We start from the raw sequence: 288,358 nt of genomic DNA, 5'->3' as shown, positions 1-288,358 counted from the left end.
ATCCCGGGTCTCCAGGATCGCGCCCTAGGCCAAAGGCAGGTGCCAAACCGCTGCGCCACCCAGGGATCCCCTAAGCTGAAAATTCTTGTTAAGAATTGAGCACTGTATGTTGATTCATGTGCCTTGAAGGATTTCTCATTCTGGTAATCTGTCACCTGTAGGGAAGCCTGCCTCTGCTGCTGTACAGGCATTCTGTACTCCTGGGATTCCTTTGCCAGAGCAGGAGTGAGGCTTGTAGAGCTCCAGGCTCCCTGAAACTCCCCTTGTTTGCTCTAGCTATACTTTTTTTTTTATTTGGGGCAATTAAAAAATTGTAAACGTTTCTAGATTTTTAAACAATCAATTTCTTCTTAGTCGTCATAATAAAAGAGAATCTTCCTGAAGTTGTCTTTGCTTTGATGGATACCAGTCAGTTTAACACAAGAGTTGGAAAATCAACTGTCTACTGGGGCCAGGCAGATGTGACACAAATGTCTGAGTGAGGTTAGGTATAAGATTATTGGGACTGACTATCCACTAGTAAACTGGATAAAGGGAGCCCCACCAAATGGTGTGCAAATTAAAATGCTTTTAAAATACTCTTTACTGTAAACAACATGAAAATATATGGGTTTGGACAGCATGTTTTGACAATGCTTGTGTTGGGTTGAAGTGTAGAGGGAAGGACTTCCCACTGAATTTCTGCTACTGTGACATTATGGGCTTTTCATACAACTTGTCCTATAGCAAATGGACATACAGGTTGGACCTCAGCTTTTTTTTTTTTTTAAGAAAAGATTTATTTATTTGAAAGAGAGAAAGACAGAGGGCATGGGGGGAAGGGCAGAGGGATAGGGAGACAAATCCTTTTTTTAAAAAAAAAATAAATTAATTTTTATTGGTGTTCAATTTACCAACATACAGAATAACACCCAGTGCTCATCCCGTCAAGTGTCCCCCTCAGTGCCCGTCACCCATTCCCCCCCACCTCCTCCCCTTCCACCACCCCTAGTTCGTTTCCCAGAGTTAGGAGTCTTTATGTTCGGGAGACAAATCCTTAAGTAGACTCCCCGCTAAGCATGGAGTCCAACTCAGGGGCAGCGGGGTATGTCTGTGTGTGTGGCAGTCCCAGGATTCCAAGATCCTGACCTGAGCCAAAATCAGGAGTCAGACTTAACCAACTGAGCCACCCAGGCACTCTGGAACTTCAGTTTTTATAACACATTTTGCTTGTAATTGAGTTAAAAGTTTAGGAAATGAAAAGGCAATAAGAATAGTTCATTGAATTGTCACTATGACTAGCCACAGTGTTATGCAAGGGCTTGGAATAGGTTAATTTTTACATTGTTAGTACTTGAATTAATTTTAACCTCCAACTTCTTCTAGTCTAGTCTGAAGCAGTAGTAAAACCTACACAAAAAGCAAAAACAAATATATTTAAAACTTCATTGAAAGAAAAAAAATGAATACTGTTAAAGTTTAATGTGGCTGTTTATTTTCTCTTTAGTATTTTTATTCCAAGGTGTTATAATTATAGGCCAATAATATTATTAGTATTCTGAACATTATTGTCAATGTTTATGGGAAATTAATTTCTTTTATTTAAAGAATTCAAATTTTATTTGCTATAGAATAAAATGTGGCTTTCGTTTATCAGAGGGGTTATATTTTTTCCCCATAAAAATTTGCCTATGATTTTTCATGAAATCCAATAGAAATATAGAATTACACTACCAGAAATTTGCTTAGAAACACCTCTGTATTTGATCAAAAGATATTGCAAAGCAAAAATAATGAAGTTTTATAATATTTATGATATCGTAGTAAGATATTTTAACATCAATTTTAAATAGGTATAACTGCAGATCATACAAGATCATTCTCTTGAAGAATAACAGAAAGGTAGAGATATCTTTTCATATAAAGTGTAGGTGAGAGAAAAGACAGGAAATGTGAGAACATTTTTCAGTTTGGGACTATTAGATTTGGTTTGTACTATTTCATTCAATTACTCTACTAGTGAAATTTTCCATTTGTAGGGGACAAGCTCATTAAACAGCATGCGTGTATGTCCAAGGGTTTGTTTAACTTAAAGAGATACAGTATCTGCAAGTTTTCCAAACAAAAATGGCCAGTTCAAAGTTCTATGACCAGTGGCGTGTAAACTGAAGCAATCAGTGCAAGACTGGTGATGTTCTGTTAAAATTTCAAAGGTTACCATGCGTGGGCTTTAGAATTTGTTCAGAGAAGCAGTGATAACCTTGACTCTCTTTCAGTGAAAGTACAAATTTATTAATCTGAGACCCATCATTCACAATTTAATCATTAATGTTTACCTCAAGATTCAGGTAATCATAACCCACTATGGATTAGTTGATTCTTGCAGTTGGGTGACTATATTATGTGTTTGCTTTGTCCCATGTAGGGCTTTCTGGTGATTAGTTTCTTAGTTGCTGAAAGAGAAATAGAACTTGATTTTATTCTATAAACCAGATATCTCACTTTTTAAAAATTATTATTTTTTTATTGGAGTTCAATTTGCCAACATATAGCATATCACCCAGTGCTCATCCCGTCAAGTGCCCCCCTCAGTGCCTTCACCCAATCACCCCAACCTCCCGCCCACCTCCCTTTCCACTACCCCTTGTTCGTTTCCCAGAGTTAGGAGTCTCTCATGTTTGTCTCCCTCTCCGATATTTCCCACTCATTTTCTTTCTGGATATCTCACTTTCAAATGAAGAGATCTTTTGCATAGTGGCTAACAGAGACTGATCTTTCAATAAAAACATACCAACAATAATTGGTTGGGATTTGAATTCACCATCAAAACTCATTTAATAGATGCTTACACATTTAGTTACTCAGTGAGCACCTCCTAAACTCATTCAGGTTTTTCCCTTTTCCAGTTTTCATGTGATGGGTTCTGAGTTGCCTTTAAAGTTTCCAAAACGACAAACGTGACTTTCTACTCTACAATACATAACCAAATCAGAATTATCTTCTGATTTCATTCTTTCCCATGACATGCAGATGTAGCTTTTAAATTAATTGACATGTATATATAAAGTATGTATTTCTTGGATGTTTGGGTAGTAGTTGGTATATCTTCCTATTGAAGGGATTCAGAACAAGAATCCCCAAAATGTATGACTGGCACGTGAACTATTTTGAACTGAAGGTAACTGAGAGACCTTGTGGGCTCAAGAGAAACTTTTGCCTATCTGTTAACTACCTAGAAGAATCTAAATTGGGGATATTTCCAAGAATAAGAATTATTACCAGAGATAATATTTTATCTGAGAGATCCATCTCAGGGTTTGGGAGGGCAAACATCTAACTACCAAACATCTCTACTTATTACCTGGTGAATTCACAGGGTAATTCCCTCTTCCCCTTTGAAGTTCCAGCCCCCTATTCCACTCCTTAGCTCAGGATGCGTACATAACTCATTTTACCTCTCTGTCTTTGAACCTCTCATGTATGTGGGGTTCCATACATAAGAAATCAAATTTTATTTTATTTAAATTTTGTTTTCTCTTTCTAGTTAGTCTGTTTCATGTCAGGTTAATTCTGAGATGAGCCAGAAGAATCTTTAAAAAGTAGAGGAAAACTTTTCCTCCTCAACACTATTCTTTCATAGATTATCTATATTAGGTATTTTAAATGACAACAAGGATAATGGAAAACTATGAGACCCCAACTAGAAGAATTTTTTGTCTTTGCTCTACCATCTATTTTAATTTTAATTTTAAGCAAATTTATTCTTCTTTCTGGACTATTCTCATTGTGTCCCAGTGTTGTTGGTAGAATTATATTTAAATTATACAAGAAATTATGTTACATTGATATATAACACTATTACAATCATTATAAAGTGGCTATTTAATTAAATTATGCAGATCATATTTTGAACTAAAAGTAAGTATTCATGGTCTAACAATTTCATTTTTTTAAAAAGATTTTATTTATTTATTCATGACAGACCCAGAGAGAGAGAGAGGCAGACACAGGCAGAGGGAGAAGCAGGCTCCATGCAGGGACCCCGATGTGGGACTCCATCGTGGGTCTCCAGGATCACACCCGGGGCAGAAGGCGGCACTAAACCGGGGGGCCACCGGGGCTGCCCAACAATTTCATTTTTATTTGTGAGTATAAATAACAAGCTTTAAAACGTGTTACATTTAATCATATTCATTGTTCTTTTAAGTGAAGACAGTACTGAACAGAATAAAATTATAAAAATTAGTTTGTCTCAGAAAGTTCATGTAGTGATTTGCCATACATAGGGATCAATTCATTTGGTTCCAAATGCAGTAAATTGATCAATAAAATTCTAGAGGTAATACTAATCTCCATAAATATATTTACTTTGTCATAAGAAGAGGGAGCAGAAGAAATCGGTTACTTGTCTAAAAATCATTTTACATGTTTTATATTATTAATTCAACAAACATTTGTTAGGTATCTACTCAGTCATTTAATGAATATTTATTAAATGTCCAGTATCATACACATTAGGGACAGAGTCAGGATCAAGAAAGATAAGTTTCAATTCTCAAGGAGCCTACAGTCAAGAGTGAGAATTGTTTTATAATTAAGAGTGAGGATAGAGGCTTTAAAAGGCAGGGTGGAAATTCAGATGTAACATTTACAGTTTTAACTATTTTGAAGCTACTCTACAGATCCTTTGTATGTACACAAGTTTATAATTGCCTTGAGATATACATTTTAATTGAGGATGTTGGTATGTGGAGTGAATCACTCACTTACTTTCTTTGCTGTGCATTTACTATATGCTGATCAAGCACCTAAAAGGTCTAGCCAGCCGTACATATATTCCAATATTGCTTTGTGTGTTTCTATTTTTCATGACTTTATCCAATTACTCCTTAGTGTGATATTAGCAGTTTCAGAGATGGGGAGGTAATTTTGAGATCTAGTCTACATTCTGTCATATATTTCAATCCTTAAAAGGATATTTAACATGAAAAGATGATTAGGTCTGATACAATATTTCTATTGCTTGATTCTTGAATTATTTGAATGGTTTCACATATTCTCCTGGTTTATTTTCTCCCAGCACCTGGAATACCATCTTTTGTGTTAATTTGAATCAAACTGAATTAAATTCTAGTAAAAGGTCCTGAATTCATTAGCTCCCTAATTTCTCTGTTGGTGTAGAAAGCTTACTATATGAGGTGTGTGCTTATAAACATAAAGCTTGCTACAACTCTAAAATTTTTTATAATTGTGGGGTTCCTGGATGGCCCAATTGGTTAAGCCTCTAGCTCTTGGTTTCGGTTCAGCTCATGATCTCAGGAGTCCTGGGATCAAAGCCCATCCTGGGCTCCATACTTAGCAGAGTTGGCTTCAGATTCTTTCTTCCTCTCCTCCCCGCTCTGCTCCTCCTCTTCTGCTCTTCCCTGCTCATTCATGCTCTCTGTTAAATAAATAAATAAATAAATAAATAAATAAATAAATAAACAAATAAATTCTTTAAAATCTTTTAAAATTGAGAGCAGAATACCAGATACTATGATGATCTATGGATTTGATGTATATTTAAACTTGATAGAGTATACAAGATGGTATGTGTGATCTCTTATGTATTAAAATCAGCTGAGTAATTTTGATGGCAATGGATAGGTTCAAATAGATTTGTTTTTTTTTTTTTTAAATGTATCCTCTTTCCTTAGGATTTTACAGTCTAAATCTTTTTTTTTTAATTTTTTTTATTTTTTTTATTTATGATAGTCACACACAGAGAGAGAGGGAGAGAGGCAGAGACACAGGCAGAGGGAGAAGCAGGCTCCATGCACCGGGAGCCCGACGTGGGATTCGATCCCGGGTCTCCAGGATCGCGCCCTGGGCCAAAGGCAAGCGCCAAACCGCTGCGCCACCCAGGGATCCCTCAAATAGATTTGTTATTTGAAACACTGAACCTTCCTGTTTTGCTAGATTTTTCCCTGAGGAAAGCTAAGTCTATTGATTTTCAAGGAACAGGGTCATTTAGATTTATATTCTCTGCACTCAACTGAATAGTACAAATAATCTTGTTAGATAGAAATAAAATACTAACTTCAAAAGATGGCCTTTAAAACACCATAGTTCTCTAATCTAGGACATGCATTTATTTTATTGTTATAACATTTCTAAAATTAGGAAGTATCTTGAAATTGATTTATGTTTTTGGTTTTATTTTTTTGACTTGTGTTTCTTAGTGCTTTCTTTTTCTCTTCTTTCCTTCCCTCCCAAAAGTTACTATTAAATTAAATTGCTATTAAATTATATCTATAACTGATGGTATATTAAAGTGGAATAATAATGTAAATCAAATGGAATATGAGATGATCAATTTTCATTTCATTTTAATTCCATGAATGATATGTAATTCAAAAGACAAATTGAGCAGCTATTCCTATGGATTAATGGCATTTCATTAACATTTCCAATTTCTCACAATTTTAGCAAATTACAGAATTTTGGTAGTTAATCACAGGTCTCTATAATCTTTATGTACACACTGGATTTTATGAAAACGTGTTAAAAATATCACATTGAAAATATTTACTCTTAACTTCATTCAACAATTGTGTGTTGGTAATAAAAAATTTTGCTTACACCCTTAGCATAATTCTTGGTGCTGTGCAGGCACTCAATGAATATTTGGGAAATAATTGGCTAAAACAGTGAATGCTTAATATATTTCAAAATGAGCTAAAAATCTTAACTGGAGCATATGATTAAATTATATAAACATACTTAGTAAAATAAAAGCAGAAAGATGTAGCAAATTCAGGTTGTCAATTTGAATCAGAAATCTGACTCTTGGGATGCCTGGGTGACTCAGGGGTTGAGCATCTGCTCAGGTCATGAACCTGGGATCTGGGATCAAGTGCCGCATCAGGCTCCTTGCATGGAGCCTGTTTCTCCCTCTGTCGATGTCTCTGCCTCTCTCTCTGTGGGTGTCTCTCATGAATAACTAAATAAAATAATAATAATAGTAAATCTGACTCTCATTGTTTAATGATAATAACTATAGTAATAACTAATAGAAACTTGAAAAATTTTAGGTGTAGTCATTGAATATGTGCAAATTTATGCAATTTTGTGACTATACATTCAAAATGTTGCTTTCAAGACACTGACAATGTAATAAAAATGAAGGGCTTTTGAAAATGGAACTTACATCTGGTCTCTTCTGAAAATGTTTGAATATTATTTATTTCACAAAATTATATGACTTATAAATAATTTAAAAATGAACCCAAATGATTATTTTTCATTATATGTGATATCTTGGTTCTACCTGTATCAAGCATTTGTGAAAACCTTGGAGTTTGCTAAAAATCAGGGGAGATATAGATCAGTCTTCAAAGCAAATTAGTTTTAATTTACTTAAATACATGTAGGTATACATATATATGTGTGCATGTTTACATCTATGTGTATATTTTGTAAATCAAGTAGCTATGTAAAAATGTAGCTTTCCTTAATTTTTTTTTTGTAAGTCAAATGCATTCCAACTTTCAACCTGCTAAAGTGGAGAAAGTTTCATCTTCATCAATTTAGAATTGCTTAAGACACACCACACAGTCATTTCTTCTGGGGTCTTGAGCCCTCCTCCCAAAGCCCTTCCTGGGATAGAACATGAGGCCCTCCTCTCTCTCAAGATAATAATTTTTTCTTTACCTTCCCTCTGCTCTTCAAGAAAAAGAGAGTTTCTCAGACAAGCCTTTCTTTCCAACTTCCAGGGACCATATTCTTGCACTTCTCTCCTTGTCTCCTCTCCCCAGCTCCATAGGTTATTTCTAGTGTTTTCCCAGGTCTGTTGCTCCACCAAGTATTTCTCCCAAACATTTTGTCTACTTCAGGAATACTTTCAGCTCCTTAGATCTAAGAGCTTAAGCTTTAGAAGCCAGCATCAAAAGGAAGTCTATAACCATGCTTTTCATCCTTCACATCCCTCTTCCAAAGCATTCAGAACAGAGTAGCCTAATTACATATGACCAAAAAGATCAACATTTTCTTAAAGAACGGAATAAAATTTACCAGGTCAAATGTTATTCTACTGCATAGGTACTGATATTTTGTAGGGATGGGTCATTTTCAGTTTCAATTTTTATTTCTATTAGGTAAATATCCAGTGATTGATTGTAGTGTCCACCCCAAAGATTTTGGGAGTTCCCATATAAAATAAGAAGATCTTGAGTCATTCTTTATTGTCATATTGGGATAGAAGGTAAGAATCTTTAGAGAAATGATCTCTCCTATGATAATTGGCAGAATAATAAAGTAGGACTGTCTAACGGTGAGTCGTAATTTATTTTTAAAAATTTAAAGAATGCTGAAAACTAGAGGAAACTTATGAATGATACACAATAACTATTATCTCTTGCATTTATTGCTGTAATATTGAGAGAGAGAAGTAATTCACTCCAAGGGCACAGCCTGTTAGAGGCAGTCAGAACTGTTTAACACTCATATCAGGATTCTGTTAGATGTCTGAGACTGTTCTAGGCACTTAGCATGTATATACAAAACGAAATAAAATAAAATAAAATAAAATAAAATAAAATAAAATAAAATAAAATGAAATAAAATATTTTCTAGTGTTTTTTTTAAAAATTACTCCCCCTTTAAGGATTCCAGATTAATTTTGGCTGCTTCTTTTAAATTGAAATATAGCTGATATACAATATTATGTGAGTTTCAGGTGTACAGCATACTAAGTGAACAATTCTCTACCTTACTCAGTGCTTGCCATAAGTAAATGCTCACTATGCAATGTTACGACAATATTGTTGACTATATTCCTTATGCTGTGACTTTTGTCTCTGTGACTTATTTATTTATAACTGGAAGTTTGTATCTCTTAATCCCCTTTATCTATTTTACTAATCCCCCCCCCCCACCTCCCCTTTGAGAATATAGAATTGGCAACCACCAATTCTCTATATTTAAGAGTCTGGCTTTTTGTTTATCTGGTTGTTTTTAACTATCATTTTAAGACTTTGAAACAGAAATTATAAAGGCTCTTTACAAAGAGTGTGTAGACTAGCCTTGAAAATATTTCCTAGAGTCACTCGGCACATATCAGTAATGAAGAATAGGATATACGTGAGTGGGCCTGTGGATTTTTTTCCTCTTTCTCCTCTTGCCACCTACAAGAGTTCTGCTTACTATCTGGGACTCTTCATTCATATTTGTTTGCTTGGTGTTTTTAGACACCACAATATCCACATACACATGTTCTTGTGTGCTTACAATGTATAACAATAATAATAGTTGTAATAATAATAGAGTTTATTAGGCTACTTGCTATGTGCCTGGTACTTTCTAGGCACTTTACATGTATTAAATCACCGAATCCTGTCAAACAAATTCATATCCCCCAACTTATAGCTGAGGAAACTGAGGCATACGGAAGTTAAGTACCTTGTCCAATGTCAAAAGCCACTGAGTGGCCGAGGCAGGATTACACCCAGCCCCTCCATATGCTTAGTGACTTCCCTATCTGAATATACAAAGTGGCAAAATAAGATCTAACTGTTCTCTTTGTACATCATGGGTTTTTGACAGAAGATTAGAGGGAGAAAGTAGAGTTTAATGTCTCTAGAACTATTTCACTAATTTGGGTGTACTATGGCCACCCACTGCAATATTAAAAAAAAATTCGCATTGGAAGAGGTAAAGTGATCTTCACAGGTACAGTGATCTTCACAGGTACAGAAAACTAATCCCTAGTTTTACTTCACCACATTGTCCCTTGCAAGTGTCTTTCCACTGATGTGTTAAAATGGGCATAGCAGAATGTGTAACACATAATGAATATTTCTTAGTGTTTCTCCAAATTAGATCACTGTCATATTCAAATTAGTGATTGTTTTATTGTATTTACTATTGATGTGTTTCAAGCTGTTAGCTATCCCCCCCCTTATAGAATGTTGGGATTCGTTTGTTGAAACTCTGCCCATTAGATCTCCCCGACTGATAATACAAATACTGGGCTCAGCATTTCTCCTTCTCCCAAAAGCAAGGCTACTCCCCGAGGGTCATTATTTTGTGTGGACTTTCTGTAATTCATTTGCCCAGAGTATACTTTTCAATGAACATAGTTCACTCTTTGTTGATTAGAGTTGTAAAGTATTTGCTGTTCACCTGAGTTTTGCAAATTATCAGTGGTAAAGTATTAAAGTGTAAATATCAGGTCATTGACCCTCAATGCAATGGGTGGTCTGATATTATAGTTTTAAAATCTTTAAATGAATTCATTCTTTGATACATTGAGGGATCTCTGCAGGATATTTTGTTGTGTGCAAAAGGAATTAGGAGAAAGTTCAGATGTGATTCTAAAGCTTAAGGGGTTGGATATTTCTATATATTAAAATTTTAAGTCACCACGAATGAAAGAAAGGTCCAGAAAGATTTTGAATTAACTGTTTGTCCGAATCAAACATACATACAAGTCCATCTCATTTTTTGCATCAGAATATTTAAATCTAAGGGTCAAGATACACAGGTATGGTCACCAATTGCATCACTAAATCAGAGTGCGATGTGACTAGTCAATAATTAATAATTGCTCATGAAGATAACCAAATGAGTTTACACAGAGATATCCATTTGCAATTCAGTGGAACTACAGAATAGTTAAAATAGGGATTTATTATTTTTCCTATCAAGGTAAACTCAGTTTTGATCATGTCACATATATGTATAATCAATCAACAATTACTTAGTGAGTTCTCACTGTGTGTTTCACCATATATTTAGCTCTGCCAAGTGCTTTCAGTGATGTAGAAACAAGAGAAATAGAGTTTTAAGGCCTCTGAGGTCTTCAAGGTACTCATAAAGTAACAACAGCCATCCTAATTGCCAGTACTTTGCATAAGTGTCTGGGTCTTTTTTTTTTTCTAGACTGCTACAGCACAGACTCTCTTGAGTTTTCCTGTTACTCCAACCCTAGGAGATATAGGAGCTAATATCTCCTTAGCTCTCTCTAACAAGAGTTCCTCCTCCCCCCAATACCCCTACATCCTATAGCACTGAAGGTTCTGTCCTCAGCAGCCATCTCTTCTCTGACGACACTCTCCTTCTGGGTGATAAGATAATCTCACTTAATCTCATGCCTTTGGACAAATCTCTGTATTATTTTTTTCAAATTTTTATCTAGAGCCAAGACTTCTGCCTTGAGTTCCAGAATCACATATTGAACAAGATGATATTTCTATCAGGATGTCTAACAGATATTTCAAACTTAACAGGGCCAAATGGCACTATCAATCACCTCCCTTAAACCGGGTTTATCTTCTCTCACTTCCTCTCATCCCCCCTCTAAACCTTCTCCATCTCCATGAATGGCTCCAGGATTCTTTTATTTGTTTAGCTCAAAATCTAAGATTCTTTACTGAGTCTTTCTTTTTCCTGACACCTCATCTCCAATTTGTCAGTAGGAGCTGACAGCTCTACTCCTAAAAGTATATTCAAAATCTCCCCACTGATCATCATTTCCTCTGCTAGAATCCTTGTCGAAACCATCAAATAGTACCTGTGGCCTGCTGGTTTTCTCACCTCTGTTCTTGCCCACTGTGTCCTAGACTATCCAGACAGAGGTCTCTCTAAAGCTCTAAGTTAGATCTCATCATGCTGTTGCTTAGGAATTGACCTATGACTTTACTGAGGTCCACAGAGCCCAGTTTCTGCCTCCCTCTGGACCTCATTTCTTTATACTCTCCTGTTGTCCACTGCAGTACAGCCATGCTGGTCTCCTTTCCAGCCCTTCTGAGAGCCTTCTCACTTACTGATTCTTTTCCTTTGAACATCCCTTGCCTCCTGCCCCAATCTCACCATGCCTGTCCCTTTTTCATTATTTAGAACTCAAGTGAAATGTCACCTCCCCAGGCAGGCCTTGTCTGAGTCCTTTTTTTAAAGCTGTAGCCCTTCACCAGTCAGATTCTCTCTCTGTACCTAATTTTATGAACTTCAATTTATCAGTGGGTGAAAGTAGCTATTTGTTCATTTGTTTACTTGTTGATTTGTATCTTTCCTGCTGGAATATGATCTCTTTGAGGTCAAGGAATGTGTATGTTTTACTCAATGCTCTATCTCTAGCCCCTAGAATAGAAGGTGCTCGTGGTAGGTCATCAAAAAATATTTGTTGATGGGCTGGCTAACTGGTCTTTATATTCTTACCTTTATTTATTTACTTTTTTCAGTGCTAGATTCTTACCTTTCAAACAGAAGGACCGGAACCAGTTATCTCTAAGGACTTTTGCAGCCTCAAGACTTGCTCTAGCCTCTTAAAATTGTATTGTTCTGAATAAGGAGGAGGGCAAAATGCCCATATTGAACAGATATTCTTGGACCTAGATCAAGTCACATTTCTGAGTATGCTGTCCCTGGACCTCTCTGCAGCCATTGCTGTGTGGATAACTGTAGAGTCTCTAAAGTCCAGTCTGTGGTTAGCTGCATGCTGTTCTGTCTTCTTAGTTAAAATACTCTTGCATGTATGTCTATAGGTGCAATTTCATTTGAACACTTTTTAGGTAAGAGACTTTGCTGGTCCCAGCTTGTTTTTTCTCATGGTAATAATGAGAATGCTAGTTAAAATTCGTTGAGTGCCAATATGTGTCAGGCACCGTGTATACTTGACATGCATTAAGTAATTTAATCTTCATAGTAAACCCATGAATTAACATTATCTCCAATATGGAGGTGAGAAAAATCAAGGCACAGAGAGTTGAAGTAACTCTTGTTACTGTGCTCTTAACCGACACAGGATAATGCCTCGTACAGCATCTAGCATAGACCCTAGAAATATATGGGAAATCTAATGGACACTAGATATTCATTCAAATGACCTGAATAAAAATGAGAGTGAGAGAAAAATGTGCAATAGCAGTTCTATGAAGTACCTGTATATGTCACCCAGAACACTCCTCGGTAATTATTATGAAAAGGATGCTCATTACCATGAGTACCTTGTTGTGTTGTTTTCTGGTTGCAGCCTTCACGTGGCTTAGATTTGTATTTATCACTCCAGTCCATTCTGTCTCTGCTTAATCCAGCAGTTTTGTATCTGAGCACCCATCTGTCTTCAAATTCCACAAATGTTTCATCTAACCTACTCAACTTGAAAGGCAATCATTAGTACAGCTAACCTGAAAACAAACTCAAACCTAATCTTCCTAAAGGAGCAGGTCTTTATGTGGGTTAGAGGAAGGACTTTGCTTCTAGAGTTATGAAAGAGTGTTCTTTCTCCATGTCTTTTAGAAGTGGCAAAGCAATAACTGAAAAGAATATTGGTTAAGATATTTTAAATTTTTAAAAAAAATTTTTTTTTATTTATGTATTATAGTCACAGAGAGAGAGAGAGGCAGAGACACAGGCAGAGGGAGAAGCAGGCTCCATGCACCGGGAACCCGACGTGGGATTCGATCCCGAGTCTCCAGGATCGCGCCCTGGGCCAAAGGCAGGCGCCAAACCGCTGCGCCACCCAGGGATCCCGGTTAAGATATTTTAAAACAAAGCTTTGTATTATGACTATTTTAAAAAGAGTAGAATAAAATAATATGAAACAGCTGTAACATATTCTCAGATTACCTGAAACTCAAAATACTCATGGATATTTTATTTTTTTAATTTTTAAAAAATATTTTATTTATCTATTTGAGATAGAGTGAGTGACAGAGAGAGAAGAAGCAGCAGGAAGGGAGAGGGAGGGACACCTGGGTGGCTCAGTGGTTGAGCATCTGCCTTCGGCTCAGGGCGTGATCCTGGAGTCCCAGGATCAAGTTCCATGTTGGGCTCTCCCTGCATGGAGCCTGCTTCTCCCTCTGCCTGTGTCTCTGCCTCTCTCTCTCTCTCTCTCTCTCTCTCTGTCGCTCATGAATAAATAAAATCTTAAAAAAAAAAAAAAAGGAAGGGAGAGGAAGAAGCAGAGCTCCTGCTGAGCAGGGAGCCTGCCTTGGGGCTAGATCCCAGGGCTCCAGGATCACAACCTGAGCCAAAGGCTAAGGTTGCTCAGTCAATCAAGCAAAGATTCCTAGGACGCTCAGTAGATATTTTAGTGCTGAATTCCCAACAGTGTGGCCAGTGCCTGTCTTCTCCAGCTTGCACTGCTACCTCTACCATCTATCTGCTGCTATAGCCACTGGGATCATAAAAAGCAAGGCCTGTGTGACACTTGGAGACCTTATTTTAAGGAAACAAAAAATAAAGCATAAAACAAAAGGGATATATCCTGATGCCAGCCTCTATTGCTCAGACCCAAGGGACAATATTTTGACTGCCAATGCCAAGGGATATAGCTTTGTGAAAAGATGGAAAGTTTTTAAGGACCATCAGAAGAGAATAACTGCCCTTATGTTTTGAAAGACATCATAGATTAGATCTATACCGAGATTAAATTTGTACATAGATCAGATCTATATCTTCCTGTCCCAAGACAGCATGAGCTCATAATCCTTGCTTTGTTGTTCACTAACTTTTGACCTTAGCCAAGTTACTTAATCTCAGTTAGTTTACTTTAAACTCAGTTTCCTCATCTGCAAAATAGAGATAATAATGTCCTGCCCTCATAAGATTGTTTTGAAGAGTAAATGAGCTAATGCTGAGCACTGCTGAGAATAGGGACAATAGGGCAATCATAGGCACTTTATCATGTTTAAAAAAATGGCTGTCATTTTCCTTCTGATATATTCAGCAGTGCTTTAGCAGAGTTGATGTAGTTGGTTTTTTTTCTTCTCTTCTGTCCTCTCCTCTCCTCTCCTCTCCTCTCCTCTCCTCTCCTCTCCTCTCCTCTCCCCTCCTCTCCCCTCCCCTTCCCTTCCCTTCCTCTTCTTGTTTTTAAGTAGGCTCCACATCCAGTGTGGAACCCAGTGCAGGGCTTGAACTTACAATGCTGAGATCAAGACCTGAGCTGAGATCAAGAGTCAGGTGTTTATAACCAACTGAGCCACCCAGGTACCCCAGATTTGATAGTTTTAACTTAGTGTAAAGCAACTTGAGATTTTTGCATTTGCATCCTTAGCATGAATAAACACAAAATTTCTATTAGTATTATTTGTAACATTGACAATAAGTCCATAAACTTTTATTATGCTGTCATGGATATCAAGGAGTTGATGGACACTAGACTAGTAACTGTTCATTCATTCATGCAATGAATATTTTTGTAGCATCTACTCCATGCCAGGAGTGTATGTGATCACTTACATGATCTTAAGTTTACCAAAGATGGATATTCAATAAACTTCCTTGGTGTTTTCCACAATATAATAAATTGGCAAACTTTTACTCATTTGATTTAATTCGTGGGTTTAACAACTATCTACTGGGATGCCTGGGTGGCTCAGCAGTTGAGCGTCTGCCTTTGGCCCAGGGCGTGATCCTGGAGTTCTGAGATCGAGTCCCACATCAGGTTCCCTGCATGGAGCCTGCTTCTCCCTCTGTCTGTGTCTCTGCGTCTCTCTCTGTGTCTCTCATGAATAAAAAATAAAATCTTTCCAAAAAAAAAGTGATAACTATCTACTAAGTATTTCATAATAAACTGAGATTTTGTGGGGAATACAATGGACTGGAAAAATTCTTATTTTATAAAATAATTTACATTTAATAAAACCATAAAAATTCAAAAGATATGACTAAGAACTGAGGAAGTAATAAAGATTACCAGAAGAGAGTGAAAAGAATGTGAGACTAAGGAGAGAAGGTTCTAAGGTATGTTCTGAAGAGGAGGAGGATTTCTATAAATAGAAAGCAGGAGCAGCCATCATGATATGATGGGAAGCAGCTTAACAGGCAGACACCTTTCAGTCTGGAAATGATCTTGGAATTCTAGGAAACCATGAGGGTGACCGCTCAGCTCCTTACACAGTCTTTGCATCTATACAATATTGTCAACTTTGATACTTTGTAGGCCTACAAAAATTTTACATTGAGTATCACTGACTTTAATGGGGGAACTGACATGTGAAAGAGGAAGGTAAGATATACTACAGAGACTGTTTCTTCATTTCTTTGTTCATTCATTTACTCATCCATTCAACAAATATTATTGAACACATATTATGTGCCAGTCATGTGCTATTCAGTGGGAGTATTGCAGCGATAAGGAAAAATAAAGCCTCTGCTTTTATGGATGTTATAAACCAGTGGAACCAGATTCCTGAATATTTTGAATACTAGGGGAAAAGGAGCCTGGAGTTTATTTAAAATAAATATTACAAGATTTTAAGAAGAGGAAAATTTTAGGATTAATCAGAGTCTATAGGGACTCAAGGTATGAACATTGGTCATGAGTTTATTATCATAACTAAGGCATAATTTTGTGAAAGCCTGAAACAAAGTTGTGTCAGTATCCTTCTCCTGGGATAAGGATAAATGTGAGATTTTGAAGGATGGATCAGAAATATTCAAGTATAGATCGGATACTTGAGGTTATGGAGAAAGAGATATTAAATTACTATAAGGTTATAAAATGAATGACATGGAGAATTATGGTATAATGAGGCTCATGGATAAATTTGGAAAATAATTAGATTGAGGGTCATGGTTTGACACCTTGTTTGAAAAACTGTTCTAAAGATAGTTGAAAATTAGTAGCTTTTTGTAGTTGGTGGATTACAGAGATTTTTGGCAATAAGGAGCAAGCTAATATAGATTTGGGATTGTGCTATAGGGCATCAGGAAATAAGTTAAAGTTCACAGGGTATAGAAATTCTTCCTAGATGGTCATGGCTACAAAAAATACTCCAACATATGGATGTTAGTTAGATATACTACAGAGTATGGATAATAAGTAATATTATGCGATATGATAATTTTTCCCTATAAAAACATGCTTGAGTTTAAAAAGCATGTCTGTGTTAATGGCTGATTGCATTAAGTAATCTGCAAGATTTTTCCTACAGAGTAAAGGAGTGTTCCTCATATCCTCCCCTCCCCATCCTGGTAGACATATTTCATATTTGATATTTCCCAGGAGTGTATTTACAACTTTAAGGTATAGTTAGAATGAACCAAAAGATAACTTGCAAATGGACTGATTTAGGTTAATGTTTTATTTCGCTGATGAAGAAGCAGTAGCACCCATGTGATCAGTGGCCCTGACAAAGCTTCTCTACAGACTTTGCTTCTCAGGGTGGTTGAGTCATTGGGAAGATTTTCATATTTGGACTCCATATTTGAACTTTCCTTACTTACCTAAACTGAACACAGAAGAATATAAATGTGAATTAGTATTGGCTTTGGACTTGGCTGGATATGGAGGGAGAGGGCAAAGAAATATCAGCTGTATGGTACATGCTGAGAACTGAGCAACATTCTGGGCAATGAATGTGGCTCCTGGGCTAATAGGATATACCATCGGGTTATTTAAATAGAACTGGTATGCCTACTGGACAGAATGTTTTTCATTTCTTAAGTTGGTCAAGATCAACCTCTGGTAACCTGTTTACCTTGATTTCCTCTCTCAAACTAAATGAATTCACAGGTGGAAGTTCAATGAGAATTAAAAATGTGGGAGGGCATACAGTAGGAATATCAGTTTACTTAAGGCCTCTCACCATATGGGTGCAGTTGCCTCTTGATTAGTCAAATTCAACTGACATTGAATTAAAGTTTTGAATGGCTCCTCTAACCAAGGATTGTTTGGATCTGATGTTAGATATGGTGAACATAAGACATACTTTATGCCTTCCAGAACCTTATGATATTGGGGATGTAGGACACAAATTGCAGCATTTTATCTGTAAGGAAACATTGGCATTGAGGTCAATGGTTAATAAGGAAGAGAGAGAGAGAGAGAGAGAGAGAGAGAGAGAGAGAGGTTTCTAAACAACCAAAGAGAGATTCCACAGTACAGGAACCAAGTTCAGACCCCAGTGGTTATTTATAAGGGTCGGTGAGCCTTCTGTCCTGGTGGGTTAGGATCAACCTGGTGAGATTCGAAGAACCATGGGACCACGGCCTCAGGTTCTGTCCTTTACTTTTTACTTTGTTAGCTCTCTAAGATTCCATCCACTAGGACTTCACCAACAGAACAGCAGTCCCTTCTAAAATGGCTCTATTTCTGGGAAAGTTAGATATGGTTTTGTAGAGGCAACACAGATTGAGAGCCTGGGCCTAAGATAAGGAGGGGCTCTTAGATTTTGTGGATTTAGTTTCATGTGATTGTGGATCTTTAACACCTACCTGTATTTGCCCATTAGTTCAGAAATGAAGTTTTGGCATGAGGGTGTCTGTTAGAGAGGGGGCAAGTGGAACCTAGAGGCAGGGTACCAGTGGGGTTTGGGGTACCTAGAATAAGAGTAGTGCTGGGTTTAGTCTAATCCATGTGTTTGAGGTTTGCAGAGGGCAGTGGAATGGGAGAGAGGGATTATCAGGAGCCCTAGCAAGGGGTCAGAGAGGGAGATGAGTGGCGTGGATGAAATATTCTTACTTTTCAATTTAGCCCAAGGCAATAAGTCTCTGCTCAGTGCATGCCCTCATTTCTTATGACTACAGATTTCTCCATTTCCCCCAAATATTCAGCTCCACCTACCTTCTCCTCCTGCCCCCCTCCTTCTTTTGTTTTTTTTTTTTTGAGTATGGTTGACACCCAAACCCTTCATTAACAATTGCTCTTTTACAGAGAAAATAAAGCCACAATCAGTGGAATCCTTCTCACTGGCCTCTAAATGATCACAAGTAATCATTGTCATTGACTCTCAGCCCTCTTCCCTTGGCCCCCTTCACATCCAAATTTCTTGGTAGAGTTGTCTATACTGCAGATTATATTCCTCACCTCCTGTTTTTCTTTAGCCACTCCAATCTGGTTTTCGGTCTCATCATTCTAACAGACACAGCTTCATTTAGGATATTGGTAACCTCCACCCCACAGTTTTTTTTTTTTTTCAATTGTTGTCTACTGTCCCTGTCAGTAATATTTGTAACTCTTTATCTATTCCACTTTAAACATCCTTTTCCCTTATGTTCCCCGGTATAACATTGCTTTGATTTTCTTTACTCCCTCTTCTTTGACTACCTGTTCTTTGATCTTTGATCTTTCTCAAGACTCCATAATTGGCCTCTCTTTGTCTCCTGTTACTCTCTCCCCAGGTTATCTCAATCCTGCACTGTTTGACGACTCACAAATAATATTCCAACCTTAGGCCTTACCACTGACCTCTAGACTCTAACCATTTACTTGACATCTCTTCTTAGGTGTCTGAAAGATGTCTGAAATCAAACACATCTAGATCATACTAATGATCTTTCTACATAACTCTGGTCTTTGTCCAATGCACTACAATCATTGAATTATACAAGGCAGAAAGCCAGAAATCATTATGACACCTCAGTTTTTCTCACGGCTCATTTTCAATCCATCAAGTCCTTGGTTATTTTATCTCCTTGGAATTTTGTGCTGGGAAGAACCAGCTCCAACCTCTGGCCCATCTCTCCTTTCTGCCTATCTCTGGTTTCATTCTGTATTATGTATCAGGTAGTGCATGTGGAAATGCCTCCTCATATGTCCCAGTTTTATCCACATCTCCTCCAAACAGTTGTCTCTTGGCCCCTTCTCAGGCCTAGGAGTGAATACATCAATGACATGGCTTGCTCTTGGGAATCTACACTCATATTAGAGACCCTCTCAGGCTCTCAAAGAATTTCAGAGTTGTTTAGACAGGGATTTCTCGGGCCTGAGTATCACAGTTCCAAAAGGAGGAAGACAGATTTTGGTGGGCACATACCCCTTGTTTTATATAGACTCTCTGCCCTCTGACTCACAGGATAGCCAGAGGAGAACTTCTAAATTTATCATGGATTCTGGAGAAGAGGATTTCTTGCATGGGTCCAAGGCCAGTACTATCCCTAAACATCTTTTCAACCTATCTACCTGTCTTTGTTTCTACATCATTGATGTAACTCAAGATCTCACCATCTGTTGGTAGAACTATTGCATTAGTCCCCTGACTAGTCTTCCTAAATACATGCTTTGCCCTCTCTTCCCTATGCTGTAGTCGAGGTAATCTTTCTGAAACAGAAATAAGATTATATCATTGAGCTAATAAAATCATTCAGCTTCTTTTCATTGCTTTCAGAATAATACAAAAAGACTGTGGCTAGGATGACAACAAAGGCATGTAGTCTCCTATCTCATCTCACACAGTGCTCCCCTCCAAGTCTGTGTAGTTCCTTAGTTTCTGTCATGTTCTCTCTTGCCTCAAGCATTTACACGTGATGTGTGCCTTCAAGGCTATTTTCTTCCCTCATTCTTCAAGTCCACTTAAAAAATTCTCAGTTTAAAGGCGAGATCCCTAGAAAAGCCCTCTCAGAGTTCTAGGGACATAGTATTGTTAAATAAATAGGTCTTGAATCAGGAACAACTTTTCATCACTAAATATTTGAATGTTATGCAATTTTGTCAATCATCTTAGATAAACTATTTTCTCATGGATGTTTTGTAACTTTCCATAAGAATAATTTTTGTGTGTGCTTATAATATTAAAATGTTCAATCTCATCTTTAGCTTTACCTGGAAATCTAAATAATTGCAAATTCTGCTCTTCTTTTCTGTAGCTAGCCTGCTTTTCTTTTCTTTCTTACTCCTGCAGGAATTCCTATCACTTTCTAAATTGGGGCCTAACTCTTTGCTTTCTGCATTTTGGTCTTTTTTCAAACATTTAGAAATTACATATGTTCATACCCTTCTTACTTTCCTCAGTCCGCTATACCTATTCATCCTATTTCCTCAGGAAGAGTTAACTTCACAAGCAAAAATGAACCCAGAGAACGCAAATTTGAAGCTTTACAGTCTGTTGAGTTATAGTTAGTTAAGAGGTTAAGAACCCACACATCTTATTTATGCATAAGACTGACTTTGTGTTTGGGGCTTCTCTGCTACTACTTTATCAGTCCAGGATAAAGTATCTTGTATCCTACAATGTACAGTAATTTACAATGTTGCATTATAATTATCTTTCTATTTGTCTGTCTGCTTTATTAGACCCTGAGCTCCTTGAAGTCAGCAACTGTGTCTTATTAATCTTTTGTATCTGGGCAGCCCCGGTGACTCAGGGATTTAGCGCGGCCTTCAGCCCAGGGCCTGATCCTGGAGACCCAGGATCGAGTCCCGTGTCGGGATCCCTGTATGGAGCCTGCTTCTCCCTCTGCCTGTGTCTCTGCCTCTCTCTCTCTCATGAATAAATAAATAAAATCTCTAAAAAAAAGTTTTAAAAAATTTAAAAAAATTTTTGCATCCTCATAACCTAGCAAATACTTTGCCTTCAGTGGTCAATACATTTTTAGCATGAACGAAAGACTAGATTGTGCTACTTAAAATAAGTATAAAACATTAATTTCTGGGTCGTGCCCTGTCAGCAAGAACTCGTGTTCTTAAATAAATAGTGGGTTTGTTGATGTCAGGACAATGTTTGCTTTAGATACCATCTTTCTTGATGTGCATTTTTTTGCCAATTTTCCATGTAACCACAAAGAGAAATTTGGACTCATCAATAACAGTCATTTGCCTTCAAGACATTAAATGCCACAAAATTAATTCATATAATTTTAATGAAGAATATTTAGTGTGAATATAAAATTAAATTTAATTGAAATAGTAATTGTATGTATTTTGTCTAATAATTTAAGCTATTGATGTTAAATATACTGGATGTCTCATAACTAAATCAGAAGTGTTTTAAAGGGCATCTGGGTGGCTCAGTTGGTTAAGCATCTGCCTTTGGCTCAGGTCCTGATCCCAGAGATTGAGCCCCACAGGGTCTCTGCTCAGTGGGGAGCCTGCTCCTTTTTCTCCCTTTCCTGCTCCCCTTGCTTGTACTCTCTCTGCCAAATAAATAAATAAAATAATAAAAGAAGTGTTTTGGAAAGAGAGTGTCATTATTGACATCATATATTACTGAAATTATTCTTTATGCTACTTGAATATGTATTTTTTGTTGTGATAAATTATTAAATGAACTTTATTTACATATAAAAACTTCAGTCCTGTAAATACTATTCTAATAAAAGAGTTTTGTTATTTTCAGTGTCTATATAATGAAAAGCTAATTTTGAAAAATTCAAAATGTGCAATAATTATATTTAAAAATAATTTTGAAAACATTTACATTATATAGCTTATTATAATTATGCTACAGGTGAATTCCTTTTAAAAAAGAGAACTAGTCCAATTATTTATTTAATATATTTCTTAAGAGTTACAAGTTTTTTTTAATTAAATAATTCACTTATTAATGTTAGTCCATACACAGATGCTTGAAAAGTTGATGAGAATTTTCAGACTTAACATCCAAGGCTCAGGTGGGTGGCAGGCCAGAGAAGTTTTAGTTAGAGTCTGGCAATGGGAGATTACAAAACATCTAATAAATTCTAAGCTTTAGAGGACACCAAGAAAAAAAATCATACTTTAATGAAAACTTTCTAGACCTCACCCACTGAAGTTTTTTTTGTTGTTAGTTTTTGTTAGTTTTTAAAATTAAGTTTCTTATTTTAACTCCAGTATAGTTAACACACAATGTTATATAGTTTCCAGTGTACAATACAATACAGTGATTCAATAATGCTATACATTATGTAGTACTTATCAAGGTAAGTGTACATTTAATCCCCATCACCTATTTCACTCATTCCCCCATCTGCCTCTCTTCTGGTACCATCAGTTTGGCCTCTAGAGTCTGTTTCTTGGTTTCTCTCTTTTGCTATTTTTTCCTTTTGCTTTGTTTCTTAAATTTCACAAATGAGTGAAAACACATGGTATTTGTGTTTCTCTGACAGTTTATTTTGCTAGCATTATGCTCTCTAGCTCCATCATGTCATTGCAAATGGCAAGATTTCATTATTTTTTATGACTAAATAATATTACATTATATATATATATATATATATATATATATATATATATATATATATATATATATAACACATATGGCTCACATATTCTTTATCCATTCATCTATTGTGTTAGTTTTTAAATTTGGGTATAGTTCACATGCAATATTACATTAGTTTCAGGTGTACGATCCACTGAGGTTTTAGCTTAGGAATATTTTAGTGACCCAACTTTTGTTATTTCACAAGAAATTTTTAAAAGTCCAGTTTTGTAACTTTAACCTCTTTTTTTTAGGTAGTAAGTCTCTTGAATTATGTTTGGAAAAAAATATGGAATATGAATAGTCAAAGCACTTTCAAATTCTCAGTAGCATATTCATTTATTTGATTTCCATCCATAGCTATTATTATGACAAAGGAATTACTAGCATCAACTTCAATTTACATGTTTATAGATTATTTTCATTGTTAACTTATATGAAGAATGAGTAATAAGCATGGCTTTCAAACATTAGCTATATTTTTCTTGGAATAGAAAAATGATAAAAAATGGGAAAGTTTCATTTTACTTGTATAGTTTAGGCAAGTTTAAAGGATCTTTTTATTTCTTACAAATGTCAAGGTGAACTAGATACAGAGTAATACCTGAAGAGCCATTGCGTAAGTCAGCAATGAATAAATTATCAAATTTGGTTCCCAATTCCCTAACTTGATATATTAATTCTACCTTCTATCAGTCAGGCCCTTTTGCCATTCTATAAGATTTTTACATTGGAAATATGGAAGCAGAGAATGTTCAAAGTGAAGAGTTCCCAAAGATAATTTCATCCAACTTGACCCATATGACATGGAGATCTATATGGATCTGTGTGTTTGAGTTTGGAGCTAGAAATTGACATTGAGCTGAATTAAACTGCATAGTAAAATGTAAAATTTGAAGTAAATTCCACAGGTCCATTGTACCCTAAGAAAAGGCAGAAAAAGGGATCCTTTGTCATGGGGGCTTTAGAGGGAGGGACTTAAGAGATGGAACAAGCCAAAGACGGTTATCTAGTGTGGGTTTTATAACGTAAGTGGTGTTCTCATTGTTTTCTGTGATATCTCCAGCAAATTCTATATATCTCTCATTAATGCAAGTGGGTATTTTGGAGAAAAATTGGCTTTTGGAGGAGATAAGGGGACAACTGATATTTGGATTATATTACAACTTTTTAATTTGCATTTGAAACATCTGTGAAAGTCTATACATTTTGGACAATTTATTTCTTATTTTTTAATGGGAAAAGTTCCTTAACAAATGAACAAGAAATTAAACTACTTAAGTGTTTCAACTGATTAGTTTGATGCTTCACGATCTTTCACTTGTCTACTCTTCTGTATTCCTTATAGCAGTCCAGGTCCTTCATGATAGGGAGGATCTGCATATGTCCATAAGATAGAGGAAGAAGGCTAAGAAAATATTTTTCTGTCTCCAAATTTTCTTCTGAGTGGATCCAAATTTCTTGTATTTTGGAGTGCCTTAGGGTTAAGTGGTTGCTTCTAGAAAGTATCTGTTAAAATACTGAGGCTGTTACTAGACATTTCCCCCACATTTTTATGCATGCTCCACTTTATTTCCAGAGAAGGTAATTCAGAAGTAGTAATCTATTACAGAGGGAGACAGCATTAAGGACTAAACTAAGAAGATGGCCAAATAGAGGGAAACTTGGTTTGAATAACTTGGTGAGAAGCTTCCAGATTTCAGAGGATAATCGAAAGGCATAGATTTAAGGTAATGATTAAGGTGACATGGAAGTGAGGGACTAGGCCAAAGAGATGTTTCACATGCTTCATGTGCCTTTTCTATCCTGTCAAAAAAAAAAAAAAAAAAAAGCTCAAAATATTAGAAAAAAGGGATAAAGAATCAGATTTAATTTCCAGTTATATTTATATTTCAATTGAGCTATTTTTTCTCTTCTAAATGATCAGTATATTAGCATATTCTTTCCAGATGAAGTAATTTTCTTAACCACTCTCTCTTTTTAAACTTCTCCCACAAAAATGGGAAAACATTTAAAAGTCATTGGAGCTAGTTTCCTATTTACTTAGAAACTCAATTCTGTACGCCATATTTATAACTCCTGGTTTAAACATTTACATTTACTCTCATGCCAGAGTCCTTTGATGACTGACTAAACCTGAGAGTTTAAAAGCTTGAAGAACAGAATATTTAGAAATAATATAGAAATATTTAGAAATAATAACAATTATGTAGTTTTATTTCTTTCAGTATAGAATGTACATGCAGAACTAATAGAAGATAAATATAGGAACTCTTACTTTGGGAATCCACAAAATGTAAATGCTCAAGGGTTTCTTATTAATTAAGATGGACTTTGAGCGTGTATATAGTGTTAAAAATTAAATATTTTAATTTACCAACCATCTACTAATCTCTAATAAGGATGCATTCATGGAAATATCTATTGGTACTGTAAGGAAAAATTTTTTCAGGTGTTTTCAATTTATATTTGAAATTATGGGGTTGAAAACTATGGGATCTTCATAAAATACAGGAAAATCAATTCTAAGTTTCTAGAACAGTGATAAATTTGATCTTTTGGGTGTTCTATATTTACCATTGTATTACAATATAGCATTGCTGTGCAAAGTAGATGGAGAGACTAATATTATTTTCATTTGTTAAATGAAAAAAAACATGGACAAAATATATGTGTGGATGACAAAGGCCTGATTTCGTGAATTAGCACTACAGTTACATCCAATGATAAGGATAGCATGTTTGAGCAAGCTTTCCCCAAGGATTTATATAAAGAAAAAGCTAGAGTTACACACTGACTTCAAATCAAAGATGCCTACTTTTTCCCAGAGGCCAAAAGAAATGATATATAATTTACCAAAAAAGGAATTATTTTTTCTATTTATGAAGTTAGAAAGTTAGAATAGTATCCTTTTTTTCTTTTCTAATATAGGGTTTCAGATTTAAACAAAATAGTTTTCTCCAATGGGAATAATTTCACAGGCAGACATTCTTTTATTTCTGTCCATCTGTGGCATGAAAGATAACTCAGGCTCCATTATTCAGGACTCCTTTGTGCTACGTAAGAAATTCCATCTCTATCTATCTATAAACTATCACCTATTATCTCCTATCTTCTATGTATCTATGGTTTCTTCTGTTTGATTATTTAATTAGCACTTATACCTGAAAATGACATAAAATAAAATACGTTCAAAGAAAGTATACTTCTTTCATCATGACTGAATAAAAAAGTAATGCTTCTCTTCAGTATTTGTTGCTCTCTGTCCCTGTACGTGTCATAGGGCACCTGACAGTTTTGACTCAGTTATTTAATTAAATGAAATGACTACTTAAAACTAATTGTTGTTTTATAGTATCAGAGAAATTCCATTTCCTACTGGTTGAAATGTGTAGTTCTTTATCTTTAAAGCAAAAGGACACAGATGGAGTAGCCTTTCAGGGATTGAGATCAGAAACTTGGGTGGGGCAGAGTAAAGGAAGCAGTTTGAGAAAAACATCTTTGAAAATCATCTTCGCTTTTCTTTGTTTTAAGAAATAATGTGAAATTTATTTTGAAATAAATAGTAACATTAAAGAAGAACATGTGACTTTTTTATTAAAAGGGAGAAAAGAAAAAAGTGTGAAGCAGGGATGGAAAAAATAGGATACCTGGTGAAGGTTTAGGATTCTTCTAACCTCTAGAGGTATAATCAAGGCTCAACCTGTCATATGCATACATATTATATATATATATATATATAATGTATATATATATATATATAATGTATATATATATGCAATTTTATATATATCTATAAACATTTTTTTTTAGTAGGCTTCATGCAATGTAGAGTCCAATGCAGAGCTGAAATAAAAATCTGAGCTAAGATCAAGAGTCGGATGCCATCCAGGTATTCCTATCCTATCTATAGTTTTATGACAAAGATTGTCATTACTGTCATTGTGTCCATTTTCTTCCCCATATCTCATTAACTGAAAATTCCATGAGTTATGCCACATTGTACCTAAGCGTCCTACTGCAAGACCTGAATTGCACATGTGGGCCAGAGCTGGGGTGGGAGTGTAGAACTTTTGAACATCCATTTTCATTGTTACTGTTCCTGTGGCTTTTTCTCAGTTTTAATCTGAGGCAACATAAACTTGTTTTAGACAGAACAGTTTTAGGAGAATGAAAAAGACATGGAAGCCTTGTGTATGTGTGTGTGTGTGTGTGTGTGTGTGTGAATTTTTCATTATTTATTGTCAAAAGCATATTTGGAGTTAATAATAGATACAGTTCAAAGTTTAGCTCTTTTAGTGAGTCTTATTTCCAAGCTTTGTCATTGCTTTGGTTAGAATTTTGCAAATATTAAAAACTAAAAAGTTCAAATAGTAAATCATGGATAAAGAACATGGTAATGAATAATAGGGACAAATCGTTTAAACTCTTATGTAAAATTTGATAAGCTGTTTTACATAACTAATGAATTGACAAGGTCTTGTGGTAAAAACAGTTCCAGATGGCAAACATACGCAACGGATTTAGTCAAACAATTTTTTTTGGCAAGAACGATATGAATTTTGTAATCAGTTGGGAGCCAATGAAATACAAAGATGAGTCTGGTTAATAATCTACAATTATTGGTTAAAGAAGTATATTAGTGTGAATTTCCCTCTGTTCGTCCTACCTTTTCTCTTCTATCAACCCCACAAGCCTTTGGCACAATGAAGTGGGTAACTTTTATTTCCCTCTTCTTTCTCTTTAGCTCTGCTTATTCCAGGGGCTTGATTCGTCGAGAAGCACGTAAGAATTCTATTTTCCTATTGTTCAATTTTATTTTAGTTTCCTAGTAAAATAAATTTTTTTTTGTAAAAGAAATTTTTAGAAAACCCTGCATCTTTCCAGAATTGCTCTCCTTTAGCATTTATTTCTAGACAGTGATGATATTTTATATTTGTGACCCCTTTGAAAGTTATTATTTTTTAAGATCTGAGAGAGAGCATGAAGTGGTGGGGGCAGAGAGAGGGAGAAGCAGGGAGCCTGAGGAAGTTATCTTATTAATATATTTCCAACATCCTATGTGAAAAAAAAATAGAATTATTTAGTAGCTGTAACTACCTTCTGTACATGAAGGAGCTTAGAGTGCCTTAAACTTCACAGAATATAGTTGATGTTAGAATTGATAGCTCCATATTCCCAAAGGCTATTGCACTGTGATTTATGAAAAAAAAAACCCCACAAACCTGTGTTGCTAATCTTGTAAATAGAACTTGTATTTATATTTTTCATTTCAGTCTGTCCTCTCAGCAGCTGTTAATAGACATTACAACAGCATTAGATCTTATCCAAGTTTGAATATAAGGCTACAAATATTTAACGATTTTAATGATTTTTGAAATCATATCATTCATGATTGAATAACTTATCTGTTTTAATGCAGAATGAATACTTCATCATTCTAAGATTTTTCTGTTGGGATAAGAGGCCAATATTTTGGAGCAAACGAATACTTAAGTCACGTGGAGAGAAACACAAAAAGTAACATCATAACTAGGTCGTTTTCTTCAGAATGTAACAAATCTGTTTTTTTTTTCTTTTTTCCTCTCCAGATAAGAGTGAGATTGCTCATCGGTACAATGATTTGGGAGAGGAACATTTCAGAGGCCTGTAAGTTAAGACAGTGAAAAGTCAAATTTGTTTTTTCTAATAGTGTTGGTTATCATTCTGAAGTTCTTATATTCCTCAGTCATCAGAGACCAGGTTCTAGAACCACACTATCCAATCAAAGTGTCTGCATTGATGGAAGTGCCCTATACCAATACTGTTTGATATGGTAGCCACTGGCCACACCACCTGCGACTATTGAATGCTTTAAATGTGTCAAGTGCAACTGAGGGTCAGAAATTAAAGTTGCATTTGATTTTGGGTTATTTGAATCTCTGTAGCCCCATGTGCCTACTGTAGCCCTGGAACTCCTATCCAACCTGCATGGTGGGAAGGACTTTAATACCTGATTCCTGTGGCAGCTCACTTAGTAAGTTCTTTTACCTAGCAAACAGATCTATGGCTTCTTGAGAGTATTTTAATATTTTTTAATCCAGTATAAAATGAGAAGTTTCTTTTTTAGAGGTCAATCTCATGCCACAGCCTGATGAAAAGAGAGGGATGTCTGTGTGTGTGTGTTTTGGGGGGGGGGGGGTTTGCTGTAAATAGTCAAAGGGCCTATGTAATGTCCCTGGTCATAATAATTAGATTTATTTAGAATACATTTCACTTGCCTGCTCTATGTTTGTGCATCTACTGACATGTGCACACATGTATTTATACATGGTGTAGATACTGTCCTCTGTTCAGAAAGCCAAATATGCCTGCTTAGCTTCTGATAACAGCTGATGTGAATAGACTTTCTGGCTAATAGTGAGGTCTATAAAATACAGAACATATACAGACACACAGTTTGCTATCCAGCATAGCAAGCTCCTTTATTTTTTCTTGATTTTATTTATTCATGAGAGACACACAGAGAGAAGCAGAGACACAGGCAGAAGGAGAAAAAGGGTCCCTGTGGGGAGCCCGATGTGAAACTGGATCCCAGGACCCTGGGATCACGACCTGAGCCAAATGCAGATGGTCAACCACCGAGCCATCCAGGTACCCAGCAAGCTACTTTATATTAAAATTTCATCATGTTACATTTTTCTGTGTCCTTTGTTTCAGGGTGCTGGTTGCCTTTTCTCAGTATCTCCAGCAGTGCCCATTTGAGGATCATGTGAAACTAGCCAAGGAAGTGACTGAGTTTGCAAAAGCCTGTGCTGCTGACGAGTCAGGGGCCAACTGTGACAAGTCCCTTGTGAGTACATTCAATTTGGGGGATTATTTCTTCTTCTCATAAGTGATCCTGATTATTTCAAAGGGAAAAAAAAATCCCACTTAATATCCTCAATCACTGATTCATAAACAAGTCTCAAAAGTGAGCATTGCCATTGTTTCTTCTATGATAGAGATGCTCTAGCTATATCCACAGTTTTCAAAGCCTTTTTTTTTTTTTTATGAAGACCACACACAATGGTTGTAATGTATTTAAGTGGAAATTTTTTTTTTTATTTTTATGATAGTCAGAGAGAGAGAGGCAGAGACATAGGCAGAGGGAGAAGCAGGCTCCATGCATCGGGAGCCCGACGTGGGATTCGATCCCGGGTCTCCAGGATCGCGCCCTGGGCCAAAGGCAGGCGCCAAACCGCTGCGCCACCCAGGGATCCCTAAGTGGAAATTTTAATTTGTGAAAGTTTCTTTTTAAAATCTGAGGTTTGACTTCTTCTCCTGGAGGCTAACAGTGAAAGCATGGTTTTTTATCTTCCAGAGGCACTCATAGGATTTCTGTGGTAATTTTGTTTCTTAGTTAAAATAATAGTACAGTTGTATAGTCTTCATTTTAGGGATAGTTGCATTTTCACATAGAATAAAAAATAAGGGCATTGACTCATTTTGAAGGACTTTGACGTTTTGGTATTTCCAGGGAGGTGTTCAATTCAAGGAGAGGTTTATGTTTCTCTCACCGCTCAACCTTTCTGGGGCAAGGCCAGTTTTTATTTATCACTGAATTCTTTTCTCCTTTTATTTCTTTCTCTCTATGTATGTCTCCCTCAAGGTAGAATCAGTACTTTAACTCGATGTCTTTAACACAGAGCTATGGCTGTAAATATGAATTCTTAAAAATGTATTTATGGAAAATTAATAAATCCTGTCTTCAGCCGTATATTTTCCCCTGAAGTTCCAGTTACTTTCACGATTTCAACGTTGATGGGGACAGAATGAATACATCTAATGGAACATGTTTTGAGGCAAAATGTTTCTAGAATAAAAGATCTATATTTTAACATAACAATAAACAGTAAATTGTGTTACTCCTCAGTGTTTAAGTTTTATCTACTTAAGAACTGGACCTTTCGGAGAGGAGCAGATAAAGTGAGAAACTATCTGCAGCCTTTCTTCCTTGATGTGAATTCGCCTGCTACATAGAGGACTATCTTCCTCTTATTTTTTTAATTTATTTATTTTTTATTTTTTACTACTTTTCCCGGCCCGTGTGCAGTGCTAGGTAGAAGCAGAGGCGATGTTCATTCCTCCTGGTTGCCCCGGGTGTACCCGCTCTTCTAGGGGTGTGGTGGGCAGTTCCTAGGAAGACCCCACAGATGGTCAAATCAAAAGAAACTCTCCAAAGCTAAGGAAGAGAGGGGGATGTTCACATGATTTCCCAACCGGGGTTTACCGATGCTTTGACTTTTTGTACTGTTCTTTGGGCACAAGGAGCATCCAGTGCCTGCGGGTGACCTGGCCTGCTCTCTCCCGCCCAGCACACCCTGTTCGGGGACAAGCTGTGCACGGTGGCCTCCCTCCGGGACAAGTACGGGGACATGGCTGACTGCTGCGAGAAACAGGAGCCCGACAGGAACGAGTGCTTCCTGGCCCACAAGGACGACAACCCCGGCTTCCCCCCGCTGGTGACCCCCGAGCCCGAGGCGCTGTGCACCGCCTTCCAGGACAACGAGCAGCTGTTCCTGGGGAAGTAAGTCTGCGGGCCCTGGTCCCCCCCAGGCCTGGGAGCCTCTGCTGCAGGGACCAGTGTCAGAGCCGAGATGTGGTGGAGCAAAATGCCTGCCTGCTTTTCTTTTTGAAAATGTAGATACCTGTATGAGATTGCCAGAAGACATCCGTACTTCTATGCCCCAGAACTCCTTTACTATGCTCAACAGTACAAAGGAGTTTTCACAGAGTGCTGCCAAGCCGCCGACAAGGCTGCCTGCCTGAGCCCCAAGGTAGGCCGCAGGGGAAGAGGAGGACCCACGCTGAGCATCTAGGGCCCGATTCAGGGAATTGGCATCTCCCTTACAGACTTCTTTACACGGTTAAAAGAGCCGTCCTCCCTCTCTACTCACCCCAAGGTCTTTCACCATCTGAGGCCCCTGACCTCCTCCTGCCTCCTTCTCACATTTGCCAAAGTGAATCTGCTAGAGGAATGCGTGTGTCTAAATATCTCACTTCTTTCATGGTGTCGGTCACTCTAATGAAATACGGAAACTGTTGATCTTTTCATGAGCCTATTTTACTGGGGAGGGAATTCAGAGTGGAGACTCCAGCTGTACCCAGAAGGCTGGGTTTCTCCATTCATTCCATAAATATTCCTTACATTCTGCCTCCTCATTTCTAGGGAGTTTATGAGGTGAGGGTTGGTGGAGGATGGGCTGAGATGAATTACATGAAAAACTAAGAAGTCACATCTGAAGTTTTGAAAGAGCATTTTTTGTAGAATTTTCCTTTTCTAATTTTTCCAAAATATTATTATTATTATTTATTTTATTCTATTATTTGTTTGTTTTTTTTGCAGATTGATGCTTTGAGGGAAAAAGTACTGATTTCATCTGCCAAGGAGAGATTCAAGTGTGCCAGCCTCCACAAATTCGGCGATAGAGCCTTTAAAGCCTGGTATTTCAAACTTAGTTTAAATCTTTATAAGGATGTAAATGGTTATGATCCAGTAGACAAAAATGTACATTTACATGGCATTTTATGTGGTGCTTTCCCATACATCTTTCTAGTCATTTAAAAGGTAGAAATTTAACGGTGGCGAAAATCAGAGCATCAGTGAGAATTCCTCATTATTTTTTTATTGTATTTTTTCTAAGTAGTCAAAGAATTTAGAGGGTGTCTTTCTTTTTGTCCTTATAGGACAGGTATTTAAACTTCTATTTATTTAGAAAGACTAGCGACCTTATTCTAATGATCCATTCATTTTATAAAGCAGTAGTCAGGGTCCTCTACCTAAATTAATCCCCCAAACAACACAATTATCTGAATATGTTTGTCCTTTAATGTTCTGATAATTAAATTTAGCCATCAAGGTTAGTTCTCAGTTTCTCACAGCTCTAGCTCTGTTGTTAATCTCTTCTATTTGTCTGGGCCTCTGTTTTTATATTACTTAGCCGGTTTTTAGGAACACCCTCCAATTCCTAAACCAAGAAAAATCCCCTCCCCCATGCCTCACTTGCTAGTCAACAATGAATTGACAGCAACAGGGTATAAAATGAAAATAATAGACATCTTGCAAGCACTCTAGAAACCATCATTTGAGCTACCTTTGCCTGCTATCCCTACACCTACACCAACAAGATCAACTAATGAAATCAGTAAACAAAACCCCCTCAACATGAAATGATATGCAGTTAAACAGGCTGTGATCGGTTTTGGGGGAGGAGGAAGCTTTTATCAGATTTAGGAGACCCTGACGTGATTTGGGAAAGCATATGGGTATCAACATGTTGTCAGAAAGCTTGGGTACTGTGCTGGATGCACGGCTTAGTGAAAGTATGCTGCACCAAAACTCCCTCATTTTGTAGAAGTTACAAAATTTCTTTTCTCAGAGACTCTTAGATGTCAGAAAGATTGAGTTTAAAAAGATAACGGGAGTTTGCATGGCATATTCTAGTTTATGAAATGCTTTCCCATGGATTAGTTTAATTCTCACATCCATCCTTCAGGGTAGCGTGCTGTTGCGATGGTGCAGAGGCTGAGGTTCACGGAGGCTGGGGAACTTGCCTAGTGTCCCAGCCAGATCTAGAAGAGGGGTCTGGACTCCAAACCTGATGCCTCTCCCCATGTTGCCTCTTCTAGAATCCCGTTTGATTTCTGCTTTTATGAATCGCTTGACTTCTATCCACCACATACACACTCACGATGGCTAATTCTGCCCTAAGGAAACGCTTTGCCCTCAGATAACCATGTGGTACAGAATTAGCATTAACATAAGAACAAATAAATTTTACAAAGTTTATTGATATGCTATTTTGCCCTGAATTTTCTTGTTCTAGATAGGACTTTCCTAATGCTTTCACATAAAATATTGCATGTCAATAATGTTTTCACGGGCAAATTTTCTTTTTAGGTCAGTAGCTCTCCTGAGCCAGCGATTTCCCAAAGCTGACTTTGCAGAGATTTCCAAGGTGGTGACAGATCTTACCAAAGTCCACAAGGAATGCTGCCATGGTGACCTGCTGGAGTGTGCAGATGACAGGGTAAAAAATCCGCAGTATGCTCTTTGGTGACTTACATGCGTCAGTTGGGAGGGTGAATTTGCTTGGGATGATCTATCGGTGAAGCCCACAGTGGGTTGAGATTATTTCCTGTGCCTAATCTGCTCAATTCTTTCCCTGCCTTATGGACTTTCTTTTCTTTTCTTTTCTTTTCTTTTCTTTTCTTTTCTTTTCTTTTCTTTTCTTACCTGGCTATCTCACTCACTAAATGATCTGATAAACACATTCACTAATTTGTAACCCTTTCAGTCCTATTCTGAGGCAAAGTCTTACACTGAAGTAGGACAGCTGATATAAAGGTAGATTTCTAAGAAGACTTCTTTTTTGGGAGGTGGGTGGAGTTCGAGAAGTTCTGCTATCTGAGGAGATCTTTGGAAATTATGTAGTTTTTCCCACTTTATATTCTCTCTTACTTAACCATCTGTGCCACCTATACAAATATGTTTAGCATGATATCACTTTTCTCCAAACTTAAAAATTTGACCAAATACCAGAATCTTAATCTCTCAGAATTCTTTCTGGAATACTAAGGCAAAGATTTTACATGTATGAGTAGGGCCTGTGACTATGGTCCTGACTAATTTTTCAAACATCTCTCACATTTTATTTCATTATTTGGTTTCAAAATGCCTGTACTTAACTTGAGGGGAATATTTGAAAAACACTACTGAGTTTTAATTTAGAAACTTAAATGCCAAAAAAAATTTTTTAAATACCTTAACAGTTGAAATATAAAATTATTAATAACCCAGATGGGCCCCTGTTACCGACCAGTCTCTTGTAAATGAGGGGAAATATTATATAGTAGTTCTATGTGAGTCTCTAGTCTTAGGAACATGGACTAAATGTGTTCATAGAAGTCATGGTGGTGTGTGTATGGTCTTTGAATACAATAAACATGTTTTGCCAACATAATAAAGAGAAAGTGCAGAAATGTCGATTTACATTGAAAAATTTTTATCAACTTGCTTATAGGCGGATCTTGCCAAGTATATGTGTGAAAATCAAGATTCAATCTCCAGTAAACTGAAGGAATGCTGTGATAAGCCTGTGTTGGAAAAATCCCAGTGTCTTGCTGAGGTGGAAAGAGATGAGTTACCTGGTGACCTGCCCTCATTAGCTGCTGATTTTGTTGAAGATAAGGAGGTTTGCAAAAATTATCAGGAGGCAAAGGATGTGTTCCTGGGCACGTAAGTGGATAAGGAATAATCCTTCCATAGCTTTTATGTGGTCTCAGGATTCAGGAAGATAAATAAACTGGGCTTTCTATAGGCATTGCTACAATTTCCATGTTGTCTACAGTATTTCTTTATCCTTCCCTCTCCTAGCTTTTAATTTTTTGGGGGAAAAATTAATTAGCTTAAAAAATTATTATAAACTGTGTATTATAATACATGCTTATGGCAAAAACTCAATCAGTAGAAAAGAGAATAGGGAAGAGAAGTAATAAAAATTTCTATCTTTATCCTCACCCCATTCATTTTCTTCTTAGGGATATTTCTGGAAATATGTCTAGGAACATTCTATGTATACATAAATTATATACATATTATTCATTTGTTCACTCAAAGAGTATTTCTTGAACTTACTACAATAGATATGTGTGAATATATGTCATGCATCCTTATATCTCTGTGTTTATGTATCTATCTGTCTCTCCATCTGCCATTTATTCACCTATATAAGGAAGCATAAAAAGAAATATGGAGTCTGCTACTAACTAGGTGCTTTATATTTGGTTGAACAGACTAGGAATACAGTAGCATGGCAGGATAGCATGAAATTAAGTGACAAAATAAATGAGTATATATAGTCAATAAGTTTGATGATAAACTTTGCATTTTTATTGTTGGATTGTTTTTTTTTAAAGATTTTATTTATTTATTCATGAGAGACAGAGAGATAAAGGCAGAGACACAGGTAGATACGGGAGAAGCAGGCTCCATGCAAGGAGCCTGATGTGGGACTTGAACCTGGGAATCCAGGATCATGCCCTTATTGTTGGATTATAAGAGTGTAATGTGCACTACATATTTTACATAATCATGTACCCTTCAAGATTTCACTCATTCAGAGAGGAAAAAGAAAAATTTAAGAATATATCTCTGTCAAAACCCTTTTGTGGTATAGTCCAAATTCTTAAAAATACACATAATAATAACAGGTGTCACTCATCAAAAATTTACTATGTGCCAGACAATGTGTATTTGCATTGATTACATCATGTATTTCCCACAACCCATCTTATGAGATAGGTACTGTTATTATCCACATTCTACAAAGAAGGCAACTAAGGCCATGATGGTTTTAATAAATTGCTTAAGGTGATATAGTAAAATAAGTAGCAGAGCCAGAGCCAGGATTGGAATGCAGGTAGCTTTAATTCTGAACTGCAGCCCCTTAGCCACTAAACTTCCCTGCATGGGGTCTGGTCAAATTCAGACCTTTGTGATATGAGTTACTCTTGAGTTAGTTATGTGACCTTTCTTGTTAGTATCTAACTAAATCCAAGTAAAACTATTTTATTTTCATCTGAATCAGGTTTTTGTATGAATACTCAAGAAGGCATCCAGAGTACTCTGTCTCATTGCTTTTGAGACTCGCCAAGGAATATGAAGCCACACTAGAGAAATGCTGTGCCACCGATGATCCTCCTACATGCTATGCCAAAGTGGTAGGTTTCTCAAAGGGAAAAAGTGCCATCCTCTGGCTGATGATCCTTAATAATGAGAAAGAAAAATAATCCAAGAATGTGAGTTGGTAAATAGTGCGATTTAGATCTTTTCTTGGTGTGGTTTCAGTTTTGTGCTCTTAAATATTACAGGAAAAATAGCTTTAAATGGAATGGTTAATAAAACCTAGAATAGTCTAGAAAGGAAAGATCTAAAGGGAGCAGTCTCTAATTTCACATAATTTTGACCATGCTTTTCTTCATTTTTACACTCCTGAGAACAAAATAAGATAAATTTAAGTGTTAAGAGGCTTAACTTAGATATAAAGTTAACCGGATTCTAAGACTTACCAAATATCAAGAATTAGCATCTTAAGGAAGATTGTGAAATCTATTCATTTAGAATATTTTCAGATTTTTTGGAAAAAGTTTAGAGATAGTTTTACAAGACTTTAAGTAAGGGGAGGAAATCTTGAGGATTTTTGCCATATTCAGCTATAGTTTAAGAGAATTTTAACATGTTTAAGATATTTAGCACTCCTGGCATATATAGTAAGTAGTTTCCAGACTTCAAAATCAAAGGAAAGTCATTCTTTCCTCTATCAAGAACCTACTGTATGCCAAACACCATACTGGAGCCAATGACTAAGGTAAATTCTCTTATCTCAGGGAGCTCAGAATCCAACTAGATAGATGGCTTAATAATGATGATATAGTCAGAGGCATCATTTGTTAAGCTTTTATTATCTGCCAGGCACTGTTTTATTTATTTTATTTTATTTTATTTTTTTAAGGCACTGTTTTAAATTCATTAGCTCAGGTGGTTTGTAGAACGATTCTTGAGGTGAATATCATCTTTATCCCAATTTAATTTTTTTTTCTTTTTCTCTTCTTTTGTCTTTTTATTTCTTTTTCTCTTCTTCTTCTTCTTTTTAATCCCCATTTTAGCAGCAAGGGTTTTAAAGTTTGGAGATGAGGGGTGTAATTACACAATTAGAAAATGAGTTGGATGGTCTGGTTCTAACACCAGCAGTAACACTCCAGAGCCTGAGTATTCTTAATCTCTTATACTGTACGCCCTCCCTGAATAAAATAACAGTTTGAACATGTTTGATAGATTTGGCATCAAAGATCTAATTACATGACTTTGAGCAGAAAGGAGGAAGGATCTCATTCTGCCTTGAGGGGTGTAAAAAAACCCTGTGTTTGGTCCTCAGGCGGAATTCTATCAACACCATTCTTTTACCTTTCAGCTTGATGAATTTAAACCTCTTGTGGATGAGCCTCAGAATTTAGTCAAAACAAACTGTGAACTTTTTGAAAAACTTGGAGAGTATGGCTTCCAAAATGCGTAAGTATTTTTGTTTATCGGCTGATTTTTTTTCTTGATCAATTTGTTATTATTTAAGACTCAATATATATACCACTTATCATAGACATTTTATTCATGAAAATATAGTATATATTCTTAATCTCTCTCTATCAAGAAAGACTGGAGAGGGAGAGAGAAAATGGTTAATGGAATGGAGAGGCCTATATTTGAGTGCAGTTTAAAAAATTGGCCTCTTGAGATTAGAAAGGGAAATAGCAAATCATGGAATATAGGAACCAAGGATGCCCCTTGAAGGTTAAGGAACAGCTTATGGGCAAACAAAACATAACAATGCTTTACAAGGGAGGCAGTGGTAGACTTTGAATAATAGTAGCTCAGAAGTAATATATAAGCTGATAGACTAATGTCCTGATCCACATAGAGCCTTATCTATGGAGGTAAAGATAAAAGACACATCATTCAGTAGATATTTACTGTTCAGTTTACATATGTTAGCATTCTTCTAACTATGGGTGCTGGGGATAAGAATAGAAAACCAGATATAGTATCTTCTCTTGAGTAGATTGTAGTCACACATGACTTTTGGTGGTGATTTGAACTCTTAATAAGTGATTATTATGTGCTAGATACTATGCCAGGTTGATTGCATACTTTATTTTAATTTGATGCTTGCACCATCCCTATTGAGTCAGATATAATTTTTTTCCATTTTATAGATGAGAAAACTTATACATATCTTTCAAATTTAGCATGATATTGACATATATTAAGATGTCAGTAGGTTTTATTGAAAGAAAGAAACAATAAATAAATATACTAGTGTCATTGAGTTATGATAAAGTAAGTCACTTTCCTAAGATTGAATAGCACAGGTGGAAACAAAGATAAGCTTAACTAGTTACTCAGGACCAGGTCCTCCCACATACTACTCAACTAACCTGGAGACAGAGATAATTTTATGGATGGAAAGTCATTTTAGTTAATTTTACCTAAGCGTTCTCTGCTTGACTTACTATGTTAGAGAAAGACAGTTTCTTGCCTGGCTGAAAACACATGGGCTATTTTGTTACAGGCTCTTAGTTCGTTACACCAAGAAAGCACCCCAAGTGTCAACTCCAACTCTCGTGGAGGTCTCAAGAAAACTAGGAAAAGTGGGCACCAAATGTTGTAAGAAACCTGAATCAGAGAGAATGTCCTGTGCTGAAGACTATGTGAGTCTTTTATGTATAATAAATTAATAATTAATTTTTGCCTTTAGAAATGGACAAAGCTAACTTTCAGAAACAGGGCTGAACTAACATGTATGTGCATGCATGTGTGTGTATTTGGTAGTGGCAGCCAGGACTTGGTCATCTATAGTATCCTGAACGAGGATTTGTATAAGATCCCCAAAATGATAAATTGACAAAAATTCCATGAATTTTCTATGTTTAATCCTAGCAGTTAAAACACTTTCATATTCTTCAGGGTATTTTTAAAATATGTATCAGTGTAAGACTATTTCCTTCCTACTCTAATACATATCTTAAGACTCATGTCAAATTATTTTAATCAATTATTTTCTCAAGTGAATTATTCTTAAAATGTAGACATATTTAAGAGAAAATACTTTTAAAAGTCCCTCATTATTTGTAGTTCCAAAGTTAAGCAAATCACTTCCTCAAATCAACCTTAGATTAAACATTGCTAGTTAAAATATAACATACCTTTTAGTCCATTGGAAAGTAGGAGTTCATGGAAAACTTTTTTTTTTTTTTTCATGGAAAACTTTTTAATGCTTCTTTTGAATTTCTACCCTCCTACCTGTTCTTTAGCTGTCCGTGGTCCTGAACCGGTTGTGTGTGTTGCACGAGAAGACCCCAGTGAGCGACAGAGTTAGCAAATGCTGCTCGGAGTCCTTGGTGAACAGACGACCATGCTTTTCTGGTCTGGAAGTCGATGAGACCTATGTTCCCAAAGAGTTTAATGCTGAAACATTCACCTTCCATGCAGATTTATGCACACTTCCTGAGGCTGAGAAACAAGTCAAGAAACAAACGTGAGTAATATTTCATTACTGTAAGCATATAGAGTCTTGTGAGAGTTGTAAATTGAAATGTGTAACTTTTTCTGAGGTAGAGATTATGTTCTTTAGAAAATAGTATTTATGTATTGGTCTTAGTAAGCTGATAAAAATGTCAAGAATAAAGTGGATAGCGTTTTGTTTTCTTAGCAAAAAACCCTCTGTGGTATAATCTTGTCTACAAATCATTCAGAATAATCTTATGGATAAAAGCTACAGTGGAATAGTGTCTTAAGACAAGTTCATCAGAAAAAGATGAACAATTAACTGATGCATTTGTGCAAATAACAAATTAGTTATTAGAAATCATGGAATTTATTTCTAGGCATGAATTAACCATTCATTTTAAGTTTGTTCAATGGCAACCCACAGGCAAGGCAATCCTCAACATAACTTTTGAGAATTGGACTTGAGTGAAAAATATCTAGGAAAATGAGTTCTGAGGCTTGAAACCCTATTGCTGTCACAGGAGTTGGAAATGCATGAAATTTAGCACCATAAAGTTGTTATCTTGGAGCACATTAGTAAATGTTTATAGTGTTATCTTGGGGGTTCTAATCATGGCCATAGACTTATGGGTAATATTGCAAAACCCCCAACCTCTCTCTAGCACTATTATCCTTGTGGATGTCAATGAAAGAGAACCACTACCAGCTTCCGTCAGTTTGGATAGTTTTATTATCTATGGCCTCTCCCATCTTAACTGAATGGGGTAAATTATGCAGACCAAATATAAAGACTCTCAGGTTATAAACTTTTAAGATGGAGTCCAACAGGATAATTAAGCTTTTAAGGATAAGTTTTAGCTCCTAAATCACGAGAAAATTTCATTCAATATGGTATAACTGCTTTTGTTCTATTTAATATTGTATAACTACTAAAATCTGAATAATGTATAAGTGCAATGACATCCTTTCCAGAGACTTACTGAAAAGAGATCTATTGATTTATTGATACTACAGATGTTGAGCAATTTACATTGATTATCTCTTTTGATCCTTCCACCAACTCTGGGAGGGTGGACTTTATTCTCATTATGCAAGCGAGACTATTAAAGCTTAAAGTGGTAAGCCTGGGCCTCAAGCTCAGAGTTGCCAGGCTCCACGACTTATAATCTTAAACAATAATGCAACTGTCTTTACCATCTCTATTTTTCTTTTTCCCTTTTTAGAAAATTGAAGTGTAATTGACACACAAGGTTACATTAGCTTCAGGTGTACAACATAGTGATTTGACAAGTCTGTACATTATACTGTGCTCACCACAAGTATAGCGACCGTCCTTCACCATACAACACTATTACAGTATCATTGACGATATTCCCTCTGCTGTGCCTTTTAATCCTACTATTTACTCATTCCATTACTTTCTATACGTAGGCAAACTTTTTTTCCCTGATTTTTGCTGTTGTTTTGTTTTCTTTTCATTCCAATGCAGTGCACTTGTTGAACTGCTGAAACACAAGCCCAAGGCAACAGATGAACAACTGAAAACTGTTATGGGAGATTTTGGAGCCTTTGTAGAGAAGTGCTGCGCAGCTGAAAATAAAGAGGGCTGCTTTTCTGAAGAGGTACTGGAGTTCTTCATTGCGACATGACTAATTTCCTTTCTTGTTGCATTTGATCTGGCCAGGACTTAGGGTTTTATATGTCTGAAGGACACTGTATATTCAAGACCAGAATCTTATTCCACATACAATTATCTGACAAAATTACTTCAATAGTTCTCATTTTTTATCTCCTGCTGCACTTGGAGCATATTAGTAAACATTTATAGTGTTTGTTCTGTTCCCAAAGTTGTGATGTTTATAAATACAGATAGAAATATTTGTAAGGCTCAAGTTTTTGAGCTGATACATTAATTTATTTAAACATATTTTTGAAAAAATGCTGGTTTGTGATTTGGTTGAATTTGAGTTTGATTTTCTAGGTTAATGGGGGAACTTTATATTTAAATGTCTGAATCATTTACTATTCCCCCTATGACTTGAGGGTAATGTTTTTATTCCTTTGGGAACAATGGATGCCAGTAACCTTCCTTGTAGAGATTCTACTACCAAAGTGGAATTAAAGAATGTGATTCGTGTAAAATTAGTTTGTAATTACAGATGGCTGTATAATTTTTTATCCTAATAGTGATGCTAATATTTTTCCCTAATCTGTCATCTCTCTGTATTCAGGGTCCAAAACTCGTTGCTGCTGCTCAAACTGCCTTAGTCTGAAAGAACACAATAACAAACATCTCAGGTAACTATACTTTGGATTTTGGTTTTTAAAAAGTAATTATAATAGTTACTATTAAAATAGCAAAGATTGACCAATCATTTACCAAGAGCCATATAGACCAGTGCCAGTCACCGTTCTAAGACCTTTATATGTATTAACTTATTTAATTCTCAAAATAGTAGCCTGAATTGAGTGCCATTAGTTTTCCCATTTTTCAGATGAGAAAATGAAGGCACAGATAGACATAGTTTCCATAATTTACCCAAGGACCATCCAGCTCATGAGGGGTGGAGCCCCAATTCAAAATTCAGACCAATGCTTGAGAGTTAACCAGTTTCCTATTCTGACCTAATGTGACACAGTAGATAGAATCATTCAACTAAGCAATGGTTTAACAGTGGGGTGTTTGGATAGTAGGCTGGACCATATGAAAGTTTTAAGGTAAAAAAACAGTTTAATAGCAATAATTTCACACGGTTCAATCTAACAGCCCGGTAACAAAGTAATTTTATTGGAGAATGTGATAGATCTACCTTATGTAAATTTGTACTTTATAGTGAGTAACTTGCTACTAAGCCCACTTTAAAATTTAAATGCTTGAACATAAACATATTCATCCATTTTGGTAGTAATATTCTGGGGGAAATTAAAAAAATAGTATCAACTTTCTTTTTAAAAACAAATTGTCCAACTATTTTCTAGCATGAATTATTTTCTGTCCCCACTACTAGGTTTTCACTTACTCTTTGCCCACCTGATAATACCTACATATTGTGCATTCAAGGGAGGAAGCAACTTTGTATCTTTGTAAATTCAATCTTCTTAAAATGTGATTTGTTTTCATCCTAAATGGCAAGATTTTCTTCGGAAAGTTCTAACTTTGAGAAGACACTTGTTTTGTTGGTAATTAATTTAGATAAGAAGTAGGTATTAAGTAAGTGATGATGGCAAGCTTGGGATTTTGAAGCCTGAGGAACTGATGACATCAGAGACAAAGAGAGGACTTTACAATACTTATTGGTGTGTCCTCTGCCCCAGCCCAATAGAAGAATTCAGAGTCTAGGACAGGCTGAATGATTTTCTTTTGTGGAAATTGCAGGAAGACAATCTAAGCAATTCAACATTGATTTGAATAGATTTCAAAGCTCAGACCATTTTACAAACAATACTTATATTTGTCTTTTTGTCTTTTAGCCTTCCCTGAGAATAAGAGAAAAAAAGAGAAATGAAGACCTAGAGCTTATTCATCTGTTTTTCTTTTCTGTTGGTGTAAAACCAACCCTCTGTCTTAAGAACACAAATTCTTTTAAACATTTTGCCTCTTTTCTCTGTGCTGCAATTAATAAAAAATGAAAAGAATCTAACATTATTGTCCAGGAGTGTTATTTTTCACAGATGTATTGCCATCCTGATAATTGTGTAGGATCTGTGAATATCCCACTGTTCTCTCTCTTCCCACTTCAGTCTAGTTCTTTAGGGGCTAACTGATGAAAAGAAACATTAATAATCTTCTGAGTTATGGATCATAAACATTCAAATAAATATTTTAACATTATGATAACTCTGAATAAAAGAATGAAAACTGGTATAGGCTTTTCCTTACTACCAGGACTAAGGTATGTGACGGACAAAGAGGATAGAGATGATTGTAAGAGTGGTTAATTGAACTGGAAAAAAAAAACTGAGCCTCAAAAAAAAAGGTAAGGCAGTGTAGGATGACAATACATGAACAGGTGTAAGAAGTTTAAGTTCACCACCTGTTTGGAGGAGCATTGTTGGAGGGGGGATCAAAAGATCTGAACACAGGTGCAATAGAAGAGTGAGAAAGACATATAGGACTGAGAGAGTGCAAGAGTTGAAAGGTGAAATGTAAGAATTGAGATGTTACACTCAAAATTGAGCCTCTTGTCCCTGTTCCCAGAGGTAACCACTGATATAAGACAGGTATCTATGAATTTACATGCATAAAGTTATTTATAACCTTAATAGGTTGTGTACTTTAGAATTTTTTTATAGAATAGGTCTCATATGTACCTGCCATCCACAATTTATCTTTTCCCTAATGATGTTTTATAGTTTCATTTTAAGTATGATGCTTGCAAAAAGATTTTTGTACCAAGTTTAGAAAGTCTCCTTTCATTTCTGGAATGTTGCATCCCACAGCCTCCCCACCTCCATCCCTCTATCTCCACCCATTTCCACACACCACCTACTTTGGCCTCACCACTGACTATATCAAATACTTTTCCACATTGGATGCAATCATCACAAAGTTGAGAGAGATCCCAGAAGGGGAAAAGTGGAGATGGTAGGCACTGGCTCATCAAAGACCCTGGAGACAGATCTAGAAAATTTTGAATAAGATGTTTTCACAGAACTGGGCCCACACAGGATCAGGTCTGGGTGCCCTACCTGGATGGCAGTGTCACTTGGTCAGTGAAGGAGGACTTAAAACTTTTGGAGGAAGAAGCTCCAAAACAGAACTCCCAGAGTTCAGCTTCCCTGCTTCCTAAGGGGTAAGATTCCCCTGGGGAGCTCAGACATTTGAGGCTGAGTGGTTCAGGAGCCCAAGGCCTGCTCTACTTCTGACAGGGCAGCCTAGTAAGCGCATTATTCTGGCTGGATGGCTGTTGCAGTGTGCCTTTTGCTGCACAGTGCAGAAATTTGGGCCACCAGAAGGGTGCAGACACACTGGTGTGTGTGTGTGTGTGTGTGTGTGTGTGTGTGTGTGTTTAGGATTTTTCTGTAAGGAAGATATGTCACTTCACTCCATTTATTTACTTGTTCACTTTATGCTAGTATGAATTCATGTATATTTACTTTGTACTTTGGGTTATAATTCAATGCTACATATTTTTTTTTTTGTTGCTCAAATTATTTCAGCTTTGGCCTTTGTGAGTTCTTTCAGTTTGGCTTCTGAGTCCCTCTTACTTGCCCCCATACTTGACTTTTTGAGCATTTCTTTACTCTCTGGCACTCAGAGATACTCCAGGCTCATCTTGTTACTTTCCTTTCCTCAGACCTGGAAACAGTAATTTCTTCAAGGATCTCTGGTTCTGTTGAATACATAGTGGTGTTTAAACAATAATCTGAGCATGGGTTGTGTTTGTTAATGAGGTCTCACTGCTTCTAGACTCTTTCAGGGAAGAGAGCTAAGAAATGTGGGTTTGTATATTAGCTCACTTACAAACACATACCTGTAATTATTTCTGTATTATCTATCATCTATCTATCATTTACCTATCGATCTATCTTCATCTACCTGTCTATCTACAGAGATAGATAGGGTTCATACTGATGTCTCTGACTTTTCCCAGAACCACAAAGTTCATTCAAACCTTCCTTTCTTGCATATTTATTACTTAGCTCTTTCATAGAAGCTTGGCTCCCATTACTTACCATGAATTTACTTATTTGTTCAACCCCAGGATACATATGAAAAGTTTCAAAATTATTGACCCATATCTCCATAGGAAACAAATTTACTGACTAGAGTACAGTGTCTATATACCTTATAACCCTATTTTTCAGTTACTGAGCTCCATTTTTCTTCTACCCTCTTTAGTGAGGTTGTGACTGGTGAGTTTTGGGTGACTCACTCACATTGGACACAAGATGAACTTAGGGTTTGGGAGGTTGACTGACTTTTGGCTTGAACTGCATCCGTGGGTCCATCCAGCAGTTTTTTTCCTGTCTGTGTTCCAATAAGACAGCCTCTGTCTTCCGTATGCAAAGGTGGGAAGTGGTGACAGGTGTCCTTTGTGTACTTCCTTCCATTGGCACCCAGGATGGTCGTTCTAATCCTTCCACAAACTCCACATCAAGTGTCATGTAGTCTTCAGGGGTTTACATGTCTATCTATTCCAAGGGCTTTGTAGACAATTGCTTTGCAATGCCACTGGGCCTTTCCAGTTGAGGTCCTCTCTTGCTTCTGTCAGTTCGGTTATGTCACGCCCCTCTGCCAAGTATCTTAAGCCCTGCCAAATACCCCTTGTTGGAATGGAATCACTCTTGCGTCATCACAGGGCCCTCACCTATCATCCCTGTTGGTGGCTGTGTGTGGAAACCAGGAGTGGAGTTAACATTGAAAGAGTTTGCATTCTAGAAATGCAGTGATTATGATCTAAAAGTTCAGTAGAAATATGGGTGGAAGATGTGCTGATCTATGTTTACGCTAAGAAAGTCATAATGATAAATTTAAAAAGACCAGAGACATTTGTGGTTATCATCAATGAGGCACAATGATAACATTCAAGAGAATCATCGGAAGCCAGAATTTATGGTGACATGATGAATGATGTGTCATTGTGAATAATGATGTAACCATTACTACTTTAAATAGGTGATAATTGAGAACCATAGAGGCAAGAAGGGAGATTCTTTTGTTTCAATACAAATAAGCTCCAAGGAGCGATCACGCCATGAATAATAACAGCACTGCTACCTTTTCCTTGAGATTATAGATAGAAAATTAGCCAGAAATGAGATGCATTTGACAATAAAGAGGACAGTACCAACAAAGAGAGTATCGGGACCTGAATAGGAGGATATGCTGTCTGGACATTAGGATGCATCTTCATGTGCACTTACTGGACAATAAAGCATGTAAGTATCACTTCCCTCTCTATCCATTATTTTAAATCTTAAGTAATAAATTAATGAATCTCACATGGGCCCATGCTGGTGTTGCATAAATCCAGAGGACATTATTAATATGGAATAAAATGTGAAGAGTGCCGCCTGGAGTTGAACAACAGGGGCCCAGTTATTTTATTACCATTGTTAACATTTTAGGGATTTGGTTTCCAAAGGTTGTGGTTGACGGTGTGATGAACACGGTTTAATGCCGGATGTGTGGGCTATGTGGACATCACGCATGGAATCACACAGTTTCCACCCTTGCTTCTCACCTGACAATTCTCTTTGCTCCTCTTCAGTCACTTTATAAAGTGATTACCTTTCTCATCTCTTTTTTCACCTCCCCTTCAAGATTCTAAGCAGTTTGAACTTCATACTATTCCTTAATACACCGTGCTTTTTTGTGCTTTCTTTTTTTTAAGATTTTATTTTTTATTCACAAGGGACACACAGAGAGAGACAGAGACACAGGCAGAGGAAGATGCAGGCTTCCTGCGGGGAGCCTGATGGGGCACTCGATCCCAGGACCCTGGGATCACGGCCTGAGCCAAAGGTGGGTGCTCGACCATTGAGCCACCCAGGCGTCTCTCTTTTGTGCATACGTTCTTCTTCTACTTGGAATGTCTGTCTGTCTGTCTCTTTACCTACTTAATTCAACTGAAAGGTCACCTTCTTTGAGGAAATTTCCATGCATTGTTAGTCACTTCCTTCCCTGATGCCCCTTCACTTTTGAACTTGAATTATTGTGGCATTCACCCTTTATTGTAATTATGGGAGATTTTATATCCACTTTAAACATGTAAAATCCAGTTCTAGACCTGAAATTTAAACACACATGGTGCTGACTCTTGAGAGCAAGCTCATTTAATGGTATCAGTTCATTTATATATCTCTCTTCTACTAACCAGTATTTCTCATCAGAAGGGACATGGATTGGAAGCCCATGTGTCTGCACTTATCATAACCTGGTACCTAGTGCATATTCAATAAAAAATTAGAGGAATAAATTTATTTATACTAAGGGCTATAAATATTCTGAACTAAAAATCACAGAATCCTGGCTTATAATAATTTCTAGAACTTCCAAAACAGTAAATATAGTAAAGGGAATTTTATGCAGATTTGTATCATGCAAGTTTATGCTTTAAGGTAATAATAATGATACATTTTATTTAAAAATGTGAAATAATGAAGATGACTCAAATTACAATATCTCAAGAACTGAATGTTTAAAGCTGATTGACCAAGTAATGTTCCATTGGTGGTGTCGCTTTTGCACCAGCTCAATTGATCTAAAATTATCCAAATTATCTCTCATGTGAGTAACTGACAAGTATATGAATACTTTTTTAAAAAAAGTATATGAATACTTATATGACACCAAAGAAAGTGCTTTAGTATTTTGAGATATATCTTTTGGGAAAAGTAGAATCTTTTTCTAATAATTTTTTTTTGTTTATAAAATATTACATATGATGGTTGACATATAGATAAACAGCATTTTGTCCACTTAATTCATGTGAACCTCGTGTAATTTCTTTAGCACTGGGGGATCCCTGGGTGGCGCAGCGGTTTGGCGCCTGCCTTTGGCCCAGGGCGCGATCCTGGAGACCCGGAATCGAATCCCACGTCGGGCTCCCGGTGCATGGAGCCTGCTTCTCCCTCTGCCTGTGTCTCCGCCTCTCTCTCTCTCTCTCTCTCTCTCTTTCTCTCTCTGTGACTATCATAAATTAAAAAAAAAAAAAAGAAACTGGGACATAGAAGTCTATTAAAAAAAATTTCTTTAGCACTGAACTATTAGCAGTTGCCAGGACATCTGAGAAATACTGCATGCAAACGAACAGATCATTTTTCCATATTTACTTTTTGTCTCCACTTAGGTCTTACTCAGTTCTGTCTGTTGCATATTTCTTCCTTTATTCACTTAGTGAATTGATATATGCACCCAAAGAGCTGGTTCCTTAAAAAGCTGATCTTAAGAATCTGGAGGGAGGGGGCACCTGGGTGGCTCAGTTAGTTAAACATCTGCCTTCAGCTCAGGTCATGATCCTGCGGTTCTGGGATAGAGCCCTAAGTTGGGGTCTTTGCTTGGTGGGGAACCTGCTTCTCCCTCTCCCTCTGCCTGCCACTCCACCTGCTTGTGCTCTCTCTCAGTCATATAAATAAAATGAAATCTTGAAAAAAAAATCTCAAGGGAGGAATTGAATTAAAGATAGTGTCACTGGAAACTAAGGAGCAGCATCACTGGGGGTACAGTAAATGGCAGAGAGAGGAAGTCTGTCCTGTTTGGGTGAGTGGAGGCTGTTATCCACCCCTGGTAAAGTAATTGGTTTGGTGATGTGAGGAGACACACATCTGAGTATCAAGATCCTCAAGGATTTCCAGTGATGGACGGAGACATCAACAAGGTGGAAGAACACTCTAAAGTTTCAGATATGGCTAGCCCGTACCTTTGGGTTTGATACTTGGGCATAAGAGCAGAGGCCACGAGGGAGCAGAGCATAGAGTTGGCTCCAGTGGCTATCAAACAGACTACGTGCCCAAATTAAGAAGACTCTGCATTCCCGGAAAGATGATCCCTTGGTTTCTATTTTTTTAAACTGCAATAAGAAAAAAATGTAGACCACCACCAAAAATATCCAGATATTTGATTCACTGCTTTTTTTTTCAGTGCTGAAAGATTGTATCTTCTATATTCCAAAAGGTCTCAGATGAGAGAGCTAGCTAGCCTCTCCAACTTTGTGATTGGGGTGGCCCACAGATTCATTGCTTGAGACAAAAAGGATTCAATGCAAGGATAATTGTGAGGTATTGAGGATGGAAATGGAGGGATACTTATTATTTTTTTCATGACAGAAATTTCAGGACCACAGTACAATCCACTCACAAACTTCTTGTCTCCTACACAATACTGGAAACACAGATGTTCCTATTATGTTTTAGGAACATCAAAAGCAAGCAGCATTGCCCTAAATAAGAGGTCTTATTTAGAAATACAAAGTCTATGTTCTGAGAAGCAGCACAATTTGCTAAAGAACAATAGATAATAATTCTAGGTTTTGTATTCCATATATTTTCTACGAGAAGACTATATATTTACAGGGATGTGTGTGTGTGTGAGTGTGTGTGAATCTGCTTGGGCTGCCACACAAAATGCCATAACTTGGGTGGCTTAAACAGGAATTTATTTTGCTGTAGTTTTATAAAGTCCAAGATTCAGTTTCAGGTGAGTGCTTGCTTCCTGGCTTGCAGATGGCTGCCTTCTTGCAATGTCCTCACACGGCAGGAGAGAGAGAGAGAGAGAGAGAGAGAGAGCTCTCTTGTGTCTTTTCTTATAAATATAATCAAGCCATAGCAAATGTCCTACTCTCGTGACCTTATCTAAATCTAATTACCCCCCAAAGGCCCCATCTCCAAATACCATACATTGGGGTATAGGACTTCAACATATGAATTTCGAGAGGGCACAAACATTTAGTCTATAACAGTTATATGAGATCTCTGGACCATGTAGGGGATTGTTCTAAATTTCCTATGACAATGAGCCATTTCTCAACCTTGGCAAGGAAAGGGAGTATCCAGCCATTGAGCCAATGATGGCATAAAGCCAAAGACTCCCTTTACTATTTTTCATAACATGCCATTGCTACAGTAGCTAGGAAGAGAGGGGTCATAAGTATTTCCTCATCAGAGAAAGTGTATGCCATGCAAAAAAATATGTAGAAAGTGCTTTTTATGTACAAGTTATCATTCTAAGACTTTTTGGAGGGATCCCTGGGTGGCGCAGCGGTTTGGCGCCTGCCTTTGGCCCAGCGCGCGATCCTGGAGACCCGGGATCGAATCCCACATCAGGCTCCCGGTGCATGGAGCCTGCTTCTCCCTCCACCTGTGTCTCTGCCTCTCTCTCTCTCTCTCTGTGACTATCATAAATAAATAAAAAATTAAAAAAAATTAAAAAAAAAATAAGACTTTTTGGAGATGGTCTCAAAGTATGATTGTTTCCCTCAAGTAGTTTATCATCTGTCTGAATATGTGGGCCAGTTCAGCTGTTTCAAGGACTCATAACTAGCCTAGCAGGAGCAGCAGACCCATATAAGGAGAAATGCTCTTAATGGAACGTAGGTTTTTGTGAAATGTATTTCCAATTTACCCTTAACGGACTTTGCTCTATCTCTGCTTGACTCACACTGATGTCTTACTTCACCTTGCTGACCTTGTGACACTGTGATCCTTTCAAGTTTGGCAGGCAGATTGCCAGCCTTTTCTGACTCTGATCCCTCTCACTTTGTTCTCCATCTAGAAGGGAAGAAAAACATGTTTTTCCCCCTTGAAAACCAGAGGCAAAATTCCTTTGATGAAGGAATGAAGGAAAATACTTTGATAGCTTCTTGGAGTGGGGTGGGGGTGGGGAGTAGGGGGTGGGAGGAAGCAAATGTGAAAGGTGGCCTCCTCCTTCCAAAGCATGATTTAGACAGGCTCAAATGAAACAAAGGGAGAGATGCTATGTTCTGCCTGAAAACAGTAATAAGAAGGGGAGTAGGAGACACAACTAGATGAGAAAAGATAAGAAAGGAGGCGGGGAGAGAGCACAAGAAAGGAGAAGGTTGGTCAGAGCTCCGTGAGGAGTCAGGTGGTATTGATACAGCTGAAAAGTCAATTTCGTGTTTGATTTCAAATTCTTTAATACAAACTTGTGTTGGGGGCTTTTTGAAAAAGCAATTGGGGGATATGCAGCATGAGGTTTAGGACAGGGAAGAGAGAGCATGTATAAGAGAGAAGATAAAGCACATGGAAAGAGAATTTAGCAGCACTAGAGACTAAGAACCAGAGGAGTCAAGGATAAATGCATGCAATCCTCCCCTACTCTTGGATTCTTAGAAACCTGGGGAGGGTAATGGTGGTAATTCTGGTTGCTCTCTATACGTGGGATCAGCATGGGCCTAAATGCAATTAAATGTGAAGGGACAAGAGGACCTAACTGGGTGGAAGCACTTTGAAGACATTCATCCTACTGGAATGTTGGTTATGTCTGGTGTGTGGAGTTTGATTTAAGCTACAGGACTTGCAAACAGACTCATCAGCTTTCTCCCAAGACCTCAGGTATTGTCCTCTTCTCAGATCTGTCCCAGGGCCTCTAGACTCCAAATATCAGAGAAAATATAAATGTCACCATGAATAGGGTATTTGAGTCAAACGAATGAGTGAGGGCAACTAGTGCATAAACCCCGACCATAACAGTCTAATTCAGTGCTATGCATTTCCTACTTAGAAAGGTTCCACTGTGTGCCAGCCAGTGTACTGGGCACTGTACGAGTGCTGAGAGGAGTCTTTGAATCCAAGAAGTCAGCTATCTAGGAAGAATCGCATAAGCTCACAAACATGATATAAGGTTGAAGAAGTCTCGTGTGAAAACAGTCTAAAGGGGGTTATAAGTTGTCAAAAGGGAGAGGGTTCTTTCCTAGTTAGGGAGTAACTAGACGTAATTCATGGAAAATTATTTTATACAGACTTTAAAGGACAGATAAAGTATTTACAAGCATTGATGAGGAAGAGGAAGTGACATAAAAGATAAAAATCAAACTTTCAAACAACTAGCCACTCAAAGCAACAAAGATCAAAATAGATCTCAGAAGAATAAATCATCTGGTATTGTCTGCGGTGAAGGCATTTTTCTAGAAGTCACATGGATGGCCAAACGGATTGGAATTAGAGTACATCTCACTGATAGCTATGATACTCGTGATCATAATTATTGTCATTGAAAAAAAAATGTCTTTTAGGTGTCAGATACTTTAAGTATAGTATTTCATCTATATATAAAAAACCCAGGGGAAATATTATCATTTCGTTATATAGGTAAGAAAATTAAGAACCAGAGAAATTAAGTTCTTTGCCTACTCTTATACAGCTAATTATTGGCACAGCCAAGATTAGAATCTGTCCGATACCCAAATCCAGTTTACCATGCTCTGTTGCTTTGGAGCAGTTTCATAGATTTATGAAAAAGCAAACAGAATCAGCAATGGAAAAGCATTTGATGTGAACTGTGTACTTAGGGCTACACTTTGAGCAATGACATATGGATCAAGGGTTGTTTGTAGTTAGTAGGCAAACTGTGGTTCAAAGCTCTTCTTTCTGTTGTCTTGTAAAATCTCATGTCCCTCAGGGTACCTCTCCTCACTGTGGTCTCTCTTTCTCCTCCAATCACGTGGCTACAATGACCCTCGACAAGTTGATGATTCCTGAATCTCCATCTCCAGCCTTGATCTTGTCCCAAAGGACAAGGAGCACTATTCTACTTCTCCACTTGGAGATCTTAAAGATACTTCAACATGCAAAACTGGGGTGTTCTGCTTAATAATTACACTAAGTCAACAGGCTAAAACCCTAACTGTTTGAACACACTGGCCACTCTGTCTTAAGCTCAATATATCCCACACTGAACATGTGGTCAGTAAGTCCCTGTGGTTTTGTGTCCCTCTTATCGCTTGACTCTACATACAACTCTCATTTTCCATTAGCACTACTCTCATTCAGGCCACTTCCTGGACCACTTTATTGCAAAAAACTTCCTAAGTGGTCTTCTTCACAATCTTGTTCCCTTTTATAACAAGAGAGATGGTTTCTAAACACAAATGTGATTTTTATCAGTTCCCTCTTTGGTCTGCCATTCTCTTAGGATGAGGTGTAAACTTGATTGAAAAGGTCTCTGAGATGTAACCCTGCTAACTATGCCAGAAATTCCCTTTACAGAGTAAGTTTTCTCATTTTTAAACTTTGTATTTCATTGAAATTACATTCCTTTTAGTTCTGTAAATATGCCATGCTCCCACCTCTGGGCCTTTGCACTGCTCTCTACATTTGTCTGGGATATTTTCCCTCTCTTTATTTGGCCCACCTCCATATTTTCTACCAGTCTCCACTGAGAGGTTATTTATTCCAAGAAGGCTTTCCTAACTTCCTTGAAAAATGGTTTTCACTCTACTTATCACTGCATCCATCATGCCTATTGTGATTGCCGACATAATTGTCTGTCTCTCCTATTAGATGCAGCTCAGTGAAAGCAGGGATGGTGCCTGTTACTTGTCAAGTAAACCTCCAATTTATTTGATGGTTTCTGTTCATTTTCTGCTACGTGTGGCCACCTTAGATTTCTTCTCCTAAGGACCATACTAACAGAAACAGTCTTTGCTTTTTCTTCCCCAGGGAGAGGTTTTGCTGATGATTCCCATCAAAGGACACTTCGACTTTTGAATGAATAAATAAAACTTCCATTTATTAAGTGCTACTCTGTGCAGGACCCTATGCTGAGCCATTTACATTCATTAATTTATTTAATCCTCATTCAGCCATAAAGAAGGTATTATCACTGCTCTCATTTTATGGATGATTAAAATAAAGCTCAGAAGAATTAAACAACTCACTCAAAGTCATGTTGGGCTAAGTAGCAGGGCAAAAATTCAAACCCTAGCTTGCATCATGTCTAACAGTGACATTCTACTGCCTTTCTGATCACTGGGCAGGGAATGGCAGTGACCTGCTCTGTAAGGGAGAATATGGAAGGAGACCAAAGGATGGCACAAAACCAGCTCATTATCAGAGGAGAGATTCAAATAGGATCTGGACTGATGGGAAGGTTGTTACGCCTGGTTTAGTCTTGTCAGCTTCCTGATGAGTTGGTGGCTGACAGATTACACCTCAGCTTGACGTGCACATATTATTTGTAGTTATCTATTTAGATGTCTATCTATTATATTGAAATAGTCACACTGTAGTAAATGCCTACTACTTGCCAGACATTTTGCATATGACCCCTCTAATCTTCTTTTTTTCCCCCTCTAATCTTTTGATGAAATAAGAAGATTGGATTGCCCAGCCTTGCCGATTATATATATATATGATATACATATATATGACATATATATATTAGCATATATATATTAGCATAAAACTTGAAAGAAGGGTTGTAAAGTCACAAAGATACCAGAGCGTATAGAATCTGAGATTTGCCAAATGCACCTTCCTCCTCTACCCTAAATTCCTATCTTTAAACCAATATACTCAGCATTCATTCAGTAAATGTCACAAAGGGTGAACTGTGGACCAGGCACTGTGAAAGCCTTTGGGATCTTTTGCCCCTGCTTAGCAACACTGTTTATAGTTTGTTCTGTAAAATGGGTTTAGTTCTTCCTGATTAATGCTGTTTTTTCCCCACAAACTTGAGTAAAGAGCCCTCTTCTGGATGGCAGGAGAGTGGTGACCCACTTATACTCAAATGGGAGGACGAGGTCAGCAATGCCTCTCAGTAGGGAGGAAGAACAAGGTTTGTCCCCATTAGCATGTTCTTTAGGAGCCAAAACCTGGGGTGCCCCCATGTAGCAGAAAATTAACAGAAATTATCAGACAAATGGGAATTTTACTTGACCCGGAATGAAGAACTTGTCCATGCTATACTAAATCTTTGTATCTCCCGGAAGTGCTAGAAGTTTAAGTAAAAAGATCTTGATAAAACTTCACCTAAGTGTTTGCCCTCGTGAGTTGCAGTAAAATGTATTTATTTTTAATAAATTTTTAATTTAAATTACAGGAAGTTAACAAACAGTGTAATATTAGTTTCAGGTGTAAAAGAGAGTGATTCAACACGTCCATACAACACTAGGTGCTCATTACAGCAAGGGCCCTCCTTCATCCCCATCACCTATTTCACCCACGCCCCCACCCACCTCCCTCTGGTAACCATGGATTTATTCCATTTGTTGTGTACAGTTAACAGTTCTTGGTGTGCCTCTCTCTTCTTTTCCTTTTGCTTGTTTATATTCCGCATACGAGTGAAATCATATGGTATTTGTTTTTCCTGACTGACTCATGTGTATAATTTATGTTTTAAAGATACAAACAATTTTTTAATCTTTATTTTTAAATTATATAATTGACCTTTCATTGACCAAGTTTTGAAAGAGAAAGAGTGAGGAAGAGGAATTCACTGGTAATTTTTACTATCTAGAGAAAGTGTTAAAACCTTGTGATCTACTATTCCTGTCTTCTATATATATATATATATATTTTTTTTTTTTTGAGCAGGGGGAAGGACCAGAGAATTACAAAAAATGGGGTTATTTGATAACTTTTCTCCTGTTTTTTACTTAGGGACATACTATGAGCATATTTTCATATTATCAAATATTCTTCCACAAAATTATTTTGATGGCTGTATATTACCTCACTCAATGAATGCACCATGTTATTTACTTTTGCCTGTGGTTCATTTTTTTTTTAATCTTAACTTTGGAAGAGTGAATAATCTGTAAAGGTTTAGAAAATACTGACACATGGATCTCGCCTCCAAAGCTTCTGATTTAACAGATGTGGGGTACAGTCTAGGCAATGGGGATTTCAAAAGTTCCTCTAGCGGTTTAAATGTGCGGCTGAAATTGAGAGCCCTTACCCGAAAGTTATGAGGTGAACTGCTCCTAGAATCAGTCAGTGTTTGTAAGTGCTCCTTAGTATTAACATAATCATTTGAGTTGCTGAATGAACAGTGCAGCTGATCCATTTCAGTCTGACATACATGTAAAATTATTTTGTAACAAATAAAATTATTATAGGGCTTGGGTCATCAAAGTTTGTACTCAAAGTTTTCTGTTAAGCCATACGCAGTATACTAAATACTTAAAAATGGGTTTTATTGACATAAAATCAGATGAAGAGGATTTTTAACCTAAACAACATAACAATCAAGCAATGAATTCTTCAGTGAAGTCTGAGTTGGTCAAATACTATGTCCAGTGCCTGGCATATGATAAACATTCAATTAGTATTTTTTAAATGACCTCATGCATTTAGTTGAATTTCATAGAAAGTCTGAAGTCTTCATCTTTATGGAGCCTTTAACTTTTTAATTTGAAAGGAGTTAATTATTGTGCAATTTAGGGAAAAATATTTCTTTGACAATACTGTAGATTGAGAAGAGTATTTGTTATATTTGCAAAATGAGATAAATTTGAAGTTTTCTCCCTCTTCCTCCAAAAGAAGTCTGTGTCCTTGAACATAAAATGCAAATAATCCCTGTGCTGTTAATTATTGACAAGTTGTCCCATTTACAACCTAAGGAAATCAAGTAACAGATAGCCCCATACACTAACAAAAGATTACTAATTAACAAGCATTGCTTGAGAAGGATATAAAAGAATTACAGCATGATTTTCAATATTCTCCCCCCCATCATTGCCAACAACAAAATAACTAGCAACCATGAAGTGGGTGGTATCATTTTTTTCCATTTTCCTACTAAATTTTTCTGAATCCAGGACAATGCATAGAAATGCATATGGAATAGGTAAGATATTTTGTATTTTCTTTTTTGTCTTTTCTGTATATGAGAGTTCTTAAATTTGGATTTATTCATTTGTCCTGATTTATTTATACTTCCTGTTCCACATAGAGGAAAAACACTTAACGGTGAATATCTTTAAATGAATGATAAACTTGTGACTTTACAAGAGGTTTACAAAATCATGGCGGTGCTTAACATTACCTATGAATGGCTTATATATTCCACATTGAATCAATGTTTTGTACTTTATTTATTTAGTTGATATACATATTAACTTCGAAATATCTAAATCTTTGATATATCTCTATCTATCTCTATATATGAGGCTATAATTCTTCCTTAACATATAAAATCCTCTCAGACTGGTAAAATAAGTAATATCTTTATTCTTTACTTCAGAAAAATGAGTCATTATTTAACTAAAGAAGAAATGGTGTGACTGGGATAGAAATAGGCAAGTGAACTGTGGTATAATCATGTTCAAAAGGAGGACTGAAATGTATTTTTAATCCTTTGATTTCCAAGCCAATTAGAACATCACAGTACAAGGGGGGATCCAAACAACTGGATTTTAGTGCTAGCTCTACCATAAATTATTCTTGTTAAATTAGCTATTCTTTAGTTTCCTAGGTTTCTCAAGTACAAAATTAAGATGTTTTGATAGATGTTCCCTAACATCTTCTCAGTTGTATGGTTCTAAAATTGTATAGTTATACCTTAAATACAAAGTTGTACAGTTCTAAATTGTTCTAAAGTTAAAAAGTTCTAACATTAACACAAACATTTATGTATAACAATGATGATAACAGTTGAAAACAGTTATCAGTTGAAAACATCATTTCTCATGGAGTTTATTTTGCTTTCCAGCTTCCATCTTGGATTCTTCCCAATGTTCTGCAGAAATGAATTTAGTTGACCTGTAAGTTTTGTTCATATAAATGCACTTCAAATATGAAGTAGTGATAATTTTAGTTAGGTAATTAAATAGACCTGAATAGCTCTTTGAGTTCTGAAAAGTACAAAAGCAAATTGAAGAAGTTACTCATATTGATATTGAAGAGGTTGAGCTGTTGGCCATGCCTTAGATATTAACCTCTTAATTCCTTGAAATTCCATGGGAAAAACTACATCAGATTTTAGAAACTCAAGATTAATATTGGATCAACGGTAACCACCATACATAAATACAGGAATTTTCCACATCATTACCAATAGGATGATATTACAATATTCTCTTTTCCGAATACTATGTAAATCCTAGTAGCAGATAATAGGAGGTAAAATATTCTACCTTCTATTATTTTTAGAGAGTGCATTTTTCTTTTGATTCTATTCCACATGCCTGAAGTTTCTAATAAGGAAGTTAAGGGAAGCCTAGGTGGCTCAGCGGTTGAGCATCTGCCTTTGGCTCAGGGCGTAATCCCAGGATCCAGAATCGAGTCCCACAACGGACTCCTTGCCAAGAGCCTGCTTCTCCCTCTGCCTGCCTCTCCCTGTCTCTCTCTTTCTGTGTCTCTCATGAATAAATAAATAAAATCTTAAAAAAAAAAAGACTATCTGTGTCAAAAAAAAAAGGAAGGAAGGAAGTTAAAGTAGTGGGCTACTGCTACTACTTGCACCCAAAAACCTGTTAAAACAATTATTTGGGTCCTTCCATGAACGCCATCTTGGATTACATTTTTTTTTTTTGGATTAAATCTTGATCAGGCTGAGAATAGCTACAGGCAGAGGTCTAATGACTAATTCTTTGCTTAAATTTATAAGGAACCATAGAATATAGCTATAGATACACTGTAGTGGGTAAGTGACCACAAAAGCAGGAACCACTCTTATGGGAAATCTAATCTGAGTTTTTAATAGATATATGTATATTTGGAGTGGGGAGTGGCAAGGTGACTGACATTTCTTTCTGGATGGCTAGAATCTATTTTTACATAAATTTTTAGCAAAAGTCACCCCTTAAACAGGTCACATAACAGAAAACCGAAACAAACAAAGGGTACACTTTAGAAAATGCAGCTTGACATGTCTGATCCTGAGCATTGGTATGTATTTTTGTTTCAGAGCTACCATATTTTTTGCTCAGTTTGTCCAAGAAGCCACTTACAAAGAAGTAAGCAAAATGGTGAAAGATATATTGACTGTAATTGAGAAATCTACTGGCAGCGAGCAGCCAGGAGGATGTTTAGAAAACCAGGTGAGTGAATAATAATAATAATGCAATCCTACTGGGATATTTAACCAAGTTTCGCAGGCAGAAGAGCAGATACAGGCACAGCATGAGAGATACATTTAAATATTTGAAGAGCAGTTGCATGAAAGGGGAATTAGATTAATTCTGAATTGCTGAAGAAGGCGGAAAAGAGTGGGTGCCGGTTATAAAGAAACAATATATACGTGCGTGACGACTAAGAGCTAAGTTTCTGAAGTTAGAGTATCTGGGTGACCACGAATATGTTATTTAACTTCTCTGAAATTTAGTTTCCGTATCTGTAAAATAAGGAATAATAATAGCTTCCATTTCCATTTCAGGGTTGTTGTTCATAAAGACAGATATAATAACAGTAATAGAAGTTACTTTTTACTAATCACACAGTGTGACAGGCATTATTCTTGGGAGTGTTCTATACCCATTGATAATAAAAATATTTTATGGCACAGAACATAGCCCTGATGAATCAGATGGATGTCCAGGGAGCCAAGAGACCCTCTCTGGGGCAGAATATCCTCTTTGCCTACAATATAAATTTATTAGATCTTTACAATAATCTTAGCAGATAAATGCTATTCTTCCTGTTGAGGAAGCTGAGGCACAGAGAGGTTAAATAACTTTTTAAAGGGAGCCCAGAATTCAAACGAGGCCATCAGGCTCCAGGGCTAACACCCTGAGTGGCTTCATTACACTTGTACTCTACACTACGGTGACCCTGAGGGGTGTAGCACATGCTGAGGCTGCCAGAATTAGCAAATGAGCAATAACAAAATATGAAATTCACTTAAATTTGAATTTCAGTTAAACGACAAATAGGTTTTCTTTTAGTACAAGCATATCTTAATGTAGAAGATCAATAAATAAGAGTTATTGTTGTTTATTTTATCTCAATAGGAAAAAACTAGGAACTTTATAATGATTAGAGCTACCCAGTTATAGAACGAAAGATCCAAAAAATCTTCTGTCATGGTAGGATTGATGAGTGGCCAAAAGTCAATGTATCTGGAATATTGTAGAGAAGATGCCTTTTTAAAGATATAAAATACTTTCCAACTCTGAAATTGGTGATTTAATAAAACTCCATGTTTTGCATCTCTATTTTTGGCTTGTCTTGCTAATTTAAAAACATGTATAAATTAAGCAAAATACATTCCATGTTGCAACTTTACATCCAATGAGAGGTTCACAGTAGTGTTTACAGGTTGGTGATTTATCATTGTAAACTTAAAGGCATGATTTTCATGTGGATTGGGAATTGAAAGTCTTACTTAAAATTTCTAGGGTTCTCTAAATTTTAGCAGTAATAAAAACTAAATAAAAATTTCCAGAGAAGAATGAAACATGTGTATTTCTTGGAGGCATTCTTTAAACTATTGGTGTCATCATCTGATTTTGGTAAAATTAGGGCAATATAAATAGTGGTTTATGTATTTTTCAAAAAGCTTATAGACATCATGGAGCCAAACTGCTGACAATATAAAAGGGAAAAATAAAATATTTCAAACATTTTGGTGGAGAAATACAATATTGCATGGCTCTCTTCCTTTTAAGATAAAGTAATCTTGTCTAACAGTCATGTGTATGTCTCAAGGTGGGAAACTAAAATTCCATTGCCCAAAAGTCAGGAAAGAAAGCTCTCATCAGGCTGAAATTAAAGATATTGGGATTTGTATAGGGGATTATTTTTTAATCTGTACTTCTAATTTGGAATAATAGAAAACCCTCTTCATGTGTTTTACAGAATCTCAAAGTAAACTTAATTGTCTTTCATTAAAAACAAATTTTTCTTATAGCTACCTGCCTTTCTGGAAGAAATTTGCCATGAGAAGGAAATTTCCGAAAAGTATGGACTTGCAGATTGCTGCAGCCAAAGAGAAGAGGAAAGACATAACTGTTTCCTAGCACACAAAAAGGCTGCTCCACCATCCATCCCACCTTTCCAAGTTGCAGAACCCGTCACCAGTTGTAAGGCATATGAAGAAAACAGGGATATGTTCATGAACAGGTAAAGATGCAATTTAAAGGTAGATTGAAACCCCCAAAGAAGAGCAGTATCAAGCAGAATGTAGTATTGCTGAGACTTACAGATGTACTCTAAAACATGGAGAAGTGGCAATAATGTTGCACCTGCTGAGGTCCTACCTTGGAAAGTTGGGTGAGCCATGTTAAGTGCAACTTTGTGCCTGGTAGATGCAGTACAGGCCAGATGTCAGACCCATCGGTTCTTCCTTTAGTCTCTTGAGATATACTTTTGTTTTTCCCCCTTTTAATCTCTCCATTTTAGCTTGCCCAAGAATATTCCAGTACCACACAAAGTGATTCCTTCCAGAGCCAAACAGTTGGTGTGTCATGTTCACCAAATTGCCTGGAAATGAAAAAATTTTTAGAAAACCAAGAAAGCTTGAGGTACATAAGCATGGCTACCAGTTACTGAGCATTCAGGATGCTGTAGGACCGTGTGTGCTTGGCACTTCTGATCAGATTAACGCTCATTACCTGCCTTTAAAGTCTCCTGTCCTCTTTCACTTCATTCTTCTTCCCGTTTTGCAGATGACGAAACTGAAGTTTAGAAGGTTAAGGTAATTCAAACTGAGGGCTGAGGGCACAGTGCTAGCACATTCCCAAGCAGGGACTTGGACTCAGGCTCTCTGTTGGGGACTCCTGTATCTGACTCTCAATCACGTTGGTCTGGCACGCTGCTGTCTTGCACGCCTGAGCCAGAGAAATAGGGGGCCTGTCTTTACACCATCTCTGCTACGGAGACTGGCAAGGTGGATGACTCCATTCTGTACTGATGAGGCAAAAAGACTCCACCTTTCTGTTCTACTTAGTGGAGGTCCGGATTTACTGACCCTCCAAACACGTCTGAGTGTGCTTATTGGAAAGGACACCTTGATAAGAACCATAGTCTGCATTTCTGCCTATTTGGCTCTCATGATAACACGTGGTATTGGTGGTCAGATTGTTTCTCCCCCTGTAGATCTGTAGTAAGTACAATTTTGGTCAGCACGTGGAAAAAATATGACTGTTTTCTGACTCTTTAAGCAGACTCGAGTCCAGTTCTAGTGGTAGTCCTATTTTTATATGTTTGCAACTCTTACAGCTCCTTTTCGTTTCATAGGTACATCTATGAGATAGCAAGAAGGCACCCCTTTCTGTATGCACCCACGATTCTTTCTTTGGCTGCCCACTATGGCAAAATAATTCCACCTTGCTGCAAAGCTGAAAATGCGGTCGAATGCTTCCAAACAAAGGTATTCTATTTGCACAGATATCTGAACCAATACTTTAATCTGGCTATGACTCATTAAGACCAAATGAAGTTAAAAATGGAAATATGCTTTGCATGCAGAATACCATGTTCAGAATTGAGCATATTTCAGTCGTCTGATATTCTTTGGGCTAAAATAGCTAGACTTGCTGTTTTGTGTTCACTCCTTTGGCCAGAACATTTTTATAAGACTAAGGATGTGAGTTTGGGAGGAGAGGGGATAAAAGAAGACAGGGGTATGCGTGATAACATAAAGGAAAGAGAGAGGAATAGAAGGTGAAAGAAGATGGGGTAGAAGGAGCAGGAGGAGAAAAGGAGGCATAAGGAAGAAAGAAAAAAAGAGAAAGAAACTACGACTATGCTTTTGATCCTTAGAACAAATGTGAGGTGTAAACATTATCTAACAAAAGGAAACTTGGGTTCAGAGAAATGAGTAGCTTTCTTCGGTTCGGAGAGCTAGAATAACATCCAGAATTAATCACTTGCCGCTGGAAGTCCTTCAAGAAAGTTTCCTAGAAACTGTGACTATTCCCACAATGTCGGACTGTGGCATTCTGCTTTTGTGACCGAGCAGACATTTAAGAAATTATCAGGTTTCAATTAATTATTTTTAAGATTTTATTTATTTATTCATGAGAAACACACAGAGAGGCAGAAACACAGGCAGAAGGAGAAGCAGTTGTTTACTTGTTATCTCTAGAAGAAAGTTATAATGTTCTTGGTTGAAGGTATTTTAAATAAATCTGTCTGGCATAGATATATGTATAAACCAGCCTAAAAGAGAGAACGAATGAACAAAGTTTTGTAAAAATATAACCCACTTATAATTTTAGTAAAATTTTTTATGGTTTCATGTTATACCTGTATCTGTTTTTTTTTTTTCATGTTTTACCTGTATCTGTTTTTTTATTGCATCCTTTCCTAATACCTTGTTTCTTCTGGATCTAGACATCATTGATTACAAAAGAATTAAGAGAAAGCAGTTTGTTAAATCAACATATATGTGCGGTAATGAGAAATTTTGGACCTCGCACCTTCCGAGCCATGTAAGTTTAAACTGTGTCTAGGGAAGAAGGTGAGATGTGTAAAACTCCCATTTTGCAGCTTGAGCTCATTCTCATTGTCACTGTCATAGAGAATGAAGGTTCCTTTGCTGAGAGCTAACGCAATTTAGATCACGAAATCTCAGGCCTGGAAGGAGGCTAGCCGATAGTCTGCTGCTAAAACACTTTTTAAAGCCTACCTAATTTACCTCTGTCTTACATTCTATCTTTGTTGTTAGGATACAGAATAACAATAATAATTAAAAACCCAGTTAATCATCTAGTTCAACCTCTTCATTTTTGACATGTGAATAACCTGAGACCCAGAGAAATTAAAAACCATTTACTCAGTATGCCTGGGTGGCTCAGCAGTTAAGCGTCTGCCTTGGCCCAGAGTGTGATCCTGGAGTCCCAGGATCGAGTCCCGCATCAGGCTCCCTGCATGGATCCTGCTTCTCCCTCTGCCTAATGTCTCTGCCTCTCTGTGTGTCTCTCATGAATAAATGAATAAGATCTTAAAACAAAACCAAAAACAACGATTTACTCAAGACCACAGTGCCAGTTATCAGAGCCCAGTGTTCTAGGTTCTGATCATAATTTATTTTCCTTATACCCAGGTGCTAGGTCAGTGGTCTTGAATTGTCTGTATCCTGACAGTTGAGACTTTGGCTTTGGATGTAAAGAATCAGAATCACCAATGGATTCAGGCCGTGCTACACGGCGTGGCTACCACTAGCCACATGCTGCTCCTGAGCATTTGAAATCAGGCTGATGTGAATGTGGAATTGTGCTCCAAGTGTAAAATATACACCAGATTTTACAGACTTTGTATGAAAAAGAGACCATACCATATCTTCTTAATAGGCTTTTATGTTAATTGCACATTGAAATAATTTTTTAAAAGAATTTCTTAATTTGTGTATGGTTGACACACAATGTTGTTAGTTTCAGGTGCACAACATAGTGATTCAACCTCTTTATACCGTACGCTGTGCTCATCCCAAATGTAGCTACCGCCTGTCAGCACAGATGCTGTTACAATATCGTTGACTATACTCCCTATGCTGGCCTTTGATCCCCATGGTTTATTCATTCCAGAACCAGATGCTTATATCGTCCACTCCCCTACACCCATTTTGCTCATGCTCCAACCCCCCTTTTTCTCTAGCAACCACCAGTTTGTTCTCTGTATTAATAGGTCTGATTCTGTTTTCTGTTTGTCTATTCATTCGTTTTATTTTTTTAGATTCCACATATGAATGAAGTCATATGTTGAAATGGTATTATTTTTGATATGTGGGGGGCAAAAAATACTATTAAGGTGAATTTAACTTTTTCCTTTTTACCTTGTAATGTGGCTACTAGAAAATGTTAAACTATGTAACTGGTTTAAAATGCTTTTCAACTTTTATGATGAGACATTTCTAGTGTAGGAAAATATCGGAAATGCTAATTGAAGAGTGTTAAGTACATGCACCCAAGGTTCATTTATTTATTTGTTTGTTAAGTTACACATTTAAAAATATTTTACACAGTGGAGATCTAGGTTAAGGTTTTTAATCATTAATTTAGTTTCAAGACTGAATTTTGTTTCTTGGAATAGGTCAGATTTTGCTTTAACTACCTTACAACTCTATTAGAAACTTAGATTGAAGGCAGCCTGGGTGGCTCAGTGGTTTAGCGCTGCCTTTAGCCCAGGGCATGATCCTGGAGACCCAGGATCGAGTCCTACATCGGGCTCCTTGCATGGAGCCTGCTTCTCCCTCTGCCTGTGTCTCTGCCTCTCTCTCTCTCTCTCTCATGAATAAATAAATAAAATCTTTTTTTAAAAAAAAAGAAACTTAGATTGATTCATGAACTGCTTTGAGTTTATCTTGCTAATAAAATATAAATTAAAATATTATAATAATGACCTTATTTATCACTTACTACACATAAGTGATTAAACTTAAATGTTAGAAATTCATAAAGAAAATCTACCCTTATCAGGAATAGTAACAACACCAGTTGCTCTAGGGAGTAGTGATCTCATCTAGACATCTCTTAAAATTTAAGGAAACAGGTAGAAGATACAAGAATTTTTACTTCTCATTTCCATTTTGGGCCACACTACATGGCTTGGCATGCTGACCAAGATGTTTAGTCTGCTCTACTCTCTTGCCTCACCTCATTTGATTTGCACATACACACCCCTCCCTATATTCCCAGAAGTATTTTTTTTCTCCCAAGTAAGAAATGATTATTATTCTCATGAAATTTTCTATTTCTTAATTGCTTTTAATTTTTTCCCACCCACTCACTACTGTGTTTCCAAACACCCAGCATCACGGTGAACAGCAAAAAAGATAGATTTTATCCCAATTCACAGGAAAGGTTCTGAAGACAAATCAATTATGTCCAACCTATTTGTGGGGACAGGTCAATTTGGAGAGCTGTTGCCTTCAAAGATTGGGCTGGAATTCACAAGACTTATAGCTTTCTCTTTTTAGACAGTAAGAGCACTTCAGTTCTTTCTCTTGGGAGCAGCAACTATACTAATACCTCTAAATATTATTTAATGTTGGTAGATAACCAGGACTGACTTCTATTTCCTTCCCCCCCTTTAGAACGGTTACTAAACTGAGTCAAAAGTTCTCCAAAGCCAATTTTACTGAAATTCAGAAACTGGTCCTGGATGTGGCCCACATCCATGAGGAATGTTGCAGAGGAAATGTGCTGGAGTGTCTGCAGGATGGGGTAAAGAGTCTTGCTTCCTAAAAAAGAGATAATCCCACTTTGTTTTCTCTCTTTTATACTCATTCTAAATGGGAGAAGGCTGTCTGGGTTGTTCACAGGGGAGGCACGTAGCTGGCTGAGTAAAGTCACAGACTTCTTGATAGACTGAAGCCACCTTTTGTGGAGCCTACCTTTCACTTAAAAGGTGCTTCCCTTTCGTGAGACCAGTGCTCACTCATTCTCTTTTCTGAAGGAGATTGAAAACTCCACATAGGATCTAGGGATGGGGGGGGGGGGGGGGACAGACTCTTTTACTTTTAACAAATTTGTTTTTCTACCCATTTATTATTTAATTTAACAAATATATATTGACTACTCTCTGTGTGCTAGACACTGTGAAGGACACTTGTTATGAAGGCACCAGTTAAGCTCAAGGAATTTACAGTCTGATGGAGATGAGACACGTAGGGACTATGTCCTGTTTACTGTTATCTCCAAGGGCTGACAGCATGATGCCTGAAACACGGAAGGGGCTCTACTGTATGTATCATATAGAGATATCTATTATATGGATACGACAAAATAGCACAAGAAACAACAAAGATAATACAAGAAGCCGTTCTACAAGGTACAAAGCCAACCATGCCAAAGAGAGCTGCGAATAAAGAGCTCTCGGAGAATTAACAACCAAAACCGAAACACCCTCCAGTACAGAATCCTCAAACATGTCATAGTCACCGTTTAAGCATTGTGGCCTTCATCTATTTTGGGTCAACCTTAGACTTCCTAGATACCCTTCAAGAGGCTTATCTATCCCCAGTTGCTCCCTCTCCAGTTCCTGGTGATATACTTTCTTCACCAAGAAGGCTTAAAATCATCGCTCTTAGATATTCAAATGGCTAGAAAATCTGGGCTTGAATGTGGTTTCCAAACACATTCCTTTTGGAAATGTGCTTATTTGAGCCAGTCCCTTGGCAGTTTGGCTGAAAGAGTCCTGGAAAATGCTTATTTGAGCCAGTCCCTTGGCAGTTTGGCTGAAAGAGTCCTGGAAGTCAGCCAGAAGCTGAGGCTGTAAGACAGGCCTGAGGGTGACAGCCTCTGAGCACAGGCCGAGAGCCTGATGTGAGGAGCCAAGGAAGATTCCCAAAGACAGGTTTCCTATGTCACTTCTTTTTCCTCCAAGAAGTTTCTGCTTGCATAGTAGGGACCATAATTAGAACATTTTGTTTTTCTTTGAAGCTAGTTTTCCTGGTTTTAGTTGACAATTTTACTAATTTCTATAGGCATTTAAAAATTATTTTTCAATTTTTGGAGCTCATAAATACCCTTTTCCTTTAAAGTGGAAAAATTAACTTCTGTATGGTATGTAAATTGATTTTAATGGCTGAATAATGCTTGCTATTTGTCCCTAGTCAGAATGCATAGAAGTTTTAGTCCCTTGACGGGGATGTATAAGCTCTGCTTCATTCTATCCGCTTAGAGGAGCCTCCATTTCATTATCTAGAGCCTGCCCTCTGGAGGTCATAGCGAGTCACTGCAGATTGTCCTGAAAAAGGAGAGGAAAGTTTGCTCTCTATATTAGGACATCAACACCAAATGTTGTCCAGTAGCAATTTCAACAGTAATAGAAAGATATATACCAATGTGCAGGCCATTTGGTTTGAAGAGTATATCTCTCTTTTGTTTTTAAAATCTTTCTAATCCAATGAAATAGGTTTTAGCTGACAACTATGAAAAGAAGAAATGAACAAATGGGGGTAGGTGAAAAGGAGTGAGGAAAGGCAAAGTAGGGAGGAAGCACTAAGATGGGAGACAAGGTAAAATGTCTTTTCTCCATTCCTTCCTTATCTCCCCCTTATCTCCCTCCCACCCTTGTATCCTCCCTCCGTCCGTCCCTCCTTCCCTCCTTCCTGTCCTCCCTAGAACTGGCCCTGAGGTCCCGCATTAAAAAATAAACCTTTACAGTTATTCTTAATTTTTCCTATTAACAGGAAAAAATTATGTCCTACATATGTTCTCAACAAGATATTTTGTCAAGCAAAATAGCTGAATGCTGTAAGCTGCCCATACTTGAACTTGGTCAATGCATAATTCATGCAGAAAATGATGGCAAACCTGAAGGCTTATCTCCAAATCTAAATAGGTTTTTAGGAGAGAGAGATTTCAACCAATTTTCTTCAAGGGAAAAAGATCTTTTCATGGCAAGGTAACACACTCTGTAAATGTATGTTCACCTAAGTAAAGATTAGGATGCAGCTGACAGCTTTGTGTGGCTGAAATGGGAAATGATGGCTATGGTTTTTGAGCTCAGTATGTGAGGGTGATGCTAGAATGTTCTGAGCCCAAATTATTTAAGCAGGTAAGTAGAGACTAAGGAAATGGGATCTATCTTATACTGCCAAGGCTTTCACTATTGCTGTTATTAACTGAAGTTATATTTTATTTTGTATTGATTTCTCTGAGATCAGAAGCATTATCATCTTTGTATGGATTGCTCATAAGAAGACCACCACTGAGCTTCCAAAAGGATATGAATATTTTGTGATAAGAAGGGTTCATGGTTAAGGATGTGCTTTTTCATTATGCATGTTTTAAGAACTTCCCCCAAAGCGTTACTCAATAGATAGTGGTAGATAGAAAGGCTTTTTTTAGAACAGTTTGTTGGCTATTTATTTAACGTATGTTTTATTTTTGCAGAAAATCAATACATATGTAAGAGATACTTGCAGTATAGTAGTTAATTGTATCAGTATAATTGACAGGACATGTTTTCATTCTATTTGCCTTTCAGGAAAGCAAGCAGTCCAGTTAATATGTTTTCCTTTATAGTGCAGTGTATAACTACGGACACCATCAGAGGGGGGATTTTTGCAACTCTTAGGATATTACGCTTAATGATCTGCAAGGGTCTTTATAAATGTAAGAGTCTGCTTCTAATGTAAGAATGAAAATAATGGCCTAGTTTTCTTTTTAATATTCCTTAAGGATATCATTCTACCATTGCTTCCAGGTTGGACATTCATACACTGCTTGCTCTGCTAAATAAAATTATGCACACAAGAACAAAGTCCAGATTGAAGAAACCTGCACTGAAAATTTATCGGTGGCAGAACTAAATATGACTTACATCTTGGAAATACAATTAGAAAATCCAAGAATTATCTTTAAATTTACCCATCCACGCATCCAACACGAATTGTTTATTTAATAGAAGCAGTTCTTTACTTAGAAAACTTCTTTGCAGTAGAAATTTTCTCAGCTGGGAATGATTCTCCCTTGGATCCTTGTGTAACTTCCTTCACCCAGGTTCTTTTCCAAAAGAGCTGCCCAAAGAGACATTTCTTAACCAATGCTGTCAATCAGGAGTCACTTTTCCCCCCTGTATTCTTTTTTTCCCCCCTCTATTCTATCTTCCTTTATTTCTCATTGATTTATCACTACCTGAATTTGATGACCTATTTCTTGTTAATGTATGCTTTTGAGAGGTCAGGCATTTTATCTTATACATATTGAATCCTTACTGCTTAAAGAAATGCTTGCATAGAGTAGGGCACTGGAAAAACATTTGTTGAATGAATGACTGGCAAGCTCATAATTGAAAAACCCAGGTGAAGAGTGCAAAAGAAAACAAAATATTGTTTTAGAACGATTGGAGGGATTGTGATTTGTGTTAATGGTTTTACCATGCATATAGTTTAAGTCATAATTTGATTTCCAGGTTTATGGATTTGAATGTTAACTTTTGCATGGCATGTAACACAGGAATGAATTGTCTCTTATTTCATTAACATGCTTTTTATTACATATTTCAGATTTACTTATGAATATTCGAGAAGACATACAAAACTTGCTGTCCCAGTCGTTCTAAGAGTCGCTAAAGGATACCAGGAGTTATTGGAGAAGTGCTCTCAGTCTGAAAACCCTCTTGAATGCCAGGATAAAGGGGTAAACTGAAAAAGGGAGAGTCTGAAAAACTGCATGGATATTATCCATTAAAAATGCTGTTTGTTTGAAGGCATCTAGCTATTAACTAGTAGCTAGCTAGTTATATCTAATAAGTAGTCATCTACATAGTAATTTGTTATTAACTAGTAGTCGACAACTAGTGGCCTACTTAGAAGTGCAAATGTTAACTAAACGTTCCTTGACACATAGAAGAAAAGTAATATTCATTTTTAATAGCTCCAGAGAAGCCAGAATTCATACAGAAAGAACTGTAATCCTTTATACAAAGATTGAATTCTGTCATCAAATAACTTTGTGATTCACAAAATCCCCAAAGTCCATTTGCTTTAATTCTCACCATTCACACTTTACTACCTTTCATATAAAAAACCTCTAAAAATTGTTTTTTTTCCCTAAGATTAGTATAATAGGATAATACATTATCGATTAATTTCTACACACAAGGTTTTGTGTCCAGGAAGAGAAAAAAGTACATGATAATGCTTGTATTTTCAGGAAGAAGAATTAGAGAAATACATCCAAGAAAGTCAAGCACTGGCAAAGCGAAGCTGTGGCCTCTTCCAGAAACTAGGAGAATATTACTTACAAAATGCGTATGTTTTTTAAAACAGCATTTTTAGTGATTTAAAATTATGAACTGGTGAGGGAATTATCAACCTAAATTAGTCACCCCACGCTGCTCTAATTTCAGCCCCTATTTCAGATTGAAAATCAGTGTAATCTGATCACCCAATTTTCCTTGGGTGAAAGTAGGCATCCCCATCTCCCCCTTTTAGGAAGGGAGAAGAATGGCTTGTGAGAGTCTGATCTTTGGTACTGGCTGGGGTTCCCCAGATCATGTAGATTGTTGCAGGAAAGACATTTATTCTGTTACAGTGTGTCAGAGTGGAAATACCGAATTGATCAAAATTCAAATCAGTGAAGCTTCGAGTTTAGGAATTGAAGTCAGCCTGCCCTCCAGGGTTTGTTTTCATTGTGTTATGTTGATATAATAGAAGCACGGGAGGTGGCTGTCAGAGAAAACACATCTTGGAAGGTGGTCCAAGTACCATGTGGATAAAACAAATGAGCTGACTTCATGGCTTCCAGTACCAAAAAGGGGTCTTTGAGAAGGAGTGAGGGGTCCAGAAGCTCCTAAATGACTCAGTAAGATTGGGTGAAAAATGCTTCTTTCAGGTTTCTTGTTGCTTACACAAAGAAAGCCCCTCAGCTGACCCCACCTGAGCTGATGGCCTTCACCAGGAAAATGGCGACCGCAGCAGCCACTTGTTGCCAACTCAGTGAGGACAGACAACTGGCCTGTGGTGAGGGAGCGGTGAGTATTTTATATAGTCCCCTTCTGTTTCTGCCCTGTTTTACTTGAAATAGTCCCTTAATTCCCGTTTGGGGGAAATGGTAAAAACCACTATGGAGATGGCTTTCCTAGAGTTGCTCAATTTGCTACAGTTGGAGAGGGCATGAACTTGGCTCTGGACTGTTGGCACATGGCCAGTCTTTCCTCCTTCTAGAATGGCTGGTGGGAGCACAGCCAACGTATCTAACACAGTCTGAGCAAGCTCTGTGTATGGGAAGGATAGAATAACCAGCACATCATTCATTTCACGATTTCTTCTTTTTGTTCACTAAATAATGTTAAAAAAAAAAAAAAAAGAAAGAAAGAAAAGAAAAACCAAGGAGTGAGCCTGTTGTACTTCAAACTCACCCACACCTTGATGCTCTGCATCTTACCAGACGCCTTTCCTGAACCAACGTGGAGACCATCACTTCTCCCTAATAACAACATAGCAATTGTTCAAGATTGTGCTAAAGACCCAAACTGCACTTTAAAAAAAAAAGTATTATCATTTAGCTATTATAATACTCTCTCTTGAAATGCCCCATTACCATCTTCATTTTATAGGTAGAGAAAATGAGGCTCCAAGAAGTTATGTTAGGACCGATGTGTTCCAGGTAGTAAATGGTAGGGCTGATATCTGAATGCATATGCTTCCCGGAGCCCAGGCTCCAGCACCCAGTGCCATATCTGCTTCAGAATTTCCTTGCTGGTCACACATGCCTCCACTGCCGCTGTGCTATTAGCCCACTGACTCTAGTATACACACGTGTCTCAGTTACTCCGCTGTGGACCCAGGAGCACTGAGTTTGATCTAATGGACACAGTGAAAGAAAATGTTAATTGAATTTTAAAAAATAGAAAGCTTCACTTTTGAGAGATGAAAATTAGTCATTTTATTTTCAGCCATACTGATATTTTTTGCCTTTTATAGTATAATCTTATTATATTAGGGACGTTTTCCCCCCTTTAACAAGGTAAAGAATGTAGAACAGGCTAAGTCCTTCTGAATAATAAAATGACTTCCTAGTTATTTCAACCATCTTCACTTTCTCATGTCACTAGTCTCATACATAAGATTACAGGCTGAATTTTTTTCATTCTTTTTTCCCTTAAAGTCACAACAGTGAACAAAATTGTACATTTATTGTTGCCCTTTCCCTCTCTTTGATGCTGAGGGCTTATTTGCTAGCTAGTCTTATGTCTTGGAATTTTCCACCAAGAGTTAGGAGTGAAAGAATGCCTGTGATTCAGCATCATCATTATCATTTTATATTCCACACGTTGCGAGGCAGCAGGGACACAGGATGTTGTAACAGATCAGGAATGTAGGTTCTGGAGGCCTCCTGCCTACATCCCCATCCCACTTTCACCCCTTGTTAGCGGTGTCACTCTGGAAAGCTAGTTATATCTCTAGGCTTGAGCTTTTTCATCTGACATTTGGGAATAAGAATTGTACCGCCCACATAGGATGACTGTCTTAAATGAAGTAATCCTTGTAATCCTTGTAACTCATTCAGCACCAGCCTGATACATAGTATGCGCACAAAACATGTTGGTCCTTATTACAACTCATTGGTATGTATTTAAGAAATATTTCTGAGTGTGGATGGTAGGAGGATTCTACATCAGGAAAGCCTTCAAAGACACACACATGCACACACACCCGCACACACACATACTTTAGCCTTACTTCTTTTCTTTTTTTCTTTTTAAGAATTATTTATTTATTTTCGAAGGAGAGAGAGAGAGTAGGGAGAAGGTGAGAGGGAGAGGGAGAGAGAATCTCTAGCAGATTCCCCATTGAGCACAGAGCATGAGACCGGGCCAATCCCACGACTGTGAGATCATGACCTGAGCCTAAATCAAGAGTTGGACACTTCACTGACTGGCCACCCAGACTCCTCGGCCTTATTTCTTTTCAATTAGGATTATATATTAGCTGTGTGCATGCACGTGTGCATGTGTGTATATATACGAACATGCTAGGCTTATGCTGTTCCAACCTTCAGAAAGTCATTCTCTGGATCCCCAAAATAAAGTGGAAAGCCCAACTAGAAATACGTGAAAATTTTAAACCATGTATTGATTTCCTAGGTCAGGGCAGATAATTTCTTCTCCTTTGAAAGTATGTATGTAAGTGGAAGTGTTTTCAAATAGCTGACACAACTAGCTGCAAGGACTATCAACACTACCTATGGAGTATCTGCCACTAAATGGTGAGGTCTATTCCAAACAAGTGGATAAAAAAAGAATCCACAATGTAGCAACACATGACCCTACAGAGATAGCAAATTCTTCTGTAATAGTAATTATAAATTACTGGACATTAAAAGTCACAACAACTTTCTGGAAACCTGAGTCAACGTAGTGGCTAATGCTGAATCTCCTTGCTTCCTTCTTTCTCATTCTCCTAACCAGGCTGATCTTATTATTGGACAACTATGCATCAGGCATGAGGAGACTCCTATAAATCCTGGTGTCGGCCAGTGCTGCAGTTCTTCATATGCCAACAGGAGGCCGTGTTTCAGCAGCTTAGTGGTGGATGAAACATATATCCCTTCACCCTTCTCTGCTGACAAGTTCATCTTCCATAAGGATTTGTGCCAGGCTCAGGGTGTAGCACTACAAACAATGAAGCAACAGTAAGAAATTGTTATTTTCTGGCATGGAGAACACCAGCAACACTAAATAGTAGCTGAGGTTTCTACCTTACACCCAACAGCCTTGGGCTCGTTAGTAGAATACTATTGCCCCAAAGCACTTCAAGTGGCTTTTAACATAGTTTTGTCTCAGTGTCTTCACAGCCTCATGGAACCCAGGTTTGGAAAGATACACTAGGGCAGTCAATTTTTTGTTTGTAAAGATAGTTCCATTGTAACTATTGTTGTGTTACGTGTTGGGACCGAGGGAAAGTGGACAATCTATTTTGGAGAATTAGGATATGTCTTTGTAGTAAGTTTAAGTACTTTCATTCCAAAACACTGGGAAAACAGCATTGAATCTTTTTTCACACTATTTACTTTTTGAAGAGAATAACCATAATTGATTCAGCCAAGAAGTGTGCGTGATATGAGGTGGAATGCACAATTCATTGTGGGAGACATTCTGTAATGGTGATGGTAATCCAAGTTAATGGAACCTATATTCTCCAAATTCCCATACATTTTAATACTCACTTGCTTTTGAAATGGTCTTCCTTCATTTCAAAAAACCTATTCCTCCCTTTCCCTCTGTCACAACCTGTGTCGTGTTCCAAGGTACAATAAGAATACTGCCTCCTCTGGCAAGTCTTCCCTATTCCCCCATCAACATGAATTCCAACATGAAAGTGTTGCTAAATGAGTAGTGCAGGTGATTGATGGGGCCAACGCGCAGGTAAGAGTGCGATCATTACGGATGGCAGGAGTTTGGAAATCTGGGCATTTGAGTATGGAGAGGACACACTTTAGAGTGGAGAACTGGAGACAATATTCTAGGCGAGTAAGACCAAGATTGTGTCTTCCAACATGTAAGTATGGTAGAACTATAAAATCTATTATCTGCACTAATCCAGACCCGTGGAACATCTGTCTATTTCTACCTTTAGTATTTCATCAGAAATGGTCTGGGAGAAGCAGGGAGCCCGATGAAAGGGGGATCGTGACCCAGCTGAAGGCAGATGCTTAACCAACTGAGCCACGGAGGCACCCAACATTCTCTAGATTTTATTGAAATTATTTAATGAGTTAGAATCTAAGCCTTAAAGGAAAAGTTGGGGTTCCCCCCTTAACAATACCAGATGAAGGATTTCTGCCTGACTTAATATGTGTTAGATGTGGTTCTTTATAAGGTTTTTCATAATGTACCAGACTGGTTTTGTTCAAGGATGCCACTTGAATATATCTGAAAATTTAACCAGAGAACATTCCAAAATAAAATCTTAATTAGAAAATTTTAAAAAAATTAAAAAAAAAAAGGCATTCTACAGAGTATATGTTGTAAGTCTGGTGATGGGTTGATGCAGTGAGGGCTTGGGGGGAGGAGTGCGAGGGCTTTAAAAATTCTCCACTAGGGAGGCTTTAGAAAAATACCTTTGTATAACAGACTTCTCTTTTGTTTTATAGATTTCTCATTAACCTTGTGAAGCAAAAGCCACAAATAACAGAAGAACAACTTGAAGCAGTCATTGCAGATTTCTCTGGTCTACTGGAAAAGTGCTGCCAAGGCCAAGAGCAGGAAGCCTGCTTTGAGGAAGAGGTACATGCAGCTCATTTTCACACTGAAAATCTTTTTTTTTTTTTTTTTTTTTCACACTGAAAATCTTTGGGAGGAAATTTTCTGTAATGAAAAATGAATAGAATATTCCACACATCTATAACTTTAAAATAATGCCAGAGAGATTTCAATGTATTTAGAAATAGATTGAAGGATTTTATGACATTTAAGAAATAATCCCAATTTTTCTCACTAAATATTAGGAAGAAGAATTATTTTTAATATGTTAAGAGAATTAGTAAATTTAATTTATTTCCTGGTAGAGGAAACTATAAAGTGAATATATAATTAATTGATGATAATTTAGACAGTTTCTGGCCTAAAACTGATCAATTTAGCTAAATGGATTAAAAGGATTTAATAACAAATTAATTGTGCAAACAAGATATGGGAAGATATTTATAAAAACTATTCTTGAACTCCTTTAGGGGCATGCCTTAGTATTCCAACAGAGTAGTAATTAGGAATTATCTTAATCTTGTTATTTAGTAGTTTTGTAGTATTTAGTAGTTTTGTATTTAGTAGATTTGTTACTTGCTACATTTTGTAAGTCTTTATGTAACTAGATGTATTTCAATATAACGTCATTATAATTTTAAAAGATATCCTATGATTCAGCCTTTTCGCCAAGTACACAATTAATTGGTATGTGTCTGTCTTTAGTGGAAGAGTGTGGAACACAGATGAGCAAATCAGATAAAACAAAACTGATAAAATAGGTTTGATGTAAATCATTTCTGATAAATATGATACAAAAAAGATAAATGTCCCTTGATGTGAGAAGACATTCATTTAGATGTACAGACCATTAGGGACGTCTGGTGGCTCAGCGGTTGAGCGTCTTTCTTTGGCTCAGGGCATGATTCCAGGGTTCTGGGATCAAGTCCTACATTAGGCTCCCTGCAGGGAGCCTGCTTCTCCCTTGGTCTGTGTCTCTGCCTCTTTCTCTGTGTCTCTCATGAATAAATACATTTTTTTAAAAAAAAATATAGAGACCATTAACACACAATGGCTGTACTTTCTTGCAAACCTTCCAATTTCTATGGTTGACTTGTGGAGGAAGATGAGGAATGGGGTGAAGATTGGTAACAGCTTGGAGATTGATATAAGAACAAACTATCTCTACTGTAGGTTTGAGTGGATTTTTTTTTTCTCTGACTTCCATTGCCCAGCATGTTGGCATCAGAGATGTACCAGAATTCACCCCCACACAGTGGAGGGTTAACTGTATAACTGACACAGTAGTCCATCTCTTCATCTAATGATTCTTACTTGTTTTTAATTTTCAGGGTCCAAAATTGATTTCAAAAACTCGTGCTGCTTTGGGAGTTTAAATTACTTCAGGTAACAAAAAATTCAGACAAGGGTAAATATAATGATCATTCTCCCAAAATAGCGATCCATCGTGAAACATGTCCTAAGACCTACCATTAAATGCTTCTCTTGGGCAGCCCCGGTGGCGCAGCGGTTTGGCACCGCCTGCAGCCTGGGGTGTGATCTTGGAGACCCTGGATCGAGTCCCACCTCAGGCTCTCTGCGTGGAGCCTGCTTCTCCCTCTCCCTCTGCCTGTGTCTCTGCCTCTCTGTGTGTGTGTCTATGAATAAATAAAATCTTTTAAAAAAATGCTTCTCTTAAAAACAAACTACAATTCAACAAAAAGTTTATTTTAAAAACACTAGAGCCTGCTTCTCCCTCTGCCTATGTCTCTGCCTCTCTCTCTCTCTCTCTCTCTCTCTCTCTCTCTCTGTGTGACTATCATAAATAAATAAATAAATAAATAAAAATTTAAAAAAAATAAAAAAAAAAATAAAAACACTAGAACAAAACTGTGTCCACAATGGTAAATCAGTGAATCAGCAACCTCAAAATTCTCTTAGGTTATTTCTAAAGTTTCAGAGAGCACCATCAGAAGTCCTTCCCATCTATTTAGTTTTTCTCTGATGTAAAATAATAGAACCAGTCACCTTCTGCACCCATTCATTGAATTACTACATAATATATTTTTGTTTGTGTTACAGGGGGAAGAAAAGAAGCCAGAACAAGTCTTTATGGTTTGGTGTGAATCTTTTCCTTTAATTCTGAGATAGTGCTTTTTGTGAATTAATGAAATGATGAAGACTTTAATGTGAGATTTCTCTATCATATAAATAAAGTATCTCCAAATGTTTCCTTTTTCTTAGCCTGCTTATTTATGAAAGTTTATAGATAACCTTTAAAAAGAGTTATGTGTACCATTGTCTGAAGCAGATTCTGATATAAAAACACTGGGTGTTGGTTGTTGTAGGAGATTAAAGCCACTCAAGGACGGAGTCTACCCTAAAGGCTAGATTTCAGGACACCTGGGTGGCTCAGTGGTTGAGTGTCTGCCTTCGGCCCAGGGGGTGATCCTGGAGTCACGGAATTGAGTCCCACATTGGGCTCCCTGCATAGAGCCTGCTTCTCTCTCTCTGCCTGTGTCTCTGCCTCTCTCTCTCTCTCTGTGTTTCTCATGAATAAATAAATAAAATCTTTAAAAAAATTAAGGTTAGATTTCTTGGTGCACTAATAAAAGTGTTCAAGTTAAGTACTGCGATGCCAGAGTATTGTTCACTAAATGCCCACTTATGTATTCTAACAGATACACTAGAGATGAAAAAAAGAAATTATGCTTTTATGGGGTCCATCAAGAATGATGCTACTCAAAATTTAACATCTACCTTTTTTCTCAATCTTGTTCAGTTCCCTATTGGTCATAGATATTTTTAATGTAAGTGTTTATTGTAGTTGTTTTGATTAAATATAATTTACATTTTTAGCAGTTGATTTTTCTTATTTCACAAGTATTTCTTGAACACTCACTGGGTACCAGGTCCCGTTCTGGGTGCAGTCACTGTCCTCTAGGTAGAAGGAAGAGAAGGAAGCAATTAATAGCAACTCAACAAGATTATAATCACTATAGAAGTGGCAACAAATTGTGGTGCGAATCAATGAGTAGAAGAGGGCAATTCTGCCTGGAGAAATGCTCACACTGAAGAGACAGACTTTTAAGAAGAGCCTCGAAGATGAATGGGCATTCATTAGTTCACATAAAGGAGAAGTCCAATTCATTAAAGAGGAAAACAGCTTTTGACCAAATATGATGAATGGTTTTAGGGCAGTACTGGGTGGGTAGGAAGGGTATAGATACAGGAGATGAAGCAAGACATGGAAACTGTAGGACTGAGAAGACTCTCATGAGTTTTATTCCAAAGGGTTTGGGCAATATTATATAAGTACCAGGGGACCAAAATGACATCTAAGCAGAGAAGAGTCACCATGGTTAGCTTTTAGGAAGGTAACTCATGAGATATGGGGTATGGGGAGTACATGCAAGGGAAAGCAGAGGGGCAAGGTCAGCAAGTGGTGCAAAAAGATTAGCCCATCAGCAGGGAGGCTGTTTATCATATTAGCTTTGAATAGAAATATAAAAATCACATTCATGGTTTGGCCTCTGCTCCAGGAGAAAACAATTGCTCCAGAGCAATAAAATGAGCTTTCCATTCTAACTCAATTGCTTTGTACTCTACATTTTTCTTGCAATTCTGTTGTAACATCTGTGGACCTTGTCTGGTTTTGGTGTTACAATACCTTTAGATCAGAAATCACAATAAGATGAAGCAGAATTCAATTTAAAAGCATTAAACAGGAAAAAATATATTTGTTTACTATTAAGAGGAAAATTTAATGAAGATAAAACTATTAGGGAAATTTATGAGCCAAATTACATTTCACGGACATATATAAAGAAAAGAAATGATTGGAAACACAAGGACAAAGTATCACAAATACAATAGCAAATTGGAAATTTTAGAGCATTTCTACTTCTTTGAAAAAACAAGTTAGACAAATAGTAAAGTAGAAAGTTGCATAGCCAAGGTTATAATGACTTCCATGATGCAAAATGCCGTGGTCAATTCTCAGTCCTCAGTTTACCCAGCTTCGCTTAGCTTAATATGACACACTTGATCACTTCTTTCTCCTTGAAACATTTACTTACTTGGATCTACATTTTATTCTGATCTTATTGGCTGCATCTCCTTAGTCCTCATTGCATTTCCTGCAACTCTTTGACCTCTGAATGTTGGAGTGTCCCAAAGCAACTCTCCTGAATCTAAATTCCCTCCCTAGGTGATCTCACCTAGACTTTGTGCATTAATACCATCTAGATGTTGACGTATTTATATCTCCACCCTAGATTTCTTCCTTTCCTTCCAGGCTCATGTGTTACTTTCTCCTTGACATCTTCATGTTGATATTGCAGAAACAACTCAAACATAACACATTCCAAACTGAACTCTGTCCTGTCTCAAACTTGTGTCTCCTTCTGTCTTGCCATCCTTCTTGTAGCTTAAGCCAGTAGCCCTAGAGATATCTATGGTTTCTTTTTCCATATCACTCCTACATTCAACCTATGAGCAATGCCTATTGGTTCTACCTTCAGAGTAATCCAGAATTTTACTCTTTCTCCATACCCTTAGTGCAAGCCAAAATAATAATACGTGGATTTTGCAATATCTTCCTAAATGGTTTCCTTTTAAGTACCCTTCACCCACCCCCAGCTCTAGTCTCAATATTAGTAACTGAAATGATCCTTTACACATAAATAAGTACATTGCAGCACTTTTCCACTTAAAACTTCAAACGGCTTCCCATATCTCTCAGAGTAAAATACAAAGTCTGTGCACTGACCCTACATTATGATATCTTCCTATCCCCCTTTCTTTCCCCTTTCCATTGGGTCTTTTTGTTCAGGCTATTCTTCAAGTTACCAATTCATTTCCTGCTCAGAGTTTTGACCTGTGATTCTTCTTGCTTGGAAAACTACCCTTAGATATGTGGGGCTTTCTCCATCACTTCCTCTGGCTTCTATTCATTATCACCTGCTGGCTTCCTTGACTGACTTATTTTAAGTTGCATCCCTTTACCTATCTTCCCCACCAATTATTACCATCTGACATACACCAGATTTTCCTTGTTTGTTTATTTTCTGTCTATCCCCACTAGTATAAGCCCCTGAGAGAGGGATTTTTGTCTGATTCACTTGTTATCCTCAACATACAGAACAGTGTCTGGAACATAATAAGCATTCTATAAATATTTGTTGAATATGTGAATCCCACATGCCATGGGGTGTATTTTTTGTTTTAAATAACACGGTGAACTAGAGTGGTTGCTAGCTCCATCTTCTAAAGGTCACACTGGGAAGAAAGAGAAACATAGATCTGATAAATTAATATAAAAATATGAGAAACCTCTGAGGAAGTTGAAGATTCTTAAGATCTGGTGAGTGTAGCAGTTTAGGGCAGCTGGCTTTAAGAGGGTGGATAGGGTGGCACCTGGGTGGCTAAGTTAGCTAAGAGTCCCGGGATCAAGCCCTGCATGGGGCTCCCTGCTCCATGGAGAGTCTACTTCCCTCTCTCCCTCTGTAGCTCTCCCTACTCATGCTCTCTTTCTTTCTCTGTCAAATAAATAAATAAATAAATAAATAAATAAATAAATAAATAAAATCTTTAAAAATAAAAAAAGAGGGTGGGTAGGTGATGGCGGGGGGATGGAGGAGAGATTTTATTTATTTTCTCTACATTTTTATTGAAATTCCAGTTAGTTAACATACAGTGTAATATTAGTTCCAGGTATAGAAATTAGTGATTCAACACTTCCATACATGCCCCAGTGCTCACCACAAGTGCCTTCCCAAATCCCGACCATCATATTGTTCATTCCACCACCCCCACTTACCCTCTGGTGACCATCAGTTTGTTCTTGATAGTTAAGTCTGCTTATCTCTTTTTTTCTCTTCATGTTCATTTGTTTTGTTTCTTAAATTCCACATATCTGTGAAACCGTGATATTTGTCTTTCTCTGATTGACTTATTTCACTTAGCATTATACTCTTTAGCTCTACCCACGTCGTTCCAAATGGAAAGATTTCATTCTTTTTTATGGTGGAGTAATATTTCTCTCTATATATATTCTATATATTCATACATATGTATTATAGCTTTTTTTACCCATTTGCCAGTCAATGAACATTTGGGCTCTTTCCATAATTGGCTATTGTTGATAATGCTGCTATAAACGTTGGGGTACATGTAACCCTTTGGATCAGTATTTATGTATTCTTTGGATAAATACCCAGTAGTATAATCGCTGGATCATAGGGTGGTTCTATTTTTCACTTTTTTAAAAAAAAGATTTTATTTATTTATTCATGAGACACACACACACACACACACAGAGAGAGAGAGAGAGAGAGAGGCAGAGACACAAGCAGTCTTCATGCAGGGAACCTGATGTGGGACTCCATGGGACTCGATGCCGGGTCTCCAGGATCACACCCACTGCCCACCGCTGAGGCATCTGGGCTGCCCTATTTTTCACTTTTTGAGGAACCTCCACCCTGTTTTCCAGAGTGGCTGCACCAGTTTGGTTCCCATCAGCAATGTAAGAGGGTTTGGGGAGGGGATAGATTTTAACTTGTGATCTTGTCTGTACACTAAATTGCAAAGATCATCACTTGCCCCATTACCATAAATCAGAAGCAGGTGCCCTGATTGCTTGGCATTCACAACATTATATCAGGATAGGACTAAACTGTTGGGATGACAAAATATTGAAAACAGGTGGATATAGACCAGCCTGAACAAGCTCTTCCAGCTTCTTCCCTGCCACTCTTCAGTAGCACCAGCGCTGGTGTATTTCTTTTTCTTTTTTTTTTTAAGATTTTATTTATTTATTCATGAGAGACAGAGAGAGGGGGGAGCAAAGACCCAGGAAGAGGGAGCAGCAGGTTCCATGCAGGGAGCCCAATGTGGGACTCGATCCCGGGACTCCAGGATCATGCCCTGGGCCGAATGCAGGCCGCTGAACTGCTGGGCCACCCAGGGATCCCCTGATGGATTCCATATAATGAATTTGTCTTCTCCCTGTGATGCCACTTCAAAGAGTTAAGGGAGATTCAAGAGAATTGCTTGATAATATGGAATTAAATTGGTAATGAGTAATAGTAAGATCTCTGGAAATCCAAAAAAGCTCATGAACTAAATAATACACTTCTAAAGAGTTCATATATGAAAGGGGAAACAATGGGAATTTAAAAATATTTGGGGGTACCTGGTTAAACGTCTGCCTTCTGCTCAGGTCATGATCCCAGGGTTCTGGGATTGAGCCCTACATTGAGCTCTTTGCACAACAAGGGAGCCTGTTTCTCCTTCTCCCCTGCCTGCTGCTACCCTTGCTCTCTCTGTCAAATAAATAAATAAAAATTTTTAAAAATTTTTTGAACTGAATGAAAATAAGCAACATATCAGAATTTGTGGGATATGAGTAAAACAGTGCTTACAGGAAATTTATAGCACATATATTAGAAAAAAAGGAAGATCTCAAATAGTAAACCCAGCTTCCACCTTCAGAAACAACAACAACAACAACAACAAAAAAGGAGCAAATTAAAACAAAATAAATTGGAGAAAGGACATAATAAAGGTCAAAACAGAAATCAACCAAAGAGAAAACACAAAAACACAAATGAAACCTCATGCTGGTTCTTTGAGAAGGTGAATAATATTGATAAACTTCTCACCAGATTTTTTGAAGGTAAAAAAAGAACAGACAAATTACCTATCTCAGGAATGGGAGAGGAGATATTTCCTTAAAAATTAAAATGATAAGGGGCTATTTTGACAAATATTTTGCCAATAAATTCGACAACTTAGAGGAAGTGGGCAAATGCCATTAACCACCAAATTAATAAAGCTCAGTCAAGAAAAATAAGATAATCTGATTAGTGATAGATCTAGTAAAGCAAAGGAAATGTAGTTAAAGTCATTCCACAGAGAAAACTTTAGGCTTCACTGGTGAATTCTACTAGACATATCAAGAAGAAATAATACTAATTCTACAGAACATTTCCAGAAAATGAAGAGAAGGGGGTATTTTCCAACCCAGTCCATGAGGCCAGCATTACCCTGACACCCTCTTTCTGCAGGACGAGGATTCCATGAGAAGTCAGCAGTCTGCAAGAGGCTTTCCCTAAAACCCCACCACACTGGTGCCCTGTTGCAGACCCCAGCTTCCAGAAGTGTGAGAAATAAAATTCTGTTGTTTATGGCATTTTGTATAGCAATTTATGGCATTTTTGTTATAATAGAACTAACATTCCTTCTATCCTAGTCTCCATTTTCCCCTTTCTCATGTAGATAGCAGCTTTCCTTAATTCTCTTAATCATTCTGTTCTTTATTTTTAATATCTAAGCAAACATGCATAAATATATTCCTATTATTCTATTCCATCTTTATTATATGAGAGGTTACATATTTCTTATATTGTTCTATACCTTGCCTTTTTCACTTAAGAACATAATCTTGGTGATAACTCCATATGATGCATAAATTCTCTCTTCAATGATTTTAAACAATTTCATAGAATTTCTTTGTGTGGATATGCTATAGCTTATTAACTGACCTATTCTGGGCATTTGAATTCTTTCCAACCTTTTGCTATTACAAATAGTGCCATTACGAATAACCTAGTGCTTCGGTCATTTAGGAATATTGGCAGTGTATTCTTAGGATAGGTGCCTTCTAGAAAGTCTATTGCACCAGAGGACAAATGCACATATTTTTAGATACTGCCAAATTCTCCTCCATAGGCCTTATGGCACCATTTTGCATTCCCACCAGTGATGGATGACAAGAACTATTTCCCCACTGTTCTACCTGCACAGAATATTGCCAAACTTGTAGATTTTTGCCAATCATATAGGTGAGAAATGCTGCTGTGGTGTTGTTTAGATGTGCATTTCTCTTATTAGGAAAATCTTTTTTTATGTTTAGAACCCATGAGTTTTTTTTCCTCTTATGTACTATTTACTTAGATCATTTTACTATTTTTCTATCAGATTGTTGGTTTCTTTTTGCGTCCTCGAAGTTCCAGAGTTCTTTGTATGATATAGATGACAGTTACCTTATTGGTTTTTCCTCTGTGTTTTCAACTTTGCCTGCAGGGGTTTTCCATGTAGTCTTTAAATTTCTTTCTTTCTTTTTTCTTTTTTTTAAGATTTATTTATTTATTCATGAGAGACAGAGAGAAAGAGAGAGAGAGAGAGAGAGAGAGGCAGAGACACAGGCAGAGGGAGAAGCAGGCTCCATGCATGGATGCCTGATGTGGGACTCTATCCTGGGTCTCCAGATTACACCCTGGACTGAAGGCAGCGCTAACCGCTGAGCCACCTGGGCTGCCCTAAATTTCTTTTTATGTAGTTGAACTTACGACTGTTCCTGGATTTTACATCATAGTTAGAAAAAAAAAAATGTTCCCACTTCACTTGTGTTTCTTCTAGTACTCTTATGTTTGCTTGTTTTTCCTTTTTACATTAGGATGTCTGATCTATTTGGAATTATCCCAGCATATGGATAGCTATTGGAAACTGTGGTATCTTCCTCTCTCTTCATTGCTCATTACAAGCTCCTCCTTCTCTCTCTCTCCCTTTCTTTTGGTTTAATAGGTCTGTTTACATTACCACTTTCTACACATAACGTAAACAATTTTAGATTCTACTCTTTCTCCAAATATTATGTAGTAAATATTTCCCCGGTCATTATATATTCTTTAGATTCAGTAGTTATAGATACCAATAGTAACCCACATAGAGACTATATCACTGTTTAGTGTATACTATGGTGTTTCAAATAGTGATGCTTTGTTTCGAACTACATTTTTAGTTGGCATTCTTCTGTAGAGAAGAACTTTCCTTTCCTTACTTTTGCTTTAATTTTGGATTGGTATAGATCCAAAAACTCTCTCTCAAAAACACAATGGGTTATAATGCATTCCTACTATTCATAATGTCAAATTGTCCTATTGGCTTTAACCATTTGGCATATGACCCTGTCAATTTTTGAGCACTTTCTTAGTTTCTGGCGACATGTTCTCAGCTCATCTTCTACCTTTCATGTCCCAACTCTGGAATTATTCATTTCTCTAAGAAGTTCAGGATCCGGGATCCCTGGGTGGCGCAGCGGTTTAGCGCCTGCCTTTGGCCCAGGGTGTGGTCCTGGAGACCCAGGATCGGGTCCCACGTCGGGCTCCCTGCATGGAGCCTGCTTCTCCCTCTGCCTGTGTCTCTGCCTCTCTCTCTCTCTCTGTGTGTGTGACTATCATAAACAAATAAAAATTAAAAAAAAAAGTTTAGGATCCTTGCACTAGAGAAGACTGTTTAGAACCCAAAATGTGGGCACAAAATGTGCTCCTTACTACTGGGCTGCTATTGTTTTCAGGCCCTTTTAGTGGGCATAACTAAAAAATGGACTTCCTGTTTACCATGTATTTACAAATATTTCCATATTTAGGATCATTTCTTAGTGTAGATTCTCAGAATTTGAGTGATTGGCTCAAACAATATGAATATTTTCAAGATTATTGATCTTTATTATAAACTTTTTTATTTTATTTATTTATTATATTTATTTTATATATATTATTATTATTTAGATATAAATATATATTTATTATATTTATTTATTTATTTTATTATAAACTTTTTTCCAAAAGCTTTGATAATGTGAGACTTGTTTTATTATATGCTTTCCAAAATTAGACATCTTAATTATTTTCTTTTTTCTAATTCTGTCAGGTATATAAAAATTATACTTTTAAAAATTTAATTTCCTTTGATTTCTAATGAAAGTTAGCATCTTTCTAGTTGTACTCCCTCTTTGATGAATTATTTTAGACCCTATTCCTTCAGCATTTGCAATGGTTTAAGATTTTTTTTAGTTGTCTATTTGATTAGGTATTGTGCATACTTAACCTGTGGACTTTTTTTTTTCTAACTCAATAGATTTTTCCAGTAAAACACAGAGATAATTTTTTCCTAGTTAATAATTAGCAAAAAAATCTGCAGTGTGATCAAATAAAAATCAAACGTGAGGTATATGAGAAATAGGTTAGACAGGTTACTTTTTTACTAATAGTGTCAAAGAATAATATAAAAACTTGATCTTCTTCAGTTACATTACTTTCTTTTGTGAATGTGATTTCTTAAAAAAAAAAAAATGAAACAGTTGAAACTTACAGGTTTTGTTATTTTCCTGTTCTTTGTGCCTGAATCTCTAACACTGCCCACACAGCCTCAAGACTTAGGTAAGAAATTTACTTGTATAATAGGTAAGGAATGACTATGTTGGGATAATTTCTAATTTTTTAATCTTGTTTTAATTCCATTTAATTTTTCACTCCCCCCCCCCGGCCCCCCGCCATGAGTTTAAATATACTGGTCACATATGCTGAACTAACCTTCCCAGATTTTGTTTTGTGGTCATGTTACCCAATCTATAGACAGAGATAGTAGTTATAACACCCAGCAAATGATCACCAGCTTAATGGCAATTTAGAAAGTGTTGTTGCAATATATAATTTGGATTTGAAAATATTAGCATTTCTTGCAAATGTATGTGGTGTATGGTAACAGGGGAATATTAAATGTGAGATGGGATTTTTCTATTATCTTTGGTTGTCTAATGTATCTCCCAACTAGGTGACAAACATCTTTAGTGTACGCAGGTCCCGGCTTCTTCCAACCGGACGGTTTATAAATAAATGTCCTCAAGTTTGTACACACTTGTGAATCTGGCCAAGGCAGTGTCATCCTGGGGGAAAGGGTGACATACATTTTTAATTTCCAAAGGGGGAACATTTTGAATTTCGTCTGTTTAGAAGAGATGTCTTTTTGTAATTGTTCTGGCATGGATGAAGGACTTTTTTGTAACTTGTGCAAAAGTGCCATGAGCACTGCAGCGGCCCTGAAGATGTGGATTGTGTCTGACTTAATTTCATACTCCCCACAGTGCCTGCTAGTGAGACCAGGCACCGGGCTTAAAAAATGGTCACTTCTGAGTTCTTCTCCTTTGCCCTTTGTAGTGACTTCTTCAAAAATCCTGTTGATTTTTGTCTCTTCAATATATTTTGCATCTGTGCTTTGCATTTCCAGTATTTCTAAAAAAATTCATGCCTTGCTGATTTCTTAATAGAACAACTGCAAAAGTCTCCTAATGGCCTTCTTGCTTTTCTTCTATTCATCCATTCATTCTCCCACCTATCTATTTGACAAATAGTTGTTGTCACTTTCTCTTTGTCAGGCTCTGTGTCTATTTCTAATTCCCTGCATATTAGATATACCACTACCGGGCTGGTATTTTGTAGCATATAAAATGATCATATTATGTGATACCTCATTGTGGTTTTGATTTGTGTTTCCCTGATGATTAGTGATGTTGAGCATCTTTTCATATATCTGTTTACCATATGTATGTCTTCTTTGGAAAAAATATCTATTCAGATCCTCTGTCCATTTTTTACTTGGATTGCTTGGGGTTTTTTGTTTTTTGTTTGTGTGTGTGGTTTTTTGTTTGTTTGTTTTGTTTTTGTATTGAGTTGTTTAAGCTCTTTATTTATTTTGGATATTAACTCCTTACTAAATATATAATTTGCAAATATCTTCTCCCATTCAGTAGGTTGCCTTTTAATCTTGTTGATGGTTTACTTCTCTGTGTAAAAGCTTTTTATTTTGACATAGTCTCGATAATTTATTTTTGCTTTTGCTTCCCTTGCCTCAGGAGACACATCTAGAAAAATGTTGCTAAGCCTGATGTCAAAAAGATTATTGCCTGTGTTTTCTCCTAGGGATTTATAGTTTCAGGTCTCACCTTTAGGTCTTTAATACATTTGAGTTTATTTTTGTGTATGGTGTTAGAAAATGGTCCAGTTTCATTTTCTTGCATGTAGCTGTCCAGTTTTTCCAGCGCCATTTATTGAAGAGATTATCTTTTCCCTATTGTATATTCTTACCTTCTTTGCCACATATTATATGTGACCATAGAAATGTGAGTTTATTTTGGGGTTTTCTATTCTGTTCCATTGATCTGTAGGTCTATTTTTGTGCCAGTATCATACTATCTTGATTTATAACTTTGTAATATATCTTGAATTCTGGATTGTGATACTTCCAGTTTTCTTCTTTCTCAAGATTGCTTTGGTGATTCAGAGTCAGTTGTGGTTCATATAAGTTAGATAAGAAATGACAAGCATTGGTGAGGATGTGGAGAAAAATGAACACCTGTACACTACTGATGGGAATGTAAATTGGTGCAGCCTTGTGAAAATCAGTATGGAGATTCCTTGAAAAATTAAAAATACCATATGATCCAGTAATGCTGCTACTGAGGATTTACCCAAAGAAAATGAAAACGCTAATTTGAAGATATATATATATATATATATATATATATATATACCCCTATGTTTATTGCAGCATTATTTGCAATAGCCAAGAAATAGAAGCAACCCAAATATCCCTCAAAAGATAAATGGAAAAAGAAGATATGGTGTATATGTATAATGGAATATTACTCAGCCATAAAAAAGAATGAGATTTTGCCATTTGTAACAACATGGGAGGAACTTTAGGGTATTATCCTATGTGAAATTAGACTGAGAAAGACAAATACCATGTCATTTCACTTATATGTGGAATCTAAAATACAAAACAAACAAAAAACCCAGACTCAAATACAGAGAACAAACTGGTGGTTGCCAAAAGGAAGGTGGGTAAAGGAATGGGTGAAATAAATGGTATTAAGAGATATAAACTTCCAGTTATGAAATAAGAAGTCATGGAGATGAAAATCACAGCATAGGGAATATAGTCAATAATATTGTAATGTTATATGAATGGCAGATAGTGACTATATTTATTGTGGTGAGCATTAAATAATATATAGAATTATCAAAGCAATATGCTGTACATCTGAAACTAATATAACACTGTATGTTAATTATACTTCCATTTAAAAAATAATCATATTTCTATTCTATATAAACATTTCCAATGGGTCTTTATGGCTTCTAATTGAAGCCCAAACTCTTAGGCTTTATATGCAAGACCTCTATAATATGAATCCAAGTGTCCATTCTTTACGACCCACGCTCTCATGAAAGGAGATTAATTGACTTTCTTCAAATACATCCCAAGATTTCTTACCTTTGTGATTTCACTTACATTATTCTTGCCACATAGAGAGATGAGCCTCCTGATTTCTCTGCTAGCTGATATCTTGTACATTTTTTTTTCAGACTCAATTCATATGCCACTCTTGCTATAATCCTTTTCTGATTTTCTCACCCAGGGATCATGAAGCATTCCTGTCATATACTTACTTACATTACTTTATGATGTCACGATACATTCTAAATTGGATTATAGTCATATTTATAAGTTACTTGCACTATGAGAGTACCTAGAAACCTGAGGTCCAGGGGAGATGTCTTCATTATCACTGATTGCCTTTTATTCTCCAGCACAATACCTTGCAAAAGTAAGGACTCCATAAAAGTAGTCTATACAGACAAATATAAGTGTGCTGTGATTAAGATATACTATTTGGGAGGGAATCAGTGATTTTAGACTAGTCCAAAGTCCATCTAAATATCTGTGTTTGGCTAGCATTATAAATGATACCAGCTACTAGCACACTATGGCATATCTTGTTGGGCCCTGTAGTAGCATTACATCATATATCAGTTAACTTTCATATTATTTTTCTAGTAATACCTGATAAATACTTAGCATGGAAATGGTGCTTGATTTGGCATTTGTGACTAAGAATCCATCAGTGGCAAATCTAAAGTCTGGTCAATTTGGAATTAATTTAAGTCAATTCAACTTAATGAATATCTCTTGAGTACATGGTAAGCTATGATTAAGATCTCAAATTTGGTTCATATGACTTTTCTCCTTCTTGTTAAGTATGCCAAATTATTTTCTATAATTAGTTTTCTATTTTACACTTGTAAATGTAGATGTCACATATAGTTATTTTGTGGGAAAATGTTAAAATACTGAGATACATACTAACTTAAACATCATTGCTTTTCAGATGATGTCAGTTTCACCCAGAAATTTATAGAAGAGAATGTTGGATATATGTGAGTTTCTCTAAACTATTTTTGATGATAATGGTGTTTACATGAGCTTATTTGATATATTCCAGAAATGTTAATGCTTCTCAAAAGTAATTCAATTAAATGGAAGCTATATTTAAAAAGTAAATACAGCATTACTCATAAAATTCAGATGAGACAGCTGAATTGCCAAGAAATTGCAAAATTTATAGCCCTCACACTTTGATAATTTCCTGAGACTAGTCAGCAAGTGAATGTTTCTATGAGTTTTTGTTGGACAGAAGTGGAAATTCCACAGGTGATCATGGTGTACTCTGTGTGGACTGTTGCAGCACTATCATCGTATTTGCTCAATATGTTCAGGAGGCCTCCTTTGAAGAAGTAGAAATGTTGGTAAAAGCCATGACAGAATATAGAGATAAATGCTTGGTTGACATGACACTCCCAGTGTGTTCAAAATTAGCTGTAAGTAAATTGTTTGCGTTTCTTAAACAAATAAGCATATTTGTTAAACAGAGAATTTTTGGCTTGAAATATAAAAAAAGGAGATGTTTTATGCTCCCTCGTTTTTAATTTTGCCTGAATTTGGAATTTAGGATAAGGTCCTTTCCTTGGATACATGCAATTCTGTATTATGTTGCCCCAGAGGAATTGGCTATGAGATTATGGTCCATGCCATATGCATACAGGCAGGGACGTAGCAGATAGTCTGACAACGTGCACAGAAGGACAGAGGTACCATCCTTAGCTGCTTTCTCAATATATACTCCATTTTCACACTGCTTTTTCTTAGCCTCTGCCAAATAGTGTCACCATCTGCATTTCTTGAAGGCTACTACTAAACATTACTGCTATACTTTATCAACACATTCACACTCTGACCCTATCACCTTGAGAGAAAAGGATAAAAGCTGTTATATTAGGGAAATGTAAGTAGCAAAGGACTAAGAGGTTAAAGGGCCCCAGGATAGAGTAGAAAACATTTTCCAAAGTGTGGGATGGTTGTCACAGGTGTGGGTACCAATGCTTTGTTGACAATACTGGGAAAATTAGAATCTCTTTCCCAAAGGGAGACACTCATCACTCATTGTGTTCATTGTGTCATCTCAGAAGGTTATAAAACTTTACAATGAATAAAAGATGTCTTTTACTTTTCTATTGTCCAGAATGATGTTCTACTGGAAAATATATGTGCTCTGGAGGGACTGCCACAAAAGCATAATTTTTCACACTGCTGCAGTAAGGTTGACTTGGAAAGAAAACTTTGCTTCTTCCATAATAAGAAAGCTGATGCAGGATTTCTGCCTCCTCTTCCTACCCTGGATCCTGAAGAGAAATGCCAGACTTATAAAAGTAACAGAGAATCCTTTCTAAACAAGTAAGTTTTCTTTTAGTGGAAGAATTATCTAATTGAAGAATTATTCTTAGACTGAGTCCAAAATCTAATCCAAAGGAACATAGCTAGTTTCATTGATGGATTAATTCATGTAATGTGTATTGTGAGTCACATTCTGTGCTCAGCATTGAGGATACATATTTATTTTCTAACGTAGAAGGCCCTAACGGTGCCAAATGGTTACTGGAGGAAATAATCTAGTTTTCCCAAAGGGAAGGTGCAGCTTTTTCTTTTTTTAAAGATTTTATTTATTTATTTGAGTGAGAGAGGGAGGAGCAGACTCTGTGCTGAACAGGGAGCCTGATGATGTGGGGCTCAATCCCAGAACCCTGAGATCATGACCTGTGCCAAGAGCAGATGCTTAACCGACTGAACCACCCAGGTGCCCTAGGAAGGTGCAGCTTTTACTGAGGGTAAACATTAAATCAATGGATGTTTACCAAAAATCTGTTTTCAGTAATTGCAGAAGCACAGACTTTTTCTGGAAAGCTGGTGTGCTCATTGAAACTTAAATTACAAGTGTATTTGAATGAAAGCAAATAAAATCCTGGAATCTCAGTTGGAGTGTGCATTGGTAGCTCTTCCTTGCATGTGGAAGGGATAGCTGCTGACCACCTGGAGCAGCCATAGTTCAGTGTTCAGGATGAAAACTGTCATCTTCACTCTGATTTGGGAGTTGGCAAGTTAATTGATAAAACTCTATTAGAAAGTAGATAATGTTGCCTTATTTTGAAGGCTTCCATAATGGAAAGTCTTTCCTCTGAGTTTTACAACTTGATCTTCTTGTCTTTTCCTATCTTTCCTTTCCCTGTCTTCTCACCCTTTGTCTACCATTTTCTTCCTTTCTTTCCTGTTTTTACCCTTTTCCCCTCTTCTCTCTTTTCTCTTTTATAGTTATATCTATGAAGTTTCCAGAAGGAACCCCTTTGTTTTTGCCCCTACACTTCTGACTGTTGCTGCTCGTTTTGAGGAGATGACTAAAACATGTTGTGAAGAACAAGACAAAGCTAACTGCTTTCGAACAAAGGTGAGTATTGCATTTATTTCATTAAAATGATAAGGAATCACCACAAACTGCAGATCCTTACTTAAAGTTAAATTATAGCAAATGGTTGTTTACCATTTAGTAGTCCTTTTCTTGCCACTTTCACTGGTTTTTACAATCCTTTGTCCACCTGCTGCTGATCTAAATTTCTTACTACCTGAGACCCTTGAAAGACAATTGCCTATTTCCAGGGTCTTTCTTCTAGCATTGTCTTCCTTGGAAATTGGAAGAAAGCCCCAGGGAGTGAATATCTAGCGTAAAGATGGCATTTTACCTTTTATTCTGGGGAAGCCCTCTTTTGGCTACCCATAAAATTTAATTCTCATCTTCCCACCAAGCATAATTCAGTCATCAGGAAGACTGGTCTAACTTCTATAATGTGCCACAAATGCATATTTCTTTTTTTAAAAAGATTTTATTTATTTATTCATAACACACACAGAGAGAGAGAGAGAGAGAGAGAAGCAGAGACACAGGCAGAAGGAGAAGCAGGCCCCACGCAGGGAGCCTGAGGCAGGACTCTATCCAGGGACTCCAGATTCATGCCCTGAGCCCAAGGCAGAGGCTCAACCACTGAGCCACCCAGGTGTCCCGCATATTTCTTTTGATATATAAACTTATTAGGATAAAAAAACGAAAAGACCTTCTGTTTCTGAGCAAATTTTGGAAAACTTGGTTGATACATAGTTATGAAATAAGAGAATAGTGAGATTTTGCTCTTGCTTCAATAGAATTTTCTTTTTCTCCTTCAGGCAGAACTTGTCATACAGTATTTAAAAGCATCATCTTCTTTTCAAAAAAATGTCTGTGGGGCACTTATGAAATTTGGACTGCAAGTCTTAGAATCCATGTGAGTTTCAAATACATGTCTTGTCTTTGCTTATATTTTCTCTTCTGTGTCCTGTTTTTGTTAACTTGTTGATGACTTTTTATTTTTATTTTTCTTCAGAGGTGTTGAGATGATTCTCAGTCCACTCGGGTAGCTCAGAACCGGGACATTTGGTCAGATAAGAGAAGAGCTGGGAGAGGGAGAGACCCTAGAGAGAAAGAGGGTTACTTCTGAGATACTCTTTGGTTAGTTGGGAATCTGAATTGGTCTGAGAGTTCTCATCTAGGCTTTATTATTTTTATTTTTTTCAGCTAGGCTTAAGATGGGATGTATCCATCCATCTTTGAATTTAGTGACTAGGAAACAACTTTACAAGGATAAATTTCATCTCCAGTGCTCATCCTGACCAATTAGTAATGGTGCTATTGCAATGTCTTGAGAAAAATTCCAAAATCTCAAACAGATCAGCAGGAAAGAGTTCTGGGATGGATTATCTATGCATCTCAAAACAGGAAGCTGTGGTCCTGACAAAACGTGTTTTGCTATAAAAATTATGGAAGGGAGCATATATCTCAGCCCTTCTTATCCTGTTCCTGGTCTAGGACTCAAAATATCAGCCTAAGAGTTTCTGAGTGACCCTGCAGGCTGTGCCACGTATAAACAGCTGTTTGGTAAAGATATCTGTGAATAAAACAAGGGTACCAATTCTTATTGCAGCTATTTAAACTGTATCAGCAAAGAATTCCCTCTTGTCTTACTTGCTCTCCAAATTGTTTTAGTGCTTTATCAATTCTTTTTCCAGAAATGTTGCTATACTTAGTCAAAAATTTCCCAAGATTGAATTTAAGGAACTTACCTCCCTCCTAGAAGATGTTTCTTCCAAGTACAATGGATGCTGTGAAGGGGATGCTGTGCAGTGCATCCGTGACAGGGTAAATATTCTCTAAAACAAGTGAAAATAGTGATTTGGGGCAGCCATTTTTTTAATTCTGAAGTTGCCCTTATTCTGAAGTTGTGACTACTTTACCACATGAAATAAGAATGTTAATAAGGGGGGCTGGGTGGTTCAGTCAGCTAAGCTGCCTCCTTGGTTTTAGTTCAGATTATGATCTCAGGGTTGAGGGATCCAGGCCTGAGTTGGGTTTTGTGCTCAGCAGGGAGTCAGCTTGAGGATTCTCTCTCTCTCTCCCTCTTTCTGCCCCTCTCTCTGCTCTCTCTCTAAAATAAATAAATAAATATTTTAAAATGGTAATAAAATGTCAAATAATGACATAAAATAAATAAAAAAATATTAACAAATAAGCTCAAGTAAAACTTTGGGGTTTTTTACACATGAGATTGTTGTTAGATTACCTAACAGATTCTATTTCATATGCTAAATGTCCTTGACCTAAAATTTTAAGGATTTAGAATTTATGAACATTCATTTAAAGCAGATTGAAGTTTTCTTTAATATTGCACATCTTCTTTTAGAGATATTAAAAATTAAATAGTCAAGCTCAGAGAATGATTTTTACCACTGTAAAGTAGTTCTTGTCAAATAAGTGATGTTAAAGTAACTCCTATGTTATTCTTTAAAGTGATTTTCTAAGGGTATATGCTGCTAAATATATTGTTGATGGTTTAAGTTGTTAATGCATACAAAAGTAACACAATTTCATTAAAAATATCTCACCTTCCGAGGTGCCTGGGTGGCTCAGTCCGTTAACTGTTCAACTTTTTCTGTTGTTGTTGTTGTTGTTTGAAAACTTATTTTTATTTATTTATGGTAGACATAGAGAGAGAGAGTCAGCTCAGATCATGATCTCCGAGTCCTGGAATCAAGCCCCGCCTCAGGCTTCCCACTTAGTAGGGAGTGTCCTTGTCTCTCTCTCCCTTGGCCCCTCCCCCTGCTCTCTTTCTCTCTTAAAAAAAAAAAGAAAAGAAAAAATACCCTACTTTCTTAGTTGAAATGAGGGTTTTTCTTAGTGACCTTTAATTAGTTTTACTATTTTAAGTTCACAGTGAAACTGTATGTTAATTAATTAACTTGAATCTTACAATATGAAGATACATATATTTTATTTCAAGCAGTAGACAACAGATGTTCCCAAGAATTATTTTGTGCTTAATCAGACTCCAATTAAAAGCAATCTCACACACTATTTTTTATTGTTTGATTATGGAAATGTGGGTTTATAATATTAACTATTATATACTGAAATAGAATATAACTGAAGATTTTTTGGTGAAGTTTGTAGCTGAAGCTAAGAGATCATATTATGTTCTTAATATGTCTTCTTTTAATGCCTTCATGGAGAAATAAGAGAAGTTAGACTGCAGTTTGTTCAAAACAGAAGTGAATCCCAGACGTTAAAGAGATGTGCTGCCAGAACAGTGATGGCTTTCAGTAAAGTGTGTATGTATTTGCAAGGACTGGCTTCCTGGTTCTATATGGTTTGTTGGAAACATGGTTTCCAACAACAACCCCAACCCCGTTTTTGTTTTTTTTTTGTTTTTTTTTACTTCAACCCAGAGCTTTATCCCATTCTCTGCCTTCAGTGTTCACCAGAGGAGGAGGAAGAACAGCTTGGGCAAAGTCAGAGAGGCCTGGAATAGCTTGATATTTTCTGGAACTCCGCAGAGTACACGGGAAAGTGGAACAGAAAGGAGGGAGAATGTGCAGACTCATATCGGAAAGTCTGGAGGAGAGATTAGGGGCCAGATCAACTTATTAAAAAGTATCCAACTAATGTGTAAATAAGGAAACTTCACCTTCTCCCTTATTCCCACAATTTTTTTTTTTTAATTTCCACAATTTCATGTGGGGGTGAGAATTGAGATGAAGTGTAGAGAGCAGGTATAGTAAGGGTTTTTGTTTTGTATATTATTCGACAATTTGAACAGCTTCAAATGAACAGTAACCATAGGAAACTCCTAACAATGAGTAGGATAGCTTTTTTTTGTTTGAGAAGTCTTCATCTGGAAGTTGCCATAGTAGTTCATTTGTTTATCATTTTTTCATTCACTTATCAAATACTTATTGAGTTTCTGCTGTGTGCTTGGCAATATAGTTTCAGGACATGAGAGAAGACGTCTAGGATTCTAGATAGTCTAGTCACATGTCTTTGGTGGCCTTCATTGAAGGAGCATGAAACAACATTTAGAATTTAAAATTACAATATATCAGAGAAGTATTTTAAAAATTAATATTTTACAATAAAATGTGAATTTATAAGTATCTATTTTCGTAATTATATAATTTTAAATCCCCAGAAATAAAACCTGCATTCATGTGAAAAATTCATGTATATTACATTAATACAAAATTTAAATAAATACTATGATCAAATCATCTGATGAAGCAATTCTAGATGTGAAGAGCATGGTGGGCTTTGCATGCAACCATTTATCATGTAGGAAAATCCAGCCCTGAAGAAATGAGGAAACTAAAGTAATTTTTCATTCTTCTGTCATACAGAGCAAGGTTATGAACCATATTTGTTCCAAACAAGATTCCATCTCCAGCAAAATCAAAGAGTGCTGTGAAAAGAAAATGCCAGAGCGTGGCGAGTGCATCATTTCCTCAAATAAAGATGATAGACCAAAGAACTTAGGTCTAAGAGAAGCAAAATTTACTGAAAGCGAAAATGTGTGTGAAGAACGAGATGCTAATCAAACGATCTTCATGGCTGAGTAACATAAGTCTATACTGAAATTTATAAGGCAAACAGAAACTTATGATTTGATCTATTTTGGCTAATTTGGGTGAAAGGAATGGGAACCATTTAAATCATTGGGTATCACATAATTTTAAAATAATCACAGCAACAGATAATGGCATTTTCACGTGATTTTAAGAAGATGCAACTGTGTTATTATAGGGACGGCTAACATTTATTGAGTACTTGATATGTGCCAGACAATGGGCTCAATACTTAATGTGAATGATCTGTTTTAATTCTCACAACAGTCATGTGAAACCAGTATGATTTCCCCCATTTTTTCAGATGAGTAAACAAAGGTACAGAGCAGCTAAATAACTTGTTGAAGGTTCACAGCTAAAAGCTGGCAGAGTAAGGATTTGACCAGAGGAAGTCTGGCCTAGGAAGTTGCAAGCTGAATTGCCATGCTATGCCACTCCGCAGTCGTTCAAGGAAAACTAGTGGACTTGGAGCTAAAGAGACCAGATTTGAGTCTTGGTTGCATCACTTGAACAAGTTAACCTCTCTCTGTTTTACATCATCATACATAAAATTCATATGAGAATATTCATTCATTCCCACTTTATTGGTAATGAAATATAATCCAGACATTATACATTGACATGGCTTTTATCCTCAGTAAGCTTTCATCAGCAAGGGAATGTGATGTTGGAAGAGACAGACTTGAAAAATAAATGAGTGCAAGACGTGTTCTTTGATTTCTGATGGCACCATGTAATCTATAATGTAAAGACAGAGGAGGAAGTGATCAAGTATATACCTGGGAAACCGGAAAGGCTTGATAGGGAAGAGGTGCTTAAAGACATTTTGGTTATCCAGACAGAAGAGATAGATCATGGATAGAAGTATAAAACCACTTGATGTACTTGTGGCTTCGTATAGGGTATTTGCAGTGACAGAGGAAGGTAGTGAGAAGTATATGTGGTCAGATCACACAGGCAGGCTAAGTACTGAGAAGCCACTGAAGGGCTTCCCTGAAGAATAAGGAAGGACAAAATCACTTTTGTTTTTTAGAAACTTCATCTGGAATGAATCCCAGTTTGGGGCTTAGGTGGTTGGGTAAGTAGTTTTCAGATTCAATGAGATGGGAAGTATGGGTCGAAGGTTTTGTGGGAAAGAGGATATGTTTGAATCTGACCACGCTGATTTTGAGATACTCATGAACTAACTAATTGGGAAGTCACAAGACAATTCTTTTTACTTGAGTATAGTTGACACATAATGTTACCTTAGTTTCAGGTGCACAGCATAAGGGTTTGACAAGTTTATGCATTATAATAGGTTCACCACCGAGTGTAGCTACCACCTGATCCCATGATCACTATCACAATACCATTCACTAGATTCCCTATTGTGTGCCTTTTATTCTTGTGACTTATTCATTCCATAACTGGAAGCCTGTATCTCCCACTCCCTTCACTTGCTTTGCCTATCCTCCCTCCCCCCACTCTGGCAGCCATCAGTCGGTTCTGTGTATTTATAGGCTAATTCTGCTCTTTGTTTATTCATCTGTTTGTAGTTTTTTGTTTTGGGTTTTTTTTTTTTAAGATTCTACTTATAGTGGAATCATATGGTATTTGTCTTTCTCAGACTGACTTATTTCATTTGGCATGATGCCCTCCAGGTCCAACAACGTGGTCTCAAATATCACGAGACAGTTTTATATGTGAACCTGGAGCTCTGGAAGACACAGGTTATTGAAAACTTACCAAATTTTAAGTGCTTCTCATCCACTAACCAGCTTTAACTTTCAAAACAACTCTCTCAGGTTAGAATACTTTTAATATCCTCATTTTACAGGTGAGGAGACTGAAGCACAGAGGTTAAGTGATTTGTTCCCAAGTCACACAGATAATATGTGGTGGAGCCAGGAATCAAACGTGAGCAGTCTGGCTGCAGACTATTGCTCTTGTAACCGTTGTGCTCTATTGTTTCTCATGAGTTGTGGGCATTAACTCAGATTAAGCTTAACAAAGTGTTAGAGGTAGTGTGTTTCCCTTGTACCTAGCACATGTGCTCACCAAATGGAAGCAATTTATCATCGTCATCATCATCATCATCACCATCTTATTACAACATAGTGTTTGAGGAGAAATCACAGAGCAACAGTGAGCATGCTAAGCCAGAAAGGGATTTTTAAGATTCAGTCTTTCTGGGTGTAAACATTTGACATAAGACCTCAATGGATCTTCCAGGCTAGGGGAGGCTTCTAGGAATTTTTTTGTTTACAGCCTTTTGATGGTGGTTTTTTTTTTTTTTTTTTTTTTGGTGTGATTTTATGACTGTAGAAAGGTCCATGGCTTTCATTAGATTAAGAAGAGTCCTTGATTCTCTGAAGGGTAAACACTGCTGCTTTAGGGTCTAAGGATATATCCCAACAATAATATTGAGAAAGCAGGTGGAGAAGCAGAAGAGATGATGTCAGAAAAAATAAGACTAATCAGGAGAATCGAAGGCTGCAAAACAAAAAGGGATGTAGAGTTCCCTGAAATTGAGAAAATTTTGTGAGGTATTGCTCTCACCAAACATAGAAGGCCATCTTAACTTATTTTGAATGGAATAGATAAGATTCTTTTTTACAAAGAAGATTGTAAAGAGCACAGCTGAGGTGCTTAGAGGAGACACCCCTCTCCTGCAATGAGAGTCAACTTGGCTTAGAAAACAATGAAGTAGGCAGCCTAGGAGACTCAGGTTCACATGTTACGTTTCCATTAACAGCAAGGTGCTTACCTGGTCTGGGACTTCCTTTTCTCAGCTGTAAAATAGTACTGATCTTGAGGACTAAGTGAAGTTAAATAAGAAAAGTGTTTCCAGAGGCTAGGAAGTATTTCTGTATCTCTTATGCCCGGAGCTTGATCCAGTGCTAGCACCTACTAAGGGCTTAATAAGTGTTAGCCTCTTTCCTTTCGCTTTGCCATTTCTCCCCCACATCACACTGCCTGGACCCTTGGAGCCTCTCACTGAGGCCATGGAAACCCCTGTCAATGACTTCGAACTCCAGGGTTACTCCGTATTTGACAAGTGATGGGATGAAGTCCTGGGCACAGCTGCCTCCCAATCTCTCACCACGGTGGCCCTGGAGTGGGGAGGAAGCCATACTTCCACCATCTCAAGCTGGAGGTCTGAATGCAGTTTCCAACAGAATTAGACTCAATATGTATTTTCTAAATGATTGATGGCATGATGCACTATTTCTGATGTTTTACGCATCAAATCCCCTAATAATGAAGTCGGAATAACCCTAATCATTCTGTCCTCTCAAGTAAAAGCACTGTTAGTTTAAAAAATACTGTGGAAGAGAACCTTTGCAAAATGATGTCCTGTGGTCCCAGTACCCTCTGAAATCACTCCCTGAGCAAACCGGAGGAAGGAGTTAGCATTTGAAAGCAGAGTCAGTATTACAACCCCTGATTACTGTAAAAGATTGCAGGATTTAATATTTTGTTCTTTCTCTAAGGTCTAATGTATGAAACATTTTACACATCACAGGTTTCTTTATGAACACTCAAGGAGACATCCAGAACTGTCTACGCCAGAGCTTTTAAGAATTGCCGGAGTGTATGAGGAGCTTCTGCAAGAGTGTTGCCATACAGAGAACCCCCCCGACTGTTACCGCCACGCGGTAGGTTCCACCGTTCTGGGCTCACAGAACTAAACAAAACAAAGCCACACAACAGACACTTCAAAACTGATATCAAAGTTTTACTGCAGTTTAGGGGGTAGAAAATGTGATTGACCCATCTGGGTCTGCTTTAAATGCAGTGGGGCTGATTCTTGGGCAGATTGAAATGGTGTTAGGTTTCTGCACACTGTTCTGCACTACTAATTCTGTGTGTTGATGCAAAAAACCCTCTTCCCATTCAATATTTTACATTTAGAGCTATATTTGTGTACTCTGCATTTTATTGAGCCATATTGGATTTCCTATGATTATAAAGTAATAAATGATTATCAAAGCTGATTAGGAAAGTGCCAAAAAAGTTACAAAGATAAAAATAAAAGCTCTGATACAGTCACTGAGAAATAGCTATAATTAAGATTGTCTTTCATCTTTTCTATGCATATATCCACATGTGTGTGTGCCTAACAATAAGATTAGAATAACAATCTCTTAAGAAATTTTGGGATCTAGTTTTTAAAATGATTTATTTATTTATTTATTTATTTATTTATTTATTTATTTACAGCAGGGGGAGGGGCAGAGGGAGAAGGAGGGAGACAATCCCCAAGCAGACACTTCGCTGAGCTGGGAGTCTGATGCCGGGCTCAATCCCAGGCCTCTGAGATCATGACCTGAACTGAAATCCAGAGTTGACTGCCTAAGTGATTGAACCACATAGGTGCCTCTGGGTCTATTTTTTTAGTTATTATCATAGAGAACTTTTTATGTCATTAAACAGACTTCAAAATGTACTTTATTTTATTTTACTCTTTTAAGATTTTATTTATTTGTTTATGAGAGGCACAGAGAGAGAGAGAGAGGCAGAGACACAGGCAGAGGGAGAAAGAGGCTCCATGCTGAGAGCCTGATGTGGGACTCAATCCCAGGACCCCAGGATCACGCCCTGGACTGAAGGTGGCACTAAACCGCTGAGCCTTAAAAAGTACAGGCTGCCCTTGTACTTTATTTTAAATGATCAAATCTCATCATCATGATTTATTTAAATGTTCTACTGTGTGTTGGACATTGTGAACATTTAATTAGGTTTTTAATTTTATAAGTGACCCTAAGTGAATATCTCATTCCATTCATCTCTATTAATATTTATGATTATTTTCCTAAGATTGACTTTAATAATTTCCCAGGGATATTATTAGGTCAAAGCATATAGACTTAAAAAAAAAAAAAAACAGCACTTGATACAAATGCCCAAGTTACTTTTTAGAAAGTTTTATTTGCATACAGTCCAACAACAGTGCTTGAAAATACATCAGGGGCACATGGGTGGCTCAGTTTTTTAAGCGTCTGCCTTCAGCTCAGGCCATGATCTCAGGGTCCTCAGATCCGGCCCCACATTGGGCTTCCTGCTCAGCAGCAAGTCTGCTTCTCCCTCTCCCCCGCCCCCCATTTGTGTGCTCGTACATGCTCTCATTCTCTCATAAATAAAACCTTAAAAAAAAAAAAAGAAAAAGAAAATACTTCACCTCTGCCTTCACCACCCTAGGAAATTAACTGCTAGATTTATATCTAAAAAATAGTGACTATGTTTTAAGCATTTATTTGATTTTTAAATAAAGTTAGGTTTTGCCCATATGATTTTAGCTAGTGTACTTATAAATTTCTTGTGAACAAGTTGCTCATGCCTGTTATCCATTTTCCTATTGAAATTAGTGTTTTAGTATCGATTCATGTGTATTCCTTAAGTATTAGAGAAATTCATTATTTGACGTTTCTGATTTGTTTCTCATTCATTTGATATGTGCTGCTTTTGCTTTATTTAAAAAATTGTATCCACTTGCCATAAAAGCCAGTTTACATTCATCCATATTTGAACAGTGAAGAGGACCTGACTTCCAGTCTAGCTCCGCCACTGTCCCTAAAAGGAATCTGTTCCTAACCTTTAAATGAATCACTAAAGTGTTAGAAAATTCATTTTTCATGTGGAGGCACAGTTTGCCTCACAGCATCCATCCACTGGTGTGTACGTTTTCTCTCTGGTGGCCACGCAGTAGATCTCCAATTTCATGCTAAAGGAGACAGTTTGTCAAATATTTCAATACAATTATTTGAGTTTTTAAGTTCCAATTCTAACTGATGAAAAAGAAGATATAAAATAAAGATGAATTACTAAATTTATTCTGTAATTAAAAGTGTTCTATAGCAATACTTACTAGCTGGGTCATTCTAGGCAAGTCATCTGACTTCATAAGCCTGATTTCCTTTATGTAAAAATGAAAGACTGTCCTGGCACTTGAAAGTGATTATCAAGTATGATCATTGTCAACATAACATTTGACTTGTACTTCATAAGCTGGAAAGGTCTAAAAAATGTACAAGATGATGATGAAAAATTTGGATCTTCAAATTTTAGTAAGAGCCACATCTATGTTTAGAGCTGAAAAGATTTAAATTTTTACACACTCATAAAAAAACTACTCTCAATTTAGTAAGCAATATATGTAATGATAGTTTGAAAATACTGTGCAAATAAAAGCTATTTGACAAGTTGACATGAAGCTTATGATTAAATTTTAGATAAGATGTTCATAAATATGATTGCTCTTATTTTTAGGAATACAAATTCAATGAAACAACTGAGAAAAGCCTCAAGATCGTACAGCGAGAATGTGAACATTTCCAGAATTTGGGGAAAGATGACCTGAAATACTAGTAAGTTGTTTGCACAAGTTGCTTAACACTTGTGACCAGGATAAAATAAAGAGTGCCACAAAGTGTCAAAAATTCAGCTCTGTCCTTCAGTTATGGTAAATCTATAGACTGGGAAAGAATAAAAATACAAAAGTCAAGAATGCACATTAGGCTTGAATGCATATTCAGCCTTTAACAGGAATGAGGCTAGAAATGAAAGAAATACAAGATTCTAGGAAATTGATTCTCTAATGCCTTGGTTTTTACTTGCTTTTCTCAATCCCAAGCCAGAATCTCTGGATTCTGCCCCATTTGGAAAGGCTTGGTAGAGAGCAAAATTCAGGTCATTATAATTTCTCAAGGTAAAGATGGTTTGTCCAGAATTTGAACTCACCTTACCAAGTTCATAGAAATATTCTGGATTTGTTTAACACTTTGATATTTATTTTTTTTAGTGCTTTTGTGAGCATTAATGAATAATACAGTTTATTCTGGATTTTCTTAATTAATGACCAGGCTAATATAGTGTGTATTTAAACCAAACATCTTTAAATCAAAATGCAGTTTGAAAAATATGATTTCACTCTTTCTGCAATCTGGCTGGTAAAACTAAGTCTGTTAAAGATATTAGTTTTCTTTATCTCAGATTATCCTTTTCCAACATGTATCTATTAATTAAGTTCTCCTTTTAAAATATTTACTAACTATGCAAGCAATTTCAAGCAGGATTTTACATACCAACTAAGGTATTGCTGCCAGGGAGCTCCTGTACCTGCAGGTAAGACAGGATGAGCAAATCTGAGAATTTCTGAGATTACCATGAAATTAGGAGGAAGCCAAAAATGCAGAATCTAGGAGGCCGGGTATGGGGAAGTAGGGAGTGAGGAAGAGTTCTCTGCCATTTCATGAGGAAGCTGAGGTTCATGTCCTTACTTTGGCTGTTCCTAGCCTTGAAGAGTTAGGGTTTAAAGTAGCTAGACAAGGGAAAGTAGGTATCTGTTTCTGTTTAGAACCAAAGAGACAAATGTTCTTTCAGCTACATTGTCAAGCTCACAAAGATAGCCCCCCAGCTCTCCACTGAGGAACTGACTTTTCTTGGCAAAGAAATGGTGACGGCTTTGACCACCTGCTGCACACTGAGTGAAGAGTTTGCCTGCGTTGATAATTTGGTGAGTATGGCCCATGAGCCTAACTATTCCTTAAAAAAAAAAAGACATCTGCCACGCTCATTGATCCATAGCAGTTATGCAGTTAAGTTATATGCCTTTCTTCATTGTTTTCCACACTGTTAAGCAAGGAATGTCAAAATTTTGGGTGGCGGGGCTCACCACATCACAATCCTAAGAAGCAAAAGAGATTGTCTTATTTTCTTGGGGTTCTCCAAATCATCTTACTTCTATTTTTTAAATATTTTATTTTATTTTATTTTATTTATTTTGTTTTATTTTATTGAGAGAGAGTGAGAGAAAACAAGAGAGAGCAAGCTGGCGGAGAAGCAGAGGGAGAGGGACAAGGAGACTCCGTCTTGAGTGCAGAGCCTGATGCAAGGCTCCATCCCAGTACCTTGAGATCATGATCTGAGCCAAAGTCAAGAGTCCGTCACTCAATGAACTGAGCCACCTAGGCACCCCTCTTACATCTTCTTATTACTTATTTGTTATTTGTAAATTGTTAGGGCAAATGACAGAAATAGCATATTGTTTCAGAATGATTGCACTAACAAGAAATTAATATATAGGGATTTGAATTGCAATGGCTTGAAATTTTATTATAACGCAAGTTTCTACTTTGCTTTGGATGTAGTATCACATTTACAAAAGCATGGGTTGTTCTGAGTACAGTTAACAGTTATCATAGAACAATATGTTTCTCTAGCCATATTTCAAAACCCTATTCAAGTTTTAAAGTCATATCTGAATTCCAACTTTCATTGGCACAGGTGGATTTAGTCCTTGGAGAGTTATGTGGAATAAATGAAAATCGGAACATCAATCCTGATGTGGACCACTGTTGTAAAACCAACTTTGCCTTCAGAAGGCCCTGCTTTGAGGGACTGGAAGCTGATAAAACATATGTGCCTCCATCTACGTCTCAAGATTTATTTACCTTTCACACAGACTTATGTCAGGCTCATAATGAGGAGCTCCAAAGAAAGAAAGACAGGTATAAACATCCTTTTTCATCCACCTCTCTTTCATCCTGAAGGCATGTAATGTATTAATGAGAAGATGTACTGTAATGCATATGTGATTTTGGTGTTATAATCCTGTTCCTTCCCTCAAATTGCCCAATCTCTCCAATCCAGAAAAACACTGGAGGCTATTCATTGCTGTTGTTTATAAGTAGATAGTCTCTTCTTTTGCTAGATGTGGAGTGTCTAGTACACTGTGATTTGGAAAGGTGAGTTAGGGCAACCAGCAAAAAGGCTCATAAGTAGGTTCATAATGAACTGGACTTTCTTGAGAGAATGTCATAGATATTTGCTTAATGTTTGAAAACATGAGAGACCTAAAAGGGACAAGAATTTTATTTTCATCTTCTCAATCAGGCAATGTTATAAATGCTAAAGAATAAGCCTTTTTTTTTTTTTTTTGATTCAGGTAGTGTCTATATCGAGTAGAGTGGAAACAGCATTCAGCTACTGAGAAAAAAGGAATAGAGGTTGTTTTGAAAATAAATCTTCTAGAAAGATCAAAACTAATCACATAATCTACAATACTGTACATAAGGAACACCTAATATATATTAATATTTTTACGTCATTTTGCTTACAATTATATAACCCTCCAGAGAATGTTATCATGAAATCCAGCCCACAAGTCCAATAGGAAAGCTTTAGGAGACCCCTTCAAAGTGGAGTATTTTAACTTTTTATACTCACCCAAATCAAGACCCTCAAGACATGTGATATTGTGACCAGCACTTTGGAGAAGAGGGACTTAAGAAAGAAGTCTTTAATTAATTCTATTTGGTACCTCTGAGTCACAGGTTTCTTGTCAATCTGGTGAAGCGAAAGCCTGAACTTACAGATGAGGTGCTGCGGTCATTGCTTACAGATTTCACTAACGTGGTGGTGAGGTGCTGCAAAGCCGAGGGGCCTGAAGCCTGCTTTAACAAAGAGGTAGTTCTATTTCTTTTCCACTGAAGTTCAGCTGGTATTCCTGGTTACATAAAATACAACTCCCAGTAGGATCCTGCTTCCTCCCTGCAAGGTCTCTGAGGCCCCTGAGAGCAGAGCTCCTATGAGGCTAACATGCAGATGCTTCTGTGGAAGGCCCTTGGCACTGTCTACCTGGTGACAACATGGTGTGAGAGATGTCAGGAGAACCCAGTTCTAATTCCAGTACTTTTGGTCATATACCTTAAACTGACCTGTACTTCACCATCTGTAAATGAGGATGGTGATAATTATCCTTGAATATTACCATTGGTCCTTACTCTCCATTTTGAATCACTCATTAGCTTAATAAAATGAACAGCCAAACTGATTTGCAAAGGAAATCATTATCAGCTCTAAAGGGAGGGGAGCAGGAAGGGTATCACGTATCGGTATGTGAAGTCTCTTGGTGGGTGGCTGTCTTACCTTCCAAGGCCTTGTCCCAGCATCCCTCAGGTGAGCAGTCAGGTGTGGGAAGTGAGGAGTTTGGGGGTGGGGGGGCGCTGATGAGTGCCCCAGGGGGCAAGAGAGGAGCCACACTCCCTGCTTGTTTTCGCTCCAGTGACTGGAGTCTCTCACCAACTTGTGGTGGTCTGGGATTCTCAGGTACCCATGAGTGCCGGCCCCAACGGCTTGCTGCTTGGAAGTGCCTCCTCACGGATTCCCAACTTCCTTTCTCACTATTTCTTTCCTAGCGACTCTCACTCCATCTCAGACTCACAATTTGCACACATGCAAATTCATGCCACTCATATCCTTCCTGCGTGGCCACAGACACGTATCCTCACACACAGCTTTCGTTCTGGTCGAGAGCTCTCTACTTTTTCCAAATGAGTGCTTAATCTGTGAGGAGTTGTGTGTGTGTGTGTGTGTGTGTGTGTGTGTGTGTTTCAAATTATTAGCTTTTAAAACATATGTTTAATGTAATTAGAGGTTATTAATCAAGATCTAGCATTTACCTGAGTGAGTGTGTACGTTGAGGCCATGGAAAGGAGGGATGAATTCATTGGAAGTTCATAAAAGGGACGTGAAGAGAGGGTGTTCATTGTCTTCCTGTGCAATATAGGGCTGCCTTATTTTTTCTTTCCAAAATTCAAGGCAACATACTTCTCCAAATTCGAATAATAATGTCTTATTTTTTTCTATGTGTTTTTGTTTCTTTTTTCCCCTCCCAGGGCCCCAAGGTGGTAGCCAAAAGCCAGGCTGCTTGAGAAGTACAAAGTAAAACCCACCAAAGGTAATACCTGCTATCTAAGTCAAATGCCAAGTGAAAAACCTGTGTGGTCACCTGGGCTTTTCGTTCTGGTGCTTCCATGTGTAATTCTGGTTCATCCCATGTGCCTGGTGCCTCGTAGGCCCATCTTGGTCTTCTAACATCTTTCTGGGTGTCTACCGCTCTTTCTGGTGTGTTTGTGGTAGCACTTCTCTCACTATTCAAGCAGCTTTGCTGATTAGCCAAAAGGTACCCAGTCCTCTGTCTTTCTGCTACTGAGCTCAGCTGTCTGGACCTGCATGGAGAGGCAACTGTATCTGCAAATACCGACCGTAAACCTGTCCTCAGAGTCTTGCCGCAGCAGTACTTACATAAATGAAGATCAATACATTTGTGGTTTCACAGTTATATAAAGGATGCACTCTTCTCTTCAGCTTATGTAAGACTCATATACAAACTTTAGGAACAAAATGACGTTCCGTGTCTAGGAAGAGAGGCCACAGAGAGTAGGTTTGAGTCTATGAGAAGCCAGCATCCTTATCACTCACAGTTTTCTATATACAAGACTTCTCATCACCCAAATTACACTATTTCACATTCTTGTGCCGCATAAGACACTATGTTTTTTTCCCAGGTTTTAGGGAAAAGAGAGGAACCCTGACTTACCTGCTTCCTGCCTGTCCTGTGGTGGATTTTATTTTCTGAGAAGAACACAGTGAGAAGATTCTTCTGTAACCTCTATCTGAAATCATGTTATTGTAGTGAGCAATAAACAATGAAATCATAAAGTTATTTCTCAAAGACTGATGTAATGTGTCAACTCGATAACAAAATTAATCAATCAAGGCACATCCATTCCATCAGCATCCTCAGCCCACTGGCAAATGTACATGGCTCGAAGGAAGGCAGGGAACAGCAATGGTATGGGCAGGATCCTCACAGATGCTGTTCTTGCTGCTACTGGATGGAAAGGACACGTGGAGCTGAGGGCAGGCGGCCTCCTGCTGCTGCTGCTTCTAGCATTACCAGTTGGCACTGAATGCTTTCCGTGTATGAAACGTTGGCCTAAGTACTTTCCATGCATGATCTCATGGAATCCTAACAACTCTATGGAATAGATATCATTTTTTAAGAAGATTTATTTGTTTATTTTAGAGAGAGAAGGAGAGAGCACAAGTGGGAGGGGCAGAGGGAGAGGGAGAAAGAGAATCCTCAAGCAGACTCCCCACTGAGCACATAGCCCAACCCGAGGCTTGATCTCACAGACCTGCGGTCACCACCTAAGCCAAAACCAAGAGTCAGATGCTTAAATAAGACGCTCAGGCATCCTTAAAGTAGTTATCATTTTAATTTCCACTTTACAAACAGAGAACTTGAGTCTTGGGGAGTTAAACTAATCTGTTCAATGTCATACAACTGGTAATTGGCAGAACCAAGGTTTGAATTTGAGTCCTCTAATCCCTGAACAATATTCTGGACCTCTGTACGCCCTACCTCCTAGGTGTGGCCGTGTTGAATGACTTATAAAATCTGTCATTCATAGAAAAGGAGGAGCACCCAAGGCATCAGTGACAATGGCTCTTTTCTCTTACTATTCCAAGCTGTAATTGCTGCTAATGTTGGAGATGTAAGTGCTTGTCAGTGATGTCTAAGGAGAGGGAGTGTGGGGAACTGGGCAGCCAGGAAATGAAGGTTGGTCATGGGCTCGTGGCCTGATTATCCCAACTGTTCTTTGAACTTTTAAAGTTTTTAGTGTTTCAATGTCTGAAATTGAAGACGATGACCTTTAAGAAATAATACATGAGAATAGTCACAGAGTTCTTTTGGCATAGCAATTACAGTGTAGTCTTTGGGATTTTTATTTATTTCATCAACAAGTGTTTATTAGACTCCTACTGTTTGTCAGACATTGTGCATACAAACGTGAGCTGATTAGAGATGGTTCCCCGTGGCAGGGGAGAAGGATAGTAAACAAGCGATCACATATGATGTCATACGGATAGAAAAAGTCCCTGCTGTGGGACTGCATTGATCGGCACTCAATCTAAGCTGAAGGTGTAGGGGGAGAAGAAGGGGGGGGCACCCCATTCCTACTGCCACTAACTTGCTGTACATCCTCAGACAATTTCCCTACAATCCAAGACCTCCATATTTTTGTGTAACATGGAAGAATAATATCCATATCACATCACAAAGGCTTTAGAGAACTGTATCAAATTACTATATAAAGTACCCAATACAAGGGCCAGCAGACAATAGATGTTTATTTCACGAAGTTATTTTTCCTTTTGCCATTTTCCAAACTTCCATTTACTAATGAGGAGAACAGGAAGAAAGTTTTACTTAGATAATGGATAATAAGTACAGCAAACAGAAGTGAATCAGAGCACAGTTTGCTAATTCAATTTTCTACCTACTAGTGGATTCTGCTCTGTGTCCCATACCGTGCTACACACAGCAGATGTGAAACCAGAGTCCCAGAAGCTTGTCATCACAAGACTCTATACTCACAGAGGAAATTGCCATACAATTCTCTGCTGTTGTGCCAGAGAACATACTAATAAAAAGCTGGTAACTGGTGTGATGTGGGGAAAGGAGGGAGAGGAATGGTTTGTTCAAAAGATGTATTTTGTCTAGAGAAGAGAGGATTTGGAATGAGGGCAAATCACATGTTCTCTGCTCAGACAGAACCCAAACCGATGAGTAGAACACACCAGTACTCAGTGCATGAAGAATTTTCTAGTACTAGAGGTGATTCCAAGTGGGATAAGCCTCATGGTACAACAATGAGTACCCAGACTGCAAGCGATCCTCACCCAGGTTTTCTGTGGGATCTGGAGATCCAGTCCTGGTCTTTCTAATGTTCCTTCAAACTCTTGTTTCTATGACTCATATAAGAATTAGGTTTACTGTGAAATAATATTTATTAAAAATTGTCACTGTCTCTTGTATGCTTTCCATTTTTAATCTTAAAAGTCAGTGTGACTGGGTGACAGGCACTAAGGGGTGGGGGTGCCTGGGTGACGGGCACTGAGGTGGGCACTTGACAGAATGAGCACTGGGTGTTATGCTGTATGTTGGCAAATTGAACTCCAATAAAAAAATATACAAAAAAATGTCAGTGTAAACATCTCACTCTCTTATGGAACAAATTCTGTGCTATCTTTCAAGTCTTATCACAAAACTCATCCCCTTGCTTTTGTTTAGATAATCCTCACTGCTTGTTTTTCCTCTGGCCTGAAATTCCATTAGTCACTGATAAAGGACCTAACACGACCTTTTGTTTTCAGAATCTCTTACTCTGAGATGAGAATTCAAATAAGATGTAAATTTTGTCCAATTTTTTCTTTATAAAAAAGAAGAATTAGTTTAACACACATGCAACAGTTTTTCTGTTTTTTGTTTGTTTTTTTAAGTGTCAGCCCCAATCAATTAATAGTGGTTCTCTTGTGGCACTGCACAGTGAATGCTAAAGCTGAGCCAAGGTTCAGAGAGAAAGAGGGCAGTGATCAGTTAGTCATGTCTGCAGTAGGTGACATTCTGGGGCACTCACCCAAAGGATTAGCCATTCCTAGTGTAATAATAGGTCCAGTTCTGATGGTTCCATAAGGCTCGGAGGAAGATCTCAGGGGCACAGCAGAAGAGATGCTGAGTATTAGCGCTCTTTAGAAGACCCTGAGAAGGATGATGAAACCTGCCAAAGAGGATTTTTCCTTTGCTGACTCTAGTTTTCCACACACATCATCCATATTCTTTATCATTAGCCGATGTGTCCCAAACCTAAATAAGAACAGATTTGTGGTTATTATTATTATTATTATTATTATTCTCTAGGAAACCAGAAATAAGAACACATGGGTAGTATAATCAAGTGATGGACTGCCAGGCTTAGATATTATTTGGTCCAAATCCTCCAGATATAAACAAGGAAACTCAGGACAGGAATTGTTAAAGTAGTAACTGGTGATCTTCCATTTCCAAAACTTTTGGACTTCACATTTTTCTTAGACTTTCTATTTGACCAGTAAGTACCTGTTTCCTCCCCTAAACCCCCAATCTGGATGTTAGGCAAAGGTGACAATAGTTCAGGAATGTCGACAGCTTAGTTTTCAATACTAGCTCTTGGATGGTGTGGGCTCCAAAGTCAGACAGACCTGAATTTCTACCTGTGAGTCTATGAGCAAATTACATGCTCCTGAGTCTATTGTTGCTATTGATCATTTTTTTTTAAATTAAGCTTTTTGTTTTAATTCCAGTATTGCTAACATGCAGTGTTATATTAGTCTCAGGTATACAATATAGTGATTCAGCAATTCTATACATTACTCTATGCTTATTGTACACAGTTAAGAGTACAGTAGTGTGCTCTTAATCCCCTTCACCTATTTCATGCATCCACCTCCCCTCTGTTAACCATCTGTTTGTCCTCTAGACTCTGTTTCTTGCTATGTCTCTTCCTCTTTTTTTTTCTTTGCTGTTGTTTTGTTCATTTAATTCCACATGAAGTGAAATCATATGTTATTTGTATTACTCTGACTTATTTTGCTCAGCATTATACTCCTTAACTCCATCCATGTGGTAAGATTTCATTCTTTTTGTGGCTGAATATTCCATTGCATATGTATACCATTTCTTCTTTATCCATTCATCAGTCCATGGAACTTGGGCTGCTTCCATAATTTGGCTATTGTAAATAATGCTCCAGTAAACAGAGGGATGCATTTATCCCTTTGAATTAGTGTTTTTGTACTTTTTGAGTGCATACTCAATTGTGTGATTACTGGAGCACAGTGTATTTCTATGTTTAATTTTTTGAGGAACCTCCATACCATTGTCCACAGTGGTTGCACCAGTTTGCATTCCCGCCAGCAGTATATGAGTTTGTCTTTCTCTACATCCTCACCAATATCTGTTGTTTCTTGTGTTTTTTATTTTAGCTATTCTGACAGATATAAGGTGAGATCTCATTGTGGTTTTGATTTTTATTTCCCTGATGATGAGTGATATTGAGCATCTTTTCATGTGTCTATTGGCCATCAGGATATCTTCTTTAAAGAAATGTCTGTTTATGTCTTCTGCTCATTTTTAAATTGGATTGTTCGTTTTATTGGGTGTTGAGTTGCATCAGTTCTTTACATATTTTGGACACTAACCCTTTATCAGATATGTCATTTGCAAATATCTTCTCCCAGTCAGTAGGTTTCCTTTTAGTTCTATTGATTGCTTCCTTCACTGTGCCAAAGCTTTTTATTGTGATGTAGTCCCAATAGTTTACTTTTGCTTTTATTTCCCTTGCCTCAGGAGACATACCTAGTAAAATATTGCTATGGCCAATGTCAAAGAAATTACTGCCTGTGCTCTCTTCTAGGATTTTTATGGTTTTGGATCTCACATTTAGGTCTATAATCCATTTTGAGTTTATTTTTGTGTATAATGTAAGAGAGTTGTCTAGTTTCATTCTTTTGCATGTATCTGTCCAGTTTTCCCAACATCATTTGTTGAAGAGACTCTTTTTTTTCCTATTGCATAATCTTTCCTCCTTTGTAGAAGATTAATTGACCACACAATTATGGGTTTATTTCTGGGTTTTCTATTATGTTCCATTGAACATTGTGTCTATTTTTTGCCAGTACCATACTGTTTTTATCACTACAGTTTTGTAAAACAGAGAAAGAGAGCAAGAGAGAGAGACAGAGAGTATGAGCCAAGGGGAGAAGGAGAGGCAGAGGGAGAAGCAGACTCCCCATGAACAGAATGCTCAATGCTGGGGTCAGTCCCAGAACTCTGGGATCATGATCTGAGCTAAAGGCAGATGTTTAACTGACTGAGCCACCCAGGCACCCTCATTCATCATATAGTTTTTTTGGTGGAGTCTTCGGGGTTTTCTATATATAGTAGCATGTCACCTGCAAACAGTGAAAATGTACCTTCTTCCTTACCAATTTGGATGCTTTTATTTCTTTCTGTTGTCTGATTGCTGAGGCTAGGACTTCCAACACTGTGTTGGATGAAAGTGGTGGGAGTGGACATCCTTGTCTTGTTCCTGATCTTAGGGGAAAATCTCAGTTTTTCCCCCATTGAATATGGTGTTCACTGTGGGTTTTTCATATCAGGCCTTTATTATAATGAGGTTTGTTCCCTGTAAACCTACTTGGTTGAGGGATTTTATCATGAATGGAGGTACTTTATAAAATGCTTTTTCTGCATCTACTGAAATTGTCACATGGTTTTCATTTTATCTCTTGTTAATGTGATGCATCATGTTGACTTACTTGCAAATATTGAACCACTCTTGCATCCTGGGAATAATTCCTACTTGATTGTGGTGTATGATTTTTCAAATGTATTGTTGGATTCAGTTTGCTAGTATTTGGCTGAGATTTTTGCATTTATGTTCATCAAAGATATTGGCCTGTGGTTCTCTTTTTTGTGGTGTCTTTATCTGGTTTTAGTATCAGGGTAATCTGGCCTCTTAGAATGAATATGAAGTTTTCCTTCTACTTTTTTGGAATAGTTTGAGGAGAACATGCATAAGGGACAGGCAGCACTAGGTAGGGAGAGAAAGGTAGGGGGCTATACCATCAGGCTCACCAAAAAATCCCAGAAATGCCAAGGTGCAAAGAAACCAGAGATATGGGAACAAACCAGACCACCTTGCCTCAGGCAGAGGGCCCTTTTATGGCAGTCACATTGTGATCAACAAAGAATAACCAGATCACAAAATAGAAGGATTTCTTTTTTAAAATTCCCCTGGCTATTCGGGGTCTTTTCTGATTCCACACAAATCTTAAAATAATTTGTTCTAACTCTCTGAAGAAAGTCCATGGTATTTTGATAGGGATTGCATTAAACGTGTAAATTACACGTTTAATGGGTAACATTGACATTTTCACAATATTAATTCTGCCAATCCATGAGCATGGAATATTTTTCCATCTCTTTGTGTCTTCCTCCATTTCTTTCAGAAGTGTTCTATAGTTTTTAGGGTATAGATCCTTTACCCCTTTGGTTAGGTTTATTCCTAGGTATCTTATGCTTTTGGGTGCAATTGTAAATGGGATTGACTCCTTAATTTCTCTTTCTTCAGTCTCATTGTTAGTGTATAGAAATGCCACTGATTTCTGGGCATTGATTTTGTATCCTGCCATGCTACCAAATTGCTGTATGAGTTCTAGCAATCATGGGGTGGAGGCTTTTGGGTTTTCTATGTAGAGTATCATGTCATCGGCGAAGAGGGAGAGTTTGACTTCTTCTTTGCCAATTTGAACGCCTTTAATGTCTTTTTGTTGTCTGATTGCTGAGGCGAGGACTTCCAGAACTATGTTGAACAGCAGTGGTGAGAGTGGACATCCTTGTCTTGTTCCTGATCTTAGGGGAAAGGCTCCCAGTGCTTCCCCATTGAGAATGATATTTGCTGTGGGCTTTTCGTAGATGGCTTTAAAGATGTTGAGAAATGTGCCCTCTATCCCTACACTCTGAAGAGTTTTGATCAGGAATGGATGCTGTATTTTGTCAAATGCTTTCTCTGCATCTAATGAGAGGATCATATGGTTCTTGGTTTTTCTCTTGCTTATATGATGAATCACATTGATTGTTTTACAAGTGTTGAACCAGCCTTGTGTCCCGGGGATAAATCCTACTTGGTCATGGTGAATAATCTTCTTAATGTACTGTTGGATCTGATTGGCTAGTATCTTGTTGAGAATTTTTGAAAACCATATCTGGGGGCATCACAATGCCAGATTTCAGGTTGTACTACAAAGCTGTGGTCATCAAGACAGTGTGGTACTGGCACAAAAACAGACACATAGATCAATGGAACAGAATAGAGAACCCAGAAGTAGACCCTGAACATTAGGGTCAACTAATATTCGATAAAGGAGGAAAGACTACCCATTGGAAGAAAGACAGTCTCTTCAAAAATGGTGCTGGGAAAATTGGACATCCACATGCAGAAGAATGAAACTAGACCACTCTCTTGCGCCAGACACAAAGATAAACTCAAAATGGATGAGAGATCTAAATGTGAGACAAGATACTTCTTGCAAGATACATCCACGAAGGCAAAAGAAACAAAAGCAAAAATGAACTATTGGGACTTCATCAAGATAAGAAGCTTTTGCACAGCAAAGGATACAGTCAACAAAACTAAAAGACAACCTACAGAATGGGAGAAGAGATTTGCAAATGGCCTATCAGATAAAGGGCTAGTTTCCGAGATATATAAAGAACTTATGAAACTCAACACCAAAGAAACAAACAATCCAATCATGAAATGGGCAAAAGACATGAAGAGAAATCTCACAGAGGAAGACATAGACATGGCCAACACGCACATGAGAAAATGCTCTGCATCACTTGCCATCAGGGAAATACAAATCAAAACCACAATGAGATACCACCTCACACCAGTGAGAATGGGGAAAATTAACAAGGCAGGAAACCACAAATGTTAGAGAGGATGCGGAGAAAGGGGAGCCCTCTTACACTGTTGGTGGGAATGTGAACTGGTGCAGCCACTCTGGAAAACTGTGTGGAGGTTCCTCAAAGAGTTAAAAATAGACCTGCCCTACGACCCAGCAATTGCACTGCTGGGGATTTACCCCAAAGATACAGATGCAATGAAACACCAGGACACCTGCACCCCGATGTTTCTAGCACCCCGATGTCCACAATAGCCAAACTGTGGAAGGAGCCTCGGTGTCCATTGAAAGACGAATGGATAAAGAAGATGTGGTTTATGTATACAATGGAATATTCCTCAGCCATTAGAAATGACAAATACCCACCATTTGCTTCAACGTGGATGGAACTGGAGGGTATCATGCTGACTGAAGTAAGTCAATTGGAGAAGGACAAACATTCTATGTTCTCATTCATTTGAGGAATATAAATAATAGTGAAAGGGAATATAAGGGAAGGGAGAAGAAATGTGTGGGAAATATCAGAAAGGGAGACAGAACATAAAGACTCCTAACTCTGGGAAACGAACTAGGGGTGGTGGAAGGGGAGGAGGGAGGGGGGTGGGGGTGAATGGGTGACGGGCACTGAGGGGGGCACTTGACAGGATGAGCACTGGGTGTTATTCTGTATGTTGGTAAATTGAACACCAATAAAAAATAAATTTATTTAAAAAAATAGAAGGAAGCCATTAAAGATGTTATAATCAGTCCTTACTCAAGCCAAGATGTCACAAGAATGTTAAGGTCACAAACTCCCTGGTCAGTTCTAAATAAAAGACTGTCAGTGGAGATCCATGTTGGTAACCCTGTCAGGACCCCTCCCACTCCTGAGAGCTTTTCTGTATCCTTGCTTAATAAAATTCTATTGCTTTGCTCACTCTCCTTTGTCCATGAGATTCACTCTTTGACTCTGTGAGACAAGAACTTAGCTCTCCTGCTTTAAATAGAATAGATTAACTCTTCTTTAAATGTTTGGTAGAATTTGCCTGTGAAGCCATCTGGCCCTGGACTTTTGTTTGTTGGGATTTTTTGATTACTGATTCAATTTCATTGTTGGTAATTGGTCTGTTCAAATTTTCTGTTTCTTCCTGTTTCCAACATGGCAGGGCAATCCAAATCCTCCAGGTCTGCCTATTTTCTGAAGTCCCAGGCCTCTGTAACAAGTAAGACTCCCAAGTGTCTCTTGTTGAGGATACTATAGTCAGCATACTTGAATCAGCCCTTGCAAGGATTCCAGATTTGTCTGCTCTGCCAGTAATCACGGCTCCTGGGTGTCTCTTAGTGAAGGATATTCCTGCAGCCCAACAAAGTGTTGTACTTGCAAAGTAGTCCAGACTCCTTTACTTGTCCCCTACAGACAGGCTGCATGATGTGTTCTCAAGCTTCCCCAGAGCTTGAGGCTTCCAGGTGCTTCTTTGGCTGGCTTTTCAGTCCAATGGGCAGGCCCTGACTTGGCAGGGAAAATGCAAGTTCTCTGGGTCTCCTCAGATATAAGCCTCAAGAGCTGCATGCACTCGGAAGTGATTTCTGGTTGCCTGTCCTGGGACACTGAATAAGTTCACTCCTTGAACTGATAGAAGAAAAGGCCCAATCTCATTGCTCACTCCCATTTCTCATAGAGCACCTTCAGCACCAGGATGTGCTTCATCTGCACTGTCACATCTTGACATCTTCACTAGTCCAGTAGCTCCACGTGGTACTTGTGCCTGCCCTTGGGTGTCATGATGTTCTCAATCTCATACAGCTACTGGGCTAAGAGCCTGCCCAAGCAGTTGTCTTGGTTCACCCTTGCCAGAGCTGTTAACAACTTCATGGCCTTTAGACAGACTGCATGATGTGTTCTTGGCCATTTCCAGAACTTGAGTCTTCCAGGTGCTGCTTTTAGGTGGTTACCTAGTATGGCAGGCAGGCCTAGATAATCTTGAGTCCCACTTTCTTTTTCAAGGAATAAGAATTCTGTTATCTGCATAAAGTCATAAAAATCACCAGATTCACAATGAACACTCAATAAGTTAGGTCCCATTTCCTTGGGTTTGCTCCCAAGGCCTATGCTCCCCACTATCTCCAGGGACTTGAAAATGTGCCCAGCACTGGAACCAGGGCTTTAACCATTTATTTGAATCTGTGGTAGTACATGTTTACCTTCCCTCCTGCCACTTCAGAACTTTGTACATGTCAACAGGCATTCCCAGGAAATGAAATATTTACCAAAAGTGCTTATTGATTACTACAAGGCCTACATGGTATAATCTTGAAAAAACAAGTAGATTGACATGACTCATTTTAAAATCCAGTATTCATTAATGAATGCCATCCATTAGCAATATTTCTTCATTGCCATGAATTTCTTCAATTTTATCAGGGTCGTATTGGTCTAGAAAAAATATTCACCAGGAAAAGGTTAATTATTAATAGTAATTACTTGAAAAGGGTATAAAGGGATTCCTCAGTTCTTTCAGATGATAGAGCACCTTCTTTAAAGGTTCATCTGGAACAATGAAGATTTTTAGACCTATATGTTTTCTTGTTTTCTTCAGCTACGTTCAATGTCAAACTCTTCAGAGAAGTTTGCTAGCTGCAGGTAGGGATCCTATTTACAATCTATACGTGCCATGTGCCAGGAGATAAGGCATGATGACTCCTAAAATATATACTTAAATGTAAGGAAAGGCTTATATTCTTCAGTGCTCATCACTGTCAACAGAGTCATTGGAGATTGCTAGAAATTAATTTGTGGAAGGGATGTGAAAGAGAGCGAATATATTGAGGCAACACACACAGAAAGATCTCGTTTTAGCTTGGCTTGTACTCTGGGTGAGGGATCTATACATTTCAAATTTGTGTTTGAAATTGGGTAAACAATTTTGGATAAAGCAACTGTGTTTATAGTAGCAGGAAAAATATTATGAGCCACATTTTTCAGTACCTATTCTGTGCAAGGTGCTGGGCTTGGAGCTTCACATTTATGTTTCCATTGAATCCTACTAACTATCCAATGTGGTAGAGTTTATTTCTGTTTTCTAGGTAGAGAAATAGAAATTTTGAGAGCTTACACAATTTTCCCAAGGCCACACTCAATATAAGAGCTAGAAGTTGAACTCAGAGTAATGGACTCCAAAGCTTTTGTATTAATAGAGATAATAATGTTTCTTTATTTAACAGAAAGCTGTTCAGCTCTTAAGAAACCATTAGTATAAGAAGATATTGTTTTGTTGGTTTTTTAAAAAAATTTTATTTATTTATTCACAAGAGTCACATAGAGAGAGGCAGAGACACAGGCAAAGGGAGAAGCAGGCTCCATGCAGGGAGCTGGATGCAAGACTCGATCCCAGGATCCTGGGATCACGACCTGAGCCAAAGGCAGACACTCAACCGCTGAGCCACCCAGGTGTCCTGAGAAGATATTGTTTTTAATAGAGAATTTGTAAGTGGAGGTGATAAGAAAGATAAAGTTGATAGTAAATCCAAGATGCTTGAGATGCTGTCTTTGCCAAATGAAGCCTGGCAAAGTGCTAATATTTATACGTTTGCTCCCAATGTTTAATTTTCTTAATATTCCTTGAATACGCTAGTAGCTTCTAATACAAAGAGTTAAATAGCCAAATAGCCAAATCATGTTAATTAATTCAGGTGTGTCAACACAAGTACATGCAACTCATTTGTAAGCAAATGACAGATTTCAAGTACACAATATATTTGAATAGAAATAAGTTATTTACAGAATGCAATTGAAACACAGGTGAAGGTATATTCTAGCAATTCATTTTAATTTTGATGGCAAATAAAATAGGTCTGGAAGTTTATAAGTGAATAAATATGGATTTCAGAATTATAAAGGGAGATTTCAATTTTGAAAATATCCTCTTAATGCAAAAAAAAAAAAAAAATCTCGTTTTTTTTTTTTTTTTTTCTCAGCCTTGCGCCACATTAATAGCCAGAATTATCTGCAGGAGAACTTAAGAGACATGTGAGTCTTATCAATATTCTCTTATCTGAAATTTGAAATCACGATTATTTCGGAAGGGGGAGAGGGGCATTGTTATTTGATCTAACAATAACGGAGGAAGAGTTTGATTTTATCTTTAACACTCTTACAAGTGTTATGTTTCAGCACCAGCATTATGGTTGCTCAGTTTCTTCAGAAGTTAACTTATGAAGAAGTACAAACCATAGTTGAAGAGTTGGTAGATCTAACAGACAAGTGCAAGATTCTCAAGCTACATGAATCATGGTCAGAATGCGCTCACCAATTGGTAGGTAAATAAGGTTTTGCCTTTCTCTCCTTTTTTTTAAACTAAAATTCCAACCAAAAGGTGTTATCATGAAGTGGAATGTTGAATAATTAGGTATGAAATTTTAAGGAAACAATATGTATATCAATCACACTGAAAATATAATCTTTGTAGGTTTATAAATCTACAGTTTTTCATTTCATCTCTGAGGGATCAGACTCAGAGAACCCAAACACTCAAGAGAATGAATTATAACCTAGAATGCCAATTTGTTCGGTTAAGTTGGTTGCTTTGCCTCTCCCACTGGAATACTGTTGTCTGACATCCTCATATAAAGGTCTCTGGGAAATCAAAGTACTAATTTTAAAAAGTTTTTAAAAGTACATGAAAAATAAGAAAGAAGTGAATATTATTATAGGCTTTTTTTTTTAGCCAGCAAAAAATCTTGGGGATTACTACTGTCTCATAAAGTATATCTATCTTGTGATGAGCAAATTTTGATGAACACTAACATATTTGTACAATCCACATATTTTTTGGATCACTTATATCATGCCAAACATTTTAAATTACAAATTAATAGTTTTCTTTTCTGTCGGTAAGATTTTTTTTTTTTAATCCATCTTCTTGAGGCTAAAACCTATCTACCTACTTACTAGACTCTTAGTAGACATAGAAAACCATCAGTCTTAGGACACCTGGGTGGCTCAGCGGTTGAGCATCTGCCTTTGGCCCAGGGTGTGATCCTGGAGTCCTGGGATTGAGTCCCACATCAGGCTTCCTGCATGGAGCCTGCTTCTCCCCCTGCCTTTGTCTCTGCCTCTCTCTCTATCTGTGTCACTCATGAATACATAAATAAAATCTTTAAAAAAATCATCAGTCTTATTAGAAACCCATTTTATTTTATTTTTAAAGATCTGTTTATTTATTTTAGAGAGAGAGAGTGGAGAAAGGGGCAGAGGTAGGGGGAGACTGAGAATCCTCTAGCTGACTCCCTGCTGAATACAGTCTGTCCCTACCAGGGGCTGGATCTCATGACCCTGACACCATGACCTTAGCTGAAATCCAGAGTTAGCTGCTTAACTGACTGCACACCCAGGTGCCCCTAGAAATACATTTGAAATGAAGTTCTCCTAGTGACTAGTCTCACTTATTTTAATAGTGATTCCTTTTTAATTCTACTTCAAAAGATGGCCTTTTTTTTTTCTTACCTTTATCCCCTAAATCTGGGCATGTATTGTTTGAAGTTTGTAGCATCCCACACATTTACTGCCACTCAAAGGTTTTTGAAAAGTAACTGAATTATTACATTTTCATTTGAACATTTGACACTGAATACATACTGTCTCAGAGTTCAATTCTTAAAATAACTTCCCATGGAAACCAAACTAAAAACAATTAGGAAGCAAGGAAAGAAAACTACCATCTTTTTCTTTCTTGGTGGATAGTTACAAAAAATACTTTGATTTTGCTGGGCTCTGAAATTTTGGCTTCTGTTTAATGCCTTTTAATGATTATATGAAAACATATTCAAAATCACAATTATTTTGGAAATTAAAGAATGATAAATTCTATTTAGCCCATGTCTAACATGTGGGAATTTAGACTTAAAAACATAAAAAACTGGGATCCCTGGGTGGCGCAGTGGTTTGGCGCTTGCCTTTGGCCCAGGGCGCGATCCTGGAGACCCGGGATCGAATCCCACGTCGGGCTCCCGGTGCATGGAGCCTGCCTCTCCCTCTGCCTGTGTCTCTGCCTCTCTCTCTCTGTCTCTCTGTGACTATCATAAATAAATAAAAATAAAAAAAAATAAAAAAAATAAAAAATAAAAAGGACACATTTAAAAAATCTTAAAAAAAAAAAAAAAAACATAAAAAACTTCTGCTCTAGAGAGCTATGTCCAGAGATTACTAAATACAGAGTGTATGATCATATGCTCAGGGGACTTTTCTTTATAATAATCCTTTAACTTTCCTAAGAGTGTAGATCACACCTGCTTCCCCTTTACATTATTATTTCCTCCTGCAGATGACTACTTTTCTGGAACACATTTGTAATAACCAAGGAAAGGCTGAGAGACAGGAGTTTTCTGACTGTTGCAATATAAATAACAAAGCAAGACTCAAGTGCTTCCTATTATACAAAAAAGATGATGCAGATGACAGTGATGCATTCCAAATTCCAAATCCTGAGCAGATCTGTGAGATGGACAAAGAGAATCAAGTGTCAGTGAAGGAGAGGTAAGCCATTTCTCTCTGAAGAAGAGTGTTTTCAAATTTTGAAGACAGATCTTTTTTTATATATATGGGCCTCTGAGAACACAATGCTTTATTACTTGGAATTAGAGTAAAATTTTGAGCTACAATATATATATTTTCTCCCTCAGAATGACAGTTACAACCTTAGTGAAACCAGACAGGGCATAGAAACATCTGTATGTAGAACATTACAAATGACTAGGACAAAAACATTTTTAAAGATAATTTTAAAAATGACTAGGACAATTAGTCAGACCCGTAGCAAATGATGTTGAAAGGTACAGCAAGTAAGCAGAGCATAATACACAGAGAGTACTAGGGACAGAGAGTGGGTGATAGCTCTGGCAAGGGGCTGGCATTTGGAAGATCCATCAAGGCATAGCAGAGAGGGTATCTGATAGGCTTGGTGAGAACTAGGAGTAAGTGGCAATTGCAGATTAGACAGAGATGAGTTTTCTGCTCATAAACTCTGATTCTATAATTCCCACCTAGAGTGGATAGCATTATAGCAGATGGGTAGGGAAGGTCTTATTTTGTTTTCCTAATGAGCAAAGAGGTCTATCTGTTAAGAGTGGGGTATGAGCAAGTGCCTGGGTTTAGAGGTAGGTGACCAATGCCTAGAGAGGTAGAAATGACAAGAGAAACACAAGACTTCAGTTCTCAAGGAATGCAATTCTAGCTATCTTATCAAGACAGGCTCAGATAATGGGAATAAGGCAAAGATCTGATGCTTGTTCTAGAGGGCAAGGAGCTTGGTAATGATTTGATTTCAGATTTTAGACATGAAACTTTTGATCAGAGATAAATGAGCAGAGTGACTTGATGTCGAATTACATAAACTACTTTAATTCACTTATATGGGTACAGAATTACTGAGTCTTGAAGAAGAAATTAATTGGACCTGGATCCTTAGGTAGAAAGGACTAGGTCCCTAGGTGTCTCAGTCGATTAAGCATTCAACTTTTTATTTCAGCTAGGATCATGTTCTCAGGATCTCGAGAATAAGCCCTGCATACAGCTCTGCAGTCAGGATGGGGTGTGCTTAAGACTCTGCCCTTCCCCCCTGCTTGAGAGAGAAAGAGAGAGAGAGAGCTCATTCTCTCCCTCCCTCCCCCTCTCTGTCTCTCTCTTTCTCTCTCAAATAAATAAATCTTACCAAAAAAGAAAAAAGAAAAAGAAAGGACTAAGAGACTGGGGGTTGGGCAGGTTACGACCTGTCTGGCATAGGGGCAACTGAATGGGAACCAAAATAGGACCCAGCTACCTATTTACTATGATGCTTCCATTCTAAGAATTATAAAATCAGGTTTGGGTTGAACATTCAGAGATTACAAAATCTAACTTATACTCAGACAGTGAATCTAATCTCTTCTTGAATATTTACAATGAAGTCAATATAAGGAGTTATTTTAAATGCTAATCTTAATATGCAGACAACTATAAATATTCAGAGGAAAAATAATTTTCTAATTACTTGTCTCATAATTATAAGGCAACAACTTCATTTAATTCTCAACCAAGGAAACAGTAACCATATATCAGAGCTGGGAGGAAAAGTCAGCTATTTCAGATTTAAAAGATGGCATAGTATACAGATACACAAAACCATCGTTACTGTATCTTTGGATTATCTAAGGAATTTTCAATAAGAGTTTTAATTTATTATAAGCTTCTATTGAATATCTGACTGTAGAAACCCACTTCTAATTAAGTGTGACCCTATGATATCTTACCATAGGGACATTCCATTTTTTTTAATGTCTCTAATTAGTAGAAAGCTTTTCCTTATATTGAGTTAAACTTTGGAGATTTAAAATTAGAATTGGCTCATATTGAATATCTTCCAAGGGAACTAAGTTACCGTAGTACAAAAATGAACTCTTAATTCAGCATAGACAATAAAGAGCAGAGGTATTGAATGGCTTTGGTGAAATTTGGTATTGACAAGAGAAACACAAGGCTTCAGTTCTCAAGGAATACGATTCCTTATGTTAGGAGGCAGCTGTATGTTGATAATACCAGTTCTGTCGTCCTGTTTCTATAAGTTGGGCTTGAGAGACTCTGCTGATAGAAGCCCATTGACTAAACTTCCAGGGCTTTGGGGCCTCTTAGTGAGACTGAAGAGGATTTTTTTGGGGGGTGGGGGGAGGGGGGATCACAGACCTATTTTTTTCTAAGTTTTGTTAATGAATGATGTTTGGTTCTATTATTTGGCCTATTTTTCTACCTCCATAGTTTGTGGATGACTTTTTTCTTTATAGGTTTTTAAAAAGCAAAGTAATAATACTTTTACAGGGTAAGCTAACTTTAGTGTGGTAGCAAATAATCTCTAATTTTCAGCAGCTCAGTATAACAAAAAAAAAGAATTTTTTTTCCCTCATGCTATCTGTCCAATGAAAATTGGTAGGCAGTCTGCCTATCATAGTCTCTTAGGGACTTAGGTTGACAAAGATACCATCTCAACACTTACTTCTTTGATTACTATGGCAAAGGAAGGGGATAATAGTAAATCATGTATTGCTTCTTAAGCTTGTTTAGAAATAGCACTCATCATTTTTACTCACACATCATTAACCAGCAAGTCACATTGTCATACCTCATCTCACAGGAGGCAGAAATGTGCAATCCTACCATTTGCCTGAAAGGAGGGGAGCTGGAAATATTTGGTAAACAACTCTACTGGCAACCGCCTCGGTCATCCACCCACACACAAAAAATGATTTTCTACCTTTAACCGAAAGGAAATGTTACCACAGAATTGCTACACACCAGTTGTTAGATAAGGTGTCTGTTGACGTTTGGTTAGTGCTTCAGGTCTCTTGCAAATCTTGTCTTTTTTAGGGCCCCAGGATTCATATCTGGGCAGAGAGCAGTAACAAATACTCTTCTGATGAAGTCACATATGGATATAGTCCCTGACCCCAGAAACTCTAGCCACCTCCTTCGGTTATTGTTTTCTAGACCCTGCAGCACTAAGGGATTTCTATAAAATATGTTAAGCATTTCCTTGGATATTTGCCATGAGATATCATTGCTTTTTCAATCATTTCAGGGAGGGCAATGGTAGCAATTTTTCATTTGACTTCATTGGCTTCTGCAGCTGTATTCTTCCCTAGGTTCCCAAAAGGACTTGGAGTTAGATCCCAAAGGAGCAGGAATATAGATTTATGTATTATCCAAGGAACTGGTGGTGGATGGAAGTTAAAACAAGAACCAAGTTCCTATTCTATCACTTCCTCCATTATCCTTTCAATGTTGAAAACCTGATTTTCTGGTGTCACCATTTTTCTGGTGATATAGGCCAACTCTACAGACACTACATCTTAAAAAACTTGCATTAGGAATAGTATTATAATAATCAGTATGAGTCTTGAGTGTTACTTTCATTTTGTTTTATTTATTTATTTATTTTTAAATATTTTTTATTTATTTATGATAGTCACAGAGAGATAGAGAGAGAGGCAGAGACACAGGCAGAGGGAGAGGCAGGCTCCATGCACCGGGAGCCCGACGTGGGATTTGATCTCGGGTCTCCAGGATCGCGCCCTGGGCCAAAGGCAGGCGCCAAACCGCTGCGCCACCCAGGGATCCCTCATTTTGTTTTAATTGGCTATCCTGACACTTGACATCTCATCTCTCTCTATCTTGGCTCAGCTGCTGACAGTTCTCCTCCCACGGGTAACCCAGGAATTCAAGTGTTTCCAGCTCTATATTATCTGGAGCATGTGTTTCCAAGGTCATCGAAATAGAAAAAAAGAGAGCAAGGAAAAAAAGAGAGAGAGAGAGAGCAGGGAACTGTGCTGAGACATTACCAGCCACACCTCAAAGCATTGTGGAGCACGTTCATTCACATTTCATCCTCCAGAATTCAGTTACATGTTCTTGACCTAACTGCAAGGGAGTCTGGAAAAGGAGTCTCCCTGTGCACATGGAAAAAGAAAATGGATTTGTGTGAGCATTAAGCCAGTTTTTGCCTGTAATGTCATCTGGGTTTTTGTTTTTGTTTTTTAATTAGAGAGACAGTATGAGCGTTTAGAGGGAGGGACAGAAGGAAAGGGAGAGTGAGAGAGAGAAGGCCAGGCAGACTCTGTGCTGAACAGGGAGCATGATATAGGGGCTAGACCCCAGGACCATAATATCAGGACCCGAGTGAAAGACAGATGCCTAATTGACTGAGCCACCCAGGCACCCTGCATGCCTATAATGTCCTCTTGTTCAGTATTTTTGCATTTGTGTCTGTGGGGTCTTTAAGCAGACTTTGCAAAAATAGGAGGAGACATGTATTATAAGTGAAAGGCAGACCTGATGCCCAGGCTCTGTGTGTGAGGAATAAATGAACTAGAGAGGGAAATAAAGATGGGGGCTTAGTAACAAACCAAAATACTGAGGGACACATCTTGGAGGACTGGCATTTCCTAGTCTAGAAAGAACTTCTGGATGATCTTGAGAGACTCCCCTCACCCCACTAATAGCTTCTAAATTTAATCCTCCGGCACCAGATGTACAATCCTGCATTTACAATTCATCTTGGACTACTGAACTTTCTATCTTCCACTTCTTCCATTTATATAAAAATGACAAATTTTAATTACTTTTTCTTTCCCCACCAGCCTGGAAGTCACAGTTGGTCACTTTCCGGGCATTCTGTGAATGTCTAATTTCATAGTGATCTGTCCAGAGTGACGTGGACATGTGATGATGTCTTTACATAGTATAGTGCTATCTTATCTCTTTCATCATGAAATTCTAGAAGTTTCAGGTCAACAAAACTAAATGAAGAAACTGTGTTGGCACATGTTCTTGGATTCTAAATTACACAACTTTGTATTTGCCAAATTACAGGTACATTTATGAAATGTCTAGAAAGTATCCATTCTTGTATGGACCCACTATTCTGACAATGTCTGCTTGCTATGAAACAGCTATTCAGTCATGTTGCCAAGAAGAAAATAAAACTGAATGCTTCCAGATGAAGGTAAAATATTCATATGTCAACTGTTATTTAGAGCCTTGTTCTGCAATGTGTGGACTGTGTACCAGCAATGTACGCATTACCTGGCATCTCATTGGAAATGCAGAATCTGAAGCTCTTCTCCAGACATACGAAATAAGACTCCATTGTAAAGAGATACTGAAGCAATTCATATTGTTATTAAAATTTGAAAAGTGTGAATTAGCATAGACACTACTTTGTCATAAATATTTAATATTCAAGTTACTATTGTTGCATATCAAAATACCCCCAAATTTATTGACTCAAAAACAAGGATCATTTTATTATCTCTCATGATTTCTGTGGGTCAGGAGTCCAGGAAGGGTTCATCTGAGCAGTTCGGGCTCATGATCTTTCTTGGGGTTGCAGACAGACAATGGCTGAATTTAGGACTCGGGGGGCCTGAATCACCTAGGGGCTGGTTCAAGATCTCTTTCTTCTCATAGAATCTCAGGGCCTCTCCACGTGGTCTTGGTTAGTTTGGGATTCCTCACAGCATGGTAGCTTCAGGGCCGATGGATTGCTTATATGGCCAAAGACTTCAAGAATGCATATAATAGTGGCTAAAGCAGAAGTCGAATGGCCTTTAATGAACTAGTCTCAGAAGTTACTTCTGTCATACACTATTAGTTGAAACACCATAAAACCTTACCAGTTTGAAGGGGACAGTATATATACTGTACCTTTTGATTGGGAAGACTGTCAAAGTCTCATTGTAAGAAGAGCAAGGAATAGAAGATATCCCTACAGCAATCTTTGGAAAATACAATCTACCACACTTAATTTTAACCATGTAGCCTTTCTCTTTCATTGAATGGATATAAATCAGTGATTAGTTCTATGATAAAAGTACTTTTCATGCATGCTCGTTTCAGGATTTAAATATTAACATAAAATGACCATCTTTACTAGAGAGGGCACCAGATGGATTTTCCAAAGGTTGTACTGAAATGAGTAGTAGTTTGATAATCATTTTGATGAATTCTCAAGATTAAATACAGGACCACTTTGTTCTTACTGTTTTTTTTTTATCTTCTCAGTGTAAATTTATTTCATATTCTTCAAAACCCCTATTTCTCTATTTCTCTAAACCTATTTTTCATATTGAGCTCCTCTTTGTCTGCTTTCTGTAAGAAATTAAATAATATATCTAAAGAGTTTCTGTCATATGCTAAGTACTCAATAATTATAGCTATTATCATTAAAGATAATATTAATGATATCATTATAATATACAGCTTTAATTTATATTATATTATATATTTTATATATAAATATTATATAAATTTATTATCTTCCTCTCTGTTTGTTCCCTAGTGACTGCTTCAGAAGTCAATTTTGAATTCCTAAGCAGGACAGTTTTTTTGCTTTTTGGTTTACATTAATTAAAAACAGAAAAACAAATGATCATGCAGACTTATGTCTTATTACTTCACATTTTTAAGAAAGAACGTTTTTGTGGAGGTTGAGTTTTTTTTTTTTTTTAAGTAACTTGTGCTTACTCTTTTAAGTTACAAAGTTTTCTTAATTTTAATCCTTCTCAGTGGAGAAGTTTCCTTCATGTATAACATGCACCTATGAAGTTACCTTAGAGTTCTTCCCTCCTCTATCCTACTTTATGATCTTTACAGTATTGCTGATACCAGAATGTCTATTCCTAATGGTTCTGGCTTCTCAGAGAAAATGACATAACCAAGTGTGTAAAAATTAAGTCTATGATCAGAGAATATGGTTTATGAATTAAGTCTTCACAGACTCTTGGAGAAGTAGACAATCTTATTTGTACTAGATTTTAAATGGGTAGAATACAACAAAATCAGGATTAAAGTAATAATTATATTTATAATTGATTTAAAATATAATTAGTTATATTTAATAATAATTATTAAATTATGATTATTGTGCCAGTTTTATGGTTTGAAAATTACTTTTGTATATATTTTTTTAATTTGTTCTTAAAAATAGTACTCTAAGGTACAGTTAGCCAACTGGTCATTATAATGTTTAAGTGAAAATATAGAGCTGTTCTGGAAATTTAAAAATATTGCTAACATTTCCAACACATAGAGATACCAATTTTAGATTTTTCCTTTTGTTCATTTCTCTATCCACAGATTTTGTTTTGTACGTTGTGATCATACTGAAGACTTAAACAAACTTTCTTTTTAGTAGAAGTGTAAATTTTGTCAAAATTAATGTGCCATTATTTACTTTACCATCACTATGTTGAGACACATTTTATTTGTTTCCCAAATTTTACCATCATAACAAAATATGCATGCTCTTCTTTTTGCATAATTATGTTTTTATTTATGTAGAAGAATTTATTTGCAATAGTTTCAAAAGTAAAAATCCTGGGTTAAAAACTATGAACATATTTGTGGGGGAGGGGGACTTCATTAATGTATATTGTGAAACTGGAGCATATATTTTAGATAAGCAGTAGGAGACATGTCTAAGATGACAGAGCTAGGAACTTGAATAAAAACAAGATACAAGTATAAGACCTAATTGAAATGTATTCCTTTGGCTCTCTGGACTTTTGTTTGCTTAATTTCATGTCTTCTTTTCATTCCAAATGTTTGAGGTTCTAGAACAAGTGATTTCTGGGAAGTAAGATACTATTTTATAAAACCAACCAACCAACCACATTTGATCTCTTTTAAATAAGGCAATAAGGACTTTCTAATTTTGAGGAGATAAACAACTTGTACTTTTTTTTTTTGTTTTTGTACTTTCCTTTCTTGTTTACTGATTACACAAGTGGCTTTTTCTATTACTACCACATTTCTGTGATGAGTTGTTTTTCTAATTACAGCTAGAACCCATCAGAAAATACATTAGAGAAATATCTTGGAGGCATCACCATTTATGTGAAATTGGAACTAAATTCAACCATAAAGTAGCAAAAGCAGTGTAAGTTACTGATTGAGATACATGAATTTTATTGCTTTTGGATTACCCCATTTGATCAAACTCATGTGAAAAATTATTTTTCTTTTATTTAATAATGTCTCTCAATGCAAACTTATTTCCTTTCTCTACACATATGCTATTTGCCCATTTGATAGGACACAGAGAGCTGGGCTTGAGACCGCCCAATCCTTCTCTCTACCCACTATCTCCTGCCTCAGTTTCTTCCATCTGGTCAGATCCCTTAGCCTATGCCTTTAGTGCACAAAAGATTCTGTACATGAAGATGCAGGCACTTAATTGTTCCACATGATAAAGGCTGGAAGACGAAATATTTTCTTTCCTCTGAGAAGATAGGAAAGATTTTTGGCTCCAGTGGAATGCAGAACAGAAACATTTAGTGGTGTTTTGTAGGTGTTTTGATGGAAGAGTGTGGGGTGAGGAGACTTTGTTTTATTCAGTGTGCCTATTTCCTGGTCCAGATTGTATTTCTGTCCAAGTTTACCTGTGAAGAGATGTATTCCCTTATATCACCTCCTTACCCAATCTGGGACAGCATTGGGCTGCACAGGAGCTTAGTTCTCCTTACAAGGCAGTCTCATTTTTCCTTTTGCCAGAGACATTTTGGGGATGTTGCTCAGTTGTCAATAGGGAGAGGCAAGGGAGACCCAAGACTCTTGTAATCATTGTCTTTATGATGAAGAATTTTACTTGGAGATTCAGGTCAGATAAATTTCCAAGTTATCCATCTAAGCAACTCAGCTTCTTTAAGTGATAACTTCAATGATGAAAATGACTATATTTTGCATGATTATGAATTGAATGGTGTTTGTTTTATGATTTAGATCTTTGTGTGGCTCTGAGTGCTATCATTGAAGAAATAGAGGGCATTTAAAAGTATATATTTAAAATATACTCTCTTCATCCTACATTTGCAAATGTGTTTCTATTATTTTGGTTACTCAATGAACTAGAACTAATTTTAGAAAGGATTGAACTCAAAATATGGTTTAAAATGTACTTATTTTTCTTTTCAGGGAATTGGTTCTGCTGACTAAAAAACAACCGAAAACTAACTTTTCTGAAATTGCCAGACTGGCTGTGTATATTAAAAATCTGCATCAGACATGTTGTGAAGGAGATGTAGTCGCATGTGTACTTGGCAGGGTGAGAGCCTCTCCTTTCTTAAAATTCACTTCAGGCTTTAAAAAACTTACAATTCTAAAAACTCTAAAATTCTAAACAATAACAACAAACCTTACAACTCTTAAAAAAAAGGTGACCATGATATGTAATGAATCTAAAATGAAGTAATGAGCACTTCTCAATATTACCAGTAGAATTGACAGTAGTGTCTCCCCTCTTCTCTCATCCCAAGTCAGGCAATGATTTTTTTTCTTCCTTCCTTCCCTACTTTTCTCCTTCTACTCCTCCATCTCTTCCTCCCCCACTTCCTTCCTCCTTACTTATCCTGTCCTTCTTCACTTTATTCTGTTACTCTTTAATTTTTAGAGCTGAACTTTAATTTCCTTTGAAATAGGGTTTGTATTTCATTCATCTTTGAATCCCAAGAATTGCAACTGAGAGCCCAGGCCATATCAGCCTGGAGGATAAAAGAAGCATGAAGACAAAGAGGTCGGTCTGGGGTTTGAGGGCACAGACACCCTAGAATTCGCCCGCCCCTCATCCAAGTGTAAAGCCAGAGAAGGAAAAATTGTAACTGTCAAAAATTCAATGAGGCTTTAGTAATCACAGATTACAAGTCCTGTTCTTATTCTTTCTGCAAATTAGAACATTGATTAATTTTCATCATGATAAATAAAACCCAGGAACAAAGAGAAACTAGAATCCTAATTTCATGGGGATATCTATGACTCTTATGGACAGGAGCCCCCACCTTTTACTATTTTAGTCCCATTCCATGAAAGATTAAAGGATGTGAGTAACAGTGGAAATTAAAATAGAAAGCCATTGCATAGACACTCAGTAGAATCCCTTGGATTCTACAGCCTCAACTATTTACTTTGTAAATGGAATGGAATGGAGCCAGGGTCAGACCACAGGTATTCTTTGGTATCATTGTGGTTGTCAAATCAGTGCCACATTCAGCCCTACTGCTGGGAAAGGTGACAGGAGCCACTGCTACTTTCATCTTGGAGATAGACAATATAATGTTGTTCTTGAGTTACTTTCTGTATGGCAGTAATCCCAACTAGTGCTGGAAGAAACACTACCTTGCCTACTTAGAAGGAGTCCTGGATTTTCAGGACAGGCAATTAGAATGTTATTTGCATGAAGGTTGGGTGAACTTGGGAGTAGAGTTAAAAGAAAGTGGAGGCCTGACAGACGCAATCATAGTTAAAGCAAAATAAAACAAAATCTCTAATATCCTTTAAAACATAAATAATACCTATGCCCAACCAGTAACTCCATTTATTTATGTATTTATTTTTTTAAAAGATTTATTTATTTATTTATGATAGACATAGTGAGAGAGAGAGAAAGAGGCAGAGACACAGGAGGAGGGAGAAACAGGCTCCATGCCGGGAGCCCGACGCGGGACTCGATCCCTGGACTCCAGGATCGCCCCTTGGGCCAAAAAGGCAGGCGCTAAACCGCTGAGCCACCCAGGGAAAATAAACAGTATTTTTTTTTTTTAAAAGAAGTAACTCCATTTATAGATCTACATCATGTCAGGAATGCCAGAACAATCTTCAATGATTTCATTGTATTGGCTAGTATTCACAAACAATATAGATAACTATAAATGGTTCTAGTATTCCTGTCTTGGTCCAGACTTTGAGGAAACAGGTTTAAAGTTACTGGCTTGACGAAGGTATTGTTTACATGTTAAGAGATTTTTCACTCTTATTTTAGAGGTTTGGGTTTTTAAAAAGATTTTATTTATGTATTTGAGAGAGAGAATGTGCATGTGCATGAGCAACAGGGTAGGGATGGGGGTGGGAGTGGGTAATGCGTGTGAGGGGAGAGAATCTAGAGCAGACTCCACACTAAGCATGGAGCCCAATGAAGGGCTCGATCTCATGGCCCTGAGATCATGACCTGAGCCAAAATCAAGAGTTCCACGCTTAACCAACTGAGGCACCCAGGCATCCTGAAGTTGTTTTGTTTTAATTAGTTTGATTTCTGAACATTAGTAAATGTTTTGTTTTCTCAGGATGATCATTTGATTTCCATTTAACTTATCCATTGGTGAATTATATTTAAAGATTTCTTAATTTTTAACCATCTTTAGGTTGCTTAAATCAATTTAATTTTGTTATATTTCTGGATTTTACATATATATAATTTTCAAATTTTTGCATTTCTGTTTACATAAAATTGGTCTAGAACTTCCAGTATTTGGTAGTCTAGAACTACCAATACTTTTGGTATTCAGTTATGCTAACTTCCAAAAATTACACTGTTTTTCCTTTCAAAATCTCTGAAACATCTTCATAGTATTGAGAATTACCTGCTTTGTGAAGGTTTGAAAGAACTTGTCCATGAAACGGGAGCAGGCATGGAGACAGAAACCTGGGTGACAGCTTTTCCATTTCTTTTGCTATAGATTTATTTTGACATTTTTCAGTCGATCCTCACTACTTATTCACTACTTGTGAATTCACCTATTTGTCAAAATTCATTTGTAAGCCCCAAATCAACACTCAGCACTTTTATGGTCATCTGCAGGCTGACCGGTGTGTGCTCAGAGCCGTGAAGAATTGGAGTTGTGTGATGCCCATAATCCTGGCTGGGGGGGGGGGGGGGGGGGCGGGGGGGGGGGGGGCGACTACTGACTCAACAGCCCTAGGGAATGCCTTCTTGTTTTAGCTCTCATACTGTAAATAAGTGTCCTTTCTGCAGTCTAGTGCCACATTTTTCACATTTTTTGTGTGTGGTTTTGTGTGTGTGTGTGTGTGTGTGAGAGAGAGTGTGTGTGTGTGCGTGTGTGATTTAGCTGTTTGAAATGGCCCTCAAGCATAGTAAGTGCTGAAGTGCTGACTGGGATTCCAAAACACAAAAAAAGTCATGATGTGCCTTAAGGACAAACTAATGTGTTAGATGTATTAGTTCAACATTAACAAATCATCAATACATATTAAATAAGGGGTACTTAAATAGAAACACACATAAAACAAGGCTATATCTTGATCTGTTGACAACAAAAATGTGACAGAAGCTTATAGGAAACTAGTCTTGGGTTCCCCTTAGAGCTGATGAGTTCGTATTCACAAATTCAGTGAATTTATAACTGTTGTGACTAATGAGCATCAATTGTACCATTTTTGGGTCAGGTTTTATAATATACATTTTTAAAATAAAGTTTCCTTCATGAGCATCTTCTCACTTAGGTATTGGGTTCTACATAATATTACTATTGGATAACTAAAAACATCAAGCATATAATTATAGTTCTTTTCTCCATGTAGTTGCGTTTTCGCCTTTATTTAGCTTTGCAAAGGTCCTACTTAATGTATTGGTCTTCTCCCAGGGAAAGTTCTTGGACTTATTTACTAATTCTGTTAGGTTTCTGCTTTTAATTTTATTAACTCTCTCAGGTTCGTGTTGCTGTTTTTATTTCAGTTGTTTGGATTGACTTCTTACTTTTTCTGTACTCATTCTTTTTCAATAACATTGTTAATGAGAATGATTTCAGTTGAACATCATTTCTTTGATACACTATTTTCCAGTTTGTTTATTTATTTATTCATTTTAAAAATGTTAATTCCAAGATAGTCAACATAGTGTCATATTAGTTCCAGGTATACAGTGTAGTGATACAGCAATTCTGTGCATTACCCGATGCTCATCATGATAAGTGCACCTTTTCTACTGTTTATTTTTCATATTGATTTAATTGTCTTTTTATTAGAGTATTTCTCCCAATGCTTTTAGGAATGATACATGGGTTATTACCTTTGAACTGTATGTCCTAGAAAGTTTTCTATACTTATCACTGCTTATAACATTACATGATGCTTCACAACATCACATCAATTCAAACAGCAAGTAATCTAATCTGTATTGTAGATGTTAATTTTTAATGTTAACTCTATTAAATCACTCAGTAAACATAATTAAATTTTACATTGCAGAGTTCTCTCTCGTTCTTTGACTTCAAAGAACTATTGGACCAACATTTTGGGGTTGTATAATAATTGCTATAGTACAAACTTTTAAAAAACAATTTCTTTGTGCCAACTGCTAATTCTAAGCACTTCACTCTTACTCAGAAAACACTTTTTTACTACTTAACCTGTGCCAGGCTCTTTTTTTTCTTCCTAATAATTATTAATCCATTTAATTCCCACAATCTTAGCAAGTATTATTTTAACCCCATGTTATAGATGAGGAAATTGAAGGAGAAAAGACTTGCCTAGGTCACTCAGTTGGAAGATAGCAGTCAAGACTAGAAATCAAGAAGTCTGACTTCAGACCCAAAGCTGTCAATCACTGTACTGGTTTATTTTTCCAGTGATGATTGCAGAAGATGATAGGTGGAGAAAGACTGTATTCTTACAGTTTCTTTCATCAATTTTCTTCCCCCCCTTTTTTTTTATTGGAGTTCAATTTGCCAACATATAGCATATCACCCAGTGCTCATCGCCAAGTGCCCCCCTCAGTGCCCGTCACCCAGTCACCCCATCCCCCCACCCACCTCCCTTTCCACTACCCCTTGTTCATTTCCCAAAGTTAGGAGTCTCTCATGTTCTGTCTCCCTTTCTGATATTTTCACTCATTTTCTCTCCTTTCCCCTTTATTCCCTTTCACTATTTTTTATATTCCCCAAATGAATGAGAACATATAATGTTTGTCCTTCTCCAATTGACTTATTTCACTCAGCATAATACCCTCCAGTTCCATCCATGTTGAAGCAAATGGTGGGTATTTGTCATTTCTAATGGCTGAGGAATATTCCATTGTATACATAGACCACATTGTCTTCATCCATTCATCTTTCGATGGACACCGAGGCTCCTTCCACAGTTTGGCTATTGTGGACATTGCTGCTATAAATGTTGGAGTGCAGGTGTCTCGGTTTTTCACTGCCTCTGAATCTTTGGGGTAAATCCCCAGCAGTGCAATTGCTGGGTCGTAGGGCAGGTCTATTTTTAACCCTTTGAGGAACTTCCACACAGTTTTCCAGAGTGGCTGCACCAGTTCACATTCCCACCAACAGTGCAAGAGGGTTCCCTTTTCTCCACATCCTCTCCAACATTTGTGGTTTCCTGTCTTGTTAATTTTCACCATTCTCACTGGTGTGAGGTGGTATCTCATTGTGGTTTTGATTTGTATTTCCCTGATGGCCAGTGATGCAGAGCATTTTCTCATGTGCGTGTTGGCCATGTCCATGTCTTCCTCTGTGAGATTTCTGTTCATGTGTTTTGCCCATTTCATGATTGGATTGTTTGTTTCTTTGCTGTTGAGTTTAATAAGTTCTTTATAGATCTTGGACACTAGCCCTTTATCTGATATGTCATTTGCAAATATCTTCTCCCATTCTGTAGGTTGTCTTTTAGTTTTGTGGACTATTTCTTTTGCTGTGCAGAAGCTTTTTATCTTGATGAAGTCCCAATAATTAATTTTTGCTTTTGTTTCCCTTGCCTTCATGGATGTATCTTGCAAGAAGTTGCTGTGGCCAAGTTCTAAAAGGGTGTTGCCTGTGTTCTCCTCTAGGATTTTGATGGAATCTTGTCTCACATTTAGATCTTTCATCCATTTTGAGTTTATCTTTGTGTATAGTATAAGAGAATGGTCTAATTTTATTCTTCTGCATGTGGATGTCCAATTTTCCCAGCACCATTTATTGAAGAGACTGTCTTTTTTCCAGTGGATAGTCTTTCCTGCTTTTTCAAATGTTAGTTGACCATATAGTTGAGGGCCCATTTCTGGGTTCTCTATTCTGTTCCGTTGATCTATGTGTCTGTTTTTGTGCCAGTACCACACTGTCTTGATGACCACAGCTTTGTAGTACAACCTGAAATCTGGCATTGTGATGCCCCCAGCTCTGGTTTTCTTTTTCAATATTCCCCTGGCTATTTGGGGTCTTTTCTGATTCCACACAAATCTTAAAATGATTTGTTCTAACTCTCTGAAGGAAGTCCATGGTATTTTGATAGGGATTGCATTAAATGTGTAAATTTCCTTGGCTAGTCTTGACATTTTCACAATATTAATTCTTCCAATCCATGAGCATAGAATATTTTTCCATCTCTTTGTGTCTTCCTCCATTTCTTTCAGAAGTGTTCTGTAGTTTTTAGGGTATAGATCCTTTACCTCTTTGGTTAGGTTTATTCCTAGGCATCTTATGCTTTTGAGTGCAATTTTAATTGGAACTGAGTCCTTAATTTCTCTTTCTTCAGTCTCATTGTTAGTGTATAGAAATGCCATTGATTTCTGGGCATTGATTTTGTATCCTGCCACACTGCAGAATTGCTGTATGAGTTCTAGCAATCTTATGGTGGAGTCTTTTGCATTTTCAATGTACAATATCATTTCATTTGCAAAGAGGGAGAGTTTGACTTCTTTGCCTTTAATGTCTTTTGTTGCCTGATTGCTGAGGCTAGGACTTCCAGTACTATGTTGAATAGCAGGGGTGAGAGTGGACATCCCTGTTCCTGATCTTAGGAGAAAAGCTCCCAGTGTTTCCCCATTAGAATGATATTTGATGTGGGCTTTTTGTAGGTGGCTTTTAAGATGCTGAGGAATGTTCCCTCTATCCCTACACCCTGAAGAGTTTTGATCAGGAATGGATGCTGTATTTTGTGAAATGCTTTCTCTGCATTTAATGAGAGGATAATATGGCTGTTGATTTTTCTCTTGTTGATATGATCAATCACATTGATTGCTTATGAGTGTTGAACCAGCCTTGCATCCCGGGGATAAATCCCACTTGGTCATGGTGAATAATCTTCTTTTTTTAAAAAAATTTTTTTTAATTTTTTTTTTATTATTTATGTATTATAGTCACAGAGAGAGAGAGAGAGAGAGGCAGAGACACAGGCAGAGGGAGAAGCAGGCTCCATGCACTGGGAGCCCGATGTGGGATTCAATCCCGGGTCTCCAGGATCGCGCCAAAGGCAGGTGCCAAACCGTTGTGCACCCAGGGATCCCCAGTGAATAATCTTCTTAATGTACTGTTGGATCCTATTGGCTAGTATCTTGTTGAGAGTTTTTGCATCTGTGTTCATCAGGGATACTGGTCTATAATTTTTCTTTTTGGTGGGGTCTTTGTCTGGTTTTGGAATTAAGCTGATGCTGGCCTCATAGAACAAGTTTGGAAGTACTCCATCTCTTTCTATCTTTCCGAACAGCTTTAGTAGAATAGGTATTATTGCTTCTTTAAACGTTTGATAGAATTCCCCTGGGAAGCCATCTGGCCCTGGACTCTTGTGTCTTGGGAATTTTTTGATGACTGTTTCAATTTCCTCCCTGGTTATCGGCCTGTTCAGGTTTTCTATTTCTTCCTGTTCCAGTTTTGGTAGCTTATGGTTTTCCAGAAATGTGTCCATTTCTTCTAGATTGCCTAATTTATTGGCGTATAGCTGCTCATATATGTTTTTAAAATCATTTGTAAAAAAATAAAAATAAAAAAAGAATAAAATCGTTTGTATTTCCTTGGTATTGGTGATTTCCCCCTTTTCATTCATGATTTTATTAATTTGAGTCTTTTCTCTTTTGTTTTTAACAAAGCCAGCTAATGGTTTATCTATCTTATTAGTTCTTTCAAAGAACCAACTCCTCGTTTTGTTAATCTGTTCCACAGTTCTTCTGGTCTCTATTTCATTGAGTTCTGCTTGAATCTTTATTAACTCTCTTCTTCTGCTGGGTGTAGGATCTATTTGCTGTTCTCTCTCCAGCTCCTTTAGGAGCAAGGTTAGCTTTTGTGTTTGAGTTTTTTCCAGTTTTTTGAGGGATGCTTGTATTGCAATGTATTTCCCTCTCAGGACTGCTTTTGCTGTATCCCAAAGGTTTTTAACATTTGTATCTTCATTCTCATTAGTTTTCATGAATCTTTTTAATTCTTCTCTAATTTCCTGATTGACCCTTTCATCTTTTAGCAGGATGGTCTTTAACCTCTATGGGTTTGAATTTCTTCCAAATTTCTTCTTGAGATTGAGTTCAAGTTTCAAAGCATTGTGGTCTGAAAATATGCAGGGGACAATCCCAATCTTTTGGTATCAGTTAAGACATGATTTGTGACCCAGTATGTGGTCTATTCTGGAGAAAGTTCCATGTGCACTTGAGAAGAATTTGTATTCAGTTGCATTTGGATGTAAAGTTCTGTAAATATCTGTGAAATCCATCTGGTCCAGTGGATCATTTAAAGCTCTTGTTTCTTTTCTTCCCCCTCTTCTACTACCCTTTAAAAATTTGTATTGCCAGTAGTCTGTTCTTGGCCTTTTTCTTTCTTATTTTACACATATAGTCCAAGATGGCTGGCCCTTGGCTTCAAGAGTAGAATTCAGTGGTTTATCACTTACATACAACACCCAGTGCTCATCATAAGTGCCTCCTTCATGCCCATCACCCATCTACCCCATCCCCTGCCCATCTGCCTTCTAGCAACCCTCAGTTTGTTCTCTATCATTAAGAGTTTGTTTCATGGTTTGCCCTTTTTCCAGCCTATATTCATCTGTTTCATTTTTTAAATTCCACTGGTGAGTGAAATCATATGTTGTCTTTTTCTGATTGATTTCCCTTAGCATAATACACTCTCACTCCATCCCTGTCTTGCAAATGGCAAGATTTCATTCTTTTGATGGCTGAGTATTATTCCATTGTATTTATATACCACACCTTCTTTATCCAGTCATCAGTCAATGGACACTTGGGCTGCTTCAATAATTTGGCTATGGTAAATACTGCTGCTGTGAACATAGGGGTGCATGTGTCCCGTTGAATTAGTATTTTTGTATTTAAATAAATATCTAGTGGTACAGTTTCTGGATCATAAGGTAGTTCTATTTTTAACTTTCTGAGGAAGCTCCAAACTGTTTTCCAGAGTAAGCCCCATCATTTCTCAACTACATTTTCTCAATAACCCCCAAATATCTTATATATTATTTCCCCAAATACATCATATTCTCTCACTTCCAGGATTTTTTATGTATAAAGATGAACAATTTTGGAATATTATTCCTCTTCATTAGTTTCCAAGCAACTTTTATTTGTCTTTCAGGACTCAAATTGTTTAATATCTACACTCTGACCTCCATCCAGTCTGGATTGCCAATCTTTTTCCTTCCAGAGTGTCACATATGTGCTTCTCTTACAACTTCCATTATATTGCATTATGATTGTTGTTTACTTATTTGACTCTAATTATATTGTGAGTTTAAGTTTAGAGATTAACTTATTCATACACACATGTACATAATTATTTGTGTATTATTATTTAAATAAATAAGTTAAATATGTAAGCTTAATAGTAATATTATAGCAATATATGTGGTAAATTATAGGGACAAAACGTATTCTAAGCTGGAATCCTAAAACAATAGCAACAATAGCAAGACAATAAAACCTTCATTTGTATTTTGTGGAGCTAACCATGGAAACAATAATATCATCTGTCTCCCCTAAGTTGTTTAAGAGATGTTTTTATTTATTTATTTATTTATTTATTTATTTATTTATTTATTTTGTTTAAGAGATGTTTAAAGAGCTTGTTGACACTTAAGTAAGGTCAAATAGAGAAACCTTCTTTTTTAGAACAAGTCACTATAAATGACCTTTTGGTCTCTCAGTTTGCCAAGGATAAAGCAACACATGATGCCAAGTTTTTCTCTGGCTTTCTAGTAATAACAATAAAGATAAATAAGTTCAGAATGAAGTCATCAAGAATAACTGCTCCTTTTTATGTTTTATAGAGCCAGCTTATGAACTATACCTGTTCTTCACAGTCGATTCCATCCAGTAAAATTGCTCCATGCTGTGCTCTGCCTGTGCCGTTCCAAGGGGAATGCATTATCAACTCAGAAAATGATGATAAACCTGATCTTCCATCCTTGCCCCTCAGCAGATTTACAGAAGATCGATTTGTATGCAAACAATTTTCAGACAAGCAAGATGACTTCTTACAAGAGTAATACAGATTTTTGTAAAGTCTTAGTAAGGGAATATTATATTTATGGATTTTTATGGGAAAGATTGAAGACTTGAATGATCAGAGGCTAGCCCATGATGTAAATGAGTGACTACATGGGAACTGTGATCAAGAGGAGATGCTTGATGGAGTCTAACGTGGCAGCTACCTATACAGTTCCAGCCACTCATTAGCATATATGAATGAAGGCTTTGAGTGGTTAGGTCTACTGTATTTTGAAAGAAGCTGGAAGTTGCTTGATCTTTAAATGTTGACAACAAATACAGGAATTTTTAAAAACACAGTATGGGTCAAGCGTTTGCAAACTTTGCCCTAAGGTACTCACCCTTAGGTAAGGGCTTCAGATTGGTGTGCCTGGAGAGCTCTTCTATTCTAATTAATTTAATAACTACTACCAAAGCCATGGTGGGGCATTTAAAAGACTAGAGAGATGGAATATTAACATCTCCAGTGTCCATTCAGAAATGCATATTAATTTGTGCAAGACAAACTGATTTGGGTATGTAATATTAAAACAATATTGCTGTGTGATTGAAGTATTTCCTAAGTCATTTTGTGAAGCATTATTTGGAGCAATTAAACTCCAACTAAGCATAAGAATCTGAATTTTCCTCAAAGCTCTTTGTAGGATGATTTTAACTATATTTCTGAAAATACATTTGATATGGCTTATAAAAGTAAATGGCACTGCCTGAACGCACTCATTCCTAAACTTGCGTTTGGTACCAGAGAAGTCGATAGGTACAACTTCCTAGTGGAAATCACATTCAGCCATGAGTTAGGAGACTAGAGTTCCAAGTCTAGCTTTGTTGTGCATAAACTTTGGAATGTAGGTCAAGCCACTTAATTTCCTTAGGCTCTTGTGTTCCAACTACTAACTCAGGTGGTTGGATAAGATCCCTTCCAAGATGTCTCTTATGATTCTGTGATTCCTTTGTAAATATTCTAGGATCCAAATTTCTTGTAACCCAGAAGAATGTGTAGATTATGCTTGGACTACTCAAACTTGAAAGCTTATCTAGAAAAGAGGGGAAGATGGCTATTTAATACCTAGCTAGTACTTTCTATCAAAGAATATCTAAAACTTTTATAATCTTGCCTCAAAGATGATTGAAGATGATGTACTCTCATCCAAACACTGGATATTAATTTCTCATAAAAGTAAGTAGTGACCCTGAGCCAGGAACTATCCCCTAATCAGATTGTTTTAATTTCAAGTTCTGAATCGGACACCACTCCTGTCTGACTTTGGAAAAATCATGTAGGTTTATTGATTCCATTTCCTTACCTCAAAATGTAGTCAATAAAACCTCCCTGCCATCCTCCCAAGGTTTCCAAATGCCTAAAATCAGTTAAAATATTGGATAAATGTCATAATAATGATTGGCTTTTGAAAGAAAACTCATGGATTTTGAATTTTACTGTTTCTAATATGGTTTATATGGGTACAGGTTTCTTTATGAATATTCAAGAAGACATTCAGAATTGGCAGTTCCGGTGATTTTAAGAGTGGATACAGTATATCAGAATTTACTGGCAAAATGCTGTAAATTAGAAAATCCTCTGGAATGCTATAGCCATGGGGTAAATTCCTTTTTATTTTTTAACTTGTTGCTCATTAGCCATTACCAACATAGGAAAAATTCCAGTGCTATTAGTAGTGCCATATTTTGTAAAATAATTGTGCGTATTCTTGCTAAGTGCCAACACTGCACAGGAAGTATGATTTCCATCTAAACCAAAGGCCACATCATCATACAACTCTGTACATGAGTCATTGTCTTATAGATTCTGTGATTCATGAAACCTTCTCTGTGCGATCTTCTCTTTTAATGGGTGTCTGCTTGGCACTGTAGCAGGAAACAAAAAAGCACAGGATATTAGGGTAGGGAAAGGTTGACTATTTCCATTAAGCAGTCCTAGAAACTGTCCCTGTTTCAGGCCAGAAATCATATTGTTCACAGGCAGCAGCTCTGTGATGCATGTGACATAAAGAAAAGCAGGTGACCTTACCTATCTGACCAGAAGATCACTTATCCTTGGATTACCAGGAGCCAGGTGGTTCTGGCTATTGTTATTCTAAGCAATGGCTTACATATTCACAGAGGGTGGGGTGGTGGTAGAGGATTGAAGGCATCTCTTATCCTGTCTGCGCTCAAGCGGGTTCATCTACCACCTTTCTGTTCCCAGGGAGAAGAATCAATGAAGGTAATTTATTTCCCTGTAAGTGAGCACTCTTGGCAGCCCCAGTAGACCTCCACAATAGTCGTTATGATAATAGCACCTTCAGGAACATGGATGTTTAGAGTTCACAAAGTAACTTTACAACCAGTGTCCCATTTTATCCTAACACCAGCCCAGTTACATGGGAAAGGCCAGAATTATTAACTGCATTTTATAGATGAGAGTATAGAGTTTTAGAAGGCTTGAAAGACTTGCCCAACATCACACAGGCAGTAAGGACAAGGCTAAGGGTAAAGTTCAGGCAAACAGTTTGCAAATCTGCTAACATTTTCGCTGTAACAAACACTGGTTAGTAAGATCAGATAGACTGGGTCTTTTAAGTCATGATAACTGATCCTCTCAGTGAAGAGCTAAGCCTGAAAGGTCACTTGTATTTTCCCATTGGAATTTTATGTGTGTGGTTGAAGCACTCTTTGAACCAGCAGTTAGTTCTGAGAATTCCATTTGATTTGCTTCAATGTGTATTTGTGAAGTGTTTTACTAAATAGGAGGCTGTTACATGTTTTTATTAAACTGTGACTTTTTAATATGTATTTCTATGCCTATATCTGTATCTTTGTATCTATGCTATTTATGTAAAAAGGCTGTATTATAACCACACACTCTGGCCAAACTAGGCCTGTAAACTACTTTTAAGGATCTCTTTTTGGCTTGATGAATGATGTGCATTATGCTTGTAAAATACACCATTTCAACCCACACGTGAGTTTATATCACCAGAAACTAAATATCACTCTTGTGGTGCTTCTTTTCTCCACAAAGTACATGGCCATTCCTGTTTTACAAAAACATGTTTTTCAAGACTTGCGAGATCACTAAGTAAATAAAGCCTTGGGTTTAGGAAAACAGTTACATCGAACTTTTACAGAAGACGGTTTTGCAATCTCACCTCAAGATACGCTGTTACAGTGATAAACACTGAATGTCTTTATTTTCCAGAAAGAGATGTTCCAAAGAGTGATTCGTGAAAGCCATGAGCGTGTAAAAAACGATTGTGATTTACATGAGAAATTAGGGGACGCTTACTTCCATGACAGGTATGCTTTCAAGATATTGTCCAGATTTATACTTGTGAGTTTTTAACTCCTGATGCTGAGAGTTGCTGAGTCTACATCCAACCTTAAAATCTCAGAGGCCAAAGAAAAAATTAAATGAGTCCAAAATTAGCCTAGCTATCTTTGTCTTGATGATACAAATGTCCACATAGTCTCAAGTGTTTTTATGTGGCTTTCTAGGCCAGTTTCTGGATTCTGGTCAATATCCAGAGGTTAGGGAACCAAGCAGGCCCTGGCTGCCTTCCTGCACTCTCTTTGGGGTCTTCTCCCTCCCAACGGGACATTTATTTTGGGGTTTCACCTGCAGTTTTAGGGTTGCTTTGTCAGTTTCAAGTCATGTCATATAGTAAATTTAGTATTTTCACCATGGAGGGTAGAGATGAATAGACACCATAACTATTTGCCAGAGAGAATACATGAATCCCTTGTGTGCAGAGAGACTGGTAAGTCTGTTGTCTTTCAAAGATTAATATGCTAAAAACCAAAAACTAGTTTTTAGTCATCTTTAGAGTCTTACTGTAATAGTCTATTTTTTTTAAAAGATTTTATTTATTTATTCATGAGAGATACAGAGAGAGAGAGAGAAGCAGAGACACAGGCAGAGGCAGAAGCAGGCTTCATGCAGGGAGCCTGATGTGGGACTTGATCCCGGGACCCCAGGATCACGCCCCAGGCCAAAGGCAAGCGCTAAACCACTGAGCCACCCAGGGATCCCTGTAATAGTCTATTTAGAAGAAGAGTGTTGAGAAAAAAATCAATTTGAATAGTGTCCCATAAATTGAGCTTAAAATTAAGACTCTACTTACATTACATCTGCTATTGTCCCATCAGCCAAAGTAAGTCATATGGCCAAACTGAGCCAAGAGGTAGAGAAATAAACTCAACCTCCTGATTGAAAGATCTGCAAAATATGGTGTCCATTAAAAAAACACATATTTCTCACAACATGACTTGATTTGGCTAATAAAATGCTAAAATTTTGGGAGCAGAAGCTTTAACAACCAATGCATACTTTCCTATTTTCTCCTTTTCTTCTTACACAATAGCCAGATACATTTGAGATGGTAGCTGATCTATCTGCTTTGGTTCCACAATGATCCAGATAAGCAGAACCACCATGCCAAATTGCACCAGACACGTGGCTTGAGTAAGAAATAAACCTTTGTGGTCTGAAGCCATGCAACAAGGTTGAGGTTTTTGTTATTGTTACAAAACCTAGTGTATTTAAACTACTACAAAAATTGTGCAGGAATTAAGTGATATTTTAAAATAACAAATAAATACATAAATAAAATTAATGTCCAGAATAATGGGTCCACAAAAAACTATTTTTTCATAGAATATTTGGCTTATTACTTCTATATTGTGTTCAGTCACTACTGTCTAGTTTAAGGATTAGGTCTATGGTTCTCAAAATTTAGAGTACATCAGAATTACCTGGAGGACTTGTTAAAACACAGCCCTGTCCCCAGAGTTTCTTTTTCAGTAAGTCTGGGATAGGGCCTGAGAATTTGCATTTCTAGTAAGTCCCCAAGGCTGCTGATACTGCTAGTCCATTAGTTACACTCTGAGAACCACTGGATTAGGTTTCCTGTTCATTGGATGTTACAGCTAAATTCTTTCCCCAACTCCACTATAATATAAATGTAATGATTGATTCTGCTTGTTTGTTGTCTTCAAACCAGGTCAGTAGAGTCTTTCTCCTTAAAATCTGTCTCATATCCCTCTATTTCCAGAACACTTTCCTAGTGCAGGCTATCACTATCTCTCACCTGGATTTCTGGAATGGCCTTCAACTGCTTTTTCCCTCACATCACATCACATCTTGCCCATTTTCATTCATTTTTTTTAAATGGCAACTACAAGTATTTTAAGAACAATGCAAATCTGAATCTGTAACTAAGATTTCTTCCTTTGCCTGTCTCCAGTCCCCCGTCACTACCCCCTCCGCAAAAAAAAAAAAAAAAAAAAAAAAAAACCCACAAAGCCAAAACACAATAACATTCCCACTTTCACTCCCCTTCACCTGACTCACTTTATGTTATTGTTAGATCTTAGCTCACATGCCATTTCCTCCAGGAAGCCTGCCTGACCTCCCTGGGATCAGACTAGATGCCATTCTCTGTGTACCGTCAGTGCCTACAGTCACTACATTGAGTGTACCTGCTATCTCACCCATTAGGGTGTGAGCCCCATGAAAGTAGAGCCTATTTGCTGATTGTTGCTGTCCCCCTATTCCTACACATTATAGACAACCAACACGAGGTTTAATGGCCGTGTATACATTTATTTCTGAAGCTATTTACTAAGTCTGATTTTGTAGCCATACAAATTAGCTCTCATAGTGTCTGTGATAAGTACTTCTTCTCAAAAGGATCATAGTAATGTGTGATGTGTGAAGAGGATTCCAGGTATACTGAATAAGTAATTGGGCCATTAGAATAAGGACTAAAACGATTTAAACCCTGTTTAATGCTTTGTTCAACCTAAGCTAGAGATTGTCAAATAATGAGGAAACTCTAGAATTCTTCATTTTAGGCACATAGTCATTGCCAGGAGTAAGAGAAAATTATTCTTTCAGGCTCATAATCCTTTATACTAAGAAGGCCCCACAACTATCTGCGCAAGAGTTGGTTATGTTCACGAAGAATATGGCAGCTGCTGCCACCAAATGTTGCCCACTTAGAGATGAGCAACAATTTGCCTGCATGGAGGACTTGGTAAGTACGTCCATGACTTCATGTTTGCCTGTTCTTGAAGTCCTAATCTCCAGTAATCAATCTCATGTTTTTGGATGCATCTATGATCTCTCAATAGAGCTTAATATTCTTGTCCCCAGAAGAATTTCTTTTAGGCCAGCTCATGCCAACTGTCTTGATTAGCAGCAGAGGTAAGATGGTTACTTCCTTAATGGTGGTGGTGTCAGACTCAATGAGTCTTTGCTTGGATCATACCCCAGGGTCTAATTCTTGGATTTTCAAGCCAACAAAAATGACTTTGTCAAAAACTTCAAAGATAATGCTGATTTTAGACTCAGTCATCCTAATCAAATGTATAGAAAAAAACAAAAACAGACTTCTCATATTTCTCCTTTAAATAACTACCACACTCAGAACATTTCTGACACTAGATGTTTTTCCACACAACGAGCAAATCTCTGTGACACCAGCTGGCTGTCCTACAGTTTAACTCATTCTGACACTATCTACCTGATGATAGTGTCAGATCCCACAGGTTAAGGGCTCAGTCCTATAAGACTGCTCCCATCCCACTTCAGATAACAACTGCAAGTTCAGGTTGCTCCCTATGATTCTGACTAGTCAGCTATAAATCTAAGATTCCCATGACCTCATCCTCAGTTCTGATTAATTTGTTAGAGCAGTTCATAAAACTCAGAGGAACACTTGCTTAAATTTACCAGATAAGTAAAACATATGGTAAAGGAAATAGGTGAACTTCCAAATGAAGGGATACATAAGGTGAGGTCTGGGACCATCCTGAGTACAGAAGCTTCTGTTCCTGCAGAGTTAGGGTGTGTCATTCTCTTAGTATATGGATGGGGTTCACCTACCTGGGAGCTCTCCAACACCCAAACTGTTGGGATTTTATAAAAGCTTCCTTATGTATACATAATCAATTATTAACTCCATTGCCAGCCCCTCTCCCCTCTCTTAAGAATGGGAGGGTGGTGCTGAAAATCCAAGCTTCTGATCATGGCTTGCTGACTGAGGTCAAAAATCAAGTATTTAGCTTTGTGCAGTGGCAGTATCGTAGCCAATGAGGTTTATCCGAGGCGCGATTATTGCTAATTGAAAAATCAAATATTTATATATTCTATTATCTCACATCAAACTCACAAGTGTTAAATTTATTAGAATAACACCAGTGTGTCCATTTACAATGAGAAATGTCTTTCCAATGGCACAATAATTGGGCCTAATAACTAGAGGACACTTCTTCCTGAATCAAAATACTTAGGAAGTTGAATTAGAATATGGTTAGTTGTGCAAATGGAATTAGAAGAAGGGAACGGATAGTCTTAAGGGATATTTCTTCGAGGCTATCCTGAAGAATGAGAAATTATGTCTTCCTCACAACGGAGAACATCCCTCCAGACCCCTGTATGCTCATTTCTCCAAGATGTAGTTTCCAGATCTCTCTCAAGTGGTATTCTTTTAACACTACTGAATTCTTGTTTGGTGACAGATTTCTCTGCCTTATGTTCTTGATAGAACATCTTTCTGCTAAATTTGTCTTTCTTCTGATAAAATAAAATATTTTGATTGCAGATTTTTAAAAAATTTAATCACCTAGCTCTCTCTCCCTTTTATTTTATTATAAATTTTTAAAATCTAGTCATGCCTTCCTTGGGGAACTCTTTCAATTACACTTATGTGTTCCTAAAACCTTATTTTTCTTTCAAAATTTTATTTATTTATTCATGAGAGACACAGAGAGGGAGACAGAGACACAGGCAGAGGGAGAAGCAGGCTACATGCAGAGAGCCCGACGTGGGACTCGATCTCAGGTCTCCAGGATCACGCCCTGGGCTGAAGGTGGTGGTAAACCTCTGAGCCACCCAGGCTGCCCCTAAAACCTTATTTTTAAGTGATCTCTTTGGTACATTTAAAAAGGACAAACTCATACATGAAATGTTGATGCTAACTGGTCTCAATTATTTCATCCCCAAATATATAAATGATCAGGAATTTGGGTAGTCATACTTGGAAAGGCATATAGGCAGGCTTGCAGACAGCATCAGGATAAGAATCAGACACACAAGGAGCAAGGCAAGACGACAGTTCTAGAAGAAGACAAGGAAATGAAAGAGATAAATAGGATCCAAGAATTTCTTACATCATTCATTCATTCATTCATTCATTCATTCATTCAATAAATACTCATCAAGCACCTACCATATGCCAAGTTGTGTGGTGGTTACGTGGTTACAGGTATTCATTAAAGAAATAGAAACAAATTGGATTTGAGCTTTTTAGTTTGAACTCCACTCATCAATTTTACATTTGAGTCAAATTAATAGTACTGTTGACTTGAGGCTTGATTTTAATTTAAAAAGCATAAGAAACTCCTACCTTAAGTCAACACTGGTCTATAAGCTGAACTGGGAAGGAACGTAGAGGTGGAGTCCAAGTGAACTCAGCTTATTGAGAGGAAGAGCGGGGACAAGTCTGGGAACCAGACTGCATCTGACACTCCTACTTTTTCTCAAACAGTGAAATCTAGGCCAAATTAGTAGAAACCAGAATTTGAGAATGCTTAGGAATCTTATTCTCTGTGGAGTAAAAAAAAAAGAAAAAAAAAAAATTACCAAACCTTATGGCTCTTATTTTAATTCTCTTCTGAGAAAGGCAAAACTAACTCTTGGAGCTTTATGCAGAAGACATGAGGCAGAGCCTATCAATGCTGGTGTGGGCCACTGCTGTGATGACTCATATGCCTTCAGGAAGCCATGCTTTGATGATCTGCAAGTTGATGGAACTTACATTTCTCCTCCTTTATCCTGTGACCAAGTCATCAGCCTTAAAGAGAACTTGTGCAAAGCTCAGGAGGAGGAATTCCAAACTGAAAAACAAAAGTAAGGATCTTTGTTTAATTTGTTCATTAATTTGTTCTGCCAACAAGGGAGCCTGTATAGAAAACTGTAAACTGGGCCCAGATATAAGTATTATGTAATGAATGGATCAGTTAATTGTTACATTGAAGGTCAACTAGAATTGAGAATATTCTGCAGTTTTGCAATATGGCTATCGTGGGTTGTTTCCTCAATTAGAACATTTATTGAAGTCTATTGATCAGAAAATATTGACAGAGAAGTATACTAATGTATTTTTCCTAAAATGGGAAATTTGGAACATTTGTAAGTGTGTGTGTATATTACATATACACATATAATGCATATGAAAACATTTATAAATTAGACAATTTTATGAATATGTTATTATTTTGCAAAGTGTTATTCTGATTTGGTTGCTGTTACCAATACTGAAGCCTAGTGGTCAGAAATGTTGCCAGTAGAATACAATGTCCAGACATTTAAGCAGTTTCCCAATATGCAATCTATGTGAAAAGGGCTTCTGGATGAAGTCAGTAATGGAGTGTGTAGATTGACTGGAGAGTCTGTTGACCTGGGCCAGCCTCAACCATTCTCAGCTGGGCTTGCTCAAGAGTCAGCTGCTAAGTCAGCTGGGAGCTGGTTGGCCTAAGATGGCCTTGTCTAGGATGCTTTGTCTCTGCTGCACACCATCTTTTTTCCCCCAGCAGGCTAACCCAGGCTTCTTCACGATAGCTGGGAGAAGGTGGATGTGTGGAGGTCTCTTGAGGCCCATGTTTGAGACCGTGCATGTAAGGTAGGATAGGGCCAGCCCAGATTAAAGGGGTATAGGAAAAGACTTCATTTCTTGATAGGAAGAGTTGGAAAGTCACATTGTAAAGGTCATGAATACAGAGAAAGATGGATAATGGGTCTATTTTTTATAATCAATCTGCCACATGTGGATCATTAAAGCAGTTGTCAAAACTACAGAAAATTATAAATGGTGGAAAGAGAGGTAATTAACTGGGTCTGAAGTCATCAGAATTGAGGGAGAATAAGACTCTCTCCATGTGGCAGGAATAAGTAGGGATGAAAAATGTTAGAGTTTGATAATATGTACTCAAAGGAGCTATGGCTTTTTAAAAGAGGATGCAGAGGGCAGCCCCGGTGGCACAGCAGTTTGGCGCCGCCTGCATCCTGGGGTGTGATCCTGGAGACCCGGAATCGAGTCCCACATTGGGCTCCCTGCATGGAGCCTGCTTCTCCCTCTGCCTGTGTCTCTGCCTCTCTCTCTGTGTGTCTATGAATAAATAAATAAAATCTTTAAAAAAATAAAAAATAAAAAAAAATAAAAGAGGATGCAGAGAAGAGAAGCTGGAAGCAGTAGGAGACTTAGATACTAAGGTAAGTGGAGTTCAAGCAAAAAGAGCTCCTCTTGGAAGGTCCTGGAGGAAGCTGTGTCCTCTGGGGAGCCTCATGTTTTCATGTAGAGCAAGACGGAGGAAGAGAAGCTTCAGAAGAGAAGCTGTGGATATAGGGACGTTTTCTTGAGAAAGGCTCTAGTTACAAAAGAGACAGAGGATCAGGAGAGCAGTAGATGGGTCAGATTAGGAATGTACAAATGTCAGTATGATGACAGATGACCTGAGAGGCTCAGATTTCAGACTGACTGGGGCTGAGGTGACTGAGGCATCAGGGGCTTGGCTTTAGAAGTAGCAAATCAGCACACCCAACTGTAGGCAGCTGATTTGCCCTTTGCCACTGAGAGCATGAGGTGATTAAGATCTCACAGATGGTTGGCCTTTTTCCCAATTCTCTCCACTCCTGCATAGATGGAGTGAACGGAACACTTATTGTCAGGTCTTAGAAAAGAGACTACTTGTTTGCTGCTGCAGACCTAAGGACCGCCTTTCTTAGTGGCATCAAATCACCCATCTTTTTATCCCTATTCTGCTCCTGAGCTTGGAGCCAAGATACTCCCGTGGTCCAGGCATTTTCCCCTGGAATGAATTCTGCTTCTGGTGAATATGATGTTAGAGGCCCCATTTGGAGTTGACCAAAGGTGACTGTTCTAGGAAAAGCCAAAGGGTTAAATTTGGTTTTCCCTGAATCAGCAGCATGCATTGAAAGCACTCCAACCCCCAATGGTGGGGTGATTCCTTATAGTGCCCCTGAGCCTGTCCTTAGGAGAAAGCAAGTGAGCTCTAGTCCTCATTGTTCCTTCTCCCCCAGGATCGTTAGAATTGGTAGCCTACTATATTTCTAATTAATTTATTTACTCTACAATATCCACTTGCAGGATCTAAATATTACTCATCCAACAATATCATCTTTCCAAATGAGGCAAAGTTTTTGTTGCCTCTGGAACATCCATTTACTCGTGGGCAGCAAGCACAGGCTGTTGCTTGCTCTGTTTTATCATAGCACTTGCAATTCTTAAGCCAACTGACCCTTGGAATCCTTTCTGCAGTCCCAAGGTGAGCCAACCACAAACTAGATTTTGACACTTCCCAATAAACACCCAAAGACCATTGTTAACATTTAGCTAGCCATTCTTTCGTTAGCTCAGGCTTAATGTGAGAACATAGGAAAATGAGGTCTCTGTCACTTCTGTTGTGCAGGTTTGCTTTCTCTTGAGGAAGTTCTCCAGGCATAGGTAGGTACTGCTCTATATATGGCAACTCACCAAATACCACAAATTTATGAGGTAGATAACATTATATGCCATTTTAATTGTAAGGAAACCAAGGCTCAGAAGGCAAGAAGACTTGGTATTAGATCACACAACAGGTAAATAGGTCGTTGAGGTAGAATTTTCACCCAAGCTACCTGGCTCAAGGCACATACGCTTTAACTATCAACATATAGCTTCTAGTGTGCCCTAATCAAGGGCTTATAATATTGGTTATAATTTTTAAAACACTGAGTTCTTGGGGCACTTGGGGTCTCAGTAGGTTAAGTGTCCATCTCTTGATTTCAACTCAGGTCATGATCTCAGGCTTGTGAGATCAAGCCCTCAGTAGGGCTCTGTGCTGAGTGTGGAGCCTGCTTAAGATTCTCTCTCCCTCTCCTGCCCCTCCCCTCCTGTTCACATGCATTGGCTCTCTCTCTCTCCCTCTCAAAACAAACAAACAAACAAACAAACAAACAAACAAACAAACAAAAACACTGAGCCCCTAGCTAAGGGCTGAAAATAAAAAGCATGAAATATTAGGAATTATCCTTGTCCTAGTGAATTCACTATATTCTCTGTATGGAGAAAGCAGTAGCATAGAGACAGTTAATGTAGACATTTCTGGAATATTCTGGGAGAATCCATATTGGGAGTCAAGGGCCAAACTGGAAAAAAAAAAAATCCCTGTTACTTCCTGGGATAGTGGCCAGGGGTCTCTACCACTTTCATCCATTTGTAATTCGGGCTGACTTTCACAGCATAAACGCAAAGACAAGCAAAGAAAGAAAACAGTGAAGGGGCTTCTGGAAGAAAAAGAAAACTTCAGCAAGTTAGAAAAGAAGGTAGAAGTTGAGATCATGTAAAAAGACAGAGACAATCAAAAGGAAACGGGAAGTGCAAAGCAAAATGATTAAAAATCCAATAAAAAATATTGAGTGGAAATGTGAAGACTTTTCTCTCTCTTTATGTACTTTAGACTAGAATAAAGACTAGAATGACTAGAATGTACTTTAAACGAAAGGTGGGTAAATGTAATGAAAATAAAAGATTAATATCATAGAAATGAAAAACTGAAAACAAGTTGATGGTTTTGAATTGAAAATGGGATTTAAGTTTTAAAAAGGTAAATTAAAATTTTTAAGCTATAAAATAGAATTAAGAGAACTATTTTTAAATAACAGCAGTCAGGTTGGTAGGCAGAGAGATCAGGGTGGTGGAAGGAGGAAGTGGGCAGGGGAGGTAAATCACCTGCAAGCAGATCACAAGTGTTTGACAGTTTTTTGGGGAGGAAGTCAAGCTTCTAAGTGGCAGAGACCCCAGTTGCAGAAATGACTGTCTTTATATCTGGAGTTCCAAGGAGAGATAACATGGCATCCTGATACCCCAGCTCTGAATCTCGCTTCCAGATCATCTGTTTTCTCATAATGGGAAGTGCCTATTTTCACTTGCCTATTCCAGTACAATTGGGGTCTCCTGGTTTAAATAAGCAGCTGCTCACTGATGTTCTGGAAACCCAGCAGTCTTGCTTGTCTTCCCCCTCCTGGTCCCTCTGGGGAAGTGCATTTGGCCACCAGCCCACCCAGCAGGGGGAAAAGGAGAGCAGAGTGATTCAGTGTGACTGAGGTATAAGTGAGTGAAGGGAGAGACACTTTTGGGGTGGGCCTAGAGGGTTTGGGAGAGGCCAAGCCATGAAGGCATTTGGACCCCACTTATAAGTGAGAAAAGAGGAGACTATAGACAGGGGAGCTTTCCTGCCTCTCCCATTAGGTTTCTCTATTACTGTTGAATCTACAGCTCAAATCCTTAGGGAAATTGTAAAGATGCTCATCAATTATTGACTGAATGAGTAAATAAATAAGTAGGAGAAAAGCTGTGACAAGGTACTATTTATTGTGGGAGACAGAGAAGAAGGAGACTGTGGTTGGAAGCAACTGACAATTTGAAATGGAAGCAACTTGTGTCATTATTTTATTTTTAATATTTATTTATTCATGAGAGAGAGGAGAGAGAACGAGAGAGAGAGAGAGGCAGAGACACAGGCAGAGGGAGAAGCAGGCTCCATGCAGGGAGCCCCATGAGGGACTCCATCCCTGGACCTCAGGATCACGTCCTGGGCCAAAGGCAGGCGCTCAACTGCTGACCACCCAGGTGTCCCAAGTTGTGTCATTATTAACTATTCATCATTACTGTTATCTTTGCCATTATTTGTTGCCTTAAGAATGCCAATTACTATACTCTCAATCTTTTAATATCTTATTTTTGGTCCTTACAAATACCTTGCAATGTAGGTGTTCACATTTTCTTTTCATAGATAAAGGTCAGAGAGGTTAAGTACCTTCTCCACCCTCACACTAACTCATTGAACCAAAGTAAGTTTGACTTCAAAATTTGTGCCCTTTTTATGACATTAGAAGGAAAGAAAAGTCCAAATTTTGTGGTAGTAAACTCTGTCCCCTTCCCATGTCAGCTCCTGCCCTTTCAGTGCTGAATCCCCGAAGCCAGACCATAAAAAGCCCCAAACGCATGTTTGGAAACAGGGTATTCCCACAGGGTAGGTTACCCATGACAGTTTCTATTGCCTGGGACTTAAGCAATCCTATGCTTTCATGGATTGGACAGTGAATTTCAGCATCAGGAGTCATATTGTTTTTGTAGGAAAATATTTTCTAAGATAAAATTTGCCAAATTCCAATGGGAAATAGCCTGTGTTTCTCACTTTTACTAATTAGTCTCTTAAAGACAGATAATTATTATTCAAATATAGTAGGGACTGGTTTGATGATATATATAACCATACAGACTTAAATTACATAGAGACACTTAAAAACAAGTGCAGCATTTTTTTTCAAGTGGGATCAAGTTTATGTCTAATCAGAAGATTAAATATGTACAGAACAGTTGAAAAGAAAAAGTAATCCTTATACTATTCTATTTCCTTTTAAAACATCAATTTATGTTATCATTAAAGTAATGCATGATCATTGCAGAAAATTGAGAATATAAAGAAGAGAGAAGAAAATCATGACCCTTTTACTCCAACACTGCAGAGGTGCCCATTATAAACATCGGTGTAGTTGTCACATACGTATATGATGTCACATGTGTATACAAGCACAATGTCACATACCTGTCCACATGTATACGATGCCATGTCACATATGTATACCAGTGCACACTCCCACAGTTGCCCTTTGTCTGTTAGTCAATGGTTCTAATATTTAATAATACTATTTTTGCACGGTCTTGTGACTACCTGCTTATGCAAAAATTTCAGTTCCAGCAATTATCCCTAGAGTCCTTAGGGGAGAGCTTATGAAACTCCCTTCACCCTCTGTAATTCCCCAAGCTGCTTTCCCTGGCACCACTCCTGGGCCGCTGGGAACACTCATGCCCTCCAGGTGCTGTTCTCTCCTGCTCAGCTGCAGACTGGATCCCTTGAAATGACAAGGCTGCATTATGTTTTGTCCTAAAAAGGAAATAGTCCCTTTCCCCTGACCCCAAGATCATACACTTTCAGGGGGTATTAGGGCAGTGCAGTTTGTGTGTGTCTCCATGGTTGGCAGGACTCAAGTGAAAGTTCTCTTTCGGCAATTTTTCTAAGTCATCCTGATCCTATATAACTCAGAAATGAGTCTAATGAAGGCTCAGTTGGGGAACCAAGGAGTCATTCTTGTCTTCCGCTGACCTTTCTTATCAGATGGAAGTCCGTGAGGCTGATTTCTGTATCAGGAGGAGTCCTCCAGAGTGGTTCCCAATCCTCAGGCATTCTAGGAGGAAGACTGACCTCACTGGTTTGCTATATACGCCCAGAACTATAATATTCCCAGGAGGTCTGAAATCACCATTACTAATGTAAAATGGAGATGACATAGAGCCTTATTAAAAAGGTAAAAGACAGTATTACATGGCATAATATTTATAAATTCTCAGCACATTGCCTGGATCACAGTAAATATCAGTACACTCAAATGATGTTGGCTTTTGCCATTATTTTTTAATATAGCTTTTAAAAATTATAATGTATACATTTTGGTCACCAATTTTTCTTCAAAATCACATTTAATGGCAATGTAATATTCCACCATCTGGGTACCATAATGAATTTAGCCATTCCTAATTATTGGGCGTGAAAATTGTTTTCAATCTCTGCCCATTATACATTGTGACAATGAGCATTTTTGCACATGAGTCTTTGTTCCCATATCTGATTTTCTCTCCTATATTCCTAGGACATAAAATTAGAGGCAAACATGGAGGCAGTTAAAATCTCTTTGCTTCTTTCAGCTCTGTCTGGCAGCCAAGGGGCAGCAATTATGTGTTCTTCAAACCAGCCCTCTTTTTGAGGCAGTTTCTGAAAAGAAATCATTAGCTTGTGCTTTCCTAATATTTTTAGTCATTCTGTTGTTTAGCTTTGTCTATCCTCAAGGCAGCGTAGGGGTGTGAGCATTGCGGGTGGTGGGAGAGGGTAGAGTTGAAATGGCAAGTTCAAAGAGGCATGTCCAGTGGGCTACCATGTGAAGTTGGACGTTTTGTTTTGTTGTTTAGCGGGATCACCATGCTGTAGACAACGGGGTGTGGCTGTTTTTTAGGTTCTGAGGCGCTGCCTCATTGGGCAAGGCTCCAGAGCTTCAGAGGGCCCAGTGTGCTTCACCCATGACTCCAGGTCGCTCCCATGCCTGCCTTCCCTACGGGTGACCATGATCTCTGCGGCCACGTGCCTGAGCTGATGCCACCTATATGTTGAGGACTTTGCTGTTGGCCATTTATGGGCAGCAAAAGGTGGTGTCATCTTAGTCCAGAAGTCAAATGACTCAGAAAGTGGCTCGGGCCAGCTGCCCACATTGAGACAGCCAGGAGCAGAGGAGGGCGTGTCTGCTGCGGAGAGTGACACTGACCCCAGGGCATACCTTCTCCCTCAGTGGCTGGTCCCTCTTCTCTATCTTCGCTTGCCGATGGCAACTGGACACAAACTGCGCCTGCCACAGGGGCAGCCCACCCCAGACAAGCAGAGGTTTGGAGTGTTCTGTCTCGAGATATAATACATTTATAACATTATATTTCTATAATATCCTTCATTTTGCTTCTCTGCGGGCAAAGCCTAAAATATTTACTGTCTGTAATTTTACTGGACCTCTGGTTTAAATTGTCATAGAAGACTACTTAGGGGATCCCTGGATGGCTCAGCGGTTTAGCACCTGCCTTGGGCTCAGGGTGTGATCCTGGGGTCCCAGGATTGAGTCCCACATCGGGCTCCCTGCATGGAGCCTGCTTCTCCCTCTGCCTTTCTCTCTCTCTGTGTGTCTCTCATGAATAAATAAATAAAATCTTAAAAAAAAAAAAAAGAAGTAACTACTTAGAGCCTTGACATATTTTATTTTACACCCATTCAAGGTGGAAATAAGGCCACTGGGTATTATCAATGTGACTTGAAAATGAAGAATATGCAAAGGTTTTTGGTTGAACAGTAAAATGCTGATTAATGTATTGGTTAAATCTGTCTTGGTCTAAACAGTAAAGAGAGAGAGAGAAGATAACACTGGAAGATTTGGAATACTATTTTTTTTAAGATTTTATTTATTTATTCATGAGAGACACATAGAGAGGCAGAGACACAGGCAGAGGGAGAAGCAGGCCCCATGCAGGGAGCCCAATGTGGGACTCGATCCTGGGACTCCAGGATCATGCCCTGGGCCAAAGGCAGGCGCTAAACTGCTGAGCCACCCGGGGATCCCCAGGAATACTATATTATTAATTAGAGAGACAGAAACCAGGTCACATTTTTGAATATTCAAAGTGGTTGAAACTACAGTTCTGGGGGAAACTCTTCGGTGAAAGAAATCAGAGATGATGATGCTCAAGCCATTATAGTTTCAAGTTAGTTTATTGACCTATCATTAATAACGCCTGTAGGACCCTCAACTTCCAGGTGTGTTATACTTGTAATATTTATTTGGAAGTCAGTTGTTCAGAATAAATGTTCATAACAAATTATTAAAGAAAATCTATTTAATTTACTGTATAATTTATCTATCATCCAATGCAATAAAAATAGAAAACAAGAATATTTACCCTAGTAATAATTGTATAAAATAATTAAATTTAATATATGAATTATGTAAAAGAGATGTGCTGGAATTAAAGTATGTTGGATAAAACACGGAGATGGAGATGGGCAGTGTGAAATCTGGGGACACATCATGGCATTTTCAGGGCTTCCCAGCTGCAGAGTGGGAGCAACCAGGAGGCATGGGTGGTGTCCAGCTTTAAATCAGTAAGGCAGGTGTGCAAGGTGGCCTTCTAGACTCAGGGACTATTTGTGTTTCTGCCATTCCTTTCTGATTCAGGCTCCTCAGCAATCTCGTGAAGCAGAAACCATACGCGACAGAGATGCAGTTCCAATCAATTATTGCAGATTTTGCCCACCTGGTGGAGAAGTGCTGCCAAGCAGAGACAAGTGAAATGTGTTTCCGAGAAGAGGTATGGTATCTCTGTTTCCTTCTCTGTTCTCTCAGGGTACTTAGGATATACTGAAATTAAAAAACCAATACGTTCTCCATTCCCATTGTGAGTGAATGAGAAGAAAATCATAGTCTGGATGGCTTGGTGGAATCAATTATATTTGGGTTTCAGATATGTTAATATTTGTGTTTAGTTGAGGAAAATAGCAGGGTTTGACACAGATAGAGATGAATACCAGAGTCATAACACCAGATGGAGTGGAGATGTACAGGATTGGGGTGCAAGGAGGAAGGATGAACCGAAGACTTTGGTAATTGTAGAGAAATGGTGTCCTTGGAAATGTAATGAAATTTTAAAGAAATAACAGTTTAAAAACCTTTGGGAAAACGGTAGTTTTGTTCTAGAAATGTATGGGGTCACAATTAGGAATAGTCATCGAATGTAGTGGGGCTTAATGAAGGGACCAGTGAAAAGGGTCTTATTTCCTCAGTGGCCAAAAGATCATTAGAACAGGGCTGAAAAAAAAAAAAAAAAAAGAACGGGGATTGAAGAACATAGAGAGGAAAGAGCAATGAAGAGTATCTATCTATGCTCACCCACCACACTGACTACCCACAGATTGTTTTCTGTAATTAATTTAATTGCATATAGCTGACAAGTAAGTGATTTCATTTTAAGTTGTAGGACTTCAATTCCTAAGAATATCATGATAGGACTTGGCACAGAAAATTCATGTAAATTCACAGAGGGACCCCAGGACGAACTGCTCTCCCAGAGACATGACCTAAAGAGCAGAAACTCAGATATAGTAGATTATAGTATCTGAGTAGAGGAATGCAAAAATGTAGTTAAGAAAAAAAATAATAAAGCAGCCTTTATAGAGGAAAGTGGCTGGGGATGGTTTGGACCAGGGTTAAGTCTAGTAGTGGCCCAGGGAAATGTTTTCACAGGAAATAATTTTCATGAATGCCTTAATTACCTTCATGGCTCTTTTTTACCTATTTAGCTAAACTTTACATGTGTTTATGTTAAAAATCATACACCTGTAGTCTAGTCAAGGTTAGGCAAACTGCAGCCCTCAGGCTACTGGACTCTACTTCCTGTTTATATAAATAAGGTTGCATTGACATACAGTCATGCCCATTTATTTGCATATTGTCTACTGCCGCCTTTCTGTCCACAACAGCTGAATTAAGTAATTGCCAAACTGAATGGCTGTGACAGGGACTGTATTGAACTGCAAAGCCCCAAATGACTCTCAGGCTGCTTACAGAAAAATTTTACTGATTCCCAGACTAGCTGATACACAATCAAAGTAATCACTTATGCTAGAGTCTAGTTATTTATTTTAAAGCCTTCTTGCTTTTTTGTAAAGCATTCAGAAAACATGTCTCCACCTGGGTAACAACCCCGTAGCCACATAGATCAACACTTTGAAGAAGGGCCTGTGCTTATATCTTGCTCCTGAATAAGAATACTACTTGCTCAAAATATTATTGGTGAACAGCGTGACAGGAAGATTTCTGTGTCCTTTTTTCCCATGCTTTTTACCTAACAGCAATCTTCAACTTAGTGGTTGAAAAGCCCAACTATCTTCCCCTTCCTTCCCCTTCCTTCTCTGTTTTCTTTTAGGATTTCTCCCCCAAATTAAAGGAGAAAATAGAATGTCTCTGGAGGGGCATTGTGGGTGGCTCAGTGGTTGAGCGTCTGCCTTTGGCTCTGGTCTTGATCCTGGGGTCCTGGGATGGAGTCCTGCATCAGGCTCCCGGCAGGGAGCCTTCTCCCTCTGCCTGTGTCTCTGCCTTTCTCTGTGTGTCTCTCATGAATAAATAAGTAAAATCTTAAAAAGAAGAAGAAGCAGCTCTCTGAAGAATGTATCATGTTAATTAAAATTTGCCAGAATTAATTACAGATAATAAAAATGCTTATTATCTGTAATTATACATTATCTCTAAAGTTTGGTCAAGTTTTCCCTTGTATGCTTATTCTAAGGCAGTGTTTCTGAAATTATAGTGTGCATCAGAATCAATTCCAGAGCTTATTAAAACAAATTCAGAATTTCCCACCTACAATTTCACCACTTGAATCAGTAATTCTGGGGTGGGGTCTGATAATTTGCACTTCTAACAAGTTCCTAGGTGCTGCTGATGCTGGCTGGTTTGAGGGCCACTTTAAGAATCACATTGCTAAGGTGCAAGCGGCTAATCATAAACTCTTCCCCAATTCCCTCCTCATATTTTCATAGGCCCAACTCTCAGTGTGAAGCTGGTACCAAAGATGGCAGCAGAAATAATGAAACAATTGGAAAATAACATTTATGAAAGAAAGGGAAAGAATTTGAAGGTATTGAATATAAAGATAAGACTAGAATATTTAAAAAATAATCTTATAGTGTAGCAAAAAATGTGGGAATAGATGATCAAACTATTTTAGAATCTTATCGTCAAGAATTCTTGTCTTTGTGCTTCTGTTTATGAAAGGAATCTAGGTTTGACTATAGTGCAAAGGAATACCTAGATACCCCAGGAACCCCCATGCAACCAAGACCCCAGAAGTGAAAAGACTCAGTCAATTGGCAGTCTGGGCATGTTCCAAGTTAGCTATAAAAGACTAACTGCTCCAGGGACCTACAGGCATTTTCTTTGTTTTTGTTTCTGAGATTATAATAGTCAGTTACGTGAACCTGTTCTGCCTATTAAAAGAGAAAGTGGGCAAAAAAAAAAAAAAAAAAAGAAAGAAAGTGGGCAGGTTTGAAGACTGCCTTTCCTGTTTTGGCTATTGGGAGGATAAAGCATTTTAGACAAGATGGAAAACATATTTTGAGAAGCAAGCCAAATTCTAAGGAGAAAAAGGGTGAACTAAAGTCAATGTTGGAATGCTGGCAAGAGTAAAACCGAAATATATAAAAGGAGAAAAAAAAGAAGAAACTCAGCTATACAGGGTGAATTCGGATCATCCAAAGAAGAAGCATCTCACATTTCATGAAATAATAACACGAACTGTAGACATCAGCAGGTTCAAGGAGAAAATTCAGGTCCGAGGAGAAATTCTCTTTGCCAGGTCAGTGGGAACGATAATTATAGCCTGTGATATTTCTCTATCAGCCAATAGAATATAATACAGAAGAAATTAAACATGAATTAGCAGAAATGTGTGCAGGTTGAAACAATGCTTTGAAAATAATACATGAAATTTAGCAATGGAAAAAAAAAAGCAAGGTTCTACTTTTAGACATGATTTAACACAGGTTCATGTGAAAAGATCTGCTGGTTAAATAGCCTGAACTTAACAACTTGATGGGTCTACTGACCCAGAGCTACTGCAATCTTGGATGTGTTTCCAAAGAAAAAGACAAAGATCAGATTAAGCAACGTGGTAACCCCAACCTATGTAAATCAGGTCATTCTTAGTTACTATGTTCAGTTTCTTATAACACATTACACAAGCTTTGAAAATTATAGAAGTAATACATGAATATGGTAAAAGCTCAAGCAGAACAGCAGGGTACGTTTCCCATTCCCAAAAGGTAACCAATTTTAAGTTTTCACTTTTAGTTCTCCTAGTGATTACCATCATTGTTTTATTTATTTTTTATTTAAAAAATATTTTATTTATTGATTTGAAGGAGCAAGAATGAGAGAGAGAGTATGAGCAGGGCAGAGAGGCAGAGGGAGAGGGAGAAACAGATGCCCCACTGAGCGGGGAGCCTGACACGGGGCTGGATCTCAGGCCCCCGGGATCATGACCTGAGCCAAAGGTTGACACGTAACTGACTGAGCCACCCAGGCACCACCAGCATCACTTTAATAGTTTCTTAAAATATTAACATCACATAATGAATATAGTGCACTTACACTAACTTCAAGAACCCTATCTGTGAATGCTGTCTTAATCTGTTTCAGAGCATTTTTAGTTCTCTTATTAGTTATATGTTATATTTCTTGGCCCTTTAATTCCAGTCAACATCTATTGATTTTCCAAAACATAGTTAATATGTCTAAACTTCCTTTGACTTCCTTGCCAGCTTTTCTTTTTAAAGCTGTATATACCATTACTTCTACATTGTCTGAGTTTATTTATCTGCTTATTAAATATAAGGTTTTTATGCTTTGTTCGTAAGTTGATGCTAAAAACTGGAAACCATTAAATAGTCTATTTAATTGTGTGTTTATTTGCAATATTATTTACATCAATACCACAAATGGATTGACCAACGGAATGACTTACCATTAAAATCTCTTTCTTACCTACTAAGCTACAGAAAATCATGCCACTTTTATTTAGTTTGGGACATTTGGACTATAATTTTCTAGTATATCCTTCGGTTTTTGAGAGTTACCAATTGTCTTTCTTTTCCTGTGTTGGCAAATAAAGCATCTCCTTTCATCACACCACTAAACTGTTTCAGGCTCTTAATAATGCAGTTTTTGTAATAGAATATTCTGTTATCTTAAAAGTAAATTTCAAAAAGTCCTCTGGCTTAATCTTCCAATTGGATCTAGTTATTTCTAGGACTGATTCATGGCTGTCCACATGGGATCTCATTTTAATGTGATACTGGGTAAATTGAATTATTTCTAAAATACTATGTTTTTTTCTTGGAGTATTTTATGTTTTGCTGGGCTACATTCTTTTTTTATTGGGGTTCAATTTGCCAACATAGAGCATAATACCCCGTGCTCATCCCACCAAGTGCCCCCCTCAGTGCCCATCACCCAGTCACCCCAACCCCCTGCCCACCTCCCCTTCCACTACCCCTTGTTCGTTTCCCAGAGTTAGGAGTCTCTCATGTTCTGTCTCCCTTTCTGATATTTTCACTCATTTTCTCTCCTTTCCCCTTTATTCCCTTTCACTATTTTTATATTACCCAAATGAATGAGACCATATAATGTTTGTCCTTCTCCAATTAACTTACTTCACTCAGCATAACACCCTCCAGTTCCATCCACGTTGAAGCAAATGGTGGGTATTTGTCATTTCTAATGGCTGAGGAATATTCCATTGTATACATAGACCACATCTTCTTTATCCATTCGTCTTTCAATGGACACCAAGGCTCCTTCCACAGTTTGGCTATTGCGGCCATTGCTGCTAGAAACATCGGGATGCAGGTGTCCCGGCGTTTCACTGCATCTGTATCTTTGGGGTAAATCCCCAACAGTGCAATTGCTGGGTCCTAGGGCAGGTCTATTTTTAACCCTTTGAGGAACCTCCACACATTTTTCCAGAGTGGCTGCACCAGTTCACATTCCCACCAACAGTGTAAGAGGGTTCCCTTTTCTCCGCATCCTCTCCAACATTTGTTGTTTCCTGCCTTGTTAATTTTCCCCATTCTCACTGGTGTGAGGTGGGATCTCACTGTGGTTTTGATTTATATTTCCCTGATGGCAAGTGATGCAGAGCATTTGCTCATGTGCGTGTTGGCCATGTCTGTGTCTTCCTCTGTGAGATTTCTCTTCATGTCTTTTGCCCATTTCATGATTGGATTGTTTGTTTCTTTGCTGTTGAGTTTAATGAGTTCTTTATAGATCTTGGAAACTAGCCCTTTATCTGATATGTCATTTGCAAATATCTCCTCCCATTCTGTAGGTTGTCTTTTAGGTTTGTTAACTGTTTCTTTTGCTGTGCAGAAGCTTTTTATCTTGATGAAGTCCCAATAATTAATTTTTGCTTTTGTTTCCCCTGCCGTCATGGATGTATCAACGTGTAAATTGCCCTGGGTAACATTGACATTTTCACAATATTAATTCTGCCAATCCATGAGCATGGAATATTTTTCCATCTCTTTGTGTCTTCCTCCATTTCTTTCAGAAGTGTTCTGTAGTTTTTAGGGTATAGATCCTTTACCTCTTTGGTTAGGTTTATTCCTAGGTACCTTATGCTTTTGGATGCAATTGTAAATGGGATTGACTCCTTAATTTCTCTTTCTTCAGTCTCATTGTTAATGTACAGAAATGCCACTGATTATGGACATTGATTTTGTATCCTGTGCTGGGCTACATTCTTTTTCTTTTTTTTAAAGATTTTATTTATTTATTTATTTATTTATTTATTTATTTATTTATTTATTTATGAGAGACACAGAGAGAGAGGCAGAGACACAGGAGGAGGGAGAAGCAGGCTCCATGCAGGGAGCCCGACTCGGGACTCAATCCCGGGCCAGGATGGGATCCTGGGCTGAAGGCGGCACTAAACCTCTGAGCCACCCGGGCTGCCCATGGGCTACATTCTTAACATATATGTGCACATGTATGTTTGTGTTATTTCAGAATGGGCACTTGGGAGATAAAGTTTCTGAGACCTTGCATTTTAAAGTATTATTTTGTTTATATATTTGCACAGCGCTTTTGCTGAATAGGGATTCTTCAGGTGTAAATCATGGGGTCAAATTCTGGCTCAGTAAAGATTAGTTTATTGAAAGGATAGTGGTGGCTGCCGGAATCTTTAGGATGTTTGAAAAGCAGGCTGGGCAGCAGACAAGAAGCATAAGCAACTAAGAAATCAGTGACTTTCTGCTCTTTTACTGCTGTGACATATCACCATTTTATTATTCTGAGCTCCTATTTTTGTACTTTGAAATATTGGTCAATGTCATACTGATGACTTTCTCTTTTTTCTTTTTCTAGAAGTTCATCAATATCTGTTACATTGATTTTTTTTCTTTTTAGTATCAATAAGGCTTTCTTCTTTTTTTATATAACAATTTTACCATTATTGCACTGGGATTTTGGAAGAGATGAGAGACAATACATTTTATAAGGACAGTGGTGAATTGTTGTGTCCAGAGAGTATCTAGAATGAAAAAAGTATTGAAAAGCATGTCAAAGGGATATGGAGAAATCGGTAATATTTATTCCAAAATCTTAGGATGGGTGACATGGCAACAGTCTATCAACATGTCCAGGATTATAAGAAATCAGAGTGACTAATTTGGGGTCAGTGTAAGGAAAATGTTTCCTCTTTCTTTTCTGTACTCTCATCATGTGAGTTCATGTTTTCTATTCAAAGTCTTGCTTGGGCTTTGCCTCAAGATATAGAGTTACCATCCCTTATTTCATGCAGGACATTTCTCATTATTATAGTTGTTCCTCAGATGCCTTTCTTCTACCCTACCTTTACCAGAAACTTCCCCTTGCCCTCACATTTGTTATCATTACAAATTAGAAATTTACTGAGGAATTATGGAATAAATAAAGTCAGGAAGGACGGATGTGGAGAAATATGACTTACACTATTGTTAGGTTCAGAGCCAATGAACAAGATTAAGTGTGAGGGTCTTGAGGTTAAGCTTATTGGAAAACTTTCCATGAAGATGGATTTTTAAAAGTCATGGGTGACCAAAAAACAAGTATACCTTAAAGTTCACAGCTATTTTTAAAAGCAAACTTAAAAAGATTCCAGTCTCCAGATTATTTAGATGTGGTACTGTTTGAGGGTTGGAAGAAGGACTAAATTAATAGACTTCTAACCATGTCCCACAGGGTGCTAGGAGCTCTTAGGAGTGCAAGTCATCTATCACCTGGGGTGTGTGTGTGCATGTGTATGTGTATGTGCTAATCTTAGCGGTGGAGTTCTGGGGCTCCCATTCCCACTTCACTAAAGATGAAATAACTTTCATTGATCTCTGTGGGCTTCCACAAATGACTTTTACGTGAATAAAGACTATATGGTAAAAACTGGGGGAAACTGATGGGCTTAACATAGAGGCCAATACCAATATATATGAAGGCAGTAGAGACACTCTGATCAATGTTAGTGGTTTTGTTCCTCTTGAGTTCTTGCACTTGATTATACAATGATTTAGTGTGGGATTAGCCTTGGGAAGTTTTAAAATACAAAGAGAAACTGATATAGATTGTTTTTACCCTGTAGCAAAAGAGTCCCATATTTTTGTGAGGAAAATCAACTTTTTAAAATTCTAAATCTGAGGTCCTGGGAGTAGAAGAGGTATTGCAGTTAGTTAAATCCTTAAGGTGAAAGACTAGGCCATGAGAAATCCTAAGACCTTAATCCACGGGCATGTTAAAGCCACTTTCAGGCATACAACAGGTAAGTCTTAAAGATTTTCTATTTGGGGATCATAGATGTTCAGGTGTTTTGTTTTGTTTTTCTCTTTCTTACAGATGTACTTATTTGCTTTTTCCCCCCCCAGGGATCCAAACTGATTGAAAAGTGCCAGTCTCTCTTGGGAGGCAAATGATCCCAGAAAAATGTCAATATAGAGTCTTCGCTGAGATCTGCCTTTTGTTTTTCATGAGTAATGAAACTACAAATCAACAGCATCATTTTTCAGCTACTCACAATATTACTCAGGATACTAGCCTAGGCTTCACTAAATCCTTTTCTACTTAGCAGAGAAATCTCTGTATTGTAATCCGCATACAACCAGCTTACTTTCTCTCATAAGCTCTCAGCTTCTCAAAAGCAGCACCAGAAATAGGAAATCAAGGGACCTTTCAAAACCTCAGGTAGATGCAATGGGCTGCCACATCTGGCTGGGAGCTGGCTTCTGGGTTTCTAGAATGAAAAAGACCCCAGTGCAGCTTTGAAGCTTCTGTCGATAGCACTGCAGAAAATGATTATTGATTAACTGAATTGTATGTGCTTTATAATAAGTTACCTTTATAACTGCTTTGACTTTTTTTTTAAGAAGTATGGAACTGGGAAGGTATTTGGAACCACTTACAACATTTATTCATCCAATAGATTTTTAGTGGGTATCTGCTGTGTACAAGGCACTGTTCTAGGAGCTTGTGACCAAACAGATCAGAACAAAATCCCTATCTTCATAAAGTTTACCTTCTGGTGCAGCTTGGTGAAAACATATGTCTCTTCTTCTTTTTCTCTCTCTCTTTCTTTCATATCAGTTAGTCTTGAACGAATCAGGACTTTGCCTCATCCCTATGGCATTGAACACATTATGAAATCAAGAAAATATTTAACATTCTGTTTGCCAAGAGTCTTTGTGTTAATAGAAAAGCTCCAAAAGGTCATGACTGAGGTGAGGAATAGGTCCTATTGGCCGTGCATTGTCTCCTACATGCTAGGTAAGTCTGCTTTTGTAACAGCCAATGTCCTAAGACATGTAACTAGACTTAACTTCTGGCTTGTTATTGTCACTGGCTGCAGTAATAGCAATTAGCATGGCGCTGTGTGCCAGATATTATTGTAAGTTTTTCCCTGTAAAAACTTATTTGATCCTCATAACTCATAATAATCTAATGAGGCAGATACTATTATTAACCTTCTCATTCTACAGACCAACACAATGAGCGCAAAGAGGTTAAGTAGCTTGCCCTAGTATTTACAGGTGATTTGGAACTAGAATTCAAAGCTCAAGTTAATAAATTTAAGGGCTCCTGGGTTCCATTGTCAGCATCACATATATAGGGTAAAGATAAAAGGTGGAGGGATGGGAAAAATGGGTTGAGGAGGTTGGAGGTGAATTTAAAAATTTAAGAAGAGAGCACACATACAAAAAGGAGTTTACAAATATATATTAGGGAAAAGAGATGTGAGAGAAAGAATCAATGGACAGCAGAGAATGTGAAATTGAATGAACATGTGAGGAATTCTTCCAAGGCTGAGGCTTTAGCTGCAGAGTCAATGGTTAACTGGAGACAACCTAGATATTTGGTTAACTATTCACAGAAAGTCTTCTCAACACTGTGAAAAGAATATCACCACAATTTGCAATGAGTGCTTCAGGAGGATTTCTCTGGCATTGAGTTTTCAGATAATGATGTTCTTTGACATGACAAAGTAGCCCTAATGCACTAGTGAAGAGCCCAGTTGCTGGAGATGGATGGTCTCGATTTGAGTTCTGCCCCGACTCACCATCGTATCCTTATCCTTGTTGAGATCTTGTTGCCCCCAACTATTTAATTTTTGTCTTAAAACTAGCCAAACCAAATCACTCACCATCCCCTAAAACACCTCACACACCACCACATCTCTATCTGTTCAAACCCTGCCCAGTTTCTAGTCTTTGACCAGGGCCACTTCTTCCGTGACTTTCCCTGGTCTCTATGATCTTAGACTCCTGTGCATCACATCACCAGTCAGCTCTGCTCTTGTGACACCAGAAGTTTGAAATCTGCCCAGTGTTATAATTCCTTATGTGTTTGTCTCTTGTATAAATTCATTAGTTATCTGATTTTAGTATGTTCATATTATGCTCTGTAGCACCTAGCAGTGTATGAAATACAATAGAAACTTAACAAATGTCTTTTGGAATCTAATTTGCTAATGTATAAGAACATGTCAAAATAAGTGGAGTGCAGCTAAGATACCTTTTATGTGTAAAGTATTAGTCCTATAGCTTCTACAACTGTCCACTGAAGTAAGTACTTCTATTCCCATTTTACAAATGAGGACACATAAGGAATGCCAGATTGAGGGAATATAGTTTAGGGTGAGATCCTAGATTATAGCAGTTAAGAGAGAGAACTCTGGAGCATAATTCAAATCTTACCTAGCTCTTCTGCTAAAGACTTTAGCAAATCTCCTAACCTCTCCATGGCTTGCTCTCTTCTTCATCTATAAAATTGGGTTGAAAGGGTAATTTATTCGTGGGACTATAATAAACACTAAATCATCTAATATATATAAACCTTAAAACATACTTGGCAAATGGCAAGTATTATTAGTGTGAGTAATATGAAATTGCTGCTTTTGTAGGTTAAATTGACAATTTCAGATGGCTCAGCCTAATAGGTGTTAGCTATTATTATTTAAAAGACCAATGGATGCCATTGAGGGTTTTGTTCTAATTGCCTCTTATTCCTTTCTTTCCTTTCACACGTAGATATAGACCAACATAACAGTGGCAGTTACACCTGCCATCTTTTCCACCTCATCAACTGCCTTGAAAATGGACTTCTTTCTCCTTCATTTCCTGAAACCACTGTGAACAGCCCTAAACAAAATTCCATAGCAACACTGCCTTACTGTTTCATATAGCCAAGAGATAATGTATTTATATATTTCAGATAGCCAAGAGATAATATATTTACATATTTCAGATAGCCAAGAGATAATAAAATATACCACCAAATTCAGGGAAACCATATAGTAAAGATTCTATATTTCTTTAGCTACTGAGTCAGATTTGTGAAAAGGAGGTTTATATACAGGAGGTTTTTAGAAAAAAATATTTCATGTAACTCATTCACTCATTCTTTTACTCACTGATTCACTAAGTCACTAAGTCTTTTATTCAACTGATTTATATCAAGCACATCCTATACACAAGACAATATTAGGCACAGTGAAGTATACAAAGATGAATGCAAAAAGTCCTCTACCATTAATAAGTATAACATGATCTGGGATTGAATTCGCACTAATATGTAACTGGTAGTGAAATATTTGAGCCACCTAGAACAAGGATAAAGAGTTTTATGACAAAAGTTAATATTTTTATATTATGCAAAGATGCCTCTGAACAGATTTTTGTCTGTTACCTATTGCTATGTAACAAATTACCCTAAAATTTAGCAGCATACTACAAGAAACATTTCTTTTCTCATATGTTTTCTGAGGATCAGGAACCCAGGAGTGGGTTAGCTAGATTTTCTGGCTCAGGGTCTCTCACGAGGTTGTAATCAAACTGTTAGGGCTGTTATCTGAAGGTTTAATGGGGGCCAGTACACGGCCCACTCATCTGGCTTCAGACGGGAGACCTCAGTTGTTGCTGACTTTGGCAAAGGTCTCTGCTCCCATCACGCAGGCCTTTCTCCAGTGCTGCCCCCCTCATGGCAGTTGGCTTCCCCCAGAGCCCGTGATCCAAGAGAGTAAGCAAGGAGGATGCCACAGTGTTATATGACCTAGCCGCAGAATCACACACCGTCACTTCTGCTTTCTTCTATTCATTAGGATTGAGTCACTAGGTCTAGGCCCTGTGCAAGGTGACTTCTAGGCCCAATGTCTTTATGAATATATTTTAAAACTACCATGGAAGTGAAGTCAATGTCTTATTTAAAAATTTGATATTTCTGCATCTACTGGAACTCTGTGCTTGCATGTTCTTGCTACTTTTTGTTGGTAACTTTCATATTTTTAAAAGATTTTATTTCTTTTACAGACAGAGAAAGCATGAGCATGGGGAAGAGCAGAGGGAAAGGGAGAGGGAAGGGAAAAGAATCTCAAGCTGACTCTGCACTGAGTGCAGAGCCCACTGTGGGGCTCAATCTTATGACCCTGAGATCATGACCTGAGCCGAAACAGAGTCAGACCCTTAACCAACTGAGCCATCCAGGTCCCCCATTGGTAACTCTCTGATCATAACTTTTCCATTTCCTAATTTAAAAGTAACATGTGTTTATTATAGAATATTTAATAAGCATGGGAAAATAAGAAATGATTTACCCATAATTCTATAGCCCATATATAAGCACATTTAATGTTTTCTGGTTTGTGTGTCGACACAAATATTAGTGTATACACACACACACATATTTTACGGCTAAAAGATATTTTGAATTTTTGTATGTATATTCTTACTTAGATATATAAGAATTTTCTTCTATATTTAAAGTTCATTTGGAAACATAATTCTGGTGGCTGCATACCATTTCTATGAGTAAATGTTCTTTTCCTTCTTTAATTATTTTTTCCTATTTTTGATCATTTAAGCTATTTACTTTCTTTTACCACAACAGCAATATAATAAATATCTTTCATAATGTCTTTGTATGGCTTATTATTTCAATATAAGATCCTGTAAGTTAAATTATAGGATGAACTTACTACTGAATTGCTTTCAAGAAAAGTTAATATCCATTCCTATTTCTACCAGTAGTCTGAGTGACCATCTTATTGTAATTTGTTGAGTATTTAATATCACTTCTTAATCTTTGCTAATAGACCAAAAAGTGCATTTTCATTTTATTTTATTATTATTTTATTATTTTATTTTATTTTATTTTATTTTATTTTATTTTATTATTTTATTTTATTGACATCTCAGGTATTTTATTGACTCTTGGCTCCAAATTCACTGTTGGTTCTGTAAAAATGGTTGTGGAACCTTTAAAGGTTTTTTCCTTGGCATTTTGCATGATGTCATGCTTCGTCAGCAGAGGGCGGTGAAGGAACATTGTAGGAGAAAGTCTGGTCTGATTCCGGGCGGATGGCCAAGACTTCTGGGCCTGGGCTTCCCTCCACTGCTCTGCCCAGGGTGCTTTCTCCAGGGCTGATTGCCTGTAGGGTGCAGCTCTCTTGCCCATTTGTTCCCTCAACCCCTTCTCCACTTGCGGTGACATAGCCTGGAGCTACAGGCTGTACAGGTCTGTGCCCTGGTGCCAAATCACTGCTCCCCACTCCAGCTTCTCAATTCAGGGCTTGCTTACAGAGAGCCCTGCCCCAACCCCACCCCGGGATGGCCATCTGGGAAGCCACTTGCCCGGACTCTGCGCCACACAGCTTCGAAGACCCTTTGCCCAGTTCATGCACAGAGTTGTCCTGGGTTCCTGCAAAGGGTCCCTTGAGCCCCTAGTCCAGGTGCACCTGCAGCAGTACCCTCTATGCTTTCCTTGTGCCCCCAGACTTCCGGCAGACCCCCGGACACAGACACTCTGTGATCTGGGCCCGGGGCCTTCAGAGAATCCCCAAGGCCCTCTGCACACTTGCCCACTTCCCCCAAAGGGTATTCTCGTTCGACCTACGACTGTGGTGCTGGCAACCAGCAAACTGCTCCACCACCCATGGGCTGTACCCACAGCCTCTCCAGGGAACTTCAAACCTCTGATTCCAAACTTGCCCTTTTTGGGGTACTCTTCCCCAGCCTTGGTGTACCCTTTAGCACTCTCTTTCTTACTATTCACCTATCATCACAGCTTAATTCTTTATATTAAACCTCTGCTTAAATTACTGTGTTTCTGTCTCCTTATTGGACACAAAATAGTGAGGTTGATCACCGGTAAGATACAAGTCCCCCTCCCGCACTTGGTAGCTATTGGAATTTCCTCTCCTGTGATTTTAATTTTTATGTGGTTTCTTTTTTTTTTTTTTTTCCTATCCACATCTTGGTATTTTTCTTACACATCTTGTAGACTTTGTATTAATGATTAATCTGTCATTTATGGCAGGTACCTGACACTACTTAAATTTTTTTGTAAGCACACTGAATTTTAACTATTTCATTTGCCCAATTTTGGCAAGATGAGACCATTTTCTTATTAACTGATAGCTGGAGAGATAATGAAGCAAGCCTCTATTTTCGTCAAAAGATTTCCTTTCCTGGGACTTACCGATCATAACGCACTTTTACTTTCATCCAGTTTAGGTTTTGGTTTCAGTGACACTAGGAAGTAATACCTTGGTCTTAAAAATATTTTGCATTTTTATTTTGATAATTAGTCTTCCAACTTGGGCTTATTACATACAACCCTTATCCCTTAGTACATGCAACGTATCCAAACAATTTAATACAACGCTTTTGAGGAATACAAATGAAAGTAGCTTAGAGAATGGAACAGTGTTGCATAAAACTCCAATAAAATCAGAGATGATACCTGTGACATTCTCAGTGGTTTTATTTTTTGTTTGTTTTCCAATTGGTTTTAGCAGACTTTCAAGTAACTCATACCGTGGAATGAGTTGTCTTGGATAAAGAGAGCAGAGCTCCAGATTCCTTGCCTACCATCAGCTACAAGTTTTGCATTATCCTTTGTTTTCATTCGGCAACAAACGGTTACTGTGGGCCAAATCTTGTCCCAGCTGATTAAATATATGAGGTGTCCGTGGTAGACTTGTTTGGAAAAATAAAATTAATTCAACTGACTTTAAAAAAAAAATGCTCAAGAATACTTTGGAAGTCATGAGTAGAAAGAGTGGGGGGAAAGGAGGTTCAGGTTGAGAAAATTGCCAGTTCGGATTTCTTAAGAGTCCATAATCTTTTCCAACCCAAAGGACCACTAGCTCTGATGTTACAAATGGCCCAAAGTCATGGACTATAAAGAGACAGTCCTGGATTTCTCAAAGATGCTAGAGCTTTCAGGGAGCTGTGAAACACTCTTACCATGCAGTTCCTTGGTAGGGTAAGAATATGCCTCTTTATTTGCAGAGCTGGCTGCTTTTACTTCTGAATCACGTCTGATAACCAGTTGATGGTGTTTTAGTTCTCCTGACAGTTCAAGCTAAAAGAAGTTTAGGGTACTTGACATCTGAAGACACCATTTAGATTCGAGTTCTTTGAGTGTTTTAAAGTATTTGGAATACACAGTATCCGAGCTTGTTCCAGTTACTGAAACTAAATTCAAGCCCCTTTCAGTGCAGCTATGAACCCTAGTTAACCTCATCACTTCAAAGACAGGCTTCCTCAACATTAAATTGCCTACAAATTCAAGTTCATATGTATTTGTATGAACTCGGCTATGGAATGTATGCACTCATCAAATAGCAATATCCCTCTGATTTTGTTGAAGTGTTTCAGCAATTGCAGGCTGTACTGCTAAACCGTTGTTTCAGTTTTTACTGCCCGTTTACTTTGAAGACATTTCAGTATAATAGCCTTTTCTGTACGGAATCTGAAAATGAGAAGGAGAAAAAGAGTTATTAAAAATTGAACACATTTTAGTGCACTGGACCTCTTAAAGGAATGGGTGCCCAGCATGCATGCTCCTGACTTACTTGGCTATTGTTCTTTGGATCTCTTTCTTTTCTTCTTCATTTAATCTTTGAAGGATGGATTCCAGGAGAGAAAAATGAAAGTTAATGTACTGAGCCACCTGGAAAAGGAAAACACAAAATGAAACAAAAAAGAAAGCAGATTCTGTGAAAGGTGCTAAGTCAAGAGGAAGCAAAGACAGATTCAGGGTAACAATATCCATACATCACTGCTAATTTCTTCTGCATCTTTATCCATGAGGAAAATGCGAGCATTCTCTTTGGAAGGTCCCTGCAGGAGCCTATGCAGTAGTGGGACATCTGTCTTCTTTAGCCGTTTCCGCTCTGCAAAGGAAAACAAGAATCATCTACAGTCAGGAGTCCATCCTAGAGAAAGAGAAGAAATGTAAGTCATCCATTCATTTTCTCTCTAGCTCACGTTGGAAGAAGACCGAAAAATTATTCATTTTATCAGAATGAAGCATGAACAGAACATACAAGAGGAGGCACTCATTCAAATGAGTAAATTAAAATTGAAACCTTTCCAAAAAAAAGTACAAATGGACTTCTTTCTCTTGCTATCTCTTAAATTTGATTTGTATCTCATAGAATTCATCCTTACCTTTGATTTGGATGTTCAGGTATATCCCCAGTCCCATTTATGCTTTTATCAAGTAACACTCCCATAAAATTCTTTTTCTTAAATGATTTTATTTATTTATTCACGAGAGACACAGAGAGAGAGGCAGAGACACAGACCAAGGGAGAAGCAGGCTCCATGCAGGGAGCCCGACATGGGACTTGATCCTGGGTCTCCAGGATCACACCCCAGGCTGAAGGCAACACTAAACCCCTGGGCCACTGGGGCTGCCCCCCAAAATTCTTAATAATTTTTCATTCATTCAACAAATGTTTATTGATTCTTTCCTAGTTCGGTTACTGTATTTCCATATTCCCAGTTGTTCAGGTCTAAAATTTTGTAATTATCTTCAATGGTTCCTCTGTTTCTCATTCCAATGCAATCCTTGGGTCTTTCTTAAACATATACTCATAATGTTTCACATCACAGATATTTTTATTATTTCATTTATCTGAGGGCTTCATCCATTCAGCCATAATAATGAAATGAGAAAGAAAATAACTTCCAATCTGCTGTATTCCTAGAATTTCAAATTTCCTAAAGTTATAAATTTCCCACCCACCAAAGCACTTCCAGCTTTCTGTCAAAAGAGTTTCACATCCATGATTTCATTTTTATCAGAATGAAGCATGAACTGAACACATTGCCTTTACATCCATCTCCTTCCCCCCTTCTTCAAATATTTTTTGAGTTCCTACTGTGTTTCAGGCATTGTTTTCTGTGCTGGGCACCTTATAAAACAGAATAAAATCACTTCCCCTGTGGACCTTACATTCTAGTGGAAGACACAGATGCTAAGGAAGATAGACCAATAAAACATGTCATATATTGGTGACAAACATTCAGAAGAAAAATAAAGCAAGGAAAGGGGTAGAAAGAATGTGTATGTGTAAATAGGTATGCATAGGGGACAAGTATGCAATTATTGATGGGGTGGCTTCAAAAGGCCTCACTGAAGACATGGCATTTGAATAAAGACTGAAGGAGTTGAGGGATGGAACCAGGGAGCTATTTGGGGGAAGAATGTGTTCCAAACAGAGTAAGTAAATAAGGCAGGCACCTTCCAACTCAGGGCACACCTAGTGCTATCCAAAAGCAACAAGAGACCAGGGTGGCTAACATGAAGATGATGGAAGGGTTACTAAAAGTTGAAGAAAACATGTAGTGGGACCAGCATAAAGACTCTGGCTTTACTGTGGGCAAGAAACACCCCCCGTAGGATTTGAGAAGTGATGTGACATAGTCTGATTTACATTGTTAAAGAATAATCTGTCTGCTATGTTGACATAGACTGAAAGGGGCAAAAGGTAGACCAGTTAGTCCTTTCTACATTGTCACCAATGAAATCAATTACCCTGGGCTACCAAAGTTCCAAGAATCAGAACTGTTCTCATCCCCTGTGTGGGGCTTGCCCCAGGAAAAAGTTAGGAGAGGATCTAGAGCACAATTAAAGTAATATTATCCATTCTTGCTTCTATAGAATTAGAGTTCATTGCTTTAATTCCTCTACATTTCTGAAGCAAGGGAGAAACCCAATAATTCAGCTTATCTTATTAACCCACTAGGATCCTCTTCTGACCTCTACATCTTACATTAACTTGGTTTTGCATCCTCAGTGTGTTACATTCTTAATATCACAGAGCAAGGTTTCTTGCTTCATAACTTTGTTTCTGGGATAATTATCAGAAATACATATTCCCAGACTGTTCCTGGATCTGGATAGTTTGGGAATATTTATTTTAATGCACATATCAGGTAATTCTGAAATGGACTAGAAGTTGAAAAACACTTGATCATGAGTTAGTTGATACAAGGTATTAAATGCACCTGTATTTTCCAGATTAATACCTAAACAGGTGCTATTGATTCCATTCTTTTCTCTGTCCCTGATCCCTAAAAGGTGGTAGTTATGATTATCTTCTGGATTTTATGTATTAGAATTTTGACACAAAAATTGAAATAAAACATGATTTTTCCGGTAAAATTTTAAAGAACTACATTTTTGCCGTGAAAATAGACATTTTATCTGATTATAAAAAACAACAACTCATGCTGTCAGGAAGGGAAAAGATGATAACAAAGGTACAAATTTTCAGTTATTTGTAGAATAAGTTCTGAGGATCTAATGTCCAGCTTGTTGACTAGGGTTAATAATATGATATTGTACATTCAAAAGTCGCCGAGAGTAGACCTGGAGCCTCTGACACACACATGAAAAGCTTTAACTATGTAATGTAATGGATGTGTTAATTATCTTGATCTTGGTAATCATTGTATAACGTAAATGTGTATCAAATCATCATATTGTATACTTTAAATATATACAATTATATTTGTCAATTATTCCCAATGATTCTTTAATAAAGTTTTTTAAAAACCACACATGCTATTGTAAGTTGAAACCACGGAGACAAGTACAAAGCAGAAAGTAAAAATCACCTGGAATCCCAGAACTCTGAGACATCAGCCTTATTACCCTTTGTGGGGTATAAGCCCCTTCGTATGTGTCTTTGTGCACAGACACAAACACAATACATAAAGGTGGTCGTGTGAAACTTGCTATTTTTATTGTAGCATGTAGAGGTCAGAAGAGGATTCTAGGAGTTAAGACATGTTTTTTTTTTAAATGATTTATTTTTTGCTTCTGTGTTTCTCCTTTTTCCATCCTCTTCTCTGCATTCCCCCAGCCTCCTAGTTGGGTAATTGATGCTCATGACTCAGCATCTATCATTTAATACCTTTCTCTCTGGTCATATGATCTTATATAACACATATTTAAATGGATTTGTAATTCTTTTACAAAGATGGGATCATATTATGTACATTTTTAGGCATGTTGCATTTTTCACAGAATAGATATTATGGAATTCCCTCCATTTAACTTGTATACATCTAACAACTCCATTCGATGGCTGCTTAACAACCACTTATGCAATCATTCTCCTATAACAGCTGACTTTGTCTTTAATTTGTTGTCATTATAAATAGCCTTGCACATAAATCTGTAGGTGTTAGTCCTTTCATTTTTGTGGAATAGATTCTCACCAGTGGGATTGCTAAGTTAAAGGATACATATCCTGTAAATGTTAATAATGTTAGAATAAATTCCAAAAAAGTAAAAGCAGTCATATTTTCATCAGAATTGCATGAAAATACCCTTTTACCTTTCACCACACCAGGCATAGGTAGAATCCTTCTGAAACGTTCTGCCAATCTGCTAAATGGGAGCTGATATTGCATTGTGGGTTCTGTTTTCATTGAATTGTCTTTTTGTTACCATTTTGCAAGAACTCTATTATTATAGGTATTAACCTTTTATCTGATAGTTTTCATAATTTGCTATTTGTATCTTTTACATTTTTATAGAGTCTCTTTCTGCTTTTTATTTTATACTTTTTAGTTTTTCCTAAAAAAGTAAAATATGAATATATACATATACACACCCTTAGAATTTTTAAAATTCATATATTTCTTATTTTCAAAGCTTCAATTTATAAGGACTTTAATTTTATATACTTTTAAAGATCCAACTTTCATTTTTTTTACATTTACATTTTTGTCCTGGCATCAAAATGTATTATTTTATTCTTTTTTTAATTTTAATTTTAATTTATTTGTTTTTATTTATTTTTAAGATTTTATTATTCAATAGAGAGAGAGAGAGGCAGAGACACAGGCAGAGGGAGAAGCAGGCTCCATGCAGGGAGTCCGATGTGGGACTCGATCCTGGGTCTGCAGGATCACGCCCTGGGCCGAAGGCAGGCGCTCAACAGCTGAGCCACCCGGGTGTCCCAGTATTATTTTATTCTGTTCAATTTCCTGTTCAAACACTCTAACTCTTTAGCCGGAAGTATTTCTACAATTTAACATAATTTTTTCAGCTTTAGGGTTTTTAAAAATTTCATTTTAGTATTTCTTTAGCTTTTTCTCTAATCTCTCTTTTATCCCTGCTCCCAGCACCCCATGTGTAGCCTCTTCCCAATGTCCAGCTGCCAAACTTTTGCTCCTGACCACCAAGTTGTGCATATTTTTCTCTACTGAGGGAGAACACTCTACAATGTCGCAGACACAGTGCTAAGAAAGCGGTAATAAGATCAGAGAGAGATGGCTTGCATTGATGGCTCCAGTAAGAGCTAGAATGAGAAGGGAAAGTCAAAAAGAAAGAGGTATAGAAGTCAACAACTTCAGTGCATAACAATCCTTGGGAACTTTCCACAGACTCTCCCAGGTCCGACCACCATTCAGGTAATTTAATGTCTGGCCAAATAGCAAATGAACTCTTTTGTATTATAAGCTCTTCATAAGCTCTTCTAGGATACCTTATTCTTAAGTTATCTTCCTCTGAAATTGAGATATGAATAATCTTCTAAAACACCCTCCCTTGTTTCCATCTTGCTCTTTTCTTTCCCCTTCTTCCACAGAATGAGGTTTAACTGTCTTCTGCCTCCCCCATGGACATAAAACTACAACCTCCTGGAATCATATAAAAAGAGTGATCAAACTTACCACCTGTTGCAAAAGTAATGTAAAGTGCAAAATCTTGGGCACTGTTTTCAATCTGTCAAGGCAAAAAAATAAACGTACATGAATTCTTTCATATTTGATTGATTGGTCATTGTCAGATGTTTTCTAAACTAACCTGACCCAAATAATCTGTTTCCTCACTCTCATTTTGCACTTTTAGACATGAAAACAGCTCTGCTCACTAGGGCTAAAGTAATTTCTCAAGGCTCATTTACAAAGAGATGTTATACTTAAGAAAGAATTCTTCAGAAGTGAACAACTTAATTTAGACCACATGTTGATAGGTCTTTTTCAGAAGAGTGCATTTATGTATCTGCAGTTAAATTATATACAATATACTTCTAGCTCAGTTTTGCGATAAAGATTACCTTAAATTTTTGGAGAAGTTGCTCTATTACTTCTTCAGTCCTCATATTACTATTTATTCTGACCTTAGTTTCTGATCCAAAGGCTGGAGTGAAAATCGATGTCTGGGAAGAAAACAAAGTTCTTAACATTACATCAAACTAACAAGAATCAATATGTTGAACCTGGCCTTCTTACCTTCTTATGTGGAAAAAAAAAATCCCAAATCACCAGTTTAAAACTTTTGTTCTTTTGTGCTTGCTTTCTTTGTTGTTGGGATATTATGTATCCTTCTAAGCAGCTTTACATTGTTTGTTTCTAGAGTAAGTTAGGTAAAACATCATTTGAGGATGTTCGAAACATTTTCATTTAGATAATCATCTCATTCTTCAATGTGGTTCAAGATTTTAAATTAAATTAACTATAACTAAACACAAATACAAAGTAATATGAATAGTGTTCCAAGACTCTAGAAATGAGTTCGGTTCAGCAGACATGGAGATGGGTGGGCTCTGGGGTGGCTCAGTGGAATGTTTTATTGGGAAATCAGTGAGTAAATATCAAAGTGCATATATGCACAACATTTGTGTGAATGGAAATATGGGTATGGAAATAATTTTTTGAAGCAGATCTATGGAGGATTTCTGGAATAAACTCTTGCTAAGTGTGAGAAAATTCAGTGTTTGTGCACATTGTGAGGCATTAATGAGTCACTCTGTGAAACATCTGACTGGTGCTTATGAGTTCTATGGAGTCCTGTAGACCCATATGTTCATCTAGTACTAGGGCGAGAGTATGTTACATATATGATTATGTTGTTTATATGAAGAATATTTATGGAGTTTGGCAACAGCACTAGATTAAGACTCAGAGACCTAGATCATAGAGTCTCCTAACTCCAACTTTGTTAGTTCACTTAACATTGAGGCCTTAAGAAGCCTCGAGGATTTCATTTGTAAAATAAGAGAGTGGGACTAGATGATCTCCAAGAGCCCTTCCAAAGTGCCAACATACAACGAACTTGGAATCATGTTTTTCAGAGTTTTACTTGGCCAAAACACACAATGGAATAAAATGATTTCTTATTGCACGGGTAGAAGCATACCACAGGTCAAGTCAACAGTCATAACTTATGTACAAATATCATAATCTAAGTCTCTAATATGGATGTTATTCACATCCTAACAATATTGGTGTTATCATGGGGTTTTGTGACATAAAAACACATCTTATGACTATATCGACTTAAACTCCTAGATGCCTCTTGCAGCACATTCACTGATGGAGTGCTCTGGGGCTTGAGGGTTTGTTTTGTTTTCTGCTAGTTATTAAATTGCAGTGAATGGCATCTGTATGACATATGTGTGGTTCCAGCTTGATCTCTTTTAACCAACAAAAATGAAACTAATGTAAATTGAGTTTTTCTTTGTGCCAGACACTGTGCTCAGTGCTTAGCTCACCTCATTCCATTTAGTCCCATCAACCGGCAAAGTAGGAAGGATAAAGGAATGAAAGCTAAGAGATGGAGGTATTTTTTTAACTTTGCTCATCAAGAATTTGAAATCAGGATGTCAAGTTGCAGCCGTCAAGCATTTAGCCAGTGTACTCTGCTGCCAACTTATCATCGATTTCATTCTTAGCACAGGGGGTCTCAGCTGGAGGCTGTTCATTTGGAACAGTGTGGTTTTTACAGCCTTCTTTAACACAAACAACCCCCACAAGATGACGACACAGCATAATTATAAGGCATAAAAACCAGGGCAATTGGTAGCTGCACATCTATGCGGGACTGTCAATGGCTAAGGGGAAATTCTTGAGCCAGAAAAATGTTGAATTTGAACAGAGAATTCACAAGGGAGGTTTCTCCCCACCAGTCTCCAAAGGCACACTATGGATATGTTCCCAAGGGTAGAAGAAAGAACAAGGCATAAAGCCCTTCAGGAAAAAAGCTTCAGATGAATGAGTTAACATTTTGTATTAAAGGGCTTAGGATGGTACCTGGCACAGAATAAGTGCTTTTTAAGTATTTATTAAATGAATGAATAATTGCTGAAATACATGACATGAAAAACTTCAGTTCTTAGAATCTGACCTATTTCCTACCATCAACAAAGTGAAATGTCTTACAAAAACTGTGGAAAGGAACACATAAATTTAAAACATCAAGTGAAAAATTAGAATACAAATTATATCCAAAGTATAACTACGCTTACATAAAAAATACATATATATGTTCAAGACCCGGAAAGGAACGCTGTGAGATGAGAAATTTGATTCATTGGAATAAAAGGTCTGTAGCTGTTTTTTTTTTCTTTATTTAAATGTTAATGTTCAAATGTACTTTGAACGATTCTCTATTGTAGCACTTACATTATCCTAACGCCATTTGTTGATGTACTGGTTTCCTTGCCCGATACCTGAGCTCCATGTGGGCAGAGGCATTAACTGAGCCATCTTTATAGTGCTTGGCACAGAACCAGACCCTTAGATAGGGTTCATCCATCACGTCGGCTAATACTTGGGTTCTGGAGTCAGACAAAGCTGGCTTCAAGTTCAGAGCTGCTACTTAAAAGTACTGTGACCTAAGACAAATTACTTAACTTCTGGAGCCTCAGCTAACACAGGCAGGGAAAATAATGGTACCTATTTCAAAGGATTGTTTCAGTGATTAATGAGATAATTAATCAAAATCCAACTTAAAACAGTTTAATACCTAACACATAGTGAGTACCCAATAAATGTGAGATACACTACTACTATTTTATTACTATTTTTGATTGTAAGTTGAGTTGAGTGGTATTGTTAGAAAAACAGACATCATTTAAATGACATTAATGGAATTATAACTCACTTCATGGTTATAGAAGTGCCCATTAATAGAGGCCCTATGCTTCTGTCTCTCTTTTCTGTCCATCATTGGAGACTTCATCCTTTTTCTCACCAGGGTTGCTTCACTCATGGTTCGATAGAGCAATGGGGATTCTGGCTCTTCTTCTGCATAAGGCTTCAGAGTGCTACTGTGATAAGATAAATAATCTGGGAAGAATAAAGATTATAAGGGCCATATCATTTAGCCACCTACCTCCTTGGGTGGATTTGTATATGTATTTAATAGGAAAATATATAGCTAAGCAGTGAACTATAATGTTTTCAAACAGTAGGAAATAGTGTTCCATTTTACTTTGGGATTTTAAAAAATTTCCTAATTAATTAGAGTATCATCCAATAGTCTTGAGATATTTTATCTTCCTCTAGCACTGGTGCTTGGATACAAATAGATTTTATGGTATCTTCCATACCAAGAAATTAGGATTCCCCTGAGTTTATTTTTTTTTATTTATTTTTAATTTTTATTTATTTATGATAGTGACACAGAGAGAGGGAGAGGCAGACATAGGCAGAGGGAGAAGCAGGCTCCATGCACCAGGAGCCTGACGTAGGACTCGATCCCAGGTCTCCAGGATCACACCCTGGGCCAAAGGCAGGCGCCAAACCACTGCGCCACCCAGGGATCCCTCCCCTGAGTTTAGAGAAATGTTTTCAACAGGCTGACTGGAAGGACCTTTATATAAAAGATGCCAAGAGCCATCAAAGATAGGGGAATCTTGGAAGGAACATTATGTTAGTTATTGAATATGGGTTTTTATGGAGACAGAAGAAAAGACTGTGTTGAGAAAGGCTAGGAAAAAATAAACATTGAAAGTTGTTGGTAGATTAATAAGATAATGTTGACCAGAAAAGTCTGAAATCAGCTTTGTAATAGGACGACCCCAGAAACATGAACTCTGCCTCCAGCCTCAGTCACTAGCTCCTCCCTTCTTGGTTCTCCATATCTATGTAAGATACACAATATCATGGCTGACACTTAGCAGAGTCTCAGGAAATGGTAGCTACTAATATTACTACTATCACATCATCACTATGGCTACCGATGTCACATGTCATAGGAGCTGCCATTTACCATTGGTTTGTGTGAGTTCGATATGAACTTATTTGATGTTTAAGTTGAGTTCTCTTTTTAAAAGAAATGGTTGAAATGATTCTATCAAATATACTGATTTCAGTATATCTGCCTCTTTTTTTGGGAAATGATGTTATGTAAAGACTTATTAACTAACTAAAACATTCAACTTCTAAAAAGATATAGAATTCAGTCTGAAGGGATTGGTCTAACATAAAAAACTACTGAGTATAATAAATGATCCTAATCCCTGGGGAAAATACTGAAGAATTTTACATATACAGATTTATTCAATTCATTAGCTTTCCCTAATCTAATAAATCTAAGTGAGTTGGTGTAATTTTAAAAATAGCTGTGGGGCACCTGAGTGGTGCAGTTGGTTGAGCATCCGATTCTTGGTTTCCACTCAGGTCATGATCTAGATAGAGTCATGAGGTGGAGCCCTGTGTGGGGCACTGTGATCAGTGGGATGTCTCCTTGACAATCTCTCCTTTCTCTCCCTCTACCCCTCCCCATCATGCTCTCTCTCTCAAATGAATAAATAAATCTTGAAAAATAAATAAAAATCATATTTTTATATAGTAAAGTTCTTAAATATCATATGAGCATTGTAGTGACTTAATATGTCCTAAGAGTTTTTTTAATATAAAAGTTTTATTAAATAGTGGTGCGCAAAATGCTAAATTTCAGAGAAACTTTTAGGCTTCATGCTTTACATTAAAAAAGAGGTCTCTCCATTGATAAGAGTTTGATACTTACCTCCTTGGGAAACTATTGCTTCAGGCTCTGGAATCTGGGTCCTATCCAGATCACTAATATGGTAAAGATCGTCAAACTCCCCCCAGCGTGTCATTCCCCTGAAAAGTAATAAATCTTGTAAATTACATCAGTTCTATTCATAATGGTTTTCAGATTCATAGCATTAATATAACATGGAGAGCCTCCACAGGTAGGCATAGTCCAGATTATAATAATTTCATTTATTAAAATTATATTTACACCATGATGGTCATCATGTGCTTTATATACTTTTGTCCTCACTTTAAGCAAAATTGACAATTCAGTTATACCCTGAAACACAAGATTGTATAGCTTCTATAAAATGTGTATGCAAATGGAATTAGGAGAAACCAAAATAATCCATTGTTTACACAGATATCTCCCAATGCTCTTAGGAGAGTTAAGATATAAAAGTGTTCATTCTTCCAACATGCTTTGAGTTCCTATTGTATTCAAAGCATTTTTAGGTAGAATGGCTCTCAGTAAGATGTGGTGCTTAACTTTAAGGCTCTTTACCACTGTGAATGCAATTTACAAAGGAGGAAAGTATATGAGAAACTTTTTTCCTAAAACATTATGATTTATATATAGGATACTAACAATTTTCAATTCATCTTAGTGATTAGAATACATAAAACTGGGCAACTACTTATTTTTACCACCTGGGCTGAGAGTCACTTTTACTTTATTTATCTAGTGACTTATCTTCTCTGTGCCTTCTCCCGTGTCCTTATCTATAAAATGGGGATGTTAATTATATGAGGTTGGATAGGGTTGCTGAGAAGATTAAATGAGTTATTTTGTGTAAAATTCTTCAAACAGTGCCTGATATGCATAGTAAACTTGCAATATGTGTTAAAAGTTATCAAAATCATCCTCATTTTCATTGTCATCCTCATCATGATCACCTGTATCCGTTTCGTGATAGGCAAGGAACCACTAGGGAGCTAAGATATTCCTGAGTCTCTCTAGTTTAATGGATACTTTTATTACTCGGACTGGTTTTATTCTTACTAAAAATCTCTAGCATAATGACAAAAACCCCGTAAGTGGTGGCATATACTCTATCCAAATGTAGCATTTGTAGCACTAATTCTATCCAAATTCCACTGGTGGCAACAATAACAAAAAAATGCTTATTAAGACTAGTGGAGATGAACATGACAAACATGATTTTTCCCCCTTGATCTTTAAATTCTTTTGATGCCTTTTTACAACCTTTATATCATTTGAGCTTAATAATGTAAATAAGGATCTAAATAACGTCTTAGTGTAAATAAGATAATTCTAATGTTTTTGTTAGTTAATTTTTTCATAAGCCTTACTCTCCAGAATATAGATAGTTGAGTGTCAGAAAAGTCCAAGAACTATAAGTAATAATGAACTCAAAGGAGACCTATTCAGATCCTGACTCAGAATCAAGTTATTCTTAAGGTAGACAAAATTACCCATCTTCCCTAATCTACAAGAGATTAATTATCACAAGAGGCAGATGTTATTATCATAGAAAGAGAGTTAGCAATGGGGAAGGCTCAATACCAATGAAAAGCAGAAACTCAAATGGGAAGGCAGCCTAATGCTATTTCATATGGGGGAAGATGAGAGTGCCCAGGAGTGCCCAATCAGTATTGTATAAATCCTCAGTTATCTTGGCAGACTTGACACTTGTCCTCACTTCCTTATGGTTTAGTGGTATCACGGGGAACAAACATGGCTCAGTATATGAATCTTTGGCCCTTCTTCCTCTCTACCCGTCATAGTAGAAAGCACCAATTTTGAGCTCTGGATTGTGTAATTCGAAGAATCACCCATGTACAACTGTGCACAGGACTACACTTGAGTACAGTTACCCAGAGTTGTTCAAAGAAACTGGATGGAACTTAATGCAATATCAAATAGCTTAACTTGCCCAAGCATGGGACTGTTAGCATTGCTCTGACCATGCTTCAGGATGTATACCGGTAAATTTAAACCGTGGGGAGCTTTTCTGATGAGTTGCAAAATAAAAAGGAAGTAGTAATTTGATAGACAAATGGAATGTGGTCATTTTTCTACCTGTGTTGTTAGAAAAAAACCACACTATGAATGTTATTCAAATGTACACTTGTCCAGCTTCTGTTGTTTATGTCATTCTGTCACGACTTGTATAAAATGTGCAAACACAGATTTTAGAAAGATTAAAGACTGAAATCAAAACTTGTGCAAGCAAATGTAACCTCAGTAAGGCTTGGGTTTTTTTTGAAAAAATTTTTTTGAAAGATTTTCGAAACAAAGGACTTGGACCATATATGCAAGATCAAAGTACTGCCCAAAGAATTGTTTCCATAAAGGACCACAAGTGGTCACAGTTCAAACAGACTGATTTATATTTAAGCTTCTACCACTCCCTTTAAGCTGACTCAGGGTGACTCATTTCGAAGATCATTAAAGCAAATTAGCATGACAAACTGATGATTCTCTCAGTGGGTGAACAGAAAGACAAGATTGCAGCCCTTCCTGCAGCTCAGTACACAACTTCCATGTCTTTTGCTCCACATCTACCCACTGAAGATACCACATCTGTGACCCTGTGGGAGCAGAGGTACAAGTTCTGCACCAAGGAACCCTTATGAGAAAGGGGACTTGAGAAGTGAGAGTGAGGGAATAGTCTCTTTCTTCATTTGATTTCCTTCAAAGCTCAGAATTCAAGTGAATGCCATCTTAAGGGTGGTAACCAGAATGACAATGTCTAGAATTGAACTGAAACAAAGAATAGGACCCTCAGGTGGCCAAGCACCCCACTAGGGAACCAGAGGCCAAGGAACAGCCATTCCAAATCATGCTGTCCCTTCCTGCTGAGTGTTCAGCTGGCTTCCAGGAAGGATTCTTGCCTAGTTAACCACAACTGAATCTAACTTTGCTCTTGAGTGTGAGAGGGTAGGATCTCTTTCTGATAATTCTTAACCTTCAGTAAGATCTGATACACCACAAGTGTGCCCTTTGCTTCGAATGCTCTAGTAAGTCTCACTACTGTGGTAAAGGGCAGGCAAAGTTCTCTAGGGAATTCTTTCTCAACTTTAAACTAAAGGAGATAGTTCCTGTTCGGTTCACAGCAATGGTCTTTCTGATAAATAATGAAAAATGCAGTTGGTGTCTATGGAAGGCATGTCATGAGAATATTAAATTTAACCTGCCACAGTGTATGGAGAGGCATCAATATTACTTTGTCCACCTGGTCTCTTGAAAGTTATGCCCAAATTGAGGATTTTTAGGAGCAAGTGTTTTGAATTTTAATTTGAAAACTCAAAAATACCTTGAGGTAGCTATTTTTAAAAAGGTTTCATGTGATAATACAAGTACCTTACTGCATCTCCTTGACATCTTCCCTTAATGTTCCATACTTATTAAGTTTTCATGACTCAAATAATTAAAATGTATCAAAAGCAGCTGGCTGCTCAGAGAACTTTGCAATGAGTTTTTAGGCAATATGAATAATGATAGCTAATTCTGCCAAATTCATCTCTTGTACAGTGATCTAAGAGCAGAGCCCAGGGGTAATTTCTCCTTTTACAGGATGCTCCTAGTCATTTAGAATCATCAGCCCATCAGTCATCTGGTACCTGAAGATGAGGCATTCGGGGCTTCATCAGAGCCTAAGTCTGTGGTCTCCCTTCTGTTCTTCCATAGACACAGGACCCTTTCCCTGCTGGCAACCCTTAGCCTGGATGGGAAACTAGTCAGAATGGTAGATGGAGACAGTTTTCACAACAGAGCAGAGGTTAATGTAACTACCAGGCTTGTGGGGACTTAATTCAAAACTATATTTTGAGTCTCTTCTTCATGCCAGCACCACCATAACAGATGAATAAAGTGTGTTCCATACCCTGAGAAAGCCCTCGGGCCAGAGGAGGAGCTAGGGGCATAAAAAACCAATTGATGGTGCATTTTAAAAGTGATTCTAGAAAAATCGTCAATGCCCCTGGTACAGACAGAAGGGTCAGAAAAGACTTTCTGGAGAATGTGTTACCTGACCAGAATCTTAAAAGATTGAGAGAAGGGAGTGAGGCAAATGGATGTTGAAAAGCAGGTAGACTTTCCAGGAGTCAGAAAAGTAAGAGACTGCATGGTACCTGTAGGGAATTACAAAATGTTCAGAACTGCTGGAGCATCATGTTTGAGAGAATTGGCAAGGTGCAAATAAATCACAGTGGGGCATCAGTGTTCTTTCCATAGGAAAAATGGGGCTTCCTTCAAGGTGATACTTGGGTTTTCCTTGCCTATGGCCAAAGATCAGATTGAGGAAAAGGTCCTGGCTCTCTCTTCATCCTCTCTTCCTAGAACTCCAGCCCATCTAGTTATATATGGATGGCAGGATGAGTGAGGACAAACCTTGGTGCCTCTATATACATAATAGGGAGACAAGCTGGAAAGTTGAGGATTAAAAAGGAGGGAAAGTAGAGAAGAAGAGAAAAAGAAAAAAAATTATATGTATGATTCTCTCTGGGAATATTTGTTTTTCTAAAAATTGCAAAGGATAAAGAAAAAAATCAGCCCAGCCTTTGTATTTGGGGTTCTGATGCATAAACCCAGGCAGAGAACGGTCTTGTGCAGTTATGAGCTTCAAGTGCATTTTGTTGTGCCCTGTTGCACAGGATCAGGACAATTAGGTGGAGCATCATTAAATCTGCTTTCCAGAAGTCTCCCCTCAGGAAGAGCCCTCTGTTCCAAGGAAAGGACAAATTCAAATTTTATCTCCCCTTTCGGTGTCCAGGTCAGGGCTAATGGAATCTTGCCTTTACGTTTTGTCTTTTCTAACAAAGGAACGCAGTCTTCAGGAGAGAAGCAACACAGCAGACAGGCAGCCCTGAGGTCCAGTCCAGTTCTGCTCCATGGTGTTTGGAGATTTTGCACAAATTGCCTAACCTCTAGGAGCCCCCGATTCTGAACACCTACTTCACAGAGTTGCTGGGGATCAGATGAGATTGTGTTATAAGTATTAGCGCTCCCATCTCTAAGAATCCACACAAGAAAGGTATGTAAAGATGAGGATGCTCTACTAAGGAGTTAAAACACGAAAGGCAGCTTACCTTTTGGAAAAGACATCTGGTGATCTCAACATAGTAAAAGAAGGGATTTGCTTCTCATCTTGGATTTTCAGCTGTATAGGCCGTTTTACTCCCCAGGAAATGTCCAACATTCCTTCAACAATTAGTTCGCCCTCTTCTGTCTGGGGAAGAAACCAATAATCTCAAACATGGTTTTTGTGTCATTTATAGAAGGTAAATCTTATAACTGAAAATGTAGAAATTAAGTCTGTAAGGCATCTTAATAAATAAATTCCCCAGTGGGATTGTTTGGCTTTTCAATTTATCCTCAAAATAATTCATTTTTGGAAACACCTAATCAACAAAGTAAGTCATATGGTAATGACATGCCCACCAGAGGGCATAGCATGTTCAAATGCTTTCTGAACTCCATGATTCTTCACTGAACTCGAAGTTTAATTCTGTTATCTTCAGATTAAAGCAGAAGTAAGCACTCTAACTAAACTAGAAATCAGAGGAACAGCTCTTCAGAGATTAGTGGCTGTTTCCTCATTTCTGAGCAAGAAATTTTAGCTCACGGAATTATTATGCAGAATGAGGGAAAAATATATGAAAACGCAGTATAAATTGTATAACAGAAATTATTTATTTGAAAAAAATCAAAAGCATTTGACTACCTTTTAAGTTGAAAATATAGCATAGGAAGGAAATTCCATGCAAGCATGGATTATAGACGTTTATTTATTCTGTGGATGTAAATATTAGTACCAAAGCATATTTCCATAAAATTTATTTTCTAATCAATTTTTCCCTTCTCTATGTAAAAGCCTTTCTGTTATTAGGGTAATGTATTGTCATTATGGAAATTTCAAAAAATATAGAAACTAAGGAGAGTCATATTCCAACCATCCAATAAGTACTACGACATCCAATCAATTATTAGAGAATGTAAATGACTCGATTTTTATCTGAGAGTGTAATGAAAACTCCAGACTCTGGAATCAGACGGGCCTGTGTTTGAACCCTGGATCCGCCACTTCCCAGCTATGTGACTTTGGATCAGATGCTGGACACCTTTAAACCTGCTGCTTCTGAAGAATGGACATCATAATAACCCCTAATTCATAGGGCCTGACAGTTAATAAGTGCGCAATAATATTATTGCTTATTATTTCTTTGGCTGACAGAAACAAAATTGTGTTCTTTCTCCCACTTTTGAGGTCATGTTTCAGATTACTGAGAAGTCAGGTCACCAATCAGTTGTTTTCAACAACCAAACATAATTTGGTCTCTGGAATGGCAGTACATGACGCAGGTCCTACATTTTAGTTATTGCTGTATAGCGTCCCTTCTTTGCTTAATTACACTTCAATTAATCTCTTACAGCAAAAAATCAAAGAATAACTGCTCTTCTGAGATTACCTAATTCTTGCTTTCAAGAAAAAAATACTCCAATTGCTATCAGACAATGTAAGGTTTTCTCATGTAAGGAATATCAGAATACTCTTTAATTGCACAAAGTGTCTCTTTAGAGGTCAACTAAATAAATTATCACAGAAGTCTTGTTTATACTTATTTAATCTTGTTGTCTAAATCCTTAGGCCTCTTTTCTTTTAGATGTACACCAGTATCCTTGGCGATCTCAAGGATCCTTAAATGCTATCTCTAAACTAATAGCTTCCAACTTTATATTTCTAGCCCAAACCTTCCCACTGAACTCCAGCCATCCAATTGCCCACCTTCCATCAAACTTAGTATGTTCCTAATTACCTCTTGGTCTTTCTCCCATGAATATTTTCCTCTCCAACTCTTTCCCATCTTGGTAAATAACACCCTTATCCTTCCAGTTGTTCAGGCCAGGAATTTTAGAGCCACCTTTAATCTTTCTTTTGTACTCAACACCCAACTCATTAGCAAATCCTGTTAGCTCCACCTTAAAAATATGTCCCTAATGTGACCACACTCACTGTATCCACTACCATGATTTTGGTCCATGCCATTGCCAATGTTTGCTGGGATTATTGTAAGAATTTTCTTTCTCATTCTTCTCTTGTCCTTTCATATACTCCGCATAGCTAGGGAGATCCTTTTAAAATGAATCCTTTTAGGTAATGTCACTGTTCTACTCAAAACTTCCCTGTGGATTTCCATCTCATTGCACATACATGCTAAGGTCTTCACAATGATCTACAAGACCCACAAACTCTGGTGCTTTCCTTTCACAGTTATGTCTCCAGCTGCAATGTCTACTAATTCCCCTTTCTCATAAGATTCCTGCTCTCCTGGCTTCCCTGCTCTACTTCAATTACACTAGTCAGGCTCCGTCCCCTTATTCAGGCTGTCTCTGCCTGGAATGTGCATCCCACAGATTTCTGCAAGGTTTGCTTCTTCACATCTCTCAGAGTCTCTGATCGAATGCTCCTCTTCCCTCACCCCACTTAGACCCCTGAGCCCTCTTCCCTGCTGTACTATTGCCCACCACCTTTATTACCATTTGATATATTGTATATTTTGTTTCTTATCTGTCTGCTATAATGTAAGCAGTATAAAGGCATTCTGTCCAATTTCTTCATTGCTATATCTGCAGCTTCTAGAATGGTGTCTTGCACACAGGAGACAATCAGTATTTGCTTAATTAGGGGCACCTGGGTAGCTCAATTGGTTAGGCAGACTCTGCCTTCAGCTCAGGTCATGATCCCAGGGTCCAGGGATCGAGCCCCACATCGGGCTCTCTGCTCAACAGGGGGTCTGCTTCTCCCTCTCCCTCTGCCTGCTGCCCTGCCTACTTGTGCACCCTCTCTCTGTTAAGTAAATAAATAAATTTTTTTAAAAAAATAGTAGCTTAATTAATCAGAGATTAAGAAAGCTGCATTTTATCCTCCATACTGCCCCTTTTAACAGTGTTTGTTATTGTAACCAAGGATATTTTGAAAATTCTGTATTCTAACTTTATTGACCAGTGAGTAAAGATGGAAAGATTAAACAATTTGATAGTCTCACTGTGCACTTTATTCATGTATTTTAAAAAATTAAATGACTTTTGTATTATAAATTGAACACTGTTCCTAGAATTGGAAAGAATATGGCTCAAATTATATGTTCATAACATCAAAATTCAAATATTTTCCTAAAGGAAAAAACTTAACATTATGAACTTTATAGAAACTTGAAGCAAAATATAAACAATCTTTTTTAAAGTTTTGATCTTTTCTTAAATTATCTTTACAGTTATATACATTAGAGATCTTAGATATAGGACAATATTGAAATAATTTAAAATTAGGCCCATTTCTTCGTAAAGAGATTAGTTACTTCCTTCTCCTATCTATCACATTTGGGAAGGTAACTGAAATATTCAGTTGAACTAAATCATTTAACCTCACTAGTAAAGACCAGAGTAGTTTGTAAGTTTCCTTCTAAAGCAATTTTAAGCCAAATTGCACTGGCCTAAAGTCAATGCTATACCAGCAGATTTGAAGATTTAAATCAGAGGTAGAAATGTCTAATGTTCCCTGGGACCAGGAAGATATTGAAAAGATGTGAAGTTAGCTCCATTAGAATACAAGACTGAGTGGAGAGGCATGTGGGAAACAGGATTACTAGGAGACGAAGAGGAAGAAATGAAAAATCGAAGCCCGGTTTGTACAACAGCCTGCACTCCCAACAATTTGCACTCCCCAAAATGCTCTGTAGCGTCAGGACTTTTCTGAATTGTTTCTTTCACATTTTAAAATTTGTTGTTATAACATAGTACACATCCATTGGAATTTAACCGATTCATCTTAACAACCAAATCAAACTATGTTACAGACTATGTCATATTTCTTTGAGCTATTTCTCATTGGGATAGACTTAAGATATCTTCAAGTTCTCTCCATTACAAATAATGTCACCATGGGATGACACGACCTTCTCTATATGTTCTAGTACATTTGGCAAAAAGTATTATGATAGATTTCTGGTGGACTTGCTGTTCAAAAGATATTTATACACTTTTAAAAATAGAAAGTAAATAGGTCATTAAAATTATTTTTAAATACTTTCCTGTATTTAAAAATACTGCTTAAAAAGTCACATGTTCCAGGACTAGGATTTTGTGATTTGGTCTAAAAATGAAAATCATGATCAAGTCAAAGATTTGCCAGTTTTTCCAGACCACTTGTGCTGCTAGATTATGGACTCCAACTCATCCTGAATCCTCCATACCTTTATGGAATTTCTTCCTGTGAATCAAACTGTATTGCATTTCTTTGATGGGCTTACCTGTCCATATAAAATATGCAGATTTTTCTGGTTCCCATAAAAAATATTATAGTTCTTCAATAAAGAATTAAGTTGTTCCCTAAAAAAAATTACATTTGGTTATAATCAGGCTCTCTAACAGTAAAAGGCAGAAATAGTGCATTTAGTTTGTACAGGTATGATATAGAAATGGTCCAATGCAATCTTTACTGTGCTGTCATTTTCACTTAATGCAGGCCATTGAAAACAGAAGTCTTTTGGGGACAGCAACAAATATTGGTCATAAATAAATAATGAAAGAAGGTAAAATGACTGAGGGCAAAGTTGTGGGAGACTGTTCTGTGACAGGAGACGGCCACCAAACAGGGATTTGGTATCACATTTCTTTTTGGTTTTCCAACATTAATCAGCCTCAATTAAGCATCTAGTACGTGCCTGACACTGTGTTTCCTACCTGGGGTATAGTAACAGTTCAGAAATGGCCACTGCTTCTGAGTTACTTTTCCTTTGTGACAGGTAGGCTCCGGCAGTAGGAATACTGGTTACTGCCCCTCCTCTATCCTTTCCCCTGTGCGTCCATAGCCTAAGATCCTTGCCTTCCCCAGCTAACCTACTGGTCCATCTTTCACCTGGATTACTGCAACAGTCTCCTAAAAGCCTCCCTGTATCTCTAGCCTGTTGTAATAGCAGGTGTTATTTTAATGCAAACCTGATCATTTCTCTCCTCAGCTCCAAATTCTCCAATATCTTTTCATTATTTGGACTAAAAGCCAACATGCTTCCAATGACTTAAAAGGCCAGATGTGAGCTGATCTTCTGTTTCCCTTTGATCTCATTTCCTTCCATTCTTTCCTTCACTCACTACACTTTAACCACTGGCCTCCTTGATATTCCTTTAATATGTCAGGCACATTCTCACCTCAGGGCCTTTGCACTGATCCCTATGTCCAGAAAGACCTCCATCTGCATCCCCCACGCTGTCACACTGTTCACACATTTTCTTTAACTCCTTACCCAGAATTCACCTTCTCAAGAAGTCCTTCCTGACCACTCAATCTAAAGCGCTGCCTTCTCCCAACATTCATATTCTGCTTTCTTACCTCAGCCCATGCTTCACCTCTAACTTTGTGCATACTTATTTGTCTTGTATTTGGTCTCTCTCACCAGACCATAGCTCCACGAGAATAAACATGCTTGTATGTTTTGTTTGCACTATATTCTATCTGCCTGGAGAAGTGTGTACCCTGCCAAAGAATCTTTTGAAGGTGATTTTTTTGTGTACCTGATGAAACAATGGGTCGCTGGTCATAAAACAGCCTGTAATGTGTAGATCTGAGTTGTTGGCCCTGAAGGCACAAGGACATGAAGAGTGACTGTCAAGATGATCATCCATATCTGGTTCAAACTGGTTCAAACTGTGGCTTCTAATAGCGAATGGCCATGCACTCATGCATTCACACAGTTGAACCTGAGGACAGGTGAGAGCGTCGACAACAGACACTGCCTACCGTGAACTTGGGGGGGGGGAGGGGATCAAATGTGAAGAGTGTGAGGAGCTTACCAGGCAGAGATAACTTTCACAAGGACATGGAGCTATTTCTATAGTTTTTGTGGAGAAAGCTGAGTGTCAGGATCTAAGAGTTGAACATGTAAATGGAGAGTGGTGCGCAATGAGCTAAAGAAGCAGGCAGGAACCTTGTGAACCATTTTAACAAGCTTAAAAAGTTCACCCCACAGGCAGGAGGCAGCTACTGAACAAAGTAGCTTTTTTTCTAGGCAAAAGAAAGACATGATGATAAGGGCCACTAGGGGACTGACAAGACACAGATTTTAGGACAAGATGGAAGCAGAGAGAGGAGTGTGGGACTCCTGCAACAGTACTGAGATAGAGGCGCAGGAGCAAGGCTGTGCACCATGGAAAGACGCTCAAGGGTCCTACATGTACAGAAAGGAATGAAGTCTCAATGGGACTTAAAATACGTATAGGGATTACATGATTCAGATACATCTGAAGGTAATCACAAAGCGTCATCTAGGCAGTCAGGAAAGGGGACAGTGATTTAATATACAACGTGCCCTGTCAATGCTAATTGTAACAGATTTCTTGGATCCACTTAAATGCTATATATGCACCTTCCTCCCCTCAAAAAAGGAAACAGACATCTGTGCACCTGTCCTCTCAGCCACCAAGATGTTCCTCACCCAGCCTAGATCAGACTGCTAAGCAGCTATTCAGCTGCCTTAACAAAACTATAAAATGAATAAAAAGCAATGGATTTCACATCCAATCTTCTCAGTTCACAAATCTGTGATGTCCAGAAGCCACAAGGACACCCAAGAAGTAGACATAAGGTTCAAAGACCCCACACACTCTGTTTGATACATAACAAAAGGATTTTCTGAGAGCTTCTTTTTTGGAACATGAAATACTGCATGTGATATACAACAAGATTTTTAAAAAATCAAACAGTATATAATATGGATAGTGTTTTAAAGATGTATTTACTTATTTGGGAGAGAGAGAGAGAACGCACAAGCGTGGAGGAGGGACAGAAGCAGAGGGAGAAGCAGATTCCCTACTGAGCAGGGAGCCCAAGTCGGGGCTCCATCCCAGACCCTGAGCTCAGGACCTGAGCTGAAGGCAGACACTAACTGAGTGAGCCACCCAGGTGCCCCCATATGGACAGTGTTTTCAGAAAACTGAGGAATGGCAAACTTCCGTATAAACTGGACTACCTAAATGAAGGGATAGAATAATAAGCTTCCCAAGACAGAAGCTGGCCCTGTGCACTGGCAGAGCAGATCAGATCGTGGCAGCAGCTGACGGCCCGAGAGTTGCCCGTAGCTGGTGATGAGTGCAAGCCGGGAGACACTTAACATGGGGAAGGATGCAGAGGAGGGCTCCCGGCTTCTGTTCCTTTAAGGCTCCCAGCTTGGTTTTATGAGCAATATTAGATCCAGAACTCACTGTAAAATGCTTAGGTGTACTTTGTACTTTGTGGCCTGAATTGCAGCTGCTCAGCAGATGGGAATTACCCACACACTGACGTCTGCCATGAATAATGGACCTAGCAAGAAAGGAGTTCCTCAATCTTATCATGCTACTTAGCTGGCCGGAAGAAACAATTTTTATTTGATCTTATAAAACTGTAATATTCATGGGCATGGGACAGCATGATGGATGGAATGGAGCTACACCTTGCATCCACAGACGGAACGGGTGTCAAATATTAGTTGTAATAAGAGGTCTGGCTCCTGCGCTAGTGGCGATTTACAGTGTAATTAAATGGATATCCAGTCCCTTCCCCAGAAACCAAAAACCTTGTCCCCCTCTTTGCTAAGTGCTTCTTACAATTTGGACCCAATAAAGGCAAACCAGCAATACCGTTGTACAGGGGGAACCCAGTACAAACTTCCGAGGCTGCCATAGGATAGGAAATAAACCAGAGAAAGATACAACCGGGCTAAGGCCGGGGCGGGGGCAGGTTTGGCCTCCGAGTTTGTGTTACCTCCACCTCGGGAGACTTGCTGAATCCGGCCAGGCCCAGCCCAGCCGCCCTGAACCCCATTGTGACAGCAGCATCGGAAATGACCTTGTGATGTTCACACCAGCGTGTTTAGGAGCAGGAACCCAAAACGCCTGCAAGAATATCCTCAAAGAGATGAAAAACTGAGACAGGATACAAATGCTAAGTTGCCGTGTCCTACATTCAGTTCTCCGCTCAACACACATGGATTTTGTTGACGATGTTAAATTTTAGCATCGAGATCAACAATTTCATGTCAGGTTAGAAACCTGAATTTAACGGGCACCCCAGTGGCTCAGCGGTTTAGCACCTGCCTTCGGGCCAGGGCGGGACCCCGGGGTCCCGGGATCGAGTCCCACATCGGGCTCCCTGCATGGAGCCTGCTTCTCCCTCTGCCTGGGTCTCTGCCCCTCTCTCTCTCTGTCTCTCATGAATAAATAAATAAAATCTTTAAAAAAAAACCTGAATTTAAAATGTAATATGTTTTTAATAAAATAACTATGAATTAATCATGTGAAGGCGACCCAGCTGGGACTCTTTGCTGGGAATCCAGATTGTGATTTATTTTAGGAGTTGTAGTTCTGCCTATTTCCCAAACTTCATACAGTAAGTGCATAATACGATTATTATGATGTCATAGTTTTACTTCCACAAAAACATAAACTCCTGTAAGTTTTTAGAATGGTGGAACCAGGAAATACGACACCAGAAAAAAATAAGTAGAGCCTTATCATTAAGCCATTTGCCAAGACAAACCATCATATCATCTTCCTGACGTCTGCGTGATGTCCGCAAGCAGTAGCAAACTTCTCTTAACTCACTTTATCCTTCATTACTGTCAGCTTGAATCCTGGAATTAAAATGGCAAACTTCTAGAGTGTCTGTACCAGTTCACATTCCCACCAACAGTGCAAGAGGATTCCCCTTTCTCCACAGCCACTCTGGAAAACTGTGTGGAGGTTCCTCAAAGAGTTAAAAATAGACCTGCCCTACGACCCAGCAATTGCACTGCTGGGGATTTACCCCAAAGATACAGATGCAGTGAAACGCCGGGACACCTGCACCCGATGTTTCTAGCAGCAATGTCCACAATAGCCAGACTGTGGAAGGAGCCTCGGTGTCCATTGAAAGATGATGGATAAAGCAGATGTGGTCTATGTATACAATGGAATATTCCTCAGCCATGAGAAACGACAAATACCCACCATTTGCTTCAACGTGGATGGACCTGGAGGGTATTATGCTGAGTGAAGTAAGTCAATTGGAGAAGGACAAACATTATATGATCTCATTCATTTGGGAAATATAAAAAATAGTGAAAGGGAATAAAGGGGAAAGGAGAGAAAATGAGTAAAAATATCAGTGAGGGAGACAAAACATGAAGACTCCTAACTCTGGGAAGCGAACAAGGGGTAATGGAAAGGGAGGAGGGCAGGGGGTTGGGGTGACTGGGTGACGGGCACTGAGGAGGACACTTGGCGGGATGAGCCCAGGGTGTTATGCTGTATGTTGGCAAATTGAACTCCAATAATATATATATATATATGGCAAACTTCTGCAGCTGCTCTTCTATAAGCCAGTACAGCTTCGGGTTGTTTTGCTTTTGGCTTCCCCTCCAGGCTCAAATGAAGAAAGACTACCTTTCAACCTTTGCATAGAGACCTTTCTCAGCTTGCAAAGTAGGTTATTCACATTTCCATTGCAAATGAAAGGATTTGGTTCCACAGTTTGAAAACAGCCAAGTTGGGAAGAGGAGGGCTGTCTTGACTGCAGTAAAAATGCAAGCCCTAAATGATCAAGAAGCTCCGAATTTGCCCCCCTCTCCTGACTTCCTTTGAAGGCTGTTGCCCTTTTTGAAAAGGAAGGGTTTCAGGGTGCCCAGGGGTCAGTTGGTGGGGCGTCTGCCTTCAGCTTGGGACATGATGGCAGGACCCTGAGATGGAGCCCAGAGTTGGGCTCCCTGCTCAGCGTGAAGTCTGCTTCTCCCTCTCCCTCTGCAGCCCCCCTGCTTGTGCTCTCTCTCTCTCTCTGTCAAATAAATGGATAAAACCTTGAAAAGAAAAGAAAAGGAATGACTTCTAACATTTCTAGTAATTCTGCTAAAGTATCCATAATTATTGCTAGTGGTCAGGTGACAGTGCCTGTGATTTGTTTGCTTTGTTCTTCCCAACAGTTCTATCCTAAGACCCAACTCCCTCTTCACTGCTGACAACCAATAATAAAAAGGATCTGGGAGTTGCACGAACTCCAAAAGAAATCTAATCAATAAGGAATCAATAAGGTGGTGCATAACCAGACTTGCCTCTCCTCCACCACAATCAACCCTCAGCTGCCTTTGGCCATTTTGGACTTTTGTATTTTCCAGGCATTTATCTTTTGCTGATGACCCCTGTAAAAAGTGGGCCAGAGCCATTAGTGGATAGAATTGTCAGCTTCTCTCAGGTCCTCAGCCCCTAGAATTCAGATAACAGCAAAAGGATGAAAAACTAAAGGATAATTTTGTAGTATTAAAAAGAAACTTGAAGCGAAGGCTAATTGGTGGATACAAAACAAAAACCCCCAAGTATTTTCTCGATGATGAACTCTACCACTGGAGAGAAGGGCTTTAGCTGCACAGAATAATGTCACTAGATGTTGATAAGACATAAAAGAAGGGATTAAAAAAAAAAGGGAGAAGCAAAGGAGTACATCCCTTGTTAAAAGGCCAGTGCTTCTGAAGAAAACAGGCATGTGTGCTCTGACATATGATTTTTAAGAGAATCTCTTTATAAGGGTAACTCTCAGTATTTGATATTTTAACAAGTTACGTGTTTTCCAACAACCTCAGATGAGGGAAGATATTTATCTATTCCCTTTTCCTCTATGCTTGGGTTTTTAAAGACTTTTATGAAAAAGCAAAAAAATTCACAACCTGTTATTCCAGTTGGCAGTGGCAATGAGCCTGCTTCCATACCAGACCCTGTTTTCTGTTATCACGTGCAACGCTGAATTCCTAGGGGCAGCCCGAGCAGTTCACAGACAGGGAAGAAAGAATGAAGGAAGTCATATGCCCTATAATCTTCTTCTCTGGCCTGAAACACAGGAAAATATGGTCTCTGCTTCACAGCCCTAATACTATTGACAAACCGACACTGATTTTTGTATTTCTATTCCAATCCAAAGTAAGGACTTGAAACTACCACTTTGATGAAATAGTCTGTTTTCTTGTTGCAGCAGAGTGTATTGGAGAGAACGGTACTGATTCGTGAATGCTGTTAGGGCTGTGAACCAGGAAACATATTCACCGGTTTGCTTTCTTTCCAGAGCCTGCCCACATTCCTCTGCTCTGGGCCCCTTTTCATCCCAAAGCAGCAATGACCATTTGCTGCAGTGTTGCTCTGACACAGACTCCTCATAGAGCTCTCCTCCTCTCCCGTATTTAAAGACCCTTGGGATGACATCGGGCCCATCTAGATAATCTCTCTATATTAAGATCAGTCAATTAGTAATCTGAATTACTTTTTGCCACGCAACGTAAAATATTCACAGCTTCAGGGGATTAGGATGTAGTCATCTCTGGAAGCTGTTATTATGTCTATCACGAGATTTAAAAGTGACTCCTATCCCAGCATTGTCTGAACACCTGGGGGGCACCTTGTTAGAAATTAAAATCTGTATTTTAGCCAAGATACCAAGGAAATGTGTACGTACATTAAAGGTAAGCCCTGGTGTAATCACTTTGCCCTTAGATGCAAAACAGTACTTAAGGGTAGCATCTGTCAAACACTAAGGTCCTGGTTCAGTTCTCTGAGGTTGGCTATTGCCATACTCATGAATAACCAGCAAAATTTTGTGGGGTTACCATGTAACAGACAATGTAATGGACGCTAGGGGGGGCTGCAGCATATGCAGCTAGTGAGGTCTCTGCTACCAGGACTTACTTTCTATAGGAGGAAGGCAGAAGAAAACGAAAGAGCAAAATAAGAGATTTGCTATTTTTACTTAGGAAGGAGCGCTCTGAGAATAACAGGATCATATGACGCAGTGCACGGTAGAGGACGCGTCAGTAAGGGCCCTAGGAGGACTGACATATTAAACACACAATCATGGGAAGGAGCCAGCCACATGAGGAGTCAAGGAATGCATCCCAAGCAAGAGATGCATTGCCCTGTACACAAAGCTACGCTTGGCATGTTTGAAGGAGACAAAGAAGGGAAGAGCGGTTCAAAATGAGGTTCTAAAGCTCCTCTGGGCCGGATCACGTCGGACTTAGAGCCTCCTGATAGTAAGGAGTCTCTAGTAGGAAACGTAGAGGCTTCAAGCAGGATGCTGTGCCTTACATTGTCAGGGGCCATCCTGGGTGCTGGGGGGCCATGGTTACTGGGGCAGGGAGGAGAAGCCGGCAGCCCATCAGGAGGCTGCTGCAGTCGCCCAGGCGAGACATGATGGTGGCTTCGAGAGGAGTGTTTGGATTTTGGAGGTGGAGCCATTTGGACTTGCCACAGGGCTGGGTGGCAACAGGCTCTTGGACCATTGGGATAGTTCACAGAGTGAAACACAGCAGGTGGTCAGTGACCCTTGGAGCCATGTTCCTGAGCTTCGATGTGGATGGAACTGGAGGGTATTATGCTGAGTGACATAAGTCAGTAAGTCAGTCGGAGAAGGACAATCATCATATGGTTTCACTCATATGGGGAATATAAAAAATAGTGAAAGGGATTATAGGGGAAAGGAGAGAAAATGGGGGGGGGGAATCAGAGAGGGAGACAAAACATGAGAGACTCCTAACTCTGGGAAATGAACAAGGGGTAGTAGAAGGGGAGGTGCGGGGGGGGGATGGGATGACTGGGTGAGGGGCACTGGATGGGATGAGCACTGGGTGTTATACTATATGTTGGCAAATTGAACTCCAATAAAAAATATACAAAAAATAAAATAAAAGCTACTGAAAACTTAAAAAAAAAAAAAAGAAATACGTCAGAGAGGGCTCTCTTATCCATTATTAAAGACAAGAGTCCAGTGGCCTTCAGAAGAGTGGCGTCTTCTTCCTAAGCCTACCTGCAGAGCATGCTGGGGCACGCAGTGTTTGTGCCAATTCCTTTGATCAAGAGAAGACCCTGGCCATGGAAACTGGGCAGACATTGCCCTCTGGCTCTGCTGGCCAGGCAGGAGCAGCCTCTGGAACACTGGCTCTTTGTGCTAAATGTATTCTCAGAGGTACAGGTGGCTGATTCCTTTGTTTTAGTAAAGGTGCCTGGCCAACATGCTTGGGAAAAGACACTGTTTGGAATAATGCACTTTCGGCTAAAATGTATTACATCATGCTAATTAGAGTCATTTACTGAGGACACATGCCTTGTGGGCTGCTGCTGGAAGAGCTACAGCCTGCAAGGGTCTGTAGTAGGTTCCCAAGGAGGAGAAAAAGTCTGCCAAATTCTGAGAATGAAATCTGATGCGCATTCCCAAACTGATTTGAACCTTTTTCAAGTATATGGTCAGCATTTACTCACCTCTAAAGCACCCTGATTTCAGACTAGGACCTGAAAGGAAAGTACTTTGAAAGCAACCAGATGGAACCATGTGTTTAAACTCCGCTCACTTAGAATATTTACCATGTGTAGCAACAGAGCAGTGATGACCTCAGGCAATGAAACGGCAACTGGAAACTTAGTCATTTGAGCATGAAGCTGACTTATGCCAACACCCTTTACCCAGGGAAATTTTTAAACCCAGAGAATTCTCACTCAGTTGTAAGACTTAAATGTTATATTGCTGCTATGCTATTAATATCATGACCTCTTATTTTATTGATCATACGTAGCTCTCGTGAAATTTGCTGAAGCCAAAATTTCCCCTAAGCAGATTCTATTTTCCTATTAATGTCCACTACTTTCCTGTATTTCTGTGGAGGGAAATAAAACTCCCTTAATAAGTTCACAATTTCTGTCTTGTTCCCTGGAACAAGCCTTGGATGGAGTGGGAGCTGAATGACATTTGTCCAGTGGATAAGTGAATGGAGGTGTTTGCCAGACCTGTGACATGTTGATAGCACAGGTGGCCAGTGGTACTCTCAGAATTTCTGACGACTGTTTTTAAAATTTTCCCCAGGGTTTTGTTTATTTCAGGTGGTCGGAAGTTCTCAAACCTTCATCCTTTCCTCCTCTGAGCAGTGATTCTTAGACTTAAGTGTGCATCACAATGACCTGGTCTATGTGGAGCGGAGCCCAGGATCTGCTCCGTTAACAGACGGTCTGACTGGGAGGTGGGCGGCCCATGGGCCGCATTGAGAAATGCTGTCTTCAAGTCTGGTGTTTGTGTAAATGTCATAATATTTTATTTTACCATCTGGAGCTCCTATTAGTATGCGGAAACCAGGGTCTGAAAGGGGTCCTGGGTTACAGAAGGTAAATGATCAGTCCTCAATTTGATCAATTCAAAATATGACATGAAATAAGGGTCACTAGCATCCCAGACCCTTCTCCCCCAAAATGTGGTTCCATTTCTCTTCCATCAAAATATATGCAGAATTTGCCCTTTTCTTTAGCCTCCATTATTGTCACCTTGGCCCAAGGCACCATCTCGACCCTGAACTATCAGCTCCTTGGTAATTTCTCTGCTTCCACTTTTGTCCCCCTCTTCAGCATGCTTTTTTTTCTAAAGATTTTATTCATTTACTCATGAGAGACACACAGAGAGAGGCAGAGACATAAGCAGAGGGAGAAGCAGGCTCCCTGCAGGGAGCCCCGATGTGGGACTCGATCCCAGGACCCTGGGATCATGCCCTGAGCCAAAGGCAGGCGCTAAACCACTGAACCCCCCAGGGTGCCCCTTCAGTCTGCTCTTAAAACAACAGCCAGACTGATCCACGCATGTGCTCAATATCCTTCAACGGCTTTTCCTGCCACAAATGGGAAAGCTGAAGTCTCACAACAGCCTGTGGGATCCTGCATGCTCCGGCCCACAATGTCAGGAGCCTCAGTGTCTGCTGTCCTTCCTCCTTCATTTCCCCACACTGGCTGCCTCCACTCTTGGAGACAGGGACCTGCCTCAGGGCCATGAACCTGCTGTGCCCCCTTTGCTACCAGTCAGCGACCTGCACAGCTTGCTCGCTTACCTCCTCCAGCCTTTTCTTCTAAGGCTCAGTGAGGCCTCCCCGCTGGCCATCTGCTAGGACATCATGACTCCCTGCTGTCCAGCCCTAGCACTCGTTAGTCCCTTTCTGCTTTATTTTTATTCTTCATTCTTTCCAGTGTCTAATAATGTATGTGGCTCCTCGCTTATCTTACAGTGACTGTATCCTCCTTTCAGGAGGCAAGCCCATGAGGCTAGGGGTGCTGTGTGGCAGAACCCTGTCTGCAGGGAGCCATTAATAAGTACTTGAGGAATGAATGTATGAATCCACTGTCTCCTTTACATCTTCTCCCCACTTCTCATATTTCATATTTGTCCTCCAATTGTGACTTTAATTCCATTTTTAAAAAATATTTTATTTATTTATTCATGAGAGAGAGAGGCAGAGACACAGGTAGAGGGAGAAGCAGGCGTCCACGCAGGGAACGCGACATGGGACTTGATCCCGCGTCTCCAGGATCATGCCCTGGGCTGAAGGTGGCGCTAAACCGCTGAGCCACCCAGGCTGCCCTTTAATTCCATTTTTGACCACATTTGTTCTCTCTGCTTTCCCATGGCCCAATTCAGGTCCATTTATATCCACTTCCTTCCACCATTATTTCTTTGGCTTTCTTCCTCTACCTGGTGAGACGTGGGTCCTGTTCTAGGGCTACTTGGGTTTTTATTGAACGGTTGCATCTTTCTCCTCATCCACTTCTGCCCCAGCTCAGCCAGTTCAGTGCTCAGCCCTACCCTTAGAGTTTTCAAATCCCTCCTCTGTTACCTTCCAACCAATATAAGATGCTATTTGCTGTGTACATGCAAACAACTGTGGATGTTCCTTCCATATGTTGCGTCACCGAACATCAAGGTGGGGACACGGTGAAAATGAAGTGTGTCCTGAGGAGCAAGGGAGGGAGAAAAGAGGACAGGAGAGCCCTGGACGGATTCTTTGGGTATATTATTTTTGAGGAGCCTTAGATCCTTTACTTAAGGCTGTTCCTGAAAATTCTGCCAACTGTTAAAATAGAAATTTAGCATTTAGTGAAATTAGACAACTATTTAGGAAATATGAGTGATTGTTCCAGGAGAGGTTATAGGTTGGCAGTCTTTAGGGCCATATTTATTCAAATTCCTACTCAAGGGCACCTGGGTGGCTCTGCGGTTGAACATCTGCCTTTGGCCTAGGGCGTGACCCCGGGGTCCCAGGATCGAGTCCCGCATGGGGCTCCCTGCAGGGAGCCTGCTTCTCCCTCTGCCCGTGTCTCTGCCTCTCTCTGTGTCTCTCACGAACAAATAAATAAAATCTTTAAGAAAAAAATTCCTATCCAATGTCTCCAGTGTTATGAATCAACATTGATGTTGATATTATTGATCTTGTGGGTCGCATATGGTGCTTGGAATGACAGGTGCCGGGCAGAATCCAGCGAGTGGGCAGAGGAGAAGGACACATAATAGAGGTGCATAGTTACCCCGTAACGAATGTCCTGTCATTGACGAAGATCCACGATGAGTGCTGGTGAGCCATCATAGTCGTCTTTTCCCCTTTTTTGACGTCATCTGAGTTTACCCTAAGACATTAGAATATTATTAATGGTATATTCCTGTGATGCATTCAGAAATAAGTTCCTGACTTAAACTGAAATATTTTGTCATGTCCCTGGTGTGTCAAAGTATTTCGGGCAAGTTTCTTCTTTTTTTTTTTTTTTTAACGTTTTATTTATTTGTTCATGAGACACACACACAGAGAGGCAGAGACACAGGCAAAGGCAGGCAAAGGCTCCCTGGCGGGAGCCCGATGTGGGACTGGAACCCAGGACCCTGAGGTCACGCCCTGAGCCAAAGACAGATGCCCAGCCACTGAGCTCCCCAGGTGCCCCCACTTCGGGCAAGTTTTTAAGCTGTGTTTCATCCATGGGCATGAGGGTTGGGTTGGGAAGGGAAGGAAGGAGAAGGATTTTATTTTGCCATGTGCCACAGATCTTACACTCCATATGTGAACCACTTTATGGATATTCTCTAATGTAATCCTCAGACCATCCCAGCAAGGTATGGGTATTCTTAACCTGTATTTCTGACACTTAGTAAGTAGTGGCACACATCATTTGAAGAAAGTCTGAATGTCTTTTCAAAACCTCTACTTTCTTCTTTTTGCTAACATTGTTTTTGCATTTCAGAAAAGTTACACAGATTAAAATTTTTGATTTCCTATCTATTGGTCTCTTCTGAGATATTTTTCAGACTTTTTCTCTAAGGGAATTAATAAGATAAAGGAGATGCCCTCCAAAATGTTCAATGGTATGAAACTAAGCTCAGATTTCAAAGTTGAACTCTCTCAGAGTGAATTTCCAAATGGCAGTCTCTAAACCTCTTTTTTCGTAATTGTTCACAAAGTGACTTGTTGGAGAACAAGTAATAGTGTGTTCCTTTCTCTGCTCTCACCCTCACTCCCCCAGCATAAGTATTAAGATGTTTAGGTATTTTCCTCTGCTTTTATTGCTCAATACATGCTTTTGAGAAAAATCCATTTTATTTCTCATGATATATTTCATTTGAAATATATCAAATTTTAAATTTGATTTTAAATTGAAAATTATATTCTTCATGTAACTTAGGGAAAATAAGTAGTAAAGGGAGATGAACATATAATTTAATTATAACAATCTCTAAAAGAAAATGGGCATAAAGAGGGCATATGAAAAAAATACTAGATGAACCAGAAATATATAACTTGACATACAGTCTTCCCCTTGGTAATCAGTTGAGAGATTGAAAGCTATGCAATGGAGAGATACAGAGAGAGAAAGGCAACAAGATAAAGTGATATTTCTAACAAAGTACAATAAAACCATAATGCTGGCCCATGATAAACGCAAATGATTTGCAAATTTTTAGGTGGATCCCTGGATCAAAATCGTGTTGAAAATCACTTTATAGTTGATGGCCCTATTAGCTATGCTTTTGGTCATGAATGTATCTAGTATGGCTGGATACATGTATCCAATTTGGCATAACTCCTGTTAGAAATCCTTTTTCTGAAATTTTTTAATTTGGAATATGCTTTAAGGATTTTTTTTTCCATTTTTCAATTTATCCACAGTTCTTTTTTAAATTTTTTTTTTTTAATTTATGATAGTCACAGAGAGAGAGAGAGAGAGAGAGAGAGAGAGGCAGAGACACAGGCAGAGGGAGAAGCAGGCTCCATGCACCGGGAGGCCGACGTGGGACTCGATCCCAGGTCTCCAGGATCCCGCCCTGGGCAAAAGGCAGGGGCTAAACCCCTGCTCCACCCAGGGATCCCTATCCACAGTTCTTATATGACCAGGTTTTAGTGATGCAACAGTTACCTCCCTGTTCTATATTTCTATAAATGCACAGATGTGCTCGGAATGTTTGAAAGTGAAAGTTTCTTGGTGCAAAGCTTACTTTTTATTGAGAAGTACAAAAAGAAAAAAAAAAAAAACTGCATGAGGAACTTTGCCTGGCTCTAATAATGTTTCTGAAGCCTTGCTGGTTTTATATTTTATAGTAAAAATTCCGGAATTTTATGAAAAAAAAATTTTAGATGTCTTACCATGTTTTTAAAGGAAATTTCCAGAGACTTGTGAACATTTTTTTAGTCCATTCTAAACTTCTGCTTAGCAGCTCAGTGTTATTTTCTTTAAGAAGATATTAAATTCCCAAAGGCTTCTACAACCCCCCAACCCCAAAAGGCATTTTATAATCACTGAAATGTTTTTGGCAACATGGGAATACAAAATAGCTAAAGGAGAGAAGAAATCCTAGGGCAATGTTTGGAGATGTGCAAGAAAGAGGAAAATGTACTATGTAAACTGAAAAACCCCACAATGAATGGCCCAAGGCAAGAAAGGACTGGCCAACTTGGTAAGTCTATTTTTGCAGTATCTCTCGAATGAGTTCTCTTCTATATGATTCTGTGCAAGGGAACACATTTCTTTTATTATAGCCACTCAACTCAAATGGGCTGAACCCTGCCCCAGTCCTGCAAACACAATTTTTAGGTTTCCAGGCAGCTAAAATCAAGCTCTGACTCGCAAGTGTTGATTAGGTGTGATGTAACATTCTTCAAGTTTCCTTCAGGCTCTGGAAATCATGGTTAGACATGAATAACATCCTCTTTTATGTCTTCATCTAAATGGCATTAGGGTGCGACCTGAGATTTTTTTAAGTATAATATTTTCTAGTCCTTCCATTTTGCTGAAATTAAATATTTAATTACTATTGCTTCAAGCCTATAGAATTATAGGGTAGGTAGCCAGAATAAAAATTTAGGCTAGAGAGAAAAGTTCAACTTTTTATTTTAAAAGAGAGGGGGAGGCACTTTCTCCTTTTACCAAGTCAGCTTAGTTTGGTTGGAGTAACGTGTTTGGAAAACACTTCATGTCCTCTTTCTCCAGAATAGCAATCCCTCACCCACTGCCCAAAGGAAGGTAAAAAAAAAAGAAAAGAAATTATTTTCCATTTATCCAATGAGGCACTATAACTAAGATTTTATTTTTCCTCTCTCATTATAACCAGCATCCAATCCAAAAGTAAATCCTGCTGGTGGTACCTCCAATACATCACCTGAACCTCACAAGGTTCTATTTCCAATGTGACCACCCTGAGCCAAGCCATCATCATCTTTCTCCTGGATTTTTGCATCAGTCTCATGGCTAGTTTTCCAGCATCCACACCGTGACTAGTATTCTACCGTCCACACAGCACTGAGGATGATCACTTTCAAGACTGAAATAGACATCATCATCTCATAATTAAAAACTTTCAATGACTTCCAAGAATGAACTAGAATAAAATATAGCCTCCTTATGATGACCCACAAAATCCCGTCAGTCTCTTGAGTGTTCATTCCCTTATTTTTCCCATCGATTACGTTTTCTCTGGGTTGGCCTTTTTGCTGGTTTCCAGTCACTTCTTAAGCTCATTCCCATTTTAGGGATTTACACTTATTGCTTCTCCAACTTGGAGCGCCCTGTCCTTAGATTTTCATGTCTGTTTCCCATCATGCCGATCTCAGGCCAAGTATCTCTTCTCTCAGAGGCTTTCCCTAAGCAAGTCTCAGCCACTACCACATGATTTCTATTTAGGTATCTAACAGTGTCTGAAAGGATCTTATCTGTATGTGTCTGTCTTCCCCAACCACAAAATGAGCTTCTTTTGGACCAGGGCTTTTTGCATTTACCTGTGTTCATCCAGCTCTTAGAATTTTGCCTGGAACATGGAAGGAATTCAATTAATGTTTGCTGGGTGGCTGACTAAATGTAAAGTTGCACATGTGGCCTGAAGGATTAATTGTTAACTATAAAATTTTCTTGACTTCATAGTTAACATGATAGTTTTACTAACACTAGAAGTTGGGTATATACTGAACTGAAGAAGCACCAACGGAGGTTGGTAATGGGCTGAAGAACCATTGCAGGAGCTTCGTGGTTAGCTCCCTATTTGCCTTTATAAAAAAAAAAAATAGTTGAGGTATCACTAAAGATACCAAATAACTGCTGTGGAATTATATTGTCAGACCCATGAGCTTTGCTGAAGCAAGTCAGAAGATCTCAGATGTGATTAAAGGATTTCAAAAGCCCTTCCATTATTCTCTGACCTTAGGAAGGAAGACAGTTAAGTGGAATTTATGGAACAAAATAAAAACAGGATAAATTTTTGTTCATGGGCAATATATGCTAATTGAACAGGAAATAATATTAACAGTACAAACAGTTCAAATATCTGAAAAGTAAAAATGCAACTTGGTCAAAGTCTCACTTTTATTATTAATTGTCAAGGTGAGAAATAGATCTGTGAATTCAAACAGTTTCCCCTCCCTATTAACTATAATTTATAGCAATTTAAAAATCTGGTAGGACCTTTGTGAAATCTTCTAATTATAAATCTAATAATGTTCTAAATTATAGAGACTTGATGATTCAAGCATCAGAGCTAGTTTCCTCAAAAGACTTATGAGAAGGATAAGAGAGGCCATGATTAGCAGAATGAGGATTTATGAAAAAAGGGGAAATGATAATTCTAGAAGCCTAGAGGTCTTACATTGGACATTTTCACAACTAGTTTGGTAGAACAAAATAAACTATGCCTTGAGGAGGGAGGTAGTTGTTACAAATCTATGTACTTAACTGGGAGAGTAAATCATATAAGCTCTCTGGTCCCGGGGTGAGAGTTTATCGACTCAGGCTGTACCAAAAATAAGATCATTATTTAATAAGTTTGGTTATTTATTTCTTCATTTTGTCCAGCCAGAACAGAGCTCGTGAGATAGGAAATTAGACAGGTCAGCAACCAAGTCCTGGAGAAATAAACAGTCTTGGAAGTTTTACGTAGGTCTAAGCTCAGACGGGCTTCAGTGGCTCAACAGGGCAGGGCGGACACAGGAAAGTAGACTCGGTCTGAACAGGCAGAGGAGATCAGGAGCCTGAGAAGCTTCTGACAGCAGCAGAAAGCACCCATGCTTTGCCTGCCCCTGCTCTGTATCCTGCCTAGACGTTGGCTAGCCTGGACTGGCCAGTTATCGAAACGAGGCCAGAGGATCGGAGACGCGAATCCCAGCCTCAATGAACTCAAATGGGCCAGTCACTTAGATTACCTTCCTGTGCCCTATCATGGATTAAATGGTTACTTGTTTAAAAGAGGAAACTTGGTCTGCTCCTTTATGTAATCAACAAATATTTCATGAGTTCCTCCTCTGGGGCTGATGCTAGTCACAGAAGTGTGGCTTCTGTGTGTATGTGCAGCTCCTTAGTCCTCAGGGCCACTGGGTGTGTGAGGTGTCAACAGTCATCCGTTTGCATGACCTAGAGAAATAGAGATGCTAACTTCCCCAGATTCCCCAAAGAGAGTTTCTCCTGCCTCTGAACTTTCCCAGCAAAATACCTGCAGCTTTCTCATTACTACTGCTCTCTACCTCTATTTTACTTTATTTAATGTAACTCTTCCTTTAGAACAGGATTATTGCTTATTTCCTTTTTGTACCTCCTAGAGTGAGTGTATGAGTGCAAGTATATAGGTAAAAACAGATAGGATGAATATGTTGAATATATAGGGAGGTATATTAAAATATTAGCCACAAAACTGTGAGCCATGAAAGTATGAGTGATAATTATTTTTGTTTTGATTTTGTATGTTCTCTCTAAATCATGAACTTATCTTAATAACACACACCATAGGGGATCCTTGGGTGGCTCAGTGGTTTGGCACCTGCCCTTGGCCCAGGGCGTGATCCTGGAGTCCCGGGATCAAGTCCCACATCAGGCTCCCAGCATGGAGCTTGCTTCTCCCTCTGTCTGTGTCTCTGCCTCTCTTTCTCTCTCTGTTATACATAAATAAAATCTTAAAAAAAATAACACACATCATAAAAGTTACTAAAAAATGGAAAGTAACATTGGAATAACAAATGTGTATTTAAATTATGAAGTAAGATTATATTCAGGGATGTACATAAGGAGTTTTAAAAAATTACTGCTTTGACCTGAAGAAGCAATGGAAAGTTACAAATATGTTTTCAGCTCCAAAATAAAGCAGTTCCCTCTACGCTCTGACCAGGAACCTCAAAGTTGAGAACAGTAGATCTATATATAATTATATGATTTCAAGGAAATGAGAAAAAAAACTATAATTCCATCCATTATCCAACTCTTAATAAAACAGGAAAAGAATCCAGAGAAGCACGGTTTCTGGGAAACATCTGGCCCCACATTTTTCTAAAGAATTTGCTTCATTCACAAAGACTACCATGGGAAGCTGGTATATAAAAACTATCACTTTATTAAGTGATATGTGTTGCAATTAGGAAATGCTTGTTTCCAGATGCAAATAAAAATGTCTTATAGCACTTGAGTTGAAAGCAGTACTAAACAGGGTATGTATCAACCACCCAGATGGCTATATGAACATTCATTCCCCTTGGTTCCGGTGGAATTCATGTGAAATGCCAACCCTTACTGTTCTACTGCCTAGTGACAGGGCGAGAATGCCCTGGCTCCATTTTCCTCTCAGTGTCCTCAGGGGACTGGAGCTTTATGAGCAGAAGCACATGAGCTTTAAGCCACCTCAGGATTCAAAGTATCTTGTCACTACTCGGGCTAGAAGGGAGCTGCTCCGCCTGCCAAAGGAATCTTCTGGAACTGCTGCTGTGGTATGGCTCAAGGATTCTCTGCTTCATCTAGTTTCCAAGAGGAAACTCTAAGCTTGACTTCACAGGGAGTGTGAATCGTTTTTCTGTTGGCTGCAGAATGAGCACTGTCTGCTCTTGAGCCCCATTTACTAGACTCTTGGACGATGACTGAGAAGTGGCCCTTCAGTCATCTCGGTGGCTGAGGTTACATGGTCATCACTTGAGAAGCAGACATCTTCACATTCGATCACTGAAAGCAGTAGCATTTGTCTACTACTTGAAGTTATGAAGTGATGAAATCACTATATCTGATAGCTTTGAAAGACAGATGAATTTCTTTTTTTTTTTTTTTAAGATTTTATATATTTGAGAGAGACAAAGTATGAGCGGGAGATAGACCATAAGCAGAGGCAGAGAGAGAGGGAGAAGCAGACTCCCCCGCTGAGCAGGGAGCTCAATGCGGGCCTTGATCGCAGGACCCTGGAATCAGGACCTGAGCTGGAGGCAGACGCTTCACCAACTGAGCCACTCAGGTGCCCCATAGATGAATTTCTGCAACAAAACCTAACCCTCTCTAACACTAGACTTTAGAGCAAAGAGAGAATATTCAGAAGTTCCTTCTCACAGGTTGTATTTTTGATTGACCAACATTTGAATTTTTTAAAAAATCTAAACCTTTTTAAAAAATATTTTTAATTCCAGTATAGTTAATATACAATTTCAAGTGTACAGTATAGTGATTGAACACTTCCATGCAACACCCAGTGCTCATCGCAGCAAGTGCGCTCCTTCAGCCGCATCCCCTATTTCACCCAACCCCCACCCACATCCCCTTTGGTGACCATCAGTTCATTCACTAGAGTTAAAAGTCTGTTTCTTGGTTTGCTTTTCTCTCTCTTTTTCCTTCTTTGTTTTGTTTCTTATATTTTTTTTTTACCACATACGAATGAAATCATATGGTATTTGTCTTTCTCTGACTGACTTATTTTACTTAAGGTAATGCTCTCTGGCTCCATCCTTGGCATTGCATATGGCAAGATAAAAAAAAATCAAACTTTTATAGGAAGCCCATGTATCTCTACTAATACTAAATTCCCTATCTTCAATGAATCTGTACAAGGAAATTGATGGTTAACATTAGATTTCTATTTCAATGAAAAGTATAGGATGCTTCTTATTTAAGGAAGTTAAAAGTAAAACAAGTATCAAATATGAAATTCTGAATTACCTGTTAAAAAACATATTACATATGTGTTATACTATTTCCAATAGTTGGGATAGTTTCCAAGATAATTGGGAAGTTAACTTTTTATTAATCAGTGTTGGTTATTTCTCTCTCCATGGACCAAATAATTTGATGGTTTATTGTGAAATGTTATAGGTATTAGAAATAGTAGAGACATATATGAATGCTAAAATAAGAGTTTGGACAGCCCTGGTGGCTCAGTGGTTTAGAGCCGCCTCCAGTCCAGGGCGTGATCCTGGAGAGCAGGGATCGAGTCCCACGTCGGGCTCCCTGCATGGAGCCTGCTTCTCCCTCTGCCTGTGTCTCTGCCTCTATCTCTCTCTCTATGTCCCTCGTGAATAAATAAGTAAAATTTAAAAAATAAATAAAATAAGAGTTTAACTAGGAAGACTTAACACAGTTATGCGATTAGATAAATTAATCTCAAACTAATCTCAAATATGGTTAAGTAGATTAATCTCAATTGGGGCTACTGTTTGTTGTGTAGACATACACCATCGAGAAACAGTAAATCAAATAACTTGGTTTAAGAAGTTCCAACCGTATCTATTTGGCAGGAAGGAATATTTCCTCTTTGAAAAACAATTAGTGAATACTGGTCCTATAATTTATTCTAAGTGGATTAGATTATTTTATACGTTTTTAGCTATAAACACTAAACACAATCAAACCCCAGAGGACAGTTAAATAGGAAAGTTCAGTTTCATTGGCTTTAGAAGTCTACCCACAATTCTTTAGTTAGTAGCCAATCATAACTACATTGGAGAATTTCAAATCTGCAGTTTGAAACAAGAATCCATTAAAACGATGATGATATTAAGCTAGGATCAACTGAAAACCATTTAAATGTTTATTATAGAAATAATAAGATAAAATGTCAATGAAAATATTTTGCTAGTCACAACTTCTAAGTTTGTCCCCTCCTCAAAGTTATCAACATTAATAAAACTAACAGCAACATTAACGAAAGTGCCCTTTAAATACAGATTGATAAAGTAAGTTCACTTCCCTATAATTTAAGTTCAGAGGTAAAGACCAACAAAACACAGGTATCATTCTTGTATGTTTCTTGTCTATAAACACAAACGAAAGTCTGTAATACTTCAGGACAAACCATACAATATGGGTACTACAGTATAGGGTCATGGACTACATGGTCTATTTTTTGAAAGTTGTTCAAGGGCAGTCTGTCTTATAAAACTAAATGCCACAATATGCGGTTGTGTATAACTCTCCTACTACGAAATTATATTTTCTGTTTAGAAATAATAAGTTAATGTGAATGTTACTTTTCCAAAGTAAAAGCGATTGAGTAACAAATAATTTTGCTTTTGTTACCAGGTACTTTTCAAAAAGCAGCAAGAAGCCAGATCATTTCACTGCCATTCAAAGACAATGTTTTGCCCACTTGCCATCTGCTCACATCCTAGACCCACTCTCTGGACACCAGTCTACCTTTACCACCTCCACACTGTCTGGTCTCCCCAGCTTAGCTCACCCTCCCTGATCTGGCCCTTTTGGCAGAGCTGCTTCTCTCCTAATGCACCTGGAGGTACCACTTACAGAACGCTTGCTAAGTGTTCAATTCCCATCAAAGCCCCATTGGCATATCCTGTTATGGTGCTTGTTCTACAGATGACCACTGAGGCTTGTTCAGGTTAAGTAGCTTGCTAAGGGATAAAGGAGTAAGTGGCAAAGCCAGGATTTGAACTTGCGTCCTTAACTCATGGACTCTCATTTAATTACTCATAGTAGTTTAATGTCTGTGAAGTCTTAAAGTACATCAGAAATCCTTTTCAAGGGATCCCTGGGTGGCGCAGCAGTTTGGCGCCTGCCTTTGGCCCAGGGCGCGATCCTGAAGACCCGGGATCGAATCCCACATCGGGCTCCCGGTGCATGGAGCCTGCTTCTCCCTCTGCCTGTGTCTCTGCCTCTCTCTCTCTCTCTCTCTCCCTCTCTGTGACTATCATAAATTAAAAAAAAAAAATTTTTTTTAAATAATTAAAAAAAAAAAAGAAATCCTTTTCAATTTTTAGGGGGATATGTCTCTATTGCTTTGTGGAAATAAATACAAGTTCAGCAGAACCCTCACACAAGAGACATTTCAAATCCGATGATTCAAGAAAAAAGGGGGATGACACGCTGGAGCCAGTACCTTGGTGAAGGTAAGTGCAATCCCAGGTGAAGCTAGGTGAGCTACTTCCCCTGAGGCAGGGGGGAAGGGCTTCTGTGGCCACACCTTTATTCACCCCCAGGCCGTTCCCTCTTTCCCCACAAGCTTACCTGGGTCAGGAATGCGCATTTTGAAAACAATCAAAAGGAAAAGCAACGTCTGGTGCAATGTGTGCCCGCTGCACGTCCAGCTTGGCTGCCCCTGGCTTCTGCCTTCTAATAACCTGTCCTCACCCCGACCTCAGGGGCGGATTCGGATTCGAGGCGTGCTCTCCCCTGCCCCCGGTTTCACCTGTTATTCACACTGTGACCAGGACAAGCCTCTGTACCTGAGTCGTTGAGCTGAGCTCGCTCCGGAGAGTGTCGTCCTGCTCGACCAGGTGGGGAAGGCGGGGTCGTGCACCTGCAGGGAGCTGGGGCCCAGCGCAGACCGCGGGAGGCCCAGGCCCAGGCCCAGGCTGGCTCCTCAGGCCCCGGAGGCTGTTGATTCTTACCCCGTGGCCAGGGCAGGGAGGTGTTAGAGACCTGAGCCACTCCCTGAGCCTCAGTGCATGTTGGGAGTGTTTACTTTCTTTCCTAGGAGTAGCTGATAGGACCGGCCTCTGCTCCCTGACACACACCTTGAGAACGGAATTGACTGTAACTGCTGAATCCCATGGACTCTAACCCACCTCCACTCTGATCTCTCCACATGAGAAATGAGTGGCCCATAAGAAATGACACCACCTGGGAAAGAATGTCATGATTCACACTTCTTTCTCTTAAAAACGTGCTCTTTGAATTAGAAATGTCTTATTTTCTTTCCTTTGTTCTAACGCCACCTCCTTTCCCTGCCAGCACCTTTCCACCCAGAGCAGTGGTTCTCACATCTCAGGGCACCCCAGAACCACTATGTGACTTGCTAAACCTGCATACCTCTTGGCCTAAGCACCCAAGAGACTCTGACCTAGCGGATCTGGGGTAGGCTACAGGCACCTGCATGTATACACACACACACACACACACACACACACACACTCCAAAGAAGAACCTGGTACCCATCAAAGTTTAAGAACTATTGTAATGAGGTACAGAAGAGGAATTAGATACTAATTTAGTCGTTGACCTACTGAATTGAACTTGGAGACTTTGCTTCTCCTCAATACCTCCAGTTTCAAAAAGGGCACCAAGGACGTAGAGACCCTCAAAGGACAGACGCTGCGGGAATACAAAGCACCCTTGTTTGGGTGGGCGTGCACACACACATGCACTCACACAAACGCTTTTTGGTGTCATTGTTCATTTACCTGTTTCTCTCGTAAAGCAAACATTGGTAATTTTTAAGAAATAAATTATTCTTACAAGTGTAAACCTCAGAGCCCACAAAAGAAATTCAGTATAATTTCAACAATGAGTTCAGCAGGCAGAATTGACCTCTGGTGTCTTTTGAGTTCAAATGTCAAAGACGTGACTGACCATTATTATAGATTTGCAGGTTACCTGTTTCATAAATATGGTGTTTTAGGGATTCTGCATGTTCAAGAGGTCAGATGGTTTATCTATTTCACTTGTGTGTGAAGGAGTGATCATCATCTTTATCACTGTGGAAGGTTATTTTAATAAACTGAGCAGACTCAAGCCAATGAGCTTATTAAATCACAATCAAAGCTTCTACAACCTCATATAGGAGGACAGTGTATTTTGAGATTACTTGTAGGTGTTAACTTGATTAGTTGGCCCCATGACCCCCTGCTGCATGGACTAGCCTTTGAACGAGGACTACCAGGACCTGCAGCATCTCTAGCCCCCAGGCTTAAACTTTGTCTCCTTAAACTTAAACTTATGCTCTGCCTCCACCATCTCCACTCTGTGGGGATCATTTGCTTATTATCGGTATCGGGGCAACTTTATTTTTCATTTTTTTATCACAAGCATCCTTGAAGCCTTTATCTGACTTCTGGTTTCCAATCAGAGGCTCAGTGACTCCTTTTATTTTTGAGTACTTACTCTTTTGTAAATATATCATTTTTATTTTGTAAGATGAAAAATACGTAATTACACATGCGCAATGTGGAAAAATTTAAAAACACAGATGAATAGAAGAAAATTTCACCTATAATCCCAGCCCTCAAATATAGTTACCATAAACAATCGGTGAATGCCTTTATTGACATGGTTTCTCTATGGGTATTTACTAAAATATTGTTACTTTTCCCTTGATGTTTTATATTTAGTGATTTCACCATTAACCATTGTTTTTGGCAATTTCTCCTAGGCCCCAGGCTTAATCCATGTTAGCAGTTGACTTCAGGTGGAGGAGAGAAAGGTTCCTAAAGGGAGATTTTTGTTTTGTTTTGTTTTCTGTTGTTTGCTAATGCCTTCTTGTAGGGTATTCTAATGAGTGCTACAGCTACTGCAGGAATAGCTCTGTTTTGTTCCCAGTTTTGCTTGGAAGGACTTTCCTATGAGGGTTCTGGGTTTGGACCTGTGACTTGCTTTGATCGATGGGTCTGTTCCAAGTGACGTAAGCAGAGGCTTGAAAATCAACTGGGCCCTGAGGCTTCACCTCTGTTGCTCTTCAAGCCCAGAATCACAGTATGGACAAGGCTGGGCTAGCCTGTCAAATGATGAGAGACCCTTGGCCCAGTTGTTCCCGTTACCATAACTGACAGCCTAAAGGCAGAGCCACTAAACTCATCTGCAGCTGATTATAAAGACCCACAGATGAGCCCAGCTGAGAACAGCAGAAACACTGTCCAGCTGAGCCCAGCCCACATGGGCAACCCACAGAACCATCAGTGGTATCAATGGTGGTTGTGTTAAGCCACTAAGTTTTGAGGTAGGATGTTTTAGAGCACAAACTAATGGATACATCTGGTGTGTTTTTGTAATACACACACAAATATATGCATGCAGACCAATATCTCATTAATCGGAAGTTGAGACAAATACTTGTATTACAATGTGTTCCTACTGCAATTTTGCTATAGGGATACAGCGACCCATAGCAATAGAACAGAAAAGGAGGCAAAAAGAGATGTGGGTTATCATCTGATTAAGTCATTTCCACAGACCACTAAATCACCCCTGAAAAATACATAGAGATGATTGTAACTTGAGGAAAATACACGAAGAACAAGAAATTGCCTGATTCTAATGCTGTGGGATCCAATTTACTATCAGTTTGTTTCATGGCCGTACACCTCATTTTGTTTCTGAAGTTGTACTTGCCTATGCTAGGCACTAAGTGAAGTAGAAAAGGAAGTAAAGTAACTCTAAACATTGAGGGGACTCCCAATAAAAACCTAATTGGATTGCCTTGTTAAGGAAGCCAGCCATACACAATGAGGCAACACGAGAAGTTACTTTTCCAACATGGAAAGCTTAAAATAAATAAATAAATATATATAAAAAATATATATATTTTTAATGATAGTCACACAGAGAGAGAGAGAGAGAGAGAGGCAGAGACACAGGCAGAGGGAGAAGCAGGCTCCATGCCGGGAGCCCGACGTGGGATTTGATCCCGGGTCTCCAGGATCGCGCCCTGGGCCAAAGGCAGGCACCAAACCACTGTGCAACCTAGGGATCCCCTAAATATATTTTTCAATTGGAAATTTTTAACTTCAAGATCTTAGTGAATTACAACAATTATAACATGAATTCTTCTCCGAGAATTCATGTTTAGATTTAGGAACATATAATTTATTTCCTATGAAAACAAAGACTTTAGAACTCACTGAGGGGGGCACTTGATGGGATGAGCACTGGGTGTTATTCTATATGTTGGCAAATTGAACACCAATAAAAAATAAATTTATTTAAAAAAAAGACTTTAGAACTTTGATGTAAAAAAAAAAACAAAATTTCTCTTAATTGGGAAAAATGAGATAAGGGGTAAGAAATTCCCTTTTAAAATTCTTCCAAAACTTTCATGAAAGCATTGCTGTTATTGATGTACAGGTCATTTAAAAAGTTTCCATAGTTGATGAGTTTTGAAAAAGGTTTCCTGTCTCTTGTTACATTGTAGGGGTGCAGCGTAACTTTTGAATCAGGTTATGATTTGTCATAAAAGCCACACAACTACGTTTACAATCTGAACAACGAAAAGTAATATTGAGAAATGACAAAAATAATTTCCATTTCTAAGCACACTTCTTCTCTACGAGAAAATTTCTTATCTAAATATAGATCATTTTTTAACAGTGTAATGGCCAGTGGAGAGACTTCCACTTAGACATTGAAAACTTGCTGTGCTCCAGGCAGATGTAAGCATGGCCACATAAGTGTGCATAAGGCAGTCTCTGCCCTCAAAGAGGTACAATCTTCAACAATAACATAGACTCTGTTCAGTCTTCTCTGCCACAGGAGAGAGGAGACTTAAAAGCACACATACTTTCAAAATTCAGTGACAGAAAGAAACCCAAGTATAAAAGTGTTTTGATAAATTTTAAGAAGTGAGAGCCTCACAATTTTTGTTTTTTTTTTTTAACAAATAAACATACTTTTTAAATGAATGGAGAATCCTTTTCAAATGAAATAAAGAATAATTGTTCTCCCACCCCAAGTGTTACTGCCTTCTAATATTGTAATTGTGTATAAAACATAAAGAAATCCAACAGAATTTGACAATGATTGCTTTTTTTCTAAATATGGTGGTTAGCCAATTTGATTTTTATACCATTCTGTTTCTTCATTCCTTTTCTTCTAACACATGCACACACCCACTACACACTCTTCAAGTTTTGGAAAAAGATGGATAACGTACTAGCAATAGCAATAATAATAACAACAATAACAACATATAAAAAGTTTAATTCCAAGTGACAATAGCTTATAAGCAGTTAAAGTCAATGTTCTTAAATCTCAGTGTAAGCAGTTGAAAGAAACTGAAAGTCAAGTCATGGGGCACCTGGGTGGCTCAGGTCAGTTGAACATTGGATTTATTTTGGCTCAGGTCAAAATAAAGCCCCTCATCAGGGTCCACACTAGGCAAGGAGTCTGTTTGCAATTCTCTCTATCCCTCTCTCCCTGCCCTTCTCCCCGCTCTCATGCATGCATGCACACCCTCTCTCTTTCTCTCCAAAATAAATAAATAACTTCTTAAAAAAAAAAAAAAAAAAAAGAAAGCCAAGTCATAGCCTGGACATTCTTTAATGGAGTATTTAATAGTGATCCTATTTCTTATTAAAAAATGGAATATTTGGTCTGATTTCTGGACAGAACTCATGGCTTTAGGAATTTCCTAGGAAATCATGGACATATGAATGTTAAACAAATAACACAATTTTCATTGATCCAGACTATAAGTGATGTGTTCTTGATCCTTGTCTGCATTATTGCTAAAGGAACCACAGTTTTGATAGCTCCCATCTTTTCACATTATTTAAACCATCCTATTGCTTACAGCACACACTTGGCTCAGTAGTCATTGTGGAAATAACTAAGCAAGTGTGTATGTTTTGTTTTGTTTTGCTTTGTTTTTTTTGGTTTTTAGTTTTCATTCAAAAGTCCTCACACCTAATGGCAGACTTAAAATGTTATAAACTGTTAACTATTGTTTTTCTTAGAAGGATCACAATTGCTTTCTATCCCACCTTTAAGAACTCCAGCTACATACAGGTCACATATTCTAAACACAGGTGCTTGTATAGTTTCAGAACATAGGAGATGGTTGGGCTACACCCACAGCATGCAGTTCCTGGTGTATATCCTGTTTGCACTAAGGGATCCCTCCTGAGAACTCTTGTGACATCAAGTAGATCATAACATATTTGTGGAGCAAAGTTAAACACTGGAGTAATGTAATTATGTATCTTCTGAGTAGAGTCCGTTTATTAGTTAGGATAAAAAGCAGCAGCTATTAAAATACTCCTCTTAGCCTCGGTGTCCATCGAAAGATGAAGGGATAAAGAATCAGAGAGGGTGACAGAACATGAGAGACTCCTAACTCTGGGGAACGAACAAGGGAAGGGGAGGCGGGCGGGGGGATGGGGTGACTGGGTGATGGGCACTGAGGGGGGCACCTGACGGGATGAGCACTGGGTGTTATACTATATGTTGGCAAATCGAGCTCCAATAAAAAAAATATACAAAATTGGGACGCCTGGGTGGCTCAGTGGTTGACACCTGCCCCTGGCTCAGGGCATGATCACAGTCTCAGGATTGAGTCCCACATCAGGCTCCCTGCCTGGAGTCTGCTTCTCTCTCTGCCTACATCTCTGCCTTTCATTCTCTGTGTCTTTCATTGAATAAGTAAATAAAATCTTTAAAAGTATATATACTAAATAAATAAATAAATAAATAAATAAATAAGTAAATAATAAAAGAAAAAAGAAAAATACTCCTCTTTCTAACTGTATATGTGTACAACGCCAGTATTTGTCAATATCAAAACAGATTAAAGGCAGAAACAGATATGACAACCCAGGCGATTTCTATTACACTAGGTACATATTTTTAAGATATTTATTTATTTATTCATGAGAGACACAGCGAGAGAGAGGCACAGACACAGGCAGAGAGAAAAGCAGGCTCCATGCAGGGAGCCTGATGCGGGACTCCATCCTGGGACTCCAGGATCACACCTTGGGCTGAAGGCAGGCTCACTGCTGAGCCACCCAGGTGTCCCTATTATGTTAGATGTTAAGGAGATTTGCAAACTGCAAAACAATGACATTCTCTTCAGCACATCGTTTTTTGTTTTGGAAAATATAGCTATTTTCATAAAATATAATTAACATGTAGTGAATTATATTTTTAAATACACTAATAAATTTAAATTTTTTCTCAGTTTTAATTTCTAACATAGTGAACATTGATAAATATAAACTACATAAGCAAAATTCTTTGAGGTTGTCAATAATTGTGAGAAATGTAAAGAAGTTCCACTAAATGAAAAAGTTGAGAATTGCTGGTTGGGAAAAAAGAGACAGGTGGGACCTAGAGTATTGAATTTTGGGAGTAATCAGTGATTTATACATGCATCCATGAAATTGACCAGAAAAAGGTTTTAGGGAAAAGAAATGACTCAATGAAAAGCTGAGATTTAGTTTCTTATCCTGCTCAAGTGTACCTCACCTACAAAATGTGAAGAACATTCTATGCGTTGTAAACGGGTCACCGTTTGTAAAGCACTTGGCATAAAGTAGGCACTCAATAAATGATAATTCACTTCTTGTTTTTCTTTTTACATCTTTCATCTTTCTAATTCTAATGTAGAATTAATGTTTTAGACATTTTCCAGATGACTAGTCGAGTACTCTTGGTTTCCCTTATGCAGGAGCAAGTGAAGAGAAGAAGCAAGTGGGGAGAGAAAGTTTGAGACAATGAAGGGAAAGGTAAGTATAGCCCGTCATCTACCCTTATTGTATTCATGTGGTTCAAGCAGCCTCTGCCATTGAGATGACTGGCTTTATTACTTCTTTTTTTTTTTAATTTAAATCCAAATAGCCAACATGAAGTACGTATTTAGTTTCAGATCGAGTGTTCAATGGTTTATCAGTTGCTTAGAACACCCAATGCTCATCACATCATGTGCCCTCCTCAGTGCTGGTCACCCAATTACCCCTTCCCCCACCTACCTCCCCTCCTTCAACCTTCAATTTGTTTCTCAGAGTTAGGAGTCTCTCATGGTTTGTCTCCCTCTCTGATTTCTTCCCATTCAGTTTTCCCTCCCTTCCCCTACGATCCTCTGTGCTCTTTCTTATATTCCACATATGAGTAAAACCATATAGTGGTCTTTCTCTGATTAACTTATTTCACTTATTTCACTCATTACATCCATCCATGTCAATGTAATGGTGGGTATTCATCCTTTATGATGGTTGAGTAATATTCCACCGTATACATAGACCACATCTTCTTTATCCAGTCATCTGTCAACGGACACCTTAGCTCTTTCCACAGTTTGACTATTCTGGACATTGCTGCTATGGACATTGGGGTGCAGGTGCCACTTCAGATCACTACATTTGTATCTTTGGAGTAAATCCCTAGTAGTGTAATTGCTGGGTCACAGGGTAATTCTATTTTTAACCTCTTGAGGAACCTTCATACCATTTTCCAGAGTGGCGACACCAGCTTGCATTCCCACCAATGATGTAAGAAAGTTCCTCTTTCTCTGCATTCTCACCAACATTTTTTGTTTCCTCTTGTTAATTTTAGCCATTCTGACTGGTGTGAGGTGGTATCTCATTGTGGTTTTGATTTGTATTTCCCTGATGCCGAGTGATGTGGAACATCTTTTCATGTATCTTCTTTGGACGACATGTCTGTTCATGTCTTCTGCCCATTTTTTGAGTGGATTATTTGTCTTTTGGGTGTTGAGTTTGATAAGTTCTTTGTAGATCTTCGATGCTAGCCCTTTATCTGCTATGTCATTTGCAAATCTCTTCTCCCATTCAGTAGGCTGTCTTTTAGTTTTGTTGACTGTTTCCTTTGCTATGCAGAAGCTTTTAATCTTGATAAAGTCCCAATAGTTTTTTGTTTGTTTGTTTGTTTCCCTTGCCTTTGAAGATGTGTCTAGCAAGAAGTTGCTATGGCAGAGGTCGAAGAGGTTGCTGTCTGTGGTCTCCTCTAGGACTTTGATGGATTCCTGTCTCACATTTAGGTCTTTCATCCATTTTGAGTTTATCCTTGTGTGTGGTGTAAGAAAATGGCCCAATTTCATTCTTCTATATGTGGCTTCCAATTTTGGGTTCAAATGTTCTAGCCATTTTTCAGTGTGGCAGAAAGAACACAAAGCAATTGGGACCAGATGTGATTTGAATTCTGGTTCTGCTTCATACTGGAAGTGTGACCTTGGGAAGTTAGTTGGCCTTTTGGAGCCCTACTTTCCTACTCTGCAAAATGAGAACCTTTGATAGAGACCTTAAATGGGAATCCTATTGCACAGGAGCATATAAGTGAAGAAGTATTGTGTGCCTTGCACATAATAGTTGTTTAATAAATGAAAACCATATTGGTGTTTGCTGAGGTGTAAACAGGAGAGGGCAAAGATCTCAAAGGCAAGAAACTAACACTTCCAAGACTGAAGTTATGAGTTATAATTGAGGGATGGAACTAAAGGAAAAATAAAAATAGACTGTGAACAGTGAAAAAAATTCAGAAAAAAACAATCATAGTTGGAAGTTTTGTTTTTCCATTGTGACTCAAGTATCCATTTTAATCTGTTCCAAAAGGATGGACATGCACACATATCTATACCTGTATCATCTATATCATCCATATCTTTATCACATTGATCTGTCTACCCATCTAAGTGACAAATATAGACCAACAGCCACTAAAATTCAGTGGGGATGGGCAAAGAGTAAGAAGAGTGGTGGAAAAGCAAACCACAGATTTCTAGATATACAGATGGACAGATAACTATGACAGAAGACAGGTAGATAGGTCCCCACAAATTCAAAGGTTGAAAGACTTTTTGCAATGTCATTCATACCAAGGCCTACCTTTTGCCAATGTGATTGTCCTGTTGTCTGCCAGGCTCCACTCTCTTGGCATCTCCATGTAAGTTATTAATGTTAAGGCTTATTTATTTTCCTTGGGCACCCCGGTGGCACAGCAGTTTAGCGCCACCTGCAGCCCGGGTATGATCCTGGAGACCCAGGATCCAGTCTCACGTCGGGCTCCCTGCATGGAGCCTGCTTCTCCCTCTGCCTGTGTCTCTGCCTCTCTCTCTCAATAAAAAAAAAAAAAAAAAAAAAAAAAAAGGCTTATTTATTTTCCTAAAGTGCCATGAATATATTAGAAGGACAGGGCACAATAGAGACAGTTCAGGCTTTGGAGCCAGGCAGAACTCAGTTTGACTCTTAGCCCTGCTAATTTGGGTAAATTAATTAATGCAACCTGTATTATTGAATGCCTACCATGTCTCTGGTATTGCACTATTTTCTTATGATCTGGTAATGAGCAAAGACACCTAACATCCCCACTCTAATGAACTTCAGAGTATCATATGGGAGACAGACATTATTTAAAAATGACACAGGTGAATATATGATTACACACTGAGATAAATTCTGAACTGCATTACAAGTTAGAGGGTGGGGGAAATAGTATATAATCAGAAGTAACAACATCTGCAAAAGACTTTTGACAGAAAGGAGGAAGGAAAATGAAAAGACAGAAAAATTCAGTGTAGCTGGAATGAAGACAGCCAGGGGAGGCCTAGAGAAGCCCTAGTTTCCTCATCTGTAAACTGGGGGTAATAAGGTTATCTTATAGTTAGTGAGAGCATCTGATACTGCCCAACCACTAGTGGCTACTCATTAAATGGTGGCTGCAATCATAACTACATGATTGCTGCAAAGATGAAGACATTTCTTCAATTATGTAACATTAGATCAAACCTCCTCTAACATTTTAGTTGTGCTCATCCTTTACAACTGACCACTGATACACAAATGCATCCCAGTTCTTGCAATGCCCAGAAGACTTACAGTTTATGGAGAAAGTACGGGTGTTTTCTTTTGGTCTTGGACTATTAGATGCCTGTCAATGAGAAGAGAAACGTCAGAAAGGCATTGTTGAAAGGAAAGAGAAAGGAATCAAAGAAACTCAATGTTCTAATTTTTTTCCTAGACATGTCTTGAAATGTGACATTCCTAATCTGTCATTTTCCTGTCCTACAGGCAAAGGTTCTAAGCTCCCAACATGTTCCTGCAAGCAAAGATCTGAACAAGGAAGGTACTGCAGAAAAAGTGGTATTGGGGAATTAAATCGAATTGCAGAATTAGGTAGTCTGGAGAATACAGTACTATTTAGTGAGTTTCAAATTTCAGTTATTTAATATGCAATGTAATATTAATTTCCGGTGTACAATATAGTGATTCAACACTTCCATACATCACCCAGTGCTCATCATGAAAAAGTGCCCTCCTTGATCCCCATCACTTATTTAACCCATCCCCCCACACACCTCCTCTCTGATGACCATCAGTTTCATCTGTTAAGAGTCCATTTCTTGGTTTACCTCTTTTTCTTTTTTCTTCTATGATCATTTGTTTTATTTCTTAAACTCCACATATGAGTGAAATCATGGTACTTATCTTTCTCTGACTGACTTATTTTGCTTAGTATAATACTCTTTAGCTCCATCCACATCGTTGAAAATGGCAAGATTTTATTCTTTTTATGGCCAAGTAATACTCCACTATGTATATATACATCACATCTTCTTTATCTGTTCATCAATCAATGGACACTTGGGCTATTTCCATAATTTGAGGATTGTGGATAATGCTGCTATAAACATTGAAGTAGATGTATCCCTTCAAACTAGGATTTTTGTATTCTTTGGGTAAATACCTAGTAGTGCAATTGCTGGATCATAGAGTAGAAATGGATAAATTCCTAAAAACATGTAAACTACCAAAACTGAAACAGGAAGAAAAAACTTGAACAGACTGATAACCAGCAAAGAAATTGAACTGGTAATCAAAAACCTCCCAATAGAGGCACCCTGGTGGCTCAATCAACTGAGCATCTAACCCTTGGTTGGTTTGGCTCAGGTCATGATCTCAAGGTCATGTGCTTGAGCCCCGTATTAGGCTCCATGCTCAGCATGGAGTCAGCCTGAGATTCTCTGCCTCTCTCTCCCTTTGCCCTTACCCTTCCTCAGCTCTTGAGCTCTCTTCCTCTCTCTCTCTAACATAAGTAAATAAATAAAATCTTAAAAACAAAAAAAATAACAAACAAAGCCCAGGGCCTGATGGCTTCTCAGGCTACTTGTACCAAACATTTAGAAAAGAGTTAATATCTATTCTCCTCAAATTATTCTGAAAAACAGATAAGAAATGAAACTTCTAAGTTTGTTCTATGAGGCCAGCATTACTCTGATACCAGAACTAGATAAAGACTCCACTAAAAAAGAGAACTACAGCCCAATATCCCTGATGAACATGGGTGCAAAAATTCTCAGTAAAATATTATCAGACCAAGTTCAACAATACATTTTAAAAAATCATTCACCACAATCAAGGGGGATTCATTCCTGGGTTGCAAGGGTGGTTCAATATTTGTAAATCAATCAGCATGATACAACACATTAATAAAAGAAAGAATAGAACCATATGCTCATTTCAATAGATGCAGAAAAAGCATCTGACAAAGTACAACATCCATTCATGATAAAACTCTCAACAGAGTAGGTTTAGAGGGAACATTCCTCAACATAGTAAAGGTCACATATGAAAAACCCACAGTGAACACCATATTCAGTGGAGGGGAAAGCTGGGAGCTTTTCTCCTAAGTCAGGGACAACACAGGGATGTCCATTCTCACCACTGTTACTCAACACAGTACTGGAAGTCTTAGCCTCAGCAATCAGATTACAAAAGGAAATAAAAGGCATCCAAACTGTCAATGAAGAAGTAAAACCTTCACTCTTCGCAGGCGACATGATACTTTACATAGAAAACCTGAAAGACACCACCCAAAAATTGCTAGAGGTGCAGGGAGTTCTAAATGGATCCTAGGGAGCAAGCCCCTGCAGGCCAGGGGTCATAGCACTAACAGCCTGGATCCCAACCCCTCTCCACTACTGATGTCTCTGTGCCTTAGCCTCCCCACCCCCAGAAAAGGAATAATGATGAAAATACTAATATGTGTCTCAGGAGGTTGTTGTGAGGATAAAAATGAGTAAACAGAGAGGATGTGCAAAGCCTTTAGAAGAGCTCCTGCCCCAGAGTAAGTATGGGTACATGTCAGCGACACTTTCCCCCCAGTTTTATCAAGGTACAGTTGAGACCAGTCACGGTATATGTCTAAGGTGTGCTGCGTATTGTTTACCTAACATTGCATGTTTTGTGAGATGACCGCCACATATGTTAGTTAACACCCATCATCTCTTATAGAAAGCAATAAAAAGAGAAAGCAAAACATTTTGTCTTTGGGATGGGAACTCTTATGGTTTATGCTCTTAAGTTTTCGTGTGTGAGCTCTGGTTGCCATGTTGTAGGTTTTCTTCCCTGGTACTTATTTATTTTATAATTGGAGGTTTGTACCTTTAGACCACCTTCCTCTGCTCCTCCCCTATCCCTCACCCCTGGTTAACTACTAGTCTTTTTCTTTTTATAAGATTTTATTTATTTATTCATGAGAGACACAGAAAGAGAGGCAGAGACACAGGCAGAGGGAGAAGCAGTTTCCCCGAAGGGAGCTTGATGTGGGGACTTGATCCGATCCCCATATGGGTGGGGATCACACTCTGAGCCGAAGGCAGCGCTCAACAGCTGAGCCACCCAGGCATCCCAGGTAACTACTAATCTGATCCCTTTTGCTATGAGTTTGATTTGTCTGTTTGTTTATGAGATCATAGTATTTGTCTTCCTCTCTCTGGCTTATTTCACTGAGCCTAATGCCCTCAGGTTCCATCCACATTATCACAGACAGAATTTCTTGTTTGTAGATATACCACAGCCTGTGTGTGCAATTATCCATGAACTTAAGTTATTTCCATGTCTTGGCTGTTGTAGGTGATGTTCGCTACTGATTTAATGCTTGAGGTAGTTGCCAGTGTTTCCTCTTCTGTCTTCCAATGTATAACACGTGTTCTCATATACACATATAAACACACACACACACACACACACACACGCAAGGTTTTTATATTCTTAATGTCAGGGTGTGTATGACCTTCTTAGGGTGCTGTATACAATTAAAAGAGCTTTGGGCTGAATGAGTGTTCAAATACTGTAGCTATTGAAAGCAGTAGACAAAAGCAGGAATGTTGTAATCTCCACAGCATCTTTCTGGGGACTAGTGTTGTTTCCTGAAAGCCAGGGCATGAGGTAGAAAAGAGCTACTCTCTGAGTGGCTCTTCTTCTTCCTAATTTCATGTGTGAACACCGAGCACATTAATCTTACAGGCTGCCCCCATCCCCTGGCATCCACCCCGGGAAGATCAAGGCCTGGGAAAAAGTGAAAGACAGGGCGCTGGGATGGGTGTTCAGACGCTCCCATCATTTGCAGGCAGTTGAGCATCGTGCATCCAGACGGATGTCCTGTGACCAGCTTTGCTTACAGAAGGCTGAACTCCTCTAGGCTGGAACTCAAGATGTGTTTATGGGCTTTCCGCGCACAGGAAGGGATGAATGCATCAGCATCCCCTTCGGAATTCCACACCAGCTGTCCCAAGACGCAGCGGGTCAGCTTTTCCAGCTTCGGGCTCCTACTGGTACAGTTTCCTGGAACCTGAAAAGTAGAGGCTCACATGCGCATTGCAATTTTACAGGCAGAGGGTTCCCTGGTTCCTGTCTAACTCTCACTTTGAGTCTGGTTTTGTTGCCATTATTTTATAAAGTTGGGGAACTTGAGGCCACAGGAACCCATGATGGTGAGCTCCTGGTGTTGAAACTGCAGTTCCTGGACACAAATCACCAGCTTCCCCTTTTTTACACATGTTACTACAGTTGACCCTTGAACAGCATGGATTTGAATTGTGGGGATCCACTTACAGGTGCAGATGGGGTTTTTCCAATAAATATGGTACAGCACTGTAAATGTATTTTGTCTTCCTTATGATTTTCTAGATAATGTTTTCTTTTCTCTAGCTTACTTTATTGAAGGAATACAGATGTATCTAATACAGATAGCTTATGAAAGGTGTTAGCCGACTGTGTCATTGGTAAGGCTTCTGGTCAACAGTAGGCTATAGTAGTTAAGTTTTGGGGGGAGTCGAAAGTGGCATGAGGATTTTCAAAAGAGCGGGAGTCAGTGCTTCTAATGCCCATACTGTTCAAGGGCCAACTTTATCTGATGTATTTATGGCTCTTTACATTGCAAATTTGAAACCCTTTTCTGTGCTGCCACTAAAGAGTTGCCATATTCCTAACTGTCTTTGCTCCAATCATTTGACTTAACCTAGAAACATTATAAGAGGAGGTGTGGACACTCACAAGGCAGTGAAATGTGGCTCAACATGGGGTAAATGGCATGCCCCATATTTCACTGCCATTTGTTTTCTAACTAAATGGCACCAGAACTCAGCTCCAGCAAAATCCCTTCTAAGTAAGGGCTTCTGAATCTCCCCAGGGATTTTAGTCCCGTTGTCCTATATTCTTGCCTTTGACCCCCTTCTGCAACCATTCAAAGCCACACCACTTTCACTGCCACTGGGTTTCCGCTAGGACCCAGGCTGCTGTCTAAACCTGGGTGTTGGGATCCCTGGGTGGCGCAGCGGTTTGGCGCCTGCCTTTGGCCCAGGGCGCGATCCTGGAGACCCGGGATCGAATCCCATGTCAGGCTCCCGGTGCATGGAGCCTGCTTCTCCCTCTGCCTGTGTCTCTGCCTCTCTCTCTCTCTCTGTGTGTGACTATCATAAATAAATAAAAAAATAAAAAAAAAATAAACCTGGGTGTTTTGTCTTGAGGGGCCAAAGTAGCGCATGCATGCATGAGGAGAGGATTCTTGCTCCTCTTGCCACTGCCACTGGCCTATCTTGTTCTTTCAGGTCCAGGCCTCAGAGAATCCTTCCTGCAAAGGCAGGCCCCTCAGCTGCCACAAGCAGCCTCTTCACCAGATCAGTTGTGAATCTAAGGAACAAAGTAAAGACTTCTGGTTTCCTGTCTGGTATGTAAGGAGCTTGGAAGTCACCACTCTGCTAAACAATAAGTAAAAACCTGAACTGACCAGAAATTCCTAAATCCATCAGAGAGGGGAAGTAACAGGGCAAATTGCTTCCCCTCAAACTGGAGAAACCTATTTCTCCAGTAGAGAGATCACGACTTACCAGAAGAGAAACCAAGAGCAGAAACCTCTGGGGGAAACCAGTGCTGGGATAAGAAAATCTGACCTGAAGTTGCTGAATTGCTGGAGGCTCATGTGGACAAGTGAGAGTTAAAAACTCCAGGGGGAACCAGTCTTTGGTGATGGAGGGGCCACTTTGGTGAGCTTTACCTCCAGGAGCTCTACCAGATCCTCAGGCTAAATCCCAGGGAACAATTCCCTCATGCTTCTTGTGTTGGGGTGGAAGGTGTGGAGGGGTTCCACTTTAGAATACACCCCGGCACCCTGTTCCTCACAAGGCCTGCCCTCCAGGGAGCGAGCTGACTAAAGCCTAGTGGACCCGAAGGAAGGGAAATACCCAACTTCAGCCACCTGTGGCTTTCCATGTGAGCTGCAGACGCCTCTAGTTATCCTGTCCCTCCTGAGGGGGAAGGACAACTGAGAAGCATGTGTGAGGTTCACAGTCCAGAGACACAAGCTCACTGAAAGAGTAGACTCAGCCATAGGCTAGAGAACACTTTCTCTCTCCTCACACCTCACCACCACATTTAGTAAAGGACTATTTACCTCAGTTCCTTTTAGTCAACACACAATGTCTGGTTATCAAGAAAAAAACCATAAGACATACTAAAAGGCAAAACAAAGAATTTGAAGGGACTGCATCGGAACAAGCATCGGAACAGAAATGGATATGGCAGGAATATTTGAGTTATGAGAACAGAAATTTTTAAAGACAGTGATTAATACGTTGCCTGACATTTACTGTGAAGACCTGATAGAGCCTCTGGAGGTGAAACCTGGGCATGTGAATAGCCAGTGTCCAAGCAGACAACAGGCAAGAATGGGTGGGCCATGTAAGCTAAGCAGAGAGACGGGAATTCTAAGACGGAAGACAAAAGAAATGCTAGAGATCAAACACACTGCAAGAAAATGAACAGAGCCTTTGATGGGCTTGTAGGTGAACTGTGCATGGCTGAGGAAAAAACCTCTGAGCTTGTGAATATGTCAACCAACAGAAACATCCGAAACTGAAAAGTAAAGAGAAAAAAAAGACTGAAAAAGACAGACTATGGTATCTAAGAATTGTGGGAACAGGACCTAATAGGAATACTGGAAGAAGAGGAAAGAGAGAGAATAGGAGAAATATTTGAAGCAAGAATGATTCAAGAAATTCCCCAAATTATTGTCAGACACCAAACCATAGAGCCAGGAAGCCCAGAGCACACCAAGCGGGATAAATGACAAAATCCATAGTTAAACTGCAGAAAAGCAAAGATTTTTTAAAACTACTAAATGAAGTCAAAGGAAAAAACACCTTCCCTATAGAGGAGCTAAGATAAGAATTACATCCCACTTGTCCTTGGAGCTCAAGCACACGAGAGAGTGAGGAGAAATATTTAAAATGTCCTGAGGAGAGCACCTGGGTGGCTCAGCAATTGAGCATCTGTCTTTGGCTCAGGGCATGATCCTGGAGTCCAGGGATCGAGTCCCACATTGAGCTCCCTGCATGGAACCTGCTTCTCCCTCTGCCTATGTCTCTGCCTCTCTCTGTGTGTCTCTCATGAATAAATAAATAAAATCTTTTTAAAAAAAAAGTCCTCAACCCCTCTTGCACTGTTGGTGGGAATGTGAACTGGTACCGCCACTTGGAAAACTGTGTGGAGGTTCCTCAAAGAGTTAAAAATAGACCTGCCCTACGACCCAGCAATTGCACTGCTGGGGATTTACCCCAAAGATTCAGATGCAATGAAATGCCGGGACACCTGCACCCCGATGTTTCTAGCAGCAATGTCCACAATAGCCAAACTGTGGAAGGAGCCTCGGTGTCCATCGAAAGATGATGGATAAAGAAGATGTGGTCTCTGTATACAATGGAATATTCCTCAGCCATGAGAAACGACAAATACCCACCATTTGCTTCAACATGGATGGACCTGGAGGGTATTATGTTGAGTGAAATAAGTCAATGGGAGAAGGACAGACATTGTATGTTCTCATTCATTTGGGGGGTATAAAAATTAGTGAAAGAGAATAAAGGGAAAGGAGAGAAAATGAGCAAAAATATCAGGGAGGGAGACAGAACATGAGAGACACCTAACTCTGGGAAACGAACAAGGGGTAGTGGAAAGGGAAGTGGGCAGGGGGTGGGGGTGACTGGGTGATGGGCACTGAGGGGGCACTTGGCGGGATGAGCCCTGGGTGTTATGCTGTGTGTTGGCAATCTGAACTCCAATAAAAAAGTTTTTTTTAAATGTCCCGAGCAGTAGGGTCTTTTGCTTTTTTCCTGTACTTCCTCCAGTTTATTGACAAACTCTTCTTCCCCAATACAAAACCCCAACAAGTCAACTGTGGCTCTGTCTGAACATGTATTTGGTGTGTCCCAGTGTGCTGACAGGTGTCTGTCACAGAACAGTCTGTAGGAAGATAGAAGCTTTGCTCCCATGGGACTTGAATTCTAGTAAGTTTAGATGGAAGTTTAAGGGTATAAAAGTAACCAATGTTTTGAACCTGTAGTAAACTGATTCTTCTTTCAGCAGTTTCATAATTTTCAATTTCAAAATTTTCATAACAAATTTTCAGTGTAAAGAAAAAGAATTTACGATGAATACCCATATATTCACCACATTAATTCTGCAATTAACACTTTAACTTTACTTGTTTTTAAAATTGCAGATGAATGTATCCATCCACCCATTCTTCATTATCATCTTTTTTGTATATATTTCAAAGTAAATTATAGAAATCAGTTTATTTTACCCCTAACCACCTTTGTATGCATATCACAAATGTTATTAGCTAGAGTTCAGTATTTGCATATGAGCAAACATTGTTTCTTTTTTGAGAGGTAATTTGTATACGGTGAAATGCACAAATCTTACACGTTCCATTGGATGAGTTTAGATGAATGCACATACCAATGTAACCCAAACTTTTATCAGGAAACTGAAGTCAGCATCACACCAGAGATCTCTCATATGCCTTCCCAGTTGATTCCTGCAGGGGTAACCCTTCAGAGGCAGTTACTGTTCTGATTCTCCCCCATACGCATTGGTTTTGCCTGTTCCATGTAGATGGAATCATACAGTGTGTATTTTTCATGTCCTACTTGTTATGGAATCATAAAGTGTGTATTTTTTGTGTCCTACCTCTTTTATACACCATCATTTCTATGAGCTTCATTCAGGTAGTGGCCATTTTCAGAAGTAAATATACTTTTTATGACTAATATGCCATTGCATATACCACAGCTTGTTTATCTATTCTCCTAGTACTGGACACCTGAGCTTTTTCCAGTTTTTAATGGTTATGAATAAAGCAGCCCTGAACAACCTTGTGTAAGTTATAAGCTGGTTTTATAAAACTGTTCTCTTCTTCCTCAGGAAACAACTAGTGTCGGTATATACGGCTGACTTCTAAAGTTATCTCTCCAGACTAACCCTGCCCCTCCACTCCAGACTGTTAAATCCAACTGCCAACTCAACATCTCCTCTGGAGTTCCAATATGTAACTCAAACCTAATGTTTGGAAGCAAACTGCTGCCCAGCGCCCACCCCAATTGCAATTTTTCCATCCCAGTAAATGGCAAATCTAACCTTCAATTATTAAGACCATAAAACACAGAGACAGTCCCAACCCCTCTCCCTTTTCCACCATCCAATCCATGGGCAAAACCTATTTCTTCTACCTTCAGAATATATCTAGAATGTTCCAATTATTAGCACCTCTGCTTACCATCTGGTTGGAGGCATCATTGTTTCACTCATGAATTTTGGAAAACCTAGTAAGTGGTCTCTTGCTTCCATTCTGCTACTCCCACAGAGCCTATTCTTAGCACCATAGTCAAAGTGGTCCTTTTAGAGCACGTTTTTTAGCTCTGACCATTCATGCTGCCTTATAAAGCTCAAATGGCTCCTTATTTCACTCGGAGGAGATGTCCTGACAATGGCTCCCAGGGATCTGTGCAGTCTGGCTCTCCATTATACAACTGGCCACTTTCCTGTCCTCTCTCTACACCGCCCGGTTTTTGACTGGTGACATTGGCCTCCTGGTGGTCACTCAGTGTGTTTGCAATTGCTCTTCCCTCTACCTGGCACACATTTCCCCAGACGAGACAGCATGGCTTACCTTGAGTTCATGCTACATTGTCACTGTCCAGGAATTTGAACATCTCAGGCCAATATCGTATTTGAGAAGAAACTTTTAGCCTAGTAAACAATATGCTCTGACAGAATTTTAAAAGAAATACTTCCCCTGAATCTTAACAAAGCCAAGCCCTCTTCACATGTTTAATTTAATTATGGAAACTATTGACAAAATGGTGATAATATCTTTCTTTTTGCTGCTCTTAAGTGGCGTCAGGATAAACACACACTTATGTGTGTACAGGTCTTTTTAATAATTATTTAAGGGTCTGTGAGATTTGCCAGGAAGAAAGATCTTTTTACTAAAGAGCGTGTTTGATTCATGAAGGAGAGGCCCAACCTTGCAGCAGGTGCACATCCAAAAGCCTTGGACCTTAGGGAATCAGGACAGTGACTCAAGTTGTCCAGGTTCTGCAGCACTTGGGGCAGGGGTTCTCAGACTTCAGTGTCTGAGACTTGTTAGAACACAGACTGCTGGGCCCCAGGTCCAGAGCTTCTGAGTCCGTAAGGTCTTGGTGAATTCTGAGAACTTGCATTTCCAACAAGTTCCCAGGTGAAGCTGTGTGGCTGGCTCAGGGATCAGACTGTGAAATCGAGCTTGGTTGGAAGGCTGTTTGCTGCTACTTTCTCCCCTGGCTGGGTACAAACCCTCTCCTCCATCCTTGCTGCTGGACTCTGGTCCAGGCTCCCCGGCCCTCATAGCCATGGCTGCTGCTGGTGGCGGAGGGCCTAATGTGATGGATGGAAATAAGCTCAGCCTCACTCTTCCCAGCTGAGCTTTGCTTCTGCAGCTATGAGGACTGACATTTCCAACCCCTTGCAAGTGGTGATGACTCCATAGATGCATCAGTACCGAAGAACTGATTTAGTTTATTAGTTCCTCAAGTGAAGAAAGGGAGAAAACAGACCAGGAGTAGATTTAATACACACATGGGATTCTCTGCTAAGGCCACCATCACCTCACAGGTGTGGTGTACCAGGTTGAAGGCGGATTTAAAAATAACATGTAAATAAACACCCAGGTGATTCAACTGTGGGTCATCAGGGGACCTACTTTCAGAAATATTCAATTAAATAATGTCCCCAAGTTCACCCAGATAATAATATACATGGAAGAGGACCATGTGTGGTTCACTTAAATCTGTCCTTGGACGCCCTCCCCGTGTAAGCAATGTTCTGGGCCCTGAAGCAGCGACGGTCCACAAGGCTCGCCTTCGTCTATACCGCGCTGTGCCTTCCTGAGTCTGAATCAGAGTCTGAAGAAGCTCTTGAGACGAATTATGCTTTGTCGTGTTTCCATTTCAGCCACTGATATTAAAGATGACAATTAGGGGCATCCATCATGGGGATCAATTTAAAAAATATGATAGCAAATAGCATTGTCTCTAAGACAACCCTACCACACACCGTACAAATCCGTACCCCACGACACGATTCCGTTTCCATCGAGTAACTTTGCTCCGGTTTAGAAAGGAAAGGAGCTGAGATCAGGCGACTGCTTTATTCGGCAGCAGAGGTTACGGATTCAGAGACCCATCTGAGCTAACTAATCGTGTGGTCTATACAACAGGTTGTCTTCAACGCATTCTGTTGATTTGTGATGAATAAAGGAAGAACAGTAATGAGCCTTTTCTCCAGCAGAGTCAGCCTACTGCAGTGGCAAATACAGGAGTGTGGGAAACTCTAAGAAGGATTAACATCATAGAAATACAAAAATAGAATGTATAATAGAATATAACAGATAAAGAAAAATCTGTGTTCTCTAACAGAAAGCCGCCTCTTCTCCGAGGTTGGACACTCATGCTCCTATGCTTGGAGATGGCAAGGATGATATTAGTGCCTAACATTCCTTATTTCACAAAATGTACATGCACAATTACAGTTCATTCAATTCATATTTATTGACCCTCCAGCATGCTTGAGGCTCAAATGAAATGCACACACACGCACACACACGTGCGCACGCGTTCACTCACTAAGTCATTTCATCTGCACAGTAAACTCCTTTTCCTGCCTTGCACATTGCTGAGGGCGATGGCAGCCTTCTGGGTGCCAGACCCTGTGTTAAGTACTAGTAGAACTCGCAGTCAGGGGCTGACTCATTCTTCTCCTCTGAGGAAAGTGTGTCCTCTGATTGGACATGAAATCATGTGGACCCCATACCAGTAGATCAAATTCAGGTGATGCACTTAGGTAACTCTTCGCACTCTTTGGACAGTTTTGACAGTAAATCGACGAGTGTAGCAATCCTGACTTGAGAAGGTCACAGTGATCAGGGCTTTAGGCTCTTCAAGGACAAGTTTCTGGACCATGTCACCAGGAAGCCCCAAGGTCAAGCAGAGTTGCTGACTAAAGAGAAGGGAGATCTACAATGGGTAATGGAGAAGGGAGACAATACATATCACTTGAAATCCCAAGATCATTTGCAGTACAGAGAATATAGTTCCTTCCGCTTAATTTCCTCTCTCACATTGCTCCCAGAAGAGAGACCCCTGAGATCCTGGAAGAGCTGCTTCCTGTGCATAGGTGAAGAAGTTGATCCTGGCAGTACTGGAGTAGGCTGCAGTGCACATGAGCTAGGCCCCCAGACCTTCCTTCACTGCCCCAGCTATGAGAGTCCTGCAGAGTGTAGTTCAGGATCCTTCAGCATTTGCCTCAGCTGGGGAGTCTCCTCCCCCAAGGTCACACCTTTCTAGACCCTGCCCACATTCAATGACTGATTATGTGGAACTATAAAGACCCATTTAACTAAAAGCAGGACAGCTCCAATGGGGATGGGCTATTATAGCTCCAGTAATTATCATTTAAGTTATGGCTTAATAGACAATCTCAAAAATTTAAAAGCAAATATATTTGGAATTTGTTGTTGTTTGCAATTAGGATGCTATTAAATGTTAATTACTACAGATAATTTGAGGATAACATCTTAGGTATGTAATTTTTAAAAAGTATGTTTCTGTAAAAAAAAAAATTCCAATTAGCCCATGCTTTGTAAACATTTCTACATAAACATTTCTACATTTCTACCATATAGCATGGGCTATCTGGAAACATATTTTGATATATGCTACAACAAAACAGCCTATCCTTTTGAAAAGGATTAGGTCCTAGGGGTAAGGAGGTCATAGGGGTAAGGAGATGGAAATATATATGTGTTAGTAAGACACCCCTCCCCGTGGTGTGCTTTCTCTCTCACACAACGAGCGACACAAACCACTTGTTCAACTACAGTGCTGTCCTGAGGGATGAGGGGCAGGAGAACCTCTTTACCTCACCTCTTAGCAATTTCAACTTAAACATTTTCTAGAACTTTGAAGGCGAAGATTGATTCACTTTAATCTATGTCCAGGTTTACTTCTTTAATTTACATAAAATTTTCTCTCCTGATTTCCTCAACTTTCAGTGCACTTTTCTGAAGAAAAGTAATAGGTTGTTAAATGTTTGGCAGTCTTCCTTCTCTCCAAATATTTCAATATGTGTGTATGTGCATATATATGCATATATACGTGTTTTATGTATTTCTCCCTTTAAAAAAGTTTATCATAGAGCAGCTTATGGAGAGATGACAATTCAGTTTGTGTTTGGCTGATGCACTTGTCGTTTGGTTGCAATGGCATTTTGAAATTTTGCGGCTTCCTCCTAACTTGAGCAGAATGGATCCAACTACCTGAGGGTAAGGAGAAACACTGGTGAGACAGGAACTATGCAGAGAGGTATATAGGATGTAGTTTGGAGAAGGGTCTGTTTTGCATGTAAGAGCTATGGTAGGGTATCAGATCCAATATGAGGAGGCCAAATTTTGCAACTGTCAATAAGTAAGGTCAGTGGAGAGACTGAGTCATGTTCCATATGTGTAATTCTTTGAATTCTTAAGGAAAACCTCATGGCGGAAATGGTTTTGAATAAAACGAGAAAATCAGTTTGGTCATGATTTATTTCTCAACATCATTTCCTGTTCTTCGACTAAAAGCCACGTATGCCTGATAACATTTCCTCCAAATTCTCAGAAAACAAGGCTTGTTTTCCTTGAGTTTGAGATAAATCGTGTTTCGCACCGTTACACAAGTTGGTGAATAGTAATATAATTGACTCAGTGTGAATGTCTTAATTTTTATGAACCTATCATGATGAATTTCAAATTACTAAGTCTAGATGAGCTGCATAACAATTACCTAATCACTGCTTTGGTCTAGAGACAATTCTTTTATCTCCAGGGAGATGTCTACAATGAAGCTCTCACTAAAACCATACTGTGTAGGGGCACCTGGGTGGCTTTGTGGTTAAGCATCTGCCTTTGGCTCAGGTCATGATTCTGGGGTCCTGGGATCCAGTCCCGTATCAGGCTTTCCACAGGGAGCCTGCTTCTCCCTTTGCCCATGTCTCTGCCTCTCTCTGTGTGTCTTTCATGAATAAATAAAATATTTTTTTAAAAAAACTATACTGTGTAGAAAGTAAATCCCTCATTTGAAGTTATTTCAAGCACCAAAGTATACACTATTGGTTTCTACATCACAGCTAAGAGCTTTTGTTGCAGAACACCTGAGTCAATGAGACTTAATAATACAAATTAATTAGCTCATGTAACTGAAAACCAAAGGGAGATCCAGCATCAGACATTGTTTTGGTCAAGGTCTTGTCTCTATCTCTTAATTCTGGCTTTATTATTAGCCAGGATGTGACTCCATGGTCAAAAAGACGTCTATCAGCAGAAACTGCTACCTGTTCATTTCCAGGGTAGAAGGTGGCATTTCTCTCAATATCACATGATATTTCCAGTTCTTCATGCAGATTAAACCAAAGTACAGTGACGGTTGCTGCAAGGAGTATGAGAACATAACAACTGATCACCACTTGGAGCCCGAGATGGGTAGTCCACTTAAACATCATGATTAATGCATGGTTACTACAGGTATTTCCTTAAAGGAAATCAGAGCTCTGTTGGGTAGGGGGAAGAGAGAAAAGAGATGCCAGTCTGTCTGGCCTATCCAGGACTTTCTGTTTTAAACCTTATCCCTATATGAAGTGATATCCCATTTTACCTATAGGTGGCAAGATTGGGCTACGAAACATGGGCTCTGGACTTCGGTTGCAGCCATTCAATTCCTAGGGCTAACATAGTTGCAAGCAGTCTGGTTTTAGGAAAGTCGCTCAAACTCTGCCTGCCTCAGCATCTTCATTTGCAAAATGAAATCAGAAGATTCGTTCTTGAGAGCTGCTACGAGAATTCAACGGGACGATGCACACAGAGCACTTAGCATAGTACGTGTTGATTTCTAAGTACCGGAGACAATATATTTGCACATAAAGTAGCCATTTGATGGACTCTTAAAGACATCATTTTTATCTGCTTAGGCATCTGTGTGCTGCCCAATATATTTTGGAAGCTTCTCTTCCCCTCCCAGATCATTTTTGTCAGTTACTGAATTCATTGTAGGCAGAGTCAGTTCTTCCACCCCGAGACTAGAGTGAGTGCTCTGATACTGCAGCGATGCCTTGTGGTATATAGTGGCATAAATGTTTAAAAACAAGCCCGACCAGGGGTTTCTGATGGGGAGTTTCCTTCACAGGCTAGATATTATTCTTACGTGGTTGAGAATAGGGTACCAGGATTATCTTACTGGGCCTCTATAGTTTCTTGTTAGGAAAATGATCACATTAAGGCCTGCTAAGCCCATCCAGGGCAATAATGTTTTGATTATTCCTTCCTTACCTCCTTTAGCTCAAGTAATTAGGAAGCTAAATATACTTACATGGCAATAATGAAGTGATTTTCTTTTGGCCTGCAACTCTCATTTTAATTGAGGCTAGGAGGTAAGGTGGGGGAGAGTGCAGGCCAGGAGAAAGGAGAGGAAGTAAGCCCAGCTATTTGTTTTAAATTGCACCCAGGTGAGGGATAAAATCGGAGCTTAGAATATATATATATATATATATATATATATATATATATATATATATATTTGGGAAATCTATGTAAACTTTGTAATATATAAAGTAGGTAAATTAGGGGTGATTGCATCAAATAACTCTTTGCCTTTCAAAATGATTTATCTTGGGGATCCCTGGGTGGCTCAGCGGTTTGGCACTGTTGGACCCTAACTCACGGGTGCCAACGTGTCCCGGTGGACGCCCCAGAGACTCAGACCCCAGACAGGCAGATGCAACTAGCAAGAGGGTTTCTTGAACGTTTGCGCAAACGGGCTCTCCGCCTCCGAGGAGGAAGAGAGCCCCGATTAGCAATTACAGGCATCTTTTAAAGGTAAAGAAAACGCGGGAGTCGCATAGCATTTGGGTTTTATGACATGATTGAGCCCTTTGAAGGTCAGCGGGAACATGTTCAGGGACTTCCTAGTCAGGATGTGTGTGTGTGGGGGGGGTTCTTATCTCGGAAACAGAATGTTAGATTCCAAGAAGGTGCCTGGATGGGCTGTCTCCGGGTCAGGCCTGGTTTTACTCACCAGGGGGGCGGGTTTCTTCAGCGCCTGCCTTTGGCCCAGGGCGCGATCCTGGAGTTCCAGGATCGAGTCCTGCATCAGGCTCCCTGCATGGAGCCTGCTTCTCCCTCCTCCTGTGTCTCTGCGTCTCTCTCTCTCTATGTCTATCACAAATAAATACATCTTTTAAAAAAAAATGATTTAACTTGTTTATTTTCAGAAGTGATAAACTTGGTGAGTCTGAAATATGGTTTGTGTTCATATGAAAGCAATTAGCTCAAGGGAAAGAACGTCAGCTCGGGAGACAGAAGGATCTGTCCTCAAACCCTGACAGCTCTGTTTATCAGATGCACAAACTTGGTAAGTACCTTAATATCTCTGAGCTTCAGTTTCCAAATCTGTGAGAGAAGGACAATAATACCTTCTTTGTACAGTTTATGGGATGGTTAGAAGAATAGACATAATTGTCTAGTACAGTGTGCAAAGATTATTCTTCTTTTTAAAGACTCTTTGAACATGGACAGCTGTAAGGAAACATCTATTACCTGAACTAAAGCACAACTGCACTAGAGTTCCCTGACTTCTTGTTGATGTCCCACATCTGACGACAAAGCTTTCTCCTGGCAAGGGATCTCATGGCCTCAGGTCTAAAACTGAGAAACTTACCTACTCCCCAGCATCACTGAGGAGGACAAACAAATATGCTGAAGCTGCCACCATCAGCTCACTAAATCAGTGGTTCTCAGCCTTGGCTGCATACTGTAATCACCAGAGAACTTTTAAAAACCTCAGTGCACCCACGACCTCTATACCCCAGAACAACTAAATCAGAAGTTCTGAGGTTTGTGCCTAGCTGGTAGAGTTTTTTAAAGCTCTGGAGAAAACTCGAAGTGCTGCCAAAGTGGAGGATCACTGCTCTAAGCCATTGCTTCTCAAACTGTAAGGTGCATACAAATCACCTGGGCCTCTTATTAACTCACAGGTTCTGATCCTCTAGGTCTAGGATGGGGCCTGAGCTCCTGCATTTCCAACATGTTCTTGGGCGTTGCCATTGCTACTGGCTCCTGGACTGCACTTTGAGTGGCAAGGCTCTAAGAACCTTATTTCCCTCTCTCTTTCTACCACTGCCCAGTTTGGGGGGCGAGGGGAGCCTTTTATAAAAGATCATTCTCTGTCCCAGGAATTGCTTTTTTCCCTTTCAGTTTTATCGAAATATAATTAACACAACACCGTGTAAATTTAAGGTGTTCAGCATAGTGACCTGATGTACATATATTGCAAAATGATACCACAATGTTCAGCTAACAGCACCTCATACAGTTTTTTTCCTTGTAAGGAGAACTTTTAGGATTTGCTCTCTTAGCACATTTCAATCTATCGCACAGCATTGTTAACTATAGTCATCATATTGTACCTTATACTCCAGGACATATTTATTTTATAAATGGAAGTTTGTATCTTTTGACCACCTTTACTCCATTTCTCTATCTTCTACCCACTGCCTCAGGTAATCACAAATCTATTCTCTTTTTCTATGAATTTGATTTTCTTGGGGTTCCCCGTATAAGTAATATTATGCAGTATTTGTCTTTCTCTGTCTTTTTTCACTTAGTATAATGCCCTCAAAGTCCATCCATGTCATTGCAAATGGCAGGATTTCATCCTTTTTGATGGCTGAATTATACTCCATTATATATATTTGTTTATATATACACATGCTTTATTCATTTGCATAAATAATTGTTTATTATATATATTATACACACACACACACACACACCTCCCACATTCTCTTTATCCACTCATCTATTGGTAGACACTTGGGCTGTTTCCTTATCTTAGCTATTATAAATAATGCTGCAATTAGCATGGCAGTGCATATCTCTTTTTGAGTTAGTGTTTTTGTTTCCTTCAGAAAAAGTGGAATTGGTGGACCCTATGGTAGTTCTATTTAAAATTGTAACTCCATGGTGTTTTCCACAGTGACTGTATCAATTTACATTCCCACCAACAGTACATGAGGGTTTCCTTTTCTCCACATCTTCACCAACACCTGTCATCTCTAGCCTTTTTGATATGGCCATTCTGACAAGCATGAGATGATGTCTCACTCATGGTTTTGATTTGCACTTCTCCTAGGAATTGCTTCTTCTCCTGAGGCTACTGACATTTTTATCCATGACAGTAGAATGTTATTCTTTCTCCAGGAGTGTTCCAAATTGCTCTAGCTTTCTTAAATTAATTTTGACTTGTGAGACACATATGCCTCTGTTTTCAGTACCAGATGACTCATAATTTTATCAGAAAAAAGAAATTGTTTAAGTATTTGACCTAATATGGACACCTTCAGAAATTTATTTGGTTGTTCTGGGAAGTTTTTAAAGAAGATAATTTGTGCACAACTAAAAGTCAAAAAGAATGCTTATTCAGGGAATATTTGTTTAGACTGAAAACTATCAAAAATTGTTGATACTTCAGGATGCCTGGGTGGCTCAGCTGTTGAGCGTCTGCCTTCGGCTCAGGGTGTGATCCCGGAGTCCAGGATGGAGTCCCATTTTGGGCTCCTTGCATGGAGCCTGCTTTTCCTGTCTCTGCCTCTCTCTCTGCCTCTCTCTGTCTCTCATAAATAAGTAAATAAAATCTTTAAAAAAATAGTTGATACTTCTAACATATAGATTAGAAACACTAAAGCAGTTTTAAACCAAACTGTCTTGTTCTGAATGATTTAACTAAATTTCACCAGTCAGAATTGTATTATCTGCTCTATAGCTGACCTTAACTTAGGGCAAAGAAAGCAATAATTCCTGAACAAATCTGGTACTTGCCCAATATATGCTACAGGTATATCCACTGTGTAAAGGGAAAGAACCAGGATATTTAATATTCATTTCTTACTTTCTTAGTTTTTTACTTCTTTAGCCTAGCCATAGAGGACCAGGCCAATCAGGCTTTTGAATCAGATATATCTATGTTTGATATATCTCTTCTTATTTATCTTTAAGCCTGGGAAAATGTACTTTGTTCATTTATAAATAATTGTTTGTTATGGTTTCATATAACAGAAAGTCATGAAATGGTTGGTTTTGAGAATGATTCAGCAGATTGACCATGTTATCAAGGCTCTTGCGATCCTATCACATTGACAGTCTTTCATCATAGTTATAAGATGGGGGTGGTATCTCTAAACATCATACTTGCACAGGACAATGCCCTTGGTAGAAAGAGAACATATTTATCATATCCTTCTATCTTATTAGAGAAGAAAGTCCTTTCCAGGAGCCTTTCTTGTATATTGCTCTATCATCCAACTGGCCAGAAATAGGTCACAGGTCAACCCCTAGACCAATGACTAGCAAAGGAAAATGGATTTAGAACAGTCATAGTTCATCCCTGGGGTGGGGGTGGGCCCGGGGGCAGAATTCACACTGTCACATTGTGGAGAACAGATAGTCAAATCAGGATTTTCTCAGCAGGAGAAAAGGGAATAGTCTATTGGATTGACAACTATTAGTCTCTATCACACTATTGGTAAATGTTTTTCCCTGTTCAAAGTATCTCTGCAGTAGGCATTTAGACATTGGCCCATGGGGGAATGTCAATAGGCTTGTTAGCCCCAGACTGGTTTATTTATTTACACGAGAATGTCTTAGTTTGCATTATGTAAATTCTGTTTCTAGTAAGAAGAGTGATTATTTTGTCACCCTCAAAAAAACTTGTAAAAAAGTTTTTGCCTAGCAATTGGGAACCTTTGCTCCTCTGCTCAAAGTCCAAAACTAAGAAGACAAACTATTTATAACTAGCACTCTAAGATAGCATCAAATTAAGTTTACCTCAAAAAGGAAAGAAGACAAATTTTGCTCCTCTGTATTAATATATCATGGACATTACTGCTTCCACTACTGCATTACATGTTTGGCACTAGATGTGGCCATGTCTTATTTATCTTTGTGTTTCAAAAAGCTGACACATTTCCTGGCTCATGATAGATTTTAAGTAAATGTTGTGTTGAAAATAATCTCAAAACACATGATTTCATACAAGTTATTTGGCAAAGCTATAACACAAGCTTCTTGTCTTAGCATTAACGAGCACTTCTAAGTTCCTCTTACCATACTTCAAGCAGTTTGGAGATGGCCTTCCCGTTTGCTGTGAATGCACCAAAAGGGGTTAGCATTGTCAATTAAGTCAGGATTTGTTGTTGCTCGGCATATATATAGTAGATATGGGATTAAGTTGTTTTTGTAGCACAAAGTCCTCTGTCTGAACCAAGCTTGTTAGTGTCTCTCAGTCCCAGAGTCCGTAGCTAAAGGATGTCAGTAGTGCCGGGAGTCAGCTCATTGCAACCTCTGCCTCACTAACAAGTATGTCTGAATCAGAGGAAGGCATGAGTGTGCAGGATTCACCCTAACTTGTTTGGCTGGTTTGTAAGAGCCGATGGATTAACTTTGACAGTCAATTCATTTCTCAGTTTGATAAAAACGGAACCTATGTGTTACTAAGACTTTCTTGGGGTGCTGGGCTGGCTCAGTCAGTAGAGCATATGATACTTGATCTCACAACTCAGGGTTGTGAGTTTCTGCCCCACATTGGGTATAGAGATTACTTTAAAAAATAAACATCTTAAAAAAATGCTAAAACTTTCTTGAAAATTAAATACATATACCTGAAGAAAGTCTGAGGAAAACGAGAATGAAGAGTAGCTGCCGGGATCCCTGGGTGGCTCAGCGATTGAGCACCTGCCTTCAGCCCAGGGCGTGATCCTGGAGTCCCAGGATGGAGTCCCACATTGGGCTCCCTGCATGGAGCCTGCTTCTCCCTCTGTGTGTCTGCCTCTCTCTCTCTCTCTCTCTCTCTCTCTCATGAATAAAAAATTAAATCTTAAAAAAAAAAGAAGAGTAGCTGCCGATAAAGACCTTTAGAACATGATTTTCTGGAGGGCATTGATCTATGACTTCTCTCTCCTTGGTCCCTATTAGTCACCTGATGTGACAATTCACATTCTATAGGGGAAATCTGCAGGGGATTTCATATATAGCAGAGACCCTTTTTCCCTCTTGAAACATAGTGCAGCAGGCCAGAGGGGCACTGCACCCATCAGCATTTCGAGGCAGTCCTCCTGACCTAGTGTCTCTCAATAGGAGGCAGTCCTGTGAGGCTGGCCTTTGTAGCAGGCCCTGGCTACGCCAGTCAGTTTGTGCTTTTCCAGTCACTCCCAGTCTGGGTAGCTCTTGCAGATTTTTCTGAATGGAAAGCTAGAAACCTTCCTCACCAAGAGCCCCTACGAATTGTGACTGAAGCTCACATCTTGGGAATAACATAGAGTCAGAGTATGGTTGTGAAGACCCCATACTCTGAAGCCTCATTTTCTGAGTTTAAATCTCAGCTCTGCCACTTGCAAGCTACGTGACCTCAAGTGAGTCACTGAACCTCTCTTGGCCTCTCCTGGCCTCTTTGGCTCACTTTTCTCACTTCTGTTATAAGGCTTTAATGAAGATTAAATGAGAATATTGTCTGCCACAGAGAAAATATTAGGTAAGGAAGTAAGATTATCGTCATTTGTGTCCATTCCAATTCAGACATACAGCAGCGTTTGCAATTTGCGAGCAGCCTGTACACCAGTGGCATCAATTTAGAAAATTGGTTAGCTCCACAAAATTTGTGCCAAAATAATCTGTATAGTGACTAGATTATAATCACCATTTTGCATCAATATTTTTGTTTTAGATTTTCTTAAATATCTTTCTTATAATTTATTTTCAAGTTAATATTTAAGGACTAGGACTTTCTTTATTAGTTTCTGTATATACCCAAAGCAAAAGTACTATAGACGGTCAAACAAAGAAAAAAAATGGACTGTTTTAAAAAATTTTTTTAAAAAATCTTTTGAAAGGCAAACCCTTCACAATACCAAAACAAATAACCAACCAGTTCAGTCACAAGGCTCTTAGTTTCAGAAGAGTTAAATTCTAGGATTGGTTTCACTTTTTGTGCAATAATCTGATGACAAAATGGTCTTTCTCACATAATCTCTCCACTCAACGTCCATATGACTTTAGGATGCCTAGGCCTCACTATTGCCTTTCATCTTAAGGAGGTTTGTATGCTAGGATTGCCAATGGCTTAACTGAAGATAGAGGTTGTGATATTGAGGACCAATTGCTACTTAGAGATTAGGAAGATTCATGAACAGGTCATATGCAATTAGTATGTTTTTTAACCAGAGAAATATCCAGTTAGCATTATTCAAGTAACACAAGAGTTTCTGATGATTGAAAACCATCAGTGGTGAACAAAATTTTGACAAAACATGATGGCAGTTTGTCCTAGTCTAAAAGATAGCATTTTGGTCAATTCTCTGATCAATGAAGAGCTGCATCTACATTACGGCTTCTTGTAGGTGACTTAGAATGGATCGTCTCAGCAGGGCAGTGGGTTTGGCCCAGGTAGGCAATGCCGCAGAGTCATTAAATGGATTGGTACTGGAAATGGACTCCTTGGGATCAGATCAAAGCACTTACCTTGTTTGTGACCTCAGGCTGGTTCCTTGATCAGTCTAAGGATCTATTTCCTTATTCAGACAATTGACATAAAAATAGTGCCTGAATCATTAGTTTACTATGAGTATCAAATTTAAGAAAGTTTACAAAGTGCTTAGCCCAGAAAATTTATGGTAAGAGCTCAATACATTTTAGTTATTTTTTAGTATCATTTGAAGATACTTCCCACCTTAACCCTGCATTGGTGAACAACAAAATGATTTTAAAAAGGTTCTTCCTGATTAGTAGCAAGTCCCGCTCTAGTCAGGGAACTCTAATTTGTGTTTCAAGAAATGATTTTAATACTGGTAAGACCAGAGGTCCTGGAAGTGGATACTCATCCTGTTTCTGTCAGAAGCTGTGAGTCAGACTGAGACCAGGTACACCTTCTTACACCGTTTCCATCCAATGAGGTCCCTTTCTCTCCCCACCTCTTTGTTTTTTGGTATGCCAAGGAACTATTGAGAAAACTGTCAACACGGGAAAGTAGGCTCCTAGAAAGAGGAAGTAACTTGCCTTAGGCCAAGTTTCTGTAGAAATCCTCCTACTGTCTTCATAATAGCCAACTTGAATGAGCATTTACTATGCGCTGGCACTGCGTGAAGCACTTCACATGCGTTATCTTGCTTAATCATAACAACTTTTTGGAATGGGACTTTCATTATCTCATTTTCAGGTAAGGAGATTAAAGAGAGGTATGTCATCTGTTCAGAGCCAGGCTATGCTCTGCACACTATACAATGTCAGATATATGGACTTCGTGTCTGAAAATCTTTGTCCCGATGAGTCCTATAGACTGCATATATTTTTTTTGGAAGGGGAGATGTTAGCTTCTGTTGAACTTTTCCCTTTTCTTTATTTCTGGATGACTGTTTCCTTTTATGAATTCACCAGATGATCTTTTCACAGTCACCTACCTATAGAAATTCTGGCTGACCTCAGAGGGCAGCCAGCTGGTCTTGGTACATTGTAATTTTATTTTTTCATTTTTAGGAAACCACAGAGAAGTTACAACTCATGGCCTGCACTTTAGTTAGTGATCTTATATACTGGACCTAGATAAGCCTGTCCTGGATCATCTACCAGTAAAAGCTAAAGACTAAGCACACACACACACACACACACACACGCACACAGATGTGTCAGAGATGTTGAGATTCATGTACAAGAATTTCTATTTTTTAATTCGCTTGGGAAATATGGAACAAATCTCTTTGTGATATGCTGCGTCCAAATCTAGAAAGGACATGAAGAGAATCTCAGATTCCATCCTCTAGTATCCTATGGTGTTTCTTTTTGCTTGCTAGAGTGTTGTTAGTGGTAATTATGCAGAAAAGTATGTTGTGCTTTAGCAAGTTTGTGAAAGTTAATATAATACTAAATTGTTTAAAAGACTTGTTTAAGTCTTTTCAAAAAAAGAAAGAAAGAAAGAAAGAAAGAAAGAAAGAACCAAGTCTTTGTCTTTTCAGAGCTTTTATTTGATGATGTTTGTAGTAAATTGCCAGGAATGAAGGTACCTAAGTGACGCTAAAAACAATTTTATGGACAATCTTGTAAGACTGTTTTCCTGTAGAGCACATTTTGAGAGTCCTGGTAAAAATGATGACATGCGTAGGCTGAGGTCAAATTCAAGCTCTACCACCTAGGTAAGTTATTTAAACTTTCTGTACCTACGCTGTTCTTTCTTCATCAGTAGAATTAATATAATAATGATATCTACCTCATGGGGTTTTATAACTATGGTTTTGCTTAGTATTTAATAAATGTAAACTGTTATCTTTGAAAAGGTCAGTTCAGTTTTGAATTTTTGAGTTAGTTTCCACACCCTCAAGTAACTTAATCTCATTTCCTCTTTAGTGGTCATCTGCTGACCTGGATGGTGGGGGCCCAAAAGCAAAAGTCCAAAACTTCACCATTGCCTTGTGGTAGGCTATGTTGCTGACCTCTTGATGCAGCTAAAAATATCATTGACCCATGAAAGCATTAGGGCAGCAAGAAGTTCCTTATATGGTAACTGGGGTCTATATGCACATCTTCCAGCATAGGGGAAGCTCATGTTGTAAGTCTATAATTCTGAGTTTTCCTGACCTGGAAAATTCACATTTTCTTCCATGAGAAAGCCCTGTGGCAGGCCAACCTCCATAGGTAAACAACTGAAGACATCCTTCTCAGTTGCTCTGAGAACCCTGCAAGTCAAGACCCACATACTTCAGCTTTGAGCCATTGACTTAGCATTTAGCCAGTTTGGGAAACAAAAGAAGACAATCAAAGGATGTCAACTATTTGGTAAAAAATGTTAAAATTTGTGGCCCATGAGATAATGAGGTATACCTGGAATTGTAAATTAATAATACCATCTCTTTTTCATTCTGAGGCTACAACCATGGAATTTGTAGGATAAGAACCTGCTCCTTTCTCTGAAGGAATGTTGGACTCTGGACAGGCAAAGCATTCTCCTTCAAAATTATCTCCTTTCTAAATCATCTTCATGGCTTCAACCTCATTTTTTCCAGAATAGTCCAAGGAAAATTCCTTGTGTAACAACCAAGTTAACAAGCAATAGTAACAGTAACCATGCGAGTAAGGGCAAGGGGATGGTACTGTTGTATAAAAGGGGATCTTTTGTTAGATAGGAAAGAGAGCTTGACAAATCTTGCTTCCTGATCTGTGAGGAAAAGGGAAGGGGTGGGAAGGCTCCTAAACCCCCTCTTTGGGAGATGTGAATTTTAGCATTGGTGAGATTTAAACAGCATACATGATGCCAACCTGCAGGCATTCCAACCAGGTAGGTGGAATTAATTACCTAGAATACTCAGGGTGGGGAAGGAAAAAAGTAAGATGACAGCGCAATAAATTGAAAGAGGAAAATTGAAAAGTTTTTGAAGACAAAATTATTGACTTTGGAATTGATTATTTATTGGGGGTGAGGAAACATAGGTAAAGATAATTCTGCTTCTAACATGTCATCAAAGGAGAAACAATATGTTTGGGAAGGAAATAATGAGGTCAGATTCAGACAATTGTACTTAGATTTCTGTAACCCCAAAAGGTTACAGAAAAACTTGTTGATCAAGCAATGCTAAGTTTATTAGAATGGTACGTAATTTTAGTGATATCTCAAAATGTTAAGGGAGGGAAGTTGTAGCATATCAGGGCCTTAGCTAGGGAATTTTAAGGTGAGTTTTGCAAAGAGGAGGAGGAGGGTGGTAGGGATCAGTGGGCACAGCAAGGCACAAGCTTTGATAAATAAGCTGTCTAAATGGCTCATAGTCTTAGCTTTCAGCAAAGATATTTCCTGGATCAAGAAGCTAAGTTGTTTTGCTTGGCGCCAGAATTATTTAACACAGAGACTCAGTAAGTACGTTCAGTCCCACTATCCTTTAATTCAGAGAGTTCTTAAAATGTCCATGGACATTCAAACAGACAAGCCCAATGGGCTGTCTAGAAACTGGGGGTGGAAGTGGAAATAATGGCTTTGAGTCATCTGAATCGATCATACTTTCTGATACAAAGCAGGAACTCAATAAAATATCATGTGAAACCTCCTTCAAGGATGTTCTTTATCTAGGTTCACTCAAGATGCTAAAACTTATAAATGTTCCCAAAATGTTAGTGACTTGCCATCCAAAACCAAGAGAGAAAGAGAAAGTAAACATCTCCTTCTTCCTCTCTCTTTATTCTCTTTAGGATATGTCAAGCTAAGAAATTATACTGCACGTGTGTGTGTGTGTGTGTGTGTGTGTGTGTCCTCCCGCAAAGACTAAGAAAGAGAAGTGTCTATAGCATTTTTTTTTTTTTAGTGTTTTTAAAGCTCAAAGAATTCCTGAGTCTGCCCAGTTAAACCAAATCAACCAAACCAAGGCTAGGAATATTTTTTAAAGGTGGGGGTAAATATAGGTTACCTTATGTATCATCTACATCCCCACTAGAGTCCTATCCTTAAACTTGAGCCACTGCTTTGTTATCAGAACAAATGAGTGTTTAAAACATGCATTGTAAGTATTTCCTCTAGGGAAATTATAGTTTTATGGTCATATCTAGAAAATAAGCAACAAATGAGCTTCCACACTGCCCATGATCTGTTAATTCTTCTCTTGAGAGGAAACCATCATCAAGCCTTTGGAAGAGCTAAACTTGGAAAAACAGGTGGTAGGAAATGGCTTTGACAATTTCTTTTTCTACCTGCCCAGGGGTTTGACTTGTTCTGAGGATGATCAAATGTATTGATTGCATTTAATTAATGTAGTCCACAAATGTCTGTGGGCACCTACACTGAGACTCACATTGATTAAGATATAATCTTAATCACAAATGTCTGTTAGGCACCTACACTGAGACTCACATTGTTATAGGTACTAGGATTCACAATGGGCACATGGAATCTCTACTCTCATGGAGCTTACTTTCTAGTCATGGACACCTGTAAAGCATAGAAACAAATGAATATATTTACATGAAAATATATGTCAGGGGGTTATCAGGGCTTTGAAAAAAATATATGAGTGGATAGAGATCAGTAGGGGAATGGCATTTCAAATGAGGAGAAGGGAGGCCTCTTCGATAGTGCCACATTTGAGCTGACACTTGGAGGATGTGAGAGAGTGAGCAAGGCATATATATATCTTTGGGGAGGGCAGCAAGTGCAAAGGCCTTTCAGCCATTCTGTGTGCATTAATGACCTGGTAACACAAGGAACCGGGCACTCATTTCCACCTATGTGGTAGTATCTGGTAGCAGTACTGTTGGACTAGCCAGGGATTGGTAGAGAGAGCAGCGCCCCGGGTACTAGATGGAAACCTGGGTGGAATTAAAAAGGGAGCACAGTCATTTGCACACATCATGTACACTGAGAAACTGCGGTTTCTCCCATTAACCTAATTGCCAGGAGCTCTCTGTGGTAGCCCAGATTTCAGACTCTCAGACTTGAACATGTTCTCTGGGCTCTGGCCATGTCACTGGCTACAGGCTCCTCATAGATGCTTACTTTCCACATTATTTTTTCTTTCAGTTGCTCTGACCTTGGTGCAAAGAGTCTCTCTCTATGAACCAGCTCTGCTTCTCCAAGGCTTTCTTCACATCCAAACATTTAAGGATAGTGAGGATTTGATGAACGTAAAGCTCTTGACTCCAAGGTTACAACTGGGAAAGTTTAGGTTGTCGACAGGCTGTATCTTTTCTCACCTTTCCCCCACCCCACCACCCTTGTCTCCCACTCACCCTGCAAATTAATAAATAAATAAATACTCAATGTGTCTTCTTCAACAATGATGGAAACCCGTTACTACTTGTGAAAAAAAAAAAACAACCTACAAAGTACAAATTCTCAATGATGAGAGAATTTGTGATGTTTAGGTCAAGCTAAAGTTTTTTTATTAGAATTGGAAATTAGAAAATTAGAATCTCAGTAAATACTAATTGAACTGAACTGGAAACACCTCATCTAGAACACACCTAATCTAGACAGATTTACTGTTCTTTGTGTTGAAATCATCCTTGGCAGATGACATTTTTAGGAAGTATCTCCCCCCCCCCCAAAAAAAACCAGTTTCTTTAGGGATAATTTTGTTAATGAAATTCTCCTTAATAATACAATATCTTCATTATTATTCTCCTGCTATCTCAGTGCAGATATAATCTTAATCACTGATTGCCTAAGGAAAGCTTTACTGCAATGACTTTAATTATTTTTATTTTTATTTTTATTTCGTTAGAGTTTAATGAAACCTAAAAGATGTCCATGCTTATTTTGCATTCTGGGATATGAGGTCCTGAGAAATCAAATCCTGAGGTTCCTGGTTCTGAGGTGAGGATTTTTTTCTATGACAACATTCTGCTTCTCATGGCTTCCCATTATTGGTTCATATCATGGAAGCATCTTCCCTGTCCTCAAGCAGCAAGAATAGAGATAAAATACACTGCAAGAAACCTGGAATTCTGCAGGCAACAGGTAGGTTTTTATTAGACCTGTGGGTCATAATTTAGTGACAAATCCCCCAGCTGTTCAATGCGTCTTGGATATATATATATATATATATATATATATATATATATATATGGCTATTTTATATGCAAAATTCAATGGATGATTATACAAATATCCACCTCTCCTTCTCCCTCACTCTCTTTTAAAATTAAAAAAAAAAGGTTTTGATGCCTCAGATGGAAAGAGACTTATGACAAGTGGGGGATGCTGAGCAGTGTGGCAGTCATTACAGAGTGACAGTGTTTTGATTTCATTTTTTTCTTACTCAAGGATAGTATACTAATATCTTTGAAACACAATGATTACTCTACCCAGAACCTATGGTGGAAAATAATGTTCATTAAAATAAAAGCAAGCAGAAGTATTGCTATTACGGTGACTAACCAAAGTCAAGAGAAACTCCACTGAACTCTGCCTGCACACAGTTTGCATAGGTATCCTTTGGCAATATACTTGTCTATCTCTTTTTTTTTTTTTCATTTTGTGTTGAACAATCTGGAGGAATTGTTCTATTTCCCTTGATGTTGTTATTTCTTGATCTTAAAGAGGAGGAAGAAATTTTCTTCTGTCCAAAGTTCTTCTAGCTAGACTAAGAGTTAGATTTACATAAGACAGAGTAACAGGAGGAAAAACCAGAGTTATATTACATGCACACAGAGGGCCAAAAATGACCATAAGACCTAATGAAATGACCAAGGCAGGCAGTTTTTATACAAAGAGACAAAAAAATCTGTGAGGAATTGACAGGTCCAAAGAAAACTAAACTTTGGGAGCTCCAGTTAGTAAGCAGTTCTAAGCACGATTTGGGTTAATGTCGTAGATTAGTTAAAGGTAACAAGGTTTGTTTATATAGCCTTCTTAGCTCTAAATTTCCTATCTCTGGTGATAAGTATCTGTCTCCCTCTTGGTATGGGGAGTGTACATTTCATGACGTATTTATTTCCTACTTTTAGGAAGCATGTTCTGTCTGAGTGCCTTTCTTGCAAATAAGCTGTCTCTTAACTTTCATTTAAAGTAATCATTTTGCCAAAGTGGCACATTTTGGGTGGCCCACTCTTGGTCCCTACAATTTCTTTTTTATTATTCTCTTTTTCCATTATATTTTAGTCATCCTGATGAAAGACGATGGAGGGGAAAAATGGGCCAAAAGTTTGCCAACACGTTCTTTTAAAGAGGCTACCATGTGTCAGACTACTCTAGACCCCCCAGTATCAGTGATCTCTGCTCACCTAGAACTTACATGGGATTGAAAATAGGCATAATAATAAATAATGAATAGTTGAACACGATAATTATTTCACATTGAGAGGGTTAATTTAGTTTGGGGGTCCAAAATAAGCTTCAGTTAGATGGCAATGATATTTGAGCTCTGACTTGAGCAATGCACACCTCTGGGGACAGAGTTTTAAACCAGGGAGAGTGCAAGACCCTAAGATAATACTGAACTTGGCTTGTTTGAGGATCAGGAAAAGGCACAGGCAGCTGGGACAGAGTGAGTACCGCCTGAGAAGAGATGGGCCACTGAGGAGCCACAATAAAGAGTCAGTATTTTATTCTAGTTACAGTGGAAAGTCATTGGAAGTTTTTAAACAAAGCAATAATTTGATTGGACTTGTTTCTTAAATGATCACCCCAGCTGTTTTATCCAGGTAAGAGATGTTTGGACCCAGGTAGTAGACGTGAAGATGGAGAAATGCAGGTATTTAAAAAGCATTTTGGATATAAAAGATATCTTATTGATGGTTTAAATAGCAATGCAGCCAAAAATAAAGAAATCAGGGGTAAGTTTTTGGGTTTTTACTTGAGCAACTAGGTGAATAATGTACCATTTATAAAATTATGATAAACTTATGATTGAGCGAGTTTGTGGAGGGAGTATCAGTAGCTCTGTTCTGGCCATAGGATCCTGGGGGAATTTTAACTTTTTCATTTGCATGACTGATGGATCAATCAGATGGGAAGAGCTGGGCAAGATGAAGACATGTGAAGACAGGAAGTGGACACAGAAGCATGGAGGAGAGGGTGCTTCCTGTTGTGGTAGTTGTTGTTGATGGCCACACTTGGCAATCCAGTCTTGGCTCTGCCATGTGCTCCTGAGAAGTTCACTTCCTTTTCCTCTCCCATGCCTTCCATGTACCATCTTTCTGGGGGGCTGAGATGAGGCACTTCCCAGAAAAAGGAAAATAGCAATTGACTCTACATTCTATGTTTTGCACTCCTCATTTATCATTGAAACTTTATCATACTTTTCTTCATTTATTTTTCATTTTAGTTTTAACATTAAGTCTCCCTAATCTATGAACTTTTGGATTTACTGAGTTTTAGGAACCAGGAAAGGAAAATACAAAGTTTTATTGAACAATGGTTCTACATTTGTAGAATATCTCTTTGATATTTATATTTCTATAAATAAAACTAATTCAAATGACTCATTTACAGGAATACTTTTTTAATCATAAAATAACATGGAAAATAGGTTTTATCAATGATTCATTGTGTTTCACACATTCAGTTGCCAATTGAATTTTAGTTGTCAGAGGAATGTTATTTATCATTACTGTATAATATTAATGTCAATGACTATTATATTTTTAATTTTTATTTTGAATCGATTAATAGGAATTGCAAAGATAGTATGGAGTGGTCCACTGTACACTTCACCTAATAGTAACTATCATTTAAAAAATTATAATATATTTGCACTTAATTAATTTGAAAGGGCAACAATTCTATCACAAGTAATTGGATCTTTGGTAGAAAAAATATATTTGCATTTTTGTTGCATATATAGAATGGAATTACTGGCTCATAAGTATGTATATGTTAATTGTTGAGTTTTGAATTACAAAACTAATACATGTTCATTGTATTTAAATGAACATTTAAAAAATAAAATAGAAAAAAAAGGAAAATACAAAACATTTAAATTACCTGTGACCCAAAACTGAGATATAAGTAACATAAAATTTTTTTATACATAAAAACTTATGTGTAAAATCTTCCTATGTGGGTGAAGGGAGAGTGTTCCCAGAAGAGAGACAAGCTTGTATAGAAGTCCAATGTAACAGAGAACGTATCATTTTTAAGAACTCAGGGAAATTCAGTGTGGCTGGATCTTAAAGTATAAGCAAACAGTGTGGAGAAGACTATGGAGAATGCTGTAGGGGCTCATTAATGGAGGGCATTATAGCTCCCATGTTAAATTTGGTCTTTATCCTAATAGCAATGGAAAACTCATCCTAGAATTTTAAGATGAGAAATAGCATAATTAGTTTTGTGTTTTAGAAACGTCATCTCTGCCTGCAGTGGGAAGAGTGGACTAAATGAAGCAAGACTTAGGCAAGAAATAAGATTTTCTAGTCATCTAGGAGAGGGAATCCAGGCAAGCTTATGGACTGGTGAGATGTCAGTGGAGAAGTCTTAGTTATTGATAGGATGTGGAGGGATAAGAGAGACAGACAAGTCAAAGAGAGATTCCAATTGCTTGGACAACTAAGAAATTGGTGGTTCTATTCACAAACAAGAGAAGAGGAGATCCAGAGTCAAGAAGGAGATGATGAGTTAGTTTTGGATTTACTCAGCTGGTGTGAACCAGAAGCATCCAAATGGCTTAGCCCCTTCAGGAGAGAGATCTAGGTTAAAAATACAGATTGGGAGTGATTAGCAAATCAGTAGTAACTTGGATAAGGAGAATTCTAATGAAAGAAGAAAGACAAGAGAGAGAAATAACAATATTTTAAAACATGGAATTAAAGAGACTACAAAATAAACTGATGTGGTATGACCATAGAGAAAATATAGATTTGAAATTGTGTAATGTCAGGGAGTCCAAGGGAAGAAAGAGTTTCAGGACGAAGGGAGCAGGCCGCAGGATCAGGTACTCCTGAGTGGGCACATGGAAAGAAAAAAGGAAAAGAGAAGACCTAGATCTGCCGACATGCCTCCCTAGATCTGCCTACCTATTTTAATCATTATGAATACTCACAGATCTCTAGAAGTCTAAGTTTCTCAAGTGCTGACTGAGAGCAGTTTTACTTACCACTACATAGGTGGTGAGGATTCCAAATATGTTATGAGAAAGTAGAGGTCAAACAGACTGTTTTCCTGAGTAAATGTCAAGAATTGAGGGGCAATGAAAGGATGGGCTGGCTGGACCCAAAGCACTCGAGTCAGGGTCTAGAGAGGTATGGGATGCCCCTAACCTCTGAACTCCTGTTGAAGCCAATTTAGAGGGCTCATAGGGAGAAAAGAATGATAGGCTTCTGAGCTCATCTCCTGGGAGTGACCACCAGCAGGAGGTGAAAAGGAATGCTCATGTTTGGACTTTATATGAATGAGATTAAGGAAGTGGGAGGATTTCATTCTGGAGGAGAAACCAGAGATGACTTTTAAATTACATCCTGATGTTTTACATTGGTTGATTTGTGTGCTCTTATCATCAATCATCCTTGGGAGGAAAAAAAACACACTCCTAATCCAGTGTTTTTGAGTGGTAATCAGTACAAATGAGGATCTAGAGTGTTTTGGTGTAGTACAGGTTTATTTAGATAATGTTTTTGACTTGGTTCAAGCCAGAGTGTTAATGGTCTAAAACGGAAACATTTTTCTGCCTCTTTTTTTTTTCTTTATTTATTTATGATAGTCATACAGAGAGAGAGAGAGAGGCAGAGGCATAGGCAGAGGGAGAAGCAAACTCCATGCACCGGGAACCCAATGTGGGATTCGATCCCGGGCCTCCAGGATCGCGCCCTGGGCCAAAGGCAGGTGCCAAACCACTGCACCACCCAGGGATCCCCTTTTCTGCCTCTTTTGATAGCCCCCAAAGAAGGAAGTAGAATCTCCCACTCCTATTCAGAACATTATTTTTGTAAAAGTATGAGAAACTGAAATAAGAAGACAAAAGAGATCCAAAGCCTTTGGGCTTCCAGGCTGGGCTAAGCTGCTGGATCCTGCTATCTGTAGCATTCCGGCTGTTCTTTCTTTACATCTCAGGTTGAACTCACAGGTGTTCAGGATGGTTTGAAAGTTACCTACCTAATTTGAGGGGACCAGATGAAGTAAGGACCCCTAGTCTTCCACCGTCTTGCCTCCTCCTCATCTGTATTCTGGATCCTGCTATCAAAGGCATGTTTATTTCCTTCTTAACTTGTTATTCTCTTTTGCTCAACTTTATAAACATATGTTGTGCAAAGCATCTTACCGAGCCATCATATGGGTGAACACAGATGAAAGACATGGATTTCTCTTCTTTAGGAGCAGACAATTCCGTGATGGCAGAATAAAAAACCATCATACTTATATCCATATTCCTGGCACCTAGTATCTAACAGGTGCTCAAAACACATTTGCTTAATAAACATGAGTGTTGCAACGAGGCCAGGCACATATCCAAGTAACTTTAATGTAGAGCACTGTGATTCATGCTATGGCAGAAACAAGAGTATTGCTGACCATATTTGTGGGAAACACTTGTATCTGATCGCAGACATAACACACAATCTAGTTGATAATAATAAAAAAAATTATAGATTTACATGAAGTGATAACTTCTAAGATAACTTTTTTTTAAAAGATTTTATCTGTTTATTCATAAGAGATAGAGAAAGAGAGAGGCAGAGACACAGGCAGAGGGAGAAGCAGGCTCCATGCAGGGAGCCCAACGTGGGACTCAATCCCAGGTCTCTAGGAAGGCGGCGCTAAACCGCTGAGCCACCCAGGCTGCCCTCTAAGATAACTTTGAGGTCATCCAAGACAAATTCTGGTTTCAAAGCTGACTGCCATGTATTGCACATGATGTAGGGCCTTAAAACCATTTTTATAAGCAAAATAGATTTTAATTCACAATCTGGGAATTAGTTTGTTACTTTTGTCTGCCAGAAATTTCATATTTACATGTTAAATTTGAAAAGCTGCTATTCGGCAGACCTCTGTGCAATGTTTGATTTCATGTTTGAATATTGAATAATTCCATGGAATTAAAGACATTCTTACAACATAAGCGTTTTGTGTGTATTTGGTACTGAAATACAAGAGTGTCTTGGGGTGACTTCACTGAACAATCAATAGAAACTTATACTTAAAACCAACAGCATAATAATATAATTGTGCATGATGGCTCTTTGAAAGGTTACATTTACAAACTTGTATTCTTTATTTTTTTTATTAGAGGCCAAGTCTCTTAAATTATGGATTTCTGTAAAAAGATGAAGTGTTGAAGTGATTTCAGATAATCCAATTAGGGTTAAAATTTCCCTTTAAAAGAAAAATTCTTAGGTAAGAAGGGTGATTTAACAGGTATTTCTGTTAAATTATTTTAGAATTGGAACCATTTTAAGGCAATGTTTTATAGGAAAAGAATGAATGAAAGTCATTGTACATTTGCCCTGTGCCAACCAGCGTCATGGTCTTTGGGAGTCTTTGCTTCTGTTTCCACATCTGTTAAATGAGGGAGTGGGATTAGGTTAAGTGTCTACAACCATATAGATATAAACTCTTTCTTATTATACTAAATACCTTATACTATTCCCCACTGTCCAAAAAATGGAATGCAGAAGCAGTATAATCTCTTTGCAAACATAATTTAGTGGAACTCAATATCCTATCCATAATATAAGGCAGAAAAAAAGAGAAATCAATGTATGATTTAATAATGTGTTTTATATAATGTTCTGGCATAGATACACTAGAAGACATAGTGAAGCCGACAGAAGCTTGTACCTGCTTATAATGAGTAAGTTCATATTTGAGAGAAGTAGTTCAGAAGCAATTCCATATAAGAAGTACACAGAGATGAAAGCCCTGGAGTCAGGGTGTGGACACTAGAATAAAAAACAATGTTAGAATAAGTAATAACAGAACAGGCTGATTTGTAGGTAATAAGAGAGCGAATGGAGAAAATAATATAGTATGACACTTCTTTGACAGCTTTATTTGCTGTTTCTTTGTAAAATGTTTATTTAATCTTCATGATTTCACTGCTTAATTTAGAAACAGAAGAGTGTTGGCAGGGAAGCCCAGGTGGCTCAGAGGTTTAGCGTCGCCTTTGGCCCAGGGCGTGATCCTGGAGTTCCATGTCAGGCTCCCTGCATGGAGCCTGTTTCTCCCTCTGCCTATGTCTCTGCCTCTCTCTCTATATGTCTCTCATGAATAAATAAATGAAATCTAGAAAGAAAAAAAAAAGAAAAAAAAAAAAAGAAGAGTGTTGGCAGAATTAGCAAATTGTTAATTTAAATACCATGGGGAGGTGAAGGGAATAGAGAGTGCTAAGGGGTGCCTGTTTTTTAGGGTAGTCAGGAGACTTCTCTGAAGTTTTTGCAGTTACAAAGAGAACAAAAGGAAGCAAGAAAGATCATGTAAGGCAGAGGAGCCTGAGGGAGCGTGCTTAAAATGTGTCGGTGCCTGTGAGAAGCCCAGCCTCAGAAGGTTGCAGCAGAACGTGTAGGGCAAAGCTTAGAAGTGGCAGAGGATGAGGTTAGAGACATGCCACACAGGAAGAGGTAACATATGGGCTTGAAAGCCACAACAAGAACGTCTGACTGTTATCTTACATGGGGAACCACTGAAAATACTGTGCTGAGAAGTAACATGATAAGATTTGTATTTTAATAAAAGCCTTTCATTCATTCATTCATTCATTCAGAATGAATGAATGAATATGTTCCAATTGAAAATTGAGTGTAGGATTAAAGAAAAATGGGTAGACCAATTAGACTGAGTGGGAGGCTTTGGCAATACTTCAGGAGAGAGATAGATGATGGTGGTGTTTTAGTGGTAGCAGAAGATGAATTAAGAAGTGGCTGAATTCTCATATGCTTGAGCAGTTTAAAGAACGGATTAGCTATTTACTGAAATGGGAAGGCTTAAGGAGAAACAGGCTGTGTGTCAGGAGTTTAATTTTGGGAATGCTGCATCTGAGATGCCTTTTAGGCATTCAAATGGTGAATGCAAAGAAGCAATTAGATAAAGGAGTATGGAGTCAAGAAAGAAGTCTAGTCTGGAGATAGAAATTCTGGATTTGTCAGTGTAAAGATGGTATCTAAAGCAAAGAAACTGCATGAGATTATTAAGGCAATGGATTCAGAGAGAAAAAAGAAGTTAGAAGATGGAGTCCTGAAGTTAACAAAGTAGGTCTCTTCATGGACATTGAGGAGGGTAGCCCAGAAGTAGAAAGGGAATCAAGAGAGAGAGGTGTCTTGGAAATTAAATGAAGAAACATACTTCAGATCACTCGTGTTCAGGGTCTCTGGTTGATTAAGGTCAGGACTGTTTGGCAATTGGGATTAGTAACAGGTCTTTGGTGTCTTTGACAAAAAATTTTTATATAGGATAGTGAAGATGAAAGTCTTAATTGAGCTCAAAAGAGAAACAAAAGTTAAGACAGCCAACTGTAGATTCCCTTTTGAAGAATTGTGCTGTAAGTGGTACTTACTGTAAGAGTAGTACCCAGAGAAGATATTACCAAGGAAGACCCACATCCTTTGATGATAATATCTTGTTTAAATCAACATTATTTTATATAAATAAGTTATTTGCTAAGGCTTGAAAATTTTTGACTTGTACAGAGCTCCCCTCTGTTTTCTTATATGGATCTGGAATGTAACCCTTTCCTGACACACTCACATGCAGACAGCTTTCCCTCTCTTGCATTGTTTGAGTCATAAAAACATACATAGATAAAGCTCTGTGAGATAAGAAGTAGTCAGTAGCTCTGTTTTATACCTTTTGCATTTAAAACTAGGACTAATAGCAAAATCAGTAGAATAAATTTAAATTCTGGGTTCCCAACCTACCCTTCTAAGAGGAGCCCATCTATTATCTACTATTTCTCAAACACTTAATGCTGTTTACCCAGGGCCTTTTGTTACTGTCAAGCCTTGTGTAGCAAGTATGAATCTTACACTACAAACTTAAGTATGTGGGAAAATTCACATTCCTTAAAAAAAAAAAGTTAAGAATATAAATCTGACCATACTCTTTATTCCCCCAGAGTTTCATGAGATTTAATTTCAGCCATTAATGGGGCTTCTTAATTTTCACCACCCATCTCCCAGATATACTATGATCCTAGAAGACACATGCAAAAGAGAATATTTAAAGAACATTCTTCTGGTCTTGCAATCCCTGAAAGACTCATTTTCCAAGCCTGCATGGCTTATTTAACTGCAGAGCTGCATGCTTGGAGCACAAAAAGCTTTAAGCTTGGAGCACAGATCAAGAAACCATGCCTGGAGCACAAAAATCTTTGCCAAGATGGAACTCCAGATCTTGTGTCTAACTTTCCTAGATATAAAATATAACCGTTTTCCCAACGTCCTGTGTCCTTTCTGGGCATCTGAGAGAAGCTCAGGATTTTCATTCCTAGCAGAAACTCAGATCATATTGCCTTTCCTAGTCTTGGATAATGTAATTTCTCTTCCCTTCTCAGGCCTCTTCTTTTTAAAGACATTCTCCTCTTTCTTCTCCTCTAGCAGGATGGCTGGGATAATCTCAATTACTTTAGACTCTTATGCAAAAGAAAATAAGAAGTCTTTAGACATCTCCTTTAGATCCAATAAATCTAGAACTCCCCCAAGGCAAGAGACTACAAAGGGGTACAGGGAATTAAAACATATAATCACATAAGCATCCCTCACCCTTGAAAAGGCCATTGCCATGCTGACCAACCTTGGCCCTGACCTACTTATTACTCAGTTATCCATGTGCCGAGGGATAGCCACAAATACAGAACCCTTTGGAATCCTCAGATATTCTTAGTCCTCACGGTTATGTACCTAATTAGTGCAATATCTTTTCTAGTTAGAGGTTCGCCACCAAAATTAACAGTGGCAACCAGTTGCACATGGTAACAATACTCTCTCTCTCTCTCTCTCTCTCTCTCAACTGGAAGAAACAACAGCAAACAAACCGAGATCTGTTCATGCATGTCTGCAGCCCATATGGCCTACTTTCCAAATGCCTTACTGATCTACTAACATTCCTGAGCTTCTGAGCCTAGTCATACAATCACCTAAGTAACCGACTACCCAAAAGATTATACCCCAAAAAAGGACAGAAGTTTCTGCTTCACTGAGTTGTATGTGATCTCAGTGTATTGGTACTTAGAATGAAGACAAAGGTAGTTCTGGGAAAGAAAAACCTCCTAATTCATGGATCTCACAAAACAAACCTTATAACAAAGAAAAAAATATTTTACCCTTTGTAAATAGGCCCTAAAAAATCCCTGGCTCTTAAGTTTCTTTGACTCTATTCATTTTTGAGCCCCATTACCTACCTTGAAGACAGCCCTGTCACTTGCCATCTGGCTCCTCTTTCTACGGTCTAGGCAAAGGCATAAGGCTCTGGAATCCAAATTTACTGGTTTAATTTCACATCCACTTTCCTGAGGAAATGTCCAGAAATAAAAAGAAACTTTGTTGGTTCCATTTTACTCTAGTAAGTTTGTTTTCTACTGTACCCACTCTGTGTGGCTCAATAGAAACTTACTTCCTGAACTTCTAGGGTAAAAGCAGAATTTTTTGCTTTTGGCATAATCCTTCATTGTCCTAAGTGGTATATCCTCTAGATAGTTCATCTGATTTCTGGGACTTACTTATTCTTTCTCATTGGGATAGCTCAGACATTTAGAAAAGTGATTCACAGATATCAAACTAGAATATTTAGTGATATCCTATTTATTTTTTTGTGATATCCTATTAAACATCTTTAAAAGTTTGCTTTATTGGGAATGGTATATAAACATATTGCCGTATTTTGTATGTTCTTCTTATTTCTCCTCCTCCTCCTCCTGTTGTTGTTGATTATTCTCCTTCCTATTTTTCTCTTCCCCTTCTTCTTCCCCCTCTTCCTGCTGCTGCTTCTTCTTCCGTTTCTTCTCTCCCTCTTTATCCTCCTTCTTTTTTCCCACTCCCCTTCTTATTTTTCCTTCTCTTCCCCTTTCTCCTTTTCTTCTCCTTCTCCCATTTTCCCTCTCCCCCTCATTCTCCTTCTTATTCTTCAGTTTGTCAGTTTCCCCTAACCTACATGGAAATCTATGGTGCTGTGCAGGGCAGTGAGAGTGGTAAGTGGGGCATCCTTTACTATGGGAAAAGAAGAAGTAGGATATGGAGCTTAGAATGAAAGAAAATATTACTAGTTTCACAGTTTTAAACTAAATTCTCCAGTCTTGGAGTTTTATTGCCAGAAAGAAGTGACTTGTGTATTAATATCCTTGACCATTCTTTCTAGTGGGCCCATGTGCCTCTTGGATTCTAGATTATGAACCATACTATCTGGAATTTCTATGGTGTCCATACACTGAAACTGTGTGCCAGGAGACAAGGATACAAAGATGATCAATCTATATACCTACAAGTGCGTAAACTCATCACATAGAATGGAAAATAAAAATAATTCAAGGGTGCTTGGGTGGCTCAGTTGGTTAAGCGTCTGCCTTCAGCTCAGGTCATGGCATCAGGGTCCTGGGATGGAGCCCTGAGTTGGACTTCCTGGTCAGCAAGGAGTCTACTCCCTCTTCCTCTGCCCCTTTCCCCACAATTGGTGCTCTCTCTCCCTTCTCTCAAATAAATATATAAAATCTTTAAAAAAGAAAAAACTAATTCAAGCAATATTATAAAAGTTAAATGGCGATATAAGAAACACTTCAAAATGAATGCTCAAAAATCATGAGGAAACAGAAACATGTAGACATTAAATAGCTAGTCTGAGATCATACAGCAATAGGACTTAAGTCAAAATTTGAACCTTACACAGCTCATGAGACAGCTCTTGAGGTCTGAAGAATCACAAGGGAAGAAGGACCTGAGGCTAATGGGAGATTCTGAGGGGAAATCATATTTCACCTTAGTCTTGAAGGATGAGTAGTAAACTGTGTATCCCAGATGAAAAAGATATGTGTGGATATTTCATGTACAGCAAAGAGGGAGAGAGAGATGGTCTAGCAGCTAAGAAAAACATAGAAAGTCTTAATAATTTATAGTTCAAATCTTTTCTTGTTCCAGTTCCACTCGTCAATACATGTGTTGATATCACTCTATCATAGTTAGATAATTGACCAAGGAAACAGAATTGAAAAAAAAAAACCCCTCAGAAATAGACTCCTTTGTGAACATTTAGTACGAAAAAGGCAGTTTTGCATACATAGGGCATGCAGTGGAGAAAGGTGCTAGGACAACTGAGTATTTGTATTTGAGGAAATTAGGTTGACTCTGTATTGGATGCTGGCACACCTTCTCAGATCTCCTTTTCAGGGTAGTAGGACTAATTCTCCAGCTGCCAGGAGTATTGCTAGCTGACAGCTCATAGCAGAATCCCTCCTCAGGAATTTCCCTTGGCCTAAGAAAGCTATCTTGCTCAAAGCTGTACCTCTCTTGCTGAGGGAAGCCCATATTCAAAGACTGGTGGGTGTTGGGTACAAATCTATCAATTGAGGCATTTAAGAAGGTTATCGCAGCTCCATAGCTCCCCATGGGATCTTCTGAAGGCTCTGATACATCTACTACTCCATTCAAATTCAAATTCAAGTTCTCCCTTTGTCCAACTCTGCTTCCTTCACTTTCTTCTGGGTGTTGTTCCTAAGAGCATTCTCCAATAAACCACAAGTATGCAAATCACCAGCTCAAAGATTGTTTCCCAGGGAGGTCCGCTGATGATAGGCTCCTAACACATGCCATACCCAAAACCAATTCCCGGTAAGGTGAAATGAAGGTACAGAGAGATGAAATAGTTTACAGAAGGTTACACATCTGAAAAGTGATAGAACTGGGATTTAAGCCTGGAGTCTGGCTCTAGAGTCCCTGCTTTTAACCACTAATAGCAAAGAAAATAAACCAACCACGGCTGCCTGAAATGTCATGCTTACATCACACAAACATACAATGAAGCAAAAGAATCAGGCACCGAAAATGTAAATAGTATGATTCCATTTATATAATGTACAAAACTGGGCAAAATGAGCTGTATTATTTAGAAATGCAGGCATAAAGAAAGATGAGAGAATGATTGCTGAGACAACCAGAACATGCTTACATGCCATGAGGGGGCAGAGGGATTGGGAGAATGTTCTGGGGGTGATAGTAATGTATTATTTCTTGATCTGGTGGTTACATATATGTTTACTTTATAATAATGTTTTAAACTATAGTTATATATATATTCTTATTCATTTATTCTATGAATATGACAATTCTCACAATTTTTTTAAGTAAGAGGGAATACAGAAAACCATAGTGGCAGAGGAATAGACTGCATGGGAGAGCCATTCAGTCTGTGAAAGAGCTGCCAGAGGCAAGGGTCACAGAATTCTGTGTATGAGTGTTAATATGTTTTTCAGTCATTAACCATGAAATTTTGCAGAAGTCTTTCTAAGTTATCTGTTTTTAAACAAGGAACTCTGGAGTCCTAGTGGTCTAGACAGAGAGGTGTTGTTTCTGATCTCTCCTGCTATAGAGCCATGGAGAGCTGAACCACCCACCTCCATCTGGAGCTTTGAGGCTCATGTTTTAATCTGCTTGGACACCTTTCTCTCCTACATGCCTTTAGCACCTCAAAGTCAACTTATCTGAAACATAACTCATACGTAGCAGGATGAGTTTTTTAACTTCTTTTTTTTTAGCTCCTGATATTAAGTTCATATTGGCTGAGATGACAAAGGAAAGCAGATGACAAGATTGTTGGTTTGAGTAATGTGAAGGATTTAATTATCTTGCTGGTACCACTTTCCTCCCTTTACTCCTCTGTGATTGGGCAGGGAGGAGTTGGAGATGAAGGGCTGAAAATGAGGCCAAAAGGAAAGGAGCCACTACAAGTTCTGAGAAGGAATATACAAGGACAACAAGACTGGGAAAGAAAAAATGGTAGGAGGAAGGAGTATAAGGTCCCTCACCCCAACTCTAAGGAGAGGACCACTTGGGTGAACCAAAGATCAACAACTGCAACCTTGCAACAATAAGAGAAATGTATCACTAAGGAGTGGAATAGGGCCCAGAAGCTACTTTGGACTCCCAAGCTATTCCCAACATATATTTTCTTTGTAATTTTTTAAAGCTATTTGTCAGACCAACATTTAAGCCACGTGGGATAAGGACTGTGCTATTCCTGCATGTCTTCAATTGCAACAGTTCTAGAGGCTCCACGTATACTCAGTTTACCAACTCTATAAGCATATGTTAAACATTAAATTTCTAAGAAGGGCTCTGAAAGCCATGATATAGCAGTTTTTATGCCAAAAGCAGGCATTTAACTCACTGAGCCACCCAAGTGCCCCTAAAACAGTTTTTTCTATCAAGGAGCTCACACTATAAATGAAGAGACAGGTCAGTAGGTGAGGATGGTGCCAGGCCTTATTCAGGCTCTGGATTAGACCCTAGGGCTGAAAGAAAGGAGTACACATGGCCTCTCTCTTTATGGAGTATACCTATAAGTTATAATAAGTAGTCAAGGCAGAGAAAGAGTGTGGCATATCATGTATAACACTCTACAGAGAGTGTTAAATTTGCAGGAAGAATTTTAGAAAGGAATTCTAGAAGAAATGAAAACCTGAGTTTCAAAACTGAGTAGTTATTATGATTATTCCACATTTTGTTATCTTTTTGAAAAAAAAATTTCTTTATATTTATATTTTTTCCTCTGTCACATTTCATAGTATGATATTTTGAACCCAGTAAGTGCATAATGAATTGGAGGAAAACTTTCCTGGAAGGCACTGGGATATAGCTTCAATGCTTAAGGCTTCCAGATGAGACATACATATATTCCAGGGTACAAACACATATTCCTTTCAAATAAAAGTTCTTTAACAATTAGTGAAAGAACATTTTAATTATGTCATGTTATAATAACAGAACAATGGGCCATAATTAGGAAAAATTGAGAATCATGGTCTTGCATTTCATGAATCCTCAAAGGATCTTTAAAAAAGATGCAACATGAAGTAGACCCACTGTTTGATGGTTTAGGAACCTAATTCAGCAGGCTGACATTTGTTAAGTCTCTTAATTTTTTTTAGTTTTAAGAAAAAAATTGTTACTGTTAATGTAGAGAACAAAATTATATTTATTCCTTGAAAGGTTTCTAAAGCATTGGAATTTCAGTGGCAGGAAATTCATTTCCCATCTGGCACTTATCACTTCAGAGACATCAAATAGCTCACGAATTAATAAGCGGACAGCTACTATCGTTTCCTGGTGGGGAACTTTCACCATTAGGGCAAGAGGAGACTGAATACCCAATGCTGTTCATCTTGTGTCCTGGGATATGTCTCCAAAGGTCTGACGTTTATTATAAATTTATAGGCGTGAGTCATTGAATTAAGTGGAGAGGAATCTACATTGTAAAATAAGGAGTCAGATGGTGGTCCCAAGAGTGTCTGCTGTGTGTAACCTTCATCCCTAACTTCTTTCTAGTGTGCACTGACTCAGGAAATGCTGCTTCACGCTGGGTAGCTGCTTGTCAGGCTATGACTCAAGAAACTGAAATATTAGCCAAACGAAATGTTGCACAATTCAGGCTGCTCACTCATACTGCATACGATTTTAAATATGATCGTGTGCCAGCTTTGAGAGCCTGAAGAGGAGCAGAAATGAAGTAAGAGTTGACATAGTCTGACCTTGGCTGCAAAGGGCAACAGGATGCCAGCAGACTCAAGGTCAGACTGTTTACCCCTCCTTTTGAAATGGTAAGCCCATGACAAATTTATGCAAATACAACATGGAAAATAATTTCTTGAAGGCAATTTCTTTTTGCCAAGTGTTTCTTTTTCTTTTTTCTTCATCTACACTATCGCTTATATTAGTTTATTTTAGAGTCTAGCTCTTTGAATTTTCCTACAGGCTAGGGCTAAGGGGTGTTTATTTCACAGAAAGGCCAAGGCCCTACAAGCAGGTCTAGGAGTGGGAGGCTCTGGAGCAGGGAGACAGCACTAGGCAGTTTCACTGACATTCTAATTCTCTGTCTCCTACCCTCTCCCATCTCAGAGTAGTTAGGTTTCGCTAAAGGAATAGTAATTACCATCTAATCCTGGGAGTAGAGGTGCCTGGCCCTTGAGGGTGAAACCACATCTTTATTCCAACTCCCACTCAAACAAAACAAAACAAAACAAAACAAAACAAAACAAAACAAAACAAAACAAAACCTGGTCTCCTCTTGACTAATAGGATATGTACACTGATTCCCTAAAGTGAAAATGCAGTAGTCATTAATATATCAGAAAGAAGTTTCACTGAAATAAAATAAATATCCAGAAAGAGTAAGTATTCTTTGATAGAGGAATTATAGTCTCTTGACCCTGTAGGATTAATTGTTGGTCTGCAAGTGTTTCCAGACATCATGTACAGCCCTTGAGTTCTACCTGTCCCCAGTATGAACATACTGTCCGCCTTAGGGACTCTGTCATCCACCTGCACTGTTTTCTACTGGGTGGCTCCATTTTCTCCCTTAGCTTTCAGTTGTCTAGTTTTATATGTCCAGGTAGCTCTTGTGGTGGAGGATGTTTGTCCTAAGAGTTTGCCTTCATTGGACTAAGTGGTGAAGATGTTCTTTGATGCCAACCAAAGGCCTAGAAATGGAGTGTTAAAAGATCAGAACTTATTTCTCATAGATTAAATATCTCTTCCTAAATGTCCTGAACTGGTGAAGCATTCTATATCCCCAAATTACCTTGTGTAGATTCCAAGTACAAATTCTCAGCGACTAGCCTTGGTTCCACTTTTATTATTCCCACCCCTATTTCTCCTGGGAACACCGTTCCAAGATGTGACCAAAGAAAGTCTCCTTGCCCTGGTGGAAGGTGTTTAATTATCCCAGATGAAGATGGAGAGAGAGAACATTTTATAAATATGAAGGGCCTAAAAAATAACCTACCCCAACTCTTAATTTTGTGATGAGCAAGGAGAGGTTCAGAGAGGTTGCTCATTCAAAGTTGCTTGTTGGTGGTAGTCAGGTCCCTGATTTCCACTTCTGGGCACTGTTAATTATACCATGATATCCACTATGTTAGCATTATTATAAGGACCACGATAAAGTGCACTCAATCCAAAAAAAGGATATAAGCTCTGCACCATGTACTATTACGGCTCACCATGTGCTAATCAAAGACCTAGGTGCTACATACACCTACAAATATCCTACTCTCTTGGATTTCACATTTACTGGAGAATAGATTGCAAAAAAACACTGTTTGGGGGAACCTGGGTTGCTCAGTCTGTTAAGCATCTGCCTTTGGCTCAGGTCATGATCCTAGGATCCTGGGATCTAACCCCATGTTGGGCTCCCTGCTCAGTAAAGAGTCTGTTTATGTCTCTGCAAACTGCCCCACCCCCCATGCTCTCACTCTCTCTCTGAAATAAATGAATAAAATCTTAAAAAAAAAAAAAAAGAAAAACACTATTTACATTATGGTTACGACCTTTAGTAGCCACAGAGTACAATGAGATCATTTCCACTGAAAGTGGCTAGCTGCAATGCTGTCCTAGAAATGTTTGTGCATGTTTGACATCTGTTGCATTTCCAGGCTAAAGCTTTCTGGTTGTATGAGCACAGGTCTGGGGTTAGCTGCCCTGTTCTGAAGTTGTGGCCACAATAATCATAGTAGGAATGTGGGCTACTTAGAAGGCCTGCTAGAAAGGCAATCATCAGAGGAACAACTACAAAAAGCTAAAACAGGAGTTTACCCAAAACGGGAAATTTGTTATACATTAATTACTATTTTTTCCTTACTTAGGGGTGATACTGTCAGAGTTTCTATGAATATTTCTGTATAAAAATGCTGCTTTGAAAAACATTAATTACCTCCTGAAATATAAATAAAGAAGGAGTTAGGGAAACCAGGAGGAGATTCCAGCAGTGAAGTCACTGGCAGGTGGTTCTCTGTGGAGAGGCCTCCCCCTAACCTGGCTGAAAGAGTTCTCTGACCCTCTACCTCAGCATTCTGCTGACTAGGTTACAGATTAGGATACCAGCATTCTAGATTTTTTAAAGAAAATATTACCTATGGCACTGCATGTGGACCAAATTGTCTGAATTCTTCTAGAAAGGAATTGTGTCTATAAAAGTGACTTGATTATTTAGACAAAAGTAATTCCTCAAAGAGAAATTATTTGTGTATTCAATACATGCCAAGCTAAGTATTCTTTCCCCAAGAGGCAAGATCCAGCCCTTGCCCTAGAACAGTTTACAGTTGTGTTGGAAAGATATCAGGACAACTCCTGGTCAGTTATTCAAAGCTTAAGAGCAGTTGAGATGAGCACCACATCATGGCTGTCTGGGATTTCATGGGAAGTTATAGTCAGAATCCCATTCATATGAAGGAGGATTCCCTCATTAAAAAATGTATATTGAGTTACATTGGTACCTGGTGCACTACTATGTACCAGCTACTAATCTAGACAATTACAACACCCATACCGACAAACCGACCTAATTCCCTACACTGTGAGAACTTACATTTTAGCAGAGGTTTGGTTAATTCCTTTGATAGACCTCATCAGAGTTCAAATACCATGATGCTTCACAGCACTCAGGATAGGCCAGATGTCTGCAGCAACGGAGCTGAGTCACCTGAACTATGTGGAAAATCCTCTTCGGGAAAGTAAGGAAAGCACATATGACTTCCTCTTGCAATTTAAAATCTTACTTTAAGTGTTTCTATTGAAATTTCCTAAGCCAGAGTAATAATTCACAGACATAGGGTACATTCTATGAAAACTGGTTAGTAAAGAATACATCACCCTGGTACTGGCTATCTAAGAGCCCCTGAACGAGGGAAGGGGAAGTGGGCTGTCTGCTGGGTTCCAGGCCTGGGGATCTGAGCCCTGATTTCTCAGCTCTGCACTTCAGCAACCTTGCAAATACAATAAGGTTCCCAGGACTTCAGTTTCCAATGGTCTAAATGCAAACAATTCACAAACTCTAAATTGTTACTCTGAGTCATTATAAATATGTGTATCATGTCAGACTATTGAATTTTGAGACTATGGTAGAGCAAAGGTTACAAAGAGGGTGAAAATTCAAATTTACATCGAGAATCAGCTTTGGGCTAGGCAATGTACTGACCTTTATGTGGTTCCAGTTACTTACTTTTTATACCAATCTTATGAAAAGACATCATTAGTTTATTTTATAGATAAATAACTGAGACTGAGAGAGGTACCAAAAGTCCCATAGGCCATGAGCTGAGTGGCTGGGAGATTCTAGTTCTGAACAATTTGACTTTATAACTCATGTTTTAACTGAGCTAAGTGTCTGTTCTTATCCAATAAATAATACCATCAAAGAACCTACTACATACATGTTTTTACCAAAATGCAATTTTCCTAAAAGAAAGAATGATAGCATCTTTTGGTCAGAGGAGACTTTTTGAAACTATAAAAATTTACATGGATCATTTATCTTTTTTAAAAAATATTCTTCTGATAGGATATTTACCATCATTCTTTCTGAAAGTGGGAAAGTACAATAGAACACTTCAGTGGAGGATTAAAGATTTAGTTTGGAACACTGCATTTATTTAGATTATAGTTCAACAAAAATTGGTGGATTATTTATCTAAGAAGATTAGTTGGATTTCAGACAACTTTTATAATAATAAGTATCACATAATGGTATTTGTTATGGGGCCCTGTGCTGACTAAGGGCTTTACATTTATCTCAGTCTTTCCAGATAGACTGGGGTCTGAAGTTCTACTTCCTTGAGAGATGAAGAAAAGGAGCGAATGGAGAGGTAAAGTGCAGCCCAGGAACAGATGCCTGAACTGCTAGGTAATGCTCTGCTGCTTCTCTTCCTGACTCAGGATATCAACAGAGGAATGATGATGAAAAAAATGTATTATTAGGCAACATTTCTAAGGATTGGGTCCACTGTGACGAAGGTCTGGTCTTTCTAATTCCTGTCATTGCTTAAGTTTATCCCAAAATGTACATCCCCATGTTTAGGTGAATAAGTATGACACCAGTAACCAATGCAAGAACATTCTGTTTTCTTGCCAGGACTCTGAATGGGGTTTGCGTCATTGTAAAAAGGGAAATGAGTTCTTTGATGAGATTTGAGGAACAATCTGCCCAGAATATCAGGAGGTTTTGTTTTGTTTTGTTTCCAAAGTTTTAAGAACACCTTGTCACAATTCACAATAGTGACTTTCTAACTTGAATGAATACCACAACACACATGAGAAATTATTCAAAATGTAGACACCTCCCAATCCACTGCCCTCTTTTGGACACAGCAGACAGAGGGTGGGCTCGAGTTCCTGCTTATTTTAACAATCACCCCCCGCCAAATTTGATGAAGTGGTCTATGGACCACACTTAGAAACTATCAAGAGTTTTTGAACTCCATTTGTGATCGGTTCGTTGGGCAACTGGCCTCATTTAGTATGGAATGACAGAGCAGACTTGTAAAAAATGGAAGTGCCAGGAGCGCCAGGAGAATAGAATGCAAGTCTGCATATATTAGCTACTTTTTTGTACTAAATTTTTTAATTTCCACCTGGTAATTTAATTTCATTTATCTGTGGTAAAAATTAATTCTTCCAATTATTTAGCATTAATTTTGCACTAAGCTCTATCTGAAGGCTTTAGGATATTAACTTAATTCTTTCCTAACCAAATTCTTTACCATATTTTTTTTTAAAGATCTTGTTTATTTATTCATGAGACACAGAGAGAGAGGCAGAGACACTGAGGGAGAAGGGAGAAGCAGGCTCCATGCAGGGAGCCTGAATCAGGACTCGATCCCGGGTCTTCAGGATCATACCCTGGGCTGAAGGCGGCACTAAACCACTGAACCACCTGGGATGCCCTGCCATATGTTTTAGACTGAGAAAGCAGATGTAGAAAGAATGAAATGTGCCACAAGTCCATAAAACAATAATCTGTGGTAATGTTTGGTGGTTTGAGTGTTCAACCCAGTGTTAATTGACTGTAGACATGTGTTCTTCAGTACTATCCTGTAAGTTTTAAGCAGCCTCTCCATTTTGGCACTGAGACAAATTTCCAGTCACATTGTTATAAGTCGAGATCACGGTCAGTAATAATAATGATAGATTTCTTTTCAAAATATTTAATTAATTAATTTACTTGAGAGAAAGAGAGCAAGAGTGCAAGAATAGGAGGAAGAAGGGTACGGGGTGGGAGGAGGAGAAAGAATCTCAGGTAGACTCCACACTGAGCATCTGGCTGGATCACAGGACCCTGAGATCATGAACCTGAGCCAAAACCAAGGGTCAGACTCATAACCAACTGAGCCACCCAGGTGCCCCATAATAAGAATACTTTCAGAGCACCTTTGTTAACACACTGAATCTTCCTTACAACAACACTGTTGGACAAGTACTCTTTTTATTTCAATTTTTTGGAGTAGCTACTGAATGCAGAGAGGTTAAATAACTCATTCAAGATCACAAACTGATAGTTAGTAGAGCTGGGATTCAAATTTGAATCTCCAAAAACCATATATTCTTAACCATAATTCTATTCTATTCTTCTGGATTGTTAATTTAATTAAAATGAACTAAATATGTGTGCAATTTTCTGTATAATTCAAAAATACATACATGCATATCAAGCTTTTATCAGTTTTCCAGGTTTTCCATTGATGACTTTGTTCTTTTTCATCTGAGATCTTAAAAAGAATGGAAATAGAATGTCCCATATGGTCATAGTCATACAAAGAGGAAGGTTTTCCAAGCACTGCTGAAAATTATAACTCAATAAACTCTATAATTCATAGACCTTTTCTTCCTAGAATTTAATTTCCATATTAAATTTAATTTTCCATCATTGCCTTAAAACATGGAGAAATAGGGTATGTGGCACATACAGCCTTGAGCTTGATGAGAGAGTGCAAGGGAAGGACCACTTCACCTGGCTCTGTGAGAAAGGAGCTCTGACCTGTCTTTTCCTTTTCCCAGCGCAGGAATCCTGACATTTCCAAGAGGGAAACCTAGTTCCTAGTTCTCAGAACCATTGGTCTGCTGATGAAAATGATCATTTTTCATTTTGTACAAGTTATGTTTGAGGTTCCTATTGCTTCCCAAGGGAGATAATCAAATTGACAGTTAGATATTCAAGTCTGGAGCTACTTGATGCCAAGTAGAACGAATAAATAAATAAATATCAAAGCCTGGTAGATCAGGATCCGAAACTATTAAGAGTCAAACAAACAAAAAAAGAGTCAAACAGAACTGGTTTGAATGAAATAAAAACAATATTTGTACAACATAGCATAATACCTATCACAATGCTTGGCAAAGACTTTAGTTAATGCTTTATTCAATTAAAAAAGAATCTACTTGGGACTTCCCAAAGTAAAATTTAATTCCATTCATAATTTCATGAAGATATTTTATCTGCTAATAGAAAGCATTGCTTTATATCTCCAAAGACAGTGAAACTTAAAATGAGAGGTATTTCATAAAATCTTAAGTAAGACAAATTCTTTTACCTATAAAATTTATACTTTAATAAATTATAATAGTGAAGAATCAGATATGATTTATAGAATTTTGCTTCCTAAATGACTTTTTAGGGATAATTCATTTTATGCATTAAGGGACAGCTAAAAGGAGGGAGAGATGAAAGGAAAATGGAATAAAATAAGACAATCTCCATGATTACTCTGTGTGATACTCTACTTGGTGCTTTATAAGTACATCTTCCTCAACACATTAACCCCATAGATTGAAAATGGTTCTTCTCAAACAGTGGAAATAGAGTGCCTGCATGTATCTGCTGTGGTGATACCTGCCATGAGAGGTATAGGCTGAGGCCTGCCATCTAAGTGTTTTCTCCAAATGCTAAGAAACATTTATCCTAAGGGAGAAGCTGTATTATTTACACTAAAAAGTGAAATGACCAAAGGATGGAGATGGGCATTTGTGCCAAGTGGTCTCTTTAACTCATCAAAGTTTTGGAATGATGTGGCTAAGTAAATGCAGAATCAGAATTTTCTCTTTTTTCTGACCCAAATTCATTACTTCTCAGTTGAAGATAAAGAAAGCCAAATGACTTTCTTCCAATCACATTACCAGATGACAGGAAACATTTTGGGAGGCACAGCCAAGAGTACCAGATCTCAGCTTTGGGCTTATGATGCCTACTCACAAAGCCTGTGAGCAGGTGATCCCAGACTATCATGGAGTATACTTGCCATGTGTCATCTTCAGAGAGATCTAAAACATGTCTACGGTTGCCAAATTTATAACCCTCACCAACTAGTTTATAGTTAGTACACAATAAACATTTGCTGTATGAATGAGGTCTGCTTGATTTCACAGGCCTGCCAACTCTCAATTCTATCATAGGTTGAAGAGATGCCCACATAGACTGCTTTTAATATCACCAATTTAGACCAGGGGATAGAGAGATGTGAATAATTGCTCAGGAAAATGTAGAACTACATACTTAGAAATTCAGAATCTTCAACTAGCAGGGAAGGGAACTGTTGAGCCCCCCTGGACTGTATACTCTGTGAGAGTAGGAACTGTGTTTATCTCATTCACTGTTTGATCCCAAGATACTTCCTAGTACGTGGCCTATATTATCACTATTAGTAATTAGTTTTTAAACAATCAGTTTATCAAAAAAGATATTTGATGAATAGCAATGATGAAAATGGACTAAACCAATGTCAAGTGCTAAAGTAAAGGTACTCATGAAGGTCTTGTGATGAGTTCCACTGGATGAATTTCTCATCATCTTTTTTGTGTAATGAATAACTTCTTAGGGATAAGCACCCAAGAAATATTATGTTAAGATAGATTTTACTCAAAGAAAACAAGAGATGTCAAAAAAAGAAAGCTCTTCAATTAATAGAAAACTGGCTAAATCAATGGAACAGTTAATGTAAAAAATTGTGTTCAGAATCTGATTATCTAATATATTTTTATTTATTGTTATCTTTTTAAAAAGATTTACTTATTTATTTATTTGAGAGAGTGGGTGAGCAGGGGAGGGGCAGAGGAACAGGGATAGAGAAAGCTCAGGCAGCTTCCCTGCTGAGCACAGAGCCCGATTGATTCCAGAACCTTAAGATCATCACCTCAGCCAGAAGAACCAAATGAGCCACCCAGGTGCCCCTTATTGTTATCTTGAATCTGTAGGCGAAATGTTTTGAAAACAGTCTTGTGAAACTCTAGCTACTTCAATAACATCTTGAAATACTCAAATACTCAAATCTTTGTTGAATTAAATGTTCTACACAGTGGATAAGCAAAAGCTAAACTGTTTAGATCTTTATATGAAATTAGTATCCCTCAATGTTGAAGAAGCAACACTTATCAGTAATGGTTTTCATCCCCAGGGACTGTATATGGTTATACTTTGTTATACCAGTGGTTTTCTTAGAACTGTGATATCAGTTATGGGAAATAGTCCAATAAAAACAGAAACATATGATATACTTCTTATTCCTTCTCCATTCATGAATTAGGCTATATCTGCTATTCAATTGTGTAAAAATCAAACAAATTAGATTTTTAATCTCATAAGAGCAGAGATTTTTTTTAAGATTTCATTTATTTATTTAAGAGAGAGAGAGAGAGAGAGCAAGAAAGTGGCAGAGGGAGAGGAAGAGGGAGAAGCAGGTTCCCCTCTGAACAGGGAATATGATATGGGGTTCTATCCCAGGACTCTGGGATCATGACCTGAGCAGAAGGCAAATGCTTAACCAACTGAGCCATCCAGGTGCCCCAGAGCAAAGATTCTTAATTTATCTGGGAGTAAAGAAAGGTCAGTAAAGATCCTCTACTTGGTCCAAAATACCAAACTGAGCTACACTTGAGGTTGGATTCATATAGTTAAAGGAAGCATGTTTTTCATTCTGAGTAAATTTACTTTTGGAAACTTACCAACTTACAACATGAAGAGGATTAAACGGAGATGACCATGCAAAATAATGGTTCAAATAGGCACTTGGAAATACTATTTCCCACTCCTCTCTCTTTCTCCTGCTTCACCTGGAGAGCCCTGAATCTTGACTTCAGCTACGTTATGCGTAGGTGTCCTGACGCCTCCGCTCTCTGAAAGGAATGCTTTCAGATTTGACCCTAAGTATCTCCTTCTTACTCTTTTCCCCCATATCTCCTCCTCCTCTTCTTCTTCTTCTTCTTCTTCTTTTTTTTACTTCAAATTAGGACACTCAAGTAGTTGAGATTAGTTTCAATGTGATAATACCTAGGCCACTAGGCACAAAAGAGATGCTAAGGGACAGTTAAAAAGGAAGAAATAAAGAAAGGTGAGGGGTGAGGGAGACAGGGAGAGAGAGAGGGAGGAAACAAGAAAGGGAGAGAGGAAGGAAGATAGGGAGGGAGGGAGGGAGAAAAGAAGGAAGGAAGAAAAACCCTATGATGTTATAGGCCATTGCTAACTTGTGATATTAGACCTAAGATATCAGAGAAGATGACTTTTCTTTTTGTACTTTCCAGAACCCAGACTGGGCTAAGAGGATCTTGTTCTCTGATCAGTGGACTTGTTCTAGGAATGTGAGCAAGTAAGATGTTTTGCTCCTCCAAAGCGATTCTTGGACAGAAAGTCTTCATAAGCCACCATCCCTAAAAGTAGTAGTCAGGTCCCAATTAGAAGCCTCAAGGTGACTTCGGACCAGATGATGCCAAGGTAACTTAAGTTCAGAAAACTCTTTCAATAAAAGACTCTGTGTCAAACTTTCCATATTATCTTCAGTTTTCATTTTGCTTTTGTCATTTTTCTGGGTTTTGTTTTGGTTATCTATCAGTCTTTAGTTGTGACTCCAGGTTTTGGTTTTGATTTTAGATTTGTTTATCCTCTGGGTCCTAAATCTGACCCTTATTGTATTTCTGAACTTAATGTTGTTAGATCTTGGTTCCAAATATTTATCTACTTGCTTTAGTTCCTGATTTCAGTTCTCACCTTTGCTTTTGGGAAGGAAATATTTGTCTTTCAAATTTTCTTCAATATTCAAAATTTAATTTATTTGCATTCCTTTCCAAGAAACCTTTCCCAGTCCTCTCAGTTAGAATAAACTTCTTTCCTCTTAGCTCCAGTGTTTTCTATATCTCAGGCATTTCTCCACTTTTGTCTTAAATGTGAAATTGTCATGAGAGTAAGGATCTCCTTGTAAGCCTATGCCTGTGTAATGCCCTAGACAAAATAGCATCCTTAATTTACTGAATTTAGGTGCTGGCCATTCAATCATTGTGATGCCTTAGAGAGGTCACAGTTCAAGTGCTCACTGTGGATGTCATCCAAACTAATCTATAAGACATAAAGCATACAAGAACAGACTTGTTGAACATCAGGCTTTCTGTGGTCAGACTTCAAACTTGAATTTTATTCCAAGGAAATGAAAAACTACTCTATCAGGTCAGACAAGGAACAAGACTCAAGTTTGGAATGAATTTCTGAGAAGACTTGAGATCAAGGTGCGTACAATCATGGATTACATGGACAGAATGTCCATGGATTTTTCTAAGTCCCATAAAACAAAAGTAAAGGGGATAATAGCTGAAGTTGATAAGGGCTACTGTAGGGAAATCTAAAGGAACTACTACTTTTTACAGTGAGTAATGCACTTAACTCATTCTCTTAACTTACCACTTCATAATAGGTTCATATAAATTCATAACTGCCCCTCCAGGATCCTTCAGTAAACCAGCTGTGGTATGGTAGAAAAAGAACCTGACTTGGAATCAGGCAGTTTGATTTGGGATCTGGCTTTCCATTATCAGATATGTGAGCATAGTAAAGTCATGTAAATGTTCTGATTTTCATTTTCCCCCTGCAAAATGGGATTATAGTAGATCCTGCTGGTGCCCATCCCTATCCCCTTTCTCCCAGGCCATCCACCTATCCCTCAGCTGCTAGAAGTGCTGGCTAATAACAACTCATAGCTGCCCCATTGCCAGAAAAAATGCCTTTGTCTGCAGTGGTTATACAGAACACTTCCTTCTTCTGATAGCTGACAGCCAATAAGTAGCTGACAATGCTGATGGGGAGTAATAATGCCAATCTTACAGTTGTTAGGATTAAATAAGGTAGCACACGTGAAAATGATAAGCTAAGTATTGAAATTAAAAAAAAAAAAGAAAAAGAAAAAAGAACAGAACTAATAAAACTATAGTCTTGTATTACTAATATATAAAGTTAGACTCATGACATGAAAGAGTAGTCATAACTTCTTACATTTTCTGAGTCAGAACCCTGGTGGAATGGTTGGCATATCTAAATGACAGCATTTATGTTCTCATACATGATACAGCTTCCTAAATCATTAGAAGAAATGCTGTCTTATGGCAGTGCCAATAACATGTGAGATAGGATGTTGTCCTCCATGTCAGGTTGTCTTCCTTATCAACTTCCCAACAAATTACAAATATTCATACTTTCAAATAATTAGAATGTTTGACATAGCTCATTGCTACTCTTGACCCATTGGAAGCTGATTTAGGTCTTCAAAATAAACAACTCTGAGTAATTCTTTCAGCAAATGGTAGTGATAACAATTGTACTATTTATTGAATGTCTATTGTGTGTTGATTACTGTTCATACACTCATTATATTGGTTAATTCTTCAAGGTAGTTATAATTAGCCCGAATTTGCACAGGAGGAACTAGAAACTCCTTTATTTAACAACTTGCTGAAGGTTATACCTTCAGACCTAGGGTTGGAAGCCAGATTTATCTGACCAGTTTATCTGAATTAGGGCTGCATGAAGGTAAAGTAAGTCCATGTTTACGTTTTTATTTTATAAGTTAAACCGAGGCCTAAACACTAGAATGTGGAAGGTGGGTAAGTATCATAGTATAAACTTTTCTTAGCTTAAATATTTTAGAAGAACCACCCAGGGAGTTACTAAGGAAGGGCCATTATTCATTGGGGAATCATAAGTGAGAAATTGAGTGGTATAATTATTTCATATGAGAATGGGGCTAATGTAAGAGATTGTCTTTGACACATATTTCACGGCTTGGGAAATGATATCCTCCCAATCCTATGTGCAAGCTTGCTCAAAGTTTCAGTGTCACTGAGAGTACATGGTTCAAAAGTAGGAAGAAGATGTGGGTAGTTGATGGGTTTGGCAGAATTGGTAGCTGCAAAGATAAACATATGCTATCAATAGTGGGATCAGGTTAACCCAAGTTGAGGAAGCTGGGTAAGAATGTTATTGCTAAACAGAAATATTTCAAGTCTCCCATGAAATATTTTTGGCACTATCTCTTTTTTCAGTGAATGTTTTCCCAAATTGGTTTCTGTTTAGAGAATGTTGATCATTTTTTTCCTTCAAGGACAGTGCTCAAACAAGATGGAGCCTGCTAATGTGAATCTATTCTGAAAATACATTTCAGAAGCACCAATGAAGGACTTATGAAAAGTCTTCCCAAGTGAAAACTAGATCTAATTTGTAATGTAGAATTTGGGCTAGATAACTTCCAAGGACACTTACAGCTCTCCAATTCTAGGTATGACCTTGAGTATCCTGGCAGTTGCCAACCTGCATGTGCACTGGGATTACATGCAACAAACTCATCCATTCCACCAACATCAACAAAGAAGGGAAAAAATTTTTTTAACATCCATGATTTTATATTAGTGGCCTTTGTATTCCTCCACAATCCACATACTATACAACTTTGAAATAGCCTGAAAACAAAGAGGTTTAGATAACTCTTTCTCAAATCATTATTATAGACTGAGAAAGTTGGACAAACAAGGCACATATGGTCATCGTAATTTCTTCATTATGCAGGTGTTTCATATCGTGAAGTTTCTTTGTTATGACCCTTTATAAGCTTTTGCTGTGACATTAGACAGGTAGCAAGGGTGAATGAAAAAGATTCACAGGCGGCCCGGGTGGCTAAGCATTTTAGCGGGGAGTTCGGCCCAGGGTGTGATCCTGGAGAAGGGGGATCGAGTCCCACATCGGGCTCCCTGCATGGAGCCTGCTTCTCCCTCTGCCTGTGTCTCTGCCTCTCTCTCTCTCTCTCTCTCTCTCTCTCTCTCTGTGTCTCATGAATAAATAAATAAAATCTTAAAAAAAAAAAAGAGTCACAGATTTTTAGTTCTAGAAGAGCTTTGTAGTTAATGGGAGGTGGCAAGAATGTAGGCTCTGGAATTTGATATCAGAGTTTGAATCTTGCTCTGCCATTAGTCCAGGTAGGACCTTGGATAAGCTGTATAACCTCTTCTGCCTCAGTGTCCTCATCTGTAAACTGAGGATAATAACAGTACCAACTTCTGGGGCTCCTGGGTGGCTCAGTTGGCTAAGCCTCCAACTCTTGGTTTCAGCTCAGGCCATGAACTTAGTGTTGTGGTCTCCAGGCCTGAGTCAGGCTCCGGGCTCAGCAAGGAGACTGTCCTCTCTCCCTCTCTCACTGCCCCTCCCCATGCTCACTCTCTCTCAAACAAATAAATAAAACTTAAAAACTTAAAACTTTAAAACTTAAAAAAAAAGAATACTATTGGACCCCTGGGTGGCTCAGCGGTTGAGCTGCCTTGGCTAAGGACATGATCCCAGTCTGGGGATCGAGTCCTGCATTGGGCTTCCAGCAAGGAGCCTGCTTCTCCCTCTGTCCATGTCTCTGCCTCTCTCTTTGTTTTTCATGAATAAATAAATAAAATCTTTAAAAAATAATAGTACTGATGAATTATTGAAAACTACATCTGGGGATCCTTGGGTGGCGCAGTGGTTTGGCGCCTGCCTTTGGCCCAGGGCGCGATCCTGGAGACCCGGGATCGAATCCCACATCGGGCTCCCGGTGCATGGAGCCTGCTTCTTCCTCCGCCTGTGTCTCTGCCTCTCTCTCTCTCTCTGTGACTATCATAAATAAAAAAATAAAAAATAAAAAAAAAATTTGAAAACTACATCTGAAACTCATAATGTATGGTATGTTGGCAAATTCAATTTAAATAAAAAAAATAATAGTAGCTACTTTTTAGGGTTGATGCGAGAATTAAATGACTTTACTTCATGGAAAGCACTAAGGAAAGTTCCTGGCACCCAGAGAATACACTGTTAAATAATCTCTGTTATAACTGTCTAAGATACTCCTTTAATAGACAAGGAAAATGAGACTCATCAGGATAAAGAGGCTTTCTTTAAATATCAGAGAATGGAACTTTGTCTGCCATAAGGCTTACATTGATGTAATTAATCCCAATGGTTTCTACAGTGCTATCTGTTACAGACTGCTTATTTTGGACTTTGAAAATCTTTTTCTCTCTCTCTCTCTTTTTTTCCATGAAAAAGTAAGTTCAGTCTGACGCATGTGATCCAGCAAAGGATTACTTCAAGTCTGGCCTTATAAGTCATTGGAATATGTAATTGTCTCTGTGTTAAGAGAACTGGGAATGCTCTATGACAAAAATAATTTCTCTCCAATGAATGACTGATGCCTGCCATTTTCTTTGGTCTAAAAATTTGTTCCCTCTTCAAATATGTATTTTTCTCTTGGGGGAAACACTCCCAGGTTTTATTAATCATTTATGTGATGTCACAAAAGACAAATCAGAAGGAGTTTTGGAAAGGGGAAGGGAGAAAAGACAATGAGGGTCTTGGGCCCTGGAAGCAGAGTGTGGAAGTGGGTGGTTTGAGAACTTTGTATTCTCTGGGTGTATTCTCTGTATTCTCTAACAGTGTATTCTCCGGGTGAGAGAACTTTGACAGCAACTCCTCCACAATTTTGCTTGTCATCAGTTCTGTACTGGAATATTCCCAAAGTAACATCTGTCCCGGAGTTAATGGGTCTTACTCTGTTTGTAGTGCAGTAAGCCATGTGCTGAGCACAGTGGAAGGGGTAGATTTAAACGACACAGTGTGTGTCCTCACAGAGTGCCTCCTCTAGCAGGAGACAAAATATAAACACACACTTATCTGCAACATATTGGTAAACACAGCAGAGCTGACAGGAGTGAGTAGAAGTCAGCAGAAATCATGGTACACCGGCACTTCTCACTCTTGCAACCAGAGTACCTCTAATGGCATAGGAGAGCATTTGGGGCCTAGGGATGGGGGACCACCAGTAGAAGCCCGATGGCCCATACAAGGGTACAATTCTTTTGAAAGCATTTGTTTTAATGTAAAGATTTAAACAGCACTTCCTACCGAATAGTTTTTTCTTGATTATTTTAGTGCACCATAAAAGTAATATTTCAACATACCATTAAACTAACACCCCAGGGAGATGCCCAGCTTTGTCTAAGGGCTTCTTGTAGAATCTGGTATAAAGATGTGTAATCCCGAGGTCTAGCATGCTCCGGTCCGGTGCTTGGAGGTATGAAAGCCTGCAACTTAACACCTACAATCTTTCCTGTGTTTATGCCTCCATTTGTCAACCTTAGTTACCGTTAAAAGCTATGACTTGTGTATAGGTAAAAATGACTTGAAATATAGTCAACACTTGAAAGATAGTGTTGTTCACTATATTTTTTTTTCTGACTATCTGTAAGTTAACTGTTGATCATTCATGAGGTATGAACTGGAATCGTCATTTTGAACTCAGCTCCTTGTACATGAACACATGTGACCTGGTAATTATGATGTTAATAAAGAAATAAAAGAAATTGAATTGGGTGACCCCATAAGGACTGGGCAACATTTGCAAAAAAAAAAAAAAAGAAAAAGAAAATATGTAATGAGGGAGCTGGATCACTCCTATTGCCTTGCTTCATCTTTTTTAGTCCTAGACAGAAAAGCTGACTTCTAACCTCGCTT

At 38.3% G+C, this 288,358-nt stretch overlaps 5 protein-coding genes, 1 long non-coding RNA gene and 1 other non-coding gene across 12 annotated transcripts in view; 6 read left to right on the top strand and 1 right to left on the bottom strand.

The window, feature by feature from the left end:
- The first annotated feature begins 27,411 nt into the window (after positions 1–27,411).
- Positions 27,412–43,583, top strand: ALB (albumin). The gene is made up of 15 exons (XM_025985099.2): positions 27,412–27,644; positions 28,451–28,508; positions 29,559–29,691; positions 31,196–31,407; positions 31,525–31,657; positions 32,227–32,324; positions 33,781–33,910; positions 34,904–35,118; positions 36,470–36,602; positions 37,853–37,950; positions 39,005–39,143; positions 39,747–39,970; positions 41,432–41,564; positions 42,174–42,240; positions 43,414–43,583. The coding sequence occupies exons 1-14, from the start codon at positions 27,566–27,568 to the stop codon at positions 42,213–42,215; spliced, it is 1,827 nt and encodes a 608-aa protein (XP_025840884.2). The 5' UTR covers positions 27,412–27,565; the 3' UTR covers positions 42,216–42,240; positions 43,414–43,583.
- Positions 43,584–57,033: 13,450 nt separating this feature from the next.
- AFP (alpha fetoprotein) lies at positions 57,034–78,155 on the top strand. The gene is made up of 15 exons (XM_025985098.2): positions 57,034–57,193; positions 58,058–58,109; positions 59,255–59,387; positions 61,196–61,407; positions 62,524–62,656; positions 63,622–63,719; positions 66,323–66,452; positions 68,423–68,637; positions 70,244–70,376; positions 70,893–70,990; positions 71,574–71,712; positions 74,152–74,375; positions 75,837–75,969; positions 77,277–77,331; positions 78,007–78,155. Exons 1-14 carry the CDS (start codon positions 57,109–57,111, stop codon positions 77,319–77,321), a joined length of 1,830 nt encoding a protein of 609 aa, XP_025840883.1. The 5' UTR covers positions 57,034–57,108; the 3' UTR covers positions 77,322–77,331; positions 78,007–78,155.
- Positions 78,156–86,908: 8,753 nt separating this feature from the next.
- Positions 86,909–109,411, top strand: AFM (afamin). Of its 2 annotated transcripts, XM_072748794.1 has the most exons (16): positions 86,929–87,149; positions 90,610–90,752; positions 90,941–90,989; positions 91,298–91,430; positions 92,132–92,343; positions 93,256–93,388; positions 94,159–94,256; positions 95,038–95,167; positions 97,696–97,910; positions 101,429–101,561; positions 104,173–104,270; positions 105,286–105,418; positions 106,189–106,412; positions 107,238–107,370; positions 108,582–108,643; positions 109,254–109,411. In XM_072748794.1, the coding sequence occupies exons 4-15, from the start codon at positions 91,353–91,355 to the stop codon at positions 108,615–108,617; spliced, it is 1,623 nt and encodes a 540-aa protein (XP_072604895.1). In that variant the 5' UTR covers positions 86,929–87,149; positions 90,610–90,752; positions 90,941–90,989; positions 91,298–91,352; the 3' UTR covers positions 108,618–108,643; positions 109,254–109,411. The 2 variants fall into 2 exon arrangements, with proteins under 2 accessions (XP_025840878.2, XP_072604895.1); XM_025985093.2 differs by lacking the exon at positions 90,610–90,752 and having other exon boundaries at positions 86,909–87,149.
- A 9,996-nt stretch (positions 109,412–119,407) lies between these two features.
- LOC112909244 (alpha-fetoprotein-like) lies at positions 119,408–173,266 on the top strand. Of its 2 annotated transcripts, none has more exons than XM_025985106.2 (14): positions 119,408–119,662; positions 120,997–121,048; positions 121,193–121,334; positions 123,342–123,553; positions 128,414–128,546; positions 131,383–131,480; positions 132,515–132,644; positions 142,355–142,569; positions 144,042–144,174; positions 145,774–145,871; positions 148,471–148,609; positions 151,259–151,485; positions 160,462–160,594; positions 168,729–173,266. In XM_025985106.2, the coding sequence occupies exons 1-14, from the start codon at positions 119,578–119,580 to the stop codon at positions 168,774–168,776; spliced, it is 1,845 nt and encodes a 614-aa protein (XP_025840891.2). In that variant the 5' UTR covers positions 119,408–119,577; the 3' UTR covers positions 168,777–173,266. The 2 variants fall into 2 exon arrangements, with proteins under 2 accessions (XP_025840891.2, XP_072604894.1); XM_072748793.1 differs by having other exon boundaries at positions 119,533–119,662; positions 121,180–121,334.
- Positions 149,638–149,780, top strand: LOC112909254 (U4 spliceosomal RNA). The gene has a single exon (XR_003233083.2). It is a non-coding gene; the product is annotated as a U4 spliceosomal RNA (small nuclear RNA).
- Positions 173,267–174,896: 1,630 nt separating the features above from the next.
- Positions 174,897–218,427, bottom strand: RASSF6 (Ras association domain family member 6). Of its 4 annotated transcripts, none has more exons than XM_025985116.2 (11): positions 218,208–218,401; positions 207,790–207,888; positions 195,723–195,801; positions 191,502–191,641; positions 186,415–186,512; positions 184,546–184,730; positions 181,718–181,819; positions 181,332–181,383; positions 176,412–176,530; positions 176,210–176,307; positions 174,897–176,106 (listed from the first exon to the last, which is right to left on the bottom strand). In XM_025985116.2, exons 2-11 carry the CDS (start codon positions 207,846–207,848, stop codon positions 176,031–176,033), a joined length of 1,008 nt encoding a protein of 335 aa, XP_025840901.2. In that variant the 5' UTR covers positions 207,849–207,888; positions 218,208–218,401; the 3' UTR covers positions 174,897–176,030. The 4 variants fall into 4 exon arrangements, with proteins under 4 accessions (XP_025840901.2, XP_072604891.1, XP_072604892.1 ...); XM_072748790.1 differs by having other exon boundaries at positions 218,171–218,303; XM_072748791.1 differs by lacking the exon at positions 218,208–218,401 and adding an exon at positions 217,990–218,089.
- A 63,688-nt stretch (positions 218,428–282,115) lies between these two features.
- The window catches only part of LOC140596076 (uncharacterized), a 9,698-nt gene continuing 3,455 nt past the window's right edge, over positions 282,116–288,358 (top strand). Inside the window, exon 1 of the long non-coding RNA XR_011998108.1 lies at positions 282,116–282,283. This is a non-coding gene — a long non-coding RNA (uncharacterized lncRNA). The remainder of the gene's footprint in view (positions 282,284–288,358) is intronic.

This window comes from Vulpes vulpes, chromosome 2 (assembly GCF_048418805.1).
Source record: "Vulpes vulpes isolate BD-2025 chromosome 2, VulVul3, whole genome shotgun sequence".
Classification (NCBI taxonomy): Eukaryota; Metazoa; Chordata; class Mammalia; order Carnivora; family Canidae; genus Vulpes; species Vulpes vulpes.
Note: the sequence above shows the minus strand (reverse complement) of the source record. Positions and strands in the feature narration are given on the sequence as shown.

Excerpts from the sequence above, each read along its gene's own strand:
- ALB (XM_025985099.2), top strand. The coding sequence starts at position 27,566 with ATGAAGTGGGTAACTTTTATTTCCCTCTTCTTTCTCTTTAGCTCTGCT. Across the intron at positions 28,509-29,558 it reads GAGGAACATTTCAGAGGCCT|GGTGCTGGTTGCCTTTTCTC; the intron begins GTAAGTTAAGAC and ends CCTTTGTTTCAG. Across the intron at positions 31,408-31,524 it reads GAGCAGCTGTTCCTGGGGAA|ATACCTGTATGAGATTGCCA; the intron begins GTAAGTCTGCGG and ends TTGAAAATGTAG.
- AFM (XM_025985093.2), top strand. The coding sequence starts at position 87,062 with ATGAAACAGTTGAAACTTACAGGTTTTGTTATTTTCCTGTTCTTTGTG. Across the intron at positions 93,389-94,158 it reads CTAACTGCTTTCGAACAAAG|GCAGAACTTGTCATACAGTA; the intron begins GTGAGTATTGCA and ends TTTCTCCTTCAG. Across the intron at positions 97,911-101,428 it reads CAAACGATCTTCATGGCTGA|GTTTCTTTATGAACACTCAA; the intron begins GTAACATAAGTC and ends TACACATCACAG.
- LOC112909244 (XM_025985106.2), top strand. The coding sequence starts at position 119,578 with ATGAAGATTTTTAGACCTATATGTTTTCTTGTTTTCTTCAGCTACGTT. Across the intron at positions 121,335-123,341 it reads CAGAATGCGCTCACCAATTG|ATGACTACTTTTCTGGAACA; the intron begins GTAGGTAAATAA and ends TTCCTCCTGCAG. Across the intron at positions 144,175-145,773 it reads TGGAATGCTATAGCCATGGG|AAAGAGATGTTCCAAAGAGT; the intron begins GTAAATTCCTTT and ends TTTATTTTCCAG.
- AFP (XM_025985098.2), top strand. The coding sequence starts at position 57,109 with ATGAAGTGGGTGGTATCATTTTTTTCCATTTTCCTACTAAATTTTTCT. Across the intron at positions 57,194-58,057 it reads TAGAAATGCATATGGAATAG|CTTCCATCTTGGATTCTTCC; the intron begins GTAAGATATTTT and ends TTTGCTTTCCAG. Across the intron at positions 63,720-66,322 it reads CCTCGCACCTTCCGAGCCAT|AACGGTTACTAAACTGAGTC; the intron begins GTAAGTTTAAAC and ends CCCCCCCTTTAG.
- RASSF6 (XM_025985116.2), bottom strand. The coding sequence starts at position 207,848 with ATGATGGCTCACCAGCACTCATCGTGGATCTTCGTCAATGACAGGACA. Across the intron at positions 184,731-186,414 it reads AGCAATAGTTTCCCAAGGAG|ATTATTTATCTTATCACAGT; the intron begins GTAAGTATCAAA and ends TATTCTTCCCAG. Across the intron at positions 176,531-181,331 it reads CATTACTTTTGCAACAGGTG|AGCGGAAACGGCTAAAGAAG; the intron begins GTAAGTTTGATC and ends TTTCCTTTGCAG.